The sequence below is a fragment of the Hyaena hyaena genome, unplaced genomic scaffold, assembly GCF_003009895.1.
Source record: "Hyaena hyaena isolate Hyena2069 unplaced genomic scaffold, ASM300989v1 scaffold_92, whole genome shotgun sequence".
Classification (NCBI taxonomy): Eukaryota; Metazoa; Chordata; class Mammalia; order Carnivora; family Hyaenidae; genus Hyaena; species Hyaena hyaena.
Window position 1 is genome coordinate 1,384,846 of NW_024080723.1, and position 288,358 is coordinate 1,673,203.

At 41.5% G+C, this 288,358-nt stretch overlaps 1 protein-coding gene and 1 long non-coding RNA gene across 4 annotated transcripts; one reads left to right on the forward strand and one right to left on the reverse strand.

Annotated features, from left to right (window-relative positions):
* The first annotated feature begins 40,405 nt into the window (after window positions 1-40,405).
* MYO1B (myosin IB) lies at window positions 40,406-226,941 on the forward strand. 3 transcript variants are annotated; one of them, XM_039234690.1, is made up of 31 exons: window positions 40,406-40,633; window positions 73,176-73,319; window positions 91,091-91,206; window positions 125,142-125,236; window positions 142,060-142,164; window positions 146,317-146,363; window positions 152,167-152,230; window positions 163,278-163,376; window positions 164,896-164,999; window positions 166,903-167,050; window positions 167,313-167,431; window positions 173,691-173,777; window positions 174,425-174,490; window positions 184,068-184,172; window positions 187,028-187,090; window positions 190,332-190,532; window positions 191,703-191,929; window positions 194,869-195,069; window positions 196,673-196,766; window positions 197,637-197,786; window positions 200,950-201,018; window positions 202,781-202,867; window positions 203,129-203,215; window positions 205,024-205,110; window positions 208,720-208,794; window positions 210,126-210,260; window positions 212,622-212,728; window positions 216,189-216,321; window positions 216,671-216,823; window positions 219,342-219,469; window positions 225,608-226,941. In XM_039234690.1, the coding sequence occupies exons 2-31, from the start codon at window positions 73,185-73,187 to the stop codon at window positions 225,729-225,731; spliced, it is 3,411 nt and encodes a 1,136-aa protein (XP_039090621.1). In that variant the 5' UTR covers window positions 40,406-40,633; window positions 73,176-73,184; the 3' UTR covers window positions 225,732-226,941. The 3 variants fall into 3 exon arrangements, with proteins under 3 accessions (XP_039090621.1, XP_039090622.1, XP_039090623.1); XM_039234691.1 differs by lacking the exon at window positions 203,129-203,215 and having other exon boundaries at window positions 40,407-40,633; XM_039234692.1 differs by lacking the exons at window positions 203,129-203,215; window positions 205,024-205,110 and having other exon boundaries at window positions 40,407-40,633.
* A 31,915-nt stretch (window positions 226,942-258,856) lies between these two features.
* LOC120233446 lies at window positions 258,857-266,368 on the reverse strand. Its single transcript, XR_005528825.1, has 2 exons — window positions 266,161-266,368; window positions 258,857-260,184 (listed from the first exon to the last, which is right to left on the reverse strand). It is a non-coding gene; the product is annotated as an uncharacterized LOC120233446 (long non-coding RNA).
* Between the last annotated feature and the right edge of the window lie 21,990 nt (window positions 266,369-288,358).

The window sequence follows — 288,358 nt, forward strand, 5'->3', positions numbered from 1 at the left end:
TTGTTCTGGGTGTAGAAAACTGCTGTCCACGCGGCGGCCGTCAGGGATGTAATGGGGCCGGAGACGATGGTGTCAAGTGCAAGCGGGCCCTGAGGCCCATTGTTGCCAGGTCCTCCCCTTTTTTTGAAATGTACTGCATTGTCACTATTTTAAATTTGAGCTGTAATTGACACAGAACATTGTATGAGTTGCAGGGTACAACATAATGATTCATTATTTGTATACACTGCAAAATGATCACGATAAGTCTACTTAACCATCTCTCACCGTGGGGTTCCATTCTTTTTCTTGTAATGAGAAATTTTATGATCTACTCTCTTAGCGACTTTCAAATACATAAACAGTATTATTCACTATAGTCATCAGGCTGGACAGTACATCACTGGGACTTATTTCTTTTATAAGTGGAAGTCTGTACCTTTTGACCCCTTCACCCATTTCACCCACTCCAACCCCTGCCTCTGGCAACTGCCAGTCTGTTCTCTGAATCTATGAGCTTGTTTTGTTTTTTTTTTTTCTTTTTTTAATTCCACATAGGAGTGAAATCATGTGGTATTTGTCTTTCTGTCTGACTTATTTCACTTAGCATAATGCCCTCAAGATCCATCCATGCTGTTGCAAATGGCAAGATTTCATTCTTTTATGGCTGAATAACATTCCATTATATATTTTATATATTTGTGTTTGTGTATGTGTGGGTTCTCCCCACTATTATCTTTTTCCATGAACGGGAGTGTTTTATATTGCTGTTTATTCCTTGCTTTTTTTTTTTTTTTAACTTAAGAATGTCTTTTGAACAACTGTAACATTCTTTTTAGACAGATCCCTATTGATGAAGGATCTGTTGTTTCCAGTGTTTTATAAGTAACGCTGCAGTGAAAACCCTGTGCATCATTTCACACATGCAGAAGGAAATCTATGGAATAAATGTAAGTGGACTTGCTAAATCCAAGGGTACATATATTTTTAATTTTTAAAGCTTGCCCAATCGCCCCCTCATCAAACCAAATTTATACCCTCACAAGCAATACATAGAATGCTATCATCCTGTTCTGTAAAAATCTACCTTCAAGTTTATTCGCCTACCTCCATGGTCACACTCCAGACAATCCAAAACCATTTCATTTCTGAAAGCCAACATTCAGACGTGCATCAAGTCTCTGTCACTCCATAATGGCCATGTTTTAGAGTACAAAAAGTAACCATAGATTTCAGAGTACAAAAAAATGCTTCAGAAATTCCATTATGAAGCATTTCTCATTATTAAAAAATCAGAGATGTATGCAAAGATGTGTTTATTTATATGTCCAGTACTCTTCCATTCTTAATGGCAAAGCATTGAAAATCACCTACAAAAGCAGAGTGGACTGGTTAAATAAATTATAATATAGTAATATACTACAATACTATGCAGCCACTAAAATTTGTGTTTTTGAAAAATATTTAACAATTTGGAAAAATATTTACACTAGACCATCAAGTGAAGAAGCATATGATGAGAGTTATAGGTAAGCATGCTCCCTATTTTAAAAATTTGAGGGCGCCTGGATAGCTTAGTCGGTTAAACGTCTGACTTCGGCTCAGGTCATGGTCTTACAGTTCGTGGGTTTGAGCCCCACGTCGTGCTCTGTGCTGACAACTCAGAGCCTGGAGCCTGCTTCAGATTCTGTGTCTCTTTCTATCTCTGCCCCTCCCTTGCTCACACTGTCTCTCAAAAATAAATAAACTTTAAAAAAAAAAATCTGTACGCACAAGGGAAAGGACTAAAAAGCACCCACAATATTTTAATAGTTGTTATCTGGTTGGGTCATGTGTGATTTTAATTACGTTTTTATATTTTTCTAAATTCTCAACAACAAATATGTACTTTAACTAGCTGTTAAAATGAATACTTAGAAAAAAGAAGAGAGTGGAAGGGAAGCAGGAAGAAACAGGACAGAGAAGAGAGAAGAAAGAGAGTGAGAACAGGGCTTTGGGGTCAGGACAGCTGAGTTTGGTTTCCAACGTTACTGTCTATGAGGCCAACCGTTTTAGGCCAAGTCATTTTATCTTCGTGTCTCAGCTTCTCTCTCATCAAATGGAAATAACAGTACTTACCCTGCCTTATAGAATTGCAAATACAAAGCAGTAGCGAAGGGGCTTGGGGGAAGGTACTGTATTTTGTAATAGGAGGTGGCATTATTGTTATTCATCGGAATATTGTTTAATCACAGCTACCTTTTCTGTAACTTGCGTTTTTAGACAAACAGATTTTTTTTTCATCTAAAACGGTTAAATCGAATGTACTATTTCCTCTGGGGCTTTCCAGGCATTTGAGCGAGAGACTGAAAGGTTCAGTCGGTCAATAAAGGTATCTGTTTTATTGAAACAAAAAATAAAAATTTCTCCCACTTACCAAGCTATCTGAAATCCCCATCTTCATACCTTTGGGATGACGTACTGAAAGCTGCATGCCAAAATCAAAAGTTATTTGAAAAAGATAATATTTCTTTCATGCTTTACATTCTGTGGAATAAAACATGTGGTCAGTGGTTTGTGAAGATAACAGGGAAGATGCGTCAAAGAGCTGAATCAGAGATCACTGCTTTAGGGAAAGGTATTTCTCACTCCATTGAGAGGGTCTGAGTAGCCAGCAGCTACCTTACAGCCTCAGATACCTACAATGAAACTACTGAACTTAGCATTTAATACTCTCCATGGGTTAGTTTCAAAGTGCCTTTGTAAGATTATTTGTAGTACACATTCTACCCTTCAGCCAAACTACAATACACTAGAGTCTTATTGTTCAAAATTTTAACATTTTTTTGTATTTTTGCCAAATAAGTATAAAATGGTATATGATTAGGGTCTTTATTTGCATGTCTCTAATCACTAATAATATTGAACATTTCTTCCTATGTTTATTGGCTTTTTGTGTTTCTGCTGTACTAATTTCTTTTGTTCTTTTTTTCTAATTTTAGGTATTTTTCTTATTGTTGGAAATTATTCCTGATACTACTCATTTTGATACTAATCATGTATGTATTCAAGTATTTTCTCTCAAGTTGACGTATCTCTTTCATTTCCTTTTCTTTAAGGTACCTTTTGATAAACAAAATATATTAATTTTAACATAATTTATCAATGTTTATAGCAGATGCTTTTTTAAAAATTTGTATAAGAAATCTTTTTAATTAAAAAAATTTTGGGGGTGCCTGGGTGGCTCAGTCGATTAAGCATCAAACTTTGGCTCAGGTCATGATCTCATGGTTAGTGGGTTCAAGCCTCACGTCAGGCTCTGTGCTGACAGCTCAGAGCCTGGAGCCTGCTTCAGATTCTGTGTCTCCCTCTCTCTCTCTGCCCCTCCCCTGCTCACACTCTCTCTCTCCCTCTCTCTCAAAATTAAATAAACCATTAAAAAAAATTTAAAGTTTATTTACTTATTTTTGAGAGAGAGATTGAGAGAGAGAGAGAGAGAGAGAGAGAGAGAGGCAGGCAGGGGAAGAAAGAGAGAGAAGAGAGAATTCAAGGCAGGCTCCATGCTGTCAGCACAGAACCTGATGCAGGGCTCAAACTCACAAACTGTGAGATCATGACCTGAGCCAAAATTGAATTAGACGCTGAGCCACCCGGGTGCTCCAAAAACCTTACGATTCTTAAGAAATCTTATAAGATTGCAAGGTCTAAATCATGTTTACATTTTTATTGAGGTATTACTAACATGCAGTGTTGTATTAGTTTCTGGTGTGCAATATAGTGACTCAACAATTCTATACGTCATTCAGTGCTCATCAAGTCCCTGTTACTTAATAATGGCCATGTCCTTCATTTTATAAAGATGTTTTTGCTAGGTATAGAATTCCATGTTGGGGCTTTTTGTGGGGAGGAAGGGACGATGGTCTCTCAGATCTGAGAATTCTCTGTTGACAACGTTTTTGTTTTCAGCATGCTAAGGTATACTTTGCTTTTCATTGTGCTAGAAATGTTATCTGCTAGCTCACGTTAATTTTGACAACTATTATTTTGCGCTCAGTTAGTTACTTCTGTCCTGGTTAAAATGCACATTTGCCAGCCTTTCCTGTTTTTAGTATTGTATTATCTATTATCCAAAATATTATCTAACTTTTTAGTATTTTTTATTAGATGCTGGACATTATCATTTTAACATTGTTGTCTATCTAGATTTTGTCATTCTTCTGATTTCTGTCTCCCCACTTCAGTGAGTCCTCTGAATTCTGCTTGGGCTTCCCTGCCTGCTACACAGTCTAGAAAGTGCCTCCATGCAGAAAGCCAGGGTGATCATAGATCAACTTTATTTGAGTCACTTTGCTCAGGGATCACTCCCCTGCACTACTCGTTTTCCAGTATCTGAAAGCATGATCTTTTCCTACACTTCATCCAATTTTCTAGTTGTTTGTGGAGAAAGCATAAGTCCAGTATAATTGACTCTGTCATTGTTTGCCAAAAGCAGAAATTTTGTTACATGATAAAAAGAACTATCCAACTAACAAGCAAATAAAGGCTTCCATGCATTAACCAAGGAAGAGTGTATCCTGAACCATGAAGTATGACTAGTTTAGTCCCACAACCTTGAGGCCCTTTGCGAAATAAACTGAAAACACCAACTCCACGTCTGTATTGTCTGTTATTGCCTTCAATGCTGAAAACCCACTTCTTTTAGCAACATACAATGGTTGCTACAATGCCCAGCTGCGGTGTCGGCACAGGGCTTCTGTGTTTCTCTGTTGTAAGCCCAACTCTCCTAAGTATCATAAAGAAGTACGAGATGCCATAGGAGTATTTATTATTTGGGATGGACACATAGAATCCTGGATAAATTCTTTCAGAAGAAAAAGCACGTACTCTTCCCTAGATTTTCCAAATTCACTCCATACTCACGTTATTCGTCCTCTCTTGAATTTCTCATTCCTGCCTATCGCTGTTAAAATTCTGCACCTTCCTCAATACTCAGATGATATATCACCCCCTTTACGTATTCTTTCCTTGTCAATATATTTAAATTGAGACTTTGTTTTCTCTCCTCTGTGTTTCTACACCTCTCGATTTATACTTCACACGGGATAATTATCAATTCTAACTTGTATTGCCTTAGCACACCTGTCACATGTACCCACCCACCCCAGTTCATTAAAGGAAGCACCCAATTATAATAACCTTTGTCATCTCCTAGCACATTGGACCATGCCTGTCCAATAGTAGCGCCTTGTAAATCACTTGTGAATGATGCAGGTACATGGAAAGGCCTCCAGGAGAAGCTGCCCTTCATTCACTTTTTTACCAAAATCCAGCTCTGTTCCTTGCAGTCTCTGAATGCAGGCACCAGTGTCCTCTGGCTGTGTGCTTCAAAGGTCAATGGTCCTGTTGTGGTTATAGCTCCTGCCAACTTCTCCTTACCCTCAGTTGCCATGGACACAGCATGTTCAGTGGAACTGCTGGTAACACTTCATGTTTCTTCTCCTTTTCATCTGTTCTGTTCCTCGGCCAATTCCCTGCCCTATTGTCTGTCTCTCTCAATCACTGAAGCTCTGGAAGCTTCTGTGAGCTAAGGATAACAGTGCTTTCCATGTGCGTACTTACCCATGAAGAGGAGGTATAGATGTGCTTAAATGATAGTTTCTCAGTCCCTTTCTGACGCAGTTTCCAACACTGAGGACACACTTTGCTCAGTGGCTTTTTGCCACTGCAACTTCTCCTCTCCTTAGTGTGTTGGCTTATTTGTCCCTGCCCACTGTGTGGCTGCAGAATTAGTCTTCAAATGGCTGATTCTTTGGGAGGCTAAGTGTGCTGGAGGTCACAGTGCAACTCAAACAGAGGAAGGTTTATTCATGTACTTTTGGATATTTGTTGTGAGCAGTCCATCCGAGATTTCTTGATGCCATTCAATGCCCTGGGTACTGGGGGTGCAAAGTTGAGTAAGTTTGGTCTCATGAAATTTATCACTCAGATAAGAATGTTGATAAAAAATAAACATGTGATGCATGACTGCACTAGCAGAGGATAGTAACGGGGTGCTCTGGAAATGTAAAGAGGGAATAACTCTGCCTAAGGAAAGTAGTATGGTATCTCAGTGTCCTTGGGAAGGGAACATCTAAGCTGGGTTTTCTAGAATGAATAAGAGTTCATTAAGTGGAGAAAGTAGGAGACATAGTTCAGCAGGAGGAAATAACATGTGCAAGGGCACAGAAACATGAAAGATTATGGTATGTGGTATGTTTGGGAGGGAGGCAGTGAGAGCAAATTGTTGGGAAAATAAACATGACCCAGACTGTACTTTTTATGACCTGCTAAGAAATATGGATTTGTTTTCATAGGCCTGTGTTTCCTATATAACAGCCATTTTTTCCACCACTTTCACGTTATCACCATGTATAATGTATAATACCTGTACCAATGTTTACTTAATACTTTTCTTTGAATCAAACTTAACTCACCTTATTTAAAATAGTATGGTCTGTAGCATTGGATTACTTTAAAAAGAATATATATCACATACATAAATTCCGAATCAGAATAGTAGAATGGATACCAGTGAACTCATTACTCAGTGTAAGAAGCAAGCATTGCTATCCAACTTAAGAACTAAAACACTTCTGGTTCTACTGCTCTATTTATATGCCTCTCCCCTGTGTCATCTCCTTGCCTCCCCCAAGAGATTACCACTCTTCTGTATTCTGTGTTCACTTTCTCTTGCTTTTTGAAGGATTTTATGTCCCATGAATAGATTCACAAGCAGCATATTGTAGATGGAGCTAGAGAGTAGTATGCTAAGTGAAATAAGTCAGCCAGAGAAAGACAAATACCATATGATTTCCCTCATATGTGGAATTTAAGAAACAAAACAGATGAACATATGGCAAGAGTGGGGGAAAGAGAAGAGAGGGAAACAAACCATAAGAGACCCTTAATAGTAGAGAACAAACTATGTGGGTTGACAGAAGGAGGTGGGTGGTGGATGGGCTAGATGGGTGATGGGTACTCAGGAGTGCACTTGTTGTGATGAGCACTGGGTATTGTATGTAAGTGATGAATCACTGAATTCTACTCCTGAAACTAATATTGCACTGTATGTTAGGTAAAATTTAAATTAAAAAATAAATAAATAAATAAACGTGAAGACTTAGTATGGAAAAAAGAATGTAAAATATCTCACCAATATTGTTATTTTATTTATTAAAAAAACACCAGTATGTTGTTTGTCTTTGTTTGGCTTTAAGCTATAAGCATTTGATTTGCGACAGCGTTGTGGAAGAAAGACCAGCACAGGAGCAAGCCTGGAGGCACGTAGCCCATTTAGAAGTGATTGTCATTGTCTGGAAAAGAAGTGATGAGAAGCTGGGTTAGGGCAACAGGAGGGAAAGGGTCAATATGAACTATGCCAAAGACAAGATTGCTGAACCCAAGGAATCATATAAAAAATATCTAGTATTAGCTTCTTTTTAAAAGCTTTATTTATTTTTTGAGAGAGAGAGAGAGAGAGAGAGCAGAGAGAGAGAGAATCCCAAGCAGACTCCGCAGAGTCTGATGCGGGCTTGATCTCACAAACTGTGAGATCATGACCTGAGCAGAAATCAAGGGTTGGGCATGCAACCAACTGAGCCACCCAGGCACCCCTATAGCATTAGCTTCATTAGAGATCTGCCCTTTGTGATATTTCTAATACTAGAAATACAAAATTCTTTGTTTAATTTTTTGATATAAAGGGTTTGTATTTTGACCCTTAATGTGCTAGTGGTTTCCTGTGGCTTCTAAGGAAAAGAGAAGAGCAAATTCATATGCCTCCCTTCTAGAAGGTCTGCTCTGTGACCTTTAAAGATAATTAAATAAAAGCCATGTCCCTTTGAGTGGTGTTTAAGGTGTGGTACCTCATGATACTACAAGGCAGCTGAACCCATACTGAGATCTTCATTTTTTAACTCCACAACAAGTCCTTCCCTCTAGGTCATAATGTCTTCAATTTGCTTTGTAATTCGCCACACCCAGACTTTCCCATATCTGTTTCTAAACAAAAATCTCACCATCTTTTTGTAATTTGTCGATACAGCATCGCTATTGTTTTCAGAGTGACTTTGGAAAGACCCAACAGTTTGGGGCAGTAATTGCAAACTGTGGTTAATTTAAGGCTGTCTACACCACAGGAGGGAGATTTTTAACTTTAAAATACTAAGTTGAATTAGCCAGTTTTATTGAGACCAGAGCAATTAACTTGTAATTTGTGGTTGGCTCGAAAAGACCGCTCACTGGAAGGGGAGTCTAGGTACTCCCCCAAGTCCTCACCCTGACCTCAATTGGGCAATTTGTGCAAAGCAAAGTGGCCTGGAAGAAGCACTCTCCAGCCAAGAGGACTCTCATGCTCTACCAATTATACTTGGAAACTGGTTCAAGTCATTGGAACAACCACACAGCAGGAGTGTAAAAAAATACAGTGATTACTTGTGAAAATACAGGCAGAATTCGGTCATTGTCAGGTTAATTTAAGTCATCTTTGCAGAGTCCATACCCCCTCCCCCACATCCCCCATCATTTAATCAAGTACTTTTCTTAGTTTGAGCCAGACTTGTTTTCAGCAAACTATTTGACAGACTAGGAAAGCCAGTTATTGGGAGAAAAACATCTTGGATAAATTAGCCCTGTTCATCAGTGGTGGAATTCGGATAGTCTCCAGTGGTTCCTCATGCCTCCATGTGGCTGTGCCCTCTTGGACGACTCAATTCAATTACTTTAACATTTATTTAATGCTTATTACATAAAAGTTCTGTTCCTGGAGGCCTGCTAATGCCATATTACTTTCCTAACAAACTGGGCAACTTGGGAAGATCTCAAACAGGTTATATAATAGGATCCTCTATCTCATTCTGGGGAAGTGACAGTATTTGTCTCAAAAACAAAATTGGACAGCTTAGGGACAGGAGGGAGGGTGTGAGCCACTGCAAATGGAGAAGTTGAGGAGAGTGGCTCTGTTGTTCCATCCTGCCCAGTGGAAATTCTGACAAACTTGAAGCATGAAGCCGAGTGCAGAAAGGAATTTGGTGGTTTAGGGCCTTGGGAGGTATGATCGTAGGCTCTACTGATGCTAGATAAAAACCTGGGACTTAATTCTACCAGCATATGATACATTCAGGATTTTGTGGCCACCTTGATGGGTTGGCACACATTCCTTTTGAATCCCTGTTCACCCAGCCATTAATTTTATTTGATTATATACTTCTAGTCTGGACTTTTCCTCTCTGAATGAGAGAGTTTAGCTTCGTTTTTATTTTTTTTATTTTTTAATGTTTTTTATTTATTTCTAGGAGAGAGAGAGAGAGACAGCGTGAGCAGGGGAGGGTCAGAGAGAGAGGGAGCCACAGACTGAAACAGGCTCCAGGCTCTGAGCTGGCAGTCAGCACAGAGCCCGACACGGGGCTCGAACCCACGAACCGCGAGGTCATGACCTAAGCGAAAGTCGGACGCTTAACCGACTAAGCCACCCAGGCGCCCCTCGTTTTTATTTTTTATATCCTGGTGATTGATGGTGGGGAGGGGAAGGATGAGACAGGAAGCAGATAGATACGCTGACAGAAAATGACAAAATATGATTTTAATGTTTAAGTCAGAACAACAAAAAGCTCTTTGTGTTGTGATATTATTTGGTACTAAAGAGGAACACAGATGTAATTAAGCCTTTCAACTCAATGTTTTATCCAGAGACATCTTTTCAGAGAGTCAGGTAGTATTTATCTCATAAAAGCAGGCCTGGGTTATGGAGCTCATTTATGTGACAGCTGTTATAACCAGGATGTCTGGACCTAGGAGCCAGAAATATGGTCCCAAAATGAACTTCTCAATACCCGTGGCATAAGGGAGTGAGTTATGCATATGCAGGGGGAACAATATCTCACATCTGCACAGTGCTTTTTTGCTTCTTTCAAAGCACTTTCACATCCTTTAGAACATGAAATTATGTTGTTTTCTAAAATTTATTGTTAATTCCGTTTATCCGATGGTCATTTGGCCACTGTTCTCTAGTCTGTGTTGTTGAACTGAGTTTAACTAAGAATCATAAGGTCAGAAAGGACATTTGGTGACACTTTGGTCTGGGGCTTGGACTGTGAGTAGATCTTCTAAAGTTCTTCCTTGAGGGGCTTCTGGGGGGCTGCGACTGAGCATCTGACTTTGGTTCCGGTCATGATCTCACGGGTCCATGAGTTAGAGCCCCACATCGGGCTCTCTGCTGTCAGTGTGGGGCCTGCTTCGGATCCTCTGTCCCTGCTTTTGCCCCTCCCCTGCTTGCACTCTCCCCACAATAAATAAATTAAAAAACTTTTAGGTTCTTCTTTGAAATGCAAATACCCCTTGGAAAGCTATGTTCCTAGGCAACAGCTGAAGATGTGATTGTTCACATCTTAGCATGGATTACTTGGCAGTGACCTGAAGAAAGAGGTGGGGGGGGGGGCTTTCAAGGTGGTTAAAAAAGTTAGCTAGAGTAAGAGACTACCTCCAGGAGGGGAGGGAGCACTCACCAGGGCTACCAGAGACAAAGTCTGTCTCTCCAGGGGCAAAATGCATTCGTTCCGTGCTTCTCAAGACAGAGCAACAGCACACTCGGCTTATTTGCTGGGCCAGCCTACTCATTCTGTCCCAAGACTCTATAACTAAGTTCTCTGCAGGCAGGGGCTCTTGTCCTTCCTCATGGCTTTCCTGTTCCTCAGGATATGGTAGAGACTCAGGAACTATGTACAGCATGAATGAACACTTTAACCCATAACTGCATGCCTGGTTGTAATAGGCAAGCTTCTCTCTTTAGGCCATCCTTGCTGTCAAAAGGAATGGCTCTAAGGGCTCCTGGATGGCTCAGTCGATTGAGCGTCTGGCTCTTGATTTTGGCTCAGGTCATGATCTGAGAGCTGTGAGACTGGGCCCCACATCAGGCTCTACACTGAGTGTGAAGCCTGCTTGGGATTCTCTCTCTCTGTCTTTTTGCCCCTCTCCCCTGCTTATGCACTCTCTCTAAAATTTTTTTTAAAAAGGGAATGACTCTGGAGCATGCCAGAGTTTTGAAATGTTTCTTTGTCTTAATCCTCTAGGAAAAAAAGTATCCAATTTCCCTGTGGGATAATACAAGTAATGGAAAGACAACACTTACTGAGTTGGAATCAAGAGTCCAGCAAGGCCCTCTCACTTCGTACAGATTAATTTAACTCATTCTTGCCACAGCCCTCCGAGGCAAGTGCTACTATTGGTCACCAATTAAATTTTTTTTAAAAGACACAAAATTTAAGTCTAATTGTAAACAAATGCTGCTTTCTTTCTTTCAGAAAAAAGTTCTGAATGACAATGACAAAGGACTTTCTCCTATTTGTTTTTGTCCAACTTCAGTGGACACTCAATAAAAATTAAATGCGATTTAAAAAAAAAAGACAAAAAGAGGAATTCATCTCTGAATAGCCTAGCATAGTGTCCAAGTATATCATTGCATAACAATCTATTAACAAACCCCTAAAATCCACATGAATGTGGAGCTGCATTAGAAATAAAACTAAAGAAGTGTTGGGTCCTGGGGCATCTGGGCAACTCAGTCCATTAAGCATCTGACTCTTCATGTCGACTCAGGTCATGACTTTGTGGTTCGTGAGTTTGAGTCCCACGGCAGGCTCTATGCTGACAACGTGGAGCCTGTTTGAGATTCTCTCTCTCTCTCTCTCTCTCCCTCCCTCCCTCTCTCTTTCTCTGTCCTTCCCCACTCCCCTCAAAATAAATAAATAAACAAACAAAAAAGAAGGATCCAAGACAGCACAACTATATCCACCAGGTGGCACTAGTGTCTCTAAATGTGGGGCTTGCTAGAGCACACTTCCATTGTCCTGTCAGCGCCCTGGGCAAAAAGATTCAGGTTTTCTAGGCCCATGGCTTTGGATCCGGGGCTAATCTAGGAGATGCCGGACACCAGTGCACTCTGCCTATTTTGCTATCAGAGGAGGAAAGTTCTCAGGTGCATAATCACCGCGGTGTAGTGGATAGATGCAGGTCTGTTTCAAATCCAAATTCAAATGCAGGTTTCTTCAAATCCCAGCCTTGCTCATTGCTATTGTATGACCTTGGTAAAGTTACTCAACCTTTCTGTGACCCAAGATCCTCATCTGTGAAATGAGAACAATTGTGGTACCTACTTCATTCCCCATCACCTGTTATAAGAGTGCTTCGCTCCCAGAAGACCCAAATGCATGTTCCATGAAATGGAATTGATAATATGACCTTTCAGTAGATGGACACTTAAATGTAGTCAACATTTTACTGGGCTCAGAATATACCATCAGGGAGATGAGTTTTAGTCTGAAGTGCTAAGGTAAAGCTATGACTCTTTACGAGATGTAAGATGGTCACTAGAAGCAGAAAATGGATTTAATGTCTGCAGTGAGCTTATCACTTCTCTATGTTCTGCTGCAAAGATGAGCAGGGCAGCCATTACCCTCCCCCTCATGAAGTTTCTAACCCAGCAAGGAAGATGCGTGTTAAACAAATACCGACTCAAAAGTATACAATTATAAATGTGCAAAGTACCGGGTCTTACAGGAATGTAAACCAGATGAGCCTAACTGGGTCTACAGCTCAGGAAAAGTGTCAAAGAGGAAGTGATAGTACAAGGTACTCGTGGTAATTAGCCTAAAAGAGGGATATGCATTCCAGGCAAAAGAAATGGTATTTGCACAGGCCAGTAAGTGGGAAGTAGCCTGCTCAAGGCAAACAACTGAGAGCATTCCAGGATATATAGCTCATGGGGAGAAAAAGTAGTATGGAGAGGCTCGAACCTGGAGAGGTTGCTTGTTGGGCAATAAGTATTGAAACATTTTAAATAGGAAGAAGACACGAGTGTGGGCACTGTTTTTAAAAGATGTTATGACTGAAATGGGGAGGCTGGATAGAATAGGTAAGACGTGATCGGGAGGAACCAGTGCAAAAGCTTTTGTTTTACTTTAGCCCGATGATGATGGCAGCCTTCACAGCACGGCAGTGTGAGAAGTAAGGGAGATGGTTCATTTTCAGAAATACCAAATAAAAGCTGTGCTGTCTAACTAACAATAAATGTACAGCCTATTGGAAATATGTACGAGCCCATCCCCTGCAACGAAGTCCCAGATCCGTAGCCACTTCATTTCCTGGTTTTTCTTCCCCTCTCTGTTTTGCAGGCTTGTTTTCACAGGCCTTGCAATGAGCATGAACCCAAGAATAAAGGGAGGAGGGACTGAAAATCCTTCTGTTGCCTCAGGGAATGTACATTTGTTCCAGTTAGACTCCAGTTTGCTTTACATGGGCATAGGCAACCTCCCAGCAAGGCTGTAACGTCTGTAGCGCTTCCGCCAGTGAGGAACCAGGGGAGGGACTTGCACACTAGGAGATAAATTGTCTGCTGTGACTGTCCAGGCTCTGCCTGTCTGTCAGACACCCGCTCTTACAAGAACATGGATTAAAGCCCTGCTTCACTGTGCTCCAGGTCTCCGCATCTCTCCGTTGATTGGGTTGATGGGCTTATTTGTAACAGCAGGAAGTGATCGATGAGATGTGTGAGAGGGAGGAGTCCTGGTTTCTGGCTTGAACAAGAAGATTGATGATATTACCATTTCCCAAGGTAGAAAATGTTGGAAGAGGTAGCAGTTTTGGAAGAAAACTCTTGTGTTTATTTCAGGATATTTGGAGTCTGAGGCACTTAACAAATATTCAACAGAAGCTGTTAAGAAGGCACATACATGTGTCAAGCTCAAAAGAAAGATGACAGCTGTTCATCCAGATTTAAGTCTTACCAATATACAGAGATAATGGAAACCCTGAAGAAAACTTCTAAGGAGCAAGTCAGATGGGACAAGAGAAGTTGTCCTGGGACAGTTCTTGAGGAAACTTCACCATTTTCTAAGTTGGTAGAGGTTAGGAATCAATAATCAGTAATGAAAACAGAGACTGAGCTCAGAGGTACAGGAGGAAAACCAGAAAGTCCAGTTCCCCTCCCACCAAAAAATGATTATGAAAGAGGAAAAAGTCAATGGTATTGAAAGCTATGGAGAAGTCAGGGAAGCTAGGAACTAAAATGTGTTCCTTGGACTCGGGGACAAGGAGGTCACTGGTGACCTTGGTGTGATCAGTTTTTTTTTTTTCTTTCATAGTTTATTGTCAGGTTGGTTTCCATATAATACCCAGTGCTCATCCCAACAAATGCCCTCCTCCATGCCCATCACCCCCCTTCCCCTCCCCCCCACCCCTATTAGCCCTCAGTTTGTTCTCAGCATTCAAGAGTCTCTCATGGTTTGCCTCCCTCCCTCTCCCCACTATTTCTCCCTTCTCCTCCTCCATGGTCCTCTGTTAAGTTTCTTCTGACCCACTTATAAGTGAAAACATATGGTATCTGTCCTTCTCTGCCCGACTTTTTTCTCTTAGCATAACACCCTCGAGTTCCATCCACGTTGCTACACATGGCCAGATTTCATTCTTTCTCATTGCCATGCAGTATTCTATCGTATAGATAAACCACATCTTCTTCATCCATTCGTCAGTTGATGGACATTTAGGCTCTTCCATGATTTGGCTATTGTTGAAAGTGCTTCTATGAACATTGGAGTACATGTGCCTGGTGGGATTAGTTTTATGGCACATTGAAGGCTGAGGCCAGAGTGTGATGAGCTGAGAAGTTAAACGTGAGGTAGAGAAATGGTGATAATATATGCTGAAAACATTTTCTAGAAATTTGGCTGGGACGGTAAAGTAGAGGAAGGGCTTTTTTTTTTCCCCAAGGGGAGAAACATGAGCAATTTTAATGCTGATACAGCAAAGCTGTGGGGGGGGGGGGGAGAGAGAGAGAGAGAGAGAGATGTTGAAAATGCAGGCAAGAGAAAGATGCGTCAGAAGGCAGCAGGGGATTGGACCTGGGACCCAGGAGGAAGGACAACTTCCTCCTGAGAAGCCCAAGAATGAAGTAAGCTCAAGAATGCTTGGAGCATTGGTACCGGAAACTGCTGTGGTTGTCTCTTAGACACAAAGGGTGTCATGAGCTGACGGTCAGCGAGGATGAGGTGGGAACAGAGCGAAGATTTGACATAGTCGACGTGCTAAGCTAGATGAGCGCCCAAGTGAAGTTGCTGACTGCTGACTTACAGTCACACGAATAGAAGGTGAGTGATGTCTGTGGCCTAGAGGTTACTCAGAGATGGTGGGGTGTTGGGTGCGTCCGCTCACACGTGTGCGTCTGCTCTGTGCCAGCCCCTCTGCCTTGCGCCGGGCACTACCGGCAGATGTCAACAGGCCAGACGACGGCGAGGTAATTCTGGGTGTTAATGGAAGAGTGACTTAACTCAGGAACCACAGAATCTTAGCTGTGTTGAGGGACGAAAGACTTCTCCTTTGGCCTCTAAGCTCCTGAGCCTGGACCTGGGAATGAAACTGACAAAAGACGAACGTTCAGGTCTAACCTGGTGTTCATGCTTTCCTGCGGCACAGGAGCCTTCGGAGAAAAGGCATCTGACCCAAGGAAGCGGAGAGTTCGGAGAGCTCATAGCCGCTTCAGCAAAGAACCATACACTGCAGAGATGCCACAGGACCAAGAACAAAGGGTTTGGAGCCAGGGGCAGTAAATTGTAGGACAGCAACAAATAGATACATGGGGAAACTAGTGAAAGATAAGGGTTTTTTTTTTTAAGGGTTTTGTTTATACAGATTCCTCTCGTTTCCAGTGATAAGAACGTTCTCCTTTTCCTGGCACAGAGGGCATCTCTCTCATGGGACATTTATGTCCTGCTTTTAAGTAGAAGCAGGAGGGCAGAGAGTCCTTTGGGCACATGCTGTTTCTTCTGCTCAAAATAATTAATACGCATTGTTGGGGGTGGTAAGTTCTGAACCCCTTCCACTCAACAGGGAGGAAAGTGAAGGAAAGAGAGAGGGAATGAAAATGGAGACAGCAGAGTGAGAAAGCCCCTGGAGGTCTCGTATGAAATGAAAGAGCAGGTATCCTGGGGTATTGTCACCACAGAAGAATTGTGGCCAGAGACTGAGATTTCTGAGTTCTTCACGTGAACTGTTAATATGGCTGAGGTGAAGGAGGGATGATTTCCCAGCAAACAGAGTGACCATTTTAACATACCAATGCGAACATGTCACACTTACACATAAAACTCCAGGTTGTTCTTATGAAAAGAAAAACAGCAAAATTCTTAACACTTTCTGTAAGGTTCTGCTTTCTACTTCCAGCTTTACTTCATGATACCCTTCCAGCCATTCTGGTCTCCAATCTTTGAAAAATGCTGTTTCTTTGATGTGGGCTCCCATTCTCTCCTAGCCCTCAAGTTAACTGTCAGGTTAGCCCCTACTCAACCTTCAATATTTAGGTATCAGCTTATTGCCACAGCCTCAAAAAGAGCCTCCTTTGCCTCAGGCTAGTTTCATGAACTTTTCCCTCGTAGCAATTATTGTATGTTATCATGTATTTGATCCTTAAAAAGTTGTTTTTGTGGAGTGTCTGGGTGGTTCAGTAGGTAAAGCATCATATTCTTGATATCGCCTCAGGTCATGATCTCTTAGTCATGAACTTGAGCCCTGTGTTGAGCCCCACACCAGTCTCCATGTGGAATGTGAAGCCTGCTTGGGACTCTCTCTCTTCCTCTCTCTCTGTCCCTCCCCTGCTTGTGCCCACATGTGCATGTGTGCACACGCATGTGCACGCGTGCGCGCGCGCACACACACACACTCTCTCTCTCAAAATACATAAAGAAATAAATATTTTTTAAAAATTTATTTTTGGGACACCTCAGTGGCTCAGTTGGTTGAGTGTCTTACTTCAGCTCAGGTCATGATCTCACACTTGGTGAGTTCGAGCCTTGTGTCAGGCTCTGTGCTGACAGTACAGAGCCTGGAGCCTGCTTCAGATTCTGTGTCTCCCTCTCTGCTCCTCCTCCACTTTCTCTCTGTCTCTCAAAAATGAATAAACGTTAAACAATTTTTAAGTTATTTTTAACTTAATTTTAACTGTCTCCTGCACCAAATCACGAGCCCCATGAGAGTAGCAAGTATACATGCTTTACTTCTTATTGTATCCCAGCCATGAGTCCTGAGTATATACTATGTACTTGATAATTATTCATTATTTAGTAAGATTTAGTTGAATAAAAGATGAACTTACCCAAAGTAAGTTGGACTTGCTGAGAATAATAATATTAAGATTTGTAAAATGTGCTCACTAAATTTTCTACCCTTGTGACATTTGCATGTATGTCACAATGGATGAATGACACCAATGCGTATGACTGATGGCAAAGAATACAAAAGCGAAAGCGAAAAAAAAAATACAGAAATGTAGAGATAGTGATATAACACGAGAGGTAACACAGCATGGAGATCTGATACCCAGGAATCTCCCCCAGGGTTTTGCGTGTAGACTGCGGGATGCAACAGGGCAAAATGGCCCCGTTTTCATAGGAGGCTGCATTCTGTTCTGATCTTTCTTCTTGCCTGAGTGTTGTGGAAATTCTAGCTACCTACATGCCTACCCACCAGAAGCAAGTAGTGTGTGGGAGCCAACCAGGGCACATCCTTGAGAATCAACTGCCAGACTGAGTGAAGAGAAGGCCGGGTTCTCAGGGGTATCTTCCAGCAGGCTTGAGGCCAGTCTGGGTTTGTGAAAAGGGATGGATTTTCTACACACATATTGTCATGTATCTTTTCTTGCATTGATGTCTAGTCTCTGCAGCTGGACTGCAAGATATTCAAGGCTGGAAAGTAGCTCTTTCCTGTCTTCTTTTTTCCTATTCAGCACCCTGTACATGACAGGCCCCATTTTTGAGAGAACCCTTATGGAATAGGATGTGCATAGTTGTTTCATTTATACATTATTGGCCAGACCATCAGTTTAAGAGTCTCTCAAGTCTGACTTCATTTGTAAATTACGCCAAATATTCGTTTGTCACATTAAGAGATAGCAAATATTTGTCAAGCCCCCACCACAAACATACAAGGCCTTACTTCTATCTCTTCCTGAAGTGCAGTCCTTGTTGTTAAGTAGCTTATTATGGGAGGTGCAGACAAGATGTGGGTGTGTAAATTGAATATGCATTGACTTTAGGAAAACACATAGGAGGTTTTGTTGCTTGTTATTTTAAATCCATGTATAATCTGACTGCAAAACTAACAAATGTGTATCTGAGAAAATTTGCAAAAGTTTGAAGTAAACAAATTGCACCCAATAGCTCAGAACTTGTAAAATTAGAAGTAGTCAATGTTAACATTTTGGTATATATCAAAAGGTATGCATTGTAAAAATGTATTGTTATCTATTGGAGTGTGTTTAAGAAATCCCTGATACACTAGGATGTGTGCATGTGCATGTGCATGTGCACGCGAGTGCGCGCATGTGTGTGTCTGTGTGTGTGATTTTTCCTTCCTCTTTTTAAGAGAATGGTATTTAGGGATGATGGTCTTTGAGAGTTTCAGTGACTAAATGTATTCAGTGACCACATACAGTACATAACAAAAGAAATTTGAAAATGTATTGCTGATTAGAAAAAGTTAAGGGGCACCTCGGCGGCTCAGTCGGTTAAGCATCTGACTGTTGATTTTGTTTCAGGTCATGATCTCATGACTCATGAGATTAAGTCCCACATTGGGTTCCTCATCGACAGTGAGGTGCCTGCTTAAGATTCTCACTCTCTCCCTCTCTCTCTGCCCCTCCCCCTTCTCAAAATAGATAAACTTTTAAAAAATTTGCAAAAAAGAAAAGTTAAAAATTCGATTTCTGGTGACTGGGTGGTGGAAAACCAACTAAGACATATATTTGAATCTAATCTATGATGTATCCATAAAAATAGCTCTGTGGGTTAACTGAAATGTCACCCCCTCCCTGAGGCCCTCCCGTCTTCCCTCTAGCTGAGTTAGCCAACTGGCTCCTCTATGCTCCCAAACATTTTCACTATCTATGTTTAACAATATATTCATTATTTTAATACAAATAATACATACTTCTACTTCTATATTATATTTAAGGGAGGATGTATAGTGTTGTGATTAAGAACATAGATTTTGGATTGGATTGATACAGCCCAAGTTCAAAGTCCAGCCTTATCATTTGCTAGCTATATGACCTTGGACAAGCTATTTAGCCTATCTGAACCTGTGTCCCATCTGAAAAATGGGAATAATAGCACTTACTTCACAGAACTGTTGTGAGAGACAAGTAGGACAATATTTGCAACATGCTGACCCGCCCCCAAACACAGTCAATAAATAATAGGTATAATTATTTTTATTACAGAACTTGCCGTGTTGCATTGCAAGAACTAGTTTAGGAATGCTTTTGTCCCTTGACCGTAAACATTCAGACAGCAGGCCCTGGGTCCTGACCTCTCTCCTTCCCTGCAGAGTAGCTTATGAACAGTAAGCAAAATGTAAGTAAATCTGTATGTGTTTGCTGGAAGATAAGATAGCCATGGAAAGTGCCAGACCAAATGCTTTACGCTCAAAAGTACTGTATCCTTACTGAGAGTTTTAGAACAAGTTCTAACTATAAACCCTTGACTCTTAAAATCAACATTATCCAGGGCCATTTCCACACTTAAGCTAATGCTAAATGAGCACTCCGTTTTTATCTCAAAAGTTTACATTGTATTTAAACCATTCTATGAGGTCGATATTATTTCTTCTTTAACACGTGAGGAAATCGAGGCCGGAAATGGTGATGTGAGCTCTGTGATTTCTGAGACTTTGTTAGGGTCCTCAAGAAAGTCCTGGCTCTCTGTCTTTCCATTTGAGTACCTAGGAAGGCAGTGAGGAAAAGAAACACCCAGATGTTTTTCTTTCTCTTTAGGAAAACATTTTATTTATTTTGCATTCCCTTGTCTCTTCTGGATAAACAAACAAAAGAAATTCTTGCTTCATTCATGATTTTACCCCTGCTGAGGTCCAGGACGGGATTTGTTCCCTGCAGAGCCCCGTTAGGACACTGATGGAGGTGTTAGTGCTCCACTGAGTACCCCAAGCAGTAATTCTTAAGACAGGTTTGAAATAGACTTTCAATACATTAAAATAATAATAACAATAATTTGTATCCCATCTATGTGTATAAAAACAATCAAATCATCTGTGAAATCATAAAACTACCAATAAGCTAATTGAAATCGAGAGTGGAGGGTATTAAGAATTTTTCAAAAAGCAATTGACTCTCAAAGAGAATATTTTATCCCATGTGATGGTGCTGTTATGTTAATGAAATTTATCAGTCCCTTGTTCATGTTGCCTGCATGAGTGAAAGATATTTTAGAAATAAGAAAAACCTTGACATGATTTTACTTCAAGGAAGCTGATTGGAATCTGTCCAGATTCCACATTTGTTCCTATTGACCAGAAGTCTTCTGACTTGGGAAAATATTTTTATTTCTCTCCCCCTTTTCTAAATGTCCTACAAAGACCTACGTTAGGATGGGAAACATTTTCTGAGTCCCCAAGGAGTCTTCCATTTGCCTGAAAGATACAGTGGAACTGCGCGCTAGGCAGGGGCCCCTCAAAGAGGCAGATGCCTCAGAATAACCTTTTCAAACATTCTATGCATACTTTCTTCATTCATACTAACATCTGCCACATGATAGATACAATGTGATTCTGAAGAGCATTTATGATTTTCCTTTCACATACATATTAAAAGATTGCCCCCAAATTGTCACTTTTAAGAGCACAGTTGCATGGTGCCTGGCTATTTATTCTTTAAAAAGTCGGTTTCAGTTTACTTCTGGAATTAGAGAAATAGCAGAGTCTGCTACATTAGATAGAGATCAATTTTTAGTCTTCTCTCAGGAAATAAATAAATCAAAAGGAATGAGGAAAGAAAAAAACTGACCAGTTCCCTGAAATAGGAATTTTGCCTTATTTTTGCTAACATTCCCATAATAATAGTAAGCTAGAACACATTAAGTAGGAAAATGAATTCCATCTACTGAAACTGTTTTCTGATGTACTAACAAGAATTCACACGTGAAATATGTAGTGAATTTTTAAATCAGTTTAACCATAAAGATAGCTGGTGTCATAAAGGTAGCAGTGTTTTCTGTAGTGAAACAGGTAGCCCTTCTTTGGAAAAATACTTTGAGAGATACTATCATTGCAGAATTTTGTCCTGGAATTCAGGATGGAATTGCCTCTGCTTTAGCTTTTGGAGGGAGATGATATTCTGAATGGATGAAATAAGAAGTGCAGTGTCCTAAGAGTGGTAGATAATGTCTTCACTCAAGGTACTGATCAAATGTTTGGTAAATGAATGATGGAGAACATTATTGGTTGTTTGGGGTGTAAGGGTTTCCATTTGGGATATTGCAGAGTAATGTGTCTCATTTACTTCCTTTTTTTTGTTTTTAAATGTTTTATTTATTTTTGAGAGAGAGAGAGAGACAGCATGAGCAGGGGAGGGTCAGAGAGAGAGGGAGACATAGAATCTGAAAACAGGCTCCAGTCTCTGAACTAGCTGTCAGCACAGAGCTCAACGCGGGGCTCGAACCCACGAACCATGAGATCATGACCTGAGCTGAAGTCGGAGACTTAACCAACTGAGCCACGCAGGCGCCCCCTCATTTACTTCCTTTAGGAGTGGGCTTATTCTTCCTTTTTTCCTTCATTTATCTGTTGATGCCTGCTGTATGTCAGGATCTGTCCTTGGAACTGAAAATACAACTATCGCTCTTAGAGATCTTACTCTTAGACGGCTGACATCCTAAGAGATGTCAAAACAAACAAACAAACAAAACTTTAGTCAGTCAATAACCTCAGGCTGAAAAAGTGTTCATGACTCTGATCCTGTCTGCATCAAAGTTAGGACATGCCTGGTATGAGAAGCAGCAAAGATGGCCTCTTGCGGGAGCTCCTCTCTCTGGACCTTTCCTAGGGGGCTGATTGGCTCAACCTTTATCATCTGAGGCACACAGTTAAAACACTGGACAGGAGAAGGGACTGCACTGAAAAAAAAAAACAACCCCAAATTTTCAGGATAATAAATGAATCTCTTATGCCTTCTTTAAAAAAAAAATGCTCATGGGGCACCTGGGTGGCCAGTTGGTCCAGTGTCCGACTTCGGCTCAGGTCATGATCTCGCGGTTCATGGGTTTGAGCCCCGCGTTGGGCTCTGTGCTGACAGCTAGCTCAGAGCCTGAAACCTTTCTCAGATTCTGTGTCTCCCTCTCTCTCTGACCCTCCCCTGCTCACACTGTTTCTCTCTCTCTCTCTCAGGAAGAAATAAAATTAAGAAAATTAAAAAAAATGCTCATTTAGGAATGTTAGGCTTTAGTTCACATGGTTGTATCTACCATCAGAAAAATTGGTCATTTTAAAGGAATAGACTTCCTTGAGGACAATGGATATATGATTGATTCTATAGAACAGTGGTTATTATACAAGTCTCCTGTCTTCCCTGCCTGCCCCTTCTCCCCACCTTTGTCATCACCATCCTTCCTTGTTTTGCTTTATATATTATGTATTATATATATTATAATCAAGTAAAAAGTAGGGTTTGGAGTCTGCATTTACAATAAGGCTAGCCCACATCATCTTCTGATACCAGACCATTTTCACTTCATTTGTGGCTCTGCAAAAATGGTGCTATGTCACTCTAGCTTTCCATGTTAAAGTAGTCATAATTTGCCTTTTTTAAAAATAAATGTTTTATTTATTTTTGAGAGAGAGGAGAGAGAGAGAGAGCACAAGCCAGGGAGGGGCCAGGAGAGAGGAGGACAGAAGATCCAAAGCAGGCTCTATGCTGACAGCAGCAAGGCCAATGTCGGGTTGGAACTCAGGAACCGTGAGATCATGACCTGAGCCAAAGTCAGACATTCAACCAACTGAGCCACCCAGGTGCCCCATAATTTGCCTTTTATGACCAATATTTTTCTACCATGAAGAAGGAAGGAGTCAAAGTCTGGTTTCATTTGTTGCCAGTGGTTCTAGTTTAGGCAAGCCCATCAAGCAGCTAGCTACAGATGGGGGAGGTCCCTAACCAAGAGATTGTTTGACCTCCAGCTTCAGATTTTAAATGCCTGGGCTGTTGAATTAGAATCCACATGTATGACTCTGATGCTGGGGTGTTATTGCAGAGCCGGTGTTGGATTTATTTTCCAAGTGGGTCCACTGTTGTCACGTGTGAGCCATTGTCACCTTTCCTATGAACCAGTGTGACTCTATCCTGAAGAACAAGGACACGGAATGGAGCCAGTCCAGCAGTACCTAGGGACTGCTTAGCGCCTTCTTAGTGCCCTGGGCAGGACCATGCCGAGTCAGGTGGCAGCAGAAGAACCAGGCTGTTGTAGGGGAGCAAGCCCAGGTGGCTCAATTCCAGGCCAGGCAGATGGAAGAAATGCTGTCAGACACCCTGGAGTGCAATTCCAGGCCATGTGGCATAGGTGTGGCAGGCCTGGGAACACCGAGATCAGACGGCTTCTTAATCAGAAGGGAGGTGCCTTGGGGTGGCTGGGTGGCTCAGTGGGCTGTGTCCAGCCTGGGCTCAGGTCATGATCTCATGGTTTGTAGGTTTGAGCTCCACATCAGGCTCTGTGCTGACAGCTCAGAGCCTGGAGCCTGCTTTGGATTCTGTGTCTCCCTCTCTCTCTGCCCCTCCCCCTCTTGCACTCTGTCTTTCTGTCTCTCTCTCAAAAATAAATAAGCAAAACAATTGTAAAAAAGAAGAGAGGTGGCCCTTGTGGAATAAAAAAGAGTTTGGTAGTCTTTGGATTAAAAATCAGGACAGAGGGGTACCTGGGTGGCTCAGCCCATTAAGTGTCCAACTCTTGATATCAACTTGGATCATGATCTCATGGTTTGGGACTTCAAGCCCCATGTCGGGCTCTGTCTGACATCATGGAGGCTGCTTGGGATTCTCTCCCTCCCTCTCTCTCTTTGCACCCCCAATAAATAAATAAACATTTTTAAAAAGTAAGTACAGAATGTTAAGTGATATGATCAAAAGCCATGCGCCCAAATTAGAGGAAGGCCTTCACACAATGATCATGTGGAAAGAAGCCCTCTGGCGCTCATTGAAGAACACTGTTATTATGTTCCCTAGAATAAAATACCAATGTGCTCTGAAGAGAAAACAAAATTAACTTTCATGGTTGCAACAAATATTGATGCATGAATTCACCTTTTAATCAAAGGTTCGTCTCATTTCTTGGTTCTAAGATTATCTGTTGTATTTTGTTATCTGTTGCTGTATAAGAGGTGATCCTAGCTTAAAACAACAAATGTATCTCACACAGTTTCTGAGGGTCAGGAATCAAGAAGTGACTCATCTGGATGGCTCTACCTCAGGGCTTCTATCATGGGGCTGCAGCAGAGCTCTGGGCCAGGGGGTGTAGACACCCGAGTGTTTGTCTGAATGCTTCCAAGATGGTTCACTCACATGACTGGTGGCAGGAGGCCTCAGTTCCTTACCACATGGGCCTCTCCAAGGGCTGCTCAAATATCCTCCTGACATGGCAGCTGTCTTCTAAAGCAAGTGATCCAAGAACAAGGCAGAAGCCACAATTCCTTTCATTATTTGGATCATGAAGACACATACAACCACTTCGGCCATATTCTGTTCATTAGAATTAAGTAATTGAAGCCCTTGGGTGGCTCAGTCAGTTAAGCCTCTGACTTCGGCTCAGGTCATGATCTCAGTGTTCGTGAGTTTGAGCCCCACATTGGGCTCTGTGCTGACAGCTCAGAGCCTGGAGCCTGCTTCGGATTCTGTGTCTGCCTTTCCCCCACTCACGCTCTGTCTCTCTCTCTCAAAAATAAACATTAAAGTAAATTAAAAAAAAAAAGAATTATTCAGAATTTCAAGACAGTGACTGCAGAGTATTCGACTAAGCGTGGCCCCCTTCTAGATGTCAGGGCCTGTGCTACTGTCCAGGTGTGCAGCCAGGAAAGGGGGCCCAGAGTATAGTGGTGAAGAGCATGGGTTTTAAAATCAGGAGTTTGAACCCCAGCCCTCCTACTTAATAATTGTGTAACTCTTGGGAAAATTACTTAACATCTGTGAACCTGAACCTCCATTTTTTAAAAATGGGCATGATTAATTTACCTTCCCCTTCCCCTAGTTCTCTGTGAGGACTAGATGAAGTAAGTACAGTGCCTGGCTTTTAGGAGGCACTTGAAAACTTGTGGATATAATGATTATCTTTGTAAGAAGCTCTCCGGGCTGCAGAAGAGAAAAGAACCACTGAGCTGATGACTCAGGTTGGTTATTTAGCTGATCCCCATAAACCCCTTAAGGCAGGAATCGTATCTCATGCTCTCTGCACTACCAACATCTCTTTTCCCTAGCACGAACTCACATGCTCACGAGTTTGAAGGATGTGTCCTATAAATTACAACAGGAATGGCCAAGACGATGTGTTTCAGAAATGGCATGTTCTCAGCATTGAAGAGGTAGGACCAAAGCTACTATTTAAAGAAAATCCGTACAAGAAGATCATTGGTTGTTTTAATACTAGGAATTTATTATACCTTAGAAATGGTTGTCATGAACTACTTTCTATTAATAACTCAGTTGATCAGGCTGAATATTGAATGGGAACTTTCCCAGAGTAATAGTCTCTTTGAGCAGCTCAAAAAAATTAAAAGCAAAAGCTAAAACTCTTCCTGGATGAGGTCTCGATCCTGGGAGAATTAGTTTGTAAAACCCGTTAGAGCTGCAGGCAGGCTTTCTGCTTCCTTTCTCATGAAGCTGAGTGGCCCAGGGAAGCGAACAAGGGGCGGGAGTTTGTACAAACTCCACGCCCACAGCCCAGGGGTGCCCTGCCTGATGCTCCTGCGACACTGCTTTGCAGGTTCTATTTCACACAGACAACTCGCCCCCTTCAAAACACCTGTCACGTGTTTCCACATGGGCATCTACTAAGCTCTTGGCCAAAGTGCATGGTTGGGCCCAGACATCTTCGCATATCTGGGGGAACTCACATACATCACGCCATGACGTAGAGTCCCCGGCGCCCAGGAATCCAGTACTGGGCATTGAAGGGCTACAAAATGGTGCCCAAAAGAAGGGACACAGGCTCCAGGGATGCCTTTCTTGCTTCTACTGAAAAGATAGTCTCATCAAGGGCCTGAGTAAGGAAAGGCAAAGATAGCAGTTATTTATCTGCATGCGCAGATTAACAGGAAATGTTAAGAAAAATAATGCAAGGTGGATTCTTTTCACGGACATGTTGGCATCACAAAATAAACAAGCCAGGTGTAAGTGTGAATAGACCTTTTTCCTTCACTTAAGCACAGGCAGTGCTGTCTTCTTAGCAAGAGTCTTCTCTTTCTCAAGGAACTTCTTTATTTATTCTCCATTCCAAAATTAGTTCCCTAATTTGAAACAGCAATAAACAAACATTACTGAAGAAATCCCTTGGGCTCCCTTCTCCCACACCCTCTCCCCCCACACACATTTCTTTCTGCTGCTTTGTTTGCTCTCAGCTCTCTTTGCCTTTGTGCTCAACACAAGGACCTGCAGTGGTTTGACTTTCTGAAATCTCTTTGGAAGTCTCTCGAAAGATACTTAGATTTCATTTTGACAGGAGGGAATTAAAATCGCATTAATTTCAATCAATTACGTATTAAATCCAAACAAACCTCAGTTTCATCAAAGTAGGGATTTTAGTACTCTACTGGTTTTTAGGGCTCTGTAATTCTTCTGTTGGCTTGTTCTAGATACAGGGATACAAATGGAGCATCTGATCTAAGCAGTTGCTGGAGCAGACTTAGAGAGAGATTCTGCCCCTCTCCTCTAACTCATTTTTTTTTTTTTTAATAAAAATTTTTTTTTTTTTCTGAGAGAGAGAGAGTGTGTGTGTGAGCAGGGGAGGGTCAGAGAGAGAGGGAGACACAGAATCCGAAGCAGGCTCCAGGCTCTGAGCTAGCTGCCAGCACAGAGTCCAACATGGGGCTCGAACCCATGAACCGTGACATTATGACCTGAGCCAAAGTTGGACGCTTAACCCACTGAGCCACCCAGGCGCCCCTTCCTCAGTCTCCTCTTGACTTGCAATCTTTCCCCCTCCTCTTTCTTTCCTACCTTTCTTCCTTTGAATTCCCTTCCTTCCCTCCTCCCAACCAGCAAAGAATTCCGTAGCCTTGTGGCCTTTCTCTTCAGGCTCATCTGAGCACCGTGGTCATTAAAGGAACATGCTGGTCACTTGCCTGTTGCTCTGGCATTTCTGCACTGTCACAGGGGACTACATTTTCTTTTTTCTTTTTCTAATTTTTTAAATGTTTTATTTATTTCTGAGAGAGATAGAGAGAGACAGCACGATCAGGGGAGGGTCAGAGAGAGAGGGAGACACAGAATCTGTAACAGGCTCCAGGCTCTGAGCTGGCTGTCAGCACAGAGCCCGACGCGAGGCTCGAACCCACGAACCATGAGATCATGACCTGAGCCGAAGTCGGAGCTTAACTGACTGAGCCACCCAGGTGCCCCAGGGGACTACATTTTCTAGTTTCTTTGCCTTCTGACTTCCACATAGGCTGAACCAAAGGGAGGGATAGGTAGAAGATGGAGGGGAGAGCCAGGGAGTTTCTCCTCCTCTCTTTCTGTTTTGAGCAGTTTCTCTGGCAGTGGCTTCTTCTCCTCCATGATTCCAACTACTGTCAGACAGCCCCTCCCTTCATGGTCTCAGCATCTACCAGGAACCCTCCTCTGTGCTTCTGACGACTCTCCGATGATTCCATCTTCCAGTCTCTGATAGCACCACCTTCTCCCTGGGCTCCTCCAGCCCTAGGGGGTTAGTGCTTTCTGACTTTTTGTCACTCTTTGGGTGATCCTTACCGTCTCTACTTAACTCTTTGGTCCTGGTTCTTCTATCATCTGTGTAACAAGTTCCTGTAATAAAATCCCTTTGCTTGAAACACCTACCCTACAGTAGTTTCTGTTTTCTCATCTGGGTCCTGACTGGTCAGAGCGCTAAAGATTATAACAACAATAACAGCAGAAGCTTCCAGATTGCTGCACACGTGGAAGTGCTGGGAGAGTGGTGTGCTTGAGGAGAGCAGGGCGTTCTGCACCCCTTTCCACATATTTCATCCTATGTGTCTCTTCTACCTGGCTGTTCCTGAGTTATATCCTTTTATTTATTTATTTTAAAATATTTTTTATTTATTTCTAGGAGAGAGAGAGAGAGAGAGAGAGACAGCGTGAGCAGGGGAGGGTCAGAGAGAGAGGGAGATACAGAATCTGAAACAGGCTCCAGGCTCTGAGCTGGCTGTCAACACAGAGCCCAATGCAGGGCTCGAACCCACGAACCGCGAGATCATGACCTAAGCGAAAGTCAGACGCTTAACCGACTAAGCCACCCAGGCGCCCCAGTTATATCCTTTTATAATAAGCCAGTAATTGGGGCACCTGGGTGCCTCAATCGGTTAAGCATCCGACTCTTGATTTTGGCTCAGGTGTGATCTCACGGTTCATGAGTCAAGCCCCGCATCAGGCTCTGTACTGATACAGCAGTGTGGAGTCTGCTTGGGATCCTCTCTCTCCCTCTCTCTGCGCCCATCTCCCTACCTCTCAGAATAAATAAACATTTTTAAAAAAAAAACCCAGTAACCTAAAACCAATTTAAGAGATTATAACCTTCTCCAAACCTTTCAGTTCTCAAGTCTTACAAAGTCTTCATCAACTGAATCCAGATGACAGGAAGTCAGAGAATAGCAGAGCCTTAAGATGGAATGAACCCTAAGGGGCCACATGGAGGAGAGCAGCCTACTGAACATGCACGCCACCTCAAACCGGCCCGTGCACAAGAAAGGAACTATTATTGCCTTTGTGCCGTTGTATATTTGGAGGTTATTTGTTATAACTGCTTATTCAGCTCCACTAGAGGAGAATGTGAGCTGTCCATGGGAAGAGATAGTACTCAAGCAATAGCTTAAACCTTGAAAGTATAATTTATAGGGGAGCCTGGGTGTCTCAGTGGGGTGAAGCACTGACTTCGGCTCAGGTCATGATCTTGTGGTTGGTGAGTTCAAGCCCTGTCAGGCTCTGTGCTGACAGCTCAGAGCCTGGAGCCTGCTTCCAGTTCTGCGTCTCCCTCTCCTGCTCATGCTCTGTCTCTCTCTTTCTCTCTCAAAAACATTTAAAAAGTGTAATTTATGTAAATAATAATCACAAAATACATATTCAAATTTTTACTTTTTGACTAATGAGCTTATCAAATTTACATGTGGTAATGAAATCTTCCTTGTGTATAATTCAATCAGCTTGGCAAATGCATTTGAACTAATGTGTTAGTAGGTCTGTCAGTGTTAAAAAAGGAACACAAAATTCCCAGACACAAGGGGTTAATCATAATTTTGATGTAGTAAAACAACAAATGTGAAAAGAAAAATAGGGAGGGTGTGAGTGGCTTTGTCGGTTGAATGTCCAACTTCGGCTCAGGTCATGATCTCATGGCTTGTGAGTTGGAGCCCTGTGTCAGGCTCTGTGCTGGCAGCTCAGAGCCTGGAGCCTGCCTTGGATTCTGTATCTCCCTCTCTCTCTGCCCCTCCCCTGCTCACACTCTGTCTCTCTGTCAAAAATAAATAAACATAAAAAAATTTTTTTTAAATGAAAAAAGAAAGGAACAAATGAAAAAACAAAAACAAAAACAGCAACATCTCAGTGTTGATCTGAGAGATCAACAGTTCTCCAGGGTGTAATGCTGCAATGGATGACCTTATTCCATGCGCCTTTGGGGTTTTTATACATGCAGCAAACCTTATAAAATTTCGTTGATGTATATTTATTTTTGAGAGAGAGAGGGAGAGAGAGAGAGCACGAGCAGGGGAGGAGCAGAGAGAGACACACACACAGAATCTGAACCAGGCTCCAGGCTCTGAGCTGTCAGCACAGAGCCCAATGCAGGGCTCAAACTCACCAACACTGAGATCATGACCTGAGCCGAAGTTGGACACTTAAATGACTGAGCTGCCCAGATGCCCCATGCAGTGAACCTTATAAAACTAACAGCTGCCAAAGGTAGGCTGGGGTGCCTCAAAGGGGTGCACTAGGGAAACAGGGGAAGCTTCTTTTTCTCTGTGTGCCTGGGGCACCCTGTTGCTTGCACTCTTCTAAACATGGAGAGGAGGATTTGCTGGCCTTACCTCGCTAATATTTGAGTTTCTGGCAAAATGTTACATGGAGGTTGTAAGTGATTTCCTTTCTCATTCTCATCTGAGTGGGCACACCGCTGCTGCTGGGCACCACTGTCTCAGGACTCCAGGGAAGTGGTTTTTTCTCTCCTGTGTTCATTAATCCTGCATCTCAGCTGACAGTAGCACATCTTTGTTTATGAACCTGGGAAATATTTGCTAAAAAACAGTGGTTGGTAACCCTTTGTGAGTTGAAAGCCTTTTGGGAGAATCTGAGGACTGGTCAGAGTCCTCCCCCAGAGAAATAGATGCATGCACACACACACACACACACACACACACACACACTCACTTTGATGTAAATCCCAGTAGGCTTGTTGATCCTAGATTAAGAATCTCTCCCTCTCCCACCCAGCCACATATATTATTCTTCTATCCATAATCAAGATGTCCTGGGTAAGGCCTATGTATATAGCTGTAGTTTTAGAAATAATTTATTTTCTTCCCACTTATCCTTTTTTTAAAAATATAAAATCTATTAGACACTATTTGGAGAGAGTCTTATTTTGGACTTCTTCTCAGGCAGATAGTTCCATGTCTTACTTATGTTAAAAGATTTCTCTACAGCGATATTAAATGTTTCTGCACATGAAACAGTAATTTCTTCCTGCTGTTTTAAGATATCTGTCTTTCTTATTGGCACCACATGAGATAAAGCTCTATAACTGGGACAGAGATTTATGGAGTGTTATTGTCGAATGTATGTTTATGTTGCTTTCCTGTGGTGAAAGACCCATAACACAAGACTTCCGTTTTGGGATTGATTTGGGGCCTAGCGTAACATGTAGGCTGTAATAAGTCACAGCAGATGCTGCTTATTCAGCCCCTGCTATCCCATGTGGCTTCCAGGGTGGATAATTTTGCTCATTCTTCTGGCCTTTGCTGTGGCTTGTCGGGGACCGGACTCATGTTCATAACTCTGAGAAGTGCTCAGCTGTGAAATAAGTACTGAAAAGATGAGATGCAATTGATCCCGAGCTATTGTGATCTTTCAATTCCATGTAAGCAAGAAGTATTTAATATGGCCCAATAAGTCTTTTTGAGTTTAGAAGTTCATTGATTAAAAATATTTATGAATTGACTTGGGCAAGAAGGCTGAGAAGAACATAAGTATTGGTTCTGCAGCAGAGATGGAAAGCAAGCAGTATGGAGCATCAATGATAAGCTGCGTGAGGTCAGCCTAGTGTTATCTGTTTCTACAGAAATAAGAATCCTTGGGGCACCTGGGTGGCTCAGTAGGTTAAGCGGGTGACTTTGGCTCAGGTCATGATCTCACAGCTCATGTATTCGAGCCCTGCATCAGGTTCTGTGCTGACAGCTCAGAGCCTGGAGCCTGCCTCAGATTCTGTGTCTCCCCCTCTCTCTTCCCCTCCCCTGCTCTTTCTCTATCTCTCTTTCAAATATAAATAAATGTTAAAAATATTTTAAAAAAAGAATCCTTTAGCATTAAAGTATGAGAATGTATATCAGAAGCATAGGAGATGTCAGTTCCAAGATTGATTAAAACTGAAAAATTGGCTTTACAAAAACATTTATAGCTATTTGTTGTATTTGAGCTTATTAGAAGAGGATATTACACCAAACATCTTGAAGTTTACTGTAAGAGAATGGAGGTAATCTTTCAAATTGAGCCATAAGAGCTATACAGGACCCACAAAATAAGATACTGGAAAAACTTTGTATTCATTCATTCATTCATTCATTCATTTCATATTATCCTTTCTCAGAGGAGGTATTGTTTTCCAGAATGAAAAGGTGTTGGCAAGGAGAAGAGGGAGGGGGAGGCAGGAGAGACAGCAAATGCAAAAGGTAAGGAGTCCTGAGAGATCAGGAGCTGGGAGGACTTGGTGTGAGAGGCCTGGGCTAGTGGACTAGTGTAGCAGTCACAGGTATGCCAGTGGAATATCCTCAAAAGTGCCTGGCCATACATCTCAGAGATACATGCCCTGACGCCCCATCTCTATCAGCTCTACCTAAAATCTTGACTCCACTTTTTCCCTTTGCATTAAGGCAAGGCCATGACACTGGCCCAAGGATTTTGGATGTATTGCCCTTGGCAGATTGTGTCTCCACAGCCGTCATTCTCCCTTGAGGTGACCATCACAGTCGACCACCAGGATTGTGATGGTGAGACTTCTCCGAGTGCTCCTTCTCACCTCTCATCCCTCCCACATGCTGCTCACTATCTGTGGGAGCAAGACAGATAATGAGGCAGAAAGGACCTCTTCCACTGAAGAATGTGCAATAAAGAAATCCAAGGACCTTGCATTTAGAAGCAAATGCTATGTGTCCTTAGCACGAACCCTCACTAGGCAGGAGTTGGTTATCAGATTTGCCAGTTTCTGACATATCCTGATGGAAGAGATCACCAAGTACTGAAATACTGATGGAAAGGTATTTTAAAAAAGTGTGTGTGCAATGCTTATTTGTTTGTTTGTTTATCTACTAGGGCCAATTTAGAAAACACCACCTCCACAAATTTATAGGCCACACATTTTGTCCAAGATAAAAATAGCCTTATTATATTTTCCTGAGTATAAAATAATACATGTTTAAATATTACAAAAACTTGAACATCATTTATATGAAAAAGAAGTAAATGCAGTTGGAAATTCCAAAGCCCATAGGAAGCCGTAGTTTAAAGGACAATTCAAGTGATTTCTTTAGTATTTTACTTTATGACTAGAAAAATGTCAATGAGTGCCTTTTAGCCACTAAAGTTTTGAATATTTGAAATTTTACATTTAAATGTATGAGATGGAGGAACATAAAGGCAGCTTTTTAATCTTCCATTGAGAATTGAAATCCTGGACGGCACTGTAGCCATTGTGCCCCATGTTGTATATCACTGATCAAAAAAGGCTTGGGGCAGCCTATGAAGGGCTGGGTGGATGGTGAGGTCTGGGGGTACCTAGGGGCAGTATCAGGACTCTCATTGCCTATAGGGCTTGGAGGGCATTACAAAGGAAAGGAAGGTATATCCATGGGATGAAGGTGCCAAAGACCTGAAGCTAGACCCTGACCGTCATGTTCACCACCTCATCCCTATAGTACATCCCTGTCCTTTGGGTCAGCACAGGACTGAGTAGGCACTCAAATACTTCTTGACGTAGGTCAAGTATCATCTTCACTATTAGGCCCTGGGGTAATGATGCCTGACCACAAGCAAGAATGGGAGTCCCCAAGGTTGAGCATCTTCTGTGGCTGATAATCTAGAGCAATTATTTAGCAATCAAAATCACTTAGTGGGACCAAACCATTTAGGCATGGAGAGCCCATGTGCCAAGAAATAATGAGATTCTTTTTCCTATGCCCAAGCTAAATCTGGATGGTGACAATTGCTTTAGGCTGATAAAGATTCACATACACACACAAAATTGAAAAGTCTTAAGCATGCTTTCCGATTCAGTGGAACTGTATAAAAGCATGCTGGGCTCTATAGGACCCTTTCTGGAGTAGATGTTAGGGTTTTTATTTTTATTTTCTATTATTAGCTTTTTTAAAAAAAAGTTTATTTATTTTGAGAGAGAGTGTGTGCGCAGGGGAGGGGAAGAGAGAGAGAGAGGGAGAGAGAGAAAACCTCAAGCAGGCTCTGCACCGTCAGCATGAGCCATGGCCTGAACTCACAAACCACGAGATCATGACCTGAGCTCAATTCAAAGGACCTACACCTGACCAGCTGAACCACCTAGGCGCCCCAGTGCTAGTTTTGATATGAGTTGTAAGAAGACTTCAGGAGGGTAGGAACTCTTGAAGCAACTTATAGACCTATAGCCCAGAGAGTAAGGCATTTGAGGCCCCTGAGCTGTGTCAGGGTCATTTTAGGTTCAGACTCAAGATTTGGGGAGAACTTGTCAAGCACCCACTTGCTGAAATGGGGGTTGGCACAGGTGAGGCTGAGGTATGGCAAAAGTGCCCCAGGGGGTCAAAGACCTAGGCCTGTGCTTCCTTCTCTTAATCATATTGACATGTATGGATTTGGGGAGAAACATCCACATTTTGGTATGTCTGATGGGAAAGGAGGGTATGCATCTGTTCAATAGAAGTTACACTTACTTTGGAAGTTGGGTTACTTTTCAGTGTCCTGGCCCATGTGGTCCCCTTCTTCCTCTGTACAAGGTGGACTATGCCTTGGTGCCACTGTCTTTAATGCTTCTTTTTTTTTTAATTTTTTAAAATTTTTTATTTATTTCTAGGAGAGAGAGAGAGAGAGACAGCGTGAGCAAGGGAGGGTCAGAGAGAGAGGGAGTCACAGACTGAAACAGGCTCCAGGCTCTGAGCTGGCAGTCAGCACAAAGCCCGACGCGGGGCTCGAACCCACGAACCGCGAGATCATGACCTAAGCGAAAGTCGGAGGCTTAACCGACTAAGCCACCCAGGCGCCCCTTGGTGCCACTGTCTTTAAAGTTTTTCCAGCTTTATTCAGAATCAAAGTAGATCATCACTGTGAAGCCGCCAAAAGACCTGCTGCGGAAGTCCTTGAAACTACCCTAAGATCCATCTGGAAACAATAGCTGAGATTAGAGACAAAAATTCTGCCTTCATGGAGCCTCTTATCTCGTACAGATGTCAAGATTGAGAACCTGCAGAAGCGATGAGGGAAACTGCTATGAAGCCTTGGTTTATATTTCCAAGTTACATTTCCATGTATTAATCAATAGTACCTCAGCCTGGGTTATGTCACCTTGGTTGTTAGTAAATTAATTTTTTTTGTTGTTAAGCAATGATCTTTATCAGCATTTTCATATGCTCAACCTAGTGATGAGTGTCTACACTAGACTCAAATAAATGGACGTCTAGTTCTGGGGGCCTGCAGCTTGCTAAATTGCTCTGTGTTTGGGATAGTCAGCCAGTACTTTTCCCCTCTGCCATGACATTTGCTTTTCCCTACAGTCCTCCTTGCGTCTCCTCAGCAACGAGATGACAGCACCCCAATTATCATCGGAAAAATGAAAATACTTTTCTCAAAAAGATTGGGAAAAAGTCTGGCTGTTTTTCAGGTGGATTTAAGGTTTTGCCATAATGCTACAGCTTGAGAGGAATTTAAAAAGACAATTATTTTACTAGTTAAAATGACAGAATGCCAAATTATAAAAATGTCAGGGGAAAAATCCAGGCAATTTAAATTTCCTGGCAATGGGTCTATAATTTATTTGTAGGATCGGAGTAGTCTGAGCTATGGACAAATGCATTTTGTGGAGGGGAAAATTTACACTCAGAGTTTCACTGCCTGGTTTTAGTGCTCAGTTATATTGTTATGTTTTCATAAAGAATAGTTGCTTTTTTTTTTTAATGTTTTATTTATTTCTAGGAGAGAGAGGGAGAGACAGCGTGAGCAGGGGAGGGTCAGAGAGAGAGGGAGTCACAGACTGAAACAGGCTCCAGGCTCTGAGTTGGCAGTCAGCACAGAGCCCGACGCGAGGCACAAACCCACAAACCGCGAGATCATGACCTAAGCGAAAGTCGGACGCTTAACCGACTAAGCCACCCAGGCGCCCCAAGAATAGTTGCCTTTGATCTTCACATAGGCTAGTACCTATAAAGAACCCTACCTGTGAGATCTTTGAATTCTTCTTCTTTTGTTTTATCTACAAAAAACTTTAGTGAATTTTCCTGCCCGGGAGAAATTCTGTCAGTCATTTTACCCTCTAACATTCTTGTTGTCATTTATCTACAGTTTTTAATTTCTTAAATTATTTGTAGTTTTTATTGATGTATAATAGAAATTGATATAACAGATTAGTTTGAGGTGTACAGTGCAATAGTTTGATTCTTGATTATATTGCAAAATGATCACCAGTTGACAGTCCAGTTACAATCTATCATCATACATAGTTACAAACTGTTTTACTTTTTCTTCTGATGAGAATTTTCAAGATCCACTCTCCTAGCCACTACCTATCTACAGTTTCTTAAATACTTAGAGTAAGAGTAGTGTTTATTATCCTAGAGGCTGAAAAATGCCATAGAAATATTTTCAAATAATTCTTTCAGCGAATTCAAATAATACTTTCAGTATTAAGCATTTATTTTCAAACCACTCCTTAAATATATAAGAAAGATTTTCTTTAGCACAAAGCTTCATGAGAAATAGTAATTCAGTGTTTACTGCATTTAGAGCACTATTCTAAACCAGAGATAAAAGGTAAAGAAATAGGACAACACTTGTTTTTTGACACAAAAGAAAAAACAAGCTCACAGATTAAATGCTCACAGATGTGAGAAGACGTATAGGGTCCTGTGGCGACAGACTGAAGCTAGACTGGCTAGGCTGAAATGCTGGCCCTAATGTTACTACTGTGTAACCTCATGCAAGTAACTTTTCTCTGCCTCAGTTTCATCAACTGTAAAATGGGATTAATAACAATTAAAATACTGATCATATTTGCTATAATTATTGGGCATAATAACTAGTAACCTACCTCCTTGGGCTGTCTTGAGGGTAACTAAATTAACATACATGCAGAGCACTGAGAACACTTTTGAAAAGAGAGTGAGCTCTGTAAGACTGTACTTATTGTCATGGGCCTGGTGCTTTCAAACTGAATCATTTGTTTATTATTTATTTATTTATTTATTTATTTATTTAAATTCATTTTAAGAGAGAAAGCGAGCCTGAGGGAGGGGCAGAGAGACAATGCCAAGTAGGCTCTGTGTTGTCAGCCCATAGCCCAGTGCAGGACTCCAACTCATGGATGGCAAGATCATGACCTGAGCCGAAATCATGAGTCAGATGCTTAACTGACTGAACCACCCAGGCGCCCCTGAATTATTCCTTTAATCTAGACATCCACCATGTAGTTGGAGAGGCCAAGCATTTATAAGAGGAGAGCTAGAAAGATGTTATAACTTGGAACAAATGAATAGGTACTGAGAGTATGTGGCGGCAAGAGGTTACTCTGGAAAAGAGTACAGGGTCTATTTCAAGAAGATGGTCAGGAATAGAGGAAAATGGAGTTTGGTATCGAAGGATAAGTGAAGTGGGTAAAAACTAAGAGTCTGGTTTGGTAGATGAGGAGAAAAAAGATGGCAAAACCAAAAATTCTTAGATGTTTTAGAACTGGAAACTCCTTAACACATTTAAGATGACATAAAATAACTAAGGACAGAGAGCATGAAGCCTCTGGTTAAAATTCTAAAGCTAGCTGCAGATAAGGCCAGTGAGAACATGTAAAATTATGACTTCCGGCCCATTATTTCTGTTGCTACATCAAAATGAGGTAGAAGCAGGTCATCTGGTCCTTTTGTTGTTTATTTCCCCAAAACTGAATTTAAAAAATGTTTTTTTTTATAAAGGGCTCAAGTTAAAAACAAGTAGGATAAAAGAAAAATAAGAAATCTTGCACATTTAGTGGTAATTCTCTTTCTGGGATACACAAATGTGCTTATATATATATATTTTTTTTTTCTCACAAGGGTGACAGGATTTCCCTTGTTTTAATTTAAATCACTGCATGTTTTCATTGAGGTGAAGTGCATCTCTTAGATTCATTTTACTCCTATAATTTGATAATTTATGTCTCTCACCCTAAAATCGTAATAAGAGTCTTTCTGCTTCTTCATATATTCTACCTCCTTTAAACAGACTGATGGGAAAGTAAAAAAATGCTTTTGTAGTTGGTGGATTTATTATCCATGCTTGACAGTTATTATAACTGTAATCTGCTTCTCTTAAATTCAAAAGTTGTTGATTGATTGACTTTTGAGAAGAATGGCCAGGAAGGTAAAAGTATTTAAAAACCTCATGGTATGTCTTCAGGAGTTGGATTTTGAGATTTATGAAAACTAGGTTAATGGTGTTTTTAAAAGAGAAGCAGAACTTTGCTCTAGAAACCGTTTTGGGTTTCTAATAGCTTCTTGGTTCATTTTCTAGTGTTTATTAGGATGAGTTCAACAGTTTCTAATATTTTCTCATCTCAGTTTGTTGAAAAAGAGGGCGCGAGCCTCAGTCTCCTCACGGTGGTAGGTCCTTCCAGAGGCAGAATTGTGCCAACATAACCAAGTTCCCAATCTTTTCCTTGGAGCAGGAGCTCAGAAGTCTTCCTAAAGACCCCTCTCTCAATAGTCCTATTCAGCACATAATTGTCTCAAACCAACTTTTTACGAAAATTTGGCCTTATTCAAAGAAAGGTTACAGAGTTCTCCCACTCTTTCAAACCATTTGTTTACATTTTGTATTTGTGAACCTGCCACTTGAATTTCTGTTAATTTTTGAAAAGCTGGACTGGATAGGGAGCCCCCGTATTGCCAAACTGCTAGAAGCCATCTGCTTGGAACCTGATATCAAATGGCAAACTGGAAAAGTGAGTCTAAATGTGTCATCAGGTAGCAGGCCCATACACTGTTGTGAAGGCTGGTGTTCATCAGGCTGGGTTATCAAGCTCTGAGGCAGTAGGACTGTGGTGGAGACTGTGGAGTCAGACTGCTTGGGTTCAAATCCCAGCTCTGCCACTGTTTTCAGTGCCAGTTGCTATGTAACGACCACTCCGAAGACAATCTCTTATTACTGTTATCGCTCCTGAATCTGAGCACTGACTAGGTTTAGTTAGGTTTTCTAAGTCCCTCATGTAGTGTGCTCAGTCCGTGACTGAGGCTGGAGTCATCTCAAAGGCTCAGTAACTCACATATCTGGCCGCAGGCTGGGTTCTCAGCTGACACCATCCGCTGGGACACCTACACATGACCTTCCATGTAGACTGGGCTTCCTTGCAGCAATGGCAGCTGGGTTCCGAGGGTGAGTGTTTCAGTCAAGGTCCAGGTGAAAACTGTAGCTCCTTTTATGATCGAAAATCGAAGTCCTATAGCATCACTTCTGCTGTGTTCTGTTCATTAGAATCGAGTCGCCAAGTACAGCCCATATGCAAGAGGAAGGCACTTAGACTCGTTAATGGGAGGAGTGTCCACGAATTGGAGAACATGTCTTCAAACCATCATCGCCATTCATTAGTTGGAAGACCTCTCTGGTGTTGGCTTTCCTCGTCGGCAAAAGAACAATGAGAGTAACTTATCTTCGGTTTTTGTGAAGATTAAACACGAACAGAGCAGTACCTGGTATTCAATATGCCTTAGCTTAGACCATTATCGTGCATGTCTGAATTGATGTGGATAGTGTCATCAATGATGATACAGCTCCAAGCAGACCGAGTCTGGGCAATTGCCACCTTCCCAAAACCTATTGGTGACATTTGACAAATCCCAGTGCCTTTGTTCTTCTGGCTCTGGGAACAGAGTTACTATATATGGTCTGAATTCTTTGGTTCACCTCATTTTAGTGACAGTTTCCAGATATAGGTCAGTCCATTTAAACCTGGCCCCATTTATGGCAATTTATTTCATTACAGGATACAGTAGTTAGAATCATGAGTAATAATTACTGCGCCTATATAGCTTTTAACACCTTAGCCAAGTAATCCTCACCTCACCCGGTGAGTAAGGTTGGAGGAGCACCCTTCCTTCCTCCCGGAATGAGGAAACCAGGACCTCGGTGAAGTGGCTTGTTCTAAATTCCACAAAGAGGTAAGAGGCGGGCTGGAGTGAGAAGCTGGAGGTAACTGACTCTCTGGCCCTCCAACATGCCTAAATAATATGCAAACTAATACCCCACCACTGATCATTACCCAATGGCTCTTACTACGCTATTTTCAGATACATATGGGTATTTGATATTTCTTTTAAACTATCTTTTATTTTTTGTAGGAAAGAACTGGCTAGTGTCTACTTAGCATAACGTGAGATATTACAGATCACGTAAGTAAAAGCACACTTGGCTAGTCAATACACTTTTTCCCCCTTTCGGTCAAATTAATCCTCTCTGATATTCTTGGGTATCCAAACTTTTTTATCTAGGGCAGAAGGAACTGTTGAGAACATTCCCAGTCTTTGCTGGCATGTGCCCCCAGGCTGGCTCCTAGTCGTCATCCCTCCTGCCCTAGTTAATACATTTCTAGTTTGATGTTAGTGAGTTCGGGAGTAAAAAAAGGTATAAGGGCAGTGCTCTCCGTGGGCGCTGGGCGGGGCGCCTCTCCTTCCCTCTCTTCCCCTCCCGGCGGTATCTAGGCTTGCCCGCGGGTGCGGAGGCTGCCGCTCGCGCTCACCGGGGGGCGCTGTGCAGCCGGCACCGGGCGGCCGGAGGTGAGTCGGTCGGAGGCGGTGGCTCCGGGTCCTGCAGGCGCGCGGAGGGGCGAGTCCCAGGCGGCGAGGTCGCCGCCCCCGCCCCTCGGCCAGCCCCTCCGTCTGCCGGGGAGAGGGGAGGGGCCGCACGCCTCCCGCCGCAGCCCAACTCTCCGCAGCCGCCGAGCACTCTGCAGTCGGGCGCGCACCGGAGCCCAGCCTCGGCGCGTGGAGGCGGTGCGGGAGCGCGGGGCGCGCAAAGGGCCGGCAGCCGCGGGACAGCGTCCGCCCAGCAGCCGCCGCCGAGCAGCCGCCGCGGGAGCCCCGTCGCCTCGCAGTGGGCCGGCGCCCCGGAGCGCGAAGAAGACCGGGAGGCGGAGTGGCGCCCGGCGAGGTAGCGCGAGCGCTTTCCCCCTCACCCTGACCCTGCCCGCCTGCTCCAGCCGCGGCCCGCCTAGGGCGGTAGAGGGGGCGCCCCGCGCGCCTTTGTGCCCGAGGTCCCGGTGGCCCCGCCGCAGTCCGTGGGGCACGGGTCAGAGGGGGCTGCGGCGCTCCCCTCCCGGCGCGGCGGCGCTGCGGCCAGAACCCGCGCGTGCTGGCGGTCGTGACTCCGCAGTCGTTTCGGGGACGGGTGGGAGAGAAGGCTTGTAAAGTCGCTCTTACTTTGCCCCATCCTCCTAGTACTGTGGGCAAAGTGGAATCCAGATCTGCCCCGCTCTTACCCACACCCCCTCCATTTCCCTGGCCCCCAGCTGTTTCCTGGCCCCCTGGTTCTTTGGAAGGCCACAGGGTGGCCTCCTCCGGGAAGGAGAACGTAGGGAGAACAATGGGGGCGTCCTGGGGAGTAGGGTTCAGGTGCGGCGTGTCCTGGCGGCGGCGGTAGGGGAGAAGGGGGACCCGATGGGGCGTCCCGCGCGTGCAGCTGCGCCTTTCTCCTTTGTTCCGCCGAAGCGGAGGGGGCTGCCCCGGGTCTCGTTTCCTGCCCGGGATGGGATTGATTCACGGTCGTCGAGAGGGAAGGGGAGGGAGCGGGGCCGAATGAAAACCAGATCAGGAACGGGAGTCCTAGAGGGTGCTTTCTGGGGCGGGCCGGAGGGTTGGGGAGGCGTTGATGAGAGTGCATGGGAGAATTGATTGCAAACACAACAGTTTGTCCAGGGGCCGTGTGGGTTCCTGGAGCTTCTTTGTAATGCTTTGTTCAGGCCGTGGCCCAAGCGTTGATTGCCTCAACAAGTTGTGCACTTCCTTGAGTTCTAGGCGCTCCCAGTGTTAGTTTGCTGAAATCAAATCTCAGTTACAGTGGAAGAAGACTTTTTTGTTATGGATCAGGGTATTTGTGTGTATGTGCGTGCCCGTGGATCTGTGTGTGTAGCCAGTGGATAATTGGCTTGAATGGGTAGGAGGCAAACTGCAGACAATTGGTTATGACATAGAGTAATTTTCTCCATTGTAATATAATATATAACAATTTTCCAGGAATGTTTGAGGGGAAACCACTATAAAATTAGACATTGCTAAATAAATTAATCAGATTATGTAACACTTGAGTTGAAACACCCTTTTGCAGGCTTTCCCAGAAAACACACCCCACACACATCAGTGTTTGGAGTTTGAGTTGAGAAGCCTCTGCTTTGGTGCCTTCACTGCCCCACTGTGGGCCACCTGGAATAAGAAAAAAGAACTCTTAACCGTTATGGTGAATGGGAATTTTTGTTTCTTCTTTTTTAGGGGGAGGTAGAATTAAATGCAGTATGTTGGACATTTGTTGAGTAGACCCTCTTCTAGATTGGAATCAAGAAACCCGGGAGGAAAAAAGGTTGAGCTGCTGAGGGAGCCAGGGGGCACTGGACGGGGAGTGTTGTTTGAATGGGGGTATTCCAAGCAAACTGTTTTGGGAGGAGGCTGATATTTCCAGGCATTCATGGGTCGTGTCTATGGGACAGTGGTGGAAGGATGGCAGAGTTGGACTGAGAGTTAGAATTACCGTGCGGGTAATTGAGGAGACATTCCCAGGTATAGTAGTCTGGCTGCAGGCAGGGGCGGCAGATGACCCAGTGCTGTGTCTTTGACAGCTCCAAGGACCCACTGGTAAGCCACCCCATTGGGCATTCATTTTAGGACAACCAAGTTTGAAAGCCTCTTAACCTTAGCAGGGGAATTAGGAGCTTACTCCAGGGGGAAAATATGTTTCCTGCCCACTAAGTGGTAATGGAAAAGAGCTGTGCAAGCTGCTGCTGACGGTTTGTCTTTTTCACGGGGGTGGGGGGAGGACATGTGGTCACATTTTCAGGCCAGGCTGAGAAGCAGTGGGACTTGTCCTCAGGAGCCATTCTGATGTGAAGTTGAAGTGGGATGCTGTCCAGCCATCAAGCTGTTTGTTGTTACAACTAACACACTGCCTGGCAAAACATTGTGCCACGGGCAGCAAACAGAGGGAACAGAGGGAGACTCCTTCCTTATTGTTGTGTTGCCATTTTGGACTTTTCGCGTGTGCCGTGGATAGCTTTGTAAAGTGTAGCGCCGTTGGATGCCTCCCAACTACTCCTTGGAATATACATTAACAACAAGCAAAGCGTGAGACTGTGTTAACTGTTGCTGGGGACGCGGGGTGGGGGTAGCGGGGTTCTCTTCCATAGCTTGTCTCTGACCAAGGGCTCTCCCCATGGAGCCCTTTTTGTGCCTGAGGCTGACTACTGGCTGCACCCCCTTCATGGGATGGGATGAATCATCACTTTGTCAAGCCTGATGTTAAAGCCTGACTCTCCCTGGTTGCTGCGCGAAGTTATGCAAAGCAAGGAGGAGCTGTGGATGTCAGTGGGGAAGGAGTGGGGGGGTAGGAGTGGTTTGGCTAAGAAGGCATCCTCAGAGTGTAAGATCCATGTTTTTAGCATTTGTCCTTCTTTTTGGTGAGACTCTCCCCGCCTCCCCTTTCCTTCTACTATTTTTAATAGCTGGATATTTTGATTTTAATTAAATAGCCTAATAGTAATTGTTACTATAGCTTAGTGTTTACCATGTGTGATGGGTTTTGCATGCATAACTCTACGAATCCTTAGAACTTGATAAAGTGGGTGTTGTACCCATTTCACAGTTGAAATGAAGTGTAGGGAATTCAGTAGCTTGCCTCTTACCCCCTACTTGTGTAGGTAACCAGTAAGTGGTGGAGGGGGAATTTGAACCGCGATGTCTGATTCTGAAGTCCACACTCTTTTAAGTAGACACTGTATGGTGTGATATCTGTTAACGATAGGAATAACAACAGTTTGACTATGTGATTCGCCTTTTGCAAATTTCATATCACTTTCATATATATTATCATAATTGATCCTTTGGGAAACCTCTGTGAGATAGCTTTGGAAGGCACAATTAGTGACATCACAACTCTTTAAACTGTGTTGTTAAAAAGCTTTATGCTGTGTGATGGCCTGTGTGACTAAGGTTTAAGTGAAGGAAACTTTATTTTTAAAAAGTTAGGCTGCCAACATTTAAAAATACTGTGTTCTTTTTTGGAGACATTTAAAAGTGGTGGAATAGAATAGATCTTACATAGAGTTTAAGCATTTTATATTTATTGAAATCCATTTTAGCTCCTTTTATCTTACAGCCTTTTCATAGAACAGCACACTTTGGAGACCCGATGCCAGAGTGTCTTTTTAGAAGAGAAATAAGGAGGGAAGGAATGTGATTATGAAGAGGAAGTGGGGCATCAGAATTGGAAACATACGCAGCAGCAGGCCGTACATTTTCCCAGCACATGCTTTCGGTCCTGGCAGGCGCCTGTTACAGAAGACATCCTTCCTCAGGGAAGTGTCAAGGGCCCTTCTTTACAATACCTCTGAGATCATCACATTTCTGTGCTCATGGGAACACATATTCCTGGGATTTCTGTGCTCATCCTTTCCCCTCAGGGGAAGCAAACAAGCTTAGTGGTCAGTGTGAGAAGGGATGGCAGCGGTATCCAGTCCTTGGGGTGGAATGGATAGCGGTCGTGGGCAGGAGGCACCTGACCTTGACCCAGGAGTGACCACCAAGTGCAGGAGTGGAATGGATTTTAACCCTTAGCATCACCAATTGTTTATGGATTTCTCGGAATGCTCCTGGGCAAATGGAAAAGTCAATATTGGTTTTGTTTCTAAGATAAGACTGTGAAGACTGAGAGTTCTACTCACTCGTGTAATTATTTCAAGCTAGGAAGTAATTAGCGGTCTTTAGGGACTTTGGTACAGGCGTGGCAACTTTTGTCCCGTCTTGTCATTAAATTCCCCTCCGCCAGTTGTTTAAAGGGAGGCAGACAAGAGGTCTGCTGAGCACCTTCAACTTAGCTGCTGAGCAGGATGAAGGATGCTCAATAGCATCTTGCACCTATAACCTTTCATGGGTGTCTTTTCAGTTGTCAGTGCCTTCTTCATCCATTCATATTTTATGAAGCACATGGGTGATGGGAGGCCATGCATTAAAAAGCAATAAAGGAAATCCATTGTGCCTCCAAGGGCACACAGCAGGGCACGTCACTATGCCCAGAGTGGATGTTGGTGACATGAAGAAAGTGACTATGACAGCTGTGGTGACCAGGGCCACACTGGCACTTGCTGCCAAGACAGAAGCTAAAACAAAGCAAGAGAGTGAGAGGGACCCTGAGCACAGCGCCCGCTTCTTCTTTGTCTGAGGTTTCATTTCCTCTAGCCTTTGATGGTGTGGAAGGGGTTGGGTCTCCGAAGGTTGGATTGGCTGGGATGTTAGGAAGCCACATCCTGGAGGAGAGCGTTGGGGATCCTTTTGTGGGTCCTGAGGGTGTCTCAAGTGCCCTTCCATGCGGGAAGGTGGTGACCTGCGTGGTTGGTCCTGGCGTATGGTGGGACCTGGTGCCTCCCGCTTTCTTCCCCTCACGCCTGCCTGTGTCCGTCCTCCTTCTGTGTTCAGTCTGGCTGGCGATTCAGCCCCGCTGAGGCTGTTCATGGACTTCAGCTGTATTTGCTTTGTGGCCAGGAAGTGCCACGTCCCCGAAGAATGAAGCATTCGTATTTTGTATGACAGTCATTGCTCTTGTTGGTGAAGTGTTGGGTGCTTTCTTTGTGTCAGGCCTCATCCTGGGTACTGTGTACAGCTGGTCTTGTTTAGTCCCCCTTGCTCTCCTTCAGTGGGAGAGATTTGTGGATGAGGGAACTGAGTAATTTGCCCAGGAACTGTGTGCTTCCCAGAGCAACACGCTGCCTCCTAGTGCAGTGTTCTTTGAAGCTTTGGCCCTCCACCCCCCACCCCCACCCCCTTTTTGAAGTTTATTTATGTACTTAGAAAGGAGAAGGGGCAGAGGGAGAGGGAAAGAGAGAGAATCCCAAGCAGCCTCCAGACCGCCAGCGTGTAGCCGGATACAGGGCTCAGACTCATGAACCAGGAGATCATGACCTGAGCCCAAATCTAGAGTTGGACTCTTAACCTCCTGAGCCACCCAGGAGCCCCACATTGGGCCACTTGTGAGGAGTGTAAGGAGTTGGAGGGAGGCCCTGCCCTGACAGTCTCTCCCTCTTGCCTTCTTCCTGTGTCAGCTGGAGTCAGGGTTCCTCTGGATGTCCTTGGCCAGTCCAGAGCTGGGTGGTTCGGTCGAAATGCTTCTCCATTTCTCCTTCTTTTCTGGGCCTTGTGCTTGGCTCTCCCATTGTGCCTCATTCTACCTCAAATGAGGGCGACTTGGTGAACAGGATTCAGCCTGCTGGTGAGGACCCATTCCTTGCCTGGGGATCTGTCTTACTGTCTCCTGGCACTTCTTTATCTGCAGGAATTAGACGGCCATCTGGGACTTTCCGGGGCTTTGTCTGGTCTCTGGTCTCTAGTCTATCCAGAAGCAGCATGTGTGCTGCTGGGCAACCGGTTGGATTTCAGGGTCCTATGTATCTGAGCGGAAGGGTGTGAGCACCACTGCCAAGCTGGGGCTGAGGGCCTAAGACTTGGGACAAGGTGGGGAAGAAGAAGGTTGATGTGGAATTTATATTCTTCCAAGATAGGCTGTTTCAGAAGTTGAAGTCTGGAGAAAAGTGAAAATGGACACTCTTCCTTTGCTTATCAGATAAACAACACTGAGCTTCTAAAAATGCCAGGTACCTGGCTTTCCTTGATAGTTTGAGAGGCCAAAAGGAAGCCAGGTCTGTGCCTTCCAGGGACTTTCCCACCAATCCTGGGTAAACTCAGGAGGCTTTGAAAATGCACGGATGGGGGCGCCTGGGTGGCTTAGTTGGTTAAGCGTCCGACTTTTGCTCAGGTCATGATCTCGCGGTTCGTGGGTTCGAGCCCCGCGTCGGGCTCTGTGCTGACTGCCAGCTCAGAGCCTGGAGCCTGTTTCAGAGTCTGTGTCTCCCTCTCTCTCTGACCCTCCCCTGCTCACGCTGTCTCGCTCTCCTAGAAATAAATAAAAATATTAAAAAAAAAAAAAAAAAGAAAATGCATGGATGGCTTCATTTTGCTGTGTTAAAAATGGAAATACAATTCAAAATGGTAACTTGTGTGTTTTTAAACTTGTTAAAGAGAAAAGAGAGGAATTTGACATCCTTAAAGAGATTTTCAGAAATTGAATGGAAAAGACAATGGAACAGGTTGTTAACTATTGGCTTTTGTTAACAGTGTGTGTGCGTGTCATTTCCCTACTGATTTTCACTAGTTGCATGAAAGTAGTTTTCATATACTTCAATCAAAACAAACAACAACAACATCTTGGTTTTTTCAAAAACTTTTCAACCTTGATGGAAAGATCCTTGCTAGCCTGCTTGCATTTTCCATCGTACCTCTCTTCTCTCTTCTCCCTGAATGCTGCTTCCTTTTAAGTTCTTTATTATTACACCCTACAGCGCTACTTGCAGTTCTTAGCTGATCTTTTTTTTCCCTTGAAAGTACTTTAGAAGGATCATCACGATTTTATTCATTTTAGAACCCCAGGCTAAATTATTTTAGGAAAAGCTTAACTTTTTAAAAAAACTTTAAAATTTATTTATTTTTGAGAGAGAGAGAGAGAGTGAGTTTGTGTTCACACAAGCAGGGGAGGGATAGAGAGAGGGAGACTGAATCTGAAACAGCTCCAGGTTCTGAGCTGTCTGTACAGAGCCTGATGCCGGGCTCGAAACCACGAACCACGAGATCATGACCTGAGCCAAAGCTGGATGCTTAACCAACTGAGCCACCCGGGTGCTTCAGGAAAAGCTTAATTTTTATAAACCCTGGGCTGAGGTCAGCGCTCATGGCTAGTGCTTTGTAGGCACCCTGCTTAACAGTTGTAATAAGCTGACCACAGTTTTGATCTACCCCTGATGTGGTGAGCCATCTAGGAAAAAGTTCTCATTTGCCTGAAATCCTCAGGGTGTTGAGAGGTATTCATAAAAACATATGAATTGTCACATTGGGTCAGATTCAGGCTTCTGCTCTGTGTAGCAGTGGAATACTAAGTGTTCTGTGACAGTTGGGGAGAGGGCCGGAGTTAGACCTCATAGCTTCGTAGGTTTCATGGATAACTCTTAAATATCTCTAATTGCATGATCTCTTAAAAACCTCCCATTCGTATATTTAAATTCATATATTCAGATTCTTGAATTGTTTATTTTTATTCTGTATTCTATACATTTCACACCTTTAAAGGTAGAACTTGATAGTATTGGTATTTTGACTCCCAAGTGCCCTAGTTTTGGAATGGTAGAGTATTAATGTTAAAAGAGCCTAAAGTTCACCATTGTAACCTCTTCGTTGTATCTGAGACCTGCTGAGGCTCATGAAGTTGACCTGGAACAGATCTGGGAACTTGACCATAGTCTCTTTTCTCCCGTTCCCTTCCTTCCCCCTTCCCCTCCCCCCCTCCCCAAGAGCATGTGGGAGAGGGGCAGAGAGAGAGAGAGAGGGGGAGAGAGAATCCCAAGCAGGCCCTACACTGTCAGCACAGAGCACCAGGTAGGGCTCAAACTCATGAACTGTGAGGTCATGACATGAGCTGAAGTCAGATGCTTAACGACTGAGTCATCCAGGTGCCCCTTGACTGTAGTCTTTTAACTTCCTGCTGTTTTCCTTCTAGGGGAATACCTCACTGTCTCCCCAAGTCCATCTAAATTCAAGCTCAGTACTCATTACCTAATAGTTGATCCTCTTTTGACTTCGCCGTTTGTGCTGATAGCGTTCCCGTCATCATCTGGACTTGGGGTTCCAGAAGCATTCCCTACTTCTCTACTTTCTGTGGCCCATCCATTCAGTTGTTATGTTTGGTTGATTATTCCTTTACTTTTCAAATCCTTAAGCTTCTGCTCTGGCTCAGGCCTCTAAAATGCTGAGTTAGTAGAATGTAGCAATTACCAAAGTGGGTTGTTCCATAAAAAGTAGGTTGACAAAAAAAATTCCATAAAGTGAGTAGATGTGTACTGTCGTAAAGGGTTCCTTGGAGAAGTAGGTGTTGGTCCAATATTTTAAAGAGGTTTAAATGGGCTTCTTTGCAGAAAGACTTATTATGGCTTTCCATTTGTGATTGTGGATGGTGACTATCCAAGAGAGCTACAGTATGCACGTGTCCCCGTTGTGTGACCCCTGAACCACTTCTGGCAGGGACCATTATTTGATAACCCTGCTGTATTTACTTCCCAGTACCATTTCTAGAGCCATTACCAGCTGACTTTCTAGGAGAATATGTATGCGATTGGTGCGAGCCACACTTGGTTCACTCTCAGATGGGTCTTAAGCCTTTTGATCTCCTTATTCTCCTGGATCTTTCCTTCACCCTGGAAGCCCCTTTCCATCTGTTACATGTCTCTCATAACCCAGGTTTGTTCTCATCTTTGTCAGTTTCCCCCATACTTTTGCTCTCTGAACTTAGAGCATTTACTGTTTCACACCTTAAAACAAAGAGAAAATAAGTAAAACAGTCAAAATATTAAAAGTAATGTTGCATACCTCTAATAGTTAAATTACTGGAATTCGCAAAAATGACATTTTCCATATTTGTGTCTGTTGATGTTTCACACACACATTACACTCTTGTCTCTTTCTCCATACTGGGGAGTGTTTACATTAGCCAGACATGTGGCTTTAAAAAATTTTTTTTTGTGTTGTTGTTATTACATTGCATTTATATAGCATGTGGGGAGTATTGACATCTTTAGGGCTTCATGGCTTACCATCTGTGAACTGATACACCTCTCTATTTATGTCTTTTATGTCCTTCAATGAAATTTTATAATTTTATGTCTAAAACTCTTACGTCTTCTCTTAGATTTGTGCCAACATGCTTTATGGTTTTTGTGGTCTGAGAATGGATTTGTGTCTCATATTTCTGATTGGTGTTGCTGGTGTACAAGAATGGCATTGACTTTGCGTTTGTTTATAGATTGGTCTTGACTGATCAAATTTCCATTTAAACTTGTGTTTGTTCTTAAAGCCTGAAGTTGGGTGGCTTACCTAATAGAACACAAAATACAACCTGTAATGGAAATGTCACACCATTCACTCCACTTTTAAAATGACTGCAGTGCTTTTAGAAGTAAGGGGAGGTGACTTTTTAGTTCTTTAGTGTATACATGTGTTCATTCGTCAGATGTTTGGGTGTTTATTGTGTGCCCGATGCTGGACTAGACGCTGTACTAGCCGTTAGTGGTGGTAGCGCAGGTATGGTTTCCGCTCTCCTGGTGTATGAGGGGAGAGAGACGTTGCAGAAATGATCACAGATATTTATGGCATATTTATGAATTGTGATGAGTGCTGTGAAGGAAAAGGACAGGGGGCTGTGAGAATAAGAAAGGCTGGGAGAGGGGACATTAGATGAGGCTCCAGGGAGAGCCTATCTGAGGACACGGACGTTCGTGCAGTGATCTTGAGAATGAGTCGGTGCTGGACAAAGAGAAGCCTGAAGAGCTTTCCAGACCATGAAAAACAAGCTCGGAAGTCCCAAGATGGGGCTCTGCTGTTAATGATAGATTGATGGAAATGTTAGTAATCAGTGACTGAAATCAAGTTATTGCCTCTTAGTAAATCATCACGATGGTGGTATTCAGGAGTGTGTAAATTACAATGACATGGGAATATTTATTTTTGGTCAGTTTGTTCCCCTTCCTCCTCAAATGAAAATGCTCAAGAGGTGCCAGGGTGGCTCAGTTGGTTGAGCGTCCGAATTTGGCTCAGTCATGATTTCACAGCTCATGAGTTCAAGCCCCATGTTGGGCTCTGTGCTGACAGCTCACTGCCTGGAGCCTGCTTTGGATTATGTGTTTCCTCTCTCTCTGCCTTTCCCCTGCCCGTGGTCTGTCTCTCTCTGTCTCAAATATAAATAAACATTTAAAAAAAAAAAAAAGAAAATGCTCAAGTGAAGAGAGCTTACCACCAAGATGTGGTTTGAACTGGGCTCCTGCCCATCCTCCCATCTCCAGTCCCCCATCTGAGTGCCGTCATTACCCTCACGTACTGGCATCTGCTGGAAACGGCAGAATCCTGCTCAGACTTCGGTCTTGCTCTGAGTCTGGAGAAGCCCTCTTCCCTTCCTGGGAGAGGTTTGGAGCAGGGCCACCTTTGGCTTTTTCAGTAGCCAAGCCCTTTCACCCCTCTCTGGCCCCTTCTCCAAATACACACTGAAGGCTTTGGGGGAGGTGGATGGTCCTGTGAGAGTTACACACTCCTCAGCCCACCTAGACTAATTGCTTTTTGGTCATTGAAGCTTTGCGCCTGAGGCAGGTGTGACTGAGTCTGGTTCTTTCTTATATGCCTCAGTGGGAGGCAATGTGGTATAGTGGTGACAGGCGTTGGGCATGTAGCTTAATTTGTCTGTGCCTCGGTTTTCTCATCTGCAAAATGCACGTCATAATAGAGCCTTCTTTTGGGGGTTTGTAGTAAGGATTCAACGTGTTAACGCATGCATGTGTCTCGAATAGTGTCAGACACAGGCATCACTCCGTGTAAAGGTTACTTCCTACTCCTTGGTCTTCCCTGAAAATGGATTCCTGGAGTTCCTCCTCCTCCCTGCCAGACACTCATATCTTTGAATCCAAGCAGCACATATAATTTATGATTTGATATGGGACTCTAGTTACTCCTGAAAAATAATTAGGAATAAAGATGGCAAAGAAATGAACCAAAATATCAATAGCGATTTTGTTAGTGGCGTAGATTGTGGTGACTTGCTTTTACCCCTCTTACTTTACACACTTTCTATAGTCTGGTTATGTTACTTCTGTACAGATAATAATATAATAACATCTTATGGGAAAAGGCCAGGCTGGCACTTAAGCCTAGTGGTTCCTTAAAGCAGGGCAGAAAAGGAGGGGCGTCTGGGTCCTGCCTGCTCAGATTGCTTTGACATGTGGTGGAGCACCTTCCCATTTACACCTATGGGGTATTCAAGTCTTCAGAAGTTAGAAGGTGGGGGGTGTGGTTCCCCTTGAAAAGAAGCTCTTCATTCTTTGTTTCTTCTTCTGTTTTTCCCTTTGTGTTCCATCTTGAGCTCCCTGAGCAGGCCTCCAGCCATCTGTTACTCAGTCTCTTTTGGGCTCCCCTCCCCCTTGAACATGTTCTTTTTAATCCATCCAATCGTTCTTCTTTACTTGCTGTCGTGCAGTAAAGGAGATGCATACATTTCTACAATTCAAAGAGTAATTTTTTCTTTATTTTTAATCGTAAAACTAAGTAGCTTTTTGCCTTCAGAAATCTAAATTGAGTTACTTTTTATTTACTCACACCCGTAGTTGATTGATTGGCCTTCTGAGTCACTAAGCTCTAGGGGCCAGAGGTGGATCTGTGCCTCCTGAAAGCACCAGGAATCATGGGGGATTGGGAGTCTGAAAGGAAGGGAAGATTGAGGGGATGCAGAAGTTAAGATTTTCCTCATTCCCTGTTTTTCGTAGGGTGATCTCTATTGTTACTATTTCATTATGTGTCAGAGTTTTTAAACATTTCCAAACTGGAAGAACGGAATTCTGGAAGATTACCAAGACGCATTTTTGCAAAGAAGACTTTGCCAAATCTGACACATTTCCTCAAAGGTCTGTTGCTTTTAATTACTTTTTAAAAAGTTAAGCAAGCTTTCCAGTTTTCCTTTCATGCTCTCTCGTATAATTGTAAGTGGAGAAACGGGCTTTCCTGCTAAGTTTGTTTTATCTGCAGGAATTTATGCGTAAGCAGGGGTATTCTCTAAGTATCTCAAAATAATACCGACCACAGATTTCAAAGAGTGTATGACAGCCATGGAGTGGAAGAGCTACTTCCTTAAGAAATATTGCTAATTTCAGTGAGATTTCACAGTTGAATGCAAAATCTAGTTGAGGGGATTTAATGAGGTGATGCCTTCCCCTACCATATTTCACAATTTATAGTGTTTTTCATGTCTCACCAAAAATGCCCAATTTGAATGTAACATAAATATTTATGAGCATTCTTTCTGTGCTGTAAGGAAGTCTGGTACAATTACAGTAAAATCTAGATTTATAGAATGGGTATAACCAGGAGTTAGAATTTATTTTCAAAAGGATTCATCATAGGAATCCTTTAAGTTAGAAACGTGACATATATGACTTGAGTAGGGTAGTGGTCGGAGAAGGTGTGTACATACGTGGGCCCATGCAGTGTGCCAGGTTTTCACAGACTCACGCAGGTGTGCGCATAATTTTGTATATGTTTGTGGCTGTTGCCTGTTTCATTTCATTTATACCGAAACGTGGAGGGGGAGGAATTTGTTGGGTTTTTTGGTATGAGTGTGTGTACCAGGAATAGGGTATGAGCATTGAAGAAATAATGGTGAAACTGCCCGCCCACTCCTAATCCTTGGCATTTGTTGCATATTTGGAAAACAAAATGGCATAAGTAAAATGTTAAAGGAAACTTGTACCCATTCACATTCTTGGAAGGGGCCCGTTTTCTGTCTCATGGACTCCAGGGTGGAATAGTTGACACCTTACGGGAGAAATGCCCCTCTTTCCCTGGCACATGGGTAGGCAGATGTTTGCTAGGGAGGTGGCCTCACCTGTGATTTAGCTTCCAGCCTCACACCTGCTCTCTTGGCTGCAGCTGTGCATGATGGTCTTTACTAGAATACTTAATTACCGTGGCAGACGTGGGGAGCTCCGTTCCACAGCCGTACTGCTATTCACAGGTCCAGTTGGATTTCTTGGAAGAATTAATCACTTTTTAGAGGATCTTCTGCTGAGGGCTACAAGTATAATAGGATTTAAGAGGACACTTTATTGAATGGAAGTTTGCACTGGATATTGTAACAGATGCAGTGTGGAGGTGGAGCGACAGACAGCTGAGGGGAGATTGGTAGTAAACTTCCCATTTACCCTGAAGCCAAGCAATTCACAAAATCCAAGATTGCTAGAACTCTCATTTGGACATTCTGTACTAGAGCATCATCGTAAGAACATTACACAGAGTTTGGAAAATGGAGCTAAAAAAGACACTTCTTGAGCCAACTACTCTAAACTATCAACTGTAGTCACTTCTGAGTAATCCTTTCCAAACTTTTGATATATATGTTTAAGATCTATACTGCTGCCTAGTTCTTGAAATAAATTTTATAATTTGTGTATTATTCCATCGAGTACTATAAGGTCCCCGAAGAGTTTTTTGTTTTTTTTTTTTTAGTTTAATTTTTGAGAGAGAGAGGAGGGGCAGAGAGAGAGGGAGAGGGAGAATCCCAAGCAGCCTCCACACTGTCAGCACAGAGCCAGACGTGTGGCCCAAACTCATGAATCGTGAGATCATGACCTGAGCTGAAGTCCGATGCTTCTGTGACTGAGCCACCCAGGTGCCCCTCACCAAACATTTACTGTTGGGCTTTTGGGTTGCTTCCACCATTTTGCTGTGGTAAATGATACTGTGATAAACACTTTTGTACATATAATGTTCTCTGTATTTTGGATGCTTTCTGACAGTAGATGTTGAGAACAAGCTGATTGGATCAGACATTGTGGTGAACATTTCCATAGCTGGAGTGTGGGATGGCTCCTCGGATTCGGGCCTGTGAGAGGTCGTGAATGGCTGGCACACACAGGCCCACAGGGGGATGGGTTCTGTTTGGGGTATGGGGCCTCCTCAGGGCAGTGTGAGCTCAGCTCAGCAGACCGCTGGAGTCCAGGGCCTGGAGCTCAGGGACAAGCCAGGGCCCGAGGTCCAGATGGAGGATCACCAGTGTGGTGGAAGATGTTAATTAAGATTGCTTGGGGAGTGGAATGAGAAGAGAAGAAGGGGGATGTTAGAACTCTGGTGAACATTATTTTGTGATAGGCAGAGGAAGGAGAGGCCATTAAAGGAGAATAAGGAGTGAGGCGGGTAGGAAGTGGGCAACAGCCAGTGGTAGCTAGGGCAGGAGTGCGTTTGGGGGAGTGAGGTGGGCAACAAACAGGTGGTGACATTTTATCTGAGGCTGTTTTGTTGGTGTGTGCCAAGTAACGGGTAGCAAGTGTCAAAGGCAGGCCTCGTCAGAAACCTGAGGTATAGAAGAAGAGACTGGAAGTAGGCAGTTGTCAGAAGGGACTGTAGGATGGTTTATTAGTCTGCCAGGGCCGCTGTAATAAAATACCACAGACTGGGTAGTGTAAACAACAGAAAGGTATTTTCTCACAGTTTTGGAGGCTGGAAGTCCAAGAACGGGGTGTCGGCAGCTCTGGTTTCTTCCGAGGCCTCTCCTTGGCCCCCTTCTCTGTGTCCTCATGTGGTTGCCCCTCTATCTGTGTCTTCTGTGTCTCCGTCTTCTCTTATAAGGACACCTGTCATATTGGATAAGGGCCCACACTAATGGCCTCATTAAAAAAAAATTTTTTTTAATTTTATTTCTGAGAGAGAGGGAGGGCAGACACACACACACACACACACACACACACACAGAGAGAGAGAGAGAATCTGAAGCAGGCTCCAGGCTCCGAGCTGTCAGCACGGAGCCTGACGTGGGGCTCCAGCTCGTGAACTGAGAGATCATGACCTGAGCCAAAGTTGGACGCCCAACTGACTGAGCCCCCAAAGGCCTCATTTTAACTTAATCACCTCTATACAGACTCTGTTTCTAAATCCAGTCTCATTCTGAGGCCCTGGGGGTTAGGGTTTCAACATATAAATTTGGAAGGGGGATGCAGTTCAGCCCCTAACACGTAGATTCAGGTCTGATGACCCACATGTTTCCCTCCTTGTTCTGTGCTCCCCATCTTCCACACGGTTGATCATCTGCGCCTCCTTGTCACAGTCACCTCTTGGCTTTGGTGACCTGCGCTCCTCTGGTCTCACCCCGCAGCTCCTCCTGACCCTTTGGTGTCTAGGTCCTGCAGGCTTTGGGTCTTGGCCCTCTTCTCTTCTACTCAACTGCAGCTTCTCATCTTGTAGCAAAGTATTCATTCTTCCACGCATCAGATTAACTCTTCTATTATTTTGATGACGTTTTATCTGATGCGAAGACTAAACCACTTTGTGATCCTGTCCTCATGGTCGCTTATCTCACAGTTGAAAAAAAAAACAGTGAAGGGCGCCTGGGTGGTTCAGTTGGTCAAACATCTGACTCTTGATTTTGGCTCAGGTCATGATCTCACAGTCATGAGGTTGAGCCCCCTGTCGGGCTTTGCACTGAGCCTGCTTAGGATTCTCTCTCTCTGCCCCTCTCCCCGGCTCATGCATACTCTTCTCTCTCTCTAAGAAAAAAAGGTGGGGACATTGATTTAGGTCAGGGTTCAGGAACACTTTATATTTGAATTCACCTCAAATTTCACAAATTAATGTTTTCACCCTAGGATTTGGTTTTGGGTTCATTTCTTTGCAGGAGTCTACCTTGGTTAAATAAGACCAAGTGGGTCGCTATCCCAGTAGAATCTGAGGCAGAATTATTTTGGCAGGTACGGTATGACTGCCTTTTATTCTCCAGATGTTTTTTTTGTTTTTTTGTTTTTTTTAATTAAAGCTGTAGAGGTTAAGATTATTGTATTTGATGCTGAGGAGGGAGCCTTCACACGCATATTGGTTAAGGATCTGAGGTGGATTTGTGAGTAGGGTATTCAAACTATGGTTGGTTGTTTTGGGGTTTCTGGTGTGTATGTGTTTACACAGTGTTTCTTTCAGCAGTCTGTTGAAATATGTCAATAGGATTTCTACCCGAAAGTTCATCTTTTTATTGACAAGGCTGAGTATCAGACTTCTAAAAGTATACAAATCATGGATAGATTTACTATTTGGCTACCTAAAATAGAAGCACCCAGATTTTGCTGGTCAACCTTGAGAGGAACATTTATCTCTGTGGACAGTTTTAAAGAAGTATATAATTTTAAAGTATGAAACTCAAATTTAGTTTTTAATGGTAACTTATGTGTTTACTCTGTCTTTAAGAGCAAGGTTATGGAATGACATGTGACCTTGTCCTCTTGACTCTATGTCTGGTTGTGGGTTTGAAGTGTTATTTTTGTGCCTTCTTACATGACTTAAGCACTTCTGACTGTACATTTGGGACTGAAAAAAATATGGCAGTTGGATATAGTTTTGAGACAGCAGCCAATATTTTAACCTGGTAATCTGATAGTACTATTCATTCTTTTAATTTTCTAGGCTCACAGCTTTAGAAAACAGTCTAGGGTCTTAGTGACCTCCGGACTTGCTAGATGAGTTGGTGTTCTTTTTCTCTGGAAAATATATCAACTGCTGCCCGGAACACGCTAAATGAGTAGAGCCAGAGGGCTGCCCTGTAGTATGTTCTTGAGTTTCTGTTCCTGCCAATGGGGGTGTGTGCATATCCAGACTCAGCTGTGCTTTCTTTCCCCCAAACCTTATGCCCGTTGTACTTACTACTCTATAACATAATGATTTTAAATATATGCAAAAAGAATTACTGTTTTTGTGAACATTTATTTGAATTCATATGAATGCTTTGGAGACCACCTGATAAAAGTTTCTAAAAATGATTGCAGCTGATTTAAGAGTGGCTGAGGTTACTGTATAGGATTTGGGGAGTCCTGAAAGAACAGTATTCCCACTAATATTGCCAGCCATTCAGGATAGGTGGGTTGAGTTGTGATCATGTAAAACCCAAGAATCTTGGGGCACCTGGGTGGCTCGGTTGTTTACGTGTCTGACTCTTGATCTCGGCTGAGGTCACGATCTCACGGTTCGTGAGGTCGAGCCCCGTGCCGGGCTCTGCACTGACAGTGCAGAGCCTGCTTGGGATTCTCTCCCTCTCTGCCCCTCTCTTACTTATGGTCTCCTTCTCCCTCTCTCGGAGTAAATAAATAAACTTAAAAATATAAGTAAAAAATAAAACCTGGGAATCGTAGTGGCCCAGAGCAGTAATCGATGCTCACACGGTGTGTCCACTGTAGGTGGGGTTGTGGCTGCGGTCCCTGTCGCCTCACCCGTCTTCTGCCCTCCAGGACAGAGTCTGACCGAGCAGCGCCCTCTGCAGTGTTGCTGGTTCCTGGGCTGGAGGGGAAGACAGCCGGGAGGGAGGTATGACTGCACACCTGCGTCCAGCGAGGCGGGGTGTGAAGCTTTCCCACAGGAGGAGTGTTGAGCCTTTGTCAGGAGTAATGTGGTCTACCCCCCGGTGTTGCCCTGGTGTCTTTGCAGTCTCACCATTTCTTTACAGAAATTAGATCAAGAGGGTGGTGCCATGAGACGGCTTCTCAAAGAAAGTACCGCTGTGTTACTGCAGTTAGTGGACCGACTCCAAGAAAAGGCCTCAGCGTTACAGCAAAAAAAAAAAAAAAAAAAAAAAAGGGGCAAATAAATATATGGTTATAGGGTTTGATTTAAAATAATATGTTTTGGTTTATCTTCTCAAATGACTTCCAACTTTGACTGACTTTTTAAAAATTTAAACCAAGCAGCCCAACTGTCAATCCTTAGGCATTCGGATGAGAGAGCCTCCTTTAGTCTCAAACCCTCCTCTGTCTCTCATGCCCCCTCCGTCAATTCGAGTTCCACCTGTTGTGATCGATTCATCTGTTATTTCTCTTACACTTATCTTCTTGTTTCATTTCTATTAGTTCTACCCTAGTTCTTATTCCTGAACTGCTAGATCTGTGCCCCAGCTGGTTTCCCTGCTGTGAGCTGGTACGGTGCCTTCCCACAGCACCCTTCAGGGGCGCCGGGGTGGCTCAGTCGGTAAAGCGTCTGATTTTGGCTCAGGTCATGATCTCACAGTTTGAGAGTTCGAGCCCTGTGTCAGGCTCTACGCCGACAATGTGGAGCCTGCGTGGGATTCTCTCTCCCCCTCTCTCTTTTCCCCTCCCCAACTCGTGCTCTCCCTCTCCCTCTTTCTCTCTAAATAAGTAAACAAACATTTAGGGAAAAAAAAGAAAAGAAAGAGGTACCCTTCAGAACAAACACTATCCCACAGGAGCTCGGCTTGATGTCAGTGCCCATTTTCCCCCGTTGGCCTGGCCCACTTTTTTGCAGTGCACAAACTGAACAGCTGCACAGAGCAGTCTTGCTTCTTGCTTCTTGCTTCTAGCTCTCTCCCAACGAATTTAGACTATCCACTGATAAAACCTCCTTTAGATTTTTTGTTGTCTGTCGCTGCTTAAGACATTTTTGATGACTCTGTCATCTATAATGGCTGTCTTTGATTTTATTTTCCATCGTACTATCACCAGTGACTCTCAGTCACACTTTCTGCCCTCTGGATGCGCTGACTGCAGCGTGGACATCGCAGACGCTCTTCTGCTCCTCTCTCACCCCTTCCCACCACATTCCCAACTGCAAGCTCCTTAGCTTGGACTCGCAGCTCACCTTTCTTCCCCGCGTCACGGCCCACCAGGGCCCCGCACCTGCTGTCTTCTGCTGCCGTTCTGCCCAGTCACCATCTTCTGAATGTTTGTTCTTCTTGCTTTAAAGTTCTTTTCTATTTGACCACATACCACTCATCCTCAGAAAGTCAAGGCCGAGCTTCAACGTCTTCAGCCATCTTCCTCTGATCCTCCTACACCATAATAGCCCCACCTCTAAACATAAAGCCTAGTCTCTATATTCCTCCGTTAGAGGTGAATCATCTGCCCTAGGTGAGCGCTTGTTTTATTCGTTATACTGCTTTTAGGTATTTTCTCTCCCCAGCTAGATTGCCAATGGCTGGGAAGTGAGTAGTAGGCATGTCTCTAATTCTTCTCTCTCAGAGGCTGTGTATGCCAGGTGCACGGGTCAGAACGGTAGCCTGGAGAGAAGAGAGTCCGGCCTGGTTAACCGTATAATACAGTCCTGGATGGAAGATCAGGGTGCTTTTTCCTGGCCACAGGATATTGACCTACTTTTCCCTTCTTATCTCTGTGCAAAATATTTGTTGTACTCAGTGTGTTCTCCCTGTCACAACGAATGTTTGTCTCTTCCTTTCATACGAACCAAATGCTAAAGTGCTAGTTAAATCAGTGGAAAAAACAATGGAGAAGAAGAGCTGGTAAGCAGTTTTAATTCCTAAACTAGGGGATCTTATAATTATGTCGTTTAAAAAGAACTCTATAGTTTTCTTTTTATCTATCTATCTGTCTGCCTACCTATTGAGAGACATGATTAAAGGTGGATTGTAGATTTTAAGTTTATGTGCCTTTCAATTTGATGACTTAAGTATAATAATGTGTTATTTTGAAAACCTTTTATTTTGATAAGTTACTTGTCAAAGGAAATAAACTTTTCTTAATCAGGCGTATACAGTACAGTTCACTATTGACTATTTTATTTCTTACCAAATTTCCTTTGTAAAAATTTATTGAAAATTTGTTTTATACATGGCCAAGCTGATTAACTTTAAAACTGATTTTTGTGTAGCTTTACAGGTTAAGCGTGCGCTTTTGTTCAAGGGGAGAAAAAGTATGTGTGTGTCAGAGGGGGAATTTATATGTTTGTGTTTTTATATAAATATATGAAATAATTGCTGTGTTGTACAGAACTTTTGGAGGTTAGAACTATTATTCAAATATATTTAATATTTATAAATTTAAATTTAGTAAACAAATTTTAGTAATAAACATTTTAATTTGTGACTTTAAAGAGTTATGAGTTATGGCATGCCTGATTTGCTATAGTGTATGTTTTACTTTTTCATAAATATTTATTTAGTATGTATGTATGTATGTATGTATTTATTTGTTTCTGAGAGAGAGAGAGAGAGAGAGAGAGAGAGAGACAGTGTGAGCAGGGGAGGGTCAGAGAGAGAGGGAGATACAGAATCTGAAAAAAAGGCTCCAGGCTCTGAGCTGGCTGTCAGCACAGAGCCCAACACGGGGCTTGAACCCACGAACTGTGAGATCATGACCTGAGTCGGATGCTTAACTGACTGAGCCACCCAGGCGCCCCATAAATACTTTAGAATGTACTTGAAGCTATCTAACATATGTATCATGGTACATTTGATTTTAAATTTAGTAATGCTTTAGTAATGAGAAAAATTAGAAAAACACTGGCCCAGAAAATACTTCCAAATTCTGATTGTTGATTTTATTCTAAACTTAGGTGAAGTAACCCACTGCAATTTAGCTGTTTTCTTTAAAAATTCTTTTTTAATGACAAAGTAGTTTTGCCTTCTGAATTTACATCATCCGTGTCTTTTTTGGAAACATCTTAGCTATTTTTGTTTGATCAATTTTTAACTAATAAACACTCATGAAATCCTAGTGTAAATGTATAAACATTTCTTCCTTTGATGACATAGTTTATTTATTTGACTTTGTTTTAGTGGATAACTACTTGAGGAAGTTTCTGAATTTTTATTACTCTAAAAAACTTTAAGAAAAATCTCTTAATTATTTTTTAATTTTAGAGAAGAGAGAGCGGTAGCAAGGGAGGGGACAGAGGGAGAGAGAGAGAGAGACTTATGCAGGCTCTGTGCTTAGTATGGAGCCCCATGTGGGGCTTGATCCCATGACCTGGGATCTTGACCTGAGCAAAAATCGAGAGTCGAATGCTTAACTGACTGAGCCACCCAAGCGTCCCTACAAAACTTTTTCTTAAGCACAAGTACAAAGATATTACTAAAGACACATTATCGAGTAATACATATTTCTCTCTCTCTGTTTTTTTTTTTTTTTTTTACTATATAGGTTTCTTAATTTGTAATCTTTAGACCCCTTTTTGCTTTCATGACTAGATTAACTTATTATTACTATTTTTAAAAATTTTTAGTATTAATTTTGAGAGACAGAGAGAGAGAGAGAGAGAACAAGAACGTGAGCAGGGGAGGGGCAGAGAGAGAGGGAGGCACAGAATCAGAAGCAGGCTCCAGGCTCTGAGCTGTCAGCCCAGAGCACCGTGTGGGGCTTAAACTTGGGATGGCAGGATCATGACCTGAGCTGAAGTTAGCCACTGAACTGACTGAGCCACCCAGGCGCCCCAATTAACTTGTTAAAATAGTGTGTGCCATTCTGCAGCTTGCCATGTAGCTGTAAACAGAGAACACATTCACACATGTCATGATGCCTGCAGTTATGAAGATCTTGTTGACTCCGTGCATTTCTTTCTGTGCTATGTATCTAGGTATGGTTAGACCCTTAATACATCTTTTTTTTTTTTTTTTCTTGCTGGTGAGGTCAGAATAAAAGAGCTACTTTCCTTAACCTCTGAGTAAATGTCATTGAGAAGGATTCTTGTGGACTGGCATTCTGGGTTTTCAACATTCTTTATAACCAGACACAGGATGCATGTTCCCCCCGAAATTAAGAAACTCAGTCTTTCCAGATTTGAGCCTTTTTTGTTGAATCAGTAATGATGGACTGGGACCGGATCACGAGAGATGACGTATTCCCCCTGCTTTGTGGGTAAACTGAGGCTCAGTGTTGGCAGTGTGTGCAGGGTCTTGCTTTCAGCTAGCTTAGTCTGCAACTTGGATATTGTGGTTTTTTTCTGGAGCTGCATTGGTAGTCATGCTAACCTCTGTGGTCTGTTGCAGAATGCAGCAGCCGATGTTTCCCTGAGAGATAACTTGCTTCCTTACCCCAAAGAACAAGTGCCCTGAATTCAGTACATTTCCCTTCATTGTCACTTAAAAGAGCCTGAATGATGGGAAGGTGCCTTTTAAAATAAGGTAGCTCTGCCCTGATGTACTCTGCACGATTTTATCGTGAGTGTCTTTGTCCAGCCAGATGTCTTCCAAATGCGATCCATGGGGACCCCCAAAACCGACAGGTACGGGAAACCCTGTGTGAGTGCCTACCAGGTGCAACACACTGTACTTCTAGATATAAGGGAGTAACTTGATTGATAGGATGGTGTGATCAGGTAAAAAGAGAATAGAAAGAATGAATCTACAGGTATTGTAAGCACATGAAGGGGGCAAGGGACAGGATGACTTTGTCAGGATATTAGCCTGTGGGATGAGATCTGGAGCCTCAGATTAACAAGCCAATTAATTCATTTGGAAGGAGAGTAGGTTTTCCCCCTGGTGGCTGTATTCCGTTTCATAATCACTGGTCACACTGGGTGTCTGTGCACTGGCCAGGAACAAATCAGAGCTGTCTGGTGTGCCAATTAAATTTGAGCAGTTTTACATTCACATAGGGGTCCTAGGGTCTCAGGTTTGCCAATCTAAACACATTTGGCTTCTTGGAATTTTTTTTATCTACCTTGAGGGAACACATCGAGAAGTCTGTGGCTTATAATTAGCACATGCCACGTGCAGCTGAGTTTGTGTTTCTGGCCATAACAGAGGTTTATGGGTCTTGGCTACCTTGTCCCGTAGGAACTCATAGGACTTTTCAGACATTAGCTCATTAATTCTCCTAATACCCAGTAGGAATTAGTATGACCATAGGTTCCCCCTAAAGCTAGACTGCTTGCTGTCCATTCTAGATCTTCCAGGATTTGGGCTGGGGAGGGGTGCCGGGGTGGGTGATGGGTGGAGAGGGAGGGCTGGGGGTGGGGGCTTTCGGACCTGGTTTTGGTGGAACGGTGGGTGGCATTCTCTGACATTGCCTGCTCTTTGGAAGTTGTTCCTTCCATGACTGTGCAGAGTTTCCTCCGGGAAATGATGGTGGGGCAGTGATGTCAGCTGTTTCCTCCTCAGGGTACGAACTCCATGGAATGCCTAGTGCATATGAGGCAGCTTTCTAGGGTTTTTTTTGTGTGTGTTTGTTTGTTTTTTTTTACCTTGGACACTTGCCAGAAGGTAGCACAAGAAGAGTAGGTGAGCTCAGGGCCAGAAGAAGTTGGCTGGGGAAGGGAGGGAGCTAGCATCCCAGAGACCCTGCCCTCTTCAGGGCTTTGCTTCCCCAGCCAGCCTGTGGAATGGATGTTGTCATCCCTGAGGTTTTAGATCAGAAGTTCAAATTCCAGAGATGAATTCCCTTGGATTTGAGCCTGGGTCTATGGTCCAGAGCCTGCATTGTTCCGTGATGGGGCATATCAAACGGGAATTCTCAGTCGTGGTAAACTCTTGCCACGCAGCTTCTGTAGAAAGTGACTCTTCCCATTGTGCAGGTGAAGCTTCTCTGTAAAAAACTGGTGTGTTGTGAAGAGTTTGCTGACTTGGGAATCAGGTGGATGGGTGTATGGAATATGATGGGGGTGAAAGACCACCCAGGCCAGTCAGAAAAGCTTCCTCGTCACCCTTGCCTCTTCCAGAAACTAGTTGTGCAACACCTTCTGGGTCCATCTCTCTCTTCACAGAAAGGTTTGCCTGAGATCCAAAGATGTTTTGCTCAGACATCAGAAGAGATAGTTTGTAGCTTGTCATCCCAAACCTTCAATGTTGTCATATCAGCCACTGTTATTTTGGACTCAAAAATCCTTCTGATTAGTCTAGGTAATATACTTGCCATTTTCACAGTTAGAGAAAACCTTTCTTTTAACCTGTCACATTACAAATTCTAAAGTTCTAAGGTATCGTTCAAATCCTTAATAAGCAGCCTGTTCCTGGGATTGAGGGTAGCTGAGCTCCTGGTTGAAGATGTTTGTTGGTAAGCCAGCCTTATTATGCCCAGACTGAATCAAACCTTGGCATTTAGGCTGGGTGGTTCCTGGCCCCCATCTACCAGTGGGGAGATACCCCATGGGGTGTTAACTCTTAGATCACCAGAATCTTGAATTAATTTACCTCTCATTATACAGAGCTTTTTAGGATTGGAGTCTGGCTTCCTGGTTTATGGGCTTCTGAATGCTTTTAGCTATTTGGTTTAAGTCCCTGTCCAAATCTGTTCTACTTTGTCACTGATAATTTAATGTTCTTTGTATTAGCCATAGTTTGGACACACAAGAACAACTTACTGTACAGAAATTGCCCAGTAGTTGGGCCTATTTCATCCCTAATCCAAGATTCTAACAAAAGCCAACATACCAGCAATCCACTAAATATTAATACCAAAAAGCTATAGAGAAGGGAAGACGTTCAAGATGTAGTGGCTTTAGCAATGGAATAAAGAGGTGGGAAGTCAGATAATTTTGTGAAGTAAATACCTTGAATCGAATACCTTATGTCAGCCCCCCTAAGGAAGCATGTTGATGGGAGTGAGAATCGTGTCACCGAGCCCTTTCACAGATGCACGCCAGCGCCACTTTCTCGTGTACTCTAGGGAGCCCTCCGGAGCACCCTGTGTGGTTCTGTGTGGCCCTCCAGCTCTTATCTTTGAAAACCACGGGGCTTGAGTCAACTGTCCCACCGCTTTGCCTGCCCCTTCGGCTGGTAAATACTGCGAAACCGTCTTGCCCTTTGGTGTCTGTTCCAAGTCTTTCACATTCTTGGAGGCTCTCTGATTCTCCCGTGCCTGCTGTGGCCTGGATGGGAGGGGTAGAGGTGATGGAAACAGTCTCGGGAGGAAGAATGGCATGTGTCTCTCTAACTGTGCGTTCATTCTTTTGCCCTCCACCCCGGAGTCCTGCGTGCTGGTGGGGAGAAAGTAAGAGACAGGGAGTGGTCAAGGATGAGAAACTGGGTCTGTTGAGACTTTGTGGGATTTGGGGGTGGGTGGGAATAGAAGGGTTCTGTTTTTGTTTTGGGGGTATTTTGGTATGGGATGGTAGGAGATCGAAGTTTTGGACATGTGTTGAGATGTTAGACTCAGCCACGAGGGCTGGGTGGTTGGTGGGCAGGCTGTTGACAATATGGGCTGCTAATTTGGGGGGAGGAGAAAAGGTAAAGAATAACGGGGCAGATGGCCAGGCACCCTGGCTGAATTGGAAAGCGGTGGGGACATTATTTGTGTACCTTCAGAGTTTCACAGCTCCTATAGATCTGCTTCACATTCCTACCTGGAGGCAAAAGTGTATCAAAATTTATAAATTTATCAAAATTTATATCAAAATGTATAAAACCAGAAATGATGACCAATTCATTGGTTATAAAAATCAGGTTTCATAAGGGTTCTAATGAATTCAGAAGGATTCAGACTAAAATGTGAGAGTGTTGACTTTGGCTTGTGTTTTGCTCATCTATATTTTCTGATTTTTTTTTATAGTGAATATGTATTGTGTTTAATCATTAAAAGGTTACCTGAAATTTCAAAAGTGGTTTGTTTTCTTTTCTTGCCTCATCCTGGACCCTGAGCTTCTGGAGGGGATGGAGCGGGGAGAAGGAAGTGCCATGATCTTTCGCTGTGTGCCCTTTGTACTTTACACAGTGCTGGAGACCAAAGGGGCTCAATCCTGTAAATGGTGGTTGAGCTCAGTTGCATGGAAATTTAATCTAACCACTCTCAGAGAGGAGATTCGTGCTATTTTAAAAGATCTAGGAAGGAAATTCCAGTTTTTCTCAGTCACTTAGCTCATTGTATTAGGCACTGAACCACGTCCTATATAGACTTGGCCCCTCTTTTGCCTTTGTTTTGCCATCAAGATTTGCTGAGATTTATTTTGTTCATGAAATCTTGCCACGTTGGCCCAGTTTTGTTGCTTAAATGTATTTCTCATGTTATTCTTAAAAGCTTTAGTAATCTCTTTGGGAGTGAAATGGCTCAATTCTGTTTCCTGTCCTTTGTTGATAATATGTTTTCAGAGGAATGGATCAAAGTGGCTTGAAGCTACAGTCATTTTTTGCCTTCTGGTCAGACCAACCATGGCAGCCGCGAGAGAACGTGCATTATTGAATGATGCAGTTGTCAATCGTAAATATGCATACTTGTTTTCCCTTTGTATTTGTCTGAATGCCTAGCATGTGCAAAAGGCAGTGCACTTTGCCTTTGAGGAAATAAAGATGAATAAGCTGTGACTCCTGACACCAAAGAGCTGATTCTCTAGCAAAGGGGGTATCATGCATACTTGACCACCCTGCAGGGAGGTCAGGAGTGGAACCAGAGTCAGATGGGAACAATGGTTATTATGCTGAGAAGACCCCATGCAGTATCTGATGTATGTTGCTAGTGACATTATAATAGATGTGTTTCAAATGTCCTCTTTTACAGTTGCTGGTGCAATAGGTGTCTGCTTTCATTGAGTTTTCCAGCTAGTGGTTTTTATGGCTTTGTATTAAAAGTTTCCTCAAATTTAGGGACACCTGGGTGGCTCAGTCGGTTAAGCGTCCCACTCTTGATTTCGGCTCAGGTCATGATCTCAGGAGCTCCGTGTCAGGCTCCATGCTGAGCATGGAACCTACTTGGGATTCATTTTCTTTCTCTCTCTCTCTCTCTCTCTCTTTCCCTTTGCCCCTCGCCCCCCCGCCCCCACATTCTCTCTCCCTCTCAAAATACATAAATAAGCATAAAAAAACTCCCCATATATTTAAAATTATGCTAATAACTCAGTCTTAATCCTTGTTAATCATGGCAGCCTCAGCTCAGATTTGTGACCTGATTTGTAAACTAGTTTTACAAAACTAGTTTACAAACAAACTAAATTAGTTTCAAATTTTACAGTAAAACCAGGTCAACTTAAAAATACATGTTTGTTCTCATCTGTGTTAACTCTGAGAACTCTGGATAACGTGGGAGACCACCAGATGCTGTATTTTAGTTTATCGTGCATCGTTTCTTAGTTTTTATCCAGTTGTTAGCAAATTAACTAATTATTAATTCAGAATAGCTTTTCGCTGTTGCTGTTTTGCCAGCGAATGGAATAACCATGCGTTTCACAGGGAAGTGCCCCGTGGTCTGGCTGTCTTTGTGGGCCTATTGGTTTGGAGAATGCTGGTCTTGACTCCCAAGCACGGCAACATTAACATGGTAGGTGGCTGGTAATTTACGGGTGGTGACTAGGGTAGACTACTTATATTTAAATATTAGGCTACAAGTGGTCATTTTAAGATACTATAGGGTGTTTATGCTATATTTTCTTTTTGGATTTTGAGGAATTTTTGAAATACTTTCTATATTTTAAATGGAATTTTTACACTGAGAAAGATGCCTGTAAGTGAATTGGCATACATTGAAATATAGGTAGTAATTTTGGAAGTTTATGAGATAGTAGGTTGGGGAAAGAACGGCTGCAATCGTATATTCTGCTTTTCTTGGATGGACGAGCAGGTGGAAAGCTGGGGCAGCCATAGAGGTATCTGGAATCAGTAGATGGGCTGGCGCCTGGGCTAAATCAACACTTTTAGATAAAGAGACCCTGCCTCCAAGTTCCTCTGTGGGTCCTCCACAGGCTACCCCAGTGACTGTATTTTCTAGGTTGCTTTCACCAATGTTGGGAGACAAAGGTTAGGTTTTACATAAGAATGAAGCTGTAACAGTGGTATCAGACTGTGTTTGGGTACTGTGCCTAGTGTACCTGTGGGTCAGGGGTCTTGGTCTCTTGCAGTGCAGGAAGGATGTAGACAAGGAAGGATACAGGCTTGGAAGATAGGCAGGAACCAAAGAAAGGCTGGAGGGCTGGGCAACAAGATCATAGCAGAAGCCGTGCCCCCGGGACCTTATGGTCTTCATGCTGCTGCTGTTGCTGCAGTGAGTGACAAGTATTACCTCCGGCTGTCCTCCCCAGCTTTCATCATTACCCAGGACTCAAAGTCCCAGGAGGAGGAGATTGGCTGTGCATAAGCCATGTTCCTCGGGGTGGAGAGAGCAGATCTGTCTCCTTTGAATTCTGAGATGGTAATTGGGTCCCACGTCTCACTAGATTACTTGTTGTCCCAAGGTAGCTGGGGACTCCCTGAAAGGGAATTGAGGACCAAATAGGAACAGGACTGTGTACTGGATAGTGACCCTTTAAAAAGAAAGATGTCTACAGTGGCTCTCCCCTTTGGCTGCCCAACAATCATATACTCCTTCCTTACCATGCTTATGCTTTTGAAAGTAACATGCCCCAGCCAACATGACACAACTCTAACCTGTATGGCTGAAAGCTTAGCCACTTCCTCTTCATAGGTGCTCCTCTTCAAGATCTTCTTGAATCGTGGAGCCTGCTTGGTATTCTCTCTTTCTCCCTCTGCCCCTCTCTCCCACTTGTGCTCTCTCTGTCAAACTTGAAAAAAAAAAAAAAGCACTCTGGTTTTTGAGATTTATTGGCTTCCATGAATTAGTAACCAAAATCAGAGATACTGCCAACTCCCAGTGTTTTGAACATAGAACTTGGTCTGAGAACTTGTCTCCTGGCAGTGGGAGCTGGCCTTGGGTGATGTGCAGAGTGTTTTAGCTCTTAGTTAATAGAATCCACCTGAGAACAGTGAAGAAGCATAAGAAGCAATAGAGCAGGTGATGCCTCTCCTGTGCTACATCTTCAAGGCAGGTCCTCAGGCCATAGAGGCCAGACAGTTGGCAGGTCACATCTCTGCGCCTCCCACCTCCAGCCAAAGTGACTCCATTTAGCAGCACAATATAGTCTCTGCTCTGGCTTTCTAACAGGCCATTGTCACAGCAAGCTTGTTTTTTTCTTGAAGGTCCTTAAGGAGTAGCCAACGCACACTCTGGCATCTGAATTTTTCTGAATTCTCTAAAGTTGGAGGCACAAGGTCCAAGTCATAAGGCCTGAGAAGCCGTCGTTTGATCAGTTGTTTGCTATCACATATCAAAGATGAATATTTCCAGTCCAAGATGGTGGTTCCTCATGGCCCCGGCTTTGTGGTCTTGGGTCAGCCAGTCCATGCTGTTTGGTGTGTTACATACAACACTTATGTCCTTGTCCCAGCTTCTTCTATTAGGTAAGATGTTTTCTGTTGCAAATAATAGAAAATCCAACTCAAAACAGCCTAAACAATAAGGAGAGTTAATTGGCCTCCGTGTGTGTAAACTTAAGAGCTGTGGAGCAGGTTTCTATTGTAATTTGATCCAGAGGTCCGTGATATCATCACGGCTCCTGCATTAATTCTCAGCCATTTATTTATTTTTTTGCCTTGCTTTCCTCCATGCATTGCCATTCTCCTCAGACTACACACGCCCTCAAGATGAAAGCAGATATGACATGGCCATGGCAGTCCCAAGGTCACAGCTGTAAACTGTGCCGTCCAGAGGTAGATAGAACCTTGGTCCCAATATACCAAGCCAAAGCCTGAGGCTCAGTTAAATGACCATCCCCGAATCAATGACAGTGGCTGGGAGATGGGAATGTGTTGGTTGCCTTAGTCTAGATTGTGTGCTACATTCCTGGCACATGGGATAAAATTGGCTTCCTTAGAACCACATGGGTTTCTGTGGAAGTCTTGGGAAGTGGGGAGTAGACATGTATGTGTCAAATAAGAAGTATCCTCAGCGCTCTATATATGTGCTCATTGAATTCTCCCATGTGACTTCTGATAGTTTATGGAAATCTTGAGCTTCAACAGGTGATTCTGAACCCAACCAAGGCTGGATATAGTAGTCACAATAAGGGTACTCAGTCCACATGTAGGAAGCTAGGGAAGTACCTCTGTGCCATTTTCCCAGTGTCCATTTTTACCATGAGAATGAGGGAGAGGGTGTCACTGTGTCTTCTCCCAGGGTACTTAGATGCTAAAACAAGACGAAACAAAACAAAACAAAACAAAACAAACCGAGAATGGAACAAAACTATGCTTGAATAACTAAATGAATGTTGGTATCACCTTATCAGCTGGTTTATTATTGTATTTTGGTTTGCAAAGGTTGTGTTTTCAGATTTTTTTTTTTTTTTTTTGCCTGCAACTCAGCATTTGATTTGTCCTCTCCCCCACTTTGGATTTTGAAGTTGGGATAGAAGTGTAAAAATTAGAACCCCTACAAACTTGCTTGAAACTTGTATTTGAAAAGATGGTAAAGCAGGCGTAATTACAGAGAAAGATTGCGTAATTATTGTTACCTGCAGCGAAGGCCTTGTCTTTCTACCGCTGTTTCCATAAATAGCCTTTATATACAGCCCGGAGCAGAGAGTTCCCATTCAGCCTCTTTGCTTCATTTAAATTGCTGGTTTGAGGTGGTTATTTTTGAACCCCTTCTCAGGTTGACTTCCCCCTTAATCCCTAAACCTTCTAACCTCGTCTGCCAAATTACATGTAATGCATCGCAGCTAGAGTGCTTTTGGCATTTCATGAGTCTGAGAACTTGAGATTTGATTTAAATGTTAATTTATTGCGACAAAGGTTGAGCACTCATGTTCCTGTTCCTGTGCAAGTCTTTCTATGGGCTTGGCATGAGACCAGCTGCTCTCCGGGCTTCTGCTCCGTCTCCAGAGATTGGCAGGGGCCCCCCCCCCCCCCCCCCCCCCCGTTTTGTTTTAAAACAGAGTCTGGCCTAGTTCAAAGTACATGAAGCCATTCTATTGTTAGGTTTTAGTGATACCTAGGGCCATTTATTCTAGCTGTAGTTGGCATGAAGTAAAAAACATATGTTAACAAAAGAGTTTGATTTTTCTTCTTGTGAATATTAAATACTTCCTTGGTGGGTTGTTTTTGTTTATGAGAGACCTTTCCTCTTTGTTTCATTTGGTCTCTCTTTTTTTTGGCTTTTCAGTGCACACTTAAAGCATTTTTTTAATAGGCTCAGAAATAAAGGCTATGTTTGTGGATTCATATAAAGCATCAGTAATTAATAATAAAGAATTATATATTTCTTACCCCTTCCCAGTTCTCTTGAAAATAGCCCAACTAAATATAGTTTTCCTTGTCTTTAGGAGATCTGCTAGATGTTCTAGACTAGAAAAGGAAGACATTTATATAAATCGATCTCTTAAGGAAGCAGACCAACCTTTATATAAGATGTAATATGCCTGAGTGACTCCTTAATGAGAGTAATTAAATGTATGTTTGCCTCAGTGTTAGGGGCATGAATATATAGGAGTATTTGTTAGTATCTTGGAGTACTGTTTAGTATTCATATACTGAAGGTATACAAAATTGACTTCTGCATTAGAAGCATTTAGAAGAAATGTCTCAGATGCATGTAGTTGTACATCCTAGTAATACTAGAAAGAGTAACATAAAACACACATACTCTATTCTCCTATGTTAATATATTTGAAAGAATTTTAGTACTTTTGACAACGATCAGATTTGAAGGGATGGGGATTTACCATTCTACTTTTGGGCGGCATCATTCACGTTAGTGGTGAGGGCAGAATGCTACCTTTGGTAGGGTGCCTCTGTTTCCACTTGGTAGGGTTTCATACTGAGCTAGAGAGAAACTTGTTGTGTTTCTGGTCTGTTCGTTGCAGGTTCATTTGATTTTGCTGTTGTAGTTGTGTTGTCTGTTGGGATGAGAATTAAGAACATTGGCAAGTTATATAAGCAACTTTTGATTTACAACTGGTTGTGTTCCTTTCTTTTTTTTTTTTTTAATTTTTAATGTTTTATTTATTTCTAGGAGAGAGAGAGAGAGACAACGTGAGCAGGGGAGGGTCAGAGATAGAGGGAGTCACAGACTGAAACAGGCTCCTGGCTCTGAGCTGGCAGTCAGCACAGAGCCCGACGCGGGGCTCGAACCCACGAACTGTGAGATCATGACCTAAGCGAAAGTCGGACGCTTAACCGACTAAGCCACCCAGGCGCCCCAAGTTGTGTTCCTTTCTTTATGATTCAGTGTTGACACCTGGAATGAAAGTTGCCCCCCAGTGGTATAAGTGGTGATTGAGTTCTTTAACATAAAATGTAATATACTCTTAGGTAATCATAAGCAAAATTTCTTACTTCTCTGAACTTCCTTATCTTAAAATGCAGAGAATGGCAACAGTATCTACCTCATAGAGTTTGTGTGAGGATTAAATGAATTATTGCATGTATAGTTCTTGATATAGTGTCTGATAGGTAGCAAGTACTCAAATGGTGGTATCATTTAAAAAATGTTATTTCCTGGGACACCTGGGTGGTTCAGTTGGTTGAGCATCCGACTCTTGGTTGCAGCCCAGATCATGATCTCACAGTTCATGGTATCAAGCCCTGCATCAGTCTCTGCGCTGATGGCATGGAGCCTGCTTGGGATTTTCCCTCTCTTCCCACCCCTCCGCCACTTGCTCTCTCTCTCTCTCTTTCTCTCTCTCTCTCTCTCAAAATAAATAAATTTTTTAAAAAACCCATCATTTCCTGGGAAAATGCGTTCTGAATTTTATCATGGAGTACTGAGGAATGCGATCCTGAGGGAAGCAGGTTCACATGGCTTCAAGTCTGACATTGTATGCAAGGGCTGGTGGAAAGGCGTGTGTTGGGTTCTCTTGCTAGAGTTTTGCAACCTCTGGCCAGGGAGAGAGGATGATCTAAAGAGGTACAAACTTCTACTTCTACACAGTCACAGGGATGAAAACTACAGCATAGGAAATGTAATCAGTAATACTATAATAACTTTATAAGAATACTGTAATAACACTGTGGTGAGCGTTTTGTCACGTATGTACACGTTGAATCACTATGTTGTACACCTGAAACTAATATAACATTATATGTCAGATATACTTCAGTTAAAGTAAAAAAGAAAATGGAGGTTCTGGTTTCTTCTGTAGATGGACTTAGCCTAGAAGGATGGACTAGTAGGGAGGTTCAAGCAAATGGAGCTTCTGGTGGCTTAGCAGGGACTGCGGCTAGCTGGGAGGCTTCTGAGGTAGGTTGTAGGGAGGGTGTGTTACGACATTTGAGATAGAGATGAGGACCATTTGAAACTACTAATGCTTCATTTCTCCTGTGGTGCTAAGAACCCATCTGAAATAATTTTGCCCATTTAAATTTCCCCTTTTCCCCCTCTTTCCTGCAGCAAGGGACAATGGCCAAAATGGAGGTGAAAACGTCGCTGCTGGACAATATGATTGGGGTTGGAGATATGGTTCTTTTAGAGCCTCTCAATGAGGAGACCTTCATCAACAACCTCAAGAAGCGCTTTGATCATAACGAAATATATGTGAGTATACAACAAAGGTCGTCTTCTGTGGGTTTGGACTTTGTATTTTGTGGCATAGAGGTAGCTTCTCTTCTCCAGACTCTTCTTTTTTCTATTTGTTTATTAGAGTCCAGATGTATGTGTTTAATCTCTCAGAAAGAGTTTTGTGTTTGCTCATTTGGCACATGAATAATATCGATTAGAGTCAAGTGAGTGTGTTTTCCATGTGGTATTTATAGAGTGCCAATTGTGTGCAGAGAATTGGACCGGGTATTAAAGGCATTCTAAAGCAAGTAGAATGTTGAGTTCCTGTTCTCTGAGGAACGTACATTCAGGAGGAGTTTTGAAATTCATAGGTATCTTCTTGGATGCCTTCATAAAACTAGCATTCTAACCTTTGAGAAGCTATTCATTAAAATGCAAGGCAGTGAACTGTCAAAAAATACCTGAACCTTGTTGACATTTGTAGTTAGTAGAAATAGGAGCAGATTATCAGTTAAGAATATGTTTGGTTCCTGGAGATTTGGGAATAGTCCTGTCCTGCTACAGAGAAGTATATCATCATCTGCAAAAATGAAAATATATGAAGATACACAATAAAAGGAGAAAGTTTATGTTGTAATAATTCTTTATAAAGGATTTCATAATGTTACTTTATCTATCGAGTTCCTTAAATATAATTAAAACATGAGTAAGAGGTGCCTGGGTGGCTCAGTTGGTTAAGTGTCCAACTCTTGATTCCGTCTCGGATCATGATCTCATGGTTTGTGGGTTTAAGCCCTGCGTTGGGCTCTGTGCTGACAGTGCAGAGCCTGGTTGGGATTCTCGGGTCTCCCTCTCTCTCTGCCCTTCCCTCGCTTGCATTCTTTCTTTCAAAAATAAATAAATAAAAATAACAATAAAAAAATAAAACATGAGTAAAATTACATTCATATGCAGCTTTTCAGGAATTTGCATGAAACACAAGTTTGTAACCTTTTTTTTTTTTTTTTTTTGCATGTAACACATCCCTCCCTGAAGAGGGATGTGTTAACTAAACCAGGAAAATGGGGCACTGAGTCCTTGTCCCAGCAGAGGAGAAAGAAACAGGATATTGGATGGAAGTAGTTTTTTGTTTTTTGTTTCTTTTTAACTTTTTAATGTTTATTTTTGAGAGAGAGAGAGAGAGACAGTGTGAGCGGAGGATGGGTAGAGAGAGAGGGAGAAACAGAATCTGAAGCAGGCTCTAGGCTCTGAGCTGTCAGCACAGACCTGATATGGGGTTCGAACTCACAATCGTGAGATCATGACCTAAGCTGAAGTCAGGCACTCACCGACTGGGCCACCCAGGTGCCCTGAGGTGGAAGTAGTTTTATTAGATTCTGCTTTGCTCCTGAGTTCTTTCCCCCCTTTTTTTATATCGTATCTGTGTTTGCATACGAATCGGATTATTGGGACATGCTCGTATTTTTCTATCACTGTGTAAACAGTAGGAAGAAATATAAATTAATACATGGAGAGCTGGTAACTGACACAAGTATGATCAATTATTTTGTGGAATAAATGTGTGAAAAAATTATATGCAAAACTATATTATTGTATGCCACAGGTAGCTTTTCTTTCCACTTAGCCAATTATGCTTCAAAGATAACTTTGTGTAATTAATTTCTTAAGGAAATGGTACTCATTTTCTGGGAATTGAACTTTCTTATCCTCCTTGATTTGTGTTGCTGGATAGTCACTGGAGATATTTCTTTTGGAATATTGATTTGACAGCTAGATATGAAGGTCAGAGATGCAGTCATGTAAAATGTTGATTCAAAGGGAAAAGGTATAAAACAGTGTTGCAGAGTTGGGGGGGGCGGTATTGTTTGGTTTGGCTGTGAGGCCCGGTGTCACCTTCCCTTAGAGTGTAGTGGCTCGGCTTTCAGGTGGGAAAACCTTACGGTTCTGCAGCTTTAATTGAAAGTATGGTCTGATACCGAATAAAAGACCGACTTTAAACATTGGTCTTTTGAGATGGAGATAGGAGGAATCAATTCTATCGTAAGTAACGCTGCCGATCATTTTTCTTTTTGGCTCTAAGGAACACAGTTCACTTTGAGAGGACTTGAAAACAGAAGAGAGACTGGAACATTGCATGCTTTCAAACACCTGATTTTTTTGTGCCCACTGAAATAAAACAGTCCCCTTTTTAACAAAATGCCAAATGTTAATGTTCGTGTGTCTTCAGCAGACGCAATGTCTGGGTTTCAGCCCTACATAATTTTATTTCCTAACCATTTGAGGAATGCCCTTTCTGGTATAACAAAAACACAAGCAGAAAATTGCTTTCTGCTTCCAGATAGTCACATCAGTTAATGTTTTCCATGGTATGTTAGGACTGTCGTTTCCGTGAGACGCGTGCCTTCATTTTGTAACCAAACATGCGTCATATTGGAGGGTTGGGCTTTCTCTATTTTAAGCCAGAAACATAAAAAAAAGGGTTATAGAGCAATGTGTATAGTAGGATCCTGTTTTTTTTTTTTTAAAGGGGTGTCTATGGATGTGCACATATACCTGTATACATGTATGCACATAGAGAAAGGCAGGCTACCTTTGGGCATCACAGCGGAGTGGGCTGAGGTGTGAGGACCGGGAAGTGTACTCTTTTAGACCTCTCTATTAAAGAACTCATGAAAGAACTCATGAAGTCAAGCATGTATTGTTCTTGTAATTAAAAAAAAGTCCTATACACCAGCTTTGGTTACCACACCTTTGGAATCCCATATGTCATGTCTACCACCCTTGAGAAATCTGTTTCTGGCTCTTATTCTTACAGTATTCCTCCTCTGCTTTTGTTCACGGGTTGCTGCAGAATTGATTAGTCTCATGCCAAAGGCCAAGTTAACATGGCATGCAATATCTTACTATCTGGTACTTTACTTTGTTTTTAAATTCTTTCCCAGAAAATGAAGACAAAAGGTTTTTTTTTTTTTTTTTTTTTTATTTTTTTTTTTTTTTTTTTTTTTTTTTTTTAATTATATTATGTAGTCTCATAGTTTAACTATAAAAGTGGGTAGGTCTATGATGATTCATCATGTGAGCAAATTGAACAGTCCTCTGTGTGCTCAGAAGCCATGGTTGATAAAAAGGCCAATGAGTGGAAGGGCCTAGGCTCAGGCTTTTGAGCTCTGGCTGTACCCATAGACTTAGTAGCCTCCTTTGTGAAGGTCAAAGGTCAGAGGACCTTCTTTTTCCATCCTGCTATCTATCCACTTGCCCCTACATCCCCAGTATCTATTTCTTAAAATAGTCTCTACCTTCACACAACTCTTACAAGGGACTGGTTTGTCTCTAGATACGAGTTATCAACTCTCAAGAGCATTTATAATGCTTAGTGATTTTCAGCATCCCCAGCCAGCTGACTCTGGGAGTCCCTTGTGCTCCTGTCGTATAAACTGGAAGCTCTGGGTAGACCACTTGATTCACACGCCCACTGCTTGGACCACTGATGCTGGCCTGCTGACTGGAATGAACCGAGTGGCTTGAGAAAATGATGTCTACTCCTAAGATTGGGGTGGGGCCAGCTTTTTCCAAAGGAGATGGGCTGTGTGTAAGGAAGTGAATACCCAGCCAAATATATTGGTCAACATGTAAAGAAGAGGAAAGGGGGAATGAACGCTGATGAGGTCACTGCTGTAAACCCGTCACATGTTTGCTAGGGAGTTTGCAATGAAGTGGCTTTGTGGCCTTGATACCAAAAGGATATGTTCTGTGAGAAGCATTTATCGTTTGCGTTCTAGGCTTCAGGTGTACCCAAAGGCGTGCCTCTCAGACTTTCTGCTAGAGAACTCCTAATGGCAGAGAAGAGCAAATAATTGCCTCTGGGGCCTCTGGGGGCATAGTTGAAGTCCATCCACTTCACAAAAATTTTGTTGAAACACTTGCTCCCAAACCAATTCAGTTTTATTCTGTTCTGTAATGCATACGGGTTTGCTTTTACCTAATATGCTCCTTGCAACACTTTGAGTGATAGTTTTTTTTGGTGCTTTGTTTTCTGTCTGAATTGTCAGATCAGGGATCACGTAGATCTAGAGGTGTGAATGCATCCAATTTTAGGGTCTTAAGTGAAACCAATTGTAACTGTGAGTAACTGCTTTGAAAATCTAGTAAAAATTATCTTAATTTTTAGAAGTTAGTATTATAGTTGGGATCCCTGTACAGATGGGATCACCTACTTTTATGAAAGACACTATGTGTATACTCCAGAAACATCCATCGTTTCCTTTGAGGTGGGTTCATGCACTGAAGTGCGGGATTGGTTCATCAACATGCAGGGTCAGAGACTCTGTTTGCTTTTATTCGTCCCTCTTGGCAGAGTGCAGTTCCGGCCGGGACAGGCTGTAGGCCGTGCCTTTCGGTCTCCCAGTGTATGTGGGGCCGGTGTTGGGAAAGGCTGGTCATGACGTGACCTTGCATTGCTCCTCTGTATTCGTTCTGCCTTGGTCAGACCTTCTTCCGGCCTCCCCACCCCCGACCCCCGCCAGACGGAATGGTGGCAGGATTTCATGTGGACTTGTAACACAGGAGACCCACCCAGACATGATTCTGTTTTTAGGGTGACTGGTCAGGACTGTGGTTCTGTTCAGGAACAGGAAGGCTGCAATTTAGGCAAGAACGAGGCCCAGGGCAAATTTGGAAACAAAAGAATCGAGGTGTCAGTTCTCTGACAAGAAATATTTTTGGTGCTGACAAGTTGATTTAGTTTGTTTTCTCTCTGAATTGTTAGGTTGGGGATCATCCAGATATAGAGGGCTGAATTAGTCCAGTTTTAGGATCTTAAGTTAAACTAATTGTAGATGTAAACATGACTGCTTTGCAAGTCTGGTAAGAATTGTCTTAATTTTTAGAAGTTGGTACTGGAATTAGGATCCCCATACGGATGGAATCGGATGCTTTTATCAAAGTTACACAACTATAAGTACACACTCTGTTTGGTTTAAAATAGTGGAAAGTAAATGGATTTAACATTTATATACTTATTTGAAGTTTCAAAAACACTTCTCATTTGTACATGTGAAAATTCCTACCTAGTGGCTATAGATCTCTTCCTAGGTATTTGGCATAAATGATGTATTAGTTTTCTATTCCTGCATAACAAATTTCTCCAAACTTTGCAAGTCGTAATAGCATACATTCCTTATCTCATTATTTCTGTGGGTCAGGAGTTTGGGCATGACTTACCTTGGGTTCTCTGCTCCAGGTTTTTTTTACCAGGCTGTTATTTAGGTGTTGGCCAGGACCATACAGTCTGATGGGAGGCTTGGTCCTTTCCTAAGCTCATGGGGATGTTGGTGGAGAGCTAGAGTTTTGACATCCAGTTTAGTGTTATTCCTCCTTTACTTGGACATTCTCCAACCTTTTTTTCTTTTAAAATTTTCTTTAAAAATTCTTTTTTGGGTAGGAGTGAGGTACCTGGATCCCTCAGTTGGTTAAGCATCCGACTTTGCCTCAGGTCATGATCTTGCGGTTTGTGGGTTCGAGCCCTGTATCGGGATAGGTGCTGACAGCTCAGAGTCCGGAGCCTGCATTGGATTCTGTGTCTCCCTCTCTCTCTGCCCCTCCCCCTCTCGCATTCTGTCTGTCTGTCTGTCTGTCTGTCTCTCTCAAAAATAAATAAAAACATTTAAAAATTTCTTTTAATTCTTTTTTTTTTATTTTGAAGTTAACAACTGCTTTTAGGAAAAAAAATTCAGATAGTACAGGCATGCATAACATAGAAATGTAATTTTGTCACCTCAGTGTCCCAGTCTCATTTCTAGAAGTAATAGTAGTTAAGAGAGTGGTAGGTGATTTTCCAGATTATGTTATCAGCTTGATTAAAAATTAATTTTTTTCATTCTAGAGTTGGAACTAGGAAGAGGTTCTTCTTCACTGAGACCAATGGCTCTATACCCAGAGAACCTGGGTCCAAAAATATTTGAGTGAAAAAAGAACCATTTTTACTGTCCCTCCCATCTCATCTAGACCAAGTAGGGAGAGGAGGAGGGATTCCCTGACCTGGGGAAATGAAATGCCTACATTTGATAGTGTATGAATAGTTCACCGTGAGTAGACTCTGCCCGTGTGGTTCATTGAAAAGTTGGACGTTTCAAGAGACATGAAGAACAAATTGTGTGTGTTTTCAAGCGTGCGGCTTTGGGATTTGGAATGGAGACAGCATTAGAAGGGTGGATAAAGCTGGTGAAAAATAGCAATCACAAGGCTGAAGAGGAATGTTGTGTCTAATTTCTGAGCACAGTCTATCTCTTGGGCAGGTTTATCATATTTTTCCAGACAATCATTTTCAGTGATAACTTGCCAGTTGCAACCTGTATAAGCTCTCTTAAAGCCTTTGGTGATTGGAAAATTTCTTCCTTCTTAGAACCTGCAAAATGGACACATCTTTTTCTGTTATCTACCAAACTTAGAGAGTTGTTTCATCATGCAGACGCTATACAGTACTTGAAATATTTGTATCATATTTACAATATATAATTTACATGTTCTGGTCAAGGCCACATTTGAAGTTTGGTTTGGAGGAAATGAAGGCCCAACCTCAGGCCTGCAGAAGTGCCTTCTTTTGATGATAATGTGATGGGTAAACAAACCACTTATTTGTTCCAGTCCCGGCATGGCCACTTGTTTCTTCATTGAATTTTTACTGGAATCCTATGCATTATAGGCTTTTAAATTATCTTCATTTTACCATGAGGAAGCTGAGGCTCAGAAAGGCTAAGTAACTCATCCAAGGTCACATAAAGCTGGGATTCACACCCAGGAAATCTGCTTTGAATGGTCCTGTTGACTGTATATGGTTGCCATGAGCATTCAGTGATACCGTTAATATGCACGTGTTCACAGTCTATAATGTACTATTCAAAGTACAAAGTATGATAAGTATAGGTATGAAAGTATGAAAATGTATATATATATATATATATATGAATGTTTGGATTTGGAACAAGGCCATCTCCCTGATCCAGACAAATAATTCCAATGATAATGAGCATTTGTGCCACATGTTGAGTTAGCATTCAGTAGTGCAGTGACATGAACTAGTACAACATGGAATGAGTGTGTTCAGTTCTAAAGTCACAGGTGCTCACCAGTCAAGGAAAAGGGATAGCAACTGATAGGATGATGTTTTTCCTTCTGGAAGGTGGGACAGGATCTTGGAAGGAAATTGATTTTCATCACGTTCACTGGATGGCGGGAGATTGACCACTGCATGTGGTCCTTCACCTTTATGAGAGTGAAGTAGGAGAGGAGGAGCAAATCAGCACAAGGGACACATGGCTGATTCACATGACCTACTCAGCTCCCCCCATGCATCTGTTTCTGCTGTTACATCTATCGCACAGTTATATATTAATGACAATCGTAATTTCTTTTTTTTAAACTATTTTTTTAAATGTTTTTATTTATTTCTGAGAGAGAGAGAGACAGAGACAACGTGAGCAGGGGAAGGTCAGAGAGAGAGGGAGACACAGAATCTGAAGCAGGTTCCAGGCTCTGAGCTGTCAGCACAGGTCCCAGTGCGGGGCTTGAACCCACGAACTGTGAGATCATGACCTGAGCCGAAGTCGGACGCTTAACCGACTGAGCCAACCAGGTGCCCCTGGCAATCATAATTTCTAAAGAGAGGCTGTATGTTTTCTCAGACTCTGTTTTGGAGGGGTGGAGGCTGAGGTAGGATGTGGCATGTTGGAAAAGGCACACAGACCTGAGGTTGAATCTTCGCCCCTTGCAATCACTGTGACCACTGTGAGTAATTAAGAGTCCGTTTCCTTGTCCACACATTAGGTATTGTGATGCTTATTTTGGTGAGTTGTGATGGAGATCAGGAGGCATCTTAGCCTGGTGCTTGGCACATAGTAGGTGTGGAGTACCTGGTAGGTGTCATGACCATCTGAAAAACTTGGAAACCCAGAATGACTTTTCTTTACAGTTTCAAACACTGAGATTTTCTTGTAATTACAGTCTCTCTCTTTCCCTCCCCTCCCCTGGCTCTCTCTTTCCCTCCTTGTCTCCTCCTCTCTTCTTCCCTCTTTTCCTTGCCCCCTTCCCTTTTTGATATTCATTGAACAGATTTCATTTTTGTTATGTTACTACTTCAATTAGCCACAAATGTTATTTTCAGCTAGTAATATACCTCTAACACAGGATCACTCTGTACCTTAGTTAAAAGAGAGTTTTATCAGGTCTGGAGAACAGTACATTTTGGGAAAATACTTTTCTCATTACAGAGTTTATCTCAACAAAGATATTCTAGTATTATGTTACCCTGCTCTAAAATAGAGGCTGCCTGAGGTGGTATTTTTAGCCAGTATTTCAGTGTGGCTTAGAACTCATATATAGTTCTGTAATTCATAGTCTGAAATGACTGGTAGCACAGGAACAAAGGGTTATAATATGATGGTAGTTTAGTCCAGCCTCGCACTACACCAACAGTGGCCATGCCTGACAAGCTTGCTCGCCTTTCTTGGCAGCCATGAATTGTATGACCCCCGGCCTACATGTGGGCTCCCGAACTGAGACCAGTCCTTTATGGGACAGTAGAGACTAAAAAGATGAACAGTGCTTGATTCTTTCTGCAAACTTTGAATTGAGAACTACTGAAAAAATAAATTTATCAATAAAAGCAGATGCTGGCAGTCATATTGTTGTAGGGCCATGATAGGCCATGTTGCACGCAGACACTGTGACTAAGCATCTTTGAGGTAGACCAGTTCTGGAGTAGAAAGGGAGAAAACCAGTTAGTAACAGGCCCAGAAGAAGCAGAAACATGAGCAGGGGATGAGCACATTGATAGTGGAATTGGACAGGAAGTTACCATCAACTTGTGTTGCCTTGGTATAATGCCGCCCTGTGCCCATACTCACTCTAGGGCTCCAGCCTTTCTTGTGGCTTGGTGATAGGCTGCTCAGGGGTTCCTGGGTGTGTTCTTTAGTTCAGTAACTCAGTACTTCATGTAATTTGACAGCATCACTGTGCTGAGCGGCTGAAACAGTCTGACCATATCACATGCTTTGTTCTAGTGTCACTGACTTTGAAGTAGAGCTTTGGCATGAAGCCAGTCTCTTCCACGAATCTCTTCTCTTGCCTTGGGCAAGTTTTTTAAAACCTTCTAATGCCTCTGTTTCTTCTTCTGTAAAAATAGACTTCTATTCGTATGAGTTCTATGTATGTTTTGCATACGTATCACAAATATGTTCTTAGGCTGGGTATGTGCAGTGTACACTCTGAATGACACTGTGTTGGATATAAGACCCAGAGAGAAGGCTACATCGGTTACTGACCTGACGTTTGTAATTTTTTTACTCAGGCAGCTCTTCACCATTTTGAACTGTGTCTAAAAAACTAACGTCTTGGCTAGACCAAAGTATGGTTTTAAAAAACCAAGTAAGACAAAAATCCTCTTCAGGGGAATCTGGGAAATCTTGCAGATGTCTAATGAAACAGTGTGGCACATAATGTCTTGATGTCTTGTGATCCGGTTCCCGGTATCTGAGACTCAAGAAGAGGGTAAGTTCCTCCACATGAAGTGAGTTGGGTGTTGTCATTTCTGAAGATTCCACCAGCTTATCTTGTATCATCATTTTCTCAGGGTCCTAGGCCACCTTCATTAAGACGTACCTCACATGCTCATTTAATAACTCTTCAATTCTCTGTATACAAAGACCATTTTGTAAGACTTTGGCATCATAGGATGCCTTGAATTTAGCTGAGTTACTAATGTATGTTACAGGCTTTCGAGTCCTGGCTATTTACAGTGGCTGGCAGATTCCAACAGAGTGAAACTGTGACTTTCTGTAATCACAACAGGTAATATTTATGGGACACTTGCTGTGTGTCAGATGCTGTGTTTCATGCTTTAGCACAGAATCTCGTTTAATCCTCAGATGAGGAATTCTCCTTGTCCAGATGAGGAAACTGGGGCTTGGAGAAGTTAAGTAGATTACTCAGGTTCACACGAAACTGGAAAACTTTGCCAGATAACTTGGAACCAAGGTTAAACAATATTTCAAAAGCATTTGAAGCAAATTAAATTCTGTATGACACAGAATCTGAGTGAAGAGCTCAAAAACACTGATTCAGCGTCTGATGCCCCTCACCCCACACACTGACTGCTCTCAGACTGGATAGAGCTCAGTCTCCTGACCCTGATGTTTGAGGCTCTCTGCAGTTTGATCCTAGGCTTATTGTCTGGGCGATTACTCACAGGAGGTCTTTGCTGTCTCATTCCTGTCTTTGAAATATGGGTGGGTGGGCCTATGTACCTCTGTCCATGTTTTAATCCATGTTGGAGCACGTGTCAGAGTTTCATTACTTTCTAAGGCTGCATGTCTTCCACAGTATCTGTACACCTCATGTTGTTTATCCATTCTTCCACCAGTGGACGCTTGGGTTGCTTCCACATTTTGGCTGTGGGGAGCAATGTTGCAGAGAACCTGGGCATACAGGTAATTGATTTGAGTCTCTGGCAATTCACTCTTAAAAATTTTGTTTTTGAAGGATGCAACTATCTTAGTAAAATTTCAGAAAAAGAGAGAGGGGTTCAATTGTTACCTAAAACTTGAATTCTCTTATGCCACTCTTTGGGGGAACATTACTTTATGTGAATCACGCCCATCCTTTTAGACCCGCTCAAATCTTCTGACTTCTTGGATCGTCTTGGACCTTTGTAGTCCACGGTGACCATTCCCCTCAGGCAGACCCGACCCAAAGTCCTCCCCTAGTCAATAAGAAGACTAATGACTCAGAGTGGACGGTTGGCTCCGTCGGTTAAGCATCTGACTCTTGGTTTCAGATCTCATGGGATTCTCTCTCTCCCTCTCCCTTTGCCCCTTCCCTGCTCACTTTCTATCCCTCTCTCTCTCAGTATAAATAAATAAACATTAAAAAAAAAAAAAGACTAATGACCCATTTAGCCAAGAATCACTTAGATCTTATCTCTTTTCATGGCCAGACTAGTTAACTCTTAAATTTTATGTCTTATGATATAAAAGGCTCACCTCCTAAGCTCCATCATAAGCTCCTTGGGAGCACAGGCCACAGTCTGTTTTCCACTCTGCCAAACGCGATATTGTGCATAAAGAAGGCTCTTAGTAAATGTGTTGTTTGCTTGCTCAGCGGTTGTCCTTAATGCTGTCCAGGCAGTGCGCCATGTGAAGATTTATTTTTTCTTGGGTCCAGCCCATCCTGCGTTTGAACTGTTATCACTGTACAGGTGAAAGTGGCTTAGAGAAACATGGCTTGGAGATGGATTTGGAAGAATCCTACACATTCTTTAATACTTCTTTGGTGTCATTTTAGACTAAATCATTAGCATCAAATAAGATATTTCATTAAATCTTACCTGTTGCATTGCCACTTTCCTGGTTTATTTCTCTGAAGTTAAGGGATGATTATTATAGTGTTTTGCATTTCTTCATGATGGAGGCATAACTTTGTGTGCTGGGATAAACATTAAAAGAAAAGTTTTCATTGGGGCGCAACTGGGTGGCTCAGTCAGTTAAGCATGCAGCTTTGGCTCAGGTCATGATCTCATGGCTCGTAGGTTCGAGCCTCACGTTGGGCTCTGTGCTGACAGCTCAGAGCCTGCAGCCTGCTTCGGATTCTGTCTCCCTTTCTCTCTCTATGCCCCTCCCCTGCTTGCACTCTGTCTCTTTCTCCCTATCTCTCTCAAAAATAAATATTAAAAAATAAAAACGAAAAAGAAATGTACTCTTTTAGAATTTTGGGTGTCTAAAGATCTTGATGTTGCCCCGGGAAGAGCTGTGATATGAAGAATGTGAAACGGTTCTGAGTTTCCTGTGTCTGTATATTAATGTTTCATTCGAAGACTTGGAAAATATTCAAACTGCGCTTTGCTGTTTAACTTGAAAAAAGTTTTTTTGGTAAGATATCTTTGCAAAATGTGTATATTCTTGTCCCCAAAACCAGAATACTATGTCTCATTTCAGCCTTTGACCATCATGCTGTATTCTGATAAGGTGCACTCAGGGCCAGCCAAGCTGAGATGCTGACTCTTACTCTAAACAGCTCTCGGTTTTTATGCTTAAAATTATTTTGAGCACTTCTTACTCCTTTTCTTTCTTTCTTTGCTTCTGTTTTGCTTTCCCTCTGTTTCTTATCCTTTTTTCCATTAGTGGCCATTGTTTCTTCCCTTAGGATAGGAGTTCTTAACCTGGCATATCAACTGTATGGAAACTTTTTTTTTTAATTGTTGACGTTTATTTATTTATTTTGAGAGAGAGAAGAGTGTGTGTGCACTAGCCAGGGAAGGGCAGAGAGGAGAGAGAGAAGCCACGCAGACTTCACATTGTCAGCATAGAGCACCAACAACAGGGCTCAACCTCAGGAACCGTGAGATCATGACTTGAGCCAAGATCAAGATCAGACACTTAACCAACTGCACCACACAGGAGCCCAACTGTGTGCACATTTTTATGTGTTTTTTCTGGGGAGAAGTTTCATAGCCTTCATTGACATTTCAAAGGGACCTACCACTAAAAAAAGGTTAAGAGGGGCTCTATAGCAGTAGTTTTTAAATCATTTAACTTTCAACCCATTAATGGGTGATAAAAACCATTTGATGGGTTAGGGCCTACAGTTTTTAAAAAAATTATAATGAATAGAATTGAGCAAATAATACCAGTGCATGACATATGGTAAGAGTATTTAGGGTTTTGTGAGTGTTTTGTTTCATATGTATGTGTACTTGTATGTAAATATCCACTCAAATACACATACTTTGTCATGATGAAAATTTATTCCTCACAGAGTCCTAGTGAAACATTTGAAATACGCTGCGACAGAATGGCCCCAATTTAGAGATGTTGCAGCTGTTTCTTTGTAGCGTGCTGACAGACCCTATGCCAAGTTCATTAGAAATGTGGCTAAGATGAAAGAAAGTGCAGCTAGGACTTTCTTTCCTTTTTAAAATAGGAATCAGAGAGGAAAGTAAGATAGCATTAGGTCAACAGCGACACTGTCATGATTGCTGCCATTGGGAGTAAAACACGGTCAGTCCTGTGGGTCCTGAAGGTGAACACCAAAGCAGTGGTTTTCGCCTCTGGTCCCACATGGCTTTACCTGGGGACACGTTAAGAGATACGAATGCCTGGCCGCCCCTAGACCATTGAAATTGAATCTCTGAGGATAGGGTCTGCAAGAACTGTCTTCTAGAATAAAATGCAGGGTCTTTGGGGGTATATATGTATCAAGGGTCTTCTGGGTTTTCAGTTGCTGGATGCACGTCCTCTAGAAAAGACTTCGGTTTTCACTGTGATCACAATAGAAATACACAAGTATTATTTGGTTATTCACAAGGCATTTGTTCTGGAATGCTACAGGTATCTGAAGTATGAAGACGGAGATTGTTTTGACTTAGGAATGTTTGTACATTCTTGATTTAATGTCTACCCTTGAGAAGTGGAAGATAAAGTTGCTAATTTTGCCATTTGTAAGAAAGTAGTCTTTCCTCTTTCTCTTCCCTTTTCTTTCCTCCTTGTTCTTTCCCCTCCCCTCTCCTCCTCTCTTTCCAGAGGCTGGATGTCAAAGGCTGGTCCCATAGGGCAGTGGGAATAAAGGGAGCTTTTCAGAGTCATGGTGGTGGTGTGCACATGCTTGAGTACGTGGGGTGCCAAGGGGTGGGCACATGGAGGTGGTGAGCTAGGTAGTGGCTGAGATGGTTAGGTTAGTTACACTGAGTAAACAAGTACACCGATTGAGCAAATACATACATAACATACATATGAGGGTAATGAGAGCCAGGCTTGTCTCTGTTGGAGAAGGTAGATAGAACTTAATTGGTAGGTAATCTTGGCCATGATGTGAAAGGAGTCCCTTTCAGTGTAATTAGCCTAATGGAAGAACATCTTCTGGATTCCAGTAGGAGTTTCTCTGTGAGTCCTTTGTGGCACAGGGACAAGGCTGAAGTATGAGCACAGCCATAGAAGTGGCCTGCTGGGAAATGAACTAGGTTGCGGGACACCTTTCTGTGGGCTCCCTTGGTACTCCCAGCATCTGCACTCCGTAGTAGTAGCTGTTGATGGACACAGGATTTATGCACCTCTTATTTCCACTCAAGTGAGTGGAACTCCAGGGAGCAAGGGCTGGATCCTTGTTGCTGCTCCCTTTTGTAAAGACTTATAAGTATTGTTTCCTTTTTTTGTCATGGGCATATTCAGAATAAAAAGGACACACCCAGCCCTTTTATGTACATGTCTTTTTTTTTTAATATTAAGATTAAAGAAAGTTTTTTTTTTTTTTTTTTTAATTTATTTATGAGAGAGCATGAGCGGGAGAGGGAGACAGAGAATTGGGAGCAGGCTCCATGCTGTCAGCTCAAAGCCCGACATGGGGCTCGAACCCACAAACCCTGATATCATGACCTGGGTCAAAGTTGGACACTCATCTGGCTGAGCCGCCCAGGCACCCCTTTATGTACTCGACTTTAAGAAACTCTGTGTCTTATCTCCAACCTCGTGATGCCAGTGGTTACTTAATGAGTTATAGTTCTTTCTAGAGCATGGTGCAATAACTTTAAATAATATACTGACTTTAAATAATACAGAGTTGCTTGTTAAAAAATGTCGTATATCATTTATTAAGTCCAAATGTTAATTGATGTAAACATGAACTACCTGGTCCTTATTGTTGTGATCCCCAAAAGGGAGTTTTAATCTGGTGTTGCAGTTAGCTGAATGGGGAATGGATAGCTGCCTAAAGCCCTAGTAGATCTGTAAACACCACCCAGCCAATCAGCTGCTGCAGGGGATTCTTTGCTGTCTCAGACAAAGGAGGGCTGTGATTGAACATTTGAATTACTCTGTTGGCACACATGGGACTATTTAAATCTTTGATTAATGCATAGAGACATGTCAGGGGAGAAACCCATATAAACAGCAAGGGCAGGCCTCATGGTAGAGGACGAACCTAGTAGGAATTCAAGATTAGAGGATACATATCTGAAACATATACATAAAGTAGAATGGAGAGATAGCATAGTTTCTTTTACTGTTTCCTTATGGAGATTGATAACACTTGCCCTTTACTGATTTGTTCAGCTCTGTTGGTGTATTGGTAATCGTTGCTGGGTAACAAACCAGCTCCCCAAATGAGTAGCCTAAAACAACAACCATTTATTTGTGCACAGTTCTCTGGGATAGCGGTTTGGACTGATGTTAGCTTGGTGTGTTTTCTCCTGGTCTCACCTCGGATCACACATGTGACCTTAGGCATCTGGTAGCCTAACTGGGAGTGGATGGCTTAGAATGGCCTCACTCCTATGCCTGACGGTTGGTCGTCAGGCTGTGCAGTTCAGGACACCTTGACCATTTACGTGGCTCCAGGTCATTCGCGTCCTGGCTCCCGGCCACAGCCATAATAAAGGGGGTTCATCCTATACGGGTGCTTTTCAAGCCTCTGCTTGTGTCCCATCTTATAATGTCCCATTGGACATTTGACAGTCAAATCACATAGACAAGTCCGAACTGAAGAGCTGTAGGAGTAGACTGTATCTTTTGATAGAAAGGGTGGCAAAGTGGTATTTCAAAGGGGTCTGCTTACAGGGGCGGAAGGAATTGCTCTGGCCATCTTTGCAAACAATACCCACAGCAGGAGCCTAGGGAAAAGGGCACACTTTAAAGATTTGTTCTTTGGCAACGCATGGATATAGGTTTAATAAGATATCAGGCAGTGTATACGGTGTACTCGCTATTATGTTTCAACAGAAGAATAGTTCTAGGAGAGTCACTTTCTGAGATGAACTGGCCCTGTGAGAATTAGGCATTCAGCTAACTGGTATTTATGAGACATCGTTAAAAGGCCAGGCCCTTTTTCTAGGTGGTAGGGAAAGAGGGGGGTAAAAAGCCACGCATAATTCAGTTATGTATAAAAGTCACAAGTAACAAAGAGAAACGTATGAACTCCGTAGTGTGGCTTTTGATTTTGAGGTTGAGGTAGCAGAGTTTGCTCTTTATGTAAGAAGTCCAGGGGGGCAGGTTTTTATCAAGAAGTTAGCCACCGTGAAGTTTGGTTTTAGGGAGCAACTTGATTATTGGTTTCTGTGCCAACAGCAAGTATATATTTCAATTATTGTTTTTAAGAAATAACCTAAAAAAAGAGAGTCATGTACTTTTCTACTGAAGAAGGCCAGTCTTTTAATCAACAGATACTAAAAGAATAACCGGCCATTATATTTTCATATCTACCAGTGTAGCTAATTCTAGTGTGTTACTTAGAAGCTAGTGAGACAGTAATTCCGTCTCCAGCATCTGCTGGCCCAGGTAGGTTAGAATGTGAAGAAACCTTCTTGAAAAAGTCCTATCCAAATGGGATAAGTTAGGAAACTTGAAGTCATCTCTTGTCAGGCCAGATTAATTGGTCCTAGTGATAGAATGTCAGAAATGAATGCCAGCAATAAATGCAGCAGCTTGCGTGGGAACAGCGTTTTCTTTCATAACTGTGGTCTTGTCTGTGCTTGATAGGGTGAAAACATCTGTGTGGAAAATGACCTGTTCTGTTTTCCAGAGTGGGGGAGAAGTCCTTTGTAATTAAATAAGCGTGACCCAGGTTAAAAAGAAATCAGAATGTTAAAGAGGGTTAAAACATTTGTGCTGTTCTGTTTTCTATCCTCTTCAGTTTTCTGGAAAGTTCGGACAGTCTTGAATCCAGTGATGGAAATACTGGACAAATTTGTTGCTCTAAAAATGCCACCTTTTGTTGCACGACACTGGAAAGGTGGAGAGGTTAGAGCTGACTTTCCCCCCTTCTTTTTTACTTTAACTTTTTTCTTGAAACAATTTTTATCACTTAACGTATTTTTATTAGTCTTCCCCCATAATGTTGAAACTGAAAGGAAAAATGAAGCCACCAAAATGAGTTCCAGTTACATGACTCTGGCTTGTGGCACTGTGCTAGTCTTTGTACAAAATGAGCTGAACCAGACTACTCTTCTTGCCAGGAATTCCAGATCAAAATGGAGGGGAAGATGAATAGTGTTCCAGTTTGTAGTATGAGAGGGTTAATGTGTGCTAAAATATAGTATTGGTCCCTCCAAAAGTACATTTAAATTTAAATTCTACCTTAAATTTATATTCGACATTAAATGTGTTCTCCGAGGGGTGCCTGGGTGGCTCAGTCAGTTGCGCGTCCGACTTCAGCTCAGGTCATGATCTCACAGTTCTTGGGTTCGAGCCTCGTGTTGGGCTCTGTGCTGACAGCCAGCTCAGAGCCTGGAGCCTGTTTCAGATTCTGTGTCTCCCTCTCTCTCTGACCCTCCCCTGCTCATGCTCTGTCTCTCTCTCAGAAATAAAGAAAACATTAAAAAAAATAACTGTGTTCTCCTTTAGAAAGTACATTAAATTCTGACATTACAGTACATAATGGGAGGGTAAAGATGAGAGAGGAAAACACCAGTTCTAACCGGAAGAGGAGAGAGCATAGCTGTTGCTCAAAATTAGCTGTGGCTGCTGACAAAATTTTTGGCATGCGTCACAGAATTTTAGAGAACTCTTAATCCAAGATCGTAAATTAATCTGGAGATTTATTCTGAAAGGTATTTTCAGTGTACAAATCTGTGCCTTCTATTTATCAGCAAAATGAATAAGCACTATTGGCCATCTGTCTTCATAGATACTAAATGTTCTTGAAAAGTATGAATGGTCAAGCCGTAGAGACAGTTTTGTGTTTCAGGAGGATGAAACCATGAGACATGAAGATTTAAGATGTTAAAATGCATCCTGTGTAATCCCGGGGATATTTTCTTCTTCCTTTTGCAGACATACATTGGAAGTGTGGTTATATCCGTTAACCCATACCGGTCATTGCCCATTTATTCACCAGAGAAAGTGGAAGATTACAGGAATAGAAATTTTTATGAACTGAGCCCTCACATGTAAGTACAGTATTAAAGCACTGAGTTTCTCTTTCACTCCCGAGATGTGTAGTTGACAGATGTGTCCAGCTGTTTCCTTTGAGTCTCAGAGAAATGTTTTCGTCATTTTTTAAAATTAGATAAAGGAATGTGGAAGTTAATTGTCAATGCCTTATTTTAAATTAAAAAAAAAAGACAAAATACTTCATTTGGCGTCAAGGCCTTTAAGTTCTGAAATATTTGGGTTCAGTATGTAAAATATGTTCTGTTAAAAATTTTGCATAAGTAACAGCTGTTGCTAATTATTTTTGCAAATAAAACAAGAATGTGCATTGTTTATTCTTTTAAAGAGCCCAAGCAGCATTTTCATGGGTTGGGTCAAGAAAGATTCCAAGTGTTGAGTTGTGTAATGGTTTTGAGCAAAAGGAAGAAATGGTACCTTCAGTTTATAATCTTCATAGACTTTGTTCACCAGATGTGTATATCAGACCAATGATTTCACCTTCCCTGAAGCTAGCCACTTGTTTGATTTTGCTGAAGGTCACTTGTTAGTGTAAAGAATTTTGGTTAATAATAATCTACAATAATCATATAGTGCCAAGGTTGAAAAGCCTGCACTAAAGTGAAAGAGCTTGCAGAGTTTTACTTGTGTTCTAGCAGGAAAGAATTTTCTCTCTGTGATTGAAGATCAGCTATAGGCTCTATTGATTTTGACAGAAAGTAAAAGCTAATAATTAAAGGATATACATACCCTTGTCTTAGATGTTTCTCTTGTTAATGGAGCGTATAGTGGCATTTTGGGACTGCTTGGAACTTAAGATTTAAATAATTCCTGAAAATGGTTGTTCAAAGCTAAATGTTATCTATTTTACCAATCAAGTGGATTCTGATTATTCTGTTTTCTTCTAGAAGTAGATTTTGCAAGTCATCTTGTTTCATTTTGTTTTGAAATTTGTTTTATAAAGTTATCCGCATAGTGAAGTCCCTGTTGTGAAATACTTTATTTGATGCCTGAATATTTATTTTAAATTCTCAGCCTTGAAGCCGTGCTTCCCAAGGTAAGATGCTTGGATAGGCTGTGTTAGAATCCTCTAGAAGCTTGTGAAATATCTGTTTTCATAGGGCTTTCCTCTAACAGTCCAGGAATCTACACTTTTCACAAGCTTTCCCGGTGATACTGAAGTACGGGCGAGTTTGAGAACATGTCTTAGATGTGTATTTACAGATGTTTTCCTTTCCTTCACTGCTTACTGCAAATCGTGATCTTTACTGCAAATAGTCTTAATAATTTAATCATGGCTCATATTTATTGAGCACTTACCATGTGCAAGTACTGCTCTAAATATTTTACATGTATGATAGCTCATTGTATTCTTAAAATAACTCTGTAAGGTACATACTGTTACAAATGGGCAAGTTTTACCAAAGCCACACAGCTCATGGTGGGGAACCGGGCTGTGAAAATAGTCATCTGCTGTGTCTCTCAGCCAGAAATGGATTCCACTATTTTCATGGTAGGGCTCTTACTGTGCACTTCTGTCCACACATGAGGCACCCCAGGGTCACCTTAGCTGTGCCTCCATTTATCTCCAGAGACCATCCTTCTTCCATTTGCAGCTTTAATCTCCAGTTTGGGGATGTTTAGATATATAATAGATGTCTATTCTAGAACATAGAGGTTCACGCCCTATAATATCCATTTTTATCCCCTCCCGTGAAGTTTTTTCTAAGAGTCCATGTGGCACTGTTATCCCTAGTTTACCCCTCTTACTCCCCAAGGAAAACAGCTACAATCAGCTATAAAATAAATTCAAATGTACACTTAGAATAAAGACAATTTTTTTTAACTCAAGAAATGTTTATTAGATTGAGTTAGGTGACAAAAACTTTTCTCCATGGTCTATAAAGCACTGCATGGGGTGGCTGTGCAAAGTCCAAGTTTACCTAATGAGTCTGAATTTGCTAGGTTTGTATCACACATCTTCCCATCTCCCTTTGTTCCTTCAGTCCTCACCATACTCCTTCCCACCTATGTCATCTTTGCAGATTCTGTGCCTTCTGCCTGGAATGCTTTTCCCTCCCCTTCCACCCTCAGGCAACTCCTGTTCTTTCTTTAGGTCTCAGATTGCATTAGACCTCCTCAGGGAAGAACTGGCCGTCACCCCCTCCCTGCCAAGGTCAGATCTATTACCCTTGTCACAGTTAAAATTTAACCTTGCTCTGAGATTATTTGATTCATGTCTGCCTCACCTGCCATGCCAGCTCACCACAATACTCTCAGCATCTGAAAGTCAGTTCAGATGAGAATATATTTAACAGGACTTTCACTCTTTCACTTTTACTCACTATGTAATCTTGAGCAAATTACTTGAAAAAAAAAAACACTTCAACTCGGAAATTAAGCAGTTTGCTCTATTGACTGGAAAAATGATTATTAACTCCTAGGATTTTTGTGAGGGATAATTATCTAGTAGATATTTAGATAATTATCTGGCATATGGAAAGTGCTCAGTATGAAATGGGCTACAGCCCTGCAGTGAGTGATGGCAGCTGCTATTCACAGTGATTAACGTAATTATTGCGTGTGGGACCAGTTTCGAATCTTCTAACACACTCTTTCTTCCCAGTTTCTCTTCCATGGTGGGACATTTTCCTCCTTTAAGGCATTTTCCTGCATTATTCTTTGTGAATGTCCTTCTTTGACAGTGTCTGAAACAGGGTCAGTGATACCTAGATTTCCTGCTAAAACCTAGTCTGACATTCTCAGATAGGAGTTTTGCAGTATTAGAAGATAAAATGAGAGGCCCCTGGGAGGCTCAGTGGGTTAAGAGTCTGACTTTGGCTCAGGTCATGACCTCATCATGGTTTGTGGGTTTGAGCCCTGCGTTGGGCTGACAGTGCAGAGGCTGCCTTGGATACTATTTCTCCCTCTGTCTGCCCTACCTTCCCCCCCACCCCCCCCACCCCACACTTGCGGGCATGCATTCTCTCTCTCTCTGTCTCAAAAGTAAATAAAAATAAACTTAGAAAAAAAAAAGATAAGATTACTTCAGGCTTTTGATGCATTCTAGCCATAACTATTTCAAGAATTTGGTCCCAGTTTGAAGAAAAATCTTAAATAGCTGCTCAGACCACATATATTTTGAGAATTTTGCCAATTAATTTTCTTCAGATTATATTTGGAAATTAACTTGACCTGTTGTTGCCGTGAGTTATCAAAACATCCACATATTGCCCTTAGAGCTCGTGTGTTTTTAAAGGTGTCCAGAAGTTATCTTTCTTTATTTTATTTTTTTAAACAAAAAAAAAATTTTTTTTTTTTTTGTGACAGAGAGAGTGTGTGAGTGGGAGGCGGGGAGAGAACCCTAAGCAGGCTTCACACTGTCTGCACGGAGTCCAAATGAGGGTCGAACCCACGAACCGTAAGATCGTGACCTGAGCATAAACCAAGGGTCAGATGCTGAGCCACCCAGGGGCCTCTTATCTTTTTTTAAATGTCAGACAACTGAACAGTTTGCATATTTCACGTAAATATGTGACTTTAAGATAGCGGACGTGTATAGAATGAGAAAAATGAAACTAAACAGTGGTTTCTTACCTATACTCCTTTTCAAAGGTTCTCTTGTGTTGTTATACCCCTTCTCTCTTTTTCTCTGGGCCCCTGTCCCCTTTATGTTTGGAGTCCCCCCTTGAGTAGGCTGTCATTGGGCGGCATGCCTGGAGAAAGAAGGCCTCCATGGGGCAGCCTAGATGACACCGTTTGCCTTTCTGTTTGTGTAAGGAGTGTCTTTCCGATGTGATTTTAAAGTTCTTGGCACATAAGGAATTTTTTTATGTAGCCGGTGAGGGCTTAGTACCTTTCAGGTAACTCAGGAACTGCATTCTTGGAGAACTGCCTCAGGTCAGCCAACCTGAGACAGGCGAGAATGACAGAGGAGGGATGGGAATAATCGAACTACTTAATCTCTTCTCACTCAGAATAGCACCAATCCACTGCCTTTTGGTGGATGGTTGCCTTTTGATCTTGCAGCACTAGATACCACTTTATCACCATCCTGTGGATCCTCCTAAAATCAGCACATGCTACTTCCCTTCCCAGAAACCTTCCTGGGCTCCCTATTACTATTTGAGTGAACTCCCAAGTTCCATGGCTTCGTGTTCAAGCTCCACACAGTCTAGCCTTAGTTAGACCCCCGCACTCCAGCAACCTCCTTCATGGAACCTCCTCCCGAGTCCCAGCCGTTTATGTCTCCTCCTTTCCACTCCTCTTACTGCCTACCCATCTCTGTCATTAAAACCTTGCCGGTCTCCTCGGGTCTGTCTGAAAGCCCAGCCCACAGGTGACCTCCCCTGCCTCTGAGTTACCAAACCGCCTGTGATCTCACGCCCCACTTTTCTTACTGTGGTTTGTCATGTTTCTGTGTCATCCTCTTTAATGGGATAGAAGGTTCTGTAGATCAGGAATCTTATCCTGAATATCTCTGTGACGCTCTCAGTGCTTTTCTCTTAAGAGTCCAGTGACAATAGAACAAAAGAGGTTTTAAGTAATTTTTCATTACATTTTACTTGTGTTATCTCATCTCTGGCAATTCAATGAAATCAAACTATTCTTGGTAGGGTATTTACAGGGTTTATTCAAAATTTCGTGGAATATCATGGGAACTTCTTCACATTTTTGTAAAAAAGTAAGCTAAACCACTATTTTTATGGTGCCCTGCAACCCTCAGTGTTCAGATTCAATTTATTTATAATATAGAGCGCTTACCTCAAGAGTCTAGCCAAGGAACCACGGGAAGGGAAGGAAGAAGGTAGAGTGTTGGAGTCCCTGCCAGCAACCCCTTCTGGTGGTCACCACCCAGGAGAAAGTTGAAATGTGTCCTTAGCTTAGGATAGAACGTGGCAGCCATATTAATTACATGGGGTGTTACAAGCACTGTTTGAAGCAGCAGTCTTTCCCTTTTAGTGAATGAAAAAAAACCCTGCGACAAACTTTAAAAACTGAGAAAAGTGGCTTAAAGCTTTGAAAACTTTTGTTATTCTCACCTAAAAATGGGAAAGTGATGGAGGATTTGGACAGTGCTCGTATCAGTGGTCCAGACATGAGCCCCTCTGTCACTAGGGAACTTTTGACCCCTAATCCTGTGCCAGATTGATTTGATAGGACCACATGCCATTGCCCATAGAATGACATTGCTGGAAGGCTTGTGCGTTTTGAGTCTTTGTTACTCCTGTTATCCTTGTACTCAAAGTAACCCAGAAAAATGTTATAAAGAACATTTCTGGCCATATCTCAAAATATACTAGTGCTGTGAGTGTCCGGAGCTTAGGACAAAGGTCCAGGACAGAAGATCTAGATGTTGTCCCTGTTAGGATATCAGTATTTTTCTCCACAGCAGACTTGACTTTCTCTGAATAAAATTGTATTTATTTTGAGGACTCTGAGGACAGTTAGATCCTGAATTCTCATAGAGGTTGCTTATGTATCAGAATGCAAAAGTGCTTTCTTTTTAAAAAAATTCTTAAAAAATTTTTTACATTTATTTATTATTCAGAGACAGAGAGAGACAGAGCATGGATAGAGGAGGAGCAGAGAGAGAGGGAGACACAATACAAAGCAGGCTCCAGGCTCTGAGCTCGCTGTCAGCAGAGAGCCTGACGCGGGGCCCAAACCCACAAGCTGTGAGATCATGACCTGAGCTGAAGTCGGATGCTCAACCTACTGAGCCACGCAGGCACCCCAAAAGTGCTTTCTGAAGGAAAGAGAGAGAGAGAGAGAGAGAGAGAGAGAAAGTTGGTTGATGTTACTGAGGCTTTTGTATTATTTCTCTCATTTCACTTTTAGAATAACTGAGCATCTAATTGGTTCTGTACCTCTCCAAAAACCACGTGCAGAAACTGATGTGGTGCTTTCCCATATAGCATTCTTTCTACTTACTGCTTTTGGAAAGTTACTCATTTACTGGGCAAATATTTACTGAGCGCTCCCCATGTGGCAGGCTCCCTGTCAGACACTGGATGCAGTGGTGAGCAAAGCAGATAAAATTCCTGTCTCCTTGATGGGGAGGCAGTCTTCTGACTTAAGTATACAGAAACCAAGATTGTTCCAACCATCAGTTAGGAGGGAAACAGAGCAAAGGGAGGGAAGCTTTTGTGGAAGGCAAAGGGAATGTAGATAGTTGTCTTAGAAAGCACTGTTGACCCCCGTTCTCTCGGGTGGTTTGTGAGCTGATAGGTTGTGGTCTGGAAGGTTTTGCATCTGTGGAGACCTCTGACCTGCGCAAGTGACTTGTGCAGGACAGAGTCCGCACTCTGTCTTGAGTTCCGGTGTAGGCTCCTTAAGCTAACATTTCCTGTGGGATGACACCATTGTGAAAATAGTTGAAGTTGTCTGGTATCTTTTTGCATGACTCTCATGGGTCAAAATGAGCAGAAGGCAGTCACCGTGTTTGCTTTTAGTCTTGGCAGATACTTGTTTGATTCTGGACAACCATGGATTAGAAAATTTTTTGATTCAGAGAGACTACGTAGTTATCTGTTAGCCATGCAGTAGTGACGTGGAAGTGGGTGAAGGACAGCTCTTCAAATGAAGGCTTCCTGGGCTTGTGGTGAGAAGAAACATTTCTGGGCTTAGCCCAGATTCAGCTTTTATAAAGCTCCATGTACTGACTTCCTACCTTTGGTGCTCAAGATTTTATTCTCAGTTTGTTTTATTTTTTGTAAGTTTATTTATTTCTTTTGAGAGAGAGAGAAAGAGAGCACACCTGCAAGTGAGAGGGAGAGGGGCAGAAAGAGAGAGAGGTGAGAGAGAAAATCCCAAACAGGCTCCACACTGTCAGCGTGGAGCCCGATGTGGGGCTCAAACTCCTAGACTGTGAGATCGTGACCTGAGTGTAAATCAAGGGTCCAGTCAGATGCTTAATCGACTGAGCCACCCAGGCGCCCCTTAGTTTATTGTCTTATTGGGTATATGTTCCTGGCAGAAAGACACCTCAGCTAATTTCTTTTTCAGATTATGAACCGTTTTCAATTAAAATTGGAAGGTTGGATCTATGCCACCATAATGCTTTTATCATGAAAATCATTGTGATAGAAGAATACATTCATTGTTTCTGTATGTCTGAGAAGTCTCAGATTCCTAATTTCTAGATCCCTAATAGAATTTATACCACTTCTCACAAAATGCACATCGTAGACTTGGAAGTTCATTTTGAGAAGCCTTGGCAGTGCCGAGCACACATGCTTACCAGCATACAGGGTTATTTCAGTGACACCCTCTTAAAGGGAAAAGTTTGTTCTTAGCGAAATAGTTTTCTTCCTGCTGGAATGTTAGAGGTCTTTAACAGTCCCTGAGAAATTCTACCACATTCTAGAAAAGATCTGTTTCATCCAAAGGAGTGGCACGGAGGCCTCAGTCCTGAAAATAATTAGTCTAACATTTCACTCCCAACAAAGAGAACTATAGTTGGAGCCCCTGTGGGGGAGCCCTGTCTAGAGAGTGTGTTTAGGGTAGGTGGCGAGGGGATGAGAAGCACGGCCATGATCTGTTGCTAGGACTTGTGTGGCAGAAGGACAAGGTAGGAAGGGCAAAGGGAGCCGTATCGGAGTTTGCCTAACAGGGATCAGCAAATACTAGTCCTCATCCAGTCTGGGGCAGTTAGCAAAGCCAGACAGAATGGAAACAGAGTTCAGTAAAGTGTGTCGGGTCCCACACTTAGGAGACCGGAGAGACAAGAGTGTGTCCTGGGGTAGACAGCCCTAGTGTACCAGCCCCAGCAGGGTCTTGTTGCTGCCCGCATTGTCCAAAATGTCTTCCTTCCCAACTCCTGCCTGTCTCAGGGATCCCCATCCCCACGTGGAAGTGGGGATACCAACTGCATGCCTAACCATCCTTTCAATTCTGACACTACTCCCATTTAGGGAAGATTTCCCAGGTCAAGGGCTCAGTCTCACAAGACAGCCCTGCTTCGGATGCCTGCTGCACGTGGAGTGGCCAGGCTACCCACATTTCTACTCAGCTGATTGCCAGTTTGGGGGTTTCCGCAACCTTTCTTAGGTTCAGTGATTTGCTAGAATGACTCATAGAACTCAGAAAATACCTTACATCTGTTGGCTTATTGTAAAGGATATAACCCGGAACTACCAAATGGAAGAGATGCATAGGGCAGAGTGTGGGGTGGAGGAGAAGCACACAGTTTCCATGCCCTCTCCGGACATGCCATCTTGCCAGCACATCAGTACTTCACCAACCCGAAGCTCCCTGAATCTCCTTGTTCAGAAGTCTTTATAACCCAGTCTGCAGCTCCTCTTTCCCTTCCCTGAGGTGGGGAGCTGGGACTGGAAGTTCCCACTGTGTCATCATGCATTTGGTCTTTCTGGTTAGCAGCCTTCATCCTGAAGCCACCTAAGGGGTCCACCATGAGTCACCTCCATAGCATAAACTCAGGTGTGGGTGAAAGGCATTTGTTCTGAGTAACAAAGAACATTCCTATTACTCAGGAAATTCCAAGGGTTTCAGGAGCTCTGTGCTAGGAATCAGAGACAGAGACCAAATACATTTCTTACACCACAGATGTGCACATGTGCACGCATCATTCTTGAGCGTTAGCTTCCCAAAGCCAAGTTGATGTTGGAGTTTCTCTATGCTGCTGTGGAAACCGGAATTAGTGGGCCTCCTTTTTCCAAGAAATATCTTAAGGGTAGTTCACCAGTTCAACTCAATAAACACTGAGTGTCATAAAGACCCAACTGTCAGCTCCGCGCCTCAGGCGCCCCCTCCACATGGGCCCTGGATCCCATCCAGCCCTTCTTGTAGTCCTGAAGGACATCTCTCTAGGATTTTCTCTCAACTATATTCTCAACCTTCCTTCTCTCTCTTCCCTTCCCGCCAACACATAGTACTTAATGGTTCTTGTGATTCCACGACTCTTAGCTATAACAGTTTTCTTCTGTTATAAAATTCTTTGCAGAAGTTGCATATACTTGTTGGGTTGGACTTTTATCTCCCCACTCACTACAGCTATTCTTTTCAAGATCACTTGGGACCTCCATGTTGTCAAATCCAGTTGTCAATTTTGAACCCTATCTATCTTCCTTTAAGTATCAGTAACATTTGACACCGTGACCAATTCCTTCCTGAAATCCTCTTTTAAAAATTTGGCTTTCTGGCCTCCACACTTTTCCTGTTTTCCCCTAGCCGCTGGCCTCTCCGTCTCTGGCCTCCGTGGGATGTTCCTCTTCCTCTTCCTCTGAATGTTAGCACGTCTAAGGTCCCGGTTCTGGACGTTTACTTTTCTCTTCCTGTAGGCATTAGTTACATGAGCCTATGTAGGCTTTAAATGCCCCCTGTGTGCTGATGCACCCAGAATTAGGTCTCTAGTTTGAACTTCTTCCCTGAGCTCCTGGTGATTTGGCATCTTCACCTCTTCTTCATACTTGCTTGGTTGTCCCAGAGGCATCTCAGACTTCAGAAAGTATCAAACCAGACTTCAGATTGGCCTTCTCCCTCTCCTCTTTCCCATCTCAGCTGGTGACAGCACCATTCTTTGGCTGTTCGTGCCACACCCCTTCTTTCTTTTCTCTCCCACCCCGCATTCATTCCATCATCAGGTCGTGTTAGCTCTACCTTTATATACCCAGCCTCACTACCTCCATTGCCGCCATCTTGTGTTGCTTAGATTATTGGAGAAGCCTCCTAATGGGTCTCCTTACTTCAATTCTACTATTGTCTCCTCCTCCCACACCTTACCCCTCAGCCATCTTTTGTCCACAAATGTTATAGTTACTGGCCAAAGTGATTTCTCTTTTTCTTTTCTTTTAAAATTTTAACGTTTATTTTATTGTTGAGTGAGAGAGACAGAGCGTGAGCAGGGGAAGGGCAGAGAGAAGGAGACACAGAATCTGAAGCAGGCTCCAGGCTGCCAGCTGTCAGCACAGAGCCTGACGCAACGCTCGAACTCAGGAGCTGTGAGATCAAGACTTGAGCCGAAGTCGGACACTCAACCAACTGAGCCACCCAGGCGACCCATAGAGTGATTTTTCTTGTAGATGTTCATCATATTGTTTTCCTTTGCTGCTCAGAAACCTGTAGTGGCTCATGTATGTCCTGCAGGCCTCCGCTTGATGCAGGCACTGGTCAGCTGACTGGGAATGTTATTTCTCTGCTCCACCCCCTTTGCTCTAGTCACAGTGGCCCCCCACTGCTGCTCCTCTCACATGCCAAACACTCTCCGGTACCTTTCCCTCATATAGGAGCTGATTTGTTCTCTTACTTCAGTTAGGAACTGTCTTTTTTTTTTTTTTTTTTAAGTTTGTTTATTTATTTTGAGATTGAGAGAGAGAGAGTGTGAGCAAGAGAGGGACAGAGAGAGAGGGAGCGAGAATCCCAAATAGGCTCCTCAATGTCAGCACAGAGCCTGACGCAGGGTTTGAACTCATGAACCGTGAGAACATGACCTGAACTGAAATCAAGAGCCAGATGCTTGGATGCTTAACCACCTGAGCCACCCAGGTGCCCCAGTTAGGAAGTGCCTTAAATGTCAGTGATAACAGTGCCTGAAATAGCAGTCTCCGCCCCAGTCATGCATCATCTCCTTAGACTATTTTACTTTTCTTTGTTGATTGTTATCTGATATTTCACTAGGTGTTCATTCATTGGTGTCTTTATTTAAAAAATATTTTTTAAATGTTTATTTATTTTTGAGAGAGAGAGGGTGAGACCTAGCATGAGTGGGGGAGGGGCAGAGAGAGAGGGAGACACAGAATTTGAAGCAGCCTCCGGGCTCTGAGCTGTTAGCACAGAGCCAGATGCTGGGCTTAAACCCATGAATGGCCTGAGCTGAAGTCAGACGCTTAACCGACTGAGCCATCCAGGTGCCCTGATGTCTTTATTGTTTGTCTCCTGGGCTGGAATATCATCTCCATGAGAGCAGGGCTCTGTTTATTCCGCATACCTCTGTACCCACAGCAATTGGAATGACGCCTGACAAGGAGCAGGCACTCTGTAAATATTTGTTGGGTGAGCGGATGAATGAATGAATTTGGGGGTCTACTCTTTGTTACAAACTGTGTGTAAAAGGCACACGTGGTCTTTGTCTTGAGAATTTTCCAGCCTAGGTGGAGGGAGTGGGGACTGGCTACATAAACGGGTCATTTTAATATAATGGCATACTTGCAATGACAGAGAACAAGTGGGAAGTACAGAAAAATTAGTGGGTTCAGGGATTCTCAAGGCGCCATCTGTGTTGAGTCTTGCAGAAGAAATTCAAGAACTAGGTGGCTGCTGTGGTGTAGTAACTATGTAGAAGATGAAGCAAAAGGCCAGTTTGGGCTACGCACAGTGAGCCAGGAATCTTAGGAAGGGCAAAGGTGTTTAGGTTGAGATGATAGCTACATGTAGAACTTTTTTTGTTGTTTTAAATAAAACATTCAGATACCAGTCTACTTGAATCCTTGGGAGTATTGAAGGGTTATGAAGCTTACTCCTAAGTAATAGAGGAGAATTTGAGATGAGGGCAGTACTTAAAATTATAAGCTTATGTGTCTGAAAAAATTGTCATCTTGCATTTTCAGTCACCAACTGGAAAAAATGTTCAGACTTGTTAAATATGCCTAAATATGTATGTGTATAAATTCAGTGTTTTAATGAATGGGTGTTAAATGACTGAATGTTGAAATGACTTTATAAGTGGAAACAAATGTTAATTCATTACGTTTTATGACAGAACCTCTAGTCGCTATTGGTAATCAATCATATTATTCAGAAGGCAAAACATGCGATACAGACTTTCAAAATCAATATACTGAATTTCAGCAATTATTGACTTCTATAAAGGATGCACACTCCTTTGGCTATGAAGCCATTCCCTTGAGGTGGGGTTCAATGTCTGGATGCATGGGTGTTCAGCCTGAGGTCTGGAAATCATATTCACAGTTATATTAGGAACATCCTAAGCCTTATAGATGGCTTGGCCTAATGTAAAAAAAATAGCAATAGAGGAATAAATTAGAACGCCTACATTTTCTACTAATCTTTTTCCTCAGTCCACCTCCACAGCAAAGAGTTAGAAGGCACCTGGAGGGAGGGAGGATTTGGCTGGTTTGCACCATGGATCTCTCTACCTTTGGGAAATGCATGCAGGCTTATGCTTAGGTTGTCTCCTTATTAAGATTTCAGATTGCTGTTAGAGGGATTCATTCCCACTTTCATATTCTATATTTTCGTGAAGTGCGGGATCTCTAAAGGCTCTTGGATGTTTCTTTAGGAATTGCTCATTTTTAAAATTTATTTATTTATTAAGATTTTTTTAATGTTTTTTTTTTTAATTTCTGAGAGAGAGAGAGAGAGAGAGAGAGAGATTGGCAGTGTGAGAAGGGGAGAGAGGCAGTGTGAGAAGGGGAGGGTCAGAGAGAGAGGGAGATACAGAATCCGAAGCAGGCTCCAGGCTCTGAGATCGCTGTTAGCACAGTGCCCAATGTGGGGCTTGAACCCATGAACCGTTGAGATCATGATATGAGCCGAAGTCAGACACTTAACCTACTGAGCCACCCAGGCGCTCTATGGAATTGCTCATTTTTAAACTATTGCTTTGATTGCTTTCAAAAGACATAGTCTCCTATTCATAGGCCCTAGCCCACATTTGGTCCTTTAGTGTTGCTGTCTCTTCTATGTTTATAACTGTCTTGTCCGTTATTAAGAATGGAGGCTTATACATAATTGGCCCATGTGAATAGCATAATAGATAAAAACAAGGACATCGAAAATGGCAGAATCCCATCCGGGGCCACAGAGAATTGCATTAAAAATGTTACTGAAGTATTAAGATGTTAAGTCATAGGTTATAAAATGAACACGTGTGGCTATTTAAGATAACGTGATATGGGTGAGTCATTGCCATCTGATTACTCATGACCTGCAGTGGGGGTATAAGGAAGGAGGAAGTGTGGACATGTGTATGGGTGTTTATTGGGCATTGTTCCTAAAACAAATAGAAATGCTATATAACGCTTTGTGTAATAGCTTCCTTTTCATAATGTAACATAGTTTTCACTATAATAGTATCTATGATTGTGAATCATTCTTTGTCTTGCAGGTACAGTTAAGGTAGCATAACTGAGTCTTAAAAGTTGAAAACCTGTCATTTTTTTTAATATTTAGGGACCTCAGCTCTTCTTTGGTGTTCATATCCGGCATTGATTGTGACTAGAACTTTGACAATTAAAATCAGTCCTAAGTGAAGATAGAGAAGTTGAGTTTGAATGAGGTTGTAGCTGGTGATCAGTTTGTTGTGATCCCGCTTTCACTTGGGCTCTTCTGGCCTGCTCCACTGTTGCTTTCCTTTCTCCTCCTTTCCCTCCCCCGGGCCTTGTGTTTTGTTACCCTCACTCCACACTTCTCCGTACCTCACAGGCTCCTCATCTTTCAACATGTATCGGGGGCACACCCGCATTTTCTTAGGGGTACTCCTTCATCTTGCAGCTTCTTCCTGAAAGACCACTTCATGGCCCTAATGCCTGTTTTCCATGGCGTGCGTTATGTCACGATCATATGGCACATTATTGTGTGCCGTCTTATGGATTTCATTCATTGTTTCCTATGTGTGTATTGGGCTCACTCAAGAGGAAACATCTTTTGAGCAGGGACTCTGCATTATGCTTGTCTTGTTGCCGTAAGATTGGTGGGCTTAAGATCCATTCAGTGTGGTTGTTTATATACGGTTAAGCACGTAGTTAACTGTTAAGTAATACCACAGTAATGTACTGTGCACGTTATAAAACATACACAACTATAGGGGGAAACCTGATGACAAAAGATGTAAACATAGATGTTCTAATATTTTACATCCACACTCCAGTGTTCATCTTGGTTAGGCCCCAGGCCCAAACCTCACTTTGGGGGCTCAGTGTTAGGTACATGTTAGGGACTCAGGAGATATTTATTTTTAACCTTTATCAATTCTGTGCTGGTTGCTAACAAAAGTTTTGACTGTCCCAGGGAAAATCAGGGTTGTAGGCTAAACAAGGTAGGTTACGCTTGGGGAACAAACCTTCACATCTCAAGGTAGAACACGCGAAGGCTTGTTTCTCACTGATGGCATCGTCTCAGGATAATCAGTGATTTCCTCAGAGGCTTGCCCGCAAGTGGTCCCACATTTCCAATCTGCTTCCAGCTCAGGGTTGTTAACAGCTGTAACACACAGCTTTTAAGTTTGCCGTGGAAGGTGAAGAGAGAGCACAGCCAGGCCTCATTCTCCAGTCGGGGCGCTCGGTGCACGGTCCCATGGGCTCAGCCTAACTGCAAAGTTAGCCTGGAGGTACTTTGTCCCATGTACCCAGGGAGAGGAAGAAGTGGTGGGACTTGGTAAATATGTTGCAGGGCCTCCTGTTTGCTGGGATCATCTATTCATTTCAGTAGGGTTGCTGATATTTCATAATTCAGCTCACAGGTGTTGTGTAAAGCAAGCTTCTGTGCAAATTTAAATAGGAGTTCGGTAATAGAATTTAGAAAGAAAACAGATCCTCTTTCAAATATTTTTTCCTTGTAATGACTGTAATTATGGTGCATTTTCACATTTCGACTTTAATCTTATTTGAATGCATTTTATCATATTTTTAAGATTTTATCTTTTTTATTATAATTTTTAGTTTTTGTTTATTTTTTAAGTAATCTCTACACCCAATGTGGGTGAATGCATTTAAACTACAGATGTAGAACTGTTCATTCATTTTTCATGTTTCTGTTGCTATTCCTTTTCTTTCACATTGCTGTTCGGCATAGAGGCTAATGGCGTATTGGCTTCTAATGAACAAGGGTTTTTAATAGTGTCACATTTTCTTGTTCTTGTTTCCAGGAGTAGTTAATACGTGAATATTTGAAGAGGTGTTTACATGCTTTCGTAGTTTATGGTAATATATCTATCTTTGGTTCAACTACCATATTACTGATTTTCTTAAAACCAACATGTTTACTGGGAGTCTTAGAAAATTTGATGTTGACCTCGTCTGTATTAATTACATATTCATCTATGGGGAATTGTGGCAGAATAGTTCTAGTCAGCTTTGAAATTTAAGCCAGGGCAATGTTAATTTTTTTGGATTCAACTCTTTTCCAGATGGGTGGTGAATGAATAAAACTCAATTTCTCCTACGCTGGGGAATTGAAGCTATGCGTAAGGATAACTGTAGTTAAATTCCTTTTGCAAATACGGATGTAACCAGAGATGGAGGGTGAAGAAGTATTAACATTTTAGAAATGATTACAGAATTTTAATATTATTTCTGACCAATAATTTTTAATTTTTAGGCAGTAATCTTAATTTTTATGGTAGGCAAACCAAAACCCACTTCTTCACCCCCCCAATATAATGTCACTTTGTATTTTCATATTATATAATGTAGATAATATGTTATTTCTGAATTTTACTTCCAAATTTATATGATTCTCTTGTTAATTTTGGTCACGGTCCAAGTACTTGCAAAAATACTTGAGGTATACCCTTTATATATACTTTTCTTGTATCCTCTTAATCTGGATAAATATACTTTTTTTTGTAAACTGTTTTATTGAATATAAAAAGCAAGTTCCAGTTTTTATATCTCTAAGCATTTATTAAAAAGCAGATTAATGTTTTTATGTGTATATATCTTATTTTACCTACAACACAGTATCACCTTTTGAGAACAGACTAAACTTTCTATTTTCTTTGATACAAGAGTACCAAATTAAGTACCTTGCACATTGTTACTATTAATATTTGCAAGTCAGTATATCCAAAGGTATGGTTAAAAATCATGGTCAACCAACTCTTTGAAGGCATTATATAGGGCATTAAAAGCAGCATGAATAATTGGAATAAGATTCTGATTAACCTTTAAGCCAGATGCACATTTGGATGTTGGGAGCTTTGTACTTGCTGTTCTCCCTGCTTAGAATGCCCTAGCCCCTGTGTGTGTGTGTGTGTGTGTGTGTGTGTGTGTGCGCGTGCACGTGCATGTATGTATCTCTCATCTACATACCTACATACCTATTTCTGTATGCCTCTATCTATCTGTCTTCTCCACATGTCCTTCTCCCTTATCTCCTTTAAGTCTTTGCTTAAATGTCATCTTAGTGAGTTCTTCCACTGTATTCTAACAGTCTCAGCCTGCTCCCCTTTTCTGCCCTGTCCCAATACCCACTATTCTTCTTGCCTGCTTTATTTCTCTTCTCGCCACCTTCCAGCAAACTGCACTTTACTTCCTTTATTTATTGCCTACCTTGTCTCCATCTCATCCCGTAGAACATTCAGTGTATGCCCAGTGGCCAGAACAGTGGCCGGCACATGTTAGAGAGTCTGTAATATCATTTCAGTAGATTCAATAAGGCTTAATCACATGTTCAAAAATATCTCATGTTCCAGGAATTCCAGGATAAATTGTAAAGTCTTTATCTTAGCTTGATATTTAGCAACTGCCACAAAAAGAAAGAAAGAAAAAAAGAGGGGAATTTCAAATGGTATAATATAATTTTTAATTATATAGGAAGCAACTTTAAGTATTCATAATAGAGACCAGAAAATAATAAAGTTATTCAAGTATGAGATTTGAATGTATCTTGAGAATGTTACAGCTGAATATTCACAGATTAATTTGCACCGTCAGTAAGATTATTTGTGGTGTTTAAGAATTTATGAGTTTTTGAATGGGAAATATTCAACAAACAGTTTATGAGTGGGAAATATTTAATTCTAAGGTTCCTTTCAAATGTAAAGTTCTAGGGGCGCCTGGGTGGCTTAGTCGGTTAAGCGTCCGGCTTTCGCTTAGGTCATGATCTCACGGTTCGTGAGTTCGAGCCCCGCGTCCGGCTCTGTGCTGACTGCCAGCTCAGAGCCTGGAGCCTGTTTCAGTCTGTGACTCCCTCTCTCTCTGACCCTCCCCTGCTCATGATGTCTCTCTCTCCTAGAACTAAATAAAAACATTAAAAAAAACATAAAAAAATGTAAAGTTCTATGGGTATATGATTCTCTTTTTTGAGAAATGTATGGCATATATTAGGAAAAATCATTAGCAATTTTTTTTTTTTTATGTTCATGAGTAAAAGGTTTGCTTCAGTCATCTAGAATAGTTAACGGGGTGTATGTGGGGCCACTTCGTTCAGTGGGAACCAGAGGTCATGATCTAAATTCGAGTGATCACAGATGCATTAACACATCTAGAGTTGAAGTTGGTTTTGCCCTTTTTCAACTTCAGTGTCACCTGGGCGCATGTGACAGGAGCTCTTCTCTCAGCTTGGAGATGTAACCAGGGGCATCATTTACCTTGAAGTGTCGGCAAATATTTTCCGACTCTCCTTTTAGAGATGCCTCTCAAGACATACATCTTAATTGTTTTTGGGTTATTGGTGGCCAAGACTTGGTTGATTTATATTGGGGATCCCAGTGACTGGAACGATACATGTTCACAACACGTGCCTCATTTGCAGTGTCTCCACAAAAGCGTGTAAGGAAAGAATCCTCTAGGGGTTCGCAAGAAAGAATGATAATATTGGATTTTTGCAGAGGAATTGAGGTTTGAGGTGGTTGGGTGATGGATTAGGGGATAAAGCACAGAATTCGGAATGCACAAATAATTCGAGTAGATACAGAGTCCATGTCAACAGTCATGCATTTAGAATTCCTGTGTCTGCAACATGTGGCAGGAAAATAGCCCTTTGAAATGTCTCTTGACTCAGTGTTGCCATGACTTATTCTGCTGGATACTGAAGACTTGAGAATAGTTTTTGAATGTTATAGTTGTAAGTGAATAGATGAAAAATTTCTGAGGAATTGCCTTTCTTAACCATGCTCATAAGGGAGCTCCTATATTTGGAAGCATATTTATCTATCTACCTACCCAACCTGTCTATATGCCTCCATCAGTATATCATCTCCCCCCACCAAACAAACGAAACCCAAAGAAGAGGTGTTACTGTTCACATGGATTTTAGTCACATTAATTGCATTATTGGCTTTTTGTAGTTCAACAGTATGTGAGGGATGTGAATGAAAGCTAATTATCATATCCCCCTCATATTGAAAATTGACTGGAGGCACCTTACTATTTTACAGTCAATATTATAAAATGACTAGCTTTTTTAAAAAAAAACATTTTAATGTTTACTTATTTTAGAGAGAGACAGAGAGAGAGAGAGAGAGAGAGAGACTCTGAGTGTGAATAGGGGAGGATCAGAGAGAAAGGGAGACACAGAATTGGAAGCAGGCTCCCAGCTCTGAGTTGTCAGCACAGAGCCAGATGTGGGGATCAAATTCACAAACTGTGAGATCGTGACCAGCGCCAAAGTCGGCTGCTTAACTGACTGAGCCACCCAGGCACCCATAAAATGACTAGTTTTAAAGTCAGAGCAAAGGAAACAGAATAAATGAGGCCCAAACAAAAGTTAATACCATGATGTACTGCATGGTTATTGAACTTGGATTTTCATTTGCTGGTAGTCCAAACAGAAAGAGAAATATAATCAGTTACAAAGTAACTTTTGCACATAAGATCAAAGTACTTGAGTTGCTCAAGAGAGGTAAAGTTTTCCTTACCAGTTAGATTTAAAGAAATTTCTTATGGGACTTAGGATGTGAAGAATGTCATCTTGAACAACACTTTAAAATTTCCCTGCGTATAATAGAGTAGTGAATATTATATAGCTACTTCTTTTTTTTTTTTTTAAAGAAAGGCTTTTTTTTTTTTTTTTTTTCTGAGAGAGAGAGGCAGAGTGAGCAGGGGAGGGTCAGAGAGAGGGAGACACACAGAATTTGAAGCAGGCTCTAGGCTCTGAGCTAGCTGTCAGCACAGAGCCCGATGCGGGGCTCGAACCAATGAACTGTGAGATCATGACCTGAGCCAAAGTCGGCTGCTTAACCGACTGAGCCACCCAGGTGTCCCAAGAAAGGCATTTTAAAAAAATGTTTATTCATTTTTGAGAGAGAGAGACAGAGCATGAGTAGGGGAGGGACAGAGAGAGACACACACACAGAACTTGAGGCAGGCTCCAGGCTCCATACTGTCAGCACAGAGCCCGACACAGGGCTTGAACTCACAAACCCTGAGATCATGGCCTGAGCCGAAGTCAGACTCTTAACTGACTGAGCCACCCAGGCACCCCTATATAGCTGCTTCTTAGGCCACTTCACTATGTGGAAGTTAACCTAAGCTGTGCCACTAAAGAGGATGTAACACCCAAAGCACAAGATAGGAGGAACAAGTCCATAAGACATAGAAGTCAGTGGTTGTCATCCTGGGCTGCTCAGTAGAACTGCTGCAGAACTTGATCGGGAGCTGTGGAATGTGGAAGAACAAGGCATCAGCACCTAATGTAATTCCAGTGTGCATCCACAGTTACGAACCACCAGTACAAATACCGAGCTTATTGACGGTTTGAGTTGATTCAGGAATGCGATGAACCGAGAGATTGCATTTCCTCCTTCTGGTGCTACTTCTGTGACAGTTTTGTATGTGCCTGCATTTGTTTTCTTTTTCTTCATAACTGGACTTTGCACTAAAGGTGTTCTGCAGACATGTAGAGGTTATATTCTCTGGAAAACTCCCAGAGTACACACTCTCTTGTCCATAAAAGAGCCTCAATTTTAAACCCACCGAGTAATAGGTTGGGCTGTCGTCATTTTATGAAAATTGATGGAGCAAACTGAGAGTTGTGTAAATAGGTGGCCCCCTCCTCTCTGCTGGGCCATAATACATGATAAATGGAGAATTCCCTAGACTGGAACTAGTTTATGATATGATGGTTATTAGGCAACTGTGTAGGATATAGGCATGGTTCCAGTCCTCAGGCTTGGAGAGTGACTGCAGACAGTGGTATTTTCTTTGTCACGTGCTTGTGGATGTGGGTGTGCATGTGCATGTGTTTTCTTTTTTAAGGTGTTTTTCTCTTTTTTAACCATAAGGTTAGGTGCATAAAATATACCTAGGAATTGGGATTCCCTATTTGCAGGACTGTCTATGCAAATTGCAGAGAAGTCCTCCTGCAATATAATGTGCCCAGTTCTGAAACCTCCCAATATAATGGTCTTCTCTGTCCTATGCCTGCTACAGGCATATAGAAAGCTCTGGCAAGGTCGTTTGCCATCATTCTAGGACCTGTCACTAAACTGGTTGAATTCAGGGTGCTTGGGTGGCTGAGTTGGTTAAGTGTTGGACTCTTAATTTTGGCTCAGGTCATGACCTCAGGGTCATTGAGAGCTCTGCACTGACCGGGTGGAGCCTGCTTGAGATTCCCTCTCTCCCTCTCCCTTGATCCTGCCCCCGGTTGTGTGTGCACGCTCATGCTCACTCTCAAATGAATAAATGAATGAATGAGTGAATGGGAGAGTTGGATTCACTATTATGCCAGATCTCAGTGGCGAGAAAGACACATGGAGAGGAGCAGAGGGACATTGCCACAGGTTTTCCAGGCAGTGTTTTTACTCGTTTGAGTTATGAAGATTTAATGTGAGGAGTTTTTGAAGATGTATTGGTTTATTCATCTAACAAAAATGTTGAGTGCCTCACCGCTGCAAGTCCCAATGATTTTCTTGGTGTAGAAGATCCGTCCCGAAGAACATAAATTTTGGGACGTTAACTGTGTGCCTTCTTCCAGGGAGGAGGTTAACGTGTTTGGCGGACAGCAGGGGTCTGTGATGAGTGCGACTCTCAAGAGGCCGTGGTGGAGGGAGAGGCTTGAACTTGAGTGTCTGGAGACCAGAGACAGCCCCGTTTTCATTGTTACACCTTCTGATGCTGGGTCAGCTTCTGCCAGATTGTAGGCACTCGGTAGCTAGTGGCTATCAAACTTGGGAAGGAAGTTAGGATAAACCTGGTAATTTGCTCAACAGGGACCTAGAGAAGTGCCTGTACATATTTTAGAGACAAGAGGTCCTATCAGGTGGGTCTCTAGGGAGGGTGGGAGCAGGATATTCTCATCACTAGCCCTGAGATGACTAATTGCTTTGGCCTGTTCATTTAAGAACTGGAGAGATTCTGGAGTGCTACTCGTGCAAATATAATCACACTTTGCCTTTCTGAAGCAGATTTTCAGTGATCATTTGCCTGTGCCTTCAAATAGAACCTGCACAAACTAGCATCAGAGAGAATTGCTGAATACTAAAACAACCTAAGTGAAGAATTTCAGCTGGCAAGCATGAAGTAGAATCCCATTTCCCTTTAACTTTCTTTTTCCTCTTTGAGTATTTTAAACCCATAGAGCTCTTTCTTGCAAAGATACGAATATGTACTTACGTATGCATACTCGAGTAACGGTTCTTTTGATTTCTCCTTTATTAGGTTTTTAAAATTTTTTTTAATGTTTTATTTATTTCTGAGAGAGAGAGAGAGAGAGCGAGGAGGGGAGGGTCAGAGAGAGAGGGAAACACAAAATCTGAAGCAGGCTTCAGGCTCTGAGCTGCCAGCACAGAGCCTGATGTGGGGCTCGAACCCACGAACCTTGAGATCATGACCTGAGCTGAACTCGGACGCTTAACCAACTGAGCCACCCAGGAGCCCCTAGGTTTTTTTTTTTTTTTTTTAAAATAGTTGGGTAGGTAAACACAGACTTTGAAAATGCTATACATTAATTTTTGTCCATTTCTTGCATGACTAGGAGAAAGGACTGTTAGGATTCATTACACAAATTTATTCTGAGGATTTATGTCAGGCACTGAGATGGTGAGTCGTAATTCCTGCTCTCAAGGGAGAGAAACTGTAAAAAAAAAAAAAAAGTCCAAAAATTAAAACACACCACACACTAGGGGTATAATAGATGCATTAATGGGATTATGCAGGTATCGAGGCAGGGAGCAATCATGGAACAAGGGAGTCATCCAGGGCTTGCAAGGGAAGAGGGTATTTTGTGGGGGCAGTGGGGCAGACTGGGAGCCAAGCGCCAGATGAACCATTTGGAAAGGTAGCCAGAGGAGCTCCAGGGAAGGACCTTGCTTGCTTTGTAATGCGCCACACACTCATGAAATGAGCTCCTAGGGACTAGATCCTATGGGAAAACTGCCTTATTTTTACCTCTCTGAGTAATCAGAAACCAGTTGAGGCACACATGAAAGAAGTTTTTAAGTTCAAGATTTTGTGTTGAAGATAGACGCTTGTCTTGGGCTTATATTCTGTACCAAAAACACCCCCTGGCACTGTGCATAGCTCTCAAGGACCCAGTATTTGTGTCCAGAATGCCTTAGGCACAGTCGGTTCTCATCCAGGGCTCTCGCCCCTCTCTAGCTGATAAGGGACGGTTGCTGCTTGCTTTCAGGACTTTATTCTTAGTTTCTCCAAGGTTGGTCTCTAATGACAATGCCTTTATCAGATGGCTTTCCTCCCCTGCAGACACATGATAATAAATACTAATTGCAAATATGTGATTTGTGTATGTGACATGTCATTTTCTTGCGGCCACTCTGTACACGGTGTGACATGGCTTCAAGTACTTGAAAGCAGATGTTTGAGGGCTCTGTAGTTGAGTTCACTTTGGAGCTGCACTTTGGTGGGATGGAATAATACAGGCGTTGTATCTGGCCCTTTGGGAAGTGTTAGGGCACTTCTTCTGGATCAACATTAAATCTCCCTCCAGCAGAAGCTCAAAGCATTGCTGTTGCATCATTTCCTGCGAAAGCGCTGCACTTCGCTCTGCCGGAGTGGTGGAGAGCCAGAGGAGCTAGGCTAGGAGGGAGTGGCCAGTTAGCATTTTAGAAGGAGGAGGGTTGTAGGGAAGCCAGCCCACAGGCGGAGTGGTGTGTGATATTTTTGACTTACCCATTCTTATGTGGCCACTTTGAAGCCATTTTAAAAGTGGCAAACATTTTAGCATTGAAAGAAAAATGCAACTTGTAAGAAACAGTGACTGCTGTGCAGAACAGACTTTCTGGCATCTTGAGCCTTTCTTTCTTCCCTTATCATGAAAGTCCTTTCCCCCAAGGTGAGGACCAACACTGGGGTAAGGAAGGGAGAGTGGGAGTGAGAACCATCTGGAAGACACACCCCATGAGGAGTGGTCATCCCTGGTTCCCCACCCTGGGACCTCTTGGAGAGGGCTGTCAGTCATCCCAAGGGTAGAGCCTCCTCATTTGGGACTGTCTGGGGTGGGGAGTGGGGGAATTCTTTCTTCTTGGTTGGATTTGTGGTCTTCTGATTTCCCCCCTTCGATCACGGAGTTGCTTTTGTTTATTTTTTAATCGAGACATGGATTTGACTATGTATTAATGGACTCATTTGTTTCCCTTATGGTAATCCAGAGGAAAGGTTTCTGCATTTTGTCTATGTCCTGAATTTGCAAAGATGTGAGTAGATATTAAAACACTGGATGTGGAGGAGCAAAGGGAATCTTTGGGCCACTAGGATCACTTCAGTCCAGATTTCTAGGAAATGCTCCCTATGTGTCTAACACTTATCGCTGATGCCTAAACAATATAAGTGGGTGATACTTAAAATGGAGAGTCCTCCATAGAATCACAGTTTTGGAAGACAGCGATGATACAATTTTGCTTTACAGAAGCAAACGTTAACAAACTGGTTACAGAAACGCCTAAAAGCAAGTAGTCAGATCTGGCTGCAGTGAGGCCAGGATTAGGAATAGAGAAGGAGTCCTGGTAATCAAAATGACGGTATATTTTGACAGTATCGTATCAAGATGGCTTGTGAAAATGTCTTGCCTGGATATAGAAGGCCCCTTTAGGAGTTACTGATGCTCAGGCCAGAAATGAGGAACTTGTCTAAGGCAATAAAAACTGGTGATGGGGAGGAGAGGAAGGGGGTGGATTTGAAAGGTATTGGGTACCTGGATGAGGCAAGCAATTTTAATTCCAAAAAAATTTTTTTGCTGGTACCAGTATCCCTCATGCTTTAGAGAAAAGTTTTGTTGTTCTTTTCAAGTAAGCCACATAGACCAAATGACTTGTCCTTAAATGATTAGATTATTAACTAGTTAGATGATTTCTCTACCTACAGTGTGCAAGGGCAGGCATTATAATCATGTGTGTTCCTCTGCCTGACACACAGAATGCTTATTGAATAAATGAATACTGAATTCTCTTAAAATTATTTCCAAAATGTTTCCTCCTTTATGGTATCACGATGTGAATTTAGCTAATAACTGAAGTATAATAATAACTATTTACTTGCTTTTTTCTGTAATAACGTATGCAAACCTAGATGTTTCATTGCATATGCACAGCAGACTGTGTGTGTGTGTGTGTGTGTGTGTGTGTATACATGTCTATTTATTATCAGTCTTCTTGGTAATATTTGTTGATTTCATTGAATTTTGCATCTACTCTATGAAATGATGGCAGATCTCGCTTTCCAAAATGTGAATTGATTTGTAACCTTGATTCTTTAAACATGCAAACTTGGCCTCAGCTGGCCTTCCAGTCCTTTCCTGAGTGCCTGCTCCATTTCAGACACTGTTCAGGGTGCTTCCATAGGCTGGAAGCACAGACCAAAGCTTGAAGAAATTGGTAACCTTCCACGACTGCTCACTCCCTCTCCGCTGTGCGTTTGTAAACAAATACACCAAAGCAGTGTGCACTTGGGCTTCCCATTCAGATGTTGTTCTCCTTCCAGTCCTCCTGTGATGGCCATGGCCAGATTTTGCTATGCTTCTTCATTCAGTACGTGGTGCCACGAAAGGCCCCCAGCACAGTGTCTTCTGTGGACAAGCATCCCTGTGTCTCCCGCGTCTCCTGAGGAAAGCTGGGACTCTGCCTCCTTGCATCCTGTGTCCATAGCAGGCACTAAGGGGCTCTCCACGTTAAATGATACAGGTTTATATTTTAATGTTGTACATAAAACCTGAAAGGTTCACTTCCCTGAATTGACTTAACTATTTGGGATGGTGACGCTAGGTACCTTAGATCGTAATATCTGTTCCAAGTTAGGCAAAGACACACAGAAGAAGCACATTTTGGGGCGCCTGGGTGGCTTAGTCGGTTAAGCGTCCGACTTTCGCTTAGGTCACGATCTCGCGGTTCGTGGGTTCGAGCCCCGCGTCGGGCTCTGTGCTGACTGCCAGCTCAGAGCCTGGAGCCTGTTTCAGTCTGTATCTCCCTCTCTCTCTGACCCTCCTCTGCTCACGCTGTCTCTCTCTCTCTCCTAGAAATAAATAAAACATTAAAAAAAAAAATTAAAAAAAAAAAAAAAGAAGCACATTTTTAGGCTTTAAATCAGTAGGGAACATCTATCTGGAAAATCAGCATCTTAAGAACACAAGAGTCGTTCTGTTTACTTTAATGTGTGAAACATTAAGCCCTAAGCATAATTGGGAAGGTCTTTGGAGTAATATCTCTTGGGCTAACTTTTTCCAGGATTTAGTTGCCTGTAATAGAGTCATAAAACTTGACTATGAGATTAGTTGAAATAATCCATTTTTCCAAAAGGCTTGGGAACAGTTGTGTTGGGAATTTGTTTAAATTGTGTTTACCTTGAGCAGGAAAGGCTGTTTTTATAGATTATAACTGTGTAATTATTTTTATGAGAATTGGGTGATTGTTAGTATTCTTTTGTTAAAAAGGATACTAAAAATACTTGAAGGGTTTACTGAATTTGAATTAAGAGACCAATTGTGTCTTTGTTCTTTCCTCCAAATCAGGTGTGTTTTGTTAATTTCTGGACAAGGGAAATAACATAATTTCCTCCCTGCTGTCTGCGTCCTCCTAGACTCTGTCCTTGCATATGCCTCGGGGTTCAGATTTTGCAGCTTTCTGTGGTATACCTTTCTCAGCAAAAGTCATTTCTCCCCTTTCGGAGTATCTTTAGGATATTGCTGATGTGGTCATTACCTTCTCCCACCTCCATTTTGGGGGACTCACATGTCTTTCCTGTTAGTTAGATTTGAAATGTTTATTTATTTTTGAGAGAAAGAGAGAGAGAGAGAGAGCACAGGCAGAGGAAGGGCAGAGAGAGAGAGAGGGAGACACAGAATCTGAAGCAGGCTCCGGGCTCCGAGCTGTCAACACAGAGCCCTGACATGACGCTTGAACTCAGGAACTTCGAGATCATGACCTGAGCTGAAGTCGGACGCTTAACCGACCGAGCCACCCAGATGCCCCATTCCTGTTAGATTTTAAGCCTCTAGAGGACAGATTTTCTTCATCATCGTCCTCAGAACTTGCACGGTGCCTCTTCTCTCATGGGTGCCTGTGAGCTCCTTGGGAGCCACTTCTTCCTCACACTCCTCCATTTTCCTTACTGGGGCATTGATCCATTCTTGAATAGTAGGAACCATTCTCCCTTTGCTACTTGGTGGGATAAGGCCCTGCAGCAGCGAAGGCGGATGAAAGGGAATCAGCCTCTTTGCTTCTGGATGCTTGCCAAACTCAAAGCAGGATGCTGCCCCGGTGAGGGCTTTCCCCCCGTGGCATCTCATGCTCTGGGCACCATTTTCAGAAGGAAGTCCTGAGCAGCACAAGGGATTAGTACTAAATTCCAAGAGCAACTTCCAGGCCCTGAAAGCAGATGTTTCCTCCTTACTGCTTGCCTATCTTAAGTCCAGTCCTTTTCCTTCCTGGCATAATTTAGTGTCTAAACCTCTTCTCTCTTCCTAATGCACGTCTCCAGTACCTGGCTTTTGTCATTCACCTTTGAAAAAGCATCAGCCCTTGGGCCAGTCCACTTTGTATCAGTTCTCCAGAGGAAGCGGCTGGCCCCGGATGGGGGAACGTGTGCTGATCTCCATGGCAATTTTGATATTGGTTAGGCACATAGAGTCAGAAGATTTTGTGTATACCCTAAAGCTTCTTCATCACAAGAGGATTATAAATAAAATTTCTAAAATCTTGAAAGCAATCGTTGCTGTTTCTTTTAGATTATATTCCATAATAAGCATGTGAACTTTTGATATAAGGAGCTGTGCTTGTAAATTCTAAGAAGAGTTTTTTGTCCAGTTACACAGGGATTTCTGCTGTTACTTAAAACATTATAACACAAGTGAATCATTTTATGTACACAAGACATTCAGATATTGTGATTTTTGTCACCTTAGTGGTTACCTTTGATTGTTAAAGATTAAAAAATATTTTTGACCCATTAAGAAATAGGAGACCAGGTGTGCATCGAGGTTGACTCAGCAATCTATGGAATTTCACAAAAATACTGTGGGTGTCTGTTTTTCAAGAACCAATGTAATTCTGAAGAAAGAAGAAACTTTGTGTGCCTATTTGTCATATCCTATTTTAAAGCCTGACTTTTGAGCTTTATTTGATGCTTTCTTTACTTTTGTCACTTCAGAACAGATGTCATCTTAAAATGATTCATCCCTGATGAGATTATTTCTGTTTTGTAGTTAATAGAAACAGTCTCTTTCCAATTGTGTAGCAAAAAGAAACCAGTGTGGCTACTTTTGTTTAGGATATACAAATATCTATGAATTTAGAAAATTAAGTGTTAATAAAATATTCTTACAAAAATGTTGGTAGCTCATATTTTTAAGATAATTACATCTCACCTGCTCTCTGGCTTGTGCTATGTCATTGCATAGCATCCCTATTAGGTGGCAAGTAGGGACCTCTTTCAGTTTAAATGTATGAAAATAAAAGTACAATGTAGTTCTTTTACCCAATCTCTTTTTTAAATCTTATCTCCTTTCAGCCTATCTATGTCTTCCTATTTTAAATGTGGCTTCTACAGGCAATGTATAGTTGGATTTTGCTTGTATATCTGTTCTACCACCCTCTGCCTTTTAATTGGAGCTTTTTTGTCCATTAGCATTTAATGTAGATATTAATATGGTTGAATTTGGGTCTGTCATTTAATAATTTATTTTATGTGTGTCTCTTCTGTATTTATTCCTCTTTTTCTGCCTTTTTTTGGATTATTTGAATTGTTTTAGAATTCTATTTTAATTTTTTTTAAGTTAGGTTGGCTCTTGTGTTATTATTTTAGTTGTTTTAGATATTATACTTGTCAGGACTGTTATTGAGGTAATATTGTATCACTTTATGTAAAATAAAGGAAACTTGCAGCCATTTGGATCCATTTACCATCCATCTCCCCCAATTCTATTCTTTATGTTTGTTTCATCTTCTTTCCTTTTTACTTATAGTGTACATTTCGCCCATTCGTATTTATTTTCAAGAGAGGCTCATTTTTGTTCTCTATATTCTGTTGTTTTGAGGCTTAGATTATGAGGAATGCTCCCCGATGACATGGCTTTGAGGGGTACTGTGAAAAATATGTTAAAATACCATGTCTGGCCTAGGACAAGAATGCAATAAAGCTTTTCAGGATAAAAAGCTATAGTAACTTGTAATAAATAACTATAAAGACTCCTTTTCCCTGAAGTTCTTCCTTCAAATGTGGTATGATGAATGTGTGGTTGTAGAGCATTATATCAATCTAACAAGGTGAAATGTTTCAAGTAGGTGAACATTTTCTGAATTAAGAATGGGAGGGGGGCGCCTGGGTGGTTCAATTGGTTGGGCCTCTGACTTCGGCTCAGGTCATGATCTCAACGCTCGTGAGTTCAAGCCCTGCATCAGGCTCTGTGCTGAGAGCTCAGAGCCCGGATCCTGCTTCAGATTCTGTGTTTCCCTCTCTCTCTGTCCCTTCCCTGCTTGCCCTCTGTCTCCCCTTCAAAAATAAATAAACATTTTTTTAAAAAAAGGAGGCAGTGATTGATGTACAGATATCTGCAATAAGGTTTTACATGGATGGCCAACATTGTGCCTCTCTTCAAAAATAAGCAAACACATCAACAAACCTCAAGGTTTCCGTGTAAAACACTCCACACATAATTCCCTTTCTCCTTTTCCTTCTCTCCCCTGTCCTTCTCGTGGACCGTCTCAGCCCTTGAATAAGGTTCAGTATGAAGGTTTGGAATTTTTTAAAAACACTTAGTATTTTTTTGTTACATAATTTTAGAAAAATGTAGGGCTGAGCCAGAGCTAGAAAGAGAACAGTTGAGATGTGTAGATCTAAACTATAGATGAGAATTTTGAGACAGCGACTTTAAGAGGGTTAAAATCAGAAGCAGAATTTCCCTAGTATGGTTCTAAAATATTTTAGAATTCAGGATTAGATGAAAGGGAATACCATCCTGAGAGCTTTTGAAGAAAATGACATGTAACAAATAGGTAGTAACAGTTACCTACATTCAGGAAAGTTTTTGGAGACAAATTTTGTTCTGTTGAACTTTTGCTGATGGAGATGACAAATTAATAAAATGGACCATACTGTTTTTGGGAAAAGATATCAAGCAACTCATTATGGGAGATCCAGAGAGAGAGAGTGAAAAATAGAGATCTGCTTGGAAGAACATAGGCTTTAGGTAGCGATGGTGATGTATTTGGTGTGACATCTTTCCTGCTTTGCATTATAGATGAAATAAACTTAGAAAGGAAGTGGCAGGGTGGAGAGCCTAGAGTTTTGGGCAAAAAAGCCTGTCATCCCCTTTGATGACCATAAAAGCAGAACCACTGTGAAGATGAATGTTCTGAACAGAAATAAGATGGAGGAAGAGCATGCATATTGGCTACATAATTTTGAACGTGTAAACCAACATTCCACCCACACAGAAAATAACAGATGAGCCCCAAACCAAACTCCTAAAGCCAAAGAGTGATAGGTTCAGCTGTTTGGGAATGTACAGTGAGCATACATGGTGTTGGGGAGAGTTTGGCTCTCAGCGAACAGCCGTGCAGCTGACCTGGAAATGAAGGGGAGCCTTGCTTTCAAGTGTCAGGCTGTCTCTATTCTTAGAGCTCAACTAGAAGACAGAAGAAGCAGATAAAACCCACGCTCTTGATGTGGTGGCATCAAATCGGTGCTTGCCCCTGACGTTATCGTCACTGCATTATAATAAACCATTCATTTCTGTGTGTGGTAAATAACAATGCTGACATGCTCACAAAATAATGTGAAGCATATGGGTCACAAGTGTTCTTAAGTAAAAACTTTTCTAAAGATTTATTTAGGTTCCTTAATTACAGAGTGGTTTGGAAGACTGGCATGTGGTTTCAGTTTATAGTTATGAATGTTGGCCTTGGTGATGGGTACGTGCTAATGTTGCCAGAGAGAAAGAGAGCAAGGCTGGGAGCAGTGCTTGTGTCCTTCATGGCCTGCCCTTTGGTCTTTTTTTTTTTTTTTTTTTTTTTTTAAATAAGTGAAGTCGAGGCCTGAGTTTATATGAATAAGTATATGATCGCATTTATCGTGTGCCTGGGCCGTGTGTGCCAATGGTCCCAGCCAGTTGTCCCAGTGTTTAAGTACTGCGGTGGGTAAATTTTCATGGCACTTGGAATCAGTGGCTGTCCAGAGTCTTGAAAGAATAGCTATACTTTTCAGACTTATATGAAAATATACTCCATGATTAATCAAACCCAGTTTTGGGGGACAGCAGTTAAGTATTTCTGTATGGACAGACAAGAAAAAAAACTAAGCATTCAGCATAAGTGTTTTGATGTGAAATAAACCCATGGCAGGGTCATTTGGTGATCTTCTAAAGCCATGTGTGTGTATGTGTGTGTGTGTGTGTGTGTGTCTTGTGCACTTATACATGCACACACACAATAATATATTGTTCTTCATATTAGAAGTAATTTTGCATCATTAATGGTGTACTATATAAAACTAACTTGCAGTCTTCGGAGCATAGGAGAGGCCTGTGTTAATCCATGAAAAAGTCAGTGAACCCATATAGTGAATATATATGTATTGATATCTCAAAGTGAGAGGAGTGGCAGGGGGAGTGAGACTAATAAGAAATCTAAGTTATGCTTTTCTTTCCTGCGTGAAGGTCATAAGGAGAAATGAATTTCCTGTTTACCATTCTGTGGGGTGCACTCTAATAGCGACTTACTTTGTTGATATTTGGAGAGAACTCACTCATCCATTTTTTCATATTTGGGTGTTTTTGGTGTCATATGCTTATAACTGCAGGATGGCACAAAGATTAACTAGAGAGAAACGCCATGCCCTGGAGGAGCTTACCCTCTGGTAGCGGTTGGGAAGATGTGTACATAACTGATTGTAGCACAGAAAGGTTTCACACATTTATTTAGGGCTCTATAACATGTGAAGAGCTTTTATACACCTTTATTTAACCTTCTCAGCTGAAGCATGTGGCTCTATTCTCCAGTTTGTCCACAAAGAAACTGCCATTCAGCCAGGGTCAGGGACTGGCTCATGGTCATGTAGGTGGGGAGTTGTGGATCTGGGGCCTAGAGAATCCTACCCAGGGCGGCTTCTGTTCCCATAGTCATTGTGTTTTTCACTGTCCTTGGTGCCTACAGGGGCATGCTCGTTTTCAACTGGGGACATCAGAGGACACAAGAGAAGGTGGAGCCCCACTCAGTGGTCTTAGGGGGTGAGCAAGGTACTGGTTAGGTGGGGAATGACTGAGAGGGATTTGAGGAGAGAATGAGACCTGTTGGGCAGAAGGAGATCACCGTGCACTAGTCATAGAAACAAGCTAAAGCTACCTGCTACTCAAAAAAGTCCTTCGTGCTAGATAGCTCCATTATTTTTTTCTGTCTCTCTTCATATTCATATGTTCATTCAACAAATGCTTTTAAGGGTATACTTACTATGGGCAAGGCATTGGATTCATTGAAATGATGGTTACAGAATAAGGCTCATGGTGGCTCTTTGAGGGTCCCACAGTAGCTCCGCCAGAAGATGAGATCACAAATAGCCCTAAGAGAATGTGACAGGAAGGGAAGAATGTGGTACACAATACTTCCAGGTTCAAGTTATGACTGTCCTGGGAAAGGGCTTGTGGACACGTTGTGTCCTTTCTCGGTCTGGGTTGGATCGTTTTTCTTCAAGGAGGCCAACGGTTACTTCATAGAGCTGTTTTAAGGATCAGATCTGATGATGAATATGAGAGCACCTCATCCTGCTTTGCAAATCGTCAGTATTAATGATGCTACTACACACCTTCTCAAGAAAAGCCAGCCATCGTTTGAAAGTCTTTCTGTGGTCTGGGCAGCGAAATGTAAACTCTCCCTGTATCCCAGCCCTTCACTGGTGTCCTTGCCTCCAGACTGGTGTCCTGTGCACTCTTGTGGCCCTGCCCACAATGCAGAGACAGTGTATCCCTGTGGGCGGGAGCAGGGATCAGTTCTGGCCCCACTGTGTCACACCGGCAGTGTAACCTTGGCAGGTTGTGTCTTTATTTCATGACACAGTTTTATCATCCAGAAACGAGATGAATAATAACGTATTCTTAGTGGTTTTGTTGTGAGATGTAAGACAATTAAATATGAAGGGCTTGGGGACTGGTAAGTTGCTGTTTTCAGCTCTGATTACTCTCTGAATGTTACCTGATCCTGCCACTCTCCTGCTTAGAGTCGGGGAGCGTGGCGCCCTTACCATCTCTGCTCTCATTTGGAGTCTGCCCATCCATCTCTCTGGCTCATCGCTCATCTGTCCATCCCTTATGCTCTGCCTTCCAGCAACAAGGAGCTGCTCATACCCCCACATCCCCACTCTGGATTATTTTGTTTTTTGCTTTTTTGCCTAAAAACCCTCCGTCTTGCTAATGTATTCCTTAGGACTGGTTTTTCTACTTCTTAAGAATCTGCAGCTCCATTCCCCATCCCCTTGAGGCCCCTGTCTTGTTCTGCAATGTTTTGCACTTATCTTTCTCATTGCTCTTAACTTGTTGGGTTGCTGCTTTCTATTTGTATCTCTCTCCCCTGCTTTTGACTGAGAATTCCTGAAAAAGGGCAGAAACTAACTTACCTTTGTATTCCCAGCATGTTCTTTACACAAGGTAGACTCTTGGTAAATACTTTTTGGTAAATGAATAAGAGGATGGGCTTTACCTATTTTTCTTTTTAATTTGAGAATGAGAGAGAGAGAAAGAAAGAGAGAGAGAGACAGAGACACGGGGGGAGAGGGAAAGAGAGAGAGAGAGAGAAAGGATCTTAAGCAAGCTATACACTCAGCAAGGAGTCCCCACTTAGGGCTCTCTCACACAACCCTGGGATCAGGATCTGAGCTGAAATCAAAGAGTCAGAAGCTCAACCAAGGGAGCTACCTAGGAGCCCCTATTTTAAACACAGTATCACATTTTAAACACAGTATCATATTGTCAAAATTATTTTTCAGTTAAGGACACCTGGGTGGCTCAGTCAGATGAGCGTCCGACTCTTGGTATCAGCTCAGGTCAGGGTCTCACTTGATTGTGAGATCAAGCCCCGCATCGGGCTTTGCGCTGACAGCGTGGATGGAGCCTGCCTGGGATTCTTGCTGCCCCTCCCCTGCTGATGCTCTCTCTCAAAATAAAGAATAAACATTAAAATACAAAGAAACAATTATTTTTCAGTTAGCTAGAGGGGGCAAGTTTTATCTTATTTGTAAATTTTGAGGCAAGGAAGATCAACCTGGGGACTGACCTGGTCTTGATAAGGGACTTTTTTGTCAGCACAGGGCCCCGTAAGGAGCTTGAGGGCCTAGGATGGAGCAGACCCCTAAAGCATCGGCCCTCCTTGCCTCCGGTGGGCGTTACAGTTTGTTGTCTGTTTGTGAAGGCAGCAGTTCTGTGTTTAGCTCCATGATGGTAATATCAGCCATTTGGCATTTGATAGCGTTTTTTTCTAACTTTCTAAAAAATTTCTTCTCACGGCTTTGAAATTCCAGTGTAGCGCCCTAAAAACCACCCCATCATCCAGCGTTGGACGTGTGATGTGACATTTTCTCCTTGGTCCTCTGAATTGTCAAGATTTTAATAAAATGAACCAGAAGTATCACACGTGGGTTAAACAAATCATATCTTCATTTAGTCGGCACCATTTTGTTTACTAGAGGATTGAAGGAAAAGGGAGACATGGGTCACAAGGATGGATGAGTTTATTTATTTCCTTTAAGAATCTGAAGGATATAAATCTGATGTCTCATCTTCCCATCTTTGGCATATCAGTGTCCTTTAAAGAGTCTGTAGTTACATCTCATAAACACGCTAATAATGTGAATTTTAAGGACTTCTCTCCCATTCTCCCCCGCAGCTTTGCCCTGTCCGATGAAGCGTACAGATCCCTAAGAGATCAAGATAAAGACCAGTGTATTCTCATTACCGGGGAGAGCGGAGCAGGAAAAACAGGTAAGGCGGGCCCCAGAGAGCCTTCCCTTCTCCTCTCTAGAAGGTGAATGCTGCACAGCTGATGCTGTAGCAAAGTGGGCAGGGGGAGCCTCATGAGCATGCAGCTGCACCGAGCCACTGTGACCGCCCCTTTGTGGGAGGCTGCTGGTGTGGATCATGGAATGTTCTCTGGGAAGGACTTTCTCCCATGAAGAAACAGGTACCTATCAAAAACATTTCAAGCAATATGGGAGTCTCTTTCTGGATTCTGGATTTTCTGGTACAGTCTGAGTGCTTCGAGGTTCTTTTGCCTTTCCTGTAAGACACCAGGCTTGGAAGTCCTTTTTTCCAATCCTCTGAGGAATGGCAATTTGTCAGGGTTTTGGGAAACCGTGGGCACATCTTATCTTTGCTAAAGAGTGAGGAGGAAAAGCTCCAGAAAGATGCTTAATTTCACTCTAAAGTCTTTGAAACCTAAAGAATTGAGATATTTCTATATATTTTTATATTTGTTTCTTTATTTAAATATTTATTTTTGAGAGGGAGAGGGAGAGAGAGCGTGCGAAAGCATCAGCCGGGGAGGGGCAGAGAGAGGGAGACAGAGAATCCACGTCAGGCTCTGCATTGTCGGTGCAAAGCCCAATGTGGGACTTGAACTCACGAACCGAGCTCAAACTCACAATCATGCCCTGAGCCGAAGTCTGATGCTCAACCCAACTGAGCCACGCAGGCGCCCCAAGATTTTTCTGTATGTTGTTAGATGGGCTGGCACCTTTCCATAAAATAAACCCTCGAGTAGAGAGATGATGCTGTTTTTCGTGTGCTTTTAATAAATCAGTTTTATAATGGATGCTCTTGAGTGAAAAGTGATCTCACACATGATGCCCAGTTACCTGGTAAAGGTTCAGAAGAGCTGTGCTGAGTCGACACTGGGGCAAGTCGAAACTGCTGTTGGCAGTGAACTTCTCTGATGGAACTGCTAAGTCCCTGGAGGAGGAGAGCGCTGAGGGAGATGGTATTTTCACAACCATTTTATCTGTAAAATGTTCTAGTTTTATACACACGATTCTGACGATTCTACTAGTTTGCCAGAATGGGATTTCAGTGTTTCAGCTTTGCTTGGCTATTAAGTGACACATTAGCGTACTTCGAGTCTCTGAATATTAAGAGAAGAAAGTTGCCCATGGATATTTCAGTCATCCTGAAATGGATATTTTGTTCATAAGCCCCTCCTAAGATTTGTGCCTCTAACATCTCACTCTCTGCTCTGAAACGGCTTTTCCTTTTGCACCTGTCCCTTCCTCCACTGCCTTTAGGAGTACCCCCTCCCTGCCCCCAGTGTAGATAAGTGTATCCAACTTCCTAGAGCCCTTTAGAAACACAGCAAGGACACACTTTCCTTGCAAGGTTCTAGGCTCTGGCGGGGCAGAAATAGGAAAAGACTGCATGTGAGAGTGTCAGGTAACAGAAAGCGCAGTCTCATGTAGGTAGAAAGGATCATAGGTGTAGACCGCCTACTGTAGGGTCCTTCCCATAGAACTGCAAGCTCCCTTGTTTTGTTTTTTAATGTTTTTAAATGTTTATTTAACTTCGAGAGAGAGGAGCAAGCACATATGTACAAGCAGGGGAGGGGCAGAGAGAGAGGGAGACAGACCCTTTGAAGCAGGCTCTGCACTGGCAGTACAGAGCCCCATGCGGGGCTCAAACTCATGAACTGCGAGATTATGACCCAAGCCGAAGTCAGACACTTAGCCAGCTGTGCCACCCAGGCACCCCCAAACTCCCTTGTTTTGTAGTGATAGAGGGCTCACTGGTTTGTTTTGTTTTATTTTATTTTTTATTATTTATTTTTGAGAGAGAGGCAGAGCACAAGCAGGAGATGGGCAGAGAGAGGAGACACAGAATCTGAAGCAGGCTCTAGGCTCCAACTGTCAGCACAGAGCCTGCCATGGGGCTTGAACCCACAAACCATGAGATCATGACCTGAGCTGAAGTCGGACGCTTAACTGACTGAGCCACCCTGAGAGCTCGCTGCTTTATAAAGCAGCCTGCTAAATTTGTCATATAGTTTCAGCTTTCACAAGATCTTACCTAGAGTTGAATTCTGCTTCTACTTAGTGGTCTTAATTCTGCAGTTTGGAACCTTCCCAAATTAGTGTACTTCCTTTCCTTTCTTAAAAATTTTTTTATTAAAAAATTTTTTTTAATGTTTATTTTTGAGAGAGACTGAGTGTGAGCAGAGGAGGGACAGAGAGAGGGAGACACAGAATCCGAAGCAGGCTCCAGGCTCCGAGCTGTCAGCACAGAGCCGATGTGGGGCTCGAACTCATGAATGCAGAGTTCATGACGTAAGCTGGTCAGATGCTCCACTGACTGAGCCATACCCAGGCACCCCAGTGTACTTTCTTTTCAATGGGATAGTCATTCAGTTATTTGAAGTCATCCATCATAGCTTGCTAGGTCTAAATAACCCTGGCCTTCAAAAACTTCCTATGTGATGCATATTCATTTATTCATTCATCCAGGAAATAATTTTCGAGTACCTTATAGGAATACTAATAAAATGAAAAATATTGTACTAAATACTAGTGACACATTGGTGAGCCAGACATCATCCTTGTCCTTATCAGATTTGTAATCTAGTGGAGGAGATAGACAATGGTGCTGTGTTATATATGCATGTACACAAGTATGTGTATTATATATACACATAAACCTATATTGTATGTATGCATGCATATGTGTAGTTTATATATAAAGTGTTAAGTGTAGTGAAGGAGTACAGGGCACTTATAAGAGCATATGATAGAAGGATCAGATCTCGTTTTCAAAACCCTTACTATCATGGTCCTACTATTCTGGAATGATCTCAGTTTGTCAGTATGCCTCATAAAATTACATCCCAAGAAGAGAAATGAACAGAATAAATACTTCAAGTTTGGTCTTGATTATGGTGGAACTGTTACCTCTCTTACTGTGGGCACCTGGCTTCTGTTAATATAGCAGATGTATGGAGTTTTACCAGTCTTTCTGTGAGGCAAGATATTGTAGGGTTTTGGAGGTCAGCTTCCGTTAGGTCAGATATGCTCAGTCTAGTATTGTCCAACAAAGTTATTTTAAGCTTACTTATAGAATCTTTCATTTATTTTTATAAATTTTAGACCATTGTTACAGCCTCCTGTGCAACTGACAAATTCTGATTCTATTCCCTTCCATAGAACCACTTGCCATGCCATTGGGTAATAACAGTAGCTGCCCTACCTAAGTAGCGACATTGTGCTTTAGTGCATTACATAGAGAAGTATTCTTCTTACCCCCGTTTTTATCATGGGGAAATTAAGCCACACAAAGGTTAACCAAGTTGCCCAAACTTCCCAGTGAGTAAGTGGCAGAGATGGGATTTTGAACACAAGTAGTATATATAGCTCTAGAGTCCCCACTTTTCTTAGTCAATTAAGCCTGCATTAACAACATACCGTAGACAGGATGGCCTAAACAACAGATCTTCCCTTCCCTTCCCTTCCCTTCCCCTTCCCCTTCCCCTTCTTCCTTCCTTCCTTCCTTCCTTCCTTCCTTCCTTCCTTCCTTCCTTCTCTCCTTCCTTTCTTTCTTTTTCTTTCTTTCTTTCTTTCTCTTTCTTTTCTTTTCTTTTCTTTTCTTTTCTTTTCTTTTCTTTTCTTTTCTTTTCTTTTCTCTTTTCTTTTCTTTTCTTTCAAATGTTTATTTAGTTTTAAGAGAGAAAAAGACAGAATGTGAGCAGAGAAGACACAGAGAGATTGGGAGATCCAGAATCCTAAGCAGGCTCTAGGCTCTGAGCCATCAGCACAAAGTCTGATGCAGGACTTGAACCCACGAACTGCGAGATCATGACCTGAGTGGAAATCGGATGTTTAACTGACTGAGCCACCCAGCCCCCCTCCCCCACCAAGGCATTTAGTTTTTATAGTTCTGGAGGCTGGGAGGTCCAAGATTCCAAGACCAAGGTCCCTGCTGATTTGGTTCCTGGTGAGAACCTTCTATCTGTGTCCTCACATGGGAGATGGAGATGGAGATGGGGTTGGGAGGGAGAGATAAGAACACTAATCCCGGGGCACCTGGGTGGCTCAGTCAGTTGAGCGGTTGAGCATCTGACTCTTGGTTTCAGTTCAGGTCATGGTCTTGCAGTTTGTAGCATTGAGCCCTGCCTTGGACTGTACTTTGGCAGCAAGGAGTCTGCTTGGGATTCTCTCTCTCTCTCTCTCTCTCTCTCTCTCCCTCCCTCCCCATCGGTCCTTCTCTCTCCTTCTCCCTCCCCTCTCCTTCTGACCCCTCTCCTGCTCTCCCACACACGTGTGCTCTCTATCTCTTTCTCTCTCTCTCTCAAAATAAATAAACTTACAAAAAAAGAACACTAATCTCATCATTGGAATTTTTGAGCTTTCGCGGAACCTATGTACTGTTCTCCATAGTGGTTGTACCAATTTGTATCCCCACCAACGGTGCACAAGGGTTTCCTTTTCATCACATATTCTCCAACACTTGTTATCTCTTGTTTTTCTTCATTTTGGCCATTCTAACAAGCGTGAGTGGTAATTTTGTAACTTTGAATTGTAATTTTGAATTGCGCTCTTGAATGTTATTTCCCTGATAATTAGTGATATTGAGTACATCCTCAGGTATCTGTGAGCCATTTGAATATCTTATGTGGGAAAATATCTATTCAAGACCTTTGCCTATTTTTAATCAGATTATTATTATTTATTGCTATTGAGTTGTAGGAGTTAGATATGTATTTTAGATATTAACCATTGATCAGATACATGATTTGCCAAGTATTTCCTGCATTTCGTAGATTGCCTTTTCTTACTGGTTGTTTCTTTGGCTCTGCAGAAGCTTTTTCGTTTGACGTAGTCCCGCTGTGTGGTTTTGTTTCTGCTGTCTGCGCTTTGCATGTCAGAGCCAAGACATCATTGCTAAGACCGATATCAAAGGGATTTTTCCTTATGTTTTCTTTTAGGATTTTTATGGCTTCAGATCTTATATTTAAGCCTTTAATCCATTTTGAGTTCCTTTTGTGAGTGGCATAAGGGTTTGGTTTTATTCTTTTGCATGTGACTATATAATTTTGCCTGCACCATTTATTGAAAAGACTGTCTTTTATCCATTGAGTGTGGTTGGCTCCCTTGTTACATATTAGTTGACTGGACATACATGGTTTTGTTTCTGGGCTCTCTATTCTGTTTCTTTGGTTTATGTGTCTTTTTTTTTTTAATGTTTATTTATTTTTGAGAGAGAGAGACAGAGTCTGAGTGGAGGAGGGGCAGAGAGATAGACACAGAATCTGAAGCAGACTCCAGGCTCTGAGCTGTCAGCACAGGGCCTGATGCAGGGCTTGAACTCATGAACCAAGATATCATGACCTGAGTCAAAGTCGGACGCTCAACAGATTGAACTACCCAGGCACCCCTGTGTATCCGTTTCTGTACAAGTACCATGCTATTTTGATTACTGGAGCTTTGTAGTATGGTTTGAAATCAGGAATTGTAATGCGTCCAGACTTGTTCTATCTGAAGATTGCTTTCACTATTTGTGGTCTCTTGTAGTTCTGTATGAATTTTAGGACTGCTTTCTCTTTTTCTGTGAAAAATGCCATTAGAATTTTGACAGGGATTACGTTATAGATGACTTTGGTAGTATGGACATTTTAATACTATTAATTCTTCCAGTTCATGAACACAGAATATTTTGTCCATTTATTTGTGTCTTCTTTAATTTTCTTTTGTCAGTGTCCTTAGGCTTTCAGTGGAGGGATCTTTCACCTCTTTGGTTAATTTTTTTCCTAAGTATTCTGTTGTTTTTGATGCTATTGTGAATGGGATTGTTTTATTTCTTTTTCAGATACTTTGTTGTCAGTGTAAAGAAACAACTGATTTTTGTATGTTTATCTTATATCCTACAATTCACTGAATTAATTTATTTTAACAGTTCTTTTGGTGGCATCTTTAGAGTTTTCTATATGTAAGATCATGTCATCTACAGAGACAATTTTACCTCTTTCTTTCTGATTCTGGTGTCATTGATTTCTTTTCCTTCCCTAATTACCCTGTCTAGGACTTCCAATACTGTGTCGAATAGGAGTGGGTGAGAGTGGGTAGCCATGTCTTGGGCCTCATCTTAGAGGAACAGCTTTCAGCCTGTCACCATCGAGTAGGATATTATCTGAGTGCATGTCATTTATGGTTTTTATTATGTTGAGGTGCATTCCTTCTATACCCCGTTAGATGAAAATGTTTATCATGAAAGGATATTAAATTTTGTCAAATGATTTTGTACATCTCTTAAGATGATCATATGATTTTTATCATTAATGTGGTGTAGCACATTTATTGATTTGCATATGTTTGAATCATTCTTGCATCTCAGGGATGAATACAACTTGATGATGGTGTGTGATCCTTTCCATAAGCTGTTGAATTCAGTTTGGTAGTATTTTATTGAAAATTTTGGCATCTATATTCATCAGGGGTATTCATCTGTAGTTTCCTTGTAGTTTCCTTATCTGACTTTGGTATCAGGGTAATGCTGGCTTTGTAAAATGAGTTTGGAAGTTTTCTCTTCTTGAGTGTTTTGGAAGAGTGGGAGGGATTGGTGGAATTAGCCAATCCAAGAGAGCGAGTGGAATTAACACCAGTCCTCCCCTAAACGTTTGGTAGAATTCACCGATGAAACATCTGAGTTTGGATTTTTCTTTTTGGGGGAGGTTTTGATTATTGACTCAATCTTGCTATTAATTTGTTTACATTTTCTATTTTTTATGATTCAGTCTTGGCAGTTTGTATGTTTCTAGAGGAGCTTATCCTTTTCTTCTAGGTTGTCCAGTTTGTTGGCATGTAATTGTTCATAGTAGTTTCTTCAGGTTCTTTGTATTTATATGACATTTGTTGAATGTCTCCTCTTATATTTATAATTTTAAGTATTTGAGTCATCCATCTATTTTCTTGGTTAATTTAGCTAAAGGTTTGTCAATTTGCTCTATCTTTTCAAAGAACTAACTCTGAGTTTTATTAATCTTTAGTGATTTTCCAATTCTATGTTTCATTTATTTCTGTTCTAATACATATCATTTCCTTCCTTCTGCTAACTTTGAGTTTAGTTTGTTCTTTCTCTGGTTCCTTGAGATGTGATATTTGGTTTATTTGAGGTCTTTCTTTATTCTTGATGTATGCATTTGTGACTATAAACTTTCCTCTTAAAAGTTGCATCTCATAAGTTTTGGTATATTGTTTTTCTGTTTTCATTTGTCTCAAGATATTTTTTATATAAAAAAATTCAATGGTTTCTGCTGCACTAAAATAAATGTCAAATCCATTGTGCTTGTTAAGGTTCTGTGGGATCTAGTCCCTACCTCCTTCTGCACCTTTCTCTCATGCTTTTCTCCTTTTCAGTAATTGCAGCTTGTGCTACTTTTCACTAAAAGTTTTGCTATTATATATAGACAGTATTTCATTATTTAGTTTCCCATCCCTTTTTGGGATCTAAAGATGATCTAAGATCATTCATCTGAATCTTTGGGTATGGGCTCTTAACTTCTATTTGCCCAGAAATTTGTGAGGTCTTTGTTCAGAACTCTCTTTATAGTACGTAATTTAAGAGGACACCTGTGTCCTGAGAGAAAGTTTTTGCCTCTTTTCTGTTACTAAGCAGTTCTTTCTTATGAGACAATTTCATTCTTCGAAGTAGTGCAGCTTCTTGTTTGTTTCCAAGTTGACCAATGAAAATGGTAGCAAGGTAAGTTAAAAACCACACCCCTTGACAGAATGCATTTGTATTGGTAGTGTAGCTCATGCCGCCTACCCCTTCCCCCAATTCTTTTGACTCTATCTACATCACATCTTTCTTTTTATTTAAGTTTGAGGGAGGAAGAGATGAAAATATTCCTAAGCCTATTAATTTTTTTTTTAGGTTTTTACTCATTTTTCATCATGACTAAAGTTACATTTTTTGAGGGTCTGAGTGTATCACTTTGTTCCTATGTGAGTCATCAGAAGTGGATTGTGGTCATTGGTTTGATTGGTGTTGGCCACGTCTTCATCTGCTCTGGAACATACATTCCACGAAGACAACGCATCTACTTATTAGCCGTGTCAGTGTATGACCTTCTCCTTCTCAGAAAGTTGTAAACTGCACTGTTCCCTCCTGGAGAGAGATTCTGTCCCCTTGTGGGCTCATGTGTCTTACTTATTGAAAGACAAAGTGGAGGTTGCTGGTACTATTGGAGAGGAGTGGTGTTCATTCTTTTTTGAGAGAAACAAAACACCTCATTCCTCTTGGAGAAATCTAGTAGCATGGAGTTCGTTCTTCTTTTCTGTAGTTTTCTCTTCTCTTGGTGCTTTTTTTTTTTTTAATGTTTTATTTATTTCTAGGAGAGAGAGAGAGAGAGAGACAGCGTGAGCAGGGGAGGGTCAGAGAGAGANAGAGACAGCGTGAGCAGGGGAGGGTCAGAGAGAGAGGGAGTCACAGATTGAAACAGGCTCCAGGCTCTGAGCTGGCAGTCAGCACAGAGCCTGACGCGGGGCTCGAACCCACAAACCGCGAGATCATGACCAAAGCGAAAGTCGGACGCTCAACCGACTAAGCCACCCAGGCACCCCTCTTGATGCTTTTTTAATTAATAGCTTGTCCTTTTGATTTCAGTATCCCATTCGCCACTTGGAATCCTTCTCTCCCTATCATCCTCCCTGGATTTAGTCCTTCCTAGGATCCCTTTGTCCTCTGTCATAAGAGTAGATGGCTGCTTCTCAGGAGCTTTGCTTTTCCCCTCCGGTCGGGCCATTCTGCTTACAGTAGACAGGGCTGGGTGCTGCTTCAGGTTGAATCCGGAGGAGGGTACCATACACATGCTGGGGCAGCACTTCTCAAACCCTCCACCATGTAACACAAGTCTCTCTCTTTCCCAAATCTCTTCCTGACTGATCCCAGAAAAAGGAAATAAAAAAAGACATAGACGAACCAATCTCTAAAGTTTTTAGCTTAACCAGACAAAATAAATGACCAAATTGCTATACAAACTTATGAGAGCCTATTCTCATGGGTAGACAGTCCATGAATGACCAACTTTGAGTAGCACAAGGTTTTGGATCATACTTTGAATAGCGTTACCTGGAGGTCATTTGATGCATTTGTCTTAGTTTTGAGCCACCATGATTCCTGGACCCTGTGATGCTTTGGTTGTCCGTTATCACTCAACCTCCTAGGGTGGGGAGGTGGAGCCTACTCCTGAGAGTTGCTTTTTCTTTTCTTTTCTTTTCTTTTCTTTTCTTTTCTTTTCTTTTCTTAAAGTTTATTTATTTTGAGAAAGAGACAGTGCAAGTGGGGGAGGGGCAGAGAAAGGGACAGAGAGAGAATCTTAAGCAGGCTCCACACTGTCAGCACAGAGCCTGTTGTGGGCTTGAACCCATGAAGCCATGAGATCGTGACCTGAGCTGAAACCAAGAGTTGGACGCTTCACCGACTGAGCCACCCAGGTGACCGAGAGTTGCTGTTTTTAAATATCCACTCAACTATGCTCTTTGGTAGCTACTAACAAGCTCTTCCTTTTCATTTCTAGTTCCCAGCAGCATCTCCTACCTGTCTCCCCAGGGACATATCGTGCTTTGCTTACTTATTCCATTTTTTTTTCTACTTTCATTTTGAAAGCAGTGGCACAAAAATTGCTTCAGTTTTTATTTTGGTTTTAGTTGTCGTTAGACTGTACATTCCAGTATAGAATTTGCGTGTTGATTAATGTCTCTTTCATGGAGATTACTTCCGGGAAAGTGAAATGATGGAAAACAATCTAGAGATTACAGCATGGTAGTGTGAGGAATTTGGAGAGGGGTTTAGTTATGTGGGGAAGAGGGACGCCAGGCCATTTTTGAAATGTCACATTATCTCATCCACTAAAATGGTTTCTGAGTACACAGAGTCATTAAAAATTTTGTTATTAATTAAATGAAAGAAGAGACCTAATATTTATTGAGGCCCCAGAATGTGCCATGTGCTTTATACATAGTGTCTGTTTTCAGTAAGAATCTTTATTTGACAGCTTATACAGAACTACCCTGCAGTATCAGAGGGCTTATTTTATAAGAAGTAATTAATTTAACGAGGTTGTAAACCCCCTTGACAGATGATGATGTTATTGGCCTTAAGCATTGGAGACACTCTTATGCCGCATGATTATATAATGTGGGCACTCAGGGAGAAGCATGAACTCTGAGTCCTTTGGGGTCCTACTTAATTCATTACTGCTGTGCTAAATAAAAAATTCATCATGCTTCGTAAAAGTGCCCAAGTATTTCTAGGCAGTGAACTCAGAATTCACTACCGTGAATACAAATAGTTTATGGAGAATCATTCAAGCACTGATGGGGGCAACGAGGCAGAACATGAAGGAACAATTGTAACTACATTTTTTCAAAGACATCAGAATGAGTCTGTGGGCTTAAGAAGATGATCCTGACATGAGAAAACATATATTATTTGGTTTCGAACTTTACAGTTACATCAGTTTCTAGGAACTCTCCGGCCATCTGCTAAAGAAGTTATAAAGCCTGTCTTGCTCATTAAGACCTTTGGTTCTGAACCCCAAATGACCTTGTACTACTTTGCATCTCTTTACAGAGATGTCACATCGACATAGCAGAATAGCTAAGCAAACAGAAACCCTCGATAAGAGCGAGCTTCTGTTTTGTTCCTTCCCCATGTGAGAAAGGCCTCTCTTGATCTGCATGTTTTATACGAATTACCAGAGATCTTGTGGCCAACTTTAAGAAGCAAAGCCACTTGTATACATTGTTGAATTTCAGTAAAAACGTCACCCATCATGACTCCTTTTAGAGTAAAGGCTGCGTTTCTCACTGCAAGGCCCGTGCTTTTCGTCCCGCGATTGGAACACTTTGAGACTGCCTGTCTGGTTAGTTTGAACATGCTGCAGCTGGGCTCTTGCACAACACTGCCAAGAAGCGTGTTCCTCCGTGCTGCAGAGTCCTTGTTCCATTGTACACCGGGGTGGCCTTACTCGCTTAGGTAGTCTTACTCATGAGGTCCCTGGACCATCAGACATGTAAGCTCAGTCCCTAGAAGAACTTGGGTATCCTGGCCGAGGAGATCGAGAGGTATAGGAGCAGATAGATCTGTCAATTCATGTGTGTGTGTAAATGTGTGGTTCTCTCTGTTTGCTCTATGATATATGTATATGTTACGTGATCTGTATGTGACACGGATGGTGTTGCATGTACAATGAATGAATACATGGATACCTGTTAACTCCTGGGAAACCTTAGGAGAAATTCTGTGAAGAAAACCCAGAATGAGCCTTGCTTATATTCATATTTAATTTAATTTTCTTTTTTTTACTCTTGGATACTGAGAACAAACTGAGGGCTAATGGGGGTGGGAGAGAGGGGAAGGGGGAGTGATGGGCATGGAGTAGGGCACTTGTTGGGATGAGCCACTGGTATTATATGGAAACCAACTTGACAATAAACTATGAAAGAAAAAATTTTTTAATATTTATTTATTTTTGAGAAAAAGAGAGACAGGGAGACAGATTAAAAATGAGTGGGGGAAGGGCAGAGAGAGAGGGAGACACAGAATCCAAAGCAGGCTCCAGGCTCTGAGCTAATGGCATAGAGCCTGACGCGGGGCTCGAACCGGTGAGACTGAGATCATGACCTGAGGTGAATTCAGGCACTTAACCAACTAAGCCACCCAGGCACCCCCATACTTTTTTTTTTCAGGATACAGTGACTGAGTCCATGCGCGGATTGCTCAGTTAATATGCACCAATTTTGATATCTTCCTGTCCTTTTGGTACAAATGTCTTTCATTGAAATGTTTGTATTTCCTTTCTCATTCACCTACTATTACTTCACAATGCTTTCTTCCATAAAAATATTGCTATATAATTATATGATTGTGTAATAATTGCCGAATAACATATAATATATATTGTTCACAACCTCTTGCAAGGTACCAGAGAATACAGAGGTAAACTAGTTATCATGTATTTCTTACCAGGAGTTTAAAATGCCCAGAATCATAAACTATCTTCTGTAACCCCTTTACATTCTTTGTTGAAATGAATTCTGATCTACATACTCTGATTTAGAAGCATTTTGTTTTAAGCCATTTTCCTATTAGTGCAGAGTATCTGTTAAACCCTAGATGTTCTGCCATTTTTTGGTGAGAAGAAACTTTTACTTTGAAGACTCAGTATTTTTTGTCTGACTGTTGATGAATTTTAGGATTCAAGTTATATTCAAACATATATATGTACATAAATTTATATATGAGAAGTATCTATGAGTGAAAGAAAATGATGAGCTGAGAATTGATTCTAAGCAAATGCTGTTACATTTCGCCAATTTTAAATGCCAGTGTTCTTCAGCTAAAATACAGTGCTTTTCAGAATTTTGAGTACACGTGAAGAATACAGCTTTTTGTCTCAAATAGAATCGTTTTATATTTTTACAGGGTACATGAAAAGCATTGTCATTGAGAGTATGATTGCTGGATTAAAGTATCCACAGTCTGTTCAGAAGCATTTCTTTGGGAAATGCTTATAATTTTATGCTGTGATTGCCAAGGTCATCGTTAGTTGATTTCCGTAACAGTCAGTGTAACTCAAAAACTAGACTTTGAAATGCAGAAGATGATAATTCTTGACTTTTAGAAATATATTTCATTCATAGAGGCTATTGCATCAAGTTTTGATTTGGATAAATATCTAAATACGTGAATGAAGATATAAATTTCTTTGAACTTTAGCACAGAAGGGCCAAAAGGAAATGAAGCAGAAAGCTTTAAGAGATAACTCTTATTTCCTGTTTCCAGCATGGAGAAATATTATGAGAACAGTCTTCTAAATGATGTTGGAGCTTGCAACTTCTCCTTACTGTTCTACTTATTTCTCTAGAACTACTTAAGTTAAAGAGCAAGTATTATGTCAGAAGAAATGATTATAAGTGTTCTCTCTTTCAGATAATGAGACTGTTTAAAGAAAATTACTCTTGATCCTGGCTTCCAGAAATTATTAAAATGAGCCCAGTATTAGATTTCCTGAAGATAGTGAAGAATTGAATACATAAACTTTTTTACCATCTTAGGAATAAGTATCCTTGAACAGTATTTAAAAATTATATTTGATTTACTTACATAGATTTTAAAGTTAATAAAAGTAATTCTGAGTTTCAATGAAGTTAACTCATCTTTATATCTCAGTAGATATTGTGGGTTTATATGGAATTTAACAACCAGATAATGTAAGTCCAATTCATATTCCAAAAGGTCTGCATGTTGTACCATTTTTTTTTTAACAGATTGGACTCTGAGAAAACTTGATTCTGTTTCATACTAGCCATTAAAAAAAAATCTCTGAGAGGCCAAGTCAATTACAATAGCCCACAAGAAAGTTTTGATTCTTGGTTGATTCCTGCTCTGGCACCCTGCACACACCCCTCCCTCACCCCCCAGCATTTTGTCCCTTAGAGTCCATCCTGGACGAGAACAGAGTTTCTAGAGAACTTGGTGCGGTCATGTACCTGAAGTTTGAGGTTGGCTGCAGTGAGCTCCATAATCACTGGAATAAGCAAAATAGCTTAGCCTGGACTTTTAATATTTATTGACAGTTTACCTAAAAGGAAATTTAGCTTTTCATCTAATATATGTTTATATATGTGTGTGTCTAAGTGTACTTGCCACTATCGAGACCGTTTTTGTGCCTTTGAATGCTTTTAGCCTAATAGTATACTGAGTCGAAAGGTAGGCCAGAAATTGCCAAGAAAGAATGTAATAACCTATGTGAGGGTATAGATGAGGATGGGGAACAAAGGTAACACTGAGAAAGCAGAATGATGAGAAAGCAAGCCTGGAGGTGAGTTGCTTCAGAGGCTGGGATGCATCAGTAATTCAGGAGAGGTGGCCCTGAGTTGGAGACCAGTTAGCACAGGATGTAAGGAATTTATTGGGAGGGCAGTATCGCCTGAACTTGAAAGCCAGAGCCTTGTCCATGTATAGTTCACTGACTTTTAGATACTTAAACCCTGAGAACAGTGGGAAATGTAGTTCGGGAACTTTACACAGTCATCACAGACCACCGGAGAATCTATTTGGACCCATTTTCTTTACCCAGAAAACAAATTGGAGGAAGATGTAACTCCAGCCTTCACAGAGGTCCCCAGCCTCCCATGTCATCTTCCACAAGATCGTTTAACTACTTGCTCATGCACCACAAGCAGGCAGAGAGCTTCATGTGACCCGTGTATATTCTTGGTGCTCAGTGGCTCTGTCAGTCAGTGCTTTGGGGATGCTCTAAAACCCTAAAGCAAGTGTTGGGCAGTGTGCTCAAGGTGGCATTCCACTTGTTTATTTTTTACTTCGTGGTGGGGGGTGGGACTGGAAGCCACCTTCATGTCTCTGTGTGAGAAATGTCAGTGTTGACATTTGCCCCCTTACACGCCTGTGGGCCTAGATATCGTCACTCACACTTGAGGAAGGCTTCCTCCTCTTAGACGGTGGCCCCAGTGCACAGACTGTAGAGAAGGCAAGATTTGGGTGATTAGTCTCCTAACCTCACCTGCCCAAATGAGGGTGTGTGTTGAATTCTTCTCACAATTAATAGTTGAGCCATTTCCAGACCTTGGATATGGAAAATCAGAGTGAGGACAGCTCAGTGAGAAACAGATTCCATGGCAAACCAGTTTGGAAAATGTAGCATTCAGGACCTTCTCCAGCATTCCACAGTGCACGTGATCCCTCTGATAAGCCTTTTAAAAAGAAACCTATTTCACTTCCTCTAATTCACCGTGACTCCAAATTCAGTTGACTTTGGACCTCATTTCCCCAGAGTATCTATTAATGTTCCTTGAAACGCAGTATTAAAAAGATCAGGTTCTGGGAGACAGATGTTGGGAGGGCCCACAGGCTGATAGACGCTGAAGGATAAAACCACCAAAAACAAATCTAGTCCACCTTTGAGCTAAGGATTCTTTGTGTACCTAAGCTGGCCGGCTTCTTTTAGCAGTTTACCTTTCAGAATTATAAGTGAAATCTATGAATACAACTGTGCCCTGAAAAAGCTATCTTTCTTTTGTTACCAAATCCTTACTTTAGCTGCTTAGTTTTTTTAATGCTTATTTATTTTTAAGAGAGAGAGGGAGCACAAATGGAAGAGGGGTAGACAGAGAGAGAGAGAGAGGGAGGGAGGGAGAGAGAGAGAGAGAGAGAGACAGGGAGGGAGGGAGAGAATCCTAAGCAGTCACTGCACTGTCAGTGCAGAGCCCGACATGGGCTCCATCCCACAAATTGTGAGATCACGACCTGAGCTGAAACTAAGAGTCAGATTCTTAACCAATTGAGCCACCCAGGCACCCCTAGCTGGTTAGTTTTTTAATTGATTTGAAGAGTAATTATATTTAAAAAGATTTTTTTAATGTTTTATTTATTTCTGAGAGATGGAGACAGTGTGAGTAGGGGAGGGTCAGAGAGAGAGGGAGACATAAAATCCGAAGCAGGCTCCCAGCTCTGAGCTGTCAGCACAAAGTCTGACACGGGGCTCGAACCCATGAACCATGAGATCATGACCTGAGCCGAAGTCAGACGCTTAACCAACTGAGCCACCCAGGTGCCCCAGAAGAGTAATTAATTTAGTCTAGTTGTGAGCAAACTAGTCTGATTTGGAAAATATTTTTGAGGAGAACAATTCTTTTAAACATTAAAAATAATTTTGTAAAGTGACGCAGGTTACCAAGTAATTTTTGGGTTGAATCATCTCTGTATGATACAGTCATCATGTATAAATGATTGCTTTAAGAAAATAGTTCTGACGTGTTGTTGGCTGTATTACTGAGCAAAGTTTTTTCATCCTCGTGATAACCTTTAAGCACAGTTCCTGTTATATCTGAATAAATGACATGTCATTGAATAGAAAGCATAAATATTTTATTATTTTTTACTTTTTTACATTTTTTGTTTTTATTTAAAATCAGTGTTACCATGCAGTGTAATGTTAGGGTCAGGAGTACAATACAAGGATTCAACACTTCCATACAACACCCAGTGCTCATAACCAGTGCTCTCCTTAATCCCCATCACTCATTCTACCCATCCCCCATCCTTCCCTCTGATAACCATCAGTTTGTTATCTATAGTTAAGAGTCTATTTCTTGGTTTTCCTCTCTCTTATTTCCCCCTATGGTCCTTTGTTTTGTTTCTTAAATTCCACATATGAGTGACATCATATGGTATTTGTCTTTCTCTGACTGGCTTATTTTGCTTAGCATTATTCTCTCTAGCTCCATCCACGTTGTTGCAAATGGCAAGATTTCATTCATTTTTATGGCTGAATAATATATTCATTCATCAGTTGATGGACATTTGGGCTGTTTCCATAATTTGGCTCTTGCTGATAATGCTTCTATAAACATCGGGGTGCCTGTATCCCTTCAAATCAATATTTTTATATCCTTTGGATAAATACCTAGTAGTTGCAATTGGATCATAGGATAGTTCTATTTTTATCTTTTTAAGGGACTGCCATACTTTTTCCAGAGTGGCTGCACCAATTTCCATTCCCACCAACAGTGTAAGGGGGTTCTTCTTTCTCTGCATCCTCACCAGCACCTATTGTTTCCTGTGTTGTTAATTTCAGCCATTCTGACTGGTGAGAAGCACACATATTTTTAAAAATTTCCCAAACATTATTTACTCCTGGTATAAGGTCACTTGGAAATATTATTAGTGGATCATCTACCCTAATTTCCTTCCTACATAAATTATTTACAGATTTCTGCTTAATTTATGAATATGGTCTGTTTTATCCACAGAGGCCAGCAAGCTTGTTATGTCCTATGTAGCGGCAGTTTGTGGAAAAGGAGCAGAGGTGAACCAAGTCAAAGAACAGCTTTTACAGTCCAACCCAGTCCTGGAAGGTAGGATTTCCTGTGTGCATTGGGGCAGCGTGACGTGGATCCAGTCGATCCAGTCTGCAGGGCGCTTCGGGCACCTGGTGGCCTGGGAGGTGGGCTGTGGGGGAAGAGGAAGGAAGAGATTCAGGCCCAGACCTGCCAAGCAAGTGAGCTGTGTCCTAAGAACTCCTGCCTTCGGGTGCTTGAAGGGGGAAACCATTTACTCGTCGAAAAGGAGCTTTTCCACTTACAGTTGCTTTTTTTCCTTTCCAGTTTTTATTTGAATCGCTTTCATTTTGCTTAAAAATAATGAACTGATGTTTGCATTTGATTTGATGCCTAGGATTTTGTAAGAAAGAGCAGTGTGAGTGCAGCATTGTTTTATCATTCAGGATCCCACGTGCAAACGCTTATTTCTTTTGTTAGAAAGACCCGGCCAGAGAAATAGGTAAAGGACAATTTTTTTCAGGGTCACAGAAAGTCTAAACCTGATTCTAGAGTTCAGATTCTATGGTTGGTCATCTATGCTAGTCAGGTTGGGCTTTCATAATAAAATGCCAAAGGCTGGGTGGCTTAAGCAACAGGAATTTATCTAAACTTCAAGAAGCTCAGAAGGCCAAGATCAAGGTGCTGGCAAAGTAGGGCTCTTGGCATACAGGCGGTCACCAGCTATTGCTTTGTGCTCACATGACCTCTTCTTTGTGTGTGGTGGTTGGGGGCAGGGACCCTGGCTGACACTTGACCTCATCTAACCCTAATTACTTCTCAAAGGCCCCAGCTCCAAATACCATCCCATTGAGGGTTAGGACTTCAACATAAAAATACACATACGTGTAGCCCATACGGCCATCAGAAAAAGGCAGCGGTGAGCCCCTAATGCCATGGCGGTTGGCATAAATTATAGGTATAAACCATTCTTTGTTTTAGAGATAGTAAATCAGTCTTTCCCTATTGATGGCAAGCCCTTAATGTTGCTTTATATTGTAAGCCCCATCTTCGTTGTCACTTAATACAGTTGTTGGGATAGAATAGGGTTTCTCAACCTCATTTTGGACTGGATTTCCTACGCGTGCTGTCCTGTGCATTCACTGGAAGATGTTCAACCGCATCCCTGGCCTCTACCCCCCAAGTGCCAGGATCATCTCTGCTCCCAGTTGTTGCCATTGAAAGTGTCTCTAGACATTACCAAATGTCACCTGGCAGGGAAGGGTCAGAACCACCTCTGAATTAAATCTTTGGTCTAGAAGATTAGTTTGGTTCAGCTCTTTGTTCAAAGTCATAGAGGGTCAAGACTTAACAGGGATTAAAGCAGAGCTGCTTTGGGGGTGAGTCGGATGCCCCCCAATGTGGAGGGACAGAACCTGACAGAACCTTGCCTGTTGTCTTTATTTCCTGAACCCAATCCTTCCTTCCCATTTTATTCCAAGGATATATCAGGCATCTTTTTCCCCCAGATAGTGAAATAAGACTAATGAAGATACTTCAGCTTGTGAAAAGCAAAGGCTGTAACATCTATTCCATTGTTACCGATCTTTCTTCCCCATCGGGTACCTTGATGAATAAAGAAGCTATTATAGGAAGTGCTGTATCTTCATTTTATTTGGCTTTTTGTTTACTTTGTCTTTTGCTTCTAAGTGAGGGTGATATACATATATTTCTGTATTTGCTTATTTTAAGAATGCTGTGATATAAAGGAGAAGCACCGTGGAATGCTCTAGCTTGCATCTGTGATTAGAATCTGACCCTTTATTTGATGGTATTTGGAACTAGGCCCCAGTGCAGGAAATGGAAGAAATGTCTGCTGTGGGCATGTATTATCTTTTAAGGGAATGCTTTACTTTTTAACTGGAACTGCTACTGTAAATGAACATTTCGAACAATGAACTTAAAAAAACAATTGAGGAATGTGTCTCAAGTGTTCTATAATGAAGCACTTGTTTTTGATTTCGTGGCTCACAATAAAAGACTTTAGTGTTTAGCGCTGTGTGTGCAACTCAGATTTGTTTGATGAAAAGATGGTTTATGGCGTGCAAATGGCGCCCTGAATAAAGTTTTTTTGAAGCAATTCCTTCACTTGCCCTTGACCTTCATACCACAATAAACTGTCCTTTATACATCAGCATCTCAAGTTGGATTTTGGGGCTATGCAAGTTAGTTAATTTGGCAGCCCTACGTGTTTACACCCACCAGGAAGACTAGCCTGTGCAAACGTGCACAGTGTCATGGTCTTCATGACAACTAGAGCAGCACTCCACATTTTCAAGGTTGCATTTATTATCACCTCTCAGCTGGTGGTAGACATGGGTAATGACGTGAGCTTCCTCAGTAATATCCTTTTTGAGTATTTCTCCACTCAGTAGAGCATCTCGGCTTATTTTCTACTAAAGAGAGAATTTGGCGTCAGGGACCTACCAGGCTATTCCCATCCTAAGCAGAATCTCTGATACAAAGAACATTCCCTGTGTTGACTTTGTACATTTTGTCTTAACTGAGCAGGAACCAACTATTTCTTTAAAAATCAAAAACATAAAAAAGCCAGCTAATGTGAAATAGAACACATCAGGTTTGCCTGCTGGGTATCCTAAGCGAATTTCAACTTTATTATTTTTTTAAATGTTTATTTTTGAGAGGGGGAGAGAGAGAGAGACAGTGTGTGTCAGAGTGAGCGAGTGGGGGAGGGGCAGAAAGAGGGAGGGAGACACAGAATCCAAAGCAGGCTCCAGGTTGTCAGCACAGAGCCCATGTGGGACTCGAACTTGTGAATTGTGAAATCGTGATCCAAGCTGAAGTCAGACGCTTAACTGACTGAGTCACCAAGGCACCCCCAAGTGAACTTCAACTTTAAGCCTTGTCCCCACTTTGATCATGTGACTGCTTTCAAAACTCGGATCAGCTTTTAGCTCTTAGTAGTCATTTGAGCTCTTGTTGCTTTTTTCTTCCCTCCCTTTAATTTAATGCAGTTATGGGGGCTTCCAGGGATTTGATGCCTTGCCTCTGAATCCCAAGATTTGTTTTGCGGTTGCCACATCACTGCATACTCTTCAATCCTTGCTAGCTGCAGTGGGCCCATGGATCCTAGTAACGGCCCGGGGGTGGGATGGCGAGGGAATAATGGTAGAAATGCAGAATTTCATGCCCATCTCCAGGTCCATTTAACGAGATCCGTAGGTGCCTGTTTGCACATGGAGGTTTGAGGTACCCTGCTGGACTTCCAGAGCCTCATACTGGGATCTCTCTGCTTACAGGCCATATATTTTTCAGATGTAATTCTCAGATTAATTTGCCCCTCCCTTGTGCACTAGCTTGGTGAAACTAACCTTTCTCCTTATGACACTGGGAACCAGCTGTATTGAACAGGATCCTTCTGTGCCTGAGCGGCATCAACCTGTGGTTCGTATGTGCCCTCATTTTCTTCAAAGGGACCCAGTCCTGTGGGAGATTTGGCTCCACACGGCAGCTAATGTTGGAACAGACTTGGATTCTGAGTTATGGGCCGATTTGGTGTTCTTTCTTTTCGGGAAAGTTTTACTTAGATCTGATGGATATGGACTAATGAAACTCCAGCATTTTTAGCCTATTGGAAATGATGTTAGTTTCCAAATCTCTTACTCTTTCTATGTCTCACAGTTATATATGTAATCACATTTAAATAGCTTTGTTTTAAAATTAATGACATTTAAAGTTTCTTTATGCTTTTTTCCATCTGGGAACCTCATCAAGTTCCCTAGAACCTTTGACAATATTATGTAGATGTCTCTGAAATAACCTTACTCACGGATGAAAATAGTGGAAGAGAATACAAGCCATTTTTGCTAGCCGCTCAGTTGATTACCCTCAAAGTGGTAAATGCATTGAATTATACAAGATTACAGTTATGGTGATATTTGAAAAAATTCCATGAATCATAGGAATGACTCTCTTTTTCTATGCACTCATAATAAGAGATGGAAGCTTTAGCAGCTCCTTTTTTTTTGAATCTTTGTTTTTTCCTGACACGTTAGCAACTTCTGAAGACTTCTGTTAAGTATGTTTCTATGGGAAGTTTGGACAGAAATGTCATTGCTATGAGTTGTATTTTCTAGGATTTATAGCTGTCAAATATTCCATTTGCTTTAAATTGCTGCTTGAAATTATTTTTTGTCAATTTTACCCACGCATCTGTTTCTTTCTTACTAGCTTTTGGAAATGCCAAGACTGTAAGGAATGACAACTCTTCTAGATTTGTAAGTATTTGTATAACCATAAGTGTTAACACTAATATTTAGCTCATGTATGTTTAAACAACTAGTAGATGTTTAGTATTTCTTAATATACACATTTGAAAAATAAGACCATTGCTCTTGAGACACAGAAAGTTCTAGAAGGCCTCTTTTTGCCTTCTTGGATTTTTCTTTTTAATTCTTTTTGGATGATAGCTATTTCTTTCATATTTTCTTGTCTTCTGTCATACAATTCTACGGGCAATTTAAATGAGTCTATTTATTTATTTAAAGTAGGCTCCTTGCCAATGTGGGGCTCGAACTCACGACCCTGAGATCAAGAGTCACACAGTCTACTGACTGAGCCAGCTAGGCGCCTCTAAATGAGGCTACTTAGAATAACTCTTTACTTTCTGAGTTTTGGTATTTAGAAATCACCGTTAAGAATCAGATTAAATTAAGTAGAAGGAAGAATAAACTGGGCGTCAAGCTTGTGTACTCTACAGCTTTTGTCCTTTATTCAGTGGGACCAGAACGGATGGAAGGGTGTACTAGAACTTTATAGAGGGAAGGTCATTAGGTTTGACAACCAATGGGACGGGGTGGGGAGGAAGACTGGATGGTAAGAAGTGCAGCTACTGGATGGTAAGAACTGCAGCTACTGGATGTTTTGAGTTTGGCTGAGTTGGAAAATACTAATTCCAGGAATACAGGCCTTCCTGGCCTCACGCCCCAGTACCCTGCAGCACCCACCATGCCCTGTGGCCCGCTGGGGTCTCTCTAGCTGTACACGCACTATCCTGGGTTTGGTCATTATGGGGACGCAGACCCTACCTGATGGCAGCTGGGCGCTATATGTTGAGTGTGATGGTGACATTTTTAAATTGGCCCCCTTTTTTCCTATAGTTTCGGCAGCCTTATAAATTTTATAATTACAGGTCATTTACTTTATAAGCTCTCTTCTCATATACATTACTTGGGACCATTTGGGGTGGTTTTTATGCTTCTCTGCCAGGGACCCTTCTTGCCCTTTCTCCCCCACTTCTTTTAGCTTCCTTTTTGCTTTTTTCCTCATTTATCCAGTGCTTAAGTCAGGACAATGACCTCAGATAGAGGTAGTTTTGATAGTTCGGAAAGTGGAAGGCAGAAGTTCCTAATTCCAGTGCTGTGAATTTTTTCCATTGGGATTAGCCCCCTTACGTTGTTCTAAGTGATTGGAGCCATGCTGTTTCCTGTTGTGGTAACATGGCTAATCTCTTTATATAAATAGAGTTGGAAGCAAAGTGTGGGCAGATAGAAGTACTTCCAATAGATCAAGCTCCCTTATGGAGATTTTATTTTTTGCTGTTTGCAGATTATACATATACATTTTTAAAAGATTTCTAAATATATTTAGTTTCGGACCATAAAAACGCAGAAAACTATATTGCTTGAAGTGTCATTACTACTTTGTGATGTTTGAAATCTAGCGAAAGGCTTGGCAGGTGATTTGGCTTAATAAGTAACTTCAGAGAAATCCTATTATAACATGGGTATTAGGATATGAGATTAATATTTGATTATAGGCTATTTCATTTCATGCCCAGTTTTTAGTAATTTCTCTGCTTTGTAAACTGTGACCTGACCAGTAATATACTAACCTCCATGTTATAATTGGATAGTAGGACTCTGCTATATTTCAAGTCAGTACTCTATATAACTGTGGCTTATATATTATATATTTGTACTCTAGGAAATTGTATTTCCTTTGACCGTGTTTGGTGGGTTAACCTAGAATGAACTCCTTGCTCTCTTCCCTGAGCAGCATGGGAGAACCTGAGGTGTGTATTTATGTACGCTCATTGTAGCTGCCATCACACAGTGCTCCCCACCCAAGTACCTTTAGTTTGATATATTGAACCTAGTAAGAAAGTGACCCAGCATTTTTGAAAAGAGACCTTTAAGGCTTTGGAAATCACCAGTCTCAATCAAGCATTTCAGAGGAAGGAAGAGGAGTCATCGTTGAGTGTCTACTATCTGCAGAGAGCCAAGCTGGGCACTAGAGGAGAGAATCCATAGGGTCAGGCAAATTCCATTACCAACCCTCTCATTCCATGAGAATATAAAAACCCGGGGCGCCTGGGTGGCTTAGTCGGTTAAGCGTCCGACTTTCGCTTAGGTCATGGTCTCGCGGTTCGTGGATTCGAGCCCCGCGTCGGGCTCTGTGCTGACTGCCAGCTCAGAGCCTGGAGCCTANCCGCGTCGGGCTCTGTGCTGACTGCCAGCTCAGAGCCTGGAGCCTATTTCAGAGTCTGTGTCTCCCTCTCTCTCTGACCCTCCCCTGCTCATGCTGTCTCTCTCTCTCTCTCTCCTAGAAATAAAATAAAAATATTAAAAGAAAAAAAGAATATAAAAACCCATACAACATACCCGTTTGTTTGAAACCTCTGTTGTTGTTTTTTTAAACACAGTTAAGCATGGGTCTCCCTGCATCTCCTCTTGCAGCCAGTAGACCTTTCACCATTGGCACCCAGAGTGACCTTTATAAACCTAATAAGCCTCATCACTTGGCTGCTGAAAGACTTCAGTGGCTTCCTCCTGCACCCAGAATGCAGCACAGGCTCCTCCTGGAGCCTCCCGTGCCTGCCTGCATCAGCTGGGGCCCGCTCCACCCTGCCCCTGCAGGCCCGGCCTCCGTGTCCCAGGCCTCTGTGACTGTTGGGAGTGCTGAGCGCCTTCTTGCTTCGATCTTTGCAGTTGTTGGTCCTTCTGCATGATGTGCTCGTACTCAGATCACTACACGGCTGCCATCTTTTATCATTTAGATCTCACCTCAAATGTCACTTCCATGATGCCTATTATAGACTCTGACTTTATCCTGTTTTTATTTTTTTCAGGCATTCATTCATTAGTCTCTGAAATTATTGTATTCACTTTCTCTGTTTCTCTCTGACCATGGACCTTAGAGAGGAGGAGCCATGGGAGCAAGTACCCCAGCCTTCGTGTTCATGGTGGTGGCCCCACAGTGCCTGGCACCAGAGTAGACACTCAGAAAGCATTGATGAATGAATACCTATTTTTAAGAAGCTTATAGACTAGTCTGAAAGAATGAACATGTCTGAACATGTTGTGTTATAACACAACACATAAAATTCAGAATAGAGTTGCTGGAGGAGTCTGGGGGTGGGGGACAGTTCTGAGTGAGCCCATAAGATTGAAATGTGCCAAAATTGAGTAGAAAGCAGGAAGAGCTGGCGATACAGTATGGGGAAGCTGAGGAGAGAGACCAGAGGGGATCTGCACTTTTCCAAGTTAGTGGCTGGATGAGAGGGTCCATGAAAGGAGCTGGGGGCTGACGGTCTAGAATGATGGATCAGGGCCTCAGCTGGAGAGCTTGGAGTATCAGGTTCAGGGCTTGGACTTTATTTTCTGGGCAGTGAGAAGTCTTTGGTTTTCTCTGAGTAGACTCATGACATGCTCCTGGGAAGAATGCCATTCCAAGATCATATGAATTCTCTGTGCTGTCCATGAGTTTATTCGTGATCAGCGTCCATGAGTTTATTCGTGATCAGCTTCCTTTTCCAGGCTCTATAATGCTTATTTAGTCTACTGTCTTCAAACCTCCTATCCTTTACTCTGATGATATTATGCTTACTTTTCATGAAAATCATTATCATCATCGTCTTCCTCTTCCTCCTCACCCAAGTCCTCAGCTTTGATGTCTCACCTGTCCTTGTATCTACACAGACACCCTCCTGTCACACTGGGAGATTCTCAACTCCTGTCTTGCACTAATCCCTCTGCTCGTGCTCTAGATCTGGTCACGATGTGTCTAGGAACCACCCTCCATCAAAATCACCCCCTCTCATATGGTCAACCTCTGACTCTCCTATGAAGTTCTGCTTTCTCCCCCTCCTCTATGGCTGCTGTCATCATGGAGGGCATAACTGATCACTCAGTTGCCTGGGCCACATTCCTGGCCTTTTTAATCATTGCCCCTGTCCTGTGTTAACCTCGTATGTCCAAGCAGCATCTGTCATTGTGACTCTCAACTCTGTTTAATCTTCCCTTTATCCCTGCTGCTGCCAAAAACCACCAACATTCCTCCCATTACTACTGTTACCTCCTATCAGCTCTGTCTGGTTTTGTTCCTTTTCAGTCTATTCCACATTATCTAGGGTGACCTTGTGAATAGGCAGGTCTGATCATGACTTCCTCATTTGGGAATCTTTAATGACAGTCTTTACTGTCAGGCGAATGTTTCAATGCCATGATACGTACTCCCCAGCGTCCCTCACCATCATCATGGATGCCTACTCTTTTTTTCTGTTTGTTTTAAATGTTTATTTATTTTGGGGAGAGAGAGAGAGAGAGAGAGAGCACACACGAGTGAAGTAGGGGCAGAGCGAGAGACACACACACATAGAATGAAAGGCAGACAGACTCCAGGCTCCGAACTGTCAGCATAGAGCCCGACACAGGGCTTGAACTCGTGAGCAATGAGATCATGACCTGAGCCAAAGTCAGACGCTTTACTGACTGAGCCACCCCGGCGACCCATGGATGCCACTTCTTATGCCTGCTCCTTCCTGCTCTCTCCCCTCCTTGCTGCCTGACTTAACCCTGCTACTTTGCATTTAAGCTAGGGTCTACTTCACCATTCACCATTCGTCCCCAGTTCTTTGTGCATAAGACCCTGACCCACCATAGGATCTGTCTCCAGACACAGTAATGTCCTGGTTACCTACCTCAGTTCCCCTCAGGCTGTAAGTTCCGTGAGGGTGGGAGCTGTGCCCTCCTTTTGTTGTTGTTGTTGTTGCCTACATTAGTATCTAGGAAATGCTTGGTAAACATTTGCTTAATGAATAAGAGAAGACTTAGAAAGGACAGGTGACCCTTGACGATGAAGAAAGAAAAGGGCGAGGGAGCGTGTATAAGCTAATAAAAAGTCAGATTGCATTGTTGACTGAGTGCCATGTGATCATGTTTCTTCCCCCTTACTATGATTTTGAAAATAGAAGGAGTTAAAGTAGTAATTCTTTGGGAGAATTATTTACAAGCCGCCGATGTGACTATTACTAAAGTAGAACATGAAACAAAAGGACCACTTATTAGATCAGCAATCCCTTTTCCAAACAAAAAACAGCTGTCAGGGCTATTGTGTTATACTTGTTACTCTTTAACTAGACAGTCATAGACCAATTCTTTAAAAATCACAGTATGAAACTCCATGTGTGTTTCTGTGTGTTTAAAATACCATCTGTAAAATGTAATAGAAATCTGGGATATATACATTGCTGTAAAATCAAGATCAAAAACCAAAGAGAGTAATAATGACGTGTCTTTGATTCCAGATTGGCCACACCACATAATCATGGATTTGATTTGAGTAGATATAAAAATAGTACTTTATGTCTTCCATTTTATCCACTTTCCAGTATACTTGGAGTTTCTTAACCATGGCTGAAATCACATTTTGCTTGTAAAAATGAAATAATTTATATTTCCAACAAGTATATATACAAGGAATACTGCCTTTCCCCAGTTTTTATTCTTGAATTGAATACACACACGGTTCAGAGATTTGAAACACATATCTGAAAAGGAAAAGTCACATGCTGGCTAAGAAGATATATTCTTAAATAAGCAACATGATATGTTAGCTTTGAGCTAATGGTGTCTTTAGGATGAATTATTTATGGAGTCGTATTGTTAGCCTCATGGTTACATAAATTGTGTGTTAATTACATTTAAACAGATGTGTAAAGGGCTTCGTATGCTATTCTCTAAGATATGCTAACTGTATTTTGAGGTGAACTTAAAAACTCACAAAGTCTTTCTTTGGCAGGGCAAATATATGGATATTGAATTTGATTTTAAAGGCGATCCCCTGGGAGGAGTCATAAGTAACTGTGAGTATTTTACTTGAATCTTTTCAAAGCAGTTCAGAATAGCAAAACGTGTATTAGAATATTTTAGATACTGGAGTCTTTAAGAGATAGATATAAGAATATAATTTCTTTTTCTTAGACAGTGCTTTTCCAACTATGTGTTAGACTGTGATTTCAGATTTTTTTATCATGTCTAAATCTTTTTTAAAGATCACTTAAAGTCTTTATCTTTGAAAATCTTTAAAAGTTTGCTAAAGAAATGAGAATTAGGGGCGCCTGGGTGGCTCAGTCGGTTAAGTGTCTGACTTCAGCTCAGGTCATGATGCCATGGTTCATGAGTTCGAGCCCCGCATTGGGCTCTGTGCTGACAGCTCAGAGCCTGGAGCCTGCTTCAGATTCTGTGTGTGTGTGTGTGTGTGTGTGTGTGTGTGTGTGTGTGTCTTTCTCTGCCCCTCCCCACTCATGCTCTGTCTCTCTCTCTCCCTCTCTCTCAAAAAAATGAATAAATATTAAATAAAAATTAAAAAAAAAAAGAAATGAGAATTAGTCCAACTGTATTTTATATCCTTTAGGTCTTTACGTTAATTCGTTAACCAAAAGGATCCTGCGATGGTTCATTTCTTTAACAAAATTATTTTATTATTAAAAAAAATATAAATATGGAGCACCTGGGTTGGTTAAGCATTTGACTCTTGATTTCAGCTCAGGTCATGATCTCACGGTTCGTGAGTTCAAACCCCTCATCAGGCCCTGTGCTGTGAGCATGGAGCCTGCTTGGGATTCTTTCTTCCCCACTCTCTCCCTGCCCCTCTCCCACTCACATTCTCTCTCTTTCTCTGCTCTCAAAATAAACAATCTATTAAAATATATATATATAAATAGCTTATTTTAAATTAATAACTTTTTAGTAACTTTTTGGGTAACATTTTCTCAATAAAATGAGTAGACTTGTACTTCAGACTTTATTGTGGGAAATTTTGTCCTGGTGTAGTTAGATAATTGAAATGCGATAAACCTGGTAGGAAGAAATACAGATTTATTAGCCTTCTTTAGTTATGATTAGTGATTATAGAAGTGACATGGCCTTGTCAAAGGTGAAAATCTGAACAGCCCCAGGTCCAGAGTTTTCTAAAGTGGGTATGATTGTTGTAAGTAGGGCCCCGTCACTAGCACTTTGAACCTGCGGTACGTGCAGTATTGCCGTGATACTTCTGCTCGTGCTGATTTCGTAGTTGATTCGTTTGGAAGACTGAAATGACAATTTAGGGTTTTTGCCCTTCCCCCCGGAGCCACGGCCTGGTTATTCTCCTGAACCCTTATGTGTTTTCAAGGCCACACCAGTGAACCTCCTTTTACCACTGGCCTCACCACTTATTGGGATTGAAAAAAATCTAAGTTTGCCATAGAAAAAAAAGTACTGAATTGATTCAGGTGACCAAAGCAATGCTCATTAGACTTGTTATTAGCAGTGGCGTTCCTCCTTCAAATGAAATTATATGTCGAACCTACATAGGAAATAGAGAAAACAAGATCTCATCCGGTAGAGGAGATGAGTAGCCAGAACTCCTCACCTCCCAGGGGGCCCCTGAGATTTTTGCTGGTGAGCTCTAGAACCAGAAGAATGCTATTTGAAAATTAGCATTTTAAGAGATTTAAGGAAAGAAGGCAGCTGATTTTTTTTTTAAAGTTTTAAAATCACAATTCAGAGAGAAACATAGGGCTAGAGTTTCCTCATCTTTATGGGTTTTTGTTTTTTGTTTTTGAATGTGGCAGAGGGATTTGTTTTTTTTCTTTTTTAAACAGATTTAAAAAAAATTTTTTTGACATCTATTTATTTTTGAGAGAGAGAGAGTGTGAGTAGAGGAGGGGCAGAGAGAGAGGGAGACAGAGAATCCGAAGCAGGCTCCTGGCTTTGAGCTGTCAGCACAGAGCCTGACTCAGGGTTCGAAGCCACAAGTGGTAAGGTCATGACCTGAGCCGAAGTCGGATGCTTAACTGACTGAGCCACCCAGGCGCCCCGAGATTTGTCTTTTAAATGTTTATTTTTGAGAGGAAGACTCAGGGCACAAGCTGGGGAGGGATAAAGAGAGGGAGGCACAGAATCTGAAGTAGGCTTCAGGCTCTGAGCTGTCAGCACGGAGCCTGACATGGGGCTCAAACTCAGGAACCTGTGAGGTCATGACCCGAGCCAAAGTTGGACACTTAACTGACTGAGTCCCCCGGGCGCCCCTAGAGCTTCCTCTCTCTGAAACAATGGGATTGAAGTGGATGAATTCTATGGTTCTTCCTGTTTCTACTGTTCTGTAGTTTTTACATAGTTTAATTTTCTATTTTAGTTTCCACTTTGTATACTATGCATTGGGATTAAGCCATATTTGTAAAAATATATAATTGTTAGAGAAACGTTTGAAGAGCAACTTTAATGTGAAATGAAACTGGCTGCTTAGATTAAATGGTTTTATGTCAAATATGGAAACATAAGTATTCATGCAAACCATACATGACATAACCAGAAGCACTTATGACTGCCCTTCTAAGCTTTCTGCACAGTTGTATAGTGGCTCATGAGAGCTGTGAAGGAAAAAGATTTGCCCTGGTTTGAAGACCACCATTTGAAGGAATGCTTAATTTTTATTCTGAAGGATATTTGTAAATCTTTAGCACTTTTTACAAGACAGATGGATTCTAGTTATTAACAATACCCTATTTTTAAAATGAGGGTAATACATCTAAACATTGTGGAATGACTGAATCAAAATTGCTTTTGAGGACTCTAGGAAAATATGTAAGGATTACTTTGTTGTAAGCATTAGAAAATAACTTCGGTTTTACATTTTGAAGCGTAAGTTCCAAACAGAAACGTCTGCCTGCCCCCTAATTCTTGCAGTATCCATGGAGAATAAATATTAAACACTCATTTCATTTCCAGTTAAGATTAGTATATCCTCATGAATGGATTTCGTATGGCGTTTGTTACCATTTGTTCCCACAATGAAATTATACGGAAATTTATGGTAGTGGGAGCACTCTGTATTTTAGAGTATGCTTTGCTTTAGAAAGGAAAGGAACACATGCGTGGTAAGAACAGAAAATTTCACCCTGTGTCGATAGAGCAGTGACTCATAGGTAGTCAGTGGGAGTTGCTCTCTGCTGGCTTCAGGGTATAGAGCAATGGGTAAACTCATTCTTGTTCTCTCCAAACTGCCAACAGTTAGCTTCTTGTAGTCCAGGAAAGAAGAGATTTGCCATTTTGTGGGACGCCTATCTTGCCTCATTTTGCAGCAGCCGTGTAGTAACGGTGTCGCTCGTTGTTGGTTGTGCTTAATACCTGGAAGAAGACACGTAATCAGTCAAGCTAGTTGGGCTCCCTGCGAGTGGAGAGGAAGCCCAGGAACTTACTCTCTCTTTCTAAAAGTGGGATGCTTGAAAATGTTAAGTGTTGAACTCACCTGAAAACTGTGTGTCTCCAAGGTTGCTCTTATTAGGCCAGGGCTGTTACGGAAATACAAAATGGCACCCATGGGAGGGAAGATAAAAAGTGGAAGCACAGTTAGCACATCTTAGCTTGTGAGATAGTATTTCTGCTACTTTGTTAATGCTTGGAGGTGTCATAAGATTTGCACATTTGTGTGTGAGGATTTTGGACCTAGTATTTTGGGCTAGAAACTTTTGGCAATCTGTTGTTTTAATTAATAGTCTAGGTACTTTCTTATAGCTGTGGCACTTGATGGCAGTTTTCACTGTGGAGAAAATGTGGTGCAAGTCTCAAGGGATTTTACCTCCTAAAAGAAGAATAGCACAGAGATAGATATGCTGTGAAAAGCCGTATGATTTCGGGTGTGCATATATACTTACCCTTATCGCTTAAGGACAGGAGGTATGGCTTTCCTGTTCACAGGAATGTATGAAGAGCCTAGTGTAATATCTGGCACACAGTAGGTGCTCAGTAAGTCCAGAACTCAGGATGGGATTGGTTAAATATAGGCAGGCCTACATGTAGGCATTTCCTACAAGGCTACTTATGCAACTCGTATTATGTGGTTTCTGATGTCTAAACAACAAGACAGTAAGTTAGTTATTTCTCTGTGCCTCCATTTTATCATCTTTGAAATGAGATAATAATAGTACTGATCTCATAGTGTTATTAAAAGTTGTAAATTTTTTGTTACCATCTAAAGTGCTGCTAACAGTACCAGCACCTAGTGAACATTCAGTAAATGTTTACTTTTTTTCATTACTATATACTTACTTTCTTATTGTCTCTACCCCCTAGCCAAATGTATGTCCTATCAGGACAGAGACTTAGTTTGTGTGCTTCGTTGCTGAATGACACCAACCAAAATAGTGTCTGACACCTCACATGTATTTCTTGAATTAATTAATAAACACAAATACACGGTGAATAACAAGTGATATAGCTGTGATATAGAAAAATTTATCTAGAAATAAAGCTCCTGCTTTATTGTTTAATTTTATCTGAATATTTAAAACAATTTTTTATTGAAGTATAATTGACATACAGCATTATGTGAGTTTCAGGTATACAACATAATGATTTCATGTAAGTATATATTGCTAAATGATCACCACAATAAGTCTAGTTAACATCTGTCACCATATATCATTACAGAAACTTTTCTTTCCTTGTGATGAGAACTTTTAAGGTCTGCTCTCCTAGCAACTTTCAAATATGTGGTACAGGATTGTTAACTATAATTGATATGCTGTACAGTACACATCCTTATGACTGACTTATTTATATATCTGAATATTCTATGCTATTCATTTTTAAATGCTTTTTCTAAATACCAGAAAGGCAACAAAATTACTGGTATTCAAACTTCATCTGTCACTGCCTTCTCTTTTTGGCTTGAAAGAAATACTGTCCTGTGAATTATGAAGGAAGACAGATATTGAAATTAGTTTGTGGCCCACTTATTAATCCACCCCAAACTTAGTAGGGTAAAACAATGGCCCTGTCATATGCCGTTTTACGCTGTAGATCAAGAATTCAGAGAGGGCACAGTAGGGTTGGCCTGTCTCCCTGATAGATGGGGCTTCAGCTGGGAAGACGGTTGGGTGTGACTTGCGTGAGTGGACGTTGGAGTCTTCTGGAAGCTTGAGCGTATGTTACATGTCAGGCTGCTGGGCTAGGATGATTCAAAGCATGTGCTCAACTGGGACTGTTGTCTGGAGCCACCTTACATGTGGCCTTGTGTGGTTTGGCCTTCTCACGGGTGGCTAGGTTCTGAGAGAGAGAAGTCTCTCCTCCTGCCCAAGTGAGGAGTGAGCAAGGGGCTGAGAGAGGCTAGGGAGTTAGTCTAAGGAGATCCTCCCACAAGGCATCCATTAGAGCAGGAAGGAACAAGGACCCAGCTCACAGGGGAGATGGGGGATGGAGTGAATCTTTCTGATTTCCTGTTCTATATATTTTTTAAAATTTATGATACAACTGGCTTACACTTTTATGTGTTGTCTACCTCATGACATGTTTATATATATGGCATATCCATACCAGTTGTAGAAAATGGAATATAATTTTATTCTTTTAGATGGTTTGGGATTTATAACTTTGTTTTTCCTTTTATATCGTATCTTCGCTATTATTGATGACAAGTTGCTGACTAGGAGCAAAGCTGCTTGATGGAATACTTCCTAAAGAAAACTCTGCTCTGCTTTGTTTTCTGAGAATATGTAAATATTGAGTTGGAGTTGGAGATTACCTGTATAGGAGTCAGTTCTCAACAGCTAGTGAATATTCATCAGTGAGCAGTGTCTGTTTTTAACCTGTCTTCTTTAGGGTTGAAATTCACCAAAAGCTAAGCCATACATTGTCTGGATAATAATAGAAGGCTGGGCATTTTTTCGTGCTTTAAGATGCAGAGCTTCCAAAGAAGACAAATAATCAACCATTGGTTATGAAGTATCCGTAGCAATGAGACAAATTTCCAAGAGCAGTTCTGTGACCCTGTAATGGATGGTTTTGTATAAAAATCCATGCTTTTCCTTGTCTCAGTTTTACTTTCGCTGTTTTTCTTTTACAGAAATATTTTTACTGGAGCATTTGGGTGGCTCATTCGGTTGAGCGCCTGACTCTTGGTTTCGGCTCAGGTGATGATCTCATGGTTCATGAGATTGAGCCCCGCGTCAGGCTCTGTGCTGACAGTGTGGAGCCTGTTTGGGATCCTCTCTCTCTCCCTCTTTCTCTGCCCTTTCCCTACTCTCTTTATTTAATGTTAAATAAAACATTAAAAAAATAAAAAATATGTTTATGGTGAAGAAAGACTATGTTTACCATAAAACAAGATTATATACAAATATAGAAGAAGCCAGGTGTTCAAATATATCTAAATTAATTAGGATAGTATATCTAATAATAAGACGTTATATTTCATTAATTTTATTTCAGAGTTTGGATATGGAGTTTTAGATTCAGGAATATACCTATGTGAGTAAATTTTTAATTATTAGATAAACATTAAATCTGTATTAGGAAAAATCAGTTGTGAAAGTCCACATATGCTGTATGTATGTAAACAGATGCTAATAAAAGACAGTAGTTGATGAGGTAGATAATAAGCCAAGTTCTCTTGATGCTTTAGAGCCCAGTTTGCACATGCAGATACCATGTGCTGTGAAACCCTTTCATAACTTCTCATGCAACAGGTCCAGCCACCTTTAGGGCTGACTTTATAACTTCAGGATACTGACTTTTGAGAAAACTTCAAGCCGATTTCTTAAAAATTACAATGCCGCAGTAGAGGCGGAGGTGGAAGTGGACGTCAGGGTAAAATTTAATGCCGTGGCGTGCCAGGTGGTTCACGTGTCCAAGGCCTGTGACCTGCAGGTGGATAGAGCTTTGTGTGACCCCCAGCTGAGAGAGCCCCATGACAAGCGTTCTCATTTGCCCTCACCGTAATGCGCATGTACAGTGTGATTTGTAAGAAGACCTTTGTCCCATCTTTTTGACTTTAAAATTTGTTGTTAGTGAAACTTCCTGATGACCATCCTTGAAGCCTTTGTTGTCTATTTCCTGGCTCCGACCAAGCCAGGAAAAGTAGAGGGTTGACTTTCGAATGTATACTCTAACCCACGAGCAAACTTAAGCTCGTAGAGTTTTCCACTGAAACTACCCTCAGTGAGGTTCAGTAACTCACTGGTTACTTAGATTGCAGGCCCAGTGCATGAATGAAGGGACATAAATTGATTAGAAAAACCTAAATGACACTCAGACACTAAATCCGTAATATTCGTCTCTGAGCAGTTGTAAGGAACACAGGATCTCTGTGGGTGGGTCAGTGTTGTGCATCATGGGCTTTCATTGTCATTCTGGTCTTCCTGGCAAAACTGAGACAAGCCAATTATTCCTTAAGCCTTGGACGTGAATCATTTCTTTTTTTTTTTTTCAGGAAGATAAACTATACATAAAACAAATTTAATCATGCTATCTCATCCTTCATCTGTAAAGTAATATGATGTTCTTTTTTCTTCCCAACCACTACTTATCCTGCTATTCTTTTGCCAATTAGAACACTTCCTTCTCCAGCAGGTGCAAAAAACATGGACATTTTCCTTCTTTCGTGTCTTGTACTGAGGGGAGGGGCCTGTGCGGTGCACAGGCACGTGTACATGCCGTAGACGCACTGGTAATTAGTCAAGACTAGGAAAGCCCCTGAGTGACAGGCTCGTCCTAGTAATAGTCAGGTGGCGGGAGCATGCTTGGGGCGGGGGGAGGGATTCTGATCCCAGAGTTTCTCTGACCTGGTCTGTTGGTTTTTTCCTTTAGAATGGCTTAGTAGGTTTATCTCTTCCCTTACAACTTAAGTTTGTATCAGATTTAATGTGAGCTTAAGTTTGCATGTTGAGAAGGAAACTTATCTGCATTGGAATACGTGGAAATTCCTACTCTCTTCTTCACTAGACATTTGGCATGTCCTGTCCTCTTCTTCCCTAAGTCTTGTTACAGAGGCTCGGTCAGTGGTAGCAGGAACATGTGAGGCTGAAAAGGCAGGCTGAGCCGGTGTCTGCTTTGACTTAAGGGGAGCATTCAGGAAGTTCATTTGGTCAGGTAGCAAGTCTTTATAATAAATTTAATTTATGTTCTGTGCTTTGAGTAATTATTTGATATGGCTTCATACTCTTAGATTATGTTGGTGCGTGCACATTTAATAAGGTAGAATAGGGAATGGTTTTAAGCATTAGCAAATTATTTGGGGCCAAACCTTTTCCCTGATTACTTTTTGGAAGCTTGTAACTTCTGAGAAATGTCATAAAGAAATAGGAGGCTCTGGAGTAATAGTGTAAGCATTTTAGGTGATAAAACCTTCAACTGCTTTGTAATAAAGGTTTCTTATTTTGTGATTGATGAAGTCGTGTATTTTATGTGAAGTATGGCCTTTCCTAGTATTTATGGATTTTGCATTCTTTGTACTAGAAAATTATAAACAGCATAAGTGTGATATCTTAGTCACCTGAAGCTTTGAATTCTGGCTGTGTCACTTAGTAACAGTGTGACATGAGCCTCATTTTTTCCTGTATAAAATAGGGATTATAAAACCAACTCAGGGGAGGTGTTTGGAGTTGAGTAGGATTACTAATGAGAAGCACCGAATGCGGAGCAGAAGGTCAGTGAAAGTTCCCTTCCTACTTTCCCTTTGTACCTTTCCTTTTAAACACACATTGTATTAACTTTCATATTTGAATATGATAGTAATCACTGATCATATCAGAGCATGTGGTTCAAGGAGTACATTGACCAACATTCCTTTCCATTATGTGCACGTGGGAATATTGTTCTTGCACTTGGTGGCTGTTCTCTGCTAAACCTTCTAGCCGTCGTCGTTTTATGCTCCGTTTTCTGTTAGCATTTGTTCAAAGAGCACCAAACATTAGGCTGGCAGTGTTGCCTTTGGACAGTGTGGCTCTGTCATGCTTTGAGGGTATTATTTCATATCTTGAAGCACCACAGTTTGCTTGTTGGGATGTGATTGGGTAAGTGACACCAAACAGTGGTCATCCTTAGTAAGGCACCCCTATGAAATGAGCAGGAAGCAGGCTGCCGGTACTTTCAAGGCCTAGCTCTCCTACCTTGGGAAGAGTTGCTGCTGTTGGCTTGGTGCTGGGAGAGATCGGGAGCGGTGTGACCCTTGAAGGTCTTTATATTTGCAATCAGTGCTGGGTGCATTCCCAGTCTTGGCGCGTAGTGGGTGAGCAGTAAGTGAGCTGATTTGAAGAAAATGTGCTGATGAAGTGAACCATAGCATTTATTTATATTTTTCATGCAGTTGAGTTACTTTCTTCGAGGCTCAAAGAGTTTCCTATAAGGATTAACTTCTCCATGAGGATCTGCTCATGCTCTGTGGATTCTTTCTTCTGAAATTGTGCCTATATTCTTAGAACTCTAAAGGAGCTTGGTCACATGATCAGTACAATCAAACTGCGTTTTTATCTTATCTGCTTGTTTTGTCTTCTGCTTTGTGCGTCAGTCTTACTTCTTAACTGAAACATTCAGCCCTTAGAGATGATGAGTAGTATACAATCCCTTCTTTACTAAATTTTGTCTCACTTGTGCTTTTCAATTTTCTATTTCCTTTCTTTTTGCTAAATATAAAGTCTTCATTATTCTCCATGTATGATTTGAGGGCATTGGCAGTCATCCAAGTCAAATGAGCACTGAAGATGAAAATGAGCATCCCGTTCCTATAGTTTTTGAGTTTACATATTTTTGTTCTCGTTTTAATCCACTTAATTTTGTACGTCCTTGTAACCCATCTCTTCATTCTTACAAATGACCTCGTGTATGGGGAGCACCCTAGGACTTCTCATTCACCAGGTCCACACTCTTTCATTCTACCTAGGCTCATCTTTCCATGCTCCTGTGGATTCCAGAAATACAAATTGAGAAGTTCAGTGACCATGCCCAGAGAAATTGCACATCTTCTCTCCCTCACTCATTTGTTAATAATGTTTAGATTTCAGCCGGACTGGAAGTCAAATGTGTCTATTCTCTAAAATTAATAATGGGATCAGTGATTTGGAATTTTATAACTAAATTTGGCTTTTGCCTACAGAATGCAGAGCCCCTTTTATATCACTGGTCAGAGGTAAGCAGGACTTCAGGCAGGATACAGTTCACCATTGTACTTTGCCATCTCTTGTGTACTGCCTCAATGGCTGTTTTCTGGTTGGTTGGCTTTTTTCCTTCCCTCCCTCCTATCTCCTTCCTTCCCTCCTTCCCTCCTATCTCCTTCCTTCCCTCCTTCCCTCCTTCCCTCCTTCCTTCCTTCCTTCCTTCCTTCCTTCCTTCCTTCCTTCCTTTTTGAATGAAAGTTTGAAAACTAGATTAGACATGAAATCACTGGATAAAAAAGTATCTGGAATCAAAGAAAGTATACTGTCAAATAGCAATACCAAATTCCGTTAGATGAGGATCACCTTTCGTTCTGTAAGACTTCAAAACCTCAAGAAGAGCTGCTTCCCTTATCCCACGTAGCAAGGTGTGTGGATATGATGAGGTGAGGTTTACATTTGGATCCAATGGTCTGATTTCAAATTCCAACTTAAACTCTTGGGCTGTTAGTTTTTTCATTTGTTAAGTAATACCTTCTAAAGCAGTTGGGAAAGTAAAGTGTGACAATGGCTCTCAAGCATTTGGCACATAGCAAGATCTCAGAAACATGAACTTTATAATTATTAAGTGGATTCATAACTGAATGACTGGATCCCATTGCTTAGATGTGTCATGCTACATTTGAAGAACTTAATGCCATTATGTATAACACCAAATGAACATTAATATGGAAACCGTTTTGTCTTTAATCAGCTTGTCGAATATATTGTTAAATTTATTTTGCATATTTACTGTTGTTTGAAAAGAACCTGGTTTGTTTAATTTGGTGATTTCAGTTCGAGTGAGGCTTCTTCCTGAAACAACTGAAAATGTAGCTTCTGTTATTATTTTATTAAAAAAAGAAAATGAAAAAAAGTGAGGGGAGTGGGGAAGAAGAACCATGGTAGATTTGAAAGAAAATTCATAATATACTATGATATTTGACTCTTTTCTCTTTAGATCTTTTAGAGAAGTCTCGAGTTGTTAAGCAACCAAGAGGCGAAAGAAACTTCCATGTGTTCTATCAGCTGCTCTCTGGTGCCTCTGAAGAGCTCCTCAGTAAGTCCCTTTTTCTGGGCTTTAATTTAATTTTTAGTGTCATGGCATTTTTCAAAGCATTCTTTTTAATTTTCTTAAAAACTTTTATGACCGTGGTTAAGGTGAAGAACGTGGTATGTTTGCTTCTGTCGTCCTACCCCAGCATCTGCTTGCTGTATGTCCCTGTCTCTCACCAGAAGCTGTGCATGTGTACTCAGATGGCATACTCGAAGAGCTAACTAAATTTTGGAGGATGGGTGAATCACAATTTTTTTTTTAATCTTTTGTTTATTTTGGAGAGAGAGAGAAAGACAGTGCAAGCAGGGGAGGGGCAGAGAGAGAGGGAGACACAGAATCTGAAGCAGGCTCCAGGCTCTGAGCTGTCAGCACAGAACCTGACGCGGGGCTCAGACCCATGAAACATGAGATCATGACCTGAACTGAAGTTGGACGTTTAACCAATTGAGCCACCCGGGTGCGCCCCAATCATAAATTTCAACAATAAATGGAAGAATATAGGGGCGCCTGGGTGGCTCAATTGGGTAAGCGTCCGACTTGGAGCCTGTTGCAGATTCTGTGTCTCCCTCTCTCTCTGACCTTCCCTTGCTCATGCTCTCTCTCTATCTCTCAGAAATAAATAAAACATTAAAAAAATTAAAAAAATATTTAGTTGTTTTGCTGAAGAAGAAGTTAGCAGGAGCCAGGAGATGAGAACAATTATATAAGGAAAAAATTGCTCAGTGAAGACTTAAAAATAGTGGGAAAACATTTGTAATTGATAAAAGAGTTAAAATTCTGACCTTTGGGTATTTTAGAGAACTAATAGAAGTTCATCAGAATCGTATCCAGTAGTTAATGGCTAAGTGATCCAAGTTTCGAACAAATAGTTCATATTAGAAGCGTGGAAAGTAAATGATGTTTGGGGAAGAATCATTCTCACTAATCAACAAGCATAAGCTAAAACAGCACTGAAGTGTTCATTATACATGTATTAACAAAACCGATTAAAAAGGACAAAGCTGGCAGAATTCTCAGGCCTTGGTCTGTTTAGAGCTTGTGGATGTCACTTCAAAGTGAAGACTTCTTACTGGGGACTAATTAGCAATCCAAAATAAGTCATAAAATGAACAGAGCCAGGCGCACCATTTTTTGGAATGTATCCCAATGAAGTAATTCAAAAGAATCCAGAGAACATTTTTATACTAAGACCTGTATCACTGCCCTAGTATCCAGTGGCATGGGAATTACTAGGCAGACATCATGTTACAATGAAATAGTATATTGAAGATATTTTATATGATAAAAAGATGGAAGGGAGCTTACTATGAATAAATGTGGAAAAGCAGCTTGAAATATGTACAACAGTGGTAAAGGTAGATTTTAGAAAAATGCTGTTGGTATTTGGGTATCAGTTTTTGTTCTGTTGATTCAGTACCTAATATATGAAAGTCATTTTGTCTGGAGGTTTTAAGGAATGAGATATTAAAGATGGTTAGACTTAATTGAAGTAACTTACCAACTTGTATGCGTGATTCAATAGATAAGCTTACACTTGAGCGAGATTTCAGCAGATATAACTACCTGAGTTTGGACTCTGCCAAAGTTAATGGAGTGGATGATGCAGCAAATTTCCGAACCGTTAGGGTAAGTAAGACAGTCCTCTCGTTACTCTTTAAAATGGTAACACTCTATTGCTCATTTGGAACTGATAGCAATTCTGAGTGTTCTTAGAAGCATAACTCATGCCCCCTAATGTTTTAGAATCATACAACAATTTATTGTATTCTTACTAAAATCATACGATATTGTAAAGGCCCATGCTCTCCTGGAGCATGCGATTTTGGTATTTATCAAAAGGAGCTTTCTTATTGTATTGTCCTGACTTTTTTAATGCCATATTTAAATTTCAAATATTTTTGTAGCCATAGCTTAGTAGTTAATTTCCAGCTGTGAAAACTGTCCCAGGAAAGCATTAAATCAATACTATGTTTGAGACAGTTTCCAAAAATCACATGTAAACCAGAATAATTAGCATTTCATGTTCATTAGAAAATAAATTATTATTGTTATTTTTAATATTTATTCATTTATTTTGAGAGAAAGACAGTGCAAGTGGGAAGGGACAGAGAGAGAGAAAGGGCAAGAGAATGCCTCAGAGCCCAACGTGGGGCTCGATCCCATGAACACTGAGCTCATGACCTGAGTCAAAATCAGGAGTCAGACGTTCAACCAACTGAGCCACCTAGGCGCCGCTGAAAACAAATTATTTTAAACAATATCCTATCTTCTGTGTTTAAGTGGCACTTTGAAAATTACTCCTATAGGGCATGATATGGTAACTGTACTTGACTTCCAAATGGGACAGCTGTGGTGGTGGGGAGGCGGGGAAGTAGGTCACATTAGCAGAAACAAGACTGGCATCAGTTGATCTTCAAGGGTGAGTGAAAATGACTTGGAATTCTTTTCCTGCTCTCTCTACTATCGTATATGTTTGAAATTTTCCATGACAAAAAAAATTACATTACTCCCATTGCTAGGCTAGGTAGTCTTGTCACAAACAAACAAGTAAAACAAAACAACAAAGCTGGGTTATTCTCAGAATATATCTCTGTCATTTGTTAAAAGCTCTGGAAACATCCTCCTGTGGCAGGCCTCTTGATTCCTGGACATGAGTTGAGTTCAAGTCCAGTTCTGTAACTGTTTTTCCTAGCAGATTGTTGGCACTTAATAAAAGCTTATGACTGAAGAATGTTTCTTGTTACCTGTAATGCTTTGGGTCGGGCATTTCACCTTTGCAGACCAATTTTTCTCATATAAAGTAAATGAGGGGCGCCTGGGTGGCTTAGTCGGTTAAGCGTCCGACTTTCGCTTAGGTCATGATCTCGCGGTTCGTGGGTTCGAGCCCCGCGTCAGGCTCTGTGCTGACTGCCAGCTCGGAGCCTGGAGCCTGTTTCTGAGTCTGTGTCTCCCTCTCTCTCTGACCCTCCCCTGCTCATGCTGTCTCTCTCTCTCCTAGAAATAAATAAAAATATTTTAAAAAATTAAATAAAATAAAATAAACGAGCAGGTTTTTATGTAGGAGAGTATAAAAGCTTTTTGTTAGGTTTTATTTCTAGCATCAGAACCCAGTATGAAAAATGACACATACTCACATGCATACACGATGTGCGCACACATGCACACAGACATAGACACACACACCCCAGGCTGCTGCGTATGAAGCGGGGGGTTGGAACCCATGGCTTGGCTCTTAGCCTCCTCTTCTGCCATCTCCCTCTTGGGTCCCCTCTACCCCCTTGCTCCAGCATGCGAAGTGCCCTGGGGATCCTTGACTCACAGCTTGAAAGCACTGAACAAGTTACATCCCCACCTGGTGCCTCGTCAGGTCTGTTCACAGGTCTCCCTCCTCTTGGAGGGCTTTTTCTGGGACGTTTTGTCTTGTTGTTGTTGTTTGTTTTCAGAAACGAATCTGTTATATGATTCATTAAAAAAATGCTATAACGAGTGACAGAAAGAAAACAGCTGCTTTTCTCCCTGCCCCCCTCAGAATGCCATGCAGATTGTGGGTTTTATGGATCATGAAGCTGAGTCTGTCTTGGAGGTGGTGGCAGCGGTGTTGAAACTGGGGAACATCGAGTTCAAGCCCGAATCTCGAGTGAATGGTTTGGATGAAAGCAAAATCAAAGATAAAAATGGTAAGTCAGCCTTGTTGAGCAAACCTGCTTTTGAACGTCTGCCCACTCCTTAATCTAGAAAGGAAAACTTCTGTTTTCATTGATTTGAAAATGCTTTCCCGTGCAACTGAGCAGAAACATAATTATAGCTGAGTTTTAAGTCTTTTGACTTCTACATTTTATACTATTTGATTTGAGTGTGCTTTAGGAAGAACACCCTAAGCCTTGGAAAGGACTTTTAGCAGCACATACACAGTCACTTTTTGTGTCTGTCCCCCAACAGAGTTAAAAGAAATTTGTGAGTTGACCGGCATTGATCAATCAGTTCTAGAACGGGCTTTCAGTTTCCGAACGGTTGAGGCCAAGCAGGAGAAAGTTTCAACTACACTGAATGTGGCTCAGGTGGGTGAAATGTCATGGCCAGAAGTGAATTTTTAAAAAGTCTATGATATTTTTATATAAGTGGAAACAAAAATTTCATTTTGCAGGCTATTATCTTAACTCTCAATACTGTATTGCGGGCATCATTCTGAGTCCCAAGAGCACAGCAGTAAACGAAACAGATAAGGATCCCTGCCCTCGTGGAGGTTAAAATTTGGGCAGGAGGAGTGGCCAGGCGATAACTGGTAGACCTTGTAAATGAACAAATTTATACAGCAAGCTAGCAGCAGGCAAAGAGGAAAGCGAGAGCAGAGCAAGGGAGAGCCACCCTGCTGGGGCAGGGAGGTTTCGTCTGAGTGAACTGGGAAAGGACACCAGTGGCAGGATCTGCCTTGTGTTTCAGAGGGTCATTGTGGCTGCAGTGTGCAGAGCAGAGTGCAGGGGGACAATGGGTAAGAGCAAGGTGTCTTAGTTTGGGCTACTATAACAGAATACGATAGTCTAGGTGGCTTAAACAAACAAAAAAACCATTTATTCCTCATAGTTCTGGAAGTTAGGAGCCTGAGATCAGGGGGCCAGCATGGTTGCATTCTTGGTGAGGGCCCTCTTCCTGGTTGACAGACGGCCACTTTCTTGCTGTATCTTCTTCACAAGGGGAGGGGAGGGGGAGGGGAGGGTGCACTGTGGTGTCCTCATACCCCTATAAGGACCCTGATTCCATCATGGGAGCTCTACCCTCATGACCTCCTCTAAATCTGTCTCCTAATGTTCCCACCTCCAAATACCATTCCGTTGGGGATTAGGGCTTAAACACATGGGTTTGGGGTTGGGAGATGATGTAGACGTTCAGTTCGTAACACCAGGAAGCTGCAAGGAATGATGTGCCAACCTAGAACTGAAGGCGGTTTGAACCAGACGGTAGCAGTAGAGTGAGCAACGGTTACGTCTGAAGCTGCTGGCGTAATATGTGGTATGAGAGAAGGAGGAGAGGTTAGGACGGCTCCCAACGTGTTTCACTTAAGCGACTGGAAAAGTAGGATTGCCGTTCACTGATTTGGAGAACACAGGAGAAGCCGGCTTGGAGAGGCCAGATTGGCCTCCCTGCCTCCCTTATTGTATACCATCACCTGAAGACAGTGAGCTCTTTCTAAGACTCAGGTCTGAGTTGGTTATCTCTTCTGTCCTTTGCTTCAGTTTCAGTGGATAGGTGAGTGGATGCATGCATGTGTGGATGTTACCCCAAGGCAACTTCTGGAGTCCCTTTCAATGTAAAGCCTTTGTTCTACAGCCTAAACATTCTCCCACCGGTCTGTGCTAATCTGGGCTGGAATTCAGTGACTGACTGGGGACTTTTCCCACAGAGGCCTACTGTCTTCTCACCCCGTAGTCCAACTGCATTCTCCTCCTCTTTGTAAGCGGTCTTAAGCATCTGTAAGACAGTAGGTGGATTTAGTCTTTCTCTTTGCCGTTCAGAACTAGTCTTTGCTACTAACCCGAGGATGTCTATGCGTCTGTAGCTTTCAGTGTAGCTTTCTTATTTTAAGTGAGGTGCTTTGACTGTGAAAAATACTGTAACTTCATGTATATGTAAATTTGATTTGTAACAATCCTCTTCTAGTTAGAAGTGTTGTGTGTCCTTCTTACTAAATTATTGCTTCTGCTATCATCTCCGTCCAGGTCAGTCTCACTCACGCAAAGTCGGATGCTGAGTCACTGACTTAATCAAGGAAATTCACTGAGAGCCTGCTCAGCACAGGCCCCATGTAGACCACTAGCAGGGACTAAGGGATGAAGGAAGACGCCATGGAGACGATAGTTTCGGAGCCAGCCTCGAAGGATTTGATGTATAAAGAATGGGCGAAAGGGCATTTGAAAAAGAAAACTGAGGAAAGCCCAGTTTGGAGTTACATCGGGGAGGATTGGGCTCGCGTGGCTGTAGCTTTAGACACGTGAAGGGGATTCAGAGAGAGCAAGGTGGCTGGAAAAGTTCCACGTGGAGGCGGTTCTCAAACTTGAAAACTTGAGTGTACCTCAGTACCTACCGCCTGAAGGGTTTGTCAAATGCGGTTGGCAGCCTGTGCCCGGAGGCTGTTTGAGGTAGGACTGAAGAATTTGTGTTTCTAATAAGTTCAGTGCTGCTGCTGCTGGTGGTCCAGGGACCACATTTTGAGAACCACTGTACTGAAGGTCACACCGAGTTTAGACATTTTCAATAGCCAGAGTGGGGATCGTTAAGTAAAAAGTGTTGCAATGAGAAAATGCCTGCTGTGTGAAGAAGGCCCTTCAAGAATATCCACATGTACGTGGATATACACGGAATATATATGTGGATGTATTTTGGTCTACTTTTACTGTGTGTTTTACTCTCGCTTTTTAATCATCCTCTACGGAAACCAGGCCCAGGTGCCTCTTACTTTATAAGCCTGAGTCACCTTACATCACCGGGTTAAACTTTTCCACATTGTTTTAACCTTTGGCGTAAAAGAATTTGGCTTGAGGTCCTCGATTTTTCAGTTCCTTATTCAAGGTCTTTTTTTTTTTTTTAATTAAATGTAGGGTTTAGATTTCTACAGATCTTACTGCCTAAAAGGTTTTGATTCCAGCAAGAAGTAATTTGTTTTATTAATGTTTCCTCATAGCTTCAGTTCTTGGGCCCCATCATCATCCTTATTGCCCCATTCCTTATTCTGCCCAAGGCATTTAGATCTTTTCTCAGATACAGTGACTCATAGAGAAATGATAGGAACTCAAGACAGAGCTGTAGTTCAGCTTCTACCACATCCGCTCTCCTTGGCTTCCACAGCCCTCGGTAATCTGACCCTACAAACCCTTTATCTCTGTTTATTCCCTGCTACTTCTGTAAATGGCATGCTTATTTTTACCCAGTGCCTTCACTCTTGTCCCTTCCCCACAAGGCGTGGCTAATTTTTCCTGCCTGTCTGAATGGTCCATCCCATTACCCCTCATCCAGGAAGCCTTCCTTGATCACAGCCCCCCTCTTCTCCCTTCTGGGATTTCCTTTTTCTCCTGCTGTTGGACACTTGTTCTCTGATTGTTTCGCTCATGAGGGTTTGATCTCCACCGCTCCACTGGGAGCTGCTACAGGTGGGCCCCACGGCCATGCATCCCTGTGTCTCCACCTGAGCCACACCTAATACCGGTCATCGCTGAAGCACATTCCACTTGGGATTTTCTTCAGTGCGTTTCATGCCGCTGTAGAGATGCATACTCTTTTCATATTGTGCTTAGACTCTGAGATGGTGAATCCGTGTGCTCGGTGTCTTCCTTCATTTCTACACACCTTGTTAGTGATGCTTCAATGAGAATTAACCTTCCTTCCTGTACTGTGGAGGATGTTCCTATGCCGGTTAGGTGGCATGAATCAGACTCAAGAAGTCGGGCTGGTAGATTGGCAGCCCCTGGTACCAGATATAGCTCAGTAGGCATATTTCATATGATGAAAGGATAATTGTGTTGTTCTGTATTGTTTGCTTGCTTTTTAAATGCTGAATTTGAGTGCCATGAATGTGGAATGCATCTGTATATCACACTACTTCCCATTCATTTCTGTCATACAGTCCCTGGAAACATTTGAGTTTTAAACTTCTGGAATAAATATTTGTTTGAAAGAAGCAAAGAACATGAATACCAGCTGTGAATACACTTTAAAATATTGGGGCACCTGGGTGGCTCAGTGGACTAAGCATCCGACTTGAGCTCAGGTCATGATCTCACAGTTCATGTGCCCCATGTTGGGCTCTGTGCTGACAGCTCAGAGCCTGGAGCCTGCTTTGGATTCTGTCTCCCTCTCTCACTGCCCCTCCCCCGCCCTCCTCTCTTACTCTGTCTTTGTCTCAAAAATAAATATTAAAAAAAAAATTTTTAAATATAAAGCAGTTTGCCAGAATAAGTTTTCACTATTAGTTCAACTGCATATTGAAATGGTGGTTTGTTGGAATCAGCATGTAGCTAAAAAAACCAGATGCCATTATGATGACATTCTGTTTACTAATAGGTAATGTTTTGAGATTATGCGGTATTTTGAGATAACTGGAATTTTCAAGAAAGGCGGAAAGATTAAGAAAGAATTCTATGGGCTCACAAGTGGGAGAGGAAAAGGATACTTCAGAAATCATAATATAAATATGATATATTTATAAATATGATGTATAGGCTTACTCTGTGCCAGGCACTGTTCTAGACGGTTATATGACCTATGTGAAGAAAGTAAAAACTAGAAGAAAGGAGGGTAGAGAAAAGGTATTCATCGAAATCCAGGCTTCTTTCCCCATTTCAGCATTTATATGCATTTTCTGCAGTGGAATCATTAACCACCGCCACCCTCCAAAACGACATTGTGCACTTGAGTTCTTTTTTTTTTTTGCCAATTTATTGATGGATTTTCTAGCTGTCCTTGGAGTAGCTGCATCAGACTTAGGGAGAGGTTCAAGATTAGCTTGGAAGTGTCAAATGAATGGGAAAGGTACTCTAATGCTATAGTATGTTGCCAGTGAAGGGCCTGTGTTTTTAAAGCTGTTGCACTTCATTTAGAAAGAAACATGGAAAAAGAATTTCCATATGATCTAATAAATTATGTTCTTTATAACAGACATGTAATGGTTTGCTCAAATTTCTGCTTATAATCAGTGAAATGCACACAAGTGGCCAGAGTATTAAAAACAGTAGCAAACTAGAGTGGCTGGGTGGCTCAGCAGGTAGAGTGTCCAACTCTTCTTTTTTTTTTTTTAATGTTTATTTATTTTTGAAAGAGAGAGAGTGTGCACACACAGGAGAGGGACAGAGAGGGAGGGAGAAAGAGAATCCCAAGCAGGCTCTGCACTGTCAGTACAGAGCCCAAAGTGGGGCTTGATCTCATGAACTATGAATCATGACCTGAGCCAACATCAAGAGGAGCATCTGACTCTTGATTTCAGCTCAGGTCATGATGTCAGGGTTATGAGATCGAGCCCTGAGTCGGGCTCCGTGCTGAGTGTGGAGCCTGCTTAAGGTTCTCTCCCTCTGTCCCTCTCCCCGACTCATGTGCTTGCTCTCTCTCTCTCTCTCTCTCTCTCTCTTTCTAAAAAAACAAAACAAAACGAAACAAAAACCCAGCAGCAGACTGTCTTGCTTTCCCTCTGAGGCTGCTGACGCTCAGGCTTCCGCAGGAGTCCTGCATCACACATCTTGTTGGTATGCACTTTCTGCACGTGCAGCTCATGGCACTTGACCTATTTAGGGGTTTCTAGGTTCTTCCTGGCAAGCCTGACTTTCTCCAGAGTGTGCCTTCTAGGTCAGGAGTGGAGAGACTCTCTCTGCCTCTTCTTTGTCAAGTAGCTCTGAAGTGCTTCAAATAATAAGCAAATAAAAGCATTGTATTTGTATCAAACAGTGTATTGCCCACAGTGTATGCTGACTCTAGCCACCAGCCGTTATGGAATATCTTTTTTTTTTAATGTATGGAAGGGGCACACCTGGGTGGGTCAGTCAGTTAAGTATCCCACTTCGGCTCAGGTCATGATCTTGCGGTTTGTGGGTTTGAGCCCCACAACAGGCTCTGTGCTGACAGCTCAGAGGTTGCTTGGGATTCTCTTTCTCTCTCTCTTCCTCTCTCTCTCTCTCACTCTCTCTCTCTCTCCCCCTCCCTTCCCTGCTCCTGCTCTGTGTCTCTCTCTGTCTCAAAAATAAATAAACATTAAAAAAAATTTTTTTAATGTTCAGAAGGTTGAATGAAGGAAAACATTTATAGATCACATCAGTCAAAACCATTTTAATGTTTTTCCTTTGAGTTTCCTATGTGTAGGGGTTAAAAAGATATAGTCATCGTATTAAATACACAGATTTTTATTTTCACAAAACATAAACATTTTCCATTTTATTACCTAATGTTCATAGTGATCGTTCTGTGATAACTATGTGACTTCCCTTTCAGTAGGCTTTCATTTATTTATCTCACTATTCCCCTGTTGGACTTCCAAGTGCCTCTGATTTTTGTCTGTTTTGTAATAACTGAGATGAGTATCTTTATGGAGAAAGTGTTTGTGATATTTAGAATTAGTTTCCTGGGATGCAAAAAAATATAATAATTGAGAATAAATAATTTGTCCAATTCTCTGAACGGTTTAATTGTTCATCCAGAGTATAATAAAAACTAGCTCTGAAAAGAAACTTAAAATATAAGAGCTTTAAATATTTAAACAATGTCATTATTATTTTATTGAAATTAAGTATTGTGACAATCGTGGGTATTGAGTTTTTCTTTTCATTTTTTTTTTTTTAATAGGCATATTATGCCCGAGATGCTCTGGCTAAAAATCTCTACAGCAGGTTGTTCTCATGGTTGGTAAATCGAATCAATGAAAGCATTAAGGTACTGAATCCCTGTAACCAGATAACTCTGTTGTAATAGATGTATTCAGGTTATAAACATTAAGTTAAAGACATTTTAATTTTATAATCAGATAATTGGTCACCACGTACAGAGACCATTCCTTGAAAAGAATTCACCTTGCACGGAACTGAAATTTGTCAGGACTCTGTTTTGTTTCGCACGTATGTTGTTGTAAGAAATCTCACCGGTCCGTGGCCTGATGAACTTTGCAGAGTTAACTCTGAGAGTCTGCACCCCAGGTCATGGTGGCAGTTCACCTAACGGGTTGTACTCACTTGGTTGAAAAGGTCGCTTGACCTCTCTACCTACTAATAATGTTTGTCAATAAAATGAGGACATTAGAGTACTGGGAGTTTGAAAGGCCTGACCTACTATAAGATTCCGTGATTGTTAATGATAATTAGGCATCACTAATGCCTTCTTTAATATGTTATCTACTATTAAAATTTCTGGAAGATTCTATACCAATATTCTATGTCATATACATTATAAAGAAAACAACTAAATTACAGTTATTCTAGTTATGAAACAAAGTTACTCGTAACGTAAGTCTGTCTTCCTTAGTGTGCTTTTAGTGTTATATTTTGGGCCTAAATTTAACTCATTATTTTTAAACTTTTTTAAAGGCACAGACAAAAGTGAGAAAGAAGGTCATGGGTGTTTTGGACATTTACGGTTTTGAAATTTTTGAGGTAAGCTTTTTTCTATTTTTTGTATTGTTTTTATTAATGTGGAATAGTTGGAAATTAAATCATCATCTATATTTCTATAGACCGCATTTAATATATAGTTACTATAACTTTGAATCTACAAAAACCTTTGTGCAGATGTAACAAAATGTGTGTGTATGTGTATTATGTGTATGTGCTTTACATGCCGAGAGCCAACATCTTGGTGACAACGCGGTTTAAGAAGAACTTCTTATATTAGTATCTGACTTTTGTAATTGCAAGTTCAAAATTCTTACTGTGCAGTTTCCAACAAAGTTTATGGACATTGTGCCTGTAGTCATTCAGTCATTTGTAGGAAAGTGTGGCAGGATGATGCCATGAAGAAGCCAGGGGCAGGAGAGCCAGATGCCAGCCGGGCCTGGCCCGAGCTGGTAAGTTTATCCCCGGGGGACTCAGGCCCAGGGTCTGGACTGGGTGATTTGCTGGGTCTTCTCCCGGGTTCATCCAACTGCTGTTTTACAATTTGAGTTCTGTCGCAAAGACTGAAAGAATTTCTGCTGAAGTTCATGATGGATTTTTTAAAAAGACTGCATACTTATTACAAATTTAAGTATTTAAATGTTATATACTTATATTCGAATTTCCTATTTATCCTTTTGCTAACTTTGACATTTAGAAGGCGTTTTAAGGAATTTTTTTTTTGCTTCCTCCCTCATTTTAAGGACCTTTTAAAACACTTACTCTTACTTCTAGGGAGTGACATCTTAGTGTGGTTCAGGAAAAGAACAAGTAGGTCAGCCTCCTCCTTTCTTCATTCTTCCCATAAGTAATGATTTGTGAATTCCTTTAGATAAGCAGGTCCTGCCCAGAATGACCACCCAAAGCCTTTATGTGTCCTGTCTTATCAGGTTCACAGAACAGAGAAAAACATCAGTCCATTCCCTGTAGCTAAGCCAGAACTTTCCAACAAATATCTTTTTCTTACAACGTTTATTTTTGTGATAGTACCTTCTCCCTGCTTGACCGTGTTCTGTATTTAATGGCCAGGGGTAAATAATTACTGAGAGCTAACTATATGCAAACATTGTGAGAAGTATTGCATACTGATTTAATTTTCACAAACACTTCATGAAATAGTTACTATTATTCCTATTTTACAGATGAACAGGTGAGGCTCTGAAGGTCGAGTCGCCATGCTAGGGTTACATGGGTACTAAATGGCAGACTCAGGACCTAAACCCTAGGCCTCCTGAATAAATAAATAATAAAAAAACTTTGACAGGGCCTTTTTGTCACTTTTCTCCCCAAGCTCATAGGATTCCCAGTACCTAGAAATAAAGGAGAAAACCCAAGTGTGACAAGTTTCTCATGACCCCTATTTCTGTACCATTGTCCTCATTCCAAACTGACCAGCATGGGGAGTCCTTCTGGAGTCCTTTTACGTGCTGGTGGCTGAGCATGGGACACCTGTACTGCTCCCCGACCTGACCCCCACCGAAAACCGTTCTTCAGCACAATGTCCACTTGTATCGGTGCCTCTTTAGCAGACTATGCAAAGCAAAGTTTCTGGTCTCGTGGTAATAGGGAAGAACTTGAGGTTTGTGAGTTAGGAGAATTGCTTGAGTATACTCAGGACTCATGGTGCTGAAATTATTTTCTTTCTAGCAAGTCCTCGGGTTACTGTTACCAAAGGGGCAGCCGGTCAAAATCATTCTTTATAGTTGGCAGGGAAAATGACTTCTTACCTGACACACTGCTGATCTATATTTAGACGGTTTCATGAACAGGACAAAAGTAGAGATCTCTCTAGAAAGTTAGAAGGAAAAAAACCCACATTTAATGATACATCTAAAATCAAAGACACCGGTTTTATTTTATTTTTATGTTGCCATAAGATTTATTGATCCTCAAGCTAACGGCCAGGTGCCTAATGTCATGTCACAATATATGAAAACTTTTTTTAATAGGATAATGGGGTTATGAGGGGACATTAGCTTGTCTTCACATTCTGGTCTGCCCTAAGATCTAATCAGCCGTGTGGTAAGTGACCACACGGCACTCATGGAACCGAGTTAGATCCCATGAGCAGTTTAAATTTTTTTTTTAATGTTTTATTTATTTCTAGGAGAGAGAGAGAAACAGCGTGAGCAGGGGAGGGTCAGAGAGAGAGGGAGTCACAGACTCTGAAACAGGCTCCAGGCTCTGAGCTGGCAGTCAGCACAGAGCCCGACGCGGGGCTCGAACCCACAAACCGCCCCATGAGCAGTTTAACCATGCCTAAGTGAGGAAGTCATTTGTCATTATTTATTTAGGGCCTAATAGGAGTCATATTCCTGTGGTAAAGAAGACAGCTGCTCCTTGCCTACATGGAGCTTACAATGATATTAGCCAACTCCCTTCCCCCCCAAGATGGAGGGTCTATTCCTGGCTGAGGGCACATCCTCTCTGGTAAGAAGATCTAATCCAGAAATGAGGTTACTTTTTAAAAACGTGTTTGCTGCAGATCTAATCCAAACAGAAGTTAGAGGGGTGCCTGGGTGGTTCAGTCAGTTCAGCATCAGACTCTTGATTTCAGCTTAGGTCATGATCTCATGGTTCGTGAGTTTGAGCCCTGTGTTGGGCTCCATTCTGGCAGTGCAGAGCCTGCTTGATATTCTCTCTCCCCTCTACCTCTGACCTTCCCCTTCCTTCCCACCCACCCCCCCAAATAAATAAACTTAAAAAACAAAAACAACAACAATGAAGTTAGATGTTCTTAGTGAAGACCTCCTGTAACCGGGGACTGGGTGAAACCCCATGTAGCAGTGCGAGAATATTTTTTTACTTAGGGTTTATTTGGGTTTCTCTCCAAGCCCATCTTTATGAACATGCTTTACTTCTGCAAGTTATATCATGATTTTTCTCAACACTGTTACAACTGTGAACTTCAGTTTATGAAAACACCTGCCATTATATTTGTAAATGTTCTTCTTCCTTCTTCAGAAGAATGTTCCAGTTCAGTAGTTCCTAAACTTAGCAGCATGTTGGAATCACTTGGGGAGCTTTACCTGAAACCAAACAGGTTACATTTTTATTCTTTTTAAATAGAACTTTCAGGGGGCACCTGGGTGGCTCAGTCGGTTAAGCGTCCAACTCTTGGTTTTGGCACAGGTCATAATCTTAGAGTTTGTGAGTTTGAGCCCTGTGTTGGGGCTCCATACTGACAGCGTGGAGGCTGCTTGGGATTCTCTGTGTCCCTCTCTCTGCCCCTCCTTCACTCGTGTTCTCTGCCTCTCTCTAAATAAATAAACTTAACAAATAATAACTAGACCTTTCGGCATAGCATAAGGAATATAGTCAGTGATGCTGTAACAATATTGTATGGTGACAGACGGTAGCTACATTGGTGGTGAACAAAGCACAAAGTATAGACTTTTCAAATGACTATGTTGTACACTTGAAACTAATATAATGTTGTTTGTCAACTATACTCAAATAAAAAAATTTTTTCTGAACTTTCAACCAAGGCCAAGGCCAAATCTAACCTGTCATGTCTATAGCAGATCTTATGATGGCCCTAAAATCATGAGAAGTTAATTTCCTTCTCCATGCAATGGAGGCTTTGATTTTTTTCCGTTTCCTTGAAAGAATTAAGATTTATCTTTCATTATAACTAACTGTTATCTCCATTTTCCTGTGTAAACTTTCTCACAGTCTTTCAAACATCTTGATTTTTAGCAATCCGCTTAATTATTTATTTTACAATTAAATTTATTTGGGGGAGTACAGAATAGAGATTTGGGTGTGCAGTTTTAGATACTTTTACTTGCTCTTTGATACAGAATTAGGAAGGTTTTGTTTTTTTTTTTCTCTTAATTTATCGCATGCATACCCCAGATGCCATCCTGTGGTTTTCCTGGATTCTCAGCAAAATTCAAATGCATGGCAACATCAGGAAGTCCATACTATTGAACATGAGGGAGCCAGATAATTAAGGATTTAAAAGTACCACAAGCTGAAATCTAAGGGCTCAAGGTCTGACATAGGAAGAAGTATTCAGAATCCTCATCAGTACAGAAATGAAAATTTCTCTGATACAGTCTACCCCAGTGAAAATAAACTGAGAGAACATAAAGAAAATTCTGCCTTTGTTTTCCTTGAAAATTGCCTGCAAGAATTATGGGTTCTGCCTTATAGCACACCCTGGGCATCACTTTAAAAATTGGACAGTGAAGGGGCGCCTGAGTGGCTCAGTCAGTTAAGCGTCTGACTTCGGCTCAGGTCAGATCTCACGGTTCGTGGGTTCGAGCCTGCGTCAGGCTCTGTGCTGACAGGTCAGAGCCTGGAGCCTGTTTCGGATTCTGTGTCTCCCTCTCTCTCTGCCCCTCTCCCACTCATGCTCTGTCTCTCTCTGTCTGAAAACTAAATAAACTATAAAAAATTTAAAAAAATTTAGACAGTGGAGGTCCAGAGAAAAACAATTTTAATGTCTAGCTCTAATTCTGCCTCGTGACCCCATTGACAGTTCCCATGAAAACACTTTTCAGCTGAGCTGGTGGAAACCTTTCATTCATTTTGGTCCATCTCTAAACGGAAGAGGGAAGCTGATGCATTAAACCATGGGATGATGACACATGGATTTGACTGCAAAGCATTCCTGGGCCAGCTGTGTGAAGAACCCTGCCTTGCTGGCCGCGTGTGATCTGATGGTCAGTTTGGAAAACACATTAGTGGAACACTGATACCAAAAAGAAGGGGAAGTGAGTTAAAATACACAGAGAGGAAACATCCATCCATAAATCCTGCTTTAACATAAGTCCAGTTTTGCAAAGGAAAAGAGCTGTAGAATCCAGACATTCCAATTCCACACAATTAAGTTTGGATGTTCTTATAACTGATCTCTGAGAAACGTTTATAGCATCACCATAAAAGAACAACTGCTATTCTTTAAAAAAATAAAATAAAATTCAAAACTAAGTTGAGCCATCTGAATCGATTTACCTTCTTGCTAAGTGCTTATCTGGGAAGTACTGCAGTTGGCTGGTAGTTTTCTGGGAAAATCTAATAAATTATTAGTGTGCTATAGGCCAGAACAGAACATCAGGCTGGATATTTCACTTTTCATACAGTGGAGCTAGTTTTGTGCAGGCAAAGGGCAGTTATTTTGAATCAGGCACTCTTTATTTGTCTTGCCCTGATGAACCACACTGAAAGTGACCCATATACAGTAAGGATATGATATGCTAGATGCAATGATTATTCCAAACCAAACAACCTAATAGTTGGGTAAGGGCCTGTGTAGCTTGGTAAGTGTGTCTTGTGATTCTGAGATGTGTTTTCTAAATTGTTTTTAGAAGAAAATGGATTCTGGTTGTAGACAATACCTTATGTTTCAGCTTTTTTCCTCTGACTTTGTTCTTCATGTGCTAGCAAACTTGAAGAAGAAAGAGAAGATGTAAAGTACCCTTTAGAATGAAAATGGTGGGAAATAATATGGTTTGTAATATGTATATGGACATCATTACTCTTGCTTTAACCTTTTAAATCAAAGCTTATTTTAAAGTAGTTAAGCACACTATCACCCTGTTTTTCTTAAAATTTACCACATTTGAATATGTACTGGGAAGAAAAGTGTTACCTGTTTAAAGAATACAAGACTGAATTGTCTTTCTGTCTTAAAGACTATATCATTAGACTCCTCTGTTGCCAAGAAAATACAAATAAATTAGTAACAGGCCAGTATTTTTGATCTGTCTTTCAAAATCCTTCCAGGCAGAAAGTTCATAGTTGATACTTGAGAGTATAAACTAGTTGTGAACTTGACTGGGAGTGTAGCTTGCTGTTTCTTTGATATTGAAAAGGTGGACTTAGACTCAAGAATTCTTGACAGAAACTCTAGACTTTAAAGTTTTGGTATATTACATACTTTTAAAACCTACCAAGTTCTTCCTACCCAGTGTACTCTTGGTGAATACAGTGTAAAACAGTATGAAACCTAGCCACCTTACTGTTTACCTGTTTCCAAGAGCAGTCCAATGGGGGTGGGGATGGTTCTGGGCTTCATTCAGGGAGACTGCATACTAGAAAATTCTGGATATGCTTATTTGAAGATGTTCCCCCAAAGTTTTCATTTTCTCCCTTCGCCTTTAGGGATAAATATGAGTTAGACAATGGAGACACAGTCCGTGCATGGGGCATGGGTAGAAAACTGGAGAGGGGAGGGGAGATGAGTCATTCAAGCTCCTGCCCACTTCCTCCTTAGGAGACTTTGATTCATGAGACTGACATGTGGGAGACAGCGGCCGGCTCAGGGATCTCTGGCCACCCACAGCTCTGGACACACAAAAAGCATCCAAATATCAAATTGCTTTGGGGCCTTTATGTTCATGTGATGGTTCCTAGATTCGGTGTAGTTATTTTCTTAAGGGAAGAAGGACCCGAGTGGAAAACCCAGTGGTATTTAGTGCCTGTATCCATGAAAGCATGTTCTGAGCCTGTGCAAGGGGCAGCTATCAGAACTGTTACCAGGCTGTTCCTTAAGTTTTTTGCCAATTATAAACTTTTGCGTGTTATTTTTAATGATTTGTGAAGTCCCGCTTCCCAAAACATTTGGACGACATCAGCAACTCAAACATAGATCATAAGAAATGTGATGGCCTTCAGTTTTGGCAATAATGATTGCTTTGGCGATTTGTAGCATGTCTTGCAGGCTGTGAGGTATGTTTGCAATAATAGATGCTCAGATATTTTTGTGGGGAAGTAAGCTGGTTTCTGCCTTGATGATGGTGCTGTTCTATTTTTTGTTGTTGTTCTTTAAGCAACAGAATGAGGTAGGAGAGACCAGTTTTTTCTCAGGCCGTCTCCAGAATACTCTCTCTCCTTACCACATTGTTTATGTTTGAAGGGGAGACATAGCAGGGACAGCACAGGTTGGGTCCCCGTGGTGAGAAAGAGGAGTTGTTTCTGGATCTTGCTGGATCTCTTCACTCCTATGGTGACCTGCTAATTGCCTCTGTCCTGACTGGCTGGGGGGATGGGTCATACATACACGTTTTTCCTGATAATTTAGAATTAGACGCGTTAGATCCTGAAGCCCTGGGACTTCAAGCAAGTTATATGTGGTATTGTTTGAATCAAACTTTTTATCCCGCATAGCTCCCACTTCTCAGAGCCACAGTTCAGACACCACATGTAGGTATTGTGGACCTGTTTTTTGAACTGGTTGGACATGTGTCTTGATTTCAGCTTTTACGCCCATCAGAAACATAGCCTGAATGGTAAAGTTTGTCATTTGCACCAATGAATAACTGCCGATAAGTGTTTACTTTTGGAAGTTTATGGCAAAGTAAGAACTGATTGCATTTTGTATAATCTGTCCCTTTTTGCACCAGAATGCAGTAAGTATGAACTGTTTGCAGTGACAGCCTGTTGCATGCTCCTGTGTTAATGGCTTCTCCAACTGTGTGGATTTTGCAATAAATGGCCATTGATTAACTGTGTGCGGATATGAAATAGAAAATTCATACAGGAATCTTTAAACGTTGAAGGGAAATCTAGTTGCGTTCTGACTTACTCCCTAAGTGGTAGTGTAATTGTGAAGCTTTGCCTCTGATTTCTAACCTGCTCGTGTGTATTTCATCGTCCCGTTGCAAGCACTCTGCAAGCTGCTCGTAGCCGTGTGCTGTGTCCAAAGACACTGCTGCTTCTCCACTGCCTTCTCCTCATTAGTTACCGTATGAAGTTTAGCATAATTTTGTTTCGATGGCTCCATGAGCATTGACTTATTAAATAACAGAAAGGATTCACTCCAGGAATTTCATGTAAACCGTTAAAACCTTAATTTTATTTGTAAGTTTTAATTTTGAGTAGTAATATTATATAAGGATGTATTTTACCAAACGAAGAAGGCCAGACTTCCTCGTTGAGAAATGACCTTATCCTGACCATAATCATAATAAGGCGTCTATCCCAGATGGACTTGTACTTCTGATCAAAATTGTTAAGCTCTTAAGATTAGAACACATAGCTTTTAAAGTTTTATGTGAAAATGAGCATTGGGGAATGCCCTTTGTATCTAAGACTGTGTTTGTCTTGAAAATCAGCAGGTGCCCTTTGGTTAGAACCTGCAGGGTTAAAAACAAAAAACAAAAGAGCTTTTCTCCTTGACCAGATTTAGCGTTAAAAGATTAGTTAGTGACAGTGTGTATGTGTCATTGCAGGTTTAGAGTTAGAAGTTTTCCCTGATTAATTTAGTTTATCACTGGTGATGGGAAACCCTTAGCTGACTTCCGGCAAAGAATGTGGTCAGATACTGCATCATATTAAGCCTCGTTTTAAAATTCATCCTACGTAGAGCAGAGTTGATTTTGAAAGTTCAGCTTTCAGAAAGCTCCATGACTTTTTTGCTTTCGTCACTTATGGAGAGATTTGAAGACCAGTTGCTCTGTGTTTTCACAGGAAGCGGCGAGTTTCAGTCTCACGCCTGGACACTCATAGCTCATTAGGCCAGGAATAGCCACCTCAGTGGGACAAGAGTCAGGTTTATCTGTGGTGAGGTCATACCATCCCTTGCTCCCATGGCCACCATCTCCTCTCTGCAAAGACAGATGGTAGAGGTGAAAAGAACATGTTTCTTATCAGACCTACCTCTTCTGGAATGGTGTGGTTCTTGTTGAATTGTATTTATTCAACAGACATGCATTTTGTACCCTCAGTATAGATGTCAGTACACTAAGCCCTGCGGATTGTTCAGGGATGATTAGGTATGGACCTTGCATAGAGTTCATAGGAGGTAAATCTAACATGAAGAGAAGCTACTGTGAAGCGTAAGGGCGATAAATAGGTGAGCCTTCTGAGAAGAGAGATTGTTTCTCGCTGGGGTGATGATTTTGATGTGTTGATTCCCTTGAGTCTGTTTTTTAGGCACTTCACTCATTCATTCGCTCATCAAGTACATAAGGATAACTTGCTAGGCACAAAGTCCTGTGCAAGGCGTGGGCTTACATGGGTGAGCAAGAGAGATACATGGTCAACCCTTGCCCTCAAGGAATGTACAGCCTAGTGAGACAGATACGGCTGAAACTAATCAATACATGTATACACATACATGCACACACATATACACATGGTGTGATTTTTTAAAAAGTGCCGGCCAGCATCTAAGAGTTTGAATGAGGGAGCTGACCCCAGATGGAGGGAATCAGAGGTCAGGTCAAGAAGACTTTCTTGGGCTCCAGAGTTTTACCTGAGAAAGGAAGATTGAGAACTTGGATGACAGAGATTATAAATCTCACTGTTCCTTTTCTGATCCTTTAGGGGAAACTATTTATTTTTTATATATGGGGTGCTTCTCTGTCAACTAAAAGTCTTCATCTTTCAAATACTGCATAACGTGTGTATACTTCATTTATCCACTTGACTTGTGAACCATTTCTCGAGTGCCTGCAGTGTGCAAACCTCTGTGTTCTGGGCCTCGGTGTCCCAGAAGCTGTGTGCTGGGCCGCAATTAAATCTGCGAGATAGTGCGTGACGTCTCCTGTAGATTGAGATGTTAGAGTCTCACTGCTGTGGGATAGCTAATACATGGTTTATAAGACTATTTTCATTTTTTTCCATATAGGACAACAGCTTTGAGCAGTTCATTATTAATTATTGTAATGAAAAGCTACAGCAGATCTTCATTGAACTTACTCTTAAAGAAGAGCAAGAAGAGTATATACGGGAGGTAATGTTGAAATATATGTTTTTTAAATGTTCCTTTTATACTCATGATACAAATTGTGGATTCAGAGGCCCACCTAAACATGATCCTAAAATCAGATTTATCTAAGTTCAGCCATATTGTGTCTTTTAAAAATCCATCTGTTATGACACCTAAGCTACCTGGGATTATCTTCACTGCTCTGGTGCTAGTACCTAGAACAATGCCGAGCATAGTAGGTGCTCAGTAAATATCAGTTGATTGACTTGAGTCTTGGTGGATTCTCGTGCTATGACATAAAATAATAGTGTGTTTAAGAAAAGTCTGAGATGAATGGGCAAATAACTATGACATCCATACAAGGAGACACTATTCAGCAGTTAAAAAGGAACACAGGATGCCTGGGTGGTTCAGTTGGTTGAGCGTCCAATTATGATCTTGTGTTTGTGGATTCAAGCCCTGTGTCAGGCTCTGTGCTGACAGCTCAGGGCCTAGAAACTGCTTCAGATTCCTGTCTCCCTCCCTCTCTCTCTGCCCCTCCCCCACTTGCACTCTGTCTCTCAAATATAAACATTTAATAAACATTTAAAAAAATTTTTTAAAAAGGAAGAAACACCATTTGAAACAATAGGGATGGACCTAGAGGGTATTACACTAAGTGAAATAAGTGAGACTGAGAAAGACAGACACCATATGATTTCCCTCATGTGGAATCTAAAAACAAAACAAATGAATAAACAAAAAGCAGAATCAGACCGATAAACCCGAGAACGAACTGATGGTTGCCAGAGGGAAGGTGGGGGATGGACAAATGTGTGAAAGGAGTGGGAGATATAGGGCTTCCAGTTATGGAATGGGTAAGTCCCAGAAATAAAAGGCCCGGCGGAGGGAATATAGTCCATGGTATTGAAGTAGTGTTGCATGGTGACAGATGCCCGCTACACTTGGGTGGCCATAGACTAAGCTATAGAGCAGTTGGGGCACTAGGTTGTACACCTGAAACTAATGTAACAGTATGTCGCCTCTACTCAAAAGAATAATTTTTTTAAACCAACAAATACTGATCGTGTGCTCATCTGAAGAATTTTAATCATGGCTACTCCGGAGCAAAACATATTAAACATGAAAGAAAAAAACTAATACAATTAAAATGTCAGTCCATTGGCAAAAAAAAAAAAGAAAAGAAAAGAAAAGAAAAGAAAAAGGAACAAACAATTGGTAAACACAATAATTTGAAGGGTTCTCAAACGCATTATGCCAAATGAAGGAAGTCAGACTCAAAAGTCTGTATACTGTATGATTCCATCATATGATCTAGAAAAGACAAAGCGACAGAGACAGAGTCTGGCATTGCCAGGAGATGGGAGTCGTGAGAGAGCGTGGCTGCAAAGGAGAAGAACAGGGAGTTTTGGTGCTGGTTACATGGCACTGTGCATTTGCCAAAACTTAAGAGAACTGTATACCCCAAAAGTCCGTGTCGCTCTGTATAAATTCGTAAATGTTTTGAGATTTTGTCCAATCGTGAAAAGCACTGATTTCCTAAAATTGTGTAATAAAAACAGGTAATATATATTGACTGCTTCCTATATTGTCAGGTATTGTGTATGGGTTATCTCAATGTAATTTGAAAGGAATCAGATGCAATGTTTACAGAATCCTTGTATCCTTAATTGTAAAACCATACTTGGTTTTCATCCTTTTGTCTTTTAAATAGTTAATGTTTTTTGAAGTATATTTCAAGCAAATTTTTGAAATATTATTTCAAACAAAAGGAGGAATTACTATACTGTATGTATGCTGTATTTTTGTTTCCTCTTCATTTATTTGCTTTAATATTTTAATAATGATATTACCTATTTTTCTTCATTTTCCGTGTTGTTATTGTAAATCATTAAAGACACTGAGTCCTTTTTTTTTGCCTCAATATAGATTTTTCTAATGTGATTGTTCTCCCCAGTGACTTAGTAAAATAACCCATCTACTTGAAAGCTAAATCATAAATATTTCATCTTTCTTTTAGAATGATCACCATGCTTTAGAAACGTTTTATACTTGTCTGGCACTTTTTTAACATAAACTTCCTAAAAGCCAGATTCATTCTCTTCCTGTCTTCTCATCCTAAAGAGATTGCCCCAACTTTGATGTGTAACTTAAAACAGTTTGTGCAGATTGTCTGAGACATGTCTAAGAGAGACCTCTAGCTTGCTGTATGAATTAAATTTCTTCCCCTTAGAAGAAAAATAAATGTTTACACTTAAGGGCAGAGTATAAACAGATCCAGAACGATTACATTTAGCCTCACAGATTTGGCTTTGTAGTTAGCATTAGAACCCAGTGGGTTGGTTTTTGTGTCTTTCCTTATGTTGGAAATATTTTGTCTTAGCACTGGGATATTCTTGCATTTGGAATAGTCAACTGCCCTACAACATGGGATTGACTCTAAAATTAATTTTTTCCTTGTGATTATAAATTAAGAACAGAAAAATGTGGGCCTTAGATTCCTGGGATCAAGTTCTGACTTATTTCCTTATAAACACTGTAAATATACACAGAGTAATATTGACCCAAGGGCCTGTTGAGTCCGTGTTTGGCACAGAGCCAGCGGAGTGCATGGGAAATTGTCACAGATGGCAGAGTGGAATGAGGGGCAGTCTCAGAACAGGTCAAGGGTGTTCCTTCAGTCACATCGTGTCAGTGGTGGTCTGCTGCAATTAGGAAAGTTTTGGGAACCGGAAGATGACATTTGCTGCATTATTTTATAAAGGAAATATTCAGAGAGGAAGTGAAGTGGAGTAAGGTGGCAGAGGCTGTTTTATAGATGGTAGTTTTGTGGCATCGTCATCGTATGGCATCTGATTTTGTTCTGTTTTCTGTCTCAGGGCATAGAATGGACACATATTGACTACTTCAATAATGCTATCATTTGTGACCTGATAGAAAATGTGAGTATCAGATACAACTTTCTAAAAACATTCGTAGTAAGAATTTACTGCTTACAAAAGACCCTCACTGTCTTAGCGTCTTCACAGTTTTGACACTTTTGAGAGCTATGGAGTTCTGGAGAACTTTATTGTCGCCAGAAGGGATCATACACAGTTCTCATACACACATGAACAGCTGGACGTTTTAGTACTTGGTTAGGATTTCCTGTGCTCATCCTGTGGCCTCGTCACAGAGCCCTTTCAGGATGTCAAGATGCCTTAGACGCATCATTCTTTTCTGTGTACTGGGAATATGAGCACTGGTCAGAGGAGGCTCTGAAAAGGTTTTCGCCAAATCCAACATCCATCTCATTTCCAAAATTCTAGTAACTTCTTCATATAGTGTTCAGTAGTTATTACCAAGAAGATAATTGTTGGTGAGAATGTGAAGAAAAAGGAACCTCTGTACACTCCTGGTGGGAATGTAAATTAGTGCAGCCATAAGAGAAGATAGTATGGAGGTTCCTCAAAAACTTAAAACTAGAACTACCATATGATCCAGCAATTCCACTTTTGGAGTAGGTCCAAGGGAAACGGAATCAGGATCTCGGAGATAGATTTACTCCCATGTTAATTGCAGTATTGTTCACAATAGCCAAGATATGGAAATAGCCTAAGTGTCTGCCTATGGATGAATGGATAAAGAAGATGTGTGTATATACAATGGCATGTTATTCAACCATGAGAAAGAAGGAAATCCTGTCATTTGCGACAACACAGATGGACCTTGAGGGCATTACACTAAGTGAAATAAGTTAGTTGAAGAAAAACAAATGCATGACATCATTTATATGTAGACTCTAAAAAAGCCAAAGCAACTGAAGATAATGGTGGTTGCTAGGGGCTGGGGGTGAGGGAAATGGGGAGATGTCAGTTAGAGGGTGTAGACTTTCTAGTTACAAGATGAATAAGTTCTAGAGATGTAATGGATAGCATGGTAATTACAGTTAACAATGCCTTATTATATATTTGAAAAGAGTTAAGAGGGTATATCTTAAATGTTCTTGTCACAAAAAAAAATGGTAATTATGTGATATGATAGAGCTGTTAACTAAGGTTATGGTGGTAATAATTTTTGCAGTATGGAAGGGTACCAAATTATCACCCTGTACACCTTAAGCTGACATAGTGTTATATGTCAGTTATATCTCAGTAAAGCTGGAAAAAAATTTTTTTTAAGTAAATAAAGAATAACAAAGAAACATCCCCTTCAAGTTAAGATAAAGGAAGATGAAGGGAGCTGGGAGTCATGGGAGCTGAGTTCAGTAGGACCCCAAGAGTGGCTGCAGTATAGACTGAGCCTTGGTTCAGAGAACCTGTACGGCGGCGGTTGGGGGGGTGGGGGTCTTGTGTGTGACTTTGCAGGTGGCCAAGAGCCACGGGATTTTTCAGGTGACCAGATTTGTCTGCATATATGTGAAAAGGCTTTTAAAGTCCGAAAAATTACTAGATATGTCTTAGATTTCAAAAGGTTACTGAATATTTTGTTTTTACACCATAGTTTGTAGTTTATTTAAATGAATTCATTGCAGGAAGATTGACTTGTATGTGAAAACCTGGAAAGTCTTGTTTTATGCTTAGGATTACTCACACTCCTAGCCTCGATAACAAAGTTATTTGAAACAGTGCATAAACTTTATTATCCTACAGTGTTTTTAGCTGTCAGTGGTAGGTGAGTGCTGTGTTTCAGGAATAGAATCACAGACTACATGTCCCAACAAATGCCTTTCATAAGACCTTTTGGAAATTATGTTATTAGCCAATGATCTCTCAGTTTTCAAGATATTCCTGAAAGTTGCACCTTTAATTAAATTGAATATGCTGAAGCGTTACTGTTTTTCTATTAATGAATAAACTTTGTTTTGAAAAATCTGAACAGCATTGGAGTGCGAACACTAATGTTCCATGTTAAGCAGTTCAGAACTCTCACATCCAGGAAATCAGTATATTGACTGGAAAGCTTTCCTGGTAAATTTTGTGCAACCCAAATTGTGGGAACTCGATTTTCAGAAGTCATGACTAGCACATTTTCCTTCATAAATAATAACCTTGAACTTAATTCTTTCCCTTCAAGAAGGAAAAAAAGAGAAAACAGTGTTCATACACTTAGTTTAATTAGATTATCTCGGCCCCAAGTGCCCTTGCCTATATGATTGAAGAAACTCATGTTCACATAGGAGCCTGGGTACATAAAGGAAATGTTTCCTTCCAGCGTTACCTAATTGTAATATTTACCCTGGGGCTGTTATGAACATACTTGATTCCTGAGAGTCCACACTTCCCCTGGGTTTGGTCAGAGGATATCATGGCCTTGTGAGAAGAAGGAGAGAGGAACCCGGAGCTCTGGCCTGCTGGATGTGGGTGGGGCTGATGTTCAGTGGGGTGGATTGTTCTCTTTGGAATGGAGACTTGAGCCCGTAGGGTCAATCCAAGGAACAGTGGCCTTTATTTAGCAAAGTAGAAGATTCCTGATTTTTTATTCCTTTTAACTGGGCTGACCGCTCTTGGGATAAATATGATCATAGGGTCTGAATACATAACAAATTCTCACTCATGTTCAACATCCATTTTGAAATTTTATGTGGAACATGAATTTTATTCTAAACAGATACTCTTGAAACACAGCTTGATTGCATTGATCCCGAATCACATCTTTTTTTTTCTTTTACTACAAAATAAACCGTATTTTGAACACATGAACAACTTGAAAACATCTGAAACCAATTTCCTTCCCAAGCTATGAATCAAATAATGGCCCTAGAAGACTGTGCTTTGTGATTTATGACCACATGTTGTAGAGACAGCACTGTCACATGAGTTTCTGATGTTTAGATTTGTGTTTGAATGTGTTTTGAATATGAGGTCTGACTTGCATTTTTCGAACAATGTGAGTTTCAGTTATCAGGCCGCTGAGGTAGCCGAGGTGACTCCTAGGTCCTGTTCTGAGGGGAGGAAGGGAGTGGGAGAGGGCGAATGATACAGACCCCTCCTCCCCAACATGCACACACACCTGGGACACTGTGGAAGGGGACCGATTTCTGTGGCTTTTTGTTACTTGTTTTGCTTCTCGACTTCTTGTTGTAACTGAATGGAATTTTCTCGTGACTAAGTTTTTTAATTGTGTTTGACGGTGTAATTAGGAATCATTATGAAAACAATACAGTGAGGAAGGAAGGAAACCTTCTTGCTTCCTTTCTCGCAGAACACAAATGGAATCCTGGCCATGCTGGACGAGGAGTGCCTGAGGCCCGGCACCGTCACTGACGAGACCTTCTTGGAGAAGCTCAACCAAGTGTGTGCCACCCACCAGCACTTTGAGAGCCGGATGAGCAAGAGCTCTCGGTTTCTCAATGACACATCCCTGCCTCATAGCTGTTTCAGAATTCAGCACTATGCCGGCAAGGTACGAGGGAGCGCTCCCCCCCCCCCGAGGTGGCCGCCCCTCAGAGGTGGCATTCTGACCAGTGCCAACTTGTGAGGAGCAGTTGAGTTGCTACAATAGCAGAAGCAGTGAATGTTCAGTAGAAGTAGAACCTGGGTCGTGTGGAGCAAAATCTTACTGAGAGCTGAGAGGAAAGCCAGCGGACTTCATGAGAGAGTTTGAATGTAGTTTAAGTCAATTTAGTTGTTGCTGAGCTCTGAGTGATCCTCTAAAAATAGATCTGCCAACACTAATAAAAGGATTGGTGATAGTAAAAGTTAGGAGACACGAAAGACCTGCCTATAAGGTTTTACAGGCACAGATCATTTATTTAGCAAATATTATGAATTCTTGGAATGAGGTTTTGAAACAACAGTAGGGAAAATACCAACTTAAAAAAAACAATATTCATTTGCTTATGTTTGAGAGAATTTTATGCCATCTAAGATATACATAACATATAAATATGTTAAAACAAGATATATAAATATGTTAAAAACAAATTTGAGCGTAGTTTAATTTTCAGAGTCCTGAAAAAGTATTGATTGACATTAATACCTCCTTTCTTCTAAATACAATTGCAAATCTCAAAGAGGAAAACATTCTCGATTGTATATCTAGGAGAAATCAAGTATATAGTATCTGAATTACTGTTAATTTCAGGCGGTTGGGACTTGATACCTCTTTATTATTTTCGGTAGCTTATGTTACTAAAAGATACTTTTCTGGCCAGTTTTTCTGCTCACTTAGGATGTCTGAAAATATCAGTGCTATCTCTATTTTCTCCTATCTACTTAAGACTAGAATTGGCATATGTGAACCAAAAAAACAACAAAAAAAGTAAAACCTCAAAAATGTGCTCAAACACCAAAAAAGCCTAAAATCCTTTGAAAATGTTATGATAGCATTTTGGAGTTTATTCTTGCAAATCCTGAAGGGTAATACAATTTATTTTGAACTCTTCTATGATTTAGACAGATGGAATTTAAACTTGGAAGCTAATTCGGTGGTAGGAGTGTGACTAATGTGTCGGGGGTTTTTTGATGGAGAAAGAGGAGGCTGCAATGGAGATAATCTTGGGATATTTTTAATATTTGTATGACGTTCTGGAGTGCAGTTGATCAGCTGTGGAGTCTCCTGTGCTGCCCGTAGGTGCTGTACCAGGTGGAAGGATTTGTGGACAAAAACAATGACCTTCTGTATCGAGACCTGTCCCAAGCCATGTGGAAGGCCAGCCACACCCTTATCAAGTCTTTGTTCCCGGAAGGGAACCCCGCCAAGATCAACCTGAAAAGGCCTCCTACAGCCGGCTCTCAGTTCAAGGCATCCGTGGCCACGCTGATGAAAAACCTGCAGACCAAGAATCCAAACTACATTAGGTATTTCTGGCACATAAAATTCGTTGACAAGTTCATTATGAAGGCACTTTCATGGAAGATCATTTTCCTGTTTGCCTAAATCTGAGAATAGTCCCAGCAGAGGATAACTGAAGCTCTTACACGTTGAATAACGTGGTGTCTCGGGTTTACTTAGCAAATACTCCAGTCCCCTTTCCCTGTCTTCAAATAAGAAATTTCAAAATGGGGGAAGAAGTGCGGTGGGGGATGGGAATAGACAGTTAATGAAATTGCGTTTTTGGCACGTAGGGTTCTTAACCCTTTGTATCTTTTTTTTGTTTAATGACAAATTCAGAAGTGTATACTTTTTTTCTGGTAAAGGTTTTGCATAAAACTCTTGATTGGATTCATGTTGGATTCTTGTTACAGTAACTTAGAATGCAGCATTAAAGCAAGTGGGGCTTTAGTTAGAACTTTGGTGTTCGAAAATACGTGCCTCTTTCTTTCCTAGGAGACTCGTAGATTTGAAGAAAGGAATGACTCCCAAGATAAGCTTACGTTTTTCAAAGCAACAGAAAGATTTCCTTAAGAAGCATCCGGTCTCTTTTTCTTTTTCTGGGCATCTTAGATCTCAAGATTCAGTAAAAACCAATTAGGATTAGAGTTCCCCATGTGTGTATTTGGTGAGCTAGACAATAGGAGATGCGTGTCTAACAGGTCAGATTTCATATAGTGCACACACACCTTCCATAATTGCCTTTGAAAGTTCAGTTGTGAGGAAACTGGCATGGAGAACATTTTTGTGTCTGGCTCGTTTGCCAAATATTTATATTAGTAACAAATATAAAGAGTCAGAATCCCCTGGTTCGATTGCATATATTAAGTAAAGATCCTAGTTTCAAAAAAGAAAAAAAAAATCCCAGGAAACTATCTGTGGTCAGTTGCTTTTGTAATTCTCAACTAAGTGGACTTTAAAAAAAAATTATTACTTAATAATAATTTACATAAGCCAGTATGCACAGATCCTAGGTGAACAGCTGACTTACTTTGTCACCATTGTATACATACACTTTGACAACCACCACCCTGGTCTAGATATAGAACATTCTGTCACCCCAGGATTGTACCTTCATTCCCCCTCCCTTTCCGTGGTTTTAACCTATATCTAAGAAGTCTTAGTAAACTACAAGTTTGTGAATTATATCATATTTTTTTCCTAGAGTCTTCATAGTTTCAGATTTCATATTAAGGTCCATATTTTTCCATATAGATAACCTGTTGCTCTTGCATCATATATTGAAAAGAAAAATCTCTTGTTTTTTTATTCAGTTATCTTGATGTCTTTATCGAAAGTCCATTGAAAGCACATGTAAGAGTCTAGGTCTAAATTTACTAGCCTGTTCCATTGATCTGGTTGTCTATTTTTTTTTTTAATGTTTATTTATTTTTGAGAGAGAGACACACAGAATCTGAAACAGGCTCCAGGCTCTGGGCTGTGAGCACATAGCCCAACATGGGCTCGAACCCACAAACTGTGAGATCATGACCTGAGCCGAAGTTGGACGCCTAACCGACTGAGCCACGCAGACGCCCCCTGGTTGTCTATTTTTAAGCCAAAGAGTGGACATTATTTTTGTAAATGTAGAAGGAGAAGCATAAAAACACTGAGGTCATGAGATTTAATTGTTCACGTATTATGTAATGTGTAGAATTTATCTAGCAATAGTGGGTAGGCAGATGTAACCATAAATGTTTAGCAGTATATTAATGAAGATACAGAGATTGCTTCCATAAGATCTAAACATAACAATGGCTTAAACAAGATTGTCATTTATTTCCTATGTAACTTCTGAGTATAAGGATCCCAGGGCTGATACAATGTCTTCTGTCTTGTGGCTCTGTGGTTCCCAGGGTGTTTCCCTCATCATATTGTCAAAGATGGCTCTCCACCATGGCTGCATTCCCAGCCAGCAGTTGGCAGAAGAACAAGGGGAGTGCAAGTCCCTTCCTTTTAAGGCCATGTATTAATTCTGCTATGATCCTAGTGGCCAGAGTTTTGATCACATGGCAACACCTGGTTGCAACAGAGGCTAGGAAATGTTGTCTTTCTTTGGGCAGCAAAATGTCTTGTTAAAAAGGGAGAGGGGCATCTGCGCAACTCAGTCAGTTAGGCATCTGACCTCGGCTCAGGTCATGATCTCACATTTCACAGGTTTGAGCCCACATCAGGCTCTGTGCTGACAGCTCAGAGCCTGGAGCCTTCTTTGGATTCTGTGCCTCCCTCTCTCTCTGCACCTCCCCTGCTTGCTCGTGCTCTCTCTCTCTCTCTCTCCCCCTTTCTCAAAAATAAATAAACATTAAAAACATTTTTTTAAGAAGGGAAATAACAGGGTTATAGGGAGACAGCAGTGTTTTTAATAGTGTCATTGAAGTATATAATATACAAACAATATAGACATACAATATAGTAAAGTGTTTGAATCTTAATTGTACATATATAAACTTAAGTTTTACATATGAATACACCTGTATAATCCTATCTGGACCCAGATATAAAACATTTCCATCATCCCAGAGGATCCCCTTATGCCCCTTCCCTGTTGATCTGTACCCCTAGCTCTCCCCAGAGGTAACAGCAATACTGATTTCTAACCAGAGATTTGTTTTTCTCGAGCTTCACTAAAAAAAAAAATGTACTCTTGTATGTTAAACTTATTTCAATCAACAAAATGTCAGGGATAACTCATCAATGTTATTGTGTGGATTAGCATTTTATTCTTTTTAACTCACATGTATGTCACATATTTTATTTTGAGGTTTCTGTAAAATGATTTGAAATCATTTCAAAAGAAATGACTAGGTTTCCAAAGAATAATAAATTATCTCAGCACTAAATAATCATATACTAGACTCTGTAAAACACAGACAGATATATCCATAAGAGACAGAGTTTAAAACCTAAAATCTTTGTAATCTTTTAGGTGCATCAAACCAAACGATAAAAAAGCCGCACACATCTTCAACGAGGCTCTAGTATGTCATCAGATCAGGTACCTGGGTCTTTTGGAGAATGTCCGAGTCAGGAGGGCAGGCTATGCCTTCAGGCAGGCCTACGAACCTTGCCTAGAGAGATACAAAATGCTTTGTAAACAAACATGGCCTCACTGGAAAGGACCAGCAAGGTGAGAAATTCATTGATTACATTTAATAATGAAGTTTTAAAGCATACAAATAACATGCAGTTTTCTTCACATGCTGTTAGTAAAACAGAATTCTGTGGAAAGTTGGATGTAACCTCTGTATTGGACCCTCTTCTGTCAGGATACCATTTTGTATTAGCGATCGATTATAGAGGTCTCGATGGTAAGGTCTGGGCAGGGCTTATCCAATCCGTGAATTTTAAAAATATGCTGTGGCACATTAATAGGAGGGGATTTGTAATCGCTAAGTATATTTGTGTAAAATCATAAAAAGATGGGAGTTAGAGGTATCTTGGATCAGTCCTCTCAACTTTTCAGTTTTTTTCTCTGGGGACTTAACCCCAGAGACAGACAATGGGTTGGGGTGAGCCCAGTTGCACTAGGGCTGCACCCATGGCGAAATCAGTACAGGAGCAGATTGGACTCAGAGGGTCAACGTTATTGCTGTTAAAGTGGGATTGGAGAATATGGCAGAGTCTGGGCTACGCAGCTTTCAGCTTATCTTCCCTGCATTGTACGAGCCCTCCAGTCCCAGACAGCACGCTGGACCACTGCGGGCCCATCCACGGGGCAGCCCCCAGGAGCGCTCCATGTGCAAAGAGAACATGGTGCTGGCGGGGGGCTGTTGCAGAAGATAAAGTGGGCTTTGCCTGTCCAGTGGTCTTTGTTCTGCTCTCACCAGTCAGAGAAGTTGCCCCTTCTCTGTAGGTCATTGAAGCTCTCCCAACTGCCCCAGGAAGGCCAACGCGCCTGTTTTATGGGCCTGTGCAGGGACTAGGGATTTGATTTCACTGTACTGGTATTGCCTCCACATTCTCACTGGACTAGCCTTTAATAAGAATATCAATAACATTAGACACTCACCTTTTATTATAAGGAGATGAACTCCAGACATATGATGTGGTCTCTGCTACCCAATTCAATACCCCGATGATGTAGGATGTGGGCACTGTTTGTTCCCACTGCTAATTTCCAGGTCAGAACATGTTCACTTCCTGCCTGGCACCTAGGCCGTAAGTTGGTGGGATGAAGGTCAGTTAAAGATTGATGTTGAAACCAGGGTCTAGGATGAAGTCTGAGCCAAGTTCAGGCAGCCCCCACTCCCACCCCATAAGGCCTATGCTTCATTACACCCCATTGGTCTGGCACTTAGCACTCTCTTTTTGGGTCCTGCCCATGCTGTGAGGCACAGGCACAGTATTAAAAATGTTTTGTAGAATTAACTGAGTGGGTTCAAAATAGATGTGAATTTCTTACACACCCTCTGGGTTCTGGTTGGTGCTTTGTGGTGGGTATATCTGATACAAAGATTACCTCTGCTAATGAAATCAAGATACTGGTTTTAATGCCATATTTTCTTAGACTGCACAGTTCTGAACCCAAATTTACTTTTTTAGTGTTACTGGATTTGGTTTAATTTGTGGAATTCAGTCTGAAGATTCTTTGATAGAAGGCTGCTTACTAAAAGACCAATTATACTTGGAAATGAAGCTATTTTTTAATACCACTGCAAACCTGATACTGTGATTTCAGAGAAGATAACCTCTTTCTGTAACTCAGAAAGCTCACTATTTTATTTTTATAGGGCTGGCGTGGAGGTTCTGTTTAATGAGTTAGAGATTCCTATGGAAGAGTACTCCTTTGGTAGATCAAAGATATTCATCCGGAACCCAAGAACCGTATGTAACCAACACCTTTACAGTCTGAACTTATGTTATAATCATATAGGCAAGTTCTTAAAGGGTATTTAACTTCATAACATTACCTGAGATGCTGCCGAGAGTGCCTCATTCTTGTTCTTTCTGCAAATGTCCAAGGGGATGGGTGAATAGGAGGCAATGGAAGCACATGTGTATTTTTTTTATGAAACATCAAAATCTTTGAACTGACAAATCATACACTTCCTGAATCTTAAAGGAACTGTTGTTACAAAATAAAACCTTCCTAATTCCTAGGAATTGGAGGTCAGTTCAGTCTGTATTTATAATATCTGAATTATGCCATAATTTTAGGAAAGACAGCCCTATTATTTGAGGTACATGAAAGCACTCAGATTAAAAAATATAAGGTGAAAAGATCACTTAAAATGCTGCTTAGGAACTCTAAGGGAGCATTTTTTATAAATGAATATAGACTAGCATGAACTATAACTAGTACAGCCGTGTTTTCGGTACTTTGGAAATTTGGAGAATCTAGAAGAATGTTTGAACTGTTAAACAGAGACACCTTATCAGCACCTTCCTGCCCTTAACAGTTGCATTATCCTGGATAGTGTGAAGGTAAATCTAAGTGCCCAGTTTGGCCCTTCTCTGATTTGTCATAAATCCTAAATCACCTTAAGCTAAATAGTAATCTTGTATGAATTCATCAAAAGAGTTTTCTCTGGGTTATTACCCATATCATCCATAACCAAGACAGTTACTCTTTTTTTTTTTTTTCAAATGTGGTTGACTCTAACATCATGACATTTTTCCGCCTGGGGATATCTTTCGTGTATGTCATAAGGTTTTGGTCAATTTTTGATAAATCCATCCATTATTTCTTATTAGTTATTCAAGCTGGAAGACCTGAGGAAGCAGCGTCTTGAGGACTTGGCCACTCTCATTCAGAAGATTTATCGGGGGTGGAAATGTCGCACACACTTCCTGCTAATGAGAAAAAGCCAAATCGTGATAGCTGCCTGGTATAGGAGATACGCGGTAAGAGCCTGCAACCTCTTACTCTGTAAGGATGATGCTCATTTCCAAAGATTTGTTACGTACTTAACTATGTCTGTAAGTGTTCCACATTTAGTCCTCCCAGCAACCTCATAAACTGAGTGCTCTTGTGGTACCTTTATTGAAGGTGCAAAAGCTAAGGCATGAGCCTTGAGTAACTTGCCTGTGGTCACACAGCTGCAAAGTGGCAGTGATGAGGTTTGAATCCAGGCCTGCTTCAAAGCTCAAGTTTAGTGTATCACACTGCCTTGCAGTGATCTAGGTCCATGTCGTGGGAAATCTAAATCTTGAATTTGCTCATCGGATTAGAAGAGACAGTGTCATTTAACCCTCTTCATGGGGTAGGTTCAGTTTTCCAAAACAATTGGCTGTTTTCCATGTATTGTAGCAGCACTGAAAATGGCTTAATTCCAGAATACGGATGCCACATTTTAGTAGAATTCTAGACGTGGTGAAAGGATTGGATTTCCTTTAGTCCTCAGATAGCTGGTCCTATTAACTATGAGAAAAGACTCAAAAATAAAGTATATTTAGTTAATTAACATGGAATTTCTTTGGGGAATTTTGTTTCTCACTTGATTATAAATGTTTCGTTGGAGGCATCACAGGTTTGAGGGAAATCGAAGGTCTGCCTTTAGGCTAGTTTAACCTTGGGCTGTGTTCTCACAAGTGAATGTTATGATAACACTACTTCCAAATGCTTTTTCATTCTGTGCCTCTTCTCTAGAGAATCGGAAGATGAATTGAATTTGCAATCACATCTCGTTTAGGATACTCTCTTTTTCTGCTACGGGAAAGTTTTACTGTGAGGCAGTATATAATCAGGATGTAGTTTTGCTGACCTATTCTCATGTAATACATTTTCGTGCAGTATGTCCAAGTTTGAGAAATTAATGAAATATTTAAATGACTGAGCCAAAGGAGAAAACTGCTTGAGCTTTACGAGAGTATCTTTAAAGTTGCCTCGTCTGGTCGAAAGGGTACAACCAATAGTAAAGCTGTTCACGTATGCGATTCATTCATATATATCTGCAGAGGCACAGAGGACTGTTGTCACCAACCTGGCTGTGGTGGGTTCTTTTCTGTGCACGTAGCAATGGCACTGAACCTGCGGATTCGTAATGCTCTGCTTTATATTTGCCTGTGAAAGGAGGGACCGACAAATAGCCAGTCCTCGGGGAATCCTTTTTATCATTTCTTATTTGGAGATCATTAAGAAAATCCAAGTTTGGAAGTATAGTGAATTCATCTCTCTTGAATTCTGCAAATGCTTTTGGAATACCTACTCTGCCAGGCTCTGGGGATAGCAGTGTGCACAGAATTAATGCCTGACCTCATAGAGTTCATCCCTAGTGAGGGGCAATATGCATGTAAGCAAGTAAATAATCAGAGCAATTACAGATTGTAGTCAGTGCTGGGAAGGAAACAGATTACTGAGATAATGAATAGTGAGGAGAGAAGGATATAAATTTGGATAGTATGGTCAAGGAATACCTTCTGGAAGGGGTCATTTCATCAGAAGGATGAGAAGAAACAAAGCAATGAACCAAGAAAGTAGGTGCTATTTTACCTTCCCTCCCTATATGGAACTTTTATGTCTCCAGATGACAAAAGGAGACACCATATAATGTATCATTAAATCAGGATGGTGAGAGTGACAACTAATATTAATTGGGAGAATAGAAACAAACAATAGACCAGCTTTTAGAGAAGGTATCAGTTTCGCTCTAGTGTTAGTTACATCTGTTTTAGAACTTGAACTAAATATCTCACCCAGTTAACTACATGTTATCCAAGCTAGTGATTAAACTCAACCTTTTTTCTCAACCAAATAACTCAGAGATTTTCTGAATGCCCATTTTCAGTTGCTGATTATTTTAAAGTCTATATTGTCATATTTGATAGCTCTATGAGACAAATTTTATTTAGGTTTATTTTTGAGAGAGAGAGAGAGTGCGCGTGAGCGAGCATGAGTATGGGAGGGGTGGGAGAGACTGGGGGACAGAAGATCCAAAGCAGGCTCTGTGCTGACAGCAACAAGCCTGACGTGGGGTTTCATCTCACAAACCATGAGATCATGAGCTGAGCTGAAGTCAGTCGCTCAGCTGACCAAGCCACCCAGGTGCCCCTCTCTGAGATGAATTTTAAAGTAAAATAGAGTTATTTTCAAGCCATTTAGGAATTTCAGAAGAAAACATCGAGGTATCAAATGCATGGCAGAAGTGACGGTCAGATATTGTAGGTATAGTTTGTTCTACAGCCATGGAATATTACTCTGTGAGGAATCTTGGAGAGGTTCTAGCTCCTCATTTGACAGAGGAGGTAGTGACTTGTCCAAGGTTCCAGGGTTCTCTTTGTCTTTCTGTGTGGCGTTCTCTTTTGTTCTGCTGCCCACGTGTCGATACGATCGCTCTTTTTCCTCTGAGCTTCCCAAACGTAGCCTAGGGTGCTGGAAGGCATGTCTCCCACCTCAGGAAAGGGAGCTGAGCAATCTAGCATTTCCAGAGTGAAAGAGACACAGCATGACTTCATGACTTGGTTAGAAAAGCTGTGAAATTTCATCACAGATGCCCACGGGCTGGTGAATATTCCACACTAAATACAGTACAAGCTCACTTTTCTAGGGATAGTATTCCAGTGGCCTCTACTCTTCCGAGTAGGAGTAAAAAGGGCCTTTGGGCATTGATCTTGCCGTGCCCACATTTGGCCGGGTGCCTTCTGCGTGGCGCCTCACTGGGTTTTCCTTAACCTTCCCCACCTAGAAGTAACTTTGGCTGTAACTCAGCTTACTTGGTGCTCACTTGACTCTCCCAGGAAATGGTTTCTATTTCACATTGCTGATTGGTATCCAGTGCAAGTCGTTGGGTACAGGAATGGAGTTGGGAGTCACATGTGTAGCCTCACAGTTCTATTAAAGTGATACTCATTTAATTATATTTAGCATCCTTGAAGCATACTCTGGATTAACTGTAATAATTTTGGATTGTTCTATATTTTGGTTTCTTTACATACTGGTTCCCAGAAGGAATATGGGGGATCGGGGTTAATTGCACTAAGTGAGCAAGTACTGTCTCTCCACCCTTGCAGTACAGAGATTACGGATGTGTAAACAGAACTGTTAACATCTCTCCCTTTTGTCCTACAGCAACAGAAGAGGTATCAACAGATAAAGAGTTCTGCCCTGGTAATTCAGTCTTACATCCGGGGTTGGAAGGTGAGTTGAAAAGAAGTGAGCCTTATTTATTGGGGGTTTTCAGGTTCTTCACAAAGGATGATGATGTCTTTAAGGTCACTCTGCAGGGGGCAGCTCCTCCTCTCCCGCCTACCCTGTAAACACTCAGATGGGAAGAATAAATATTATGGGCTACACTGGGGCCCTCGTCACCATGTCTTGGCTGCATCCTTCTAACTGGCTCTCTTCTCAAGAGCTTTGTTCTCTAAGCAGGAAGTCTTGAAATAATACCGTACATGAGTTCAGTATTCTCTTGCCCCCTGTTTGCAAGGGAAGTGCTAGTGCAGAGACTGTCTCTCAGCACTGTTGCCTCCGCACCTGTGCGTCCTGCCCGGCCCAGCTCCTTCCTTAACTTCCTGGTTAAGTTAAGCTGCCCCGTCAGGCTCAAAACATCCTGACTCCGGCCATTCTAGTGGGGATCACAGTGCACCCATCACCCAGTTCCAGAACCTTCTTGCAAGGCTTGGTTCGGGGGTCAGCAATCTACAGCCTATGCCTGTTTTGTACAGCCCGAGAGCAAAGAATGGCTTTTGTATTCTTAAAGCATTGTTTAAAACAACAGAGGGAAGAACTTGTGGTGACATGTAAAAATTATATGGAATGCGAATTTCATATAAATACGTATACAGATATAAAGTATATATATGAATGTATACACAAATATAAACACAAAGTTCATATAAAGTTTTATTGGTATAAAACCTTGCTCATTTATTTACATCTTGTGTGTAAATACATCTTGTGTGTTAGCGCTGTGACAGCAGAGTTGAGTAACTGTAATAGAGACATATAACCTGGAAAGCCACAAGTACCGTCTGGCCTTCTGCAGAAAGTTTACTGACCCGTGCTCTAGGTCAAAGATCCTTCAGGGCCTATTCTGAGATTTTTGGGAGGTTTCCTATTGGGAGATTTTTGTGGGGTGGCTAGATTTTTGTGGGGTGGCTAGATCCAGAGGAGCAACTTCAAGACAGTTCCCAGGCCCAGAACCCCTTCAAAGTATAGAGCCCTGGCCAGGAGTCCAGTAGCATCGATCGACCTTTGTCTAGGCCCATGGGACAGTTTGGTAGCTGTCCCATAGCAAATGCCAAAATACAAGTGCAAGCACATTGAGTAAGTGAAATGATCACCCGCAAGTCCTTCAAGTCCTTCTCTGACCTTATTCCTGGGTCATGGGTCCATGACTCTAGTCTCGAGCCTTCAGACACTCAGAGCCCACCTCCCAACCACATGTCCTCCCGGGCCCCATAAAATCACTTTCTGGTAACTACTGGGGAGAAGCCACTGGTTTTGGACTAATGAGATTTTTTTAGCAAATTTTGAAACCTCTCTTTTGAATACAAATTACAGCTACGGTGACACAGTATACAGCAATAATAAAAGCGATAAATGGATTTTGGAGCATTACCGGAGATCCTCCGACCACATTCCGAGAGCTCTTCCTTCCTCTGATGAGCACCAGCTTCTATTGCTCATGCTCACATTCCTTCATGCCCCGTGTTAGGGCACAGGAGGCCACTGTCTCTGAATGGGGCCACACTGTTGTGCTTCATGACATCTTTACTTACTACCTTCTCATAGTCCATCTAGGCCGAATAAGCAGTTTCTCCCTTTCCTTTCTTTAAACTATAGATTTTTTCGCTTGAGAGTGGATAGTATGACGGTCTCTGAAAGTATTTTTTTTCAGTCAGTATGGGATTTTACTTTTTGTTAACTTTCTGCTTTCCTGGGTGATTCTTCACCGTAGGCCCGAAAAATCCTGCGGGAACTGAAGCACCAAAAGCGCTGTGAGGAAGCAGCCACCACCATCGCGGCGTACTGGCACGGTACCCAGGTAGGCCTCACACTGCCCCCAGGAGGGCAGTGGGTTGGGAGTAATGCGTGGGTCAGAAAATGTTTCACTGGCTTAAGCTACTGAGCACGCATTTACCTGTCTCTCTCTCTCTCTGACATTTTGGTGTGGGGTGGTGGCACATGCTTTTGCGTTTGTTGTGTGATGGTTACCGGTGTCTTTCTCCTTCTCTCTCCTTTGGGAACCAGCAGTAACCTTTCCTGCCTTAAACTTTTCTGTAACTCCTTTTCAAATGCACCACAGGCGCGAAGGGAACTGAGCCGGCTGAAGGAGGAGGCTAGGAATAAACATGCTATTGCAGTTATTTGGGCTTACTGGCTTGGATCTAAGGTACTTGATACACACATCCCATTGCTCCATCCTGGAATCTGCAATAATCAGTTTGTATCTTTAGCATATCAGGGGATGAATGACTACAGTTAACAGTGGCTCACTCGGGTGCATGTCCTAGCAGCCGGATTGAATAAACCTGGATGTGTTAGTGTCAGTAGTGCACGTTAGGAACCCTGAGCATGTGTGGGCCAGAAAGACTAATTGCATATTAATGAGGCAGTAGTATAGTTGCTCTTAAAAAACAACAACAACAACTCTCAAGTAACATGCATGTTTAGTTTTTTTCCCCTCCTGCTTCCCTCCCCCCACTCCCAACATATACTGGCAGTTTCTAGAGGTATTTTTGTTTGGGGCGGGGGGGGCATGTTGGGGATGTGAAGAATTGGGGTTTAGGTGGTCTTCTGTGGCACGGTGACAGTAAGAAGACCTTTAACGCATGCCTTAAAACATATTAATCAATGAATGAAATTGTTTTTTAGGCTCACTGTGGCCGCCATTGATTATTATAAGCAAAATATTGTATGTGAAAAGAATGATCATTTGTGATTGAACAGAAAGCTGTGTTCATGCAAAGCTAGCTGTCATTGCCACTGAGGAATCCCAAGAATTTCAGCTTCAGCTGTTTGTGTTCGGAAACAAAGGCCTCCTGAAATACTCTCCCTAATCCCCAGGCAGAGTCGTGGGCTCTGTGAACATTTCACATACCCCAAGGGACGAGACTTTTAGATGTTTTTGTTAGTTAGAAAATGAAAGGTCATCTCTGCTAAAAATGTGTATTCCAGTTAGAAACGTAAATATCAATATAGTCCTATGTTTTTAAGTTTACCTTGTCAGCATCATAAGTCCATCTTGAGAGAAAAATGAGAAATGAGAAAAGACAACATTAGCCTGTATAAGGGTCCTAATTTGCCTGAAAAAACCTCACTAGAGCTGTTCATTTGTGTTCTCCCTTGAAAAATCTGTGAAGAACAGACTAGTTCCTTCAGTAAATGGAGGGAAATGTCAGAGCTGAGGCAGAGGGACTCTTAGACGGTCCTCTCTGGGGTTTCCCCACCCAGGTAGCTCATTTCCCAATCTGAGTATCAAATGTGGGGAAAAATCACTGTGTGTTTCATCTTTCAAAGTAGCATGCCTCAGACTGACGTTTCCCTAAAGATTAATTTTTAAACCTATAAGTCGTTTCACTTTTTATCTTGCTTCGGCATATTTCACTGTCTGAGGCCTTAGATCACGCTGAATTTTTATATGTGCTACTTCTAATTTGCTCATGGGAAAGAAACAGCCTTTATTCCTTCCACATTCTAAATGGTTGTTCTCAAGAGTTGTCTTTTTGTACGTCCAAACGAATGAACACAGGAATTCATAGCCTTTTAGCCCTGTGCACTGGCAGCAAAGGGGATCTGCTGCGGTCACTAGTGAGTGAGTGACTGCAGCAGACTTCCTTAGACTCACAGCTCTAAGGCTTGGATAAGGGGGAGAGAGTGTGTGGAGAAGTATAAGAAGGAGAGAGAACGGGGAGGGAGGAAAAAGGGGAAAACTGGAAGTAGGGGGCAGAGGCGTGGCTTACTTCTGGAACCACATAGATTGCCTTCCTCTGGAACAGAGGCTCAGAGCACTAAACACACGAGGGACTGCACCAGCCTTACACGGATTCTTAGGGTTTAAGTGATTATGCACTATTGCTCTATCATTCTGAAATCCTTATTCATAAGTTGGCTCTTCTGTTTGGTGGGTTTATCTTTTTCTGGTCATTTGTGCTGTCTGCATTGGGCCGTCTCTTTTATTTACTATCTAAAACATTCTAGGCTCGAAGGGAATTGAAACGCTTGAAGGAGGAGGCTAGGCGTAAGCATGCAGTCGCTGTCATTTGGGCTTACTGGCTTGGACTGAAGGTACTTCCCCACCCCTTCTTTCTGTCCCTGGTGAACTCAATGAAGCCTAGCACTTACTAACCCGGAGAAAATGATTGGTTATGCTTGCTTATGGTCTGCACAGTCTTTTACAATGTCACCTTGCCTAATTCCATTTCTTTTTGAGGACAAACTTGTGCACTAATGTTTTCTGATTTTATTGTGTATTTCTTTAAATAATAGGTTTAAAGCATCTAATAAGACACTTTGTGATCCAAGTCCTATTTTATGAGATCTTTATGAAGATGAAGGTTGTGTTTTGTTTTTTGTTTCTAGCTCATGAGACAGAGTTACAGTCATTGAGCTAAAAGCTGACCCATGGTCTACAGTGGCCAGCCAGGGGATATCTGGCTTTTGTTTCCCTTTGTCTGGCTGTTCTGCCCCAACGATGGCTCCTGGAGCAGAGCCTTCGGCAAAGTGACTGCCATTCTGATTGTTAGCTTAGAAACCAAAGGATTTTGCAGGAATGTATAGACTTTGGCAAATAAGACCAGCAGTTAAAGAGAACTTTAGATTCAAATGCCTTTTAATGTAGGGCAGGGTTTACTTCCAAGTGGTACTTACTACATTAGGCACGATGCACGTAAGTAAACATGACTGAGCCCCAGAAGCAACTTTCTGCCCTTGAGAACAACTTTTGGGTAGTGTAAAAGTTTTGTCTTCCTATTATCCAATAACTCATCACTATAGAGTACCATCCATATTGTCTTTGAGGATAATTAGGCCCCTCTTTGACACTATTCTTCATTATTTTTGCTATAATATAACAGTTCATCTTTTTCTAAATATTTAAATACCTGGATGGTATTTAGCCACTGACTCTGAATATCTGTACGTTCTGCTTTTGAATAATCTGCATTTCCCCCTGAAAATTTAGCCTATAAGCTTTTAGTAAATTAACCTTTTTGATTATGCTGAATATTCATCAAGTAATTTTTCAAGTACTTAAGAAGTAACTTAAATATGGATTTAAGATGTTCTGTTTCAGGAGTTCTAAACAAGTTCTAGAACTACTTTTTTTAAAGGATTTTATTTCCCATTTTATTCACTTGTTCTAATTTGCATTCAGATTTTCATAAAAAGAAGGAACCAAACATTGCATCAGGATTTTTACCCCGTATAATGTTATCTCCCAGCAGAATCACATTTATCTTTAGTTTCTGGGTTTAACTAAGTGTGTATGATTTCAGAAAATCCTTCCGTGTTAGGGGTGTACACTAGCAACCTATAAATCAAATTCGGTTTGTAGGTGAATGGTGTTGTAGCTGAAGTTAACTGGCCTTACTCTAGATGTAACTCTTTTTCCCCCCCAGTTTCTAATAAAACAAAAGTGTTTTAATATGTCACCATTATTAGTGTTCTGAAGTAAGATTAAACTTCTTTGAAGTCCAAGACTGTAATAATTTTGTGCTTGTTTTTTTAAAGAGTGATATTGACGAGAGTAGTAGTTTTGCCCTTTTAAGTGATTAGGTTCTTGTGGAATTGATTGCAAAGTTCAGTGGATCGTTTTTTGGACTGCTAGGGCCCCTGAGGGGAGCCCGTTTTATATGTCAGCATGTCACCAGGCCTTTTCCGTATATAGCTGTATTTCTGGAGAATATTTCAGGGGAAATATTCCTGTGAGTATTAAAAAGCATGTTGCAGTGAGCTCACTTTCAATGACATTCAACTAAATATAATAGGACTTCCAGTGTTTTTCTATGGATATGTTTACATGAAACCTCATTTTAACTTCTCTGCTTTCCTATGCTATTAAAATTCCAGGAGCCAATTAAAAGGTAACATTTTTCTTCTCCTTGTCCCTTCTAACTTTATTAGTTTGAGATTTGAAATGGTTATGAATATAGCAACTCCTTGGCTAAAAGAGAAACGATAATCAGTAACACAGAATATGAACAAAAGGAGGAACTGCCTATGTGGGTGGTATCTGGGAAAAAATGTTTTTTAAGTTTATACATTTATTTTCAAGAGCGAGAGAAAGAGTGGGCGGAGTAGAGCGAGAGGGAGAGAGAGAGAATCCCAAGCAGGCTCTCCACTCAAACTCATGAACTGCGAGATCATGACCTTAGCCAAAACCAAGGGTCTGACGCTTAACTGACTGAACCACCCAGGTGCCCCTGGGAAAATTTTTAAACCTCGATAATCCACAAGTGTAGAGAATGGGTGTGGTGCTCACATGCCCCATGGGACCAGGGAGGTCACAAGGATGAGGGAAGTAGCAGATGGAAGGTGGATAAGAAATGATGGGGCCCAGAGCAGTGTAGAGCATGCCTGTCTCGTAAAGGCAGCCATAGCTCCCGTGGCCCACTCATCCTTGCCATGTGCGAATGGGGCTCATTGTTGCTAGATCTTAGAGAACTTTAAGAGAGTGGGGCGCCTGGATGGCTCAGTTGGTTAAGCGTGCGACTTCAGCTCAGGATATGATCTCACGGTTTGTGGGTTTGAGCCCCCCATCAGGCTCTGTGCTGACAGTTTGGAGCCTGGAGCCTGCTTCAGATTCTGCGTCTCCCTCTCTCTCTGCCCCTCCCTCGCTCACACTGTGTCTCTCTCTGTCTCTCAAAAATGAATGAACGTTAGAAAAAAAGGGGGAAAAAAAGGAAAATTTAAGAGAAACATGCAGTCTGACTTCCTGTGTGAAGTTCTTGATTTAAAAATAGGCATATAAAACATTTTTCTACAAGCTGAATTTGGTTAGTAGGTTGTGAGCTTATATTTTGAACCTGTGCAGTTAAACCCAGAAAACTAAAGACAAAGAAAAAAGGTCCATCTTCTCTGAATTATTCAAACAGGCTAATGTTTTGCTAAAATCTAACGTTCTCATTTACAGCCGAGTTGATAATCAATATTTTAAGTAGTTTTTTCCTCAATTTCAAAACTTAAGTGTATCATTCATTCATTCATTTGGTAAACACCTCACCTAGTTATTTTATTTGTTGGACACTGTGTGCAAAGTGCATATGAGAGCATAGCAAAGAAGAAATAGGGTAACTAAAACTGTGGTATGTCCTAAGTGTTGTGATGGTGTTAGTAGAAACTCGGGTAGGAGAAGAGATGAGAGAAAAATTAATGCAGTTAAATGGAAGATCGTGGGAGACCACAAGCTTCTTTTTAAATTCTTATTTTTAGGCACATTGAGCTCCCAGCATGCAGTAGTGAAGTCCTGTCTTCGTATGCAGGGCTTTTGGTTGCTGTAATAGAGTCCTTTAGGCATTTTTTTTCTTTTTTTGTATCTTTTAAGAACAGTTTGCACTGAAAATTACCTTTTATAATTTTTTTTCTGAAATGTATTTTGATTTGTGATGAGTTCGCACCTATGCCTGTAGACTGCTTCTTGTCACATTATCAGGCTCTTTAAAAACAGTTAAGAGGATTTAAAACATTAGAACATTCTGGTATTATCACTTTGCATCTTGTTTTTCTCTGATTTAAAATCCACTGTCTCCATGTGCTTCATTTTACTGTATCCAGAAAATCACTTCTAAATTTTACTTCTTCCACCTTTTCTTCCTTTTTGATCGAGGTGATTGACTATCATCTGAAGGGGCATCTGCCGGCCACACATTAACCTCTGTGTTCTACTGCTTTTTAAAGGTCCGTCGGGAGTACAGGAAATTTTTCAGAGCCAATGCTGGAAAGAAAATTTATGAATTTACGCTTCAGAGAATTGTAAGTCTGTACCTTCTGTGTGGCAAATTAGCATTATTGGACTAGCTAGTTAATAGCATCATCGTGATCATAAGTGACTTGTTTGGTAACCATTAAATCCTAGCTGTGACACTGAGAGATTGTGACCTTCTATCATTTCCTCTCAAATTCAGGTAGAATTGTGTCAGGTTAGCGGCCCACATATGATCAATAAAATGTTCTTCTTTGACAGCGAGAATGTCCTCTGGGGAAGATGTACCCAAGAAAGCCTGGAGTTTAGCTCAGGCTACTATAAGGAAAATACTGTAGACTGTGTAGCTTAATAAACATTTATTTCTCATGGTCCTGGAGACTGGGCCAGCCTAAGGTCAGAGTGCCAACATGGTCTGGTTCTGGTGAGAGCTTTTTCCTGGATTCTGCGCAAGAGAAGAGAAAGAGAAGCACGCTTGTTCCCGTGTCTTCTTATAAGGGCATAGTTCTGGGAGCACCACCCCTGTGACCTTACAAACCTAATTACCTCCCTAAGACCCCGTTTCATAACAGTGTCCCATTGGGGGTTAGGGTTTCAACATAGGGATCTGAGGCGAACACCAAGATCTTGCCCTGCTGTACTGCCATGCGCTGCTGCAGGGTAAGGTTGACCAAGGAGGAGAGTGAGGCTGTGCCACTCTCCCAGGACGGATTCTAACGTTTCCCTCTGTCTTCCAGAGAAGGATATATAGTGGTAACGTGCGGACCCTGGAGCCAGCTTACTCTGCCACATACAGATTTGTGGCTCGGGCACATTACTTAACTTCTGTTAGCCTCATCTTGTCGCCCGTAAAGTGGAATGATAATAGAAAGCTCTTACGGTGCCTGGCCCACATTAAGTATTCTAGAGCAGTGCTGTCCGATAGGACTTCCTGCAGTGGTAAAAATGTTCTAGATCTTTGTGGTACAGTAGAGTAAACTCTAGCCACACGTGGCTCTTGAGCACTTGAAATATAACTAAAATGACTGACAAACTGAATTTTTAATTTTTTAATTACTAAAGATTTAAAAAAAAATAGCGACATGTGGCTAGTGGCTATCTATTAAACAATGTAGCTTTCTAGTGTTCGCTGGTGTAAGTATTATTGTTAATGTTAAAATTAGTGTTAGTATTCTTTTCTCTTATCCATTTAGTGGAGCTTGGATTTTCCCAACCAATACAGAGAGTTAAAAAGAGATTTTCCAGAGGAGTTACAACATCTTATAAACAAAGCTTGCTAAAGTCCACCAAAGAGTGGTTTGCTTCATCCTGATTTATGTAAAACAGTGGCTTTTCTGGTATATTTTTACTTACCTAGCATTTTTTGTCAAACCCGACATAGGTGCAAAAATACTTCTTGGAAATGAAAAATAAGATGCCTTCCTTATCTCCAATAGACAAGAACTGGCCATCAAGACCTTACCTATTTTTGGATTCTACTCACAAAGAACTAAAAAGGATTTTCCACTTGTGGAGGGTAAAAAAAATGCCTTGTTAGATTTTTTTTTCCAGAGACTTCTTAACATGTAGTTTGAGTGTTTGAAAAATGTTATGTAAGAGCAGATTTGTAACATGTTCTTCCTCTCACCTCGAAGAGAGGTACCTGGGTATTTTTGAGCCATGCCCTGTACTTGGCTTTGTGTGAGAATGTCTGGATCAGCCAGCTGTTCCCATGGCTGTCCCGTGTCATCCTCGGCTGGGAAGGAAACTGTACCTGGCTCCAGTGTCTTTCCCTTCCAGATTCCAGTTGCTTTAAAGTAGTTCAGATTAGGGGCGCCTGGGTGGCTTAGTCGGTTAAGCGTCCGACTTTCCCTTAGGTCATGATCTCGCGGTTCGTGGGTTCGAGCCCCGCGTCAGGCCCTGTGCTGACTGCCAGCTCGGAGCCTGGAGCCTGCTTCAGTCTGTGACTCCCTCTCTCTCTGACCCTCCCCTGCTCGCGCTGTTTCTCTCTCTCAAAAAAAAAAAAAAAAAAGTAGTTCAGATTCTTGTTTTGTTTTCATGTGTTTCTTTTTGTCACCTTTACCTGAAGGAATACTGCCAGAAATAAAAATAATAACATTTGAACATCTTCACACAATATAGTTAAATCTTGAAGACTGTAGGATTTTACTTTCTAAAATTTACTGAATATATACATAGACATATGTGAGAACACTACACGTTTTGATGGACTGGGGGGAAAGCTTTAGAGTGCCTCACAAGACATCAAAGAGATTAAAGTTTCCCTCAGCCTGAATTAAGCACAAGCTAAAACTCTATTTGACATTGCCTTATATTATTAGCTTCCTTAATTTTATGAGAGCATAACATGTTATTTAGGTGTTACCCGGCATAAGGACACGGATACTTATATAGATGTTGACTTTATTTTAATAATTTAGTCAGTTGACAGATGGAATGCTAACTATTTACAAGTGTCAGATATGATATAATCATTGATTGCAGGGCTTACATTTGGTAAGTGAATGCCTGGTGGATATGACTTCCAGGAGACTCTTTCCTGCCTGCCACTGTAGGTTTGTCCCTTACCAGAATCCCCTGTGTAGAGTGACATTATCACTGAATAGTGTGTTATTGGTAACACAGCATGTGGGACTGGATTCTCACTTCCTTTCCCTAACTTAGTGCTGTCAGTTTGGCAAAATTCACCAGTGTCTCAGTGCTCATCTCCCCCTTTGAGTCCGACAGTGAGACTGTTTTCAGAAATTACGATAGAGAGCTTCTAATGCCGGGGTCTGCTTGCCTCTGCTCTTCCCTGGCCCCTGAATCTCACCCTTACCTCCCTCGTGTTTGGGGATAGAGGATGCACAGGATGTGTTTATCCTTGAAAGTGTGGGAAGCAATGCTAACAGCACTTTATCTGATTGTGTCAGTGGGTCTCAACTACATTTGTAACTGAATGCCTTAGAGTTCATCTGAAACACCTGGCCTGCGGGCACCTGGGTGGCTAAGTCGGTTGAGCATCCGACTGAGGCTGAGGTCATGATGTCACAGTTTGTGAGTTCAAGCCCCGTGTCGGACTCCATGCTGACAGCTGAGCTTAGAGCTTGCTTTGGATTCTGTCTCCTCTGTCTCTGCCCCTTCCCCACTCATGCTCTGTCTCTCTCTCTCTCTCAAAAATAAATAAACATAATAAAAAAATAAAAATAAAACACCTGGCCCTGCCTCTCCAGCCACCTCTTGTGTCCCTTCAGTGCCATCTCAGAATCCAGCCGAAGGGGAGATTTCTCAGGTCCCGTGTCCGTAGTGTAAAAGGGTAATGGGGGATTCGGAGCAGTATTTTTCAAACTAAAGGTTGTAGCATGTTTGTGAGTCATGAAATCAATTTAGTAGATTACTGACCAGCATTTTAAAAGGAAATACAGCAGAAGAGAAAATAATGGAGTACAGGTCACGTTGAAGGAATTGTTTTGTGAAGCTTTTGTGTTAGTTGTCTGTGTGTGCATGTAAACGTGTGCAGTTGTGGTGTATAATGCTCTTCTTACAGTGAATTTTTGTGAAAGAGTGTGACAGCCTAAGAATGTTGGGGTGGGGACAGGAGCTGACATCACAGTGGGGGGGGGGTCGGTGTTCCCAGTAGCGCCCTTGCTGGCAAGGCCCTTGTGTGGTCTGAGGAAGCACCCCAGGTTCCACAAGACAAACAGTAGTTTTTATGACCTTTTCCAAGACCAACCTTTTAAAACCCAAAAAGGAGAAATGCTCTTGATTTTTTTAAAATGGATACTTTATACACATTTATTCTTATTTTTGATGCAATTAAATTGGCTTAGCATATTTAAGAATGAGTAATGACTTATGTAAGTGATACCTTGTTTTTTCTCCTTTTCATTTCTCACAGTGTAAAAAATACAGAGACCAATTCACAGACCAGCAGAAACTGATTTATGAAGAAAAATTAGAAGCCAGCGAACTCTTCAAAGACAAGAAGGCTTTATACCCATCTAGGTATTATAGCTTTGCTTTACCCCTAAAAAGTCAGTATTTTAGAAGTTCGTCAAATATATTTGTAGGTCGCTTCTAGTGGAGTTTGATTTCACTGATACATGAGAGATTTTTATGAATTATTTTATGATCAGCCTAACTCTTCCGGACAAAAGCAAATGGCATGTATGGTTTTGCTTAGGTCATTAGATTTGCAGTGGACATCAGCTAATGACTCTCAATTCACACTATCATGAAGTATTTGTATGTTAAATACAAGATAGGAGTTCTGTGTTAAGACCATTTGTACTCTCTACTTGAGGTCAAATGGTTTTAATCCCTTATTTCCTTTCTTAAAGTTGATTGTTAATGAAAATTATTTTATTTATTTATTTTTTTTACAAATAGTTTATTGTCAAATTAGTTTCCACATAACACTCAGTGCTCATCCCCAAAGTGCCCTCCTCCATGCCCATTCCCCCCTCCCCCCCACATCCATCAGTCCTCAGTTTTTGTCAGCATTCAAGAGTCTCTCATGGTTTGCCTCTCTCCCTTTCCCCCACCATTTCCGCCCTTCTTCTCCCCCTTGTTCCTCCGTCAAGTTCCTCCTAATCCTCCTATACGTGCAAACATATGATATTTGTCCTTCTCTGCCTGACTTATTTCGCTCAGCATAACACCCTCAAGGTCCATCCATGAAAATTATTTTATAATGAATTTCATTTTGGAAAACTAGAAAGAGAAATGTGGCAAGGTAATTATTGTACTGGTAGCCATAATTTAGAATTCAGCACTTAAAACAATTATTTCATAGTTTTATATTCCATTTTAACCCATTCAGTGGAGAACGTCCAGCTTTTCTCCTAAGTTTTCTCCCAAGAATGTTAATTCTATATGTGTTCAACATCAAAGATAAACATGTAATAAACATGGAAATAAAGTTTAGCTCTGTTTTAAAAAGTACACTTAAATACATTTGAGCAATGGCTTTCATAGCATACTGTAACAAAATGAGATTGCATTTGTTGGTTTTATTTCATTGGCATTAGCCTGAATACTTCACTAAATAATTAGAAGTCGTCATTTAAAATACAAATTGTAGGGACACCTGGTGACTCAGTTGGTTAAGCATCCGACTTCGGCTCAGGTCATGATGTCACAGTTTGTGAGTTCAAGTCCCGCGTCAGGCTCTGACAGCTCAGAACCTGGATCCTGCTTCAGATTCTATGTCTCCCTCTCTCTCTGCCCCTCCCCCACTTGTGCTCTGTCTCTGTCTCTCAAAAATAAATAAATGTATAAAAATTTTTTTAAATACAAATTGTATAGACTATTAAGATAAATCTACATTGTAAATTCCTGTTAGTTTTCCATCGTTTTTAGAGACTGGCCCAATTTCTACTGACAATATGCTGTAATCCCCATCCCAGTCTTCTTCCTTGAACAAGCTGCGTTGGGCTCATTTACATGATAAAGAAGCGTGAGCCAGTCCTTCTGTCTGAGAGTGTGGCTGCAGTACTGCTCTGGGATGGCCTTTGCTCTGCTAACTCCTTGGGCATGATGTTAGTGGGCCGTGCAGCCAGATCGGTCCCTTTATTGCAGACACCGAGCACTCAGTAACAGAAGCAGTACCAGTTGTAAGTTTACCAAGTGAAATCCTTGTCCGAGGTGCCTGCTATAGAAACCACATTCAGACACAAAAATGGTCCACGTTGCTCTCTCCGGCAACTAACTTATTTAACTTTTTCTTTATACATTTTTCACTTGTAATTGCCTTAATTAACATTCCCTGTGGATGACTCTCCAGAAACTGAAAGGAGAAAAATGCATTTTTAGAGAAACAAATTCAGAGGCTCTTAGCACTTTTTATTATTAAAAGCACGTTTATTGATACTTCCTTTAAAAAAATTTTTTTTAATTAAATAAATCAAAACACATTTGACTGTGAACAACAAGAAAAAAAATACTAACATCAAGCCAAGTCCTTTTTCTGTGTGGCTGCTCACCCTGCAGCAGGGAGAGGGGTGGGATAATTTAGCCTCCCACCGCCCTGTGAAGCAGCAGCCCTGTGGGTGCCAGCCTTTTATATGCCGGGAGCTGTGAAGCACTGACCACCTACGTGGATTCTTCTTCCCTGATCCTCCACCCACAATGCAAGCATTTAAAGTTGTATTTGCAAATTGCCAGAACTTCATAGCTCACAGTGAAGCCACAGCTTATTGTTATGTTGTTGTGGGTTGGTGTCTTGGAAGACACCGTTCTGAAAGTGTCACTGCAGAAACCTCTAGGGAAATGGACATCCTAATGCATGATTGTGCCGCATGTAAGATACAGTTTGTTTGAAAGAACACTCCCCTTCCGAATGTTGACCTTGGTCCCTTCTGTCCATGGAGGGTCCTGTCCTAGGAGGAGAGGCCTGATTCTTCTTCTTTTTTTTTTTTTAAATATATTTTTCATTTATTTCTAGGAGAGAGAGACAGAGACAGCGTGAGCAGGGGAGGGTCAGAGAGAGAGGGAGATACAGACTCGGAAATAGGCTCCAGGCTCTGAGCTGGCAGTCAGCACAGAGCCCGACGCGGGTCTCAAACCCACAAACCACGAGATCATGAACTAAGCGAAAGTCGGACGCTTAACCGACTAAGCCACCCAGGCGCCCCAGAGGCCTGATTCTTCTTGCATGCACTGCCTGTTTAGAGCCACAGTTAAGTGGTAATATATTAAGCTCTGTAGCTTCCTTCTGAAAAGGTTGCTCTGGATCTGTTCTTCCCGGGCGGCCTATTGATGTTCTTATTCTCTGCAAAAAAATGAAGTTTTTCTTTGAAGCAGGTGATGGTAATGATCTGTACTCCTTTTTTCCATTGCCACATGTTATTTAAAGGCATTAGAAGTCCTTTGTGGGTAGCTATTAACTTTATATTAACCGATTAGAAGAAATTGCCCTCTTCTTGAGGCCATGCACTTGGGCCTTGGCTGTCCTTTTTGTGACTCGTTTCTATCTTGATTGTTCCATAGGATGAGATTTTTATCAAAGGTCTGTCTACCAAATACCATGACCCACATCAGAAACGTATTTGAAATAGGTTTAAGGTTTCATTTCCAACTATTTAGGACATGTGTAAAATGTATAAAATTACCTTTGATGAAGTTAGCGCTCTTCAGAATCAGCTGACATGTTTGTTACCTTTCTCCAGTTAATCCTTCCATCTGGGACTGTTTGTTTTTTTTAATTTTTTTAAATGTCTTATTTATTTCTGAGAGACAGAGAGAGAGACAGCGTGAGCAGGGGAGGGTCAGAGAGCGGTAGACACAGAATCTGAAACAGGCTCCAGGCTCTGAGCTGGCAGTCAGCACAGAGCCCGACGCGGGGCTCGAACCCACGAACCGCGAGATCATGACCTGAGCTGAAGTCAGACGCTTAGCCGACTGAGCCACCCAGGCGCCCCAATCTGGGACTGTTTCTAATGTGAAGGGATTCTTTTCCCTGTAGTGTTGGGCAACCATTCCAAGGAGCTTACCTGGAAATCAACAAAAATCCCAAGTATAAGAAACTCAAAGATGCTATTGAAGAAAAGATTATCATTGCTGAAGTGGTGAACAAAATTAACCGTGCCAATGGGAAGGTAAGAAATGCTATGCCTGAAGACTTGTAAGAAGTATTTATCAGTTGGGACAGTCATCTTTAGTCTTCTGAATATTCAAATTTGCATTTCATAGTCTCAGCAGAATTCTTATAAATGGAGCTGTTTCCCCTGACCTTTAAGCCTAGGTGGAATTCTGCTTGTTGTCTCAAACTTTATGATTTAAGATACGTTATATGTGTTTTTAGTGTGCTCTCAGTTTACATAGGTATGCATGCTGAAAGATACAGAATAAGATGAGCATTTCTGCAAATAACTAATACTTTACACTCAAGGACCACTTGGGGTGTTTTTCATCATAGGTTTTACATTCTTATTTGTTTTGTTTTAGAGCACATCCCGGATTTTCCTCTTAACAAATAATAATCTCCTTCTTGCTGATCAAAAGTCCGGGCAGATCAAGTCTGAGGTTCCTTTGGTGGATGTGACCAAAGTATCAATGAGCTCACAGAATGATGGCTTCTTTGCCATCCACCTCAAAGAGGTAAAGGTCCAACTATTGATTTGTTTGAAACATTTCTGCATTCGCCCAATCTCTGAGCCATTGATTTAAAAGTTTCTACATTTGGGGCGCCTGGGTGGCTCAGTCGGATAAGCATCCGGCTCGGGATCTCAGCTCATGGTTCGTGATCTCAGCCCATGGTTCGTGGGTTCAAGCCCCGTTTCAGGCTCTTTGGTAACAGCTCGGAGCCTGGATCTCGCTTCAGATTCTATGTCTCCCTCTCTCTCTGCCCTTACCCCGCTTGTGCTCTGTCTCTGTCTTGCTCTCAAAAATAGAAAAAAATAAAAAACAAAAACATTACAATTTTCTGCATATTACTGATTTGCAGATTTGGGCTATATTCACTCCTAGGTAAAATCTCAGGCTTGGCTTTTCAGTGATTGAAATTGATTAACTGAAATTGAATTGATTAATCACATTTATTGTTCATTGAGTTCTAATTTCCCTGAGCAGCTTTTGTTAGCACTCACAGCAATGTGCTCTATTTTGAGAATAATACATGGAAATACCAGGATGTTCATGGCTTCCTCCTGTGGTTTGTTCTGTATACCAGCTTCATAAATGTCCGTCCCCTTGTTTGTCTTTAATTTGTGGTCTCTTAATTAAAGAATGCAACCACAATAAGACAACTGCCCAATAACTTTGACATAAAGATTTTTTAACATTCTGTGCTTTTTTTTAGCTTAACTAGGACTTCCTTTTTTTTTTTTTTTTTAAATTTTATTTATTTTTGAGAAACAGAGAGAGAGAGAGCACAAGTGGGGGAGAGGGAGAGAGAATCCCAAGCAGGCTTCATGCTCCGTGCAAGTCAACATGAGGCTTGATCCCATAACTCTGAGATCAAGACCTGAGCCAAAATCAAGAGTTAGACACTTAACTGACAGAGGCCCCCAGGTGCCCCCAAGGACTTCCTGATTTGAATGAAGTAGTTAAGACTATAGGCTCTGGAATTAGTCTCACCAACTTTACAGTGACTTTGGCGGAGTCATTTAAGTTCCATGTGCCTACCTAATTTTTCTCGATTTATGTTTTATTTTATTTATTTTGATGTGTATTTTGAGAGAGTGTGCATGCGCTGTGTGAGCGGGGAAGGGACAAAGAGAGAGAATCCCAAGCAGGCTCCACTCTGTCAGCGCAGAGCCGGATGCGGGCTCCATCTCCCAATTCTGAGATCCTGACCTGAGCCGAAATCAAGAGTCCAGCTGGGACGCCTGGGTGGCTCAGAGCCTGGAGCCTGCTTTGGATTCTGTGTGTGTGTCTCTCTCTCTGCCCCTCCCCTGCTCATGCTCTCTGTCTCTCTCAAAAATAAATAAACATTAAAAAAAATTTTTTTTAAAGAGTTAGACACTTGGGGCGCCTGGGTGGCTTAGTCGGTTAAACGTCCGACTTTCGCTTAGGTCATGATCTCGCGGTTCGTGGGTTTGAGCCCCGCGTCGGGCTCTGTGCTGACTGCCACCTCAGAGCCTGGAGCCTATTTCAGAGTCTGTGTCTCCCTCTCTCTCTGACTCTCCCCTGCTCACGCTGTCTCTCTCTCTCCTAGAAATAAATAAAAAATATTAAAAAAATTAAAAAAATAAAATAAAAAAAATAAAGAGTTAGACACTTAACCAACGGAACCACCCAGGCGCCCTTTTCTCTTCTTTAAAATGGACAGAATAATCGTACTAATTCTGTTGTTATAAGGATTCAGTGAGACACTATGTAAAGTGCTCAGCATCGTGCCTTTCATGTAACGGTCAGTAAATAAGCCGATGTCAGCAAATATTAATCATATTCAGCGACATGCCTCTAGCTGGTAGTGCACGTAGCTTGCTGTTTCTGCACTTGGGAAAATCCCATATGCTTCGTTCAGCCTCCTTTCCCCACTGTGGAGCCTAACTTAAAGGGAGCACATCCAGTCCTAACACAGTGATTCTGAACCTTGATTACACATAATAGTGCTGGTACCCAGGCAGTGCCCCCGTCCCTCCAGACCAGAGTTTCTTGGAAGGGGGCACAACCATCTTACGTTTTGTAGCTCGGCTGGGGACCCGCCGCTCTAGGATATTTGTTGGAAATGTTGTTGTGCTTCTGTTTTTAACCAAACCACTGAGGAATTTTTTAAACAACTCTTCCAGATTGAGTTCTAGGTTAGGTCAGTGCTCCTCAAGCCTGAATACGCAAACACATCGCTCAGGGATCCCGCGGTGGTTCCTGGTCGCTGGGCCGGCGCTGGGGCCCGAGGTTCTGCTTTTCTAACAAGCTCCCCGATGATGTTGGTGGTGCCTCTGGTCCACCTACCAACCGTGGGTAGCGTCGGGTTAGGTAACCTTACTGTAAGTGCCCTGGGCAAGTTGGAAGAAATACCGCTTTCGTCGTTATTGTTTATTTGGAAGAGTGGACTCCAGTAGCTGATGTTTTTTTAAAGAGACTGTAAATACGTTTGCAGCCAAGCCTATAAACATTTACCTCCTAAGCCGTCTTTAATTACAGTAGTCTGACTCTTGCTTTGTCCTTTTAGGGCTCTGAAGCAGCTAGTAAAGGAGACTTTCTCTTCAGCAGTGATCACCTTATTGAAATGGCCACGAAGCTGTATCGGACAACTCTCAGCCAGACCAAACAGAAGCTCAGTATCGAAATTTCTGATGAGTATGTTCATAATTGTTTGAATATGCCGTTTCGCTTTCGGCTTTATTGCTTTAGCCGAGCACTCCAGTCTTACTCATTTATGCAGCTACTACCTTTAAGTAGTGAGTGTGTGTCTGGTACTTGTTCTCGATGGTGGACAGGCAGTGAATGGTACCGATCAAGTCCTTACCTTCATGTACCTGACACCCCAGTGGAAGAGACAAATACGCATCAGTAATAAATACGTGATATGACTTTGGTTAGTGACAAATGCTTGGGGAGGGGGAAAAATAAGCAAGGTAAGGCCCAGAGGCTGCTATTTTTGTAGGGAGGTTGGGGAGGCTTGTTTGGTGCAGTGACATTTGAGTGGAGGCTGGAATCAAGGGAGCAAGCCAGGCAGCCATCTTGGGAGGTGCCTTCCAGGGCAGGGAGGCAGCAGGTGCTAAGGCCCTGAGACAGGAATGCACTTAGTGGCAGAGTGAAATGGTAGGAAAAGACCCTGAAGAGACAGACAGAGACCTGGCCAGGTAGAGCTTGGAGGCTCAGGTAAGAAGTCGAGACGTTTCTGAGGATGATGGAATGCCATTATAAGTTTCACGCAAGGGTGTGGTGCGATCTGATTTGTGATTTTGAAAGACTGCTCTGGCTGCAGTGTGGAAAATAACTCTAGGGAGGCAAGAGTGAGTGGAAGCAGAAAAAAGTTAGGAGCTTCTCTGAGCTGTCTGGGATGATGTGGCTTAGGCTTAGGTGGGAGTGGGAGGTAGTGAGAAAGAGTCAGATTCCAAATGTAATTTAAAGGAAAACAAGAAGACTTATTAACAGGTTAGACACTAGGTTTGGGGCCTGAGCCCAGATGGGTTCCATTTACTGCAGTAGATAACACTGAAGAAAGAAGGATTTGGAGGTGGCTGGGGTGGGGTGAAATCAAGAGTGCTGTTTTGGATGTCTTATATTTGCAATGCCTTTTTTTGACATAGACAGCTAGAATTAGAGAATAAGCATTCCATGTTGACAAGGTTGACTAGTGGGCTAAGACTGCTATATATAAATTTGAAATTTTGCTTTTTTTACTTCACAGTAGAGCTCTATAGAGACTGATTACTTATATGCAGGTCGGAGCATTCCCCCCACTTACAAAATCTGTCAATATGAGATCATTTGAAGGAATTTGAGTTACTGTGCTGATTACTTGATTGGTTGCTTTACTTTCCAATAGATTGTTTACTACCTGCTTATATACTTCTTTGCATGTACAGTAAGAATTCACATAACCAGATTACTCAGGAGATGATTTTATTTTCTAATTAAAATTTTTGCCAGCCTATTCTCTTTCAACTCTTTCTAAAAGTCTCTCTAAAATAAATTCATACCTAGTCTCGGGGTACCTGGGTAGCTCAGTTGGTTAAGTATCTGACTTTTGATTTCAGCTCAGGTCATGATCTCATAGTTCCTGAGTTCAGCCCCGTGTCTGTGTCAGGCTCCATGCCGACAGTGCAGAGGCTGCTTGGGATTCCCTCTCTCTCTACCCTTCCCCTGCTTGTGCTCTTTGTCTGTCTGGCGCTCCCCCCCCCCCTCTCTCTCTCTCTCTCTCTCAAAATAAATAAGCCTCAAAAAAATAGTAAAATAGGGGCGCCTGGGTCACTCAGTTGGTTGAACATCTGACTTTGGCTCAGGTGATGATCTCACTGTTCCCGAGTTCGAGCCCTGCATTGGGCTCTTTTCTGACAGGTCAGAAGAACCCGGAGCCTGTTTCAGATTCTGTGTCTCCCTCTCTGTCTCTATCCCTTCCCCTCTTGTGTTCTGTCTCTCTCGTGAAAATGAATAAACATTTAAAAAAAAAGTTTTTTTTAAATAATAATAAAATAAAAAATAAACTAAATTCATACCCATTCTTATCCCTCTGTAGGTCAAGCTGACTGTCCTTGATGTTTGAGGACAGAACCTTGGGTTCATCATCTGCCCTCATTGTATACTAACAGTGGTATTTAGATTTGGTGGGAGATTGACCTTTACGCATACTCTACATAGGAAATTGCAGTTTGGACTAAATAGCTTTTCTTGTCATTGGGTCCTTTCTCATTAGACAAAGAATACATTTTAGGAAAAGATATAATGGCTACTTGGGTTCTTGCCAATTAAGATTTTAGCTTGTTAGGGCCCATTAGAACTTTACCCTCCCCGCCTGGGTCGCTTAGTCGGTTAAGCGTCTGACTTTGGCTCAAGTCCTGATCTCACGGTCCGTGGGTTCGAGCCCCATGTTGGGCTCTGTGCTGACAGCTAGCTCAGAGCCTGGAGCCTACTTTGGGTTCTGTGTCTCTCACTCTCTCTCTGACCCTCCCCTGCTCATGCTGTCTCTCTCTCTCAGAAATAAATAAAAACATTTAAAAATTTTAAAAAAGTAAAAAAGAACTTTACCCTCCCGTTAGTTGAAATGTCTCATAGCTTGGGATGCAGGACTTCTGTTTTGGTGGAACTGGTAAATCCCCCTCATCCCAGGAAGAATCTGTGTGTTCCAGATGCAGGAGCTCCTCGGAGTACGGATGAAGCATCCTCAAGTTTGGCTCACTGCAATAATAAGGCTGTTGTTACAGAGAAAGTCACATCAGCATCCAGGCCACAAAGGATCACTACTCTTACGCCTTTCCCAGGCTGGTACTCTAGGAATGCAGCCTCTGCTGCGAAGAAAGCAGTGGCTGGTAGAAATGTACCATCTTTCTGTGCTGCAGCTTCCCCAGATGTGCTGTCTTGTCACACTTCGTGACTCTCTGGAGCGGCCGGGCAGGATAGCATGTGCTGCGTGTCTCGTACGTCATCAGCCACAGAACCCTCCAGTGGTCCTCACGTGATTGTGCAGCACTGATGGGGGTAGTTTGCTTGTGGGCGGCGGGGACCCTGGCTCGTCCCAGACAAAGGAATGATGTTCTGGACGTGGAAGCTTTCAGTGAACATGCTTGTGTGAGTGAAGGTTTACAGGGGGCGTGTGAAGAAAACAAAACGTTTAGTCGCACCATAAACCAGCCCACAACACCCTTCCTTCTCCAGTTCCTAATCGCTGTCTCGTGTCCTAAAAACAGCTGATGACGTCCCACACAGCCTCGGTGGTCCCCTGCCCAGGCAGCAGGAGGCTTCGTGGCAGAACCATGTTCACTGTAGGCTGTTTCGTGACCTCTGGAGCTCTTTAGCAGGGAGTATACACCTCCTTGGAGCACTTTAAACAAAGTTTTACAAAGTCATGGGCAGGGGTGCCCATGATGTACTTTGTTTCAGCCCTAAGTGGCTTTAATCCATTTCACTACCAGCTCTACAGATTAGGGTTTTGTTTTTTTTTTTTAAAGTTTATTTATTTATTTTGAGAGAGCATGCACACAAGTTGGGGAGAAGGAGAGAGAGAGAATCCCAGGCAGGCTCTGCACTGTCGGTACAGAGCCAGATGCGAGGCTTGAACTCATGACCTGTGAGATCATGACCTGAGCGGAAATCAAGGGTTGGACGCTCAGCCGACTGAGCCACCCGGACGCCCCTCTGCAGATTAGTATTGTAAACAGTATGCGGTTCAATGACCTAAACCTTCCTCAGTGTGTCCTTTTCAGAAGTTGAAGTAATTATTTTAGTAAACCCAGTCTTCCTAGTCTTTATGGATAAAGACTGGATGTCAGTTTATAAGAGAAAAGTCAAAGTCTTATTTACTCCTTAGAGCAGTTTTAACCTGCTTTGTTATTCCCAGTTCTTAAATTCCAAACTGTTAATCCATTAAATAGATTGCATTTTAAGGAGAACCTTAAATAAAATGTGTAATATTTCTTAAAAATTTCTAAAAACAAAGTCCTAGATGTATTGGAAAACAAAACCAAGTGAATTTGTTCTATTTAACATTTTAAATATGTGTATCTGTATGTACATGTGTACAAACGTATATATCAATTAACATATATGCAGTAGTTTGAATATTTTAAATGAAAACAAATCACCTAAATTCTTTTTGCTGTGACATTCTAACTGGAATTGATGCTTTGAGAGAATGCATTCAACATTATTGTTTGCTGGAGAATGATTATTACCATGTCCTCACTGTGGGCCATGCTCCAGTTTTCTCTTTTATGAAATAGAGATGAATAATATTACTTGCCTATGGGGCACCTTGGTCAGTCACTTAAGTGTCTGACTTCAATTCAAGTCATGATCTCACGCTTCATGAGTTCGAGCCCCGCATCGGGCTCTGTGTTGATCGCTCAGAGTCTGGAGCCTGCTTCAGACTCTGTCTCCCTCTCTCTCTGCCCCTCCCCTGCTGGTGCTTTGTCTCTCTCTCTCTCTCAAAAATAAATTAAACGTCAAAAAAAAATACGTCTTGCCTCATAGGATTATTTTAAAGTTGAGTTAATGTACGTAACATACTAGGAACAGTATGCTGCATGGTGAACATTCAATAAATCTTCACTATTATTGTTATTTCTAGAGTGAATTGCAATCATGCATCATGAACACGAATACAGCCAATGCTAAAGTTATGGGGAAAAGAACTCCCTATACTTTCATTACACTATAAGTGGTCTTTGAAAATTAAAGTGTCAGAATATTTGATTTTTTAAATGTGTGTATTGGCATTAAACTCGAAAGGTGCTTTCTTTCTTTGAGGCACGTATATAAGTACATACGCTAGAGAGATGCGATTTTGGAGCCATAGCTCTTTTTGTCAGTGTTTTCAAGTTAAAAAGAAATGGCCCATTCCAAAGCGTGGAAGTACTATCCTGTTAAAACAACTGATGAATCAGGAGCTTCTGTGTCACATTTCACTCCAGTAGATAATGTTTGGAAAACGCGAACGGGTTCTGTAGACCTTGACACTGAGGCTAATGTGCATGGAACAGAGCTGTTTTGATGTTTGCTGTTGTCATGGATCCAGTGAGCATGTGATCCATCACGTGGTTGTTAGAGTGATTCAGCTATCTGCCAGCAACTCAGAGACCTGTTCCCTGAGACACATGCTGTGAAGGTGGCAACACTATACTGACTCTTATGGTGAAGTGAAGAGAATTGGCTTTGAGATGGGAAAGCCCAGGTTCTGATCCAATCATGTCGCTACTCCCTCTGCAGGGATGCTGTCCTTGGGGGCAGGGACCTCATTTTGTAAGTCCGGGTGGCCCTTGCAGCCCTGAGCCCAGGAGGAAGGCAGTATGTTTGTGGTAGGAAGGTTTGATGAATCATCCTGTAGATGAGCACCTGACCCCTAATGGTCTGTGGAAGGAAAGACTGGAACTAGAATATGGTCTCACATGGTGTACCACATGCCCTACTGCTGTAGGATAAGAAGTGGCTTTGGGGGGTTGTAAATGTTATGACTGTGTATATATGTATGTGTGTGTGTGTACATATAATTACATATGTGGTATATATTATATGTTTTAATGGAAAAAATATATGGGGCAGATCAAACTCGTGATTTTATTATTCCATAGGTCACAGCTATTTTGAAATCTATTTAGGGCTAGAAACAACTAGTAGCATAGTATGTGGATATGAGAAGAATTGTTTAGGAAATACGTGGGTAATCAGTGTTTGGAAATCATAGTCTGGAGTGTCTCTAGACCTCGTGTCTGAAATTTTTTCATTTCATTTTCTCAAACTTGATAATTTAATAGGACCCCCCCCACACACACACACACACCAGTTTATGGTCTTGCTATGCAAAATTGGAGAAAAATGGGAAAAGAGCAGGTTGGTCTTTCCATCTGAAACATGGAAATAATTCTTCTTAGCCCTTCTTACCTTACTGGAGTATGGTGAGTTAATGAACGTCAGTTTCCTTAGGGCTAAGTGATACCCGCTGCAAGTGCTGATGGAAAGAGGCAATACTTGTCAAGGTCAATATCCATTAGGAAACAAAAGCTGGTGGGGGCACTTTAGTGGCTCAGTCAGTTAAGCACCTGACTTTTGATTGTGGCTCAGGTCATGAGCTCAAGGTTCGTGGGCTCCAACCCCACATTGGACTCTGTGTTGACAGCACGGAGCCTACTTGGATTCCCTGTCTCTGCCCCTCCGCCCCCTTGATCTCTTTCAAAATAAATAAATAAACTTAAAGAAACAAACAAAAGCTAGTGTTAGTATCATCATCAGATGTTGTGTGTGTACTTTTCTTTAATTCGCCCTATTCTTTTCTTCCAGGTTCCTGGTGCAGTTCAGACAGGATAAAGTATGTGTGAAGTTTATTCAGGGCAACCAGAAAAATGGGAGTGTCCCAACGTGCAAACGAAAAAATAACCGGCTCCTTGAAGTCGCTGTTCCTTAACTGGCTCCTCCTCTCTGCTTTCATGGACTTGTTTCCTTGTACTAGTGCAATTCTGTTTTGTTTTTGTTTTGTTTGGGGTTCATTGTATGTTTGGGAATTGCCAAAGGCTAATACTGTTAACAGTCCCTTGGCAAAATAAAAACATTAGACTAATCAATTTTTATTATTGGAATAGTTTTAACCCTTAAAATACACAGTGTGTCCTGGGACAGGATTGTAGAAACTAACAGTGTCCGTGCCATGTCATATGTGTTTTCTGTTTAGTCATTATGTTAGATCTGTGTACCTTAAATCAACATGTTACTCATAAATCAGTAATTAAGTATAGGAAGTGGTCCCAAAGATAGCGCATTCATTCATCAAATATTTATTGAGTGCCTGCTCTTTGCAAGGCTCTGTACTGGATGGTATGAAAACTCACTAGGAATCTTTTTTGTTTTTCAGGCCATGGCAGACTGGCTGACTTGTGCTAACTTTACTAGGGGCTAAGAGAGGTTGAGATGTTGAAACCAAAACAGTAACTCTTGCTGACGAGCAGCACTATTCCACATCCTGTAGTGTGATCTTTACAAATATACTTCAAGAAGGGCTGGTCCTAGAAAGTAGCAATATATGATTGGGTAAAAAAATGCCTCTCCATGTAGTTTCTATTTGAAAAGAGAAAAACTGACATTTGAACAGGACTTTTAACGTGTCCGGATCTTGTCATTGCTTTTAACACTAAGAAACAGAGTCATTCTCGTTTTAGAAAAAGCGCAGAAACAGTCCAGTAAGATTACATTTTCCTGTTTCTGGTAAACACCATATCTGATCCTACATTGGCTCACATTTGCAGAGTGTTGTTTTCACCCAAATTTGAGGAAATCCTTTAAACAGCTAATACAGTAAAGAGCTGAAAAGCCTTTCAGACAGTGGCAAGCATTCTGTACAATGTGCAATAAACATCCGAGATCTTTCTTGAAAGTTTTATTTATAATATACATTTTGTATGAGAGAGGTGATTGGTACAGGGTGCATCCTTTAGTCAAGGATCAAAATTGTGTTAATTTGCAGGACTTTTTTTTTTTTTTTTTCAAATTTACAATAAGGATTCATTTTGGAAACTACATTTTAAACTTTGGAATCAAACTGTTTCTTATTTGGGAGGATAATGTATATACATTGGTATGTTAAATAATAAAACTGTTCTAATTTGGTGCCATTTCCTGGATCACAATTGTATTTTTGTATTTCAGGCTCTTCTCTCATGCTTGTATGTCAATGTAATATCACGTAGAAAGGCTTTACAATTCAAACATTGTATGTTTTCTGTGTAATTGAATTTCACTTTTATAAACCAAAAACATTCATTGAAAGTTTTTGGGTGGGGGAGGACTTTCCTTTAAATTTTTGTGCTTAAAATGATTGCTCCCATAAAGAAATTCTCAGAAGCCTTTGTGTTTATTGGTGCAGGTAGAGGATATCATTACTTTCTCTCAGTCTTCTCCAACATGTACCTCCAGAGGTAGATTGATAGTTCCTGAAATAGGTGAGTAGAAATTTGCAACTAGAGGGGGCACATGGCTGGCTCAGTTAAGCGTCCAGTGTCGGCTCAGATCATAATCTCACGGTTCATGGGTTCGAGCCCGCATTGGGCTCGAAGCTGACAGCTCAGAGCCTAGCACCTGTTCAGATTCTGTGTCTCCCTCTCTCTCTGCCCCTCCGCCACTTGCACACTGTCTGTCTCTCAAAAATAACATTAAAAAAAGTTTGGAACTAGAGAGGAGTTTTTTAAAAATGTTTTAAAAATATGTAATACATTCATACTGTTAACATACAAATAAGTGTAAAAACATACAGTGCAGATTCTCCATACTATCACTTAGTCATCTGCTCAGTTATGAGCCCCCCCTTGCCGAGTTCACTGTTGCTTTTACTTGCTTTTGCCCTGCTTTATGTGTATGCTTCCCAAACAAAATAAAAATATAGACTCTTACCTCCTGCTCTGGTAGACAAAATCTAACACACTACATAGGCTTTGTTCTTTACTCTGCCTTTTTGGCTCCTTAATATTTTTTGCTGTGGCACCCTCTTCCATTCTATGGATGCATTTCTCCTGTCCCCTCCAGATCATCGCTGGGTTGTTTTCTTGAATGGCAATTTAAGCCCGGGATGGAGAGGGCCAGATTAGCAGCAACAGCAGTTAGCAATAATATATTTTCCGAAGTTTATTTCCAAAAGAGAAGCCATTTAATCTCAATGTGTTGTGGTAGGTGTTCTGCAAGGATTTAAAAATATCTCTTACAGAGTAGTTTTAAACGAGAGTATTTTTGCATACACACCCATCAGTTCTAGTCTTGTCATTGAAATACTCAATAATTTTTGGTCATGAAATTCATTCTGGGTGGGTTGTGACTTGACTTGGAGAAGTTTTTCTGAGCTTTAGCAAGAAAGCCTCCTGATGCACACCAGGGTGAAATGCACATCCTTGGAGTTTCCTGAACTAAGCTCACCAGCTGGGGGAGAGCACCCTTGAAGGGTACAAATTGGAAGCAAGAGCTCTTAATAGTAGTGCCTCTTCCCCTGCCCCCTCACAGGGAGCAAACTAGTGATTAAGGTAAGTGTAATTGGGGAGAGATTATTTAGAGCTTTTCAGCTTAGCAATAGAGTATTAAACCCTGGTTTTCAATCCTAAGGTTGGAGTTGCGTCAAAATCACAAGGAAAGCTTGTTTTTAAAACATAAGCAAACAACCATGCGGATTCCTGGACCATATCCCCTCCCAACTGAATCAGAATCTCCAGAACGGAGTTTGAAAATTAGGCACTTAAAATCTCCAGGCGACTAAGCACATTCAAGGTTGAGAACCACCAGGAAGAATCCGAGCGCTTCTCTATAGCTGCACAGACACCTGTCTTAACAAGTCCTCCACGAGGTGATTCCGACGGAACTGGCCGAGAGCCTCTGTGGAGCTGCGCGCCGCATTGTTTGCCACCCCGCCAGTGCCGCCCACCCACCCCCAGTGCCTGACTGCACGTTCCTGTGGCATTGCCCTTTTCTAATGGGTGAGCAACCAATATTTCTGTATCTTGGAATTTCTGTTGCTGTCCTGCAACGGAGAATAAAAGTATTACTGGCACTCCAGATTTCCTAAGCGCTCTGGCCTGGCCACACAGCCCTAACTTGCCCCTGGAGTGACTTGTAGGTCTAGACTAAGATGTGCTTGAAGAAAGTAACCAGGTAGTGAGTCCCAACACTCAGACCACGGCAGTTGCCAAGTTTGCAGTATGGGCGACACTCTATTCTGGACCTTGGCGTCCACATACCACAAGGCAAGAAAGGAATGTAGGAAAGTTACTCTCTGATAGACCGGTTATCGTTTTGATTTTCCCCCTCTTGGAATAGTAACTTGGACCCAGTACTTAGATGTAAAACCTTCAGTTCAAGTGTGAATAGCTTTTCTCACACCCCAGGGGTTATGAGGTATGTCTGTGATAACCTCAGTATTTGAGGGTTTGGCAGAAATCTGGTAGGATAAACGGTTTTATTATGCCATTTCAATCAGTATGCAGAGTGAGAACTCTCAAATTCACGTAATTAGGTATAATTATGATAATTAGAATATGGTTCAAAATTCTTAGTCTAATAGACAACAGCACCTTTTTTTACATGCTATTTTTCATGTAATAAGGGAGGTGTCTTAAGTTCTAACATATTCAAATAACAAGCACTCTTTAAAATGGTGTATGTTGCTGGAGAAGGATTTTGTAAGTTCCTAATATGTTTTTTATATTAAGTTTTTACAAGAAGGCATTGTAGTAAGAGCCTTCGTTTTTAAGCTGGGTGTTATTTCTCTGCTAACAACTTCAGCATTCAGATTCACTCAAACAATTAGGTGCAGGGAATAAAAAGAGAAGAGAAGGAAGGACAGTAGTTTTGCATTTCTTTTCCTCCTGGTGGGAAAAAACAGCTGTAAGTTTTCCTTGTCCATTTGAAAATTTCACGTTGAGGACTTAATATATCAGCCCCTGGAGGGGCTCTTTCTTTGGATCTCCTTGTAACGATTCCACTCCATGCTCTTCACTCTCAGGTTCTGGTCAGCTAAACCTCAGGAAGCCATGCCTTGGACAAGCTGGCACTCGCTCTCTGCTCTCATCGGCTTCTATTCCAATAGGAGCTCGGTAGAAAATTAATTGTTTTTGAGTTGGTTTCCTGCAAATCTTGGAATCGTTTGCCTCATTCTCTTTGGTTTGAAGATCATTTTCAAAATCTGGAGTTAATCACAGCATAGCAAAAACCACAGCCTCTTCCTCATTAGCTTTTTTTGCCACCATGGTGGCCAGATCTCCTCTGCTCCATTCCATAAAATTCAACAAAAATCTAACTTTGTAACCAAGGAAAATAGTGTCGGCTTCCCAGCATTTAAAGAGGAAACTGGGAACAGGATTTAATTCCATATTCACACAACAGCCTGGCAATACGGAGAGAAAGAAACAGATCAACCAGCCACCTTATTTCACTTAAAAACATTTTTAGGGGGTCCAGTTTTGAAACTAATGGACATACTATATTAATTTTAGATGGATAACATAATGATTTGATATGTGTGTATATTATGATACGATTACTGCAATATTCAGTTCACATCCATCCCCTCATGGTTTTTGGGGTTTTTTTTTTTTTTGTGATGAGACCTTTTAAGGTTAGTCTCTTTAGATTATTTCACTTATTTTATACTCCCTCCAATATTCCTTTCTTCCTTCTTCCTTCCTTCCATCCCTTCTCTCACTAGTGAGTGGACCTGGCATATTCTCTACAAAAATATATGTGTTGTAATGACCTCTACATCAGAAATGTACACATACCAGCAAAAGTGAACACATCCATGTACTAGCCCCCAAAAGAAGAACCTCCTTTGTCCGCCCCAGTTCACAGTCCCCCAGAAAGGTAACTTTCTCTTGTGTTCTAGGACCACATATTAATTTTGTCCTTTTTGTTTGTTTGGTTTGGGTTTTTTTTTTTTCTTTCTTCATATAGGTGGAATCCTACAGTATATGCTCTTCCTTCTGACCTCTTTCATTCAGTATTATAACTGTGGAATTTATTCACATTGTTGCTCGTAGCTACAGTTGGTTCAGCCTGTATAATACTTCATAGTGTGGGTAGGCTGCGGTTTTGAAATCCATCTAACAATTGATGGGCATTTGGCTAGGACGTGTGGTGCTGCTGCAGACGTTCTTGTAACACATCTGTTGGCGGATATCCGTCCTTGTATCTGCTGGGTGTATACCGAGGAATAGAGCTGCGGGGTCATGGGGTAAACTTATGTTCACCTTGAGGAGACTCCATCAACCTGACTTGCAAAGGAACTATAGCAGTTAGCACTCCCACCAGCAGTGTGTGGGGATGGGAGAGGGGGTGCGTTTTTTTCTGTATCTTTACCCCACCCAGTATTGTCAGTCTTTTTAATTTTGGTCCCTCTGATGGATCTTAACTTTAATTTACCTTTTCCCAGTGACTCATGAACTCAAATACCTTTTCAATATTGGCAGTTTCACGTCATCTTTTGTGAAGTACCTGTTCACGTAGTTTGCCATTTCTTTTTTTCTGCTGGGATTGTCTTTTTGATTTGTAGTTACACTTTGACTAGGAGACCTTTATCAGATATGTGGGTGGCAGGCACCTCTCACAATCTGTGGTTACCTTTTTTACTCGCTTACCAGTATCTTTGGATGAACAGACATTGCATTTTAGTTTAGTGTGGCTTACCAGTTCTTTCCCTTATGGCCCATACTCTTTGTTTCCTGTTGAAGAGATATTTGTTGGCTCAAGGTTATGAGGATACTTGTGGTTTCTTCCAGAAGATTTATTGTTCTGCCTTTCACCTGTAGCTCTTCAGTCTAGTGGAATTGATTTTTTTTTAATGATGTAAAGTAGGGAGTCAGGATTCATTTTTTTCCCCACATGGATAGCCTTAAAAAGATTGCACTGTTTCTAGATTCTCTCTTCTGTTAAATTGACTATCTTTGTGTCAATACTAAACCATGTCAACCATTACAGCTTTGGAACACGTTGGCATGGTCATTTAGAAGTAAAAGTCATAACTTTGAGGTCCTACACTCTTATTAAAGCAGGGAGTAAAGCATTAAAATTAATAAATACACAGTCATGTATTTGGAGTGGTGATCATTCATCAGAGTTCTGAAAATATGAACATAAAATCAGCCCTTTTTTTAGCCACAGGGATTTGGACATGGGAGTTCCTAATGGGATCATATGGCAAGAATATTAAATGTTTCCTTAAAGTCAGTTAACTTCTAATTTTACATGATATTTTGGTTTTCCATTGACGCAATTGTTCTAATCCATATTACTAATTTTCCCCACTTTAAGTTTTCCCTAAAGTCTTCATAAAATTACTCTCTTATATAAGTGAACATGGATATTTCTTTTTGTTTTCAGGTAAAATTGTCTGTTTTCCTCAAATGTGGTTCCTTTGGTGGTGAGAGCATTCAGAGTGTTTCTCTAATTCCTTAACTACCTTTTTCAACTGTTTTTAGAGTCTTTAAAATGGATTATCTCATGCAGTGATGATAGTTCATAGATGAGGCCAGATGCAACTAGAAGTGAAGTCCTCTAGGACCCACAAACTATTATTTTTAATTTAAAAAGTGTTTCTAAATAATTTCCAAGTAATCACCTAAGCTCTGCTCTTGTGTGCTGTTTGGAGCTAAATTCAGAATTGCCTTTTCTAAAATGATTGCTACAAATTCAGCTTTCCTGAAGTTAACATTTTAATTGACAGAGAAGACAGCACTGAAAAAGCATGTAGGAGTGTTTTTTTTTTTTTTTTTCAGTAGCATTAAAGGTATATGCATCTTTTTAAGAAGATATATTTACTTATTTACTCTTTAATTTTTTTTAAATGTTTGTTTATTTTTGAGAGAGAGAGAGAGGGAGCATGAGCAGGGGAGGGGCAGAGAGAGGAAGACACAGATTCCAAAGCAGGCTCCAGGCTGCCAGCACAGAGCCTGATGCGGGGCTCCAACTCAGAAACTACAAGATTATGACCTGAGCCGAAGTTGGATGCGTAACCGACTGAGCCACCCAGGTGCCCCTACTTATTTATTTATTTAGAGAGCATGCGTGCACCTAAGTTGGGGAGGGACAGGGAGCCGGGGAGAGAGAGAATCCCAAGAAGGCTCCACACTGCCCATGCTAAGCTCGATGCAGGGCTTGAACGCACAGTTTGATCATGACCTGAGCCAAAACCAAGAGTTGGATGCTTAACTAACAGCCACCCAGGTGTCCCTCCGTGTGTGTGTGTGTGTGTGTGTGTGTGTGTGTGTGTTTTCATGAGACCAACTGTAGGCAAAGGAAAACATATTTATCTTTCATCTTATATGCAACAATATAATCATTTGCCTTGAGAAAGTACAAGTGTGTGTATACAGAAAATAGGAAATAATATACACGGAAGAGACACCACAGAGTTGTTGAGGCATTGTATAGTAGGAAATAAAAACATTTCTTCATTTAAAAACCTGAAAGTAGTCCTTCAGCTACAAATTCAACCTTCCTTGCATATTCAGTTATGTAACATATATGGATATGGTGAGACTGCCATTCTGGTGTCTTTGTTTTTTAAGACACGATTTCCAACATGAATATTTATTAAGCCTAATATATGGCATATTTGTGATTAAATATGAATGTTATATTTTAAAGATAATTATCTTCCCCAAGTATATGTTCTTTTTTTTTTTAGTTTTTATTTAAACTCCAGTTAGTTAACATACAGTGTATTAGAATCCCCGGTGCTCATCACACCAAGTGCCCTCCTTAAATCCCAGCTTCCAATAGAAGGCAATGTCATGGTTAAGCAGAGTAATCAAAACTTTTGGCCCCTAAAAATGACCTGGAAAATGGGTTTCCTAAAGTTTGAAAACCACTTTCAGAACAGAGGTTCATGGAATGTAACTGTATCTGTTAGATTTGACTCAACACTGTTTTATTCAAATGAAGCTACCTAATACTTTCTGGTGGGGGAAAGTCAGTAAGTTTCTATTTAGATGACCAACCTGACCATTTTTTTAAATGTTTGTTTATATTTGAGAGCGAGCAAGTGGGGGAGGGGCAGAGAGAGGGGGCAGAGAATCTGAAGCGGGCCCTGTGCTGACAGCTGTGAGCCCGATCGATGTAGGGCTCGAATTCACAAACCGCAAGATTGTGACTTGTGCCCAAAGTCTGACGATCAACCGACTGAGCCACCCAGGTGACCCCCAACCTGACCATTTTTGAGAATCAAATTCAGAAAGGGTTTTACAAGTTTAATGTTGCCAAACATACCATGTGCACAGGAGAGGAGAAAATTTATTTATATTTTGAGCATTATTTAGTAGAATTTGAGTGACTGTAAACAAAAACGTAGGGGTGCCTGAGTGGCTCAGTCAGTTAAGCATCCAACTTCAGCTCAGGTCGTGATCTCACTGTTTGTGGGTTTGAGCCCCTTGTCAGACTCTGTGCTGACAACTCAGAGCCTGGAGCCTGCTTCGGATTCTGTGTCTCCCTCTCTCTTTGCCTTTCCCCTACTCATGCTCTGTCTCTCTCTGTCTGAAAATTTTTTAAAACGATTTTTTTTAATTTTTAAAAAATGTAAAGGAAGATATTCTTCGGTGTTCTGGTATTTGTTTCTATTGGAAAACACCTTAACTTTACTATAGTTTTGAATATGAACGGGCAAAAAGTTCTTATGTCTGAGTATTGTTATGGACAGACCTGGCACGAATTAAGGTAGAGATCCAGAAAACAGCAATGGCTGGAATTTAGTCTTTCTGATGATCTTGGATTGTTTGCTAACAGCTGTCTTTACTTCCTCGCACAATTTGGACTTGGATCTGAAAAAGAAATGGGATCTGGTAACGTTAAATGAAAAGCACTTGGGAGCTGTTGCTGAAACATTATAAAAGGGGAAGGAAATCCACCCACGAATTTGTTCTTTCCACTAGAAAAGAAACCCACAGATGAAGATGCCGTGTGTGGAGTCTTGAACTGCCACCAAACCATGCCAGACACACAGTTCATTTGAAAGAGTTTATTTCATGAGTGTGGTTTGATACATATAGATAGACACTCCATTCATAAAAACAAAACAACAGCCGTTTGTGATGATTCCATGAGACTAATTAGGAAAATTGGTACAGGTCTGCTCAGAAGTTATCTTGAGCCCCCCCCCCCCAAAAAAAAAATCACCGTTAGTCACATAGTTGCCACTTACCTCCCCAAACCTGTCTTTGAATACTTCATCTTTGAGGCTCCCACTCCAGCATTTTAAAAAAAGTTTATTTGATTATTTAAAGAGAGAGAACTCTTGGGGCATCTGGATAGCTCAGTCAGTTAAGCATCTGACTTCAGTTTCAGGTCATGATTTCATGGTTCATGAGTTCAAGCCCCATGTCCGGCTCTGTGCTGACAGCCCAGAACCCAGAGCCTGCTTTGGATTCTGTGTCTCCCTCTCTCTCTCTCTGCCCCTCCCCCACTCATACTCTGTCTCTCAAAAATAAAACATAAAAAAAGAGCTCATAAAAGAGAAAGCGGGGCAGAGAGAGAATCCCAAGCAGGCTCTGCGGTGTCAGCACAGAGACCAACTTGGGGCTCAAACTCACAAACTGTGAGATTATAACCTAAGCTGCAAACAAGAGTCAGACACAACCAACTGAGCCACCCAGGTGCCGCTGCAGCATTTTTTGAAAATATGTTCTGCTGAGACATGGTACATCTTAATAATTGGAACTGCTTTATGTTGAGGGTAGAGCTTTTAATTCTTCCAATTTTACTATCAAGTCCAATTTTGATTCCGGTCAAGTCACTTATTTTTCAATAATTGCATCACCATTTGTTCTTTTCAATGTATTCAATAGTCAGTTATAAAACACTTTTTAAACCAAAATCGGGTCCCTGAATGGGCTGTTTTGCTCTATCTCAGACTTTACCTCAAGTTTTGCTGAGTGTGTATCATCCGACAAAACTGCCCTTCAAATGAAGGTATATATAAAATGTCTAGAAAGGCTGCCATCTTGATTTAGAACATGAGTGCTGAGAATTAAAAGTGTTAATGAAGGAAAAACACTTCCAACTCTTACCTAAAAAGAATTTTCCCCTAACACATGGAATTTCCAGAATATCAGTGAAATAATATTAAGAAATTATCTCTGTTGTCTAGGGTGGTTCCCAACATTTTCTAGTATGAAGATCGCTTCGTAATTTATTCATGAACACTTGCATGTGATGATCAGGCTTTTAGCATCTTCTTATTCAATAAACAACATGATGTTTATAGATGCATTACTTAAGTAAATTCACATTTTCTTAATCATAGCACCTCTCACCACATTTGCAAAACGGAATTACATGTGTCTGCAAATCTTATTAATACAGTCAACAGACTAGGTTCATGTGGACTCATAAATCCCTTGCAAAAACCTCCAAAGTTTGTGAATTGCCCTTGCATATCCTCTAATCCCTTTGCTTTACAAATAAGAAAAGTCAGGGTTAGAGAGATTCAGTGATTGGTCTAACATTTTTTTAAGTTTATTTATTTTTGAGAGAGAGACAGTGGGGAAGGGGCGGAGAGACCGGGAGAGAGAATCCCAAGCAGGCTCCATGCTGTCAGCACAGAGCCTCACATGGGCCTCAATCTCACAAACCATGAGATCATGACCTGAGTCAAAATCAAGAGTCAGACGCTTAACCAACAGAGCCACCCAGGCGTCCCTGATCTAACATTTTATGGTCACTGGCAGAACTAGACTGTAATCCATGTCTTCTGGTTTTTCTACTCTCCACCACAGGCTCCCTTAGGAGGATAAGGAAAAGATACCCAACTCCTGTGTTTTCATTTACAGTGGTGGATATTAATGGAAGTTGCCACAACATAAGAAAATATGCAGGAAAGATGGGACCCCAGTGCAGAAGCCAAAACTGGCAGTGTCTGGCACCTAGTAGTTGTTCAATAAATGGAGCAGATGGAAACCCAACTTCTTTTCCATAACTAACCCTCTGCCCTCCCCAAGTGTTCCGGTTCCCTCGGCTTGAAGCTCTCATTGTCCTTCTCCACGCTAGTTATACAGTTGAACGTCACACTTGCTTTACCCAAGGCTATTTGTCTACAATAATTCAGTTCCCACCCCTCTCCCCACCACCCATAATAACTGTTTAAGGGACTCACCTTCCATGTGGACCATCCATCCCATGAGACCAGGAAGTAGATGCAAACAAATGGGCTGTTCTCATTCCCCCAGGCAAATGTTTCATGAAGAATCTTTATCTCTTGAGGGTCTAAGGAGAGCAACATTGATAGAAACAATGAAATAAGTTTTCCCCTAGTCTTCATTCTTTCTTTGTAATATAAGGAGTTATCTCTAAGCTAATGGCGTTGATGAATATTCAAAAAATCAAATCACATCTTTGATACCGTAAGTAAAACTACCCTGCAGCAGGAACACCAATTTTGGAAGCACATTTGCATCTTCCTCACGTCCGTGGAATTGTTACTTGAGTCCCAGTGCACTTGTGTTTTTGCAAAAGAACCAATGGAGGTGTCCGAGGAAAAGTGTTCCGTGATAGGCAGAGCCGGGCACTAATTCAGATGGCCTCCGTGCAGGACTCCATGCTCCTCCAGCAAACAGCCCCTATTCCCTTGGTTCTTCCCTCAGGGAAGAGAACAGATCTCTTCCGCTCGAAAAGACCAGGGGCATTCAGATATTTGTCTTTTAAAGAAAATTGTTATTTTAAGCTTGTTTGGTACTGACCATGTGTGAAGTAATAGTATTTAAGTCTGTATGAGACTTGCGCACCTTATTTATTTATTTATTTTTAAGAACAATTCTGGCTGCTAGCAACATGCCATTTATTTAATAAGAAGGATCAGGGAAACAGAGTTTGGAGAGCCTGAAACAAACCAATGCCCGCTACCGCTGATAAACAAAGCAGTGACGGGTATTTGTGCAGATTTGCACCGCTTGGACTCGAGGCCCTAACACTGTTTTATCTTTTAGGAAGAGCATTTTGGAGCTGTTTAGAAGCACCTGCTACAGTTGGTCGGCTCCATTAGATCTTCATCCTGGTTTATAAACACACAAGCAGCCCAAGGCTTCTGTAGCACACGCTGACGCGGGTTTGTTTTTTAAGGACAAACCTTCGCCAGTGCTCCCATTGCCTTGTTATTCCCCCAGCCTGTATCAGCCTCTCTAATCCCTCTATCTCGCAGCTCAGTCAGGACAGGTGCAAAGCAGGAACCCAAATTACTGCCACATGAGCTTGGCCCTGAAGCAGTCCCCGTGAAGATTAAAATGGCACACAGTAAAGTGTGCTACAGATGGAAGTTTGGAGAGCTGCTGTGAAAACAGCCACCGGAACGTCCACCTGGGCTCTCTTCTAAAGCAACTCTGGGGAAGCCGGTCTTCAACCTGCAACAGTATCGTGTTCTCACTTTAGTAGAGGCTTCCGAGTCCCTCTTTCTTCGCGCAAACATTGTATGATTCCTGGCCCTAGGGACCGCACATTACAAGGCAGTCAGCAGCCCTCTGAAAACGCAGCCCCAGATCTACCCACAGTGCTCTTGAACGTGACAACTCAGCATTCTGCACTTCAGGAAGAGCTGATGTGTTTGAAGTCACTTCCAGTTAGAGAAAAATCACAAAAACAAGCCATCAAAAAGAAATTTAAAAAGTAAAATGATGAGAGGCGCCTGGCTGACTCAGTGAATGGAATGTGCGACTCTTGATCTCAGGGTCATGAGTGTGAGCCCCATCTTGGGTGTAGAGATTACTTAAAAATAAAATCTTAGGGGCACCTGGGTGGCTCAGTTGGTTAAGCGTCTGACTCTTGATTTCGGCTCAGGTCATGATCTCACGGTTCATGGTTTCAAGCCCCGTGTCAAGCTCTACATTGTCAGTGTGGAGCCTGCTTGGGATTCCATCTCTCTCTCTCTCTCTCTGTCTGCCCTCTCCTCCCTCCCTCTCTCTCTCAAAAATAAATAAATAAACATTTAAATTAAATAAACGAAATCTAAAGAAATAATAACAGGGGCGCCTGGGTGGCTCAGTCGGTTAAGCATCCAGCTTCGGCTCAGGTCATGATCTTGCAGTTTGTGAGTTTGAGCCCTGCATCAGGCTCTGTGCTGACAGCTAGCCCAGTGCCCGGAGCCTGTTTCGGATTCTGTGTCTCCCTCTCTCTCTGACCCTCCCCTGCTCATGCTGTCTCTCTCCCTCTCTCTCTCAGGAATAAATAAAACATTTAAAAAATGTTTAAAAAGAAATAATAATAAAATGATGAGAAATAAAATCAGCAAAGATGCTAAACTTTCCAGAACATGCCTAAGAAGGACATGTTTGTATTATCCTACCGGGGATAGATTTTGTCATTGATGATTATATTCTACATAGCACACGGAGTTTGTTGTTTTTTTTTTAACAAGAAAGAAGTAAGCTATGATTCTCTTTGTCAAACCCCTTTTATTTTCTAGACCTCTGTAATAAAATAATTCTGCAGCAGAAGAAAATTAGAATAATATGATCATATTTGTTGTCTACAAACTAAAATAGCTACAGCTTTGAAAAAATTATTTTCAACTCCTCAGGCATGAAGTAAGAGAACAGTGGTTGTAGCATCTTAAGTACGTCCTTCAGCGCTTGGTGTGAATGACGGCTCACAGAGGAGACAGAATGGCAAACCACTGCCTGAACACCAAATGGCTCTTGAATCCACCCAGCTGGTGCTTGGGACCATAAAGAGAAATAATTGCATCTGCAGAGCTTAATTTATGCTTCATTTAAAGTTTGTAGGGAAGAGCTTACTACTGTTCCCCTTTAAAGCCTTGGGGCTCAGATACTAAGGAAGCTAACTACGGAGATTCTTACTCCTTCTATTTCTGGCACTTATTCAACAGGGAAGCCTTATTTGCATTTAAATTTTAAATATGGGGCCTTTCTTGACTTAGCAGTACTATTCATAAGATTTCCATGTACTTGTGACTAACAGATGGATATTTAGAACAATCAATTGTATATTATTCTTTGAAACCATACGATTCTGTCTGTCTTGTGGCTAACTTGTTTTCCAAAATAGAAAGTGTCCAGAGTCCTAAGTTCTGAATGGGTGTGTGTGTGCATACTCGTGCATATGCACATGGGTTTACATTAAAACATACACACACACACACACACACACACACAAAACCTTTGCTTCCTGCTTGATTCTTTCAACTTTAACCTCATCTTGCAAACAGCCATATCTCATCTGTGATGCATCTAATCAGGAAAGTACTAGAGATATTTTTGTAACTATTTTGCAACATAAAGCTGTGTCTTTCTGCTTCCCTTGAAAACAACACGTCCTGTCCCTCAAAGATCATAACACTTGGGTTAAAATTTTAAAAAACAAAAGAACAAAATAGAATTCCATGATGCTGGCTTGGACTGTATCCACCACCCTCAACCAAAGTCCTAGAGGCCAGGCCCCTAGAGATCACTATTAATTCCTTCCCTGCTACTGGACAAAATGTGGCTTCCTTTCATCCCATCAGAAAGATGCTCCATCATGGCGCGCCAGAGTGGCTCAGTCAGTTAAGCATCCAACTCTTGGTTTGACTCTTGGTTTAGCTTAATTCATGATCTTATGGTTAGTGACTTCGAACCCCACATCAAACTCGGTATTCTCTCTCTCTCTCTCTCTCCCTTTCTGTCCCTTCCCTGCTCACACTGCCTCTGTCTCTCCAAAAAAAATAAATAAACTTAAAAAGAGTAATGCTCCATCACTCTCCACAGGGTAAACTGGTGTGTTGGTCTGTGTGGCTCTAAGGCATTCTGACAAAGCAGTGGAGGAAAGGGCAAGATAGATGGAAGAAGCAATGATGACGACATGGAGATAGGGACGGGATGTGGCCAAGCTGTGTGAACAGAGCAGCAGGCAAGGCAGGGCTACCTGAGATAAGGCTGCCGGTTTGGACCGGTGACAAGTGGGAGGAAACCTTGCTGCGATGTCCGAGGCAATTTGAGTTGGATGCCACGCTCTCGAATTAACAAATAAGTTAACTATATCCTTATATTTCTCCTTCCAATTAGCCTTCCAGAATTCAGTGATAAAAATAATTTTATTAAATCAGAAGTAATTAGTCTGAATCATAAAATTAACTTTTCAGAAAGACAGTGTGGGAACTTTCTAAGGGATAAAACATCCTGTATAATTGAATAAGGTTGCATCTTGTCTCCTGCATCCCCCCCACCAGTGTGCTCCCACTGACCCATGCTAGGCAACTCTGCTTGGCGCTGTGGAGGACCTCCCCTCCTCACACCTGCTTCTCTCGCCCACTGCCCAGTGGTGGTGTCATAGCGCTGCGCGGGCCAGTTCTCTTGTCTTTCCATTGGCTCAGCTTGGTTCACTGCAACGCCCAGAAGTTTATTCACTTCTGCTTGCACACACTCTTATACTTTCCTTCCTTCTTGCCCCCTAGCTTCTCAGTTTTTTTAGAAGAATTTTGTTACTTCTTCATCTTTCTGACATTTGTGAGCAAAAATATGTGCTACTAATGGCCCTTTCCTTTAAGAGAATTTAACTATCTTTAAATGTTTATATTATATTCATTAGTGAGATTCTTTTGTAGGTTTCTGTCTCCCCTAGAAGAGACGAATTTGGTAAATGTGGGGACTGATTTTTCTCACTCCTTTTTAAAAAATATTCCTAGGTTCTATATAGTGGCTGGCACATGGTGGATGTGTTTGCTGAATTATTGAATGGATGAATGATTGTAATATTTACTGAGCATTTACTATATGTCAGATACCGACCTAGGTGCTGGGCATGTGATGAGAAATAAAATGGGCTCCTGAAGCTCCTGAAGCTTATATTCTAAACGAAAAGTGCATCAAATTATCTTCATTTAAAGGAAAGAAAAACCAACTAAAAGTAGACATCATCAAAAAAAAAACCAGTATGATCAAGCTCTAAAATCCTTGAAAAATAAACATTCTATCTCCTCATCTTTTTTCAGTTAAAACTCTCCTATGTGCCAGCTTCAAGTGGAAATAGTTCCTTTTTTACTTCACTATTTTTCCTCTTAATGACTAATATTATATAATACTATTTTCAACTCTGTATCACTACAAACGTGGTGTTTCAGCCACATTGATTATGAAGAAGCTTTGGCTATGAGTGTAGGAACCCAGCTATCATTTAGAACAACTTTTATAAGAAAAGATATTCATGTGCCTAATAATGAACTTAACTCCTAAGCATGATTAGATGGGATTTCAGGATGGGTCAAAACCCAATGAAATGTTGAAAGAAACATTGCAGAGTGGTAATAACCTGGCTTTAAAAAAAAATAGATGCAAGTATTTTATCTACTCGTTGCTATTAAGAGGAAGAACTTGACAGTGACTCTGCATCACGGGTGTTTGTTAGTCCTTTGTCTCCTTCCCAGATTCCTGGCTCCCCGTGACCCAGACTTGGACTTTTCCAAAGGGAAAAAACCAACCCAAACACAATTTCTGTCACCTCTGTTGACATGGAATACCATTCATCAACAAGAAGAGGTGGAGAACCTTTACAACAAATCACATGACATCTTGTTAGGTATTAAAATTTAAAGGCATATTGTGAACACTTTCTCCCAATGAAAACACTATATGGATTTTGCAGAATTTCCTTTATTTTCTTTATTTCCCTGCATTATTGCTTCCCTTTAGTTCATTTATTCATTTGTCTGTCAAAAACTCACAGAGAGGAATATTGTGAAGACTGTAACAGCATAAAAGGTGTAGAACGCCCCCCATAAAAGTCTGAAAATAAAAATTGCGCCCTGTGCACAAAATCTATACATATGCAGCATGTTGCATTGTCATTAAAGTGAAAAGAGTTAATTTAAAGTTATGGTAGAAATGATCGCAAATTGAGCCTAACTCAGGTTGAAGCTTTCACTATCTTCTGATTTATTTCGTATAATTCTGAGTGTGGAAAAAGGCAACATGCCTGTCTATAAGATAATGAAGGAATGGCATATATTCATCAAATGTATTTAAGTCTACAGTAAGTTTCTTATCCATAGCAATTCTGCTTAAATATTTTCTCAAATTCTTTGATAAAAACCCTCTTAAAAATGAGATCTTTCTTGCTCCGACAAATGCTTTGTGAATCTTGCTATCATTGCTGAAGACACCTCAATGTTTATGTGCTCATGTGAATCATGGTGTGATGAGAGGCGCAGTGTGAATATGGGTAAACCTAAGCATCAAAGCATCAAAAAAGCATTTACTTGTATGTATGTGCTATTCTGAAGACAATCTCTTCTATGAACTGGAATCTTCTACATGTGCACCTCATTTAAAGAAAAACTTGTATGGAGACCTGTACTTGGAAAATATAATTTAGGGATAGTTTTGCTTTCTTAAAGTCCTTTCTAGGGGATTTTTTTAGATGGTCAGTGAATTTTTAATAGTGAGCTTCCAACTTTCAGAAACACTGATGCTCCTTAAAGGGGAGAGAAGACTCCTGCGTTCCCTTTCCATAATTCTCCCATCCCCCTAGATAACCCTGTTTTGGTGTCTTTCATTGCTCTAGTGCTCCTGACTAAGTGAGCACATTTTCTTTCTTCCTTCTTCTCATCATGAGCCTTTTCTTCATTACTTGGAAGTGTAGTCAACAGAGCAGCCCTATACCTCTTAAGAATTTTTACCTCAGGCCTAAAGCATTCTGCTCAGTGCAGGTATTATAATCCAGCTAGGAGGTGCTGGCTAAAGTTCTTCTTAAAAAAAGCTTCCTCTCCTCCTATTAGGGAAAATGCCACATAGATTATCTAGTTCACGCTATCCCTGGAATGCAGCACGGGCGTCCCTCGGAAAGGGCCTGTGTTCATAAGTGAGGGGAAACACAAGCCTAGCACTCAGACTTCGGGCTGGCCCCTTGAAGATGGTTTCGCCCTGCCTCATTCCCAGTGTGGGAAGTGGGACAAAGGGTTTTAGGAGCCTAAGAATCAAAGTCAGACCTGCACTCGCCTGGTATAGACGAGGACTTGAGCAGGCCAGATGTTCCAAGTCACATGTGGAGAAGTGTTTGTGGTTGGATTCTGTTTGAAACTGATTGTTGATACTCTCATGAGACAGCCTGTGACAAATTGTATAATAAAAATGTTAAAAATAGCATATTTATTCCCCGGAAAAGCTGAGTTCCCACAATTCAGTTAGCTGGGAAAGTTGCTAAACTTTTTGAACAGAAAGTGCTGATTCCCTGTTATAAGCTTTTCATTACACATTGGATTTTTCATTATGATTTTTATTCTTCTGACCTTTAAACAATGCTGCAGCTAAGCCCGTTTTTTTAAAAAAAATAAGTCAATTTCTATTTTTAAATAAAATTTTGAATCCAAATAAAATGTACATACAATATTGATAAATTAATAAGTGAATTTTCGAGAAAGTTATACCTGTGTGTATATATCAGCCCTGGGGCGCCTGTGTGGCTCAGTTGGTTAAGCGTCCAACTTCAGCTCAAGTTACGATCTTGCAGTCCATGAGTTCAAACCCCGTTTTGGGCTTTATGCTGACAGCTCAGAGCCTGGAGCCTGCTTCAGATTCTGTGTCTCCCTCTCTGCCCCTCCCCTGCTCATGCTCTGTCTCTCTCTCAAAAATAAACATTTAAAAAAAGAATTTATATATAACAGCCCTGTCCAATAAAAATATGATGTGAGTCACAAATGTAATTTGCGTATGTAGTTTTAAATTTTTAGTAGCCACATTAAATAGGTAAAAAGAATCAAGTGAAATTAATTTTAGCAATGTATTTATTTTATCTGATCCATACATCCAAAATCTTATAATTCCAATATGAAATCAGCGTAAAAAATTAGATATATTTCACATTTGTTTCTTGAAGTTTCAAAATTCAATGTGTATTTTACAGTTACAGCATACCTCAATTCAAACTACCCATATTTTAAATGCTCACTTCCTACAATTAGCCAGTAGTTACCCTATTAGAGGCCTGTGCGTTACCACAAGCCTATACTGTAGCAAATATTTGAACAAAAGTGAGGAAAAAACTAATAATCTGTCTAAAAATATGGAGATATTTACCAGTGTTTCTTAGGGACTTTGATACACAGTGGAGTGGTAGGATTCTCAGAGGCATAGCTCTTGGTTGAGAATGTAGGAGGTCGAAGAATAAGTAAAGACAGAGCAGGGAAGTCAGGTGTGCAGCTTGGACTGGGGTGAACTAGAATGAGAACTGTTTGACTATCTACACCATATTATAGATTTCAAATAGCACTATGTATCAGGAATGCTTTTGTAACACAAGTAACTCAAATGAATTATAGTGACTTCGATGTTTAATTTTATGTGTCAACTTGACCGGGCCATGCTACCCAGATATTTGGTCCAATATGATTCTGCATGTTCCTGTGGGGGTGTTTTTGGATGAGATCAACATTTAAATTGGTAGACTTTGAGTGAAGCATATTGCCCTCCATAACGTGCGTGGGCTTCATCCAATCAATTGAAGGTCTTGACACAGCAGAAATTGACCTCCTCCTCCGAGCAAGAGGGCATTCTACCAGCTAGTGGCCTTGGGACTTGAACAGCGGCATCAGCATTGCCGTGGGTCTGGTCATCCTGCAGATTTTGGACTTGTAGCCTCTGTAATTGTGTGAACCAGTTTGTTAAAATAAATCGCTTTCTGTATACATACACATTCTGTTTCTCTGTTTAGTAAATTAAACCAAGGATTTATTTTCAAAAACAAAACCCAAAAAAGCACAATGGTTGATTTTCTCACATAAGATGTCTGGAGATAGATAGGTGCTGACTTGGGCTCACTGGTGACGTCACAGCAGTGTGTGTGGGATTTCCTGGGCCTGTCCCTCATGCTTACTGCCCTATGGTTGCAAAGTGGGTGCTGTATCTCCAGATACCACATGTGTATTCAAGACAGGAAGAAAAAAAAAAAAACAAATTGGGATGATATTAAGAAAACAAAGACTTCCAAAATCCTTCCTATAATCTTTTTTTAAATACAATTTATTGTCAAATTGACTAACGTACAGTGTATATGTTGTGCACTTGGTTTTGGGGGTAGATTCCTGTGATTCATCGCTTATGTACAACACCCAGTGCTCATCCCAACAAGTGCCCTCCTCAGTGCCCATCACCCCCCTTCCCCTCTCCCCTGCCCTCTTATCAACCCTGTTTGTTCTCTGTATTTAAGAGCCTCTTATGGCTTGCCTCCCTCCCTCTCTGTTTATAACTATTTTTCCCCTTCCCTTCCCCCATGGTCTTCTGTTAAGTTTCTCAAGTTCCACATATGAGTGAAAATATATTATATCTGTCCTTCTCTGACTGACTTATTTCACTTAGCATAATACCGTCGAGTTCCACCCACGTTGCTGCAAATGGCAGGATTTCATTCTTTCTCATTGCCAAGTAGTATTCCATTCTATATATAAACCACAACTTTATTTGTATCACAAACTGTATGGGATGTCCCTAATAGTAGCACAAACACTAGAAAAATCAAACGCTTTGTTTTTCCAGCCTGTAGTAGAAAATAGCAAGAGAGGAAGAGGTTGAAAATTACTGTTGCGTCAACCAATTTATGATATCAAACACTAAGTGTAAGTTGGTATAATACTTTTAGAAAGAAGTGTGTATATACATACTTATACAATATACCATACCAATTGATAAGCATTGAACTATTGCTTTCATTGTTATTACAATTTCAGATTATGAACTTGTCATTTTGGCTGCCCAGCCTCCAAACCCCTTTTCTATTTAGAGGGAAATATAAGAAAGTAGTAAGGCAGGATCCACCACTGAAGGGATAAAAAACAAAAAACAAAACCCCAGCAGATATATTTTCCTCTCTGGGAGCTATATTGTGGTCAGAGGACCTTCACAGTGACCCAGACACTTGTGGAATTTGGGGTCTTTGGGGAGCAATGCAAGGTCCAAGGTCTATTAGAGATTATTTGAATCTCCTGCTGCAGGGAGTCTAAAACCCAGGGTGCCAGGTAAACACCCGAGGTGTTGTGTTGATGAGGCTGCTGATCGTACTGAATTCACAGATTTATTGGGAAGAACAGTTGAGATGATGCTTGGCAGAGCACCTGGCGCACAGCGAGACCTCCACATGCATTTCCTCCATCCATTATGTGATATCACAGACCTCTCTTCATTGCACCTAAACTGTAGCACCTCTCTTCTCTCAAAGCAACCCCCTCTCTCTGTGCTCACTTTGCCTGCTAGAGTGTGGTTGCCTTCTCTCAGCGCCATGTTTTCTGATTTGCAGACCTGATCAACTGGCTCTTGACATTAAAAAAAAAAAAAAAAAAAAGACTCCCATCACCTTCAGCTACTGAATAAAGTCCAAACCTCAGGGTGTGGTAGCAGGATAGCTGATGAATGCCCAAATGGGAGAGGCTGGAGATACCAACGGAGAGGATTGAGAAATTGCCTTTTCTTTTTCTTGGATTACATTTTACACATCAATAAAATAAGTTAAGTTTTTTAAAAAGCCAACTTTTGGGGCTCCCAATGGCCATCTTAGGGACACTTTGAGCAATAGAACGTGTGATGATGGTAACAAATTACAACATATAAAATAAGAATAGATGAAGAAATACATGGAGGAAAAGGAAAACTCTTTCTTAAAGTAGAATTGTAAGTAATAAATGTAGAAGGAAATGTTGGCAAAAACTATAATAATAATTGTTTCAGGCAAAAATCATCAATGGATGCCAAAGTTAGTAGGTGAAAGTATCATGAGAAACACTATATATTCGTGATCTCACCTGACACATAATATTTTTTATAAAGGGTAAAATTAAATTTACAGCAGAGAATTCTGGCAGAATCGCCTTAATGAAGTGATCAGAAATGAACCCTACCAGTGTGGAACAAAGCATGCTTCCCGATGTGCTGTTATGAGGACACCTATTGCTTGTGTGGTATCCTTGCCAAAAATACATAACTTACATTAGTGGCTCTCAGCTGAAATGGATTCCCTCTCACACTCAGGGGGCTTTTCAAAATGTCTGGAAATATTTTTGATTGTCAAGACTGGAAAAGTGCTCCTGGCATCAGGTGGGTCAAGGTCAAGGGGACTGTATACAATAAATACAATGCAGAGAACAGACTTCATGACAAAGAATTTTCTGGCCCAGAATGTCGATACTGCCAAAATTGAGAAATCTTGAACTAAATTTAATTGTGAGGAACCATCAGATAAACCCAAATTGGTATCGTCTAAAACATAACTGGCCAATATTCTTCAAAAATTCAAAAGAAAATAAAGATGGAAGAATTGTTCAAAGGTAAAAGAGACAAAAGAGACAGACATCCAAATACAATGTGTGATGTGTGTTGCTGGACTGAATCCTAAGTAGGAAAAAGGATATTAGTGGAACAACTGAAGAAATTTAAACGAGGTCTGTAGATTAGATAACAGAGTTACATCACTGTTATTTTCCTGATTTTGAGCCTTGTACTATGAATATGCAAGATGGTAACAGTTAGGAAAACTAGGTGAACTGTAGACAGGAATTCTTTGCATAAGTTTTACAACTTTTTGTCAGTCTAAAATTGCTCTAAAGTGAAAAAATTAAATGAAAAATATTTTAAAGAATTTTTTAATGTTTATTTATTTTTGAGAGAGAATGGGGGAGGGCCTGAGAGAGAGGGACAGAGAATCCAAAGCAAGCTCTGCACTGCCCGATGAGGTACTCAAACTCACAAACTATGAGGTCATGACCTAAGCCGAAGGTGGACTCTTAATCGAGAAAGCCACAAGGCACCCCTAAATATTTTAAATTTTTAAAAATAGGAGAGAAAAAAGAAATGAAACACATAGAAGAATTTGAGAAAATACAATGAATATTAAAGGTAGACAAAGAACATATGGATAGTATGAGAACCTTCCTGAGATAAAAAAAAAAAAAGACTTGAAAATATTGAAAGACTATACCATCTACCCTGAGAATATTAACACATATTGACCAATATTAAGACATATTCTAGTAAAATCACTCAACTTTAGAGAAAAGGAAGCTATCCCTTGAGTATCTTTTAAAAAATGTAGGTAATTTATAAGAAAAAGAAAAATTAGGTGCACCTGGATGGCTCAGTTAGTTAAGCAGCTGACTCCTCATTTCAGCTCACATCATAATCTCACAATTCATGAGATTGAACTCCACATTGAGCTCTGCACTGACAGTGTGAAGCCTGCTTGGGCTCTCTCTCTCTCCCTCTCTTTCTGTTCCTCCCCAACTCACACTCTCTCTTTCTGTCTCAAAATGAATAAACTTTATAAAAAAGTATAAAAAAAGAAAAGGAAAATTAGATCATTACACTTGTTGACACAAATGTTCTATGTGAGAAAATATGGACTAACAAATTTAAGATCCTCAAGGAAACAAGTATGAAATCAAAAAGACTTTTTAAATTTTTATTCATTTATTATATAGAGAGAGCACAACTAGGAGAGAAGGGTGGAGGGAAAGGGAGAGAGAGATAATCTTTTTTTAATTCTTATTCTTGAGACAGAGAGAGAAAGAGAGAGAATGGGGCATGAATGGGGGAGGGGCAGAGCGAGAGAGGGGCACAGAATTTGAAGCAGGATCCAGGCTTTGAGCTGTCAGCACAGAGCCCGATGTGGGGCTCAAACCCACAAGCTGTGAGATCATGACCTGAGCCAAAGTCAAACACTTAACTGACTGAGCCACCCAGACACCGCTAGAGAGAAAAACTTAAGTGGGCTCCATGCTGAGTGTAGAGCCTAACACAAGGCTCATTCTCATGACCCTGGAATCCTGACCTGAGTCAAAATCAAGAGTTGGATGTGCAACTGACTGAACCACCCAGGTGCCCCCAAAGATTTTTTTTTGATCAAGCATAACTTTCAAGCATAATGGGCACAGATAGACCTCAAAATATTGTTTCCATGGGCTCTTCTTGTGAAATCTTCTAGAAAATAAGCCTCAAACAACAAAATAACTAGACAGACAGACTGACGTAAGAACTGTTGGTGAACATTAAGGCAGAGGTTCCTGGAGCCAAGATGACTAACTGAACGCTGAGAGAGCATGTGCAGAGCTATATCCTCTGATAGTATAGATGTCCTACAAATGTTTCAAAATAGAGGAGAGAATATTTTGAGTTATCATATTGACATTTGTCTTATAACTGCTATCCTGAGACTGTTATGTGTATAATAGAGGGTAAAACAAATGAGTACTGATGAGATGCTCAATTCTATCATCTCCTTTGTTCCTGAGAACAATTCTATCATCTCATTTGTCCCTAGTTCCTTGAGAACCAGGATTCTTGACATGGACAAAAGAAGATACTAAAGTAGAAGAGAAGAGGGTAAGTAAAAACTGTGTGATCTCAAAACTGAAGGGGAACTATCAAGATAAACCCAAGAAGTACTTGATCTTATTTTACTTTCTGATACATCCACTGAAAAGACCTAGAAACAATAAGCTACACAACAGTAATGAGCATCTCTAGCATGGAGATTGTGGCCTTGCAGTACCGCTTTTCCCTACAAGGGACCAGGTCTCTTTGGAGAAGTGATGGATTATAGGTACAGGGCAGGAAGTGAGCAAGATCAGGGACATCTTGTCATACCTGATGGCACAAAAGCTATCAAAGACTACGAGGGTCATGTCTGAAGGACTCAGGAGTCCACTTGAAAAGGGTCTCACAGGCCAAAGACGGAAAATTTTGAGTTTATAATGATAATTGCAGTGGACTGAAATTCATCAGATATGTTTAAATCCATGATGTCACGAAGCTATAGTAAGTAATTGTTACATTTTGGAGGACAATAGGAAGCCAAATCATTATCTTGAAATCTGGCGAACAGAGCTACAGATCTAAGCATTCATCCTCTCTTCTCTACATGAACTGTGTTACTGTGTAACCAAATATTGGATGAGGGCAAGTGTCTCTTTATGAAGGTACTCTAATAAATGAAAAAATAGATATCTCGAATGTCATCCTTTTTGCAACCTTATGGGGAAAGGTGGGGCACATTGAAGGGCTTCTGAGTGACTGATGAAATTCTGTTTCATGACCTTGGAAATGGTGGCCTTCTAATGATTCCCAAAGCCATACATTTGCTGTGTGTGTATTAGTGTTTTGTTTTACAATAAAATTGAAAAGGAGATGAAAAAGAAAGAAAAGAGAAGAACCAAAAGACTGAGGTGAATTTTTTCATAATTGTTAGTTTAGAAAGGCGATGCCTCACAGAAGTCAAGGGTTGATTTGACATAGAAAACTTACTTCTAGGGGACTTTGGGTTAAGCTTCCTCCAATTTATTGTAACCTTTCATGAGCAGTAGGTTTATTTTTAAAACCAAGTAAACAAAACAGTGATAAGCTTTGTCCCTTGCTCTCCCAGAAGTGGTGAGAAAATAGAGTTATGTGTTTCCTCTTGCAGATGCATTGCTTAATATTACCTAAAACATCTTTGTAATTTATCAGGGCAATAAATTTCTATGAATCAATTAGGCAACGTGACAAGATACATGACTCTGGATTGTTTATTTACAGTCAATGCCTACTAACTCATATTATCTAGGTGGACTCTTTTAAACATGTTGGTACTTGCACGATAGGTATGTGGAGACAGTACCTTGCATACTGCAGAAACTCAATAAATATTTTATAAAGTTTAAGCACATAAATTAGACAAAAGAACATATTAAACTTCACCATGATTATGCAAATAGTTAAACACAGACTGTGGACTTATGTGCTGTTCGTAGCTTTAGGGCAGGAAGGTCTTCAGCAGGAGTTTCTCGGAAGTCAGTCTTCTATGTTAATCCCCTGCATCATCTCATGGCTTTAATTAAACTGATGACAATCACATTTATATCTGCAGCCCAGACCTCTCCCCTGATGTCCACATATAATTCTAATAACCTACTGAACAGCTCTACTGTTCTACTTGGAGACTAATAGGCATCTCACACTTATTATGTCCCAGACCAAATCCCCGATTGCCACCTCTACAAACTTTCTCTAGCCACAGTTTTTCCATTTCAACATACAGCTACTTCTTCCCTCCACTTGCCTTCATCCCAAATCTTGGGGTCATTCTTGATACCTCTCTGTCTCTCACACCCCACAGCCAATCTATCGTCAAAATATCATCAAGTACTATTTTCAAAATATATTCAGAAGTCTGGGGCACCCGGGTGGCTCAGTTGGTTAAATGTCTGATTCTTGATTTGGGCTCAGATAATAATCTCACAATTTGGAATTAAGCCCCGCATAGGGCTCTGTGCTGAACATGGAACCTGCTTAAGATTCTCTTTCCCTCTCCCTCTGCCCCTCTTCCACTCACTCTCTCTCTCTCTAATATATATATACATTCAGAAATCTGGCAATTTCTTATGACATGCGTGACTACAACTGTGGTGTAAGCTGCCATCATTTCCTTTTATTTCAATGTAATTTCAAACATATAAAACAGTTGCCAAAATTGTATAAAGAACTCCCATATACCCATTACCCAGAGTCATTGGTGTTTTACATTTTTTTCTTCGATTACTTTATCATTCACTCATCTTTCTTTTCTTCCCTCTCTCAAACACACAAACATAACACACATACACATACACACACACACACACACACACACACACATAAATACATATACATAAACTTCATTCTGAACGTTGATTAAAGTGGCACCTACCTGGTTTCTCAGTGTTAAGTTATAGTTAAGTTTATAATCAATAAGTAAATTTTCCCTTTATAATTAATAAATCATTTGGAGGCAGATATTTAAGACTATATATGAAGATGCTGTTCTCATCAAATTTTCAACCACTAGTTTTAGCTTCTATTGATGATTTGCAAAATCCACCATCCCTTTACATTTATTAGTTGCCAGCATTCTGTGAAGAGGAAATTTCCTATCTTCCCATTTATTTATGTATTATTTGTTTAAACCAGTAGGAACTTGTGGACGTATCCATTGTGTTCTATTTTGTTACTTTTATTATACAATTTGATGCTCAATTGGATTATCCTCTCATTTTATATGTACGTATGTTATAAATCCCATAATACAATAATGCAATATACACTTTGTTTTAAAAAGTGAGCAATCTTTAACTTGAGAAAAAAAAGATGGTCTTTTATTTTTAACCCACATATTTACCATTTCAGTGCTTTTTATTCCTTCCTGTAAATCTGTTTTCATCTGCTGTCCTCTCCATTTGGGAAAAAAAAAAATCTTCTCTTGTTATTTTAGAAGTTCGGGTCTATTATTCTATACTCTCTTCTCTTTCTGGAGCACCAAGTACACAGATATTATACCTCTTGATGCTGTCCTGCAGGCCATTTAAACTCTACTTTTTAAGAGCTTTTTTCTTTCTGTTTCATAGATTAGATAATTTTTATTCATTTCTTTCTGCTCCATGGATTGTTATAATTTCTATTTTGAAAGTCAGAGACTCTTCCTTCTGCTCTTTTGTCTATCATTAAGCCCATTCAGTGAATTTTTCATTTGAGATATTATACTTTTCAGTTATAAAACTTCTTCCTTTTTATTACATTTCCATTTTTCTGTGAAGATTCACCAATAATTATGGCCACGTTTTCCTTTAAGTGCTTGAACACAGTTATAATAGTTGCATTGAATTTATTTCCTGTTAATTCCAGTATCTGGTCAGAGCTGGTTTCCATTGATAGCTTTTTCCCTTGACCATGAGTCACATTTTTATCTTTTTTTTCACATCTAGTAATTCAGATTTCAGACTAGACATTGTGCATGATATATCACATAGACTCTTCGGTTCTGTTATCCAGTTATTCTAGCAAACAATTCACTTGGTTGAACTGTAAACTTGCTTCCCCTTCTGTGAGCAGTAGTTAACATCTCTGGTCAGTTGTTATGGTCTTCTTCCTTTGTTTTCCCCTGGGCTTTTTCTCCCCGTATATTTACAGTTCAGGGGTCATTTAAGGAGTGGAATGGAATATATATATAGATTTCTGGGCTCCCCACCCTGTGGAATCTTTTTTTCTGAGATTTTTCTGCTCAAGTTCCAGCTGCTCTTGCAGTCCCCAAGTTCTGTCCTCTGATTCTTCAAACCAAGGAGACTGTGCTTTCTGAGGGAGTTCTAGCTGCCCCAGTTATATGGACTGGAGCCTGTGGTGCAGTGAAAAAGCCACAATCTCACTCATCATGATTCTTTTCTTTCAAGGGTTTAGTTCTCTCCAGTCTCTGTCTGTTTCTGATCACTTGACAGTGTCTTACATTTTTAGAAAATATTTTGTCCAGGGTTTATCATTGTGATCTGTGGCAGGTTTAGTCTGATACACGTTACTCTGCCATTCCTGGAACCAGAACCTGCCATCATTTCTTCCCTAGAGTAGAGCTGTGGCCACCTAATTGGTCTCCTCACTCACACTCTTGCCCCTTCAGTCTGTTTTCTACCCAAGAGCCCAACGTAGCCTTTTAATATTTAAGTTATATCACTTCACTTTTCTGGTTAGAACCCTTTATTTATTTATGACTACATTTAGAATAAAAGCCAAATTCTTTGTAATGACCTACAAGGCGCTCCACCACCTGGCTCCCTCATTATCCTGCTAACTGTATCTCATGTTCTGCTCTAGGTACACTTGCCACCTTGCTGTGCTAACACACAATAGATACAGTTCTGCCTCAAGGCCCTGGTCCTGGCCATTCTCGCTTCCTTCAGATATCCACCCTGCATACTCCCTCACTTCCTGCAGGTCCAGATCAAATGTCACCTTCTCAGGGAGCCCTTCTCTGACCATTCTCTTTGAAATGTGCCCTCCTCTCCTCTCCTGTCCACATGATCCCCACTGGCATTCCTTACTTCCATTTTTTGCTGTAGTTTTCTCCATAATGCTTACCACCATCTAAAATATTATCATTTTACTATTTTGTTTATTATCTACCTCCACTGGGAAAAAATGAGCTTGATGAGGGCAGAAGTTTTTTCTCTTTTGTTCATTGCTCTCTCCCCAGGACCAGAATAGTGCCTGGCAGTTAGAAGATGTTCATTGGACACATGTCCGAAAAAGACTGAACAAATGTGAATTATTCCTTTGTCAAGCAAGTCTATACCTAAACTATAGATACAAGTCCAGTGATGGGAGTTTGACTTCTCCCAACTAGGGATCAGGCAATAGGATAGGTCTACCAAGCTTCTACTATAAGATAAACCTATACTCTTTCTGTCCTGATATGGAGAAGGGCAATAAATAATCTTTATTCTACCTAGAGACCTGTCCAACACTAAATTTATATGGTAGTTTAAACACAGTATAATACAAAGCACATTGACTTTGGAGTTGGACAAAGAGTACTATGAACTTTATTAGCTAGATGACATTGAGTTATTCAGTACCTCTGAGGCTCAATTTCCTAATCTGAAAGAATGATAATGGTTATATCTAGTTTTTTTAGTTGAAACTGGGTAAAGAATTCGGAGTGACAGAAAAATCACAAATAATACACTATCAAACAAGATAGAAGTTTTTTTTTATCTTTCATGAGTAAGTCTGGAGGTTGGTCCAGAGTGACTATGCTATACCATGTATTTGGCTTCTTTCATCTCATAACTCTGTCTGTAGAAGAAAGAGTTCACTCCCAAGTTCACCTAAAGTTTCATCTAAAGCTCTTGTTCTAGGTACCATGTCTACTCTGGCCAACAGCCATGACAGAATAAACAGAGAGAAGCAATCGCAAAGTCTGCCCCCAAAATATTTGTCCCAAAGTCGGCCCCCAAAATATTTGTCCCAATCACTAGAACCCAGATAAATAGCCATCTACATCATCACCAGAAAATGTAGTGTTAATTATGAAGAACTATAAGCCCTGTTGAGAATTTTATTACCATGGGAGAAGGAAAAAAATGAATATTAGGGGCAAATGGCAGCCTTCCTCTCTAGTTTATTGTAAAGATTAAATTACTAAGATTCATGATATCTAGAAAGCATTTAAACTATTAACTATCTCTTCCCTTTTCTACATTAAATTCTCTTTCAAGAAAATGAAAATTCTTTCATCTCTTCCTCCTGGTTTTTATTTGTCACAGATTTCTACTGTACTTCTCTAAACCTTCTCAGTGTTCTACAACTTTTATAGGTAGAGATGAACGCTACTCACTCCAATCTAAATAGGGATGTTCTAGGTGACGCTAAGCCATTAATGTCCATCCTTTTCAAAAGGTATTTCTCAGATTATTGAGTTTCTTTGGGATGAGATGTAATAAGGCAGATGTAGAGCACTTTGTTGGCGCTCTGATACCTTTATCTGTTTTCTCAGCACTGCGTACAAAGTGAGGTTCTAAGATCTCATTCACAGTCTCTAAATGATCGTTGCTTTCATTTTAAGTGAAGGAATTATTTCTTCAAGTAAAATCTTGTGACTGTACCTCAAACAAGTTCAAAGCCCAATTTTACTGCTCAAAGCCAGGATGAGGCTGTAGGCAAATTACTGGTCTAGATTATCACTTTACTTGTTGATAATCTGTTAATAGGAGGTGAGTATGACAGGTTACAAAAAGGGATTTGGCGAGGAAGTCAAGATTCCTGTTCTCTTCAGTAAACTTCAGCTATAAACTGAGACCTGGTTGCCTTGCAATTCCATCCAATCCACGACAAACACTGCCCATACTTCCCCCAGACTCTGCCACTAAAAGTTGCAGAGTTAATGATTGAAAGTCAAGAAACTGATCCACAGAGTTATAAATAAAATATAAATGAACAAGCTGCCATCAGGCCTTCAATGTGTTGGGAGCCAGAGGGCAGAGGAGGCAGAATGGGTGAGGAGAGTGAGATATGCATGAAACCCTCCAGGACAGATGGTGACTAGGTCTCATTTTCCAACCGTTCCCTCTCCCTGCATCTCCTCCGACCCCCCAAACCCACAGCATTGCCTTTTGCACTTTACCTTTCTCACTGCCATCTTCTGCATTTCACTTTCTGGGTCCTAGTCTTTCCCTAAGTTCTCACTTTAAAAATCATCTCTCCTGAATTTTGTCAAAAATGCTATTCTGACCATTTCATACACACTGATGTATCTCCTTCTAGTTTATATGTCTAATGTGGTAGTTCTCAAATGGGGGCCATTCTGTCTTCTAGGAACATTTGGGAGTGTCTAGAGATATTTTTGGTTGTCACACTGGAACTGAGGAGCAGGGAACTCCCGGCATCTAGTTAGTAGAGCCAGAGATGCTCTAAACGTCGTACTCTGTGTGGGTCACCACCCTCTGCCCCCAGCACCACCAAAGAATTATCTGGCCTCAGATATCAACAGTGGCTAGGCTGAGAAACTGGTCTAAAGTCTATATTCTCAACAAGGATAGTAACTTAAGTATTACAGTGGCTCAACCCAACCCTACCTGACAAAAGTCATGTTCCTTACTTCCTTGAGATTTAATTTCCTGGGGAGAAGAGTAGCAAACAGAAAAAAAAAAATGTCAAAAAAGGCTCATTTTGGGAGCATTAATAAAAGAAAAGGTCGAGGAACACTGGTCTAACATTAGGAAATTTTCAGGGTGAAGAATCAGTGTATTAAGCCCTTATACAAAGCACACGGTTGCAATTCAGCAAAAGCTGGCTTCTGGCATTGACATACAGCAACCTCCTAGAATTAAATATGAGTTTCAAATAACTGGTCCTGATTTTCCTGGGAAGAAGGGCAGGCAGGCCAGCTCTCAGTGGCTGAGTCCTTCTTTGAGGAAAGCATATATATTCTTTCAGGCCCCAAAGGCACCTTAAGATGTTTTGGGCCAGTGATTTACTTAATGACACCCGGTGACCTAGAAGAATTAATGTGCCTTTAAATGATGAGTTTTTATGGTTTCCCCAAAGGCCCTAATTTATTTGGTAGTTGGGCACTGTAACGTAGAAAACAGAGGCAAGAATTTTAAGAACATCACATTCTGCTCTCAACTTAGTGTGTTTCTTTTTGCTTAGAGGTATTTCCCCTCTTGAAAAGGTTTAAAATCCCATTTCTTCTCTGAAGGTCAAAAGCAAACATATCTTTCCGAGACATTTTATCCTGTCCAGAGCTTTAGAGAGGTCAAATAATAAAATGACTAATATAGGTAACTTCAGACTCTGGGTCAGTAAGTTCTATTTCCTCCAACTAGTGAACATTAAAAAAATTAAAACAAGTTTTTATCAAAATTGGCTGGAGTTTCCTGAGATACCACATTTTACTAAAAGAAAATAGAAGATAGTAAGTATGTGTAACGTTGAGCAGGTTTTCTGTGATATTCTTTCTTTATTTTTCTTATTTATGTATTGCTTACTCATATTTGAGAGAGAGAGAAAGAGACAGAGCATGAGTTTGGGAGGGGCAGGGAGAGAGGGAGACACCGAATCGAAAGGAGGCTTCAGGCTCCGAGCTGTCAGCACAGAGCCTGATAAGAGTCCAGAACTCACGAACCAGGAGATCATGACCTGAGCCAAAACCCAGGTGTTTAACCGACTAAGCCACCCAGGCACCCCAATATTCTTTCTTTAAAGCCTGTTTGGCCTCACCAAGTTCTTCCACCCTGTGCCTGGGAACAGCCCCAGGAGCTAGTTTACTCAGGGAGAAGAGGCTCTAAGGCGCTTCGGGGGCGGAGCCCATAGCAGTGGCTGGCCTGGAAGAGGTGAGGAGTCAAAACTTTTTTTTAAAATCAGAAAATACTCTTACAACTTTGAGGACAAAGTTTACGGCTTTGTTGGTCAGAGTAATTAAGTGGAGGTCGGTCCAGGAATGTGGCCTCCTCGATCCACACAGCTGCAGAAGACTCTGGGAAGAAAGGCTCCTCACTTCCTGTAACTGTGGGTTGTTCCACTGGGACTTCCTGTCACGGGCTGTCCTTAGGGCTCCAACCATCCCCCTCCACCCCACCCCTGCTCTTAGGCTTTCCTCCTACCAGTTTCCATCGTCTTCAAACAAAAGGAAAAGGGGAGAGTGAGCTCATTGAAAATGACGCCAAAAGATATTTTACAGCAGAACTGCTTTCTAAATGAATTCACATGTTTCAAAGCATTTTTCTACTAAGTAATTTTAGTTATAGTTTAAAAAACAAAATGAGGCAGGAACAGGAAAGAGAGAAAGGCCTTTATGAGGCCAAAATAGAAGTTTTATCGGATTCTGTTTCAAAAATAGAGTCCCCAGGTTCAGATCCTGCTCTGACAATACAAGGCAAAACCATGTAGTTTTATATGAATGCAGTATTTTCATTTAAAATGTGATCTGGTATTCCAACAGAGGAAAATATTTTGGCATTGTGGAAGTTTGCTTTTCAGAGACCTTTAAGAACAATTTCATTGAGTTTCATGGTGCTTTATATTTTTAGTTTAAGTGTTACCATCATCAACTTTATTTAGTAGTGCATAGAACATACATTGTCTCTGCTAAACAAATAAGTGATCTAAGGATAGAATGACCACTCCACAAACGAAATGCAATGGCATGAAGTACACATGCAATTTTGTAGGCTTAGCCCTTCCTTCACACTTCCAAATAGCATGCAACAAAGATAAATGAAATATTTTATACTGATCATGTGAATTATACACAAAAAGAAATGTTCTGACCCAAAAACTCAAAGCTGTTGATAATAATGCCTTAAGCTTTTGTGCATTTCATCAGTTTTCAAACACTTTCTCCATTTATGTTACCTCACTTGATATTCTCAGTGATCTATGAGGCAGGCCTGGCAAACATTACACAGTGGATATGCAGCTCATGTACAGCTTAGATATGGAAGACTAGAGCTTCTCTAGGATTCACATTAGTTTTTGACTCTGCGTTGGTGGCAGTAACTTTCAGGGCTCCGCTAGCAACTAATTACCAAAAAGCACCTCTTCCGGGTAGCTTCCAGGTGGAAATATCCCCCAAACCCTCTTTCTCTAGGTGCAGGGCTTAGGATGCAGCGAACACTTGGGATTCGCCCAGCCTGAACACCCACTCTTTGACCAGACATTTTTGTATGAGACGCAACAAACACAGGCGGGTGTCGTAGTCTGGACAACTTTCATCCTTCTTGGGCTTCTCCCCGGTTCTGTTAGGGTAAGTGCCATAGTTTGGATTCTGTGAATTTCCAAGAGCTCAGGACGGGGAGGTGGGAGGGCGGGGAAACACCTTCTGATTGTCCACACATGTGACCCTCTGATGTCCAGTGTTCTTGTTTGTATATCGCTGCAGACCCGGCGGCCCTCTGCTGTTTCCATTACATGCTTAGGGGCAGAGCATGTTGGCTCAGAAGCCCATGGTCCTTTTCCCACAAGCTCCGTGCAGCCATTTCCCCTCAGAGCTTCTGCAAAGACCAGCACAGGTGCCCTCTGCATATGGCTCTCACTCTCTCAGGCTTCATCTCTGTCTGCGTCTCTCATGCTCACTTGCTGTCTCTCTCACTTTCTGCTCTTTCTCATCTGGGGAGAAAGGGTAAGAGAGCAAAGGAGCCTTTCCTTAAGATTCAGGCTTTTGTGAGACAAAGCCAGACCTTTCTCTAAGCTGCTTCTGTTCCAGCCCTGCTACAAAACTACCTAAAGACCATGAGAACAGAACTATTTCCCTGAATAGAAGGGAAAGAGAAGGAAAGAATACAGGTGGAGAAAAGTATCCATTCACAGTCATTATTTTTTAGATGGAAAATAAACTGATATAAATGTTGGAACCAAGGTAAAATAGGCCAGAATTTGCTAGTTTTTTACACCACAGCTTAGTAGAGCAAGCTTGGTACTCAATTACCAGAAAAAAAAAAAATAGATAGGCCCAACCTCCCTATGTTTTGAATTGACTGTTGGATCAAGATGATAAAAAATAAGCACTAAGTGGCTCCATGTTTCCCCCCTCCATTCTATTGGGTGAAAGATCTTCTCTTGGGCATGATGAAATCCAGTACTTCACATGTTCTCTGACAGGCTGTCAGGCTGTTGGACTCTCTGGGAAAGACCAAGTAGATGGCTAACATGGCTGTGGAAGCCTTGGGTCCCCATATTTCCCATATGTTGAGCATATTGAAGGGCATGGCATTCTCAAAGCAGCCCCTTTGATGTGTTGTTTTTCTAATGAAGAGTAACATGTGCTTTGGAATACACAGGATGGTTTCAAATCCGGCTGGGCGTTGGGGTGGGGTGATCAAGAAAGAAATGCCATCTATGGGCAGATGTAAAGATGGAATAGAAATTAGCCAGGGGCGCCTGGGTGGCCCAGTTGGTTGAGCATCCGACTTCAGCTCGGGTCATGATCTCCCAGTTCGTGGATTCAAGCCCCGCGTCAGACTCTGTGCTGACAGCTCAGAGCCTGGAGCCTGCTTCTGATTCTGTGTCTCCCTCTCTCTCTGACCCTCCCCTGCTCATGCTGTCTGTCTCTCTCCCTAAAAAAAGTAAATTAAAAAAAAAACATTTAAAAAATACTGAAAAAAAAAAAAAAAGAAATTAGCCAGGAGAAGAGTTTGAGGGAGAGAGAAGAAATAGGAAAAAGAACATATACAAGGCCTACAGATGAGCAGACACGGCTTGTTGGGGAAACGGAAAATTGTTTGCTACTGACAGGCAGAATTGTAAGGGCAGGATAAGGGAATGGGATTGGGGGAGAATTGGAAATTTAAGATTGAAAAATTAAGAAGAAAAGTTTGCAGAAGTGAAATCAGTTGTATGTAGCAGAAAACTCAACAGTGGCTTAAACAAGGTAAACATTAATTTTTCTCATGTGATAAGTAGGAGGTGGGTCGGTATTTGCTGTTGTTGGTTAGGTGGTTCAGAATCATCAAGGTTGCAGTGAGCCTCTTGGCCCTTTTTTCACTCTAGTCAGAGCTTCTATGTCCAGGAATTAAGGAAAAAGCAAAAAAGGCAAAAATGGGGGTGCCTGGGTGGCTTAGTCGGTTAAGCGTCCAACTTTCCCTTAGGTCATGATCTCGCGGTTCGTGGGTTCGAGCCCCGCGTCGGGCTCTGTGCTGACTGCCAGCTCAGAGCCTGGAGCCTGTTTCGGTCTGTGACTCCCTCTCTCTCTGACCCTCCCCTGCTCACACTGTCTCTCTCTCTCTCTCTCCTAGAAATAAATAAAACATTAAAAAAAAAAAAGGGCAAAAATGGTGCATGTTTATTGAATCTGACCTTTAAAGGAGTTTTTCTGGGAGCCCCTTGCCAAAGCTTCAGTTTATTTTCATTGTCCAGAGCTGTATCGCAACAGAGACTTATCTGTCTTCCAGACATCACAAAAAATGTTGGGATTTACTTTGGTTTTTTAAAAATTTTTAAATTATTTTGAAATGTTTATTTATTTTTGAGAGAAAGAGAGACAGAGATAGAGTGCAAGACAGGGAGGGGCAGAGAGAGAGAGGGAAACACAGAATCTGAACCAGGCCCCAGGCTCTGAGCTGTCAGCACAGAGCCCTACATGGGGCTTGAACCCACAAACCACAAGTTCTTGACCTGAGCTGAAGTCCAATGCTTAAACGACTGAGCCATCCAGGTGCTCCCACTTTCGTTTTTGTTTTTTTAAATGTTTGTATGTTTTGGGGAGAAGATAGATAGTCCCACATGGGTGCCAGTGGGAGAGGGGCAGAGAGAGAGGGAGAGAGACAGAATCCCAAGCAGGCTCCACACCCAACACAGAGCTTGGCATGGGCCTTGATCTCACAAACCCTGAGATCATGACCTGAGACAAAATCAAGAGTTAGACACTTAACCAACTGAGCCACCCAAGTGACCCTGGATTCACTTTGAATGGATAAATTTGATTCATATTTCCATTTTCCTCAACCAATCTCTATGGCCAATGCTCTGATTAAACCAATCCAAGCCCTTGTTATGTTATTCCTGAACTACACTTACATAATTTCATTCTACCAAGCACCTGCTCAAGAGACTTCAGACGTTCCATTACTGCAGGCCAGCACTTGGACTCTCCTCTAATGTTTCATCAATTAAATTAAACAATTTAATTTCATCAATTAAATAAAACAAAACTGTGGTAGACAGCTACCACAGGCAGATAGGCTGGACTAGCCCATATAGTCTAAGCAACATGGGCATTTCCAAGCCCATGCCTTGTTCCCTCCCTCCCCTCATTCAACCTACATGCATAGGATACATTCACCTACTTGATTCCAGTGTATCCTTCAAGATCCCACTCAAGTCCCAGGCTGTGCTGGATGCCATCCTGCACATTGGCTTATGAGATTCCTTCCTTCTTCTAATTCACTGACCAATACCACATGACTAGCCATTAAAAAATGGATTGCCTTGTTGCTACTTGGTTTTTATGTTATTGAGCACTATTCTATGCTTCTATCTAAGTATGTATCTTGTCTTTACATCTTGCATATATAATCTTTAGATACGTTTAATATTGAAGGAAGAAAACCAATGGATGAATAAATGAAAGATAACAACTGTTCCAAAAACATTCAGTTACAGTCTTAAGATCATCAGGAAGCTTCCTTAGATTGAACTTGTCACTTGTCCTCGGAATTATGTTGTCAGATTTCCATTGAATGGTGAATCCAAATACACTTGGCACTAGGGGGACTTAGTCTGTTATACCTCCAGATCCTTCTTTATTTACTATAGTCACTTTCTTCTGCAGATGAAAAATTTGACTTCGCAGAGCCTTAGCTAAATATTAGTCAGGGCCCTAAACAAGTGTTATGGCATAGGAAGCCCAGGAAGTTAGTATCTGTCCCAGAAAATGGAACATATATGATTGCTAACTTGCTTGCTGAATCAGAAGAAATTCAGATCTCAGTTACTATCTAATTTGATGCATAGCAAATGGATGTCTTCAGAAAAGTAATAATTTGTTGCTAAATACAGATATACCTGACTAGTAGTCAAATTGTCTACGAAAGTCTAATAAAACTCTGGAGAGGTAATCTTGAAATAGTGAAAAATTCAAGTTAAACTTAACATTGTATCAGTCATCAACCTACCTTTGTGATATATTCTCAAAACATCAAGGGACCTTCGGCATTTTAGTAAAAGCGATGACGACTTTAAAGCCTTTAATCATGTTTGATTTACCTCCAGAGACAATGAGTAAGTGCAAGGTAGGTGCATGAGGTATGCTCTGTTAATATGGCATCTGAAAAGGGATTCTTTCCTAGGCCTGCTGGCACTGAGTATATATGAACTTGTCTTTAAGAAGAGGAAAATATCAGTCATGAATAATGCTTGGAATACTTTTCCCAAGGTAGAAAATGTTTTGCTTTCGTGCTTCAAATAATCCTGTTCAACAAGACTAGCCTACACACTAACAATCAGTGCCCAGATCTTTCACAGTGTAAATTAATCTCAGCATCTCTAGCTCTTTCTCAAAATAGATCAAGATTCACCTTGAGGTCTTTTTGACAACCTTCAGACCCTGGAGAGCAGCTTGAGGCCCAGGGTTAGTAGGTTCCTAAGGGAACAGCATAAAATGGAGCAGACAGCCAAAAGCCTCTCCCTTAGGGTCTGCGCTCCCCTCCATGCCTGGTCGTTGCTTGCACGACTTGGGAATCCTCTGGACTGATCGGCCTGTCTCATCATCTCCTGCCTCGGCATATCGATCCCGGAAACACTTGTCCTGCTTTTGCTAAATTCTCGCAAACGGTTTTCTTTCCCGGTTAGATCTGCGGGGGCACCAAGGACCACCCCTGACACGAAGTTAAACTGGACTTCTGATCGGACTTTGACCTAAGCCTCCTGTCTCCATTCAGTGCTTGCTATTGCATGTTATTTATTTAATGAAGCCCTCTGCTGTCTTTAGTTTGTCTCCTCGTGTATTTGGAAAGACAGTTTCAAAAGCAGCTTTCAAATTATGCTCATCCTCTGGGATCAGGTCGGGGAGGTGGTAAGTAACTTAGAAAGTTGACAAGCGTATAAAATCATAAAAAAGGATGTGCAGTTATTTTAAACATTCTATTTTAACGTAAAACATTTTAATGTACACTTACTTACCAATTTTTCCATAAAGGACCAAGTTCTCTCTGATTACAGTGAGTTGTCTCTCTGTCATAAACTGCTCCACTGCGCATTATTTTTAGTATTGGTTTCTTTATAATGGAAGGAGAACTTACAGATGTATTTAGACCTAAAGTTGTATGATTCTCTCCATCTTTTATATTTTATATGTGCACACTTAAATTAATTAACAATATTTTGTATAGTGCTTTGTTTTTCTCAAGTCTTTCCTCAGCATTTGACTTAGCCCTCATGGGTACAAGTCACTGTCACATATCATTGATTTATACAGCATACACTGTGTTACATGAATTTTTTTTAATGTTTATTTATTTTTTTTGAGAGCTAGAGACAGAGCATGAGGTGGGGAGACAGAGAAGGAGACACAGAATCCAAAGCAAGCACCAGCCTTCCAGCTGTCTGCACAGAGCCGGACACAGGCTGTCTCTGTCTCTCACACAAACTGTGAGATCATGATCTGAGCCCAAGTGGGACACTTAACCGACTGAGCCACCCAGGTGCCCCACAGTGTTACATAATTAAAGGAAAGAACCGGTGTTATAAACCGGTTTGGAAACAAATGCAATCGACTCTTGATAGAAATATAAATGGACCAATAGGAGGAGAAGTGAGAAAATGAGACAGGATCCTAGAAGCCACTAGCGAGTAATGAAAGTTCTGTGGGGATTATTCAGTGCGTTCTGAAGGGATGGAGACCATCTGCTGGAGACACATCAGTGATTAGTTGAAAGCATCTACTGGACGATGGTATAGAGCTAGTCCCAGTTCAGGCAACCCAAGAGGAAGAACATCCTCCCACTCTCAACTCTATATAGCAATGTAGGGGAAGAACCTCACTGGGTCATGATCTACCATGAGACTGACCACGGTTCCCAGGTTCCCAGTGTTCTATGATGGCTCACCTTAGGTCATACTGAATCCGAATGACACTCCTGGCATTACCTGCATGGTACAGCAGTCCTAGAGGAAGGGACTACTTCAGTGGACCAACCCCGATCTCCTTGGAAAATTCTTGCAAGGAGGCTACATTAGTTCAATATTAAATTCCTCTTCTCTCTTTTTAAGATGGCTTAAAATCTCTTAAGAGTAAAAAGTGGGATATAATATTAACAACAACAAAAACAACCACCAATGACAGCATTATTATGATGTGTCAGGCACTGCTCCAAGTATCTTATATGATTGTTACCTAATTGATCATCTGATGAACCCTAATCTCCACGGGGCCCCTTGCTGCCACCCGGCCATCTACCCACATTTCCCTACATTATTCCTACCTCCCAGATAACTGTTTTACACCTTCATGCCTTTCCTCAATCTCTCCATCCCTCCTATCTTTACTCAGTTGATGAACCTGCTTGTTATTTTACTGAGAAAGAAAAAAAAGGAGCCCTACTTGGGCACTGAATTCCCTCCCTCCCCTCCTCCATATGAGGGACTTACCTCCATCAGTTATTTCTTCTCCCCAGGGCATAATCAAATTTCCCCTTTCCTGTTCCCATTTCTGTCAGCATACAAGTCTGCTGTAATTTCTCCCATCTTAAAAAAAAGAATCTCTTGTGACCTTATATCCCAGATAAACTACTACTCCACTTCTCTACTCCTAATGGAGCAAAAATTCTGGTGGAGTTATCGACACTTGCTGTCTCTGATTTCTCTCCTTCCTTTCTCTCTTGAACCAGTCACAGTTAATCTTTGGCTCTTACCGCTCCATCAGTGATTAAATCTCTGCCCTCATCTAGTTTGGTTTACCAGCAAGACTGAACAAAGCTGATCATTCTCTCCGCCTTGAAAACATATTTTTCACCTTGTTTCTAAAATAATCTTCAGTTTCACTCCCACATCACAGCTGCTCTCTTTCAGTCTCCTTTGCTGGTTGCCCCTCATCCCCTAAACCCTTGTATTTTGAATATCTCAGGCTGAGCCTCTTTATCTTTACTCAATCTCTGTTTGATCTCATGGATTTAAATATATGTATAAGCCGATGACTTTATAATTTATTTTCCTTACTTACAAGTTTAGGCACTGATGGCTTTTTCATTTGTATATCTAACTTGGATCTCTTCCTTGAACTTGAAACAAATGCCTCTTTTAATATCTCCACTTGTACGACAATAGGAGTCTCAAACGTCAATAGAGTCAGTTCTGCAATAGCATGTATTTTGAAATTGTGAGTTTGTTTCCACATGATTCATACATCAGGGAATCATTTCAGCATGACACTAGTTTTGCTTTCACTTATGTGCACTGTCATCTGTGAGAAATACTAGGTACATGCATAAAACCACAACCAGTTGGGCCCTTAGGAACACCCAAAGGACATACATGCACACAACATCTACCAGCTACCCTAGTTCACACTGTGTTTTACCTTACTTTCACTTTTGTGAGCTTTTCTGTGTTTGAAACCACTCTTTCAGCATCCCAAACATCTAAGGATCCTGGCTCAAAAGTGCCAAGCAGTGCCTGCTAAAGGGCAGTATTTAAGTATTGAAGAGAGGCTTTGAACTAATAACTTAAAAAAATTTTAATATTTATTTACTTTGAGAGAGACAGAGCATGAATGGGAGAGGAGCAGACAAAGAGGGAGGGAATCCCAAGCAGGCTCCATGCTTAGCACAGAGCCTGACACGGGGCTAGAACCCGTGACCCTGAGATCAGGACCTGAGCTGAAATCAAGAGTCAGACACTTAACTGCCTGAGTTACCCAGGTGCCCCTAATGTGTTTTTTAAAAAACACAAGAATACAGGGGTTTTTGGGGGTTTTTTTGCTTTGCACAGTATCATTAACTTAAACTCAGGCAAATAGGAAGAAACTGTGCGCTCCCCTTGCATAGTTCTGTAGCAGTGACATATCTCAGCAACGACACAATTCTGTGATGCAAGAGTTTCTGTTAACGCAGCGTTGTGCGAAACAAGCATTGTATGTGACTTCCCTTGTGCAATAGGCAGAAAGGAATCCACATTACCGACTGTGACAGACAATGCCATAAAAGTAAAATCTTAAAAAGTCTACGGCTGGACCAACCTTGTGTACTGTGAAGTCCATGAGAACATGGCCTAAAGGCATGGACCAAACGGAGAGATGGTTGAACCCACAGGATAAAGATCAAACAGTGAAGACCGTTTGCTCAAACTTATCAGGAAGGCTTTCTCTTACCAGAATTTCACCTTACCTAGAATTTCACTCCTAATTCTTCAAGTCACGGTATTCTCTCTCTGCCTTTTTTCTTCTTTTCTTCTCATTAAATATATTGCCATTAGACATTCTATACAGCATTTTATTTATTTATTAGTCTGTTTCTTATCAACCTGTGGCAGTTTTAAAACATCCAAATGTGGCATTTAAAACACGCAAATCCTTTGGCACTTTTCTCATAGACACGTAGGGTCTATGCCCCACTCCTCAAATCCTGGCAGGCCCGGTGAGAATGACTTCTGACGCAAGGTCGCAAAAGGCCACGCAGCTGGAACCTGCTGTTGGAGACTGAGTGCCCTCAGTCAGTCATGCTGTGCGGAGGCCATGGTTAAACTGAGACACTGTATGGAGTGCCGGGGACGGCGTCAGCCACGCCTGGCTTTTGAGACGTGCTAGATCAGGTTCTCAGAATCGAACAGAAAGATGAATGTACAAGTAATTATGATAAATACTTACAATTCAGTGTGAAAGATGCTACAGTGACTTATTTCCAGACGGGTGAGAGGAGAGGAAAGAGACATTAATTATACTGCAGGACTATAAGTGAGGGCTCGGAGAAGAGAGGACATTTGAGCTGCCTTGCGGGATAAGAAGGTATTTGCCAGGCGGATGATAGAAGAAGAATTGGACTCTCGGTCTCCTCTTCTTTCCAACACTCAAAGGGCTTGGAGTGCAAGGAAGGCCCATCCTTTCTGACAACAGGAATCAACCAACAATTGACTGGAAGCGAACACCGAGCTAGATAATGAGCACTGAAATTAGTAACGTGATGCTACAGAAATAAAATTGGCCGGTTTAGGCAAGGCTGTCGACGGAGAACGGCACAGCATTTCTCTTCTCTGGGCCTGTTTTTGCATCTGTAAAAGACAGAGGTCAGACAAAAAAGTGCAAAATAGGTCATTCTCTTTTGTCAATTCTGTGATTCTAGTTCTTTTCTACCTCTGGTACTCTCAAGGGTGCAGTCTCCATTTCCTCAAGTGTTCCTCACATTATATGTTTCCCACACATGGGTCTCCCTTTGCATGGATTCTGCTTTGTAGAAGTCTGCTTGAAAATGCCCCCTTCAAGGGGCGCCTAGAGGGCTCAGTTGGTTAAGCGTTGGACTCCTGACCTCTGGTCTTGATCTGTGCTGAAGTCATAAGCTCACAGTTCAGAGCCCCACATCAGGCTCTATGCTGAGCATGGAACTTGCTTGGGATTCTCTCTCTCTCTCTCTCTCTCTCTCTTTCTGCCTCTCCCCACTTGCCAGCACTCGAGTGCATTCTGTCTCTCTCAAAATAAATAAATAACATGTAAAAATTAAATTAAATAAATAAGAAGTCCCCTTTTGTACTAGATATTGTGCTTCAGTTGGGGAAGCCAAGTCTTCATCAGCTGTTTTCCAGTCACAGCAAAGGTTCAAGGCCTATTTTACATCAACTTTTAGTTAATTCACCCATGTAACATGTAATGTGAGCATATGCAATTGATTGAACCTAAATGTAGGGCTTGACATTCATTCACGTTAAATATATCTTTGTACTTCTAGAAGCATCTAGCATAGTTGGTCAATAAATACTTGAATTGATTTTTGTTTTGCATTTTGTTTTAGGCTGTCACATAACAAAAGTTTTCTGAATTTTTATTACTTTTATATTCTATAACCTTTAAGTTTGCCACATTATTAAAAAATTTTTTTAATGTTTATTTATTTTTGAGAGAGAGACAGAGCATGAGTGGGGGAGGGGCAGAGAGAGAAGGAGACGCAGAATCTGAGGCAGGCTTAAACTCGAGAGCCCGATGCAGAACTTAAACTCAGGAACCGCTAGATCATGCTGAGCCAAGGTTGAGGCTTAACCTACTGAGCCACCCAGGTGGCCTAAGCTTTTCTACTTTAAAAAGTAATATGAGATGTGTTAAAAAGACAACAAGCCCAAAATGGAGTCCCTTATACTAAGCCCTGAGTCATCAAACCGAGTGGTAACTCTCCCACTAATAAAATCTGAAACCAGTCAATCAGGAATTGCCTGCTCAGCAGGAATTAGGTAACCTTCCTGATAGACCCCTGCCCTTCCCTAAAGGAAAGCACACCAACCAACCCATTTTTTGCCGAGTAGAACTTCCTTGTTCCTGCTCCCTTCTGGCTATAAAAGTTCTTTCATTTTGTACAGCTTTTTGGAGCTCCTTTCTTTCTGCCAGATTGGATGCTTCCTGATTCAAATCAATATTGGCTCACATCGACTCTTAAAATTTTCAATATGCCTCAATTTATATTTTACCAAATGAGAATCTTGATGCTGCATTTTCTCTGATCTATGTGCTTTCTGTAAATCAAAGAAACATTTTTGTATCATCATGAATGGGACGTGGAAGAGATGTTTATCAGGTGTTTGTTACCAGCCTTCTCCATTAACGAGTTAGATGCGTCCTGCTAACAACCATGCTAACCGTGTGAAGATCACACAGCACACTGAAAGCAAAAAATGACCAAGTTTGGAATGTGTAGATTTAAAAAACTTTATAAATCGGGGCACCTCGGCGGCTCAGTCAGTTAAGCATCTGACTCTTGATTTCAGCTCAGGTCATGATCTCATGGTTTGTGAGTTTGAGACCCACACTGGACTCTTGCGCTGACGGCTCAGGATTCTCTCTTTCCTTCTCTTTCTGTCCCTCTCCCTCTTCCATATGTGTGCACGTACACTGTCTCTCTGTCTCTCTCAAAATAAATAAACTTTTAAAATTACAAATAATAATAGTCCTTTCAAGGAAGGATTCTCAGGTGCAATACTCCATGGAGTAAGAGACGTGAAATTCCCGAACTTTCCTGTCAGTTACTCCCTGGCCCAGGACGCTGTTGATACTATGTATCAGGTTGAATCTGAAATTTCAAATCAGGCCCATTGCTTTTTATTTTTTCTGTTTGTATTTCTTTTAATGTTTATTTATTTTTGAGAGACAGAGAGATAGAGCATGATGGGGGGAAGGGCAGAGAGAGGGAGACACAGAATCCGAAGCAGGCTCCAGGCCCTTAGCTGTCAGCACAGAGCCCGACATGGGGCTCAGACTCACTAACCTTGAGATCATGACCTGAGCTGAAGGTGGACGCTCAACCGACTGAGCCACCCAGGTGCCCCAGGCCATTGTTTTTTGTAAAGAATTTTAGAGGTTGTTCTGAATCAAAATGTTCAAGACAGTGGGGAAAAGATCCTCCGAGACTGCAGCAGCAGAATGGAAAACGTGAAGAACCAGGAGCCCATTCTTCCTCGTTGGTCCTGAGTGTCCTTTCTGCTCCAGAAGCTTGTCTTTGCTCCCAAGGTCCCATCTCATCGAAGTTACTGGGTACCTTCCCTCCTCATGACAGATGGGGGAGAAAAACGAGTGCAACCAAGAGGGACAAAGGACTCTAATGATTGCATTTTCCAGCGATTTTTTCTTTCAATTCTGTGCTTTTTAAACACTGCAGGAGTCACTGCATGTAAATGTACCCTTCTAATGGATGTCTGGTTACCATCGACTCTTTTCAGATTGAATCCATTAAGTGCCTTCCATAGAAAAAGGACACAATGCCCCACAATGCACAGGGTCAACCATAAGAAATGAAACACAACCTGAATGGAGCAGTGCAAGAAGAGAAATCCAAACAGCCTCAGATGGCAAAAGGCTCTTCGTAATTTTCTTTTTTTTTTTTTTTTTTCGAGTGGAAGCTAAATCAGGAGCCTGATGCTTGTGCTAATCTTTTTTCTTTCCTTTTTCTCTTCTCCCTCAGGAAGGAAGCCATTCAGGCGACAAGCAGGCTCTTATCCCGGGCTTCTTATCATTAACCAGAGGAGCCTGTGCTGGAAATGAGATTCAGAGCCACAACCAGGAAAGGCTGCTTCCTTAATTAAGCGTCTCCCTTTTGAAGTCCGTCTCCCCGGCGGAGCCTGGAGCTGGCTGGGTCCCCCTGGCCAAGATCACTCGTGTGTAATCTCTCGCACACCAGAAGCAGATGCTCCACGACACGGAGCTTTTGTGAAAGACCTTTAATAAGATTTCTCAGTCCTCCACGTGTTGGGCAGGCAGAGGGAGGAACAGTTTTCAGAAAAGCCTCTGATCAAAGGGTTCAAGATTTTCGGCGTTCTGAGGCTTTCCTGCCAGATACACCGGTCCAGAATCTGCACTTCTGGGGGGCGTGCTCATAACTCTGAGGGTGCTCACTGTCCTGCTCCTCTCTGCTTCCCTGCCCTGTCCCCACGGCGTAGGGACCACGCCCTTCTCTCCAGGTTCCTTCAATTCATGGGAATTGAAATTCGTATTGAGATTTCGTGATCTGTTTTGGGCTATTCGGAGATACACGAGGTGGTCAGGAACTCTAGTAGAATGTTCAATAGATGAAGCAAACACCCCATTTGGAGTTGATTTGGAGGAAGGGGCTATTTTCAAAAATCAGCCAAGCTCACTTGAATTTGGAAGTAATTAAGCTCTGAATCCAAATATCTTTTGTAAATGAGGGCAATACCAGACGTAAGGCCGAGATCGTCACGGGAATTAGATAATATAAAATGTGAGAAGCTGCTAGCACGGATGTTCTGAAGGTCCAAGAAATGTTTATTATGATTTTATTACTACCCCTGTGGGTAGGTGAACCCTTCGTCAACCCACAGGCTGTCTAAGCCTAATACAGAGCGACAGCATTAAGGCACCAGAGAGTCAAGGCTTTGTCAGCTGTTGTAATACAGTCACACATGGGTGGAGAAAGCAGGCTTTCTTCAGTCCCTTCCGTCTAGGTCACACATTGCCCCTGCCATATCGTGTCACCCTTTTTCCCCTGTGATACTGTCCCCACACTCAGCAAAATCTCAAACCAGACCGACCTAGTTGTGTGGAGTTTTTTCCCTTCTGGCCCAGCTGCTGAGTTTTACAGAGAAATCCCGCTGCTCAGATTGACGGCATGACAGCATCATGGGTTCCAACTGCACAAGGGGATGGCTCTCTGTGTCCCCTGTCTCTATGCTCCCCTTCACAATGCAAAGAATTCACGCTCCCCAGGTCCTCCCCACCTTCCTCCCACCTTCTCAGCAGATGACCAGGTCTGTCTGGTTACTGAGCAAATTGAGGCTACCAAGCAAAGATCCCTCAGCCCGTGGCTCCGTGCTCTATACACTTAGCTGCACCTACGTTGGTCTCTCTTCCTCTTCTGTCTACAGCACTGGATAGACGCATCTTTTCCCCTCGTCCTCAGGGTTCCATCGCTGGCATCCTGATGAGGCTTTCTAACTATACTGAACCGAATTCCTCTCTCTCGCTCTCCCACATACACCCCTCCGTATAGATCCCTTTCATTCCCGCTTCTGCCTTACCCTCTCTTCTTCCCTTAAGGCCAAGCGTCCCGAATGTCACCTCCATTCTCCCCGCAGGGTCACTCTTGGGGCCAGCTCTGTCCTCTGCCCCACACCCCTCTCGTGAATCCACCTTGCTGCTAAGTTGAATAGGCTCTGTCCAGGGGCTGTGTTACTGATTTGGCGGCAGCACTTCCCGTTAACTTCCCGGCAGCACTTCGTGCCGGTTTCCACGGCAGCGCCCCATTCGGGTTCTCCTCCCTCCCCAGCCACGCCTCAGCCTCCTTTGCGGGTGGCTCTGGGCTGGTTTCCCTGTAGAATCCCCACGCGTGAATGGTCCCCCCTGGGTTCTGGCCTCAGCCTTCTCCTCCCGCCACACCTCCTCCCGGGTTACCTGATCTTTGCCCCCAGCTTCAAGGCCACCTCACCCCAACCCAGGTCACTCTCCTAAGGTCTAAAGGCACATAACTGCCTCGCAGACATGTCTGCTTAGGTGTCCCACAGGCACCTCGAAATCATGATCTTGTCACCAATTCTTACATTCTCTTACCTAAACCCACTCTCATCTCCCGTATCAAATTACTCACCAAAGACAGTAGATTCCACTTCCTAATTTTCTCTCAGATGTTTCTGCAGCTCTCCATTCCACAGATACTACTTAGTTCAAGAGCCTCTTCTCCAGCCTAGATCAAGGCAACGGCCCCAAGCCCATGCCTCTGTCTCCAGTCCTGTGCACCCCAATCCCCATCTCCCACATTGCTATCAAAGACCGTCTTCTCAAACCAGATTAACTGACCTCTTCTGGGTCCTTGATGACCTCCTTCTCTATAAACCCAAAGAGGTGGGTCCCTGCAACTAACATATGATCCTAACCCTCCCCGGCTACAGGTGACTGGATCAAGAGACACATGTGATCCAAGCTGATCCAATCAGATTCCCCTAAGAATTTACAGTGCTGTCCCGGAAGATTCTAAACCTTCAAGTCAGCACTTACATTAAGTGTATACTCTCTATGGGATTTAAATTTTCTTCTTTATCCTTTTCTGTGTTTTCTAAGCTAAAACAAACAAAACACAAGAAAGAAATTTGAAAACCTTTTTGCTGGTTTTAAAATTAAAACTCTCAGATTTGGTCTCCATCCTCAAGTCAATTATATTTGATTGCTTACTTATGTTAAGCAGAAGTATGGATTGACCATAAACAATAATATTTATTTATGTTGTCTAGACACTGTCAGGTCATAGGAATTGAGGAATTCTTCCCGTTAAATGCCTTTCTTTCTTTCTTTTCTTTCTTCTCTCTTTCCCGTGGTTCTTATGTTAAATCTTTGAGCTTCCAGTGGGTAGTGGTAGTGGCTGATTAAAAGTCTGGGCTTTGGAGGTAAACAGATGGCCCAACTAGCGTTCCTACCACCAGGGTGAAAAGCTACTTAATGTCTTTGTGTCTCAGTTTCTTCCTGTATAAAATAGGATAGTAATGCCAATGTCACAGGGTTGTGGTCAAGTTTAAATGGCACTGTGTACATAGAGGGCTTGACACAGATTAAGTGTCCAGTAAGCAGTATTACAGTAAATGCATTCTGGTAGCTTGCTGGGCGCCCCCTCATTCTTTATCCCTTCCTCCTTCCTCAGTCAATCTTGGCTCTAACAGTCCTTAATTTTAAGAACAAGGACTCTGGTGCCTGGGTATCGAAATTACCCTTCTTTCAGTGGACATAGTGGGTCTGGGCAGAGAATGAGGCAGAACTCAAGCGTTTCAGGAAGTGGCTTGCAATCCTAGACTTAAATTCCAAGGAGAGGTAAGCACACCAGAATGGCCCTGCATGATGGACCCCTCCCCTACCCCTCTAACCTCACCACCTACCTTCTTCCTACTGGTTTACCACCTTTCAATTAGTGTCCTATGAACTCTTCTCCATATCCACGATGAATGTCCCCGCCCTAACATCTCTGTAGTTTCCCCTAACTGGCAACCCCTTTTTCAATGGTCTTACCTGACTGGCCCCTTGTCTTTACTCAATTTTCTGCCTAAATATTAGCCAGACCTTCCCTCCTTGGACACTATCTGGAACAGCTCTCCTTCCCTAGGCCATCTCTGCCACCTGACTTTACATTCACACAGTACCTATTGCTATCTATACTACTATTATGCTGCTTATTTGTATATAGGCTAATGAGGATAGTCTTTGAATTGTTCTTTGCTAGTGCCTGGTAGGATGCCTGAAATATAATAGACATTTGATAAATATTTGTAGACATCTAAATAAAGTGATAGAGCAACTGTAAGAAAAACATGTAAGCAATGTAAGTAATTAGATAAAAATACATGAGCTTGGGGGCTTGGGAGAAGTGATGGGTTTGTACTGATAAAAGAGAAACCAGAAGGGTAATCCAAGAAGAGGAGATGTGAAGGGAAAAGTCGTGTAGCCTAGAATGACTAAGACAAGTATAGGTGATAGTTGAGACTGCCCAGACTGAAACAGAACTGCTCTCTTGAAGAAGAAAAGGGGATGAAGAGATAGTGATGGTGGCGGCGGCCATGGCCGAGAACTCAGACTGCCACATAGGGCTGTATATGTTGTGCACCACACAAGATGTGTCATTCACATTGGGAAGTGTTCAGGCATTATTTCTTCTGCTGCTTTTTTTCTCTTCCCTTTCTGGTACTCCCATTATGCATATGTTGGTGTACTTAAAGACGTGTCACATTTCTCTGAGGCTTTATCAATTTTTCTGCATTCTAGTTTTTCTCTTCTTTGGACTGAAGAATCTCTGTCCATTTAACTTCAAGTTTGCTGAATCTTTATTCTCTAAGCTCAAATCTACTGTTGAGTCCCTCTAGTGAGTTTTTCCTTTCAGTCACTGCAAATTTTAACTTGACAAATGCCACTTAGTTCTTCTTGAATAATTTCTGTCTCTTTATTAATATTCTGGATTTGATGAGACATGGTCATTGTGTCTTCCTTTTCTTCTTTAAATGTGGTTTCCTTTAGCTCTTTGAATATATGTGGAATAGTTGTTTTGACATCTTTGTCTATTAGATTCAACATCTGGGTCCTATCAAAGGCAATTCTTACTGCCTGCTTTCCACCTCCCCCCCCCCCCCCATGTACGGGTTATACTTTCCTCTATCTTTGCCTGTCATATCATTTTTTGTTGAAGACTGGATATTTTAGGCTATGTATTGTAGCAAATTTGGATCCTGATTCCCTTCTCTCATCTATGGGGATCATTTCTGTAATTTGCTTGTTTACTTATTTAGTGACTTGGCTGGGCTATTTTAATGAAGTCTATTCCCTCTCTGTTTCACCTTCTGTTGGTGTTGCTCTTCAGAGGGTGAAGATGAGTGTGCACACAATCACCCTAGAATGACAGTGCTTTTAGTGAGGATCTCCCTGTGAAGCCACCTGCCTCATTGGGGATCATACTCAGCTGTAAGTGGCCACTGTTTACTGGGTGACTGATGTATTGTTTCCCAACAGTGCTCGGTGTGTAAATTATTCAGCAGTCTGAGCCAATTGAATTTGGGCCCTTTTGCGTGGGTAGTTTTGGAGGTTTGTTCTAGGCCCAGGAACACTCTTTTTAGCTGTCTCTTTGGTCCTCTCTGGTTAACTACGTGATCTATGGTGTAGCTTGTTGCTCTTAATTTAAAGGAGCTATTGTTTCCAAGAGCACACTTAAAGTTGGACTTTCTTATACTTTGTTCCTTTAGAAAGTCAACTTCTTTGGAAAAAGCAGTGCAGCTCCCTTTCCTTAAGGACTTTCTCTCTCCCTGGTCAAAATCTCTAAGCCACTTTACTGGGTGCTGGGTGCGGTGACAGGCTCCAGTCCTCGCAGCGTGTCTCTTCGGGGGTAGAACCTCTGCCCTAGGAGTGAGTTGGGTGCAGATGATCCGGTCCCAGGATTCACGGTCTTCCACGCGGCAGGTAGAGCCCCCTCTGTGAGCAGCAGCTGGGTTGCAGAAGACAGCTCTCATCCTCTCAACTGCCTTCACCAGGCATGTAGCCTCTTCAACTCAGAGCTGGAGAAGATAAGGAATGATAAGCTGGTGGCCTGCTTCTCCTGGAGAGATATGGTAACCCCTGATAGAGAGCGGAGGGGACAGGGAGCCCCATGTTTTTGGCCATACCTGCCCAGGGTGTTGTTTCCATCCAGTTGAGCTACAGGGGAAGGGGGGGTGGTGGTGAAGAAAGTGGGTTGTGGTTCAAATACTATAGGATCTTTCTGTTTTGAAATAAAATTTTAGTAGGTTTTCTTGAATAAAGATTTCTTCAATTGCTGGCTGTATGCCCTTAGGACAATTTCCAAAGCTTTTAAAAGCTATGGTTGTTGTTTTAATAGTTTTTAGAAGTTTGTCTGTCTCTCTGGAGCAGGGGTCTGTGGGGCTCCTCAGGCTACCATCCCATAGCGATGGACCTCATTTACACTGAAGATAGAGATATTTGTGTATCCAAAATAATAAACATTTTCTGGCAGATGGCTGTAAGGTATCTTATTCTAAAACACTCAGAATGTTCCAAAACCTTTCATCAGATAAAAGCCAAGTGTCTTGGAAAAGGCATGCCTTTTTCTAATTTGCACTCAGACTTCTTTGAGTCAAGCACTGGCCTTGGTGGTGAAGGTTACCACGGTGGGAGTGTCATGTAGTTAGAGGTGGAGGTGATCCTGGGCACAGTATGGCATCAGGGTTGCTGCACTTGGCTGTGCAAATAGTTTATTATTTATGCATTTGGCTGAGCAAATGTGGTGACATCATCGATTTAGATTTATACTCACAACTCTGTTGAATGTCAGCCATGGGCTTCTCCTGGTCCCCTCGTCCCACCCCTCCCTGCTCTGGGTCCAAAGAAGACCTGTATCATTTGCCTCAAGAGGCTGCCTTGTTTTCTGGCTTCTGGTTGGATTCAGAGACACAGGGGGCAAGAGGAATGTGAGGTGGCACCATTTCTTTCTTGCTATGTCACTATGAGGTGATCCTCTACTGAAGGGTCACAATTCATATCAAACAGCCCTTTCCATACAGCTACCTTCCTCTAGGTTGTGATAACCACACCCTGCCCTTGAACCTTCAGGCCTAGTGATGATAATGCCTCCAGACATTTGCAAATGCTGGAGCAACCCTCCATTGTTCGATTCGCTAAATCCTGCCCAGAGCTTTGTAAATTATCCAATTTGAATGTACCATCTGTTTCCTGATGAGACCCTGGCTGATAGCCACGATTTTGCTGCAGATGGCTATCAAATATCTTGAGGACAGTGTGGTTTTTTTCTATCTTGCATCTCAGCTAGCCACCCTGGTGGGGTAGAGGAGGTGTGGAATGGAAGTCGTGGTGGTTGGGATGGCAGAGCTAATGAAACCATTTTGAATGCCAGAATAAGGCTAAGATATGCAATAGACAATATAGATTCATGAACATGTGAACATTGTTCTTTAAGAAAGTTGTTTTTCTGGGGGCGCCTGGGTGGCTCAGTCAGTTGAGCATCTGACTCCGGCTCAGGCCATTATCTTGTGGTTCGTAAGTTAGAGCCCTGTTGGGCTCTGTGCTGACAACTGAGAGCCTGGAGCCTGCTTCGGATTCTGTGTCTCCCTCTCTCTCTGCGTCTCCCCTACTCATGCTCTGTCTCTAAAAAAATAAATAAATGTTAAAAAATATAAAAAGAAAAGAAAAGTTTTTTTTCTGGCAGCTTTGTAAAAAACAGACCAGAATAAAGGAGAGCTTAAGAAAAAGAAGCCAACTGGAAAACTGCTTCTCTATCCTTGAAACTAAGTGGTGAAAGACAAGACTGGAAGAGAAGCCCTGCGAAAGAAAGGAAGCGTGCCGATGCGGGGAAGAGCTAAGCTTCCTGGCCAGTTGTGCTGGAGATAGAAGGAAAGAAAGGCAAAGACCAAGGACAATATGGTACTTATGGGTAAATTGGAGAGTTGCGGTAGAAATAATAATAATGACAATGATTAATTGTACCTTAAATTTATTAATTGCTTCCTAAATTATGACAGCAAGTTTCTAAGAGCTTAACAAATCTTAATTTGCTTAATCCTCCATCAACTTTGTGAAATAAATCCTATTATGTACATAATACAGATGAGGAAGGAAACAGAGGCACAGAAAACTCTAGCTACTTCTCCAAGGTCACATAGTAAACAGGTTAGTGAGCGATAGATCTGAGATTCCAACTCCAGAGCCTGAGTCCTGATGCCTCTCGAGATACATAGGGAGTATGGAGGGGCCAAGGAATAGTGCTCCTAAATCAACTATCCAACTGTCTTTACCCCGGGCACGCCCACATAGGGCCATAATTAACTTCTTCCTTTTTCCATACTCACCTCTGAATGGAATGTCCTCACCTTTCTTGCTGTAACAGCAGCAGCAGCAGCAGCAGCAGCAACAACACCACTACTACAGGTCTTCCTTGACTCACAGTAGGATGACATCCTGATAAGCCCATTTTAAGTTGAAAATATCATCAGTCAAAAATGCATTTAATAGTCCTAATCTCCCAACGAACATCATAGCTTAGCCTAGCCTTCCATCAATGTGCTCAGGACACTTACATTAGCCTACAATTGGGCAAAATCATCTAACACAGGCTTATTTTATAATAAAGTGTTAAATACCTCATGTAATTTACTGAATACTGTACTGAAGTGAGAAACAGTGGTTGTATGGGTGTTGCTTTTTTACCCTCATAATCGTCTGGCTGAGAGGGAACTACCTACGCCTGGTACTGCCTGATATGACGACCGAGTATCACACCACTTATTACAAAGCTAGGAAAAGATCAAAATTCAAAATCTGAAACACGACTTCCACTGAATGCATATCACTTTCTCATCACCGTAAAGTTAAAAAAAACTTAAAGTTGAATGATTGGAAGTCAGGGACTGTCAATAATAATCACATAAAAATAATAGCTAGCATTGAGCATCTATTATATGTTGTCACTGTTTCGTGTGCTTGACATGTGTGTGCTCCTTAATCTTCAAGACAACCCCATGTAGTAGGCATTACTAGTGCTCTCATCTGCTAATATGTAAACTGCAGGGAGCAGAGATTTCTGTCTGTTTTATTCATCAGAATCCTACCTGGTACGTCGCGTGCTCGGCAAAGGTTTGTTGAGTGAATGAACTTTACAGATGAGGAAATCAAGGCACAGCTAGGTCTAAAATGACAGAATCAGTACAGTGGGGACAGGCTGGAGCCCAGTAGTCTGGCTTCCTAGGCTGTGCAGAATCAGTAACGCACTCCAATGTAGTCTTTGAGAACAACACGATGTCACCTCCCTTGGGAAGATGGAAGAGAAATTGATAATCTGGGAAAACCTTCCCACCCCTCTCCCTTTCCCATGAGATGTCTTAGAAGAAATTGCCTCCTAGGCTTTAAGCAAGAGCACTCACTAATCATGTAGCATCTTGCTTGATTTTAAATCCTGCACTGCATCTTTGTGCTCTTCCTCACCTCTGCTTGGCCTCCTCCCTCATTCTTTTCTGTATTTCTAACCTCTTATGTACTCATTCTGGATTCCCAGGATCACACTCCCACCCTCAGCCTTGCCCTTTATCTCCCTTAGCCAAATTCTGGCAGCAACACCGTCCATGCGGCCACTTCCCCGCATTCCCTGGGGCCCATTGTGCTAGCTCTGCAGAAGACTCCACTTGAGTTTCCATTTCCATCCAACCTTTGATCCTCTCCAAGCTCTTTTTATAGCCTGCAACTTGCATTTCCTGTTTCCTCTTGAACTTGGAAATTAGGCAGGGGAGGCTGATCTGGGTGTGGTAAGCTAAAAGCCGGGCTGGCACCACCTCCTTCCTGACTTCTCCTATAGTAACAGCAAGGGGAGGACTATCCGTGAGTATTTATTAGACACCTAATAGGAACCAGCAAGGAGCTAAGGTGAGCACACCTGTAGGGGACGGAAGTACGGCCTTAGAGGTATGCTGCTGTTGCAAAGCCTCGTCTGAGCCCACGTCTTAAAATTTAGCAATGGGAAAATGCTAAAAGGGCAAGTAGCCTCAGACTTCCCAGATGGGAACAGATTGTGTGGATGACTGTATTCTGTTGAGCACTGCATTTGCTAAGACCTAATGTCCCATGAAGGAGCTATAGATCCAGCTACTGATAATAATAACCCAAACCAAAATCTAAGGTTTTCCAGTTGGAGGATTAGAATTCATTTCTGGAGCCACGAGTTTAGGAGGAACTACTATGTGACATATCGTACACCACAAATACTATTTTCTCTTTGGGGAAGAGGGAGCCAGCTAAGGGAGGCAAACTGCCTTTCGTGGTCTCCTTGTGACTCCTGGCTCAAAGAGCTTGTGACTCACAACCACAGACTTCAGCCTAAGCCCAGGCAGCAGCTTGGAGCTGAGATGCAGGTTATTACTGGAGGTGACTAACCAGCATCCAGCTGAGGTAGCAGAATCTGGGGCTGCTAATGAGAAGAGATGACTACTGCCTTTTCTTTTCCACAAGCTGGAGGTTTTCTTTGGCCGATTTTCAGCCTCTGCAAGAAGCAGCAGACTTGCCATTCCAGACATAACATTTCCACCAGTGTAGAATTACAGAATGTTAGAACTAGAAATTTCCTTAGGGATAATCTTCATCTTCTCAAATTATACAGAGAGAAACTAAGACGGGGAGACCAGGTAACTTGGTTTGTTAATAAAAAGACTGGACTGATGTCTGAGTCCAGGGTTTTTTCTGTGAAAGCTACAGGAATGTCTCCATGGGCATCTGATAGTCTGGAGTAGAGTAATTAGAGAGAAAAGAATATTTTTTTATGAATGATACTATGTTGACACTCCTTTTGAGGTTTGACAGTATTCTGATAATCAGTGACATTGAACAAAGACAATGTCTCCAGTGCCATTCTGGAACTGATGGGAACAGAGAGACCAGGAAGAGAGGAGTTATAGATCTATATGGAGTTTGAGCATGACCTGGCCACGTTGGCCAGAGGGGCCGCATGCCTATTTCCTCGTTTCAGACTGCCAAGTTCATGGACTGTGCGGTGGGTTGGGCTGTGTAAGCTTATCTCATCTGGGAATGTCGTTTCCCCAAATTCCCTTCCATGCATGAGTCAGGTTAGAGCTGGCCAGAAGTGGAAGCTGCATGAGGCTTGAAAAGCAGAAGAGAGAGGCAGCGGCCATTACTTTCTGAAGGTCTTTTCGGGGTTACCTATGGTGACCGATGGACAAAGCTTATCCTCACTCCGCTCTGCATCCCATCCTTCCCACCCACTGACCCTGCTGACCCTATGCCCGCCACCAGCTCCTCGGCTAAGACCACAGAAACAACAGGTACAAGAGTTTCCCATAGACGTCTTCACAGCCCCACCTCACAGTCCCCCTTCAGCCGCTGGAATGCTGAAACAGGTTGATTCCTCTATTTGGCGAATTGGTGACTCCTTCTTGCCTCTTCCAACTCACTCACTCTTTCACATCACTTCCCCAGCCCCTCCCACCAATTCCTAGAAGAGTTCCTTTATCCTGTGGGAGAGTGATCACACCTCTGGCTGAACCCCAAGTGCTTCATGCGGGATCTCCAGGAGGGGCCTGGGGCAGGCCAATGCACTGGCCTCTCCCTGCTCTTGGAAATCCACCAGGAAACCAGCCTGACAGCCGAGGAACCAGGAAGTGCTTTCACTGTGTGCAGGCAAATACATGCTGTGGGCACCTCCCTGTAGGACTCCTCGGGAGAAGGAAGAACATCCCTAAAGCTGACAGCAAAGGACAGTCAAGGGGATAAGGGAAGCTGAGAGCCATACATCCTGGTGGGTCTTCCCGTGGGGACAATGCTTCTGTCATCCAAAAGCCTTTCCCAACTCTTGCAACTGCTCCGACACTCTTGCTGCTCACCTCTAGGCAGAGAGCTGAGCTGCACTACCAGACCTGATATCCTTGTTGTCTAATTGATCTACAGAGCTGAAGACTGGCTTCCTTAATCTATCTTGACAGTTCCTATTTCCAGGCCCTTCTGGGACTAGATAAGTTGTGAAAATCAATCTTAAAAGGGCTGTGATTAACTGAACTCTTCCAACCCCTATAAAATATATAATTTGTAGCTTCTCACATTACATTATTTCTTTGCCCTGTCATTTAAAAACATGAAATGGCAGTGGTTAAAAAGTCAGAATATCATTTTAATGAACTTCTTGGTGTCTAAGACAAAAAGTACCCAAACTTGAAAACTGTTCAACTCACCACATTTTAGCTGAACTCTGAATGGCAGAGGAAGGGCAAGACTACATCTGAGAGTAGGACATCAAGTGATTTTTTTAAATAAAAATCTCCCTCTGGGGCGCCTGGGTGGCTTAGTCGGTTAAGCGACCGACTTTCACTTAGGTCATGATCTCGCGGTTCGTGGGTTCGAGCCCTGCGTCGGGCTCTGTGCTGACTGCCAGCTCAGAGCCTGGAGCCTGTTTCAGTCTGCGACTCCCTCTCTCTCTGACCCTCCCCTGCTCACCCTGTCTCTCTCTCTCTCTCCTAGAAATAAATAAAACATTAAAAAAATTTAAAAAAAAAATCTCCCTCTTTTCCTCTTCTTCTCTGTAAATGTTTTTATTTATTTTTGAGAGAGATGGAGAGACAGAATGTGAGCAGGAGAGGGGCAGAGAGAAAGGGAGACACAGAATCCAGAGCCATCAGCACAAAGCCCGTCGCGGGGCTCAGACCCACGAACTGTGAGATCATGACCTGAACTGACTGAGCCACCCAGGCTCCCCCCATCTTTTCTTATTCACCGGGCAACGCAAATTGTGCTTTTAAAACTGTGCATTGCTTTAATTTTTTTTAACAAGCTAAGTCAGCAGATCCTGAGGACACTGGTTGTTGACCAGATGTTATAGAAGAAAGGATTCTTTGATCAAAGAAAGTGTGGGAGCAGTGTCTGGGTGGCTTAGTCAGTTATACCTCCGACGACTTCAGCTCAGGTCATGATCTTGCGGTTGGTGAGTTTGAGCCTCTCGTCAGGCTCTGTGCTAATAGCTCTGAGCCTGGAAACTGCTTTGGATTCTGTGTGTCTCTCTCTGCATCTCCTTTGCTCACACTCTGTCTCTGTCTGTCTCTCTCTCAAAAATAAACAAACATTAAATTTTTTTAAAAAAAGTGTAGGAAATATTGCTTCATTCAAAAAAAGTGACAGAGTGTCTCCCTATATCAGGAGCTATGCTGAACACAGAGCAAAATATACCTGGTCCTAGCACAGTTAAATAGGCTTCCTTTCTGGAAGATTCTTGAGGGCCTCTGCAATACCAATATGCATGTGAATACCACAGGGAAATTCTGTGCCACATTTTATCAACTGATTTGACCACTCTCCTCTTCTTCCTCCTCCTCTACTTTCCTTTCTCTGTTTTTAAGCTTACAGAGTAGAAAGGTTATACTTAGGGTATTTGTCTGTGAAAAGCTGACCCAAATCAAATAAAATCCTGAGCCTATCTAATTGGTAAGAAAGAGGATTTCTAAAGAGTAGAACTGAACTTTTGTCCAAGTTGACCCTGACATCATTTTAAAAACCAAAAATGAAAAGATGCTCTTCATTTTTTAATAGAAGGAGCCAAGAGCATTGCCATCATACTTGTTAGCCATGCGAAGATGGATTTTGATGGCTTCATGAGTTTAATGGAGCATATGTTTAATGTCTCTACAATAGTGGTGATAATTCACAAAGCAGAAAAACCACAAGCAAATTCTGGAATTCGGGCTGTGTTCATATTTCTGTTGTAAAACGTTAATTCAATACAACTTGATGATATGTAACAGAGGGAACACTTGAGTCTGGATTGTTCTTTGGGAATTAGCATCCAAGTGTCTGCCAATATCCATTCAAGAATTATCTTCTCTGGTACTTTTGGAGAAAAGGGAGCTTGCCTCATTTTTGCTCCAGGGTAGGTCCAAACCAGCCCAGTTCTTTGATGTACCCTGCTCCATTCGCTTGGCCCCCCACTCACCTGAGTCCTGGTGCCTGAGGGTTCTGAAATCACCCCCCTTGATATCATGGTCTTTCCACTGGCTTCAGCTGAGTAGGGCTCCAGACAAGACTGCCACATTTGACTTCATTATTCTGTTCCTGAATTTCCCACTGTGCTCTTGGTGTTGGGGGAAAAAGACTTCTTTTTTTTTTTAAGGACTGGAGTCGCTGAGGATGCAAATGAGATCTTGATATTACTCTGTTAAAATTCCTTTGGCATTTTATCATGGGAAATTTCTAACTTCCTCAAAGCCTTGAATTACTTCTATCTTCTTTTTCTCTTTTCTTTCTCTCTTTTTTTTAAAAGTTGAGTGTATTCAGGTATAATGTATTATGATAAAATTCACTCTGTTAGTGAGCAACAGTTTCATGATTTTTGACAAATGCTACACTCGTGTAACCACTCCTGCAAAGAACATTTTCTTGACCCACCCCTGCCCCCCAAATTCCATATACTCCCTTCTAGATTCCCACTCACCTCACCCCCAGCACCTGGTTACCACTGACGTCTTCTGTCTCTATATCTTTACCTTTTTGATAATGTCATAAAACAGGAGTTAAAAGGGAATCATATAATATACGCCTTTATTTACTTAGCATCACACATTTGAGATTCATTCATGGTTTTATGTGAATCAGTGATTTGTTTGTTCCTATACTGAGTAATATTCCATGGATGAGGGTACCACAGTTTTTTCTTTAAATCCATTTGCCAGTTGAAAGACATTTGAACTGTTTCCCGTTTGGGATATTTATAAAGTCACTATAAACATACATATATGGCTTACATGTGAATTTAAGTCTTCATCTCTCTTGGGTGAAAACTTAGGGATGAGATTACTGAATCATGGGGGTAAGTATGTGTTTAACTTTGTAAGAAACTGACAGACAGGTTTCAAAAGTGGCTCTACCATACCACATCCCCATCAGCAAAGTCTGAAGTTTCCAGTTGCGCCCTATGTACATCGGCACTTGGAGCTGTCACGTATTCTCCAAGCATTTCTAACAGTGGTGTCTTAGTGTGCTTTTTAATTTGATTTTCCTTGTGACTACTACTTTTGCACATCTTTTCATGGGCTTATATGCCACTCATATGTCTTTTGGGGGGAAGTGTCCAAATCTTCTGCCGATTCAAGATAATTGGATGGTTTGTTTTCTTAATATTGAGTTTTCAAGGTTCTTTATAAATTCTGGATATAAGTGCTTCATCAGATGTGTTTTGCAAATATTTCTCCCAATCCGTGGTTTGTCTATTAATTTCTTTTCTTGTGTGTTTCAAAGAAAATTTTAAATGTTGATTAATTCTAATTTATCATTTTTTTCTTTTATGGATCATGCTTTTTGTGTGGTACGTAAAAATACTTTGCCCAACTCAAGGTCACTAAGATTTCCCACTAGTTTTCTTCTAGCAACTTTATAATATTGGACTAACATTTAGGTTTAGATCCATTTTATATGGCCCAAGATATGGGTTAAGCTTTATTATTACTTTTTTTTTCATATGAATGTCCAATCATTACATCCCAATTTGTTGAAATTACTGTCCTTTCTCACTTAAATTACTGTATTAGTCAAGGTTTTCCAAAGACTCAGACATACATATATATGTGTATATGTATATGTATATGTATATAGTATGTTCATATTATTTATTATGAGGAATTGGCTAATTCAGTTATGGAGGCTGAGAAGTACCACCATCTGCCATCTGCAAGCTGGAGCCCTGGGGAATCTGGTAGTATAATTCTAGTCCAACTCCAAAGGCCTGAGAAGCAGGGACGCAGATGTCGTTAAGCCCCAGTCGGAGAGCAGATGTTTCAACTCAAGTACTCAGGCAGAAGGGGAAGGAAAGTCTTCCTTTTTCTGCCTTTTTGTTATATTCTGGTCCTCAATGGATTGGATGATCCTCACCCATTACTCAGTCTGCCAATTCAAATGCTAATCTCTTCTCAAATTATCCTCACACACACCTAGAAATAACATTCAACAGATTTCTGGGAATCCCATGGTCCAGTCAGGTTAACACATAAATTTAACTATTTCAATCACCTTGGAAGTTTTGCCAGTACTCAATTGACCATATATGTGTGTGACTCCATTTCTGAGCTCTATTTTGTCTCATTGAACAGAATTATGTCTTGATTGTGTCTCTTAAAGAGAAGTTTAAAATTTTGATTAATTCTAATTTGTCAATTTTTCTCCTTTCACCATATGACTTGGTCTTGATTAATGTTACTTTATAATAATTCTAATATAATAAAATCAGAGAGAAGCACAACCTTGTTCTCTTTTTTTTTCAAAATTGTTTTAGCTTTCTAGTTTCTTGGCTTTTACATACAAATTTTAGCATCTGCTTGTCTACTTTTACAGAATATCCTGCTGTGATTTTGATTTAGGTTGTCTCTAGAAAAATGTGGGGAGAATTAATAATAATATCGAGTGTTTGAATCCATGAACACAGTAATTTCTCTTTACTTAGGTCTTCTTTAATTTTTTTCATCAGTGCTTTATAGTTCTAATATACAAATACTCCACAATTTTTGTTAGATTTTACCTAAGTCTTTCCTGTTTTTCAATACATTTATAAATGTACTGAAAATGGCACATATAAAAATTCAATTTCCAATTGTTCATTGTTAGTATATTCAAGACTTTGTATAAAGTGCAACCTTGCTAACTCATTTATGCATAGCACATATTTGGAGACTTTGCGGGTTTTCAATGTAGACAATCATGTCTGCAAACAGCTTTATTTCTTCCTTTCCAATCTGTATGCCAATTTTCTTTTTGCCTTACTGTAGTGGCTAGCATCACCAGCAGTATACTGTTAGGAGTGGTGAGAGCAAATATCCTTGCCTTCTTCCTGATCTTAGAGGGAAAGCAATCAGTCTCACAGTTATATATGATGTTAGCTGTAGGTTTCTAAATGATGCCCTTTATCAGATTAAAGAAGTCCTACTCTATTCTTAGCCTGCTAAGAGTTTTTAACATAAATAGTAATTTTGTCAAATGCTTTATCTGAATCTATTAAGATGATCATGCATTTCTCTTCCTTAGTCATTTAATATGATGACTACCATGATTGATTTTGAAATATTGAATTGCCTTTCTGAGATAAACCCCACTTGGTATCATGTGTTATTCTTATTGCTAGATTCAATTTTCTAATATTAT

Excerpts from the sequence above, each read along its gene's own strand:
- MYO1B (XM_039234690.1), top strand. The coding sequence starts at position 73,185 with ATGGCCAAAATGGAGGTGAAAACGTCGCTGCTGGACAATATGATTGGG. Across the intron at positions 173,778-174,424 it reads GAATCAATGAAAGCATTAAG|GCACAGACAAAAGTGAGAAA; the intron begins GTACTGAATCCC and ends ACTTTTTTAAAG. Across the intron at positions 216,322-216,670 it reads TTAACCGTGCCAATGGGAAG|AGCACATCCCGGATTTTCCT; the intron begins GTAAGAAATGCT and ends GTTTTGTTTTAG.